The 243,793-nt window shown below is 43.1% G+C and overlaps 2 protein-coding genes across 3 annotated transcripts in view; both read left to right on the plus strand.

Annotated features, from left to right (window-relative positions):
* LOC140194756 (activin receptor type-1-like) overlaps positions 1-61,277 on the plus strand; it is an 83,280-nt gene extending 22,003 nt beyond the window's left edge. The window contains exons 4-10 of the mRNA XM_072252027.1: positions 16,704-16,915; positions 27,911-28,010; positions 30,585-30,731; positions 44,603-44,878; positions 45,632-45,829; positions 55,817-55,947; positions 59,429-61,277. Of these exons, the coding sequence (XP_072108128.1) occupies positions 16,704-16,915; positions 27,911-28,010; positions 30,585-30,731; positions 44,603-44,878; positions 45,632-45,829; positions 55,817-55,947; positions 59,429-59,563 (1,199 nt within the window). The 3' untranslated portion in view covers positions 59,564-61,277. The remainder of the gene's footprint in view (positions 1-16,703; positions 16,916-27,910; positions 28,011-30,584; positions 30,732-44,602; positions 44,879-45,631; positions 45,830-55,816; positions 55,948-59,428) is intronic.
* Positions 61,278-140,911: 79,634 nt separating this feature from the next.
* On the plus strand, positions 140,912-238,006 carry tgfbr1b (transforming growth factor, beta receptor 1 b). Of its 2 annotated transcripts, none has more exons than XM_072252040.1 (9): positions 140,912-141,205; positions 193,076-193,321; positions 197,318-197,560; positions 199,659-199,889; positions 209,164-209,331; positions 210,239-210,395; positions 219,348-219,472; positions 219,798-219,928; positions 234,220-238,006. In XM_072252040.1, exons 1-9 carry the CDS (start codon positions 140,923-140,925, stop codon positions 234,343-234,345), a joined length of 1,710 nt encoding a protein of 569 aa, XP_072108141.1. In that variant the 5' UTR covers positions 140,912-140,922; the 3' UTR covers positions 234,346-238,006. The 2 variants fall into 2 exon arrangements, with proteins under 2 accessions (XP_072108141.1, XP_072108151.1); XM_072252050.1 differs by lacking the exon at positions 234,220-238,006 and adding an exon at positions 232,788-233,440.
* The last annotated feature ends 5,787 nt before the right edge of the window (positions 238,007-243,793 follow it).

Genomic DNA, 243,793 nt, shown 5'->3' on the forward strand with positions numbered 1-243,793 from the left:
AGTAATCTTGTGCCACATATTCTGAATCCTTTGTAGTAAAACTTACTTCAATCTATATATAATACTTTCATTTTTACTTTGGCAGTAATGTTGGTTGGTGATATGGAGTCATCGTCGTACAGCGAGTAAATAGGCCCTTCAGCCCAACTTGTTTGTGCCAACCAAAATAAATAGTATTGATACATGAAACACCTTTGTGATTTGTAACAGACCTGTGTGAAGAAAAGCTTTTTTGTTGTTGTTGTAATAATTTTTCTGTGTTGCCTTCCCAAGTTTCCCGTTCTTGCTCTGTATCTGATCCATTTATGCATGTTGGGAACTGTAGCTGTTCAAAGTTCCCTGAACTATTACCAAAAAGAAATAGGTCCTATCATTGAAATAATCTATATTTTGGAAGCAAAATACAGGTCACATTTGAAATAAAAGAAATGCTGGAGTAACTCAGCAGGTCAGGCAGCATCCATGGAAAGGAATAAAGATTTGACGTTTCAGTCCTGTCTGGGTTTTCAGCATCTGCAGAATCTCTTGTGTTAAGGGTCTCATTTGAAGTTTTTACTTAAACTTAAAAATTTCTAATTTTACTGAATCACTTTGCAAGCGTCAAATCACTTGCAAGTATTTTACACTAAGTTTTGAAATACTTGAGATCTGGCAAAAAGTGCAGCAGTTGGCGATCAAAGACAGAGGAGCCATCAGACCTGTCTTAAAATGAGGATATCTTTCATCAGGTAAATGGTCTGAGCAGGCAGAGAATTACGTTGGTTTCCTAGAACAGTTTATTTTGCAGGGTCTCCCTTGGCCCAGCCTTGAAGCCAATATAACATACCACTCAGATGGCCAACCGTCTGGTCATGTAGACCGACTACAGGCTGTATATACCTTTGCTTGGAAGTGATTTAGACAAAAAAAAATCACCCACTGAGTAAAATATTGTTGAGTTATTTCAATGTAAATGTGAGTTCCAGCAGTCATTTATGTAATATTTATGAAACATTATAAGTTTGTGGTATGTATAGCTAGGGTACCAAAGACTTTTGTACAGTACTGTAGTAATTTTATGTATTGCATTGTACTGCTGCAAAAAAAAATTCATGACATATGTGAGTGATAAATCTGATTCTGATAGGGATCTGTATTATGGACTGAGAGTGGGAAGGGGACTGGGAGAAGGGGAATCATGGTTGAGAAAATGGGAAGGGGGGGAAGGGAGCGGGAAGCACCAAAGAGACTCTGTAATGATCAAAAAAAACAATTGTTTGGAATCAAATGTCCTTGCCTGGTGTTTGTTTTCAGGGCTGAGTATGTCTGCCCCCTGCACTCCTTCTCTGCCACCTGTCCCACAGTGCTCCCACGGCACTCGACTCTTGCCTGCCCCAACTCACTTTTCTCCTGCCAGGTTTACAAACCTGCTCTCTGCTCCACATGAACAAATACAGTATTATGCAAAAGTGTTAGGCACCCTGGTCAGCAGAGCTTTACCAAGAGGGATTTTTTGCAGGTCGGCGGCAGTTATTTAAAAAGGGAGCTTCGAGAGCATTTGTCCGTTGTACGTGACCTATCAGCGGCTATAACCAGAGCACCAATCATGAGTTGGATAGTAAGGAAGGTTCAGACATGAAAGGGAGACACTGCCTAGCAGAGCGGTCATCAGTGGAGTGATCTGAGGCAGGGTGGTGGGAATTTGGCTCATTCGGGCTTCGGCAATAACGGGTCAAGGCGAGGTAAGTTACCTGTGAAGAATAGAAACAGGAAGTATGTCTGTGAGGCCGGTGTTCTGTACTGGCTGTCAGATGTGATATGTTCAGGAGACTCCCAGCCTCCCTGAAGGCCACATCTGCGCCGGGTGTGTCGAGCTGCAGCTCCTAAGGGACCGCATTAGGGAACTGGAGATGCAGCTCGATGACCTTTGTCTGGTCAGGGAAAGTGAGGAGGTGATAGAGAGGAGCTATAGGTGGGTAGTCACACCGGGGCCTGGGGAGACAGATAAATGGGTAACAGGAGAGGGAAGGGCAGGAGTCAGAGACTATAGATTACCCCTGTGGCTCAGAAGGGTAGGGAAAGGAAGAAGGCAGCAGTAAAGGGGACTCTATAGTTAGGGGGTCAGACAGGTGATTCTGTGGACGCAGGAAAGAAACATGGATGGTAGTTTGCCTCCCAGGTGCCAGGGTCTGGGATGTTTCTGATCGCATCCTCAGTACCCTGAAGTGGGAAGGTGAACAGCTAGAGGTTGTGGTACATATTGGTACCACCGACATAGGTAGGAAAAAGGAGGAAGTCCTGAAAACAGACTACAGGGAGTAAGGAAGGAAGTTGAGAAGCAGGACCTCAAAGATAGTAATCTCGGGATTACTGCCTGTGCCACGCAACAGTGAGTATAGGAATAGAGTGAGATGGAGTATAAATGTGTGGCTGAAGGATTGGAGCAAGGAGCAGGGATTCAGATTTCTGGATCATTGGGACCTCTTTTGGGACAGGTGGGACCTGTACAAAAAGGACGGGTTGCACTTGAATCTGAGGGGGACCAAAACCCTGGCAGGGAGGTTTGCTAAAGCTATTAGGGAGAATTTAAACTAGAATCACTGGGGGGTGGGAATTGAACTGAAGAGACAGAGGAAGAGGCGGTTGGCTCACAAATAGAGAAAGCTTGGAGACAATGCGAGAGGGAGGATAGGCAGGTGATAGAGAAGGGATACACTCAGACCAATGGTTTGAGATGTGTCTGTTTTAACGCAAGAAGCATCATGAACAAAGCAGATGAGCTTAGAGCATTGATCAGTACTTGGAACTATGATGTTGTGGCCATTACAGAGACTTGGATGGCTCAGGGGCAGGATGGTTAAGACCATAAGATATTGGAGCAGAAGTAGGCTGTTCGGCCCGTTGAGTCTGCTCCACCATTCGATCGTGGGCTGATCCAATTCTTCCAGTCATCCCCATTCACCTGCTTTCACCCCATACCCTTTGATGCCCTGGCTAATCAAGAACCTATGAATCTCTGCCTTAAATACGCGCAATGACTTCGCTTCCACGTCGGCTCGTGGCAACAAATTCCACAGATTTACCACCCTCTGACTAAAGTAATTTCTCCACATCTCAGTTCTAAAAGGATGTCCTTTAATCCTGAAGTCATACCCTCTTGTCCAAGAATCCCCTACCATGGGAATAACTTTGCCAAATCTAATCTGTTCAGGCCTTCCTTATAACATTGACAATGTTTCTATACAATTTCTAACATTGTATTTCATTTGCCATTTCTTTGCCCATTCCCCTAAACTTTCTATGTCTTTCTACAGGATCTCTGTTTCCTCAACACTACCTGCTCCTCCACCTATCTTTGTATCATTGGCAAATTTAGCTACAAATCCATTAATCCCATAGTCCAATTCAATGACATACATCGTAAAAAGCAGTGGGCCCAACACGGACCCCTGTGGAACTCCACTGGTAACCAGCAGCCAGCCAGAATAGGATCCCTTTATTCTCACTCTCTGTTTTCTGCCAACCAGCCAATGCCCCATCCATGCTAGTAACTTCCCTATAATTCCATGGGCTGTCATCTTGCTAAGCAGCCTCATGGTGCAGCACCTTGTCAAAGGCCTTCTGAAAATCCAAGTACACCACGTCTACTGCATCTCCTTTGTTTACCCTGCTTGTAATTTCCTCAAAGAAATTTAGTAGGTTAGTTAGGCAGGATCTTCCTTTCAGGAAACCATGCTGGCTTTGGCCTATCTTGTCACGTGCCTCCAGGTAGTCTGTAATCTCATCCCTAACAATCAATTCCAACAACTTCCCAACCACTGATGTCAGGTTAACAGGTCTATAGTTTCCTTTCTGCTGCCTCCCACCCTTCTTAATTAGCGGTTACTTAGAGTGCCAGGCTTTAGATGTTTCAGAAAGGACAGGGAGGGATGTAAAAGAGGTGGGTGATCGAAGATAGTATCATGGCTGCAGAAAAGGAGGAAGTCATGGAGGGATTATCGACTGAGTCTCTGTGGGTGGAAGTTAGGAACAAGAAGGGGTCAATAACTCTACTGGGTGTTTTTTATAGACCACCCAATAGTAACAGGGACATCGAGGAGCAGATAGGGAGACAGATTCTGGAAAGCTGTAATAATAACAGGATTGTTGTGATGGGAGGTTTTAATTTCCCAAATATTAGAAACATAGAAACATAGAAAATAGGTGCAGGAGTAGGCCATTCGGCCCTTCGAGCCTGCACTGCCATTTATTATGATCATGGCTGATCATCCAACTCAGAACCCCGCCCCAGCCTTCCCTCCATACCCCCTGATCCCCGTAGCCACAAGGGCCATATCTAACTCCCTCTTAAATATAGCCAATGTACTGGCCTCAACTGCTTCCTGTGGCAGAGAATTCCACAGATTCACCACTCTCTGAGTGAAGAAGTTTTTCCTAATCTCGGTCCTAAAAGGCTTCCCCTTTATCCTCAAACTGTGACCCCTTGTTCTGGACTTCCCCAACATCGGGAACAATCTTCCTGCATCTAGCCTGTCCAATCCCTTTAGGATTTTATACGTTTCAATCAGATCCCCCTTCAATCTTCTAAATTCCAACGAGTACAAGCCCAGTTCATCCAGTCTTTCTTCATATGAAAGTCCTGCCATCCCAGGAATCAATCTGGTGAACCTTCTTTGTACTCACTGTATGGCAAGGATGTCTTTCCTCAGATTAGGGGACCAAAACTGCACACAATACTCCAGGTGTGGTCTCACCAAGGCCTTGTACAACTGCAGTAGTACCTCCCTGCTCCTGTACTCAAATCCTCTCGCTATAAATGCCAGCATACCATTCGCCTTTTTCACCGCCTGCTGTACATGCATGCCCACTTTCAATGACTGGTGTATAATGACACCCAGGTCTCATTGCACCTCCCCTTTTCCTAATCGGCCACCATTCAGATAATAATCTGTTTTCCTATTTTTGCTACCAAAGTGGATAACTTCACATTTATCCACATTAAATTGCATCTGCCATGAATTTGCCCACTCACCCAACCTATCCAAGTCACTCTGCATCCTCTTAGCATCCCCTCACAGCTAACACTGCCACCCAGCTTCGTGTCATCCGCAAACTTGGAGATGCTGCATTTAATTCCCTCATCCAAGTCATTAATATATATTGTAAACAACTGGGGTCCCAGCACTGAGCCTTGCGGTACCCCACTAGTCACCGCCTGCCATTCTGAAAAGGTCCCGTTTGTTCCCACTCTTTGCTTCCTGTCTGCTAACCAATTCTCCATCCACATCAATACCTTACCCCCAATACCATGTGCTTTAAGTTTGCACACTAATCTCCTGTGTGGGACCTTGTCAAAAGCCTTTTGAAAATCCAAATATACCACATCCACTGGTTCTCCCCTATCCACTCCACTAGTTACATCCTCAAAAAATTCTATGAGATTCGTCAGATATGATTTTCCCTTCACAAATCCATGCTGACTTTGTCCGATGATTTCACCGCTTTCCAAATGTGCTGTTATCACATCTTTGATAACTGACTCCAGCAGTTTCCCCACCACCGACGTTAGGCTAACTGGTCTATAATTCCCCGGTTTCTCTCTCCCTCCTTTTTTGAAAAGTGAGGTTACATTAGCCACCCTCCAATCCTCAGGAACTAGCCCAGAATCTAAAGAGTTTTGAAAAATTATCACTAATGCATCCACTATTTCTTGGGCTACTTCCTTAAGCACTCTAGGATGCAGACCATCTGGCCCTGGGGATTTATCTGCCTTCAATCCCTTCAATTTACCTAACACCACTTCCCTACTAACAAGTATTTCGCTCAGTTCCTCCATCTCACTGGACCCTCTGTCCCCTACTATTTCTGGAAGATTATTTATGTCCTCCTTAGTGAAGACAGAACCAAAGTAATTATTCAATTGGTCTGCCATGTCCTTGCTCCCCATAATCAATTCACCTGATTCTGTCTGTAGGGGACCTACATTTGTCTTTACCAGTCTTTTCCTTTTTACATACCTATAAAAGCTTTTACAGTCAGTTTTTATGTTCCCTGCCAGTTTTCTCTCATAATCTTTTTTCCCCTTCCTAATTAAGCCCTTTGTCCTCCTCTGCTGAACTCTGAATTTCTCCCAGTCCTCAGGTGAGCCACTTTCTCTGGCTAATTTGTATGCTGCTTCTTTGGAATTGATACTATCCCTAATTTCTCTTGTCAGCCACGGGTGCACTACCTTCCTTGATTTATTCTTTTGCCAAACTGGGATGAACAATTGTTGTAGTTCATCCATGCAACCTTTAAATGCTCGCCGTTGCATATCCACCGTCAATCCTTTAAGTGTCATTTGCCAGTCTATCTTAGCTAATTCACGTCTCATACCTTCAAAGTTACCCCTCTTTAAGTTCAGAACCTTTGTTTCTGAATTAACTATGTCACTCTCCATCTTAATGAAGAATTCCACCATATTATGGTCACTCTTACCCAAAGGACCTCTCACGACAAGATTGCTAATTAACCCTTCCTCATTGCTCAAAACCCAGTCCAGAATAGCCTGCTCTCTAGTTGGTTCCTCGACATGTCAAAAAACCATCCCGCATACATTCTAAGAAATCCTCTTCCTCAGCACCTTTACCAATTTGGTTCACCCAATCTACATGTAGATTGAAGTCACCCATTATAACTGCTGTTCCTTTATTGCACACATTTCTAATTTCCTGTTTAATACCATCTCCGACCTCACTACTACTGTTAGGTGGCCTGTACACAACTCCCACCAGCGTCTTCTGCCCCTTAGTGTTACGCAGCTCTACCCATATCGATTCCACATCTTCCCGGCTTATGTCCTTCCTTTCTATTGCGTTAGTCTCTTCTTTAACCAGCAACGCCACCCCACCTCCCCTCCCTTCATGTCTATCCCTCCTGAATATTGAATATCCCTGAACGTTGAGCTCCCATCCTTGGTCACCCTGGAGCCATGTCTCTGTGATCCCAACTATATCATAATCATTAATAACAATCTGCACTTTCAATTCATCCACCTTATTACGAATGCTCCTTGCAATGACACACAAAGCCTTCAGGCGCTCTTTTACAACTCTCTTAGCCCTTATACAATTATGTTGAAAAGTGGCCCTTTTTAATGCTTGCCCTGGATTTGTCGGCCTGCCACTTTTACTCTTCTCCTTAGTACTTTTTGCTTCTACCCTCACTTTACACCCCCCGTCTCTCTGCACTGGTTCCCATCCCCCTGTTGTGAACTAACCTCCTCACGCCTAGCCTCTTTAATTTGATTCCCACCCCCCAACCATTCTAGTTTAAAGTCACCTCAGTATCCCTCGCTAATCTCCCTGCCAGGATATTGGTCCCCCTAGGATTCAAGTGTAACCCGTCCTTTTTGTACAGGTCACGCCTGCGCCAAAAGAGGTCCCAATGATCCAAAAACTTGAATCCCTGCCCCTTATATTGATTGGCATCTCCCTAGAGCAAGGGGTTTAGATGGGATGGAGTTTGTTAGGTGTGTTCAGGAAGGTTTCCAGACACAATATGTGGATAAGCCTACAAGAGGAAAGGCTGCACTTGATCTGGAATTAGGAAATGAACCTGGTCAGGTGTTGGGTCTCTCAGTGGGAGAGCATTTTGCAGATAGTGATCACAATTCTATCTCCTTTACAATAGCGTTGGAGAGGGATAGGAACAGACAAGTTAGGAAAGCATTTAATTGGAGTAAAGGGAACTATGAGGCTCTCAGGCAGGAACTTGGAAGCATAAATTGGAAACAGATGTTCTCAGGTAAACGTATGGAAGAAATGTAGCAAATGTTCAGGGGATATTTGCTTGGTGTTCTGCATAGGTATGTTCCAGTGAGACAGGGAAAGGATGGTAGGGTACAGGAATTGTGTACAAAATCTAGTCAAGAAGAAAAGAAAAGCTTACGAAAGGATCAAAAAACGGTGATGATAGAGATCTAGAAGATTATAAGGCTAGCAGGAAGGAGTTTAAGAATGAAATTAGGAGAGCCATAAGGGGCCATGGGAAGACCTTGGCAAGCAGGATTAAAGAAAATCCCAAGGCATTCTACAAGTATGTGAAGAACAAGAGGATAAGGTGTGAGAGAACAGGACCAATCAAATGTGACAGTGGAAAAGTGTGTATGGAGCCAGAGGAGATAGCAGAGGTACTTAATGAATACTTTGCTTCAGTATTCAATACGGAAGAGGACCTTGGCAATTGTAGAGATGATTTACAGCAGATTGAAAAGCTTGTGCATATAGACATTAAGAAAAAGGATGTGCTGGAGCTTTTGGAAAGCATCAAGTTGGATAAGTCTCCTGGGCCGGACGTGATGTACCCCAGGCTACTGTGGGAGGCAAGGGAGGAGACTGCTGAGCCTCTGGCAATGATCTTTGCATCATCAAACGGGACGGGAGAGGTTCCGGAGGATTGGAGGGTTGCAGATGTTATTCCCTTATTTAAGAAAGGGAGTAGGGATAGCCCAGGAAATTATAGACCAGTGAGTCTTACTTCAGTGGTTTGTAAGTTGATGGAAAAGATCCCGAGAGGCAGGATTTATGAACATTTGGAGAGGCATAATATGATTAGGAATAATCAGCATGGCTTTGTCAAAGGTAGATCGTGCCTTATGAGCCTGATTGAATTTTTTGAGGATGTGCCTAAACACGTTGATGAAAGTAGAGCAGTAGATTTCAGTATGGCATTTGATAAGGTACCCCATGCAAGGCTTATTGAGAAAGTAATGAGGCATGGGATCCAAGGGGACATTGCTTTGTGGATCCAGAATAGGCTTGCCTACAGAAGGCAAAGAGTGGTTGTAGACGGGTCATATTCTGCATAGAGATTGGTGACAAGTGCTGTGCCTCAGGGATCTGTTCTGGGACCTCATCTCTTTGTGATTTTTATAAATGACCTGGATAATGAAATGGAGGGATGGGTTAGTAAATTTGTTGATGACACAAAGGTTGGAGGTGTTCTGGATAGTGTGGAGGGCTGTCAGTGGTTACAGCGGGACATTGATAGGATGCAAAACTGGGCTGAGAAAGTGGCAGATGGAGTTCAACCCAGATAAGTGTGAAGTGGTTCATTTTGGTAGGTCAAATATGATGGCAGAATATAATATTAATGGTAAGACTCCTGGCAGTGTGGTCGATCAGAGGGATCTTGGGGTCCAAATCCATAGGACACACAAAGCAGCTGCACAGGTTGACTCTGTGGTTAAGAAGGCATACGGTGCATTGGCCTTCATCAACCATGGGTTTGAGTTTAAGAGCCGAGAGGTAATGTTTCAGCTATATTGGATCCTGTTCGGACCCCATTTGGAGTACTGTGCTCAGTTCTGGTTGCCTCGCTGCAAGAAGGATGTGGAAACTATAGAAAGGGTGTAGAGGAGATTTACAAGAATGTTGCCTGGATTGGGGAGCATTATGAGAATAGGTCGAGTGAACTCAGCCTTTTCTCCTTGGAGCGACGGAGGATGAGAGGTGACCTGACAGAGGTGTATAAGGTGATAAGAGACATTGATCTTGTGGATAGTCAGAGGCTTTTTCCCAGGGCTGAAATGGCTCACATGAGGGGGCATAGTGTTAAGGTGCTTAAAAGTAGATACAGAGGAGATGTCGGGTAAGTTTTTTACGCGGAGTGGTGAGTGCGTGGAATGGGCTGTCAGTGACGGTGGTGGAGGTGGATACGATAGGGTCTTTTGAGAGACTCCTGGGCAGGTACATGGAGCTTAGAAGAATAGAGGGCTACGTGTAACCCTAGGTAATTTCTAAAGTAAGTACATGTTTGTCACAGCATTGTGGGCCTAAGGGCCTGTATTGTGCTGTAGGGTTTCTGTGTTTCTGTATGTTCTGAAGTCTTTCGCACAGTGCTGTAACTGAGGTGCTGTACACCATAAGTGGACTTCTAAATTTAAATCGCTGCTTAACTATACAGAATGCTGGGAATGTTTGTCTGTTGCTGGGCTTAAAATGATCATGAAAGCACTTTTCGGTATACCCCATTATCCAAGAACAATTTCCGTAAGATGATGGTTATCTGAAGTAAACCTAAAAAGGTAATTGGAAGACACTGTAGAGAAAGGAATGTGTGCAATGGTACCCCAGTTCCACTGGAAATACCCAGCACTGTTGAAGGCAGTGTACATTATTTGCAGTCTGGAATTTCCAGTTGGCCAGTTTTTCGTCAGCACCAACTCAAAGTTTGCATGTATCTGGCGGTAATTTTGCCAGATCAGGCCCAATGAAGGTTCGCAGTCCAAAGCATTGGTTCTTTATTCCTCTGCATAGATGTTGTCTGACCTACTAAGTTCATCTAGTATTTCTTGTGTGTTGCTCTGGATTTCCAGCTCATCTTGTGTTAATTATACTCTATATTCCATATTGTACCTTGGAGTGAATTTTTATGTATTGCAATGTACTGCTGCTGCAAATAACTACCTTCCTGACATACTGTATGTCAGTGACAATAAATCTGATTCTGATGCATTTCCCATTCCTACACTCTTCATATTTTTTCCTTTTGACCAACTTACTGTAGTATACACTCAGTGGTCACTTTATTAGGTACCTCCTTGACCTAATAAAGTGGCCACTGAGTGTATGCTTGTGGTTTTCTGCTGCTGTAGCCCATCCACTTCAAGGTTCAACGTGTTATGCATTTAGAAATGCTCTTCTGCACACCACTGTTGTAACACGTAGTTATTTAAGTTACTGTCAGCTTGAACCAGTCTGGCTATTCTCCTCTGACCTCTCGCATTAACGAAGTGTTTTCACCCACAGAACTACCGATCACTGAATGTGTTTGCTTTGTTTTTCACCCTATTCTCTAAGCTTTAGAGACTGTTGTGTGTGAAAATCCCAAGAGCTCAGTAGTTTCTGAGTTACTCAAATCACCCCATCTAGCACCAACAATCATTCCATGGTCAAAATCACTTGGGTCACATTTCTACCCCATTATGATTCTGACACAAACTAGACCTCTTGACGATGTCTGCGTACATTTATGCATTGTGTTGCTGTCATGTGATTGGCTGATTAGATATTTACATTAGGGAGTAAGTGTACATAATAAACTGGCCACTGAGTTTAGTTTATACTAGCATTGAGTGTATATTCGTGGTCTTCTGCTCCTGTAGCCCATTCACTTCAGTGCTCAACATGTGCATTCAGAAACCATAAGATATATAGCAGCAGAATTGGACCATTTGGCCCATCAAGTCTGCTCCACCATTTCTTCATGGTTGATCCAATATTCCTCTCTGCCCCATTTTTCTGCCATCTCCCATTATATCCTTGCATTTATTTTTCTTCCTGTTGAAATGAATGCTAACATTGCATTTGCCTTCTTCACCACCGACTCAACCTGCAAGTTAATCTGGTCTGTTCTTCCATTTCTTCTATCAAAGTGCATGACCATACACTTCTCAACACTGTATTCCAATTCCCACTTTGTTGCCCATTTTCCTAATCTATCTAAGTCTTTCTATAGCCTCTCTACTTCCTCGAAACTACCTGCCCCTTTACCTATCTTCATATCAGTTGCAAACAAAGCCATCAATTCTGTCATCCAAATCATTGCCATGTGTTGTAAAAAGAATTGGACCCAGCGCAGACCCCTGTGGATCACCACTAGTCACTGACAGCCAACCAGTTATTCTCACTCATTGGCTCCTGCCAACCAGCAGCTGCTTTATCCATGCTAGAATCTTTCCTGTAATGCCATGGGCTCTTCAGTTGTTAGTCTGTCAGGCTTTCTGAAAATCCAAGTACACAACATCAACCAATTCTCCTTAGTCTATCTTGCTTATTATTTCTTCAAAGAATTCCACCAGATTTGTCAGGGTTTATTGAGGAATCCATGCTGACTATGGCCTATTTTATCATTTGCTTCCAAGTACCCCGAAACTACATCCTCAACATTCAACTCCAGCATCTTCCCAGTCACTGAGGTCAGACTAACTGGCCTATAATTTTCTTCCCTCCCTCCCTCCCTACCAGAACAGTGGAGTGACATTGCAATTTTATAGTCTTCCGGAACCATTCCAAAATCTAGTGATTATTGAAAGATCATTACTAATGCCTTCATAATCTCTTCAGCCTCCTCTTTCAGAACTCTGGGGTGTACAGCATCTGGTTCAGGTGACTTATCTACCTTCAGACCTTTCAGTTTCCCAAGATCCTTTTCCCTTGAATGGTAAGTTCACACACCTCATGACCCCTGCCACCTGGAACTTCCACCGCACTGCTGGTGTCTTCCACAGTGAAGACTGATGCAAAATACTTAGTTCATCCGTCCCCCATTACTACCTCTCCAGCATCGTTTTCCAGTGGTCCAATATCGACTCTCGCACTCCTTGTACACTTTATCTATCTGAAGAATCTTTTGGTCTCTTTAATATTATTGGCTGGCTTACTTTCGTACTTCATCTTTACTTTGATGATTTTTTTAGTTGCCTTCTATTGGTATTTGAAAGCTTCCCGGTCCTCAATTTTTACTTTATTATATGCCCTCTCTTTAGCTTTTATGTTGGCTTTGACTTCTCTTGTTAGCCACGGTTGTGCTATCTATTTAGAATACTACTTTCTCTTTGGGATGTATATATCTTGTGCCTTTCAAGTTGTACAACACACAATCCAAAATAGCTGATCTCCTAGTGAGCTCATCCACAAGCTGCTGTAAAAAGCCAATTCGTAGGCACTCTAGAAATTCCCCCTCCTGAAATCCACCACCAAGCTGGTTCTCTCAAACTACCTGCGTGTTAGCTATCACTAAAGAGGTAGTGCTGAGCAAACTTGTGGGCCTGAAGATGGACAAGCCCCCTGGTCCTGATCCCAGGGTACTGAAAAAAATGGCAGAGGTTAAAGTTGAGGCTTTACCAAAATTTACCAAAATTTTCTGGACTTTGGGCAAGTCTCAGCAGATTGGAAGAAGGTACATGTCACGCCACTGTTCGAAAAAAGGATGTAGACAAAAGCCATTTAACGATAGGCCAGTTAGTTTAACATCTGTCATTGGGAAAATGCTTGAAGCTATCATTAAAGAAGATATAGTGAGGCATCTGGAAAAAAAATGGATCCATCATGCAGACACAGCATGGATTCAGCAAAGGCAGGTCCTGTTTGACAAACTCACTGGAGTTCTTTGAGGATATAACAAGCACAGTGGATAGAGGGGAACAGATGAACGTTATTTATTTGAGGTTCCAGAAGGTGTTTGATAACGTGCCACATAAAAAAAAACTTATTTAAGGATAGATGGAGTTGGGGATGATGTATTGACATGGATAGAGGATTGGTTAACCAATAGAAAGCAGATTTGAGTGTTTCTGTGATTGGCAATCAGTGATGAGCGATGTGCCACAGGGGTCAGTGCTGGGCCCGCAACTGTTCACTATATACATTAACGATCTGGAAGAGGGGACCAAGTGTAGTGTATCTAAGTTTGCTGATGACACTAAATTGAGTAGAAAAGCAAATTGTGCAGAGGATATGGAGAGTCTGCAGAGAGATAGAGATAGTTTAAGTGAGTGGACAGTGGTCTGGCAGATGGAGTACAATGTTGGTAAATGTGAGATCATTCACTTTGGAAGGGAAAAATGGAAGATCAGATTATTAAATGGTAAAAGACTGCAGCATGCTACTGTGCAGAGGGAGTTGAGCGTGCTTGCGCATGGATCGCAGAAGGTTAGTTGCAGGTGCAGCAGGCTATCAAGAAGGCAAATGGAATGTTGGCCTTCATTGCTAGAGGGATTGAATTTGAGGGCAAGGAGGTTATGCTGCAACTGTAGAGGGTACTGGTGAGGCTGCATCTGGAGTACTGTGTGCAGTTCTGGTCTCCTTACTTGAGGAAGGATATACTGACTTTGGAGGCGGTGCCGAGGGTGTTCACCGGGTTGATTCCATTAGACTGTGAGGAGAGATTGAGTTGCCTCGGGTTGTACTCGCTGGAATTCAGAAGGATGAGAGGAGATCTTATAGAAACACATAAAATTATGAAAGGGATAGATAAGATAGGGGCAGGAAAGTTGTTTCCACTGGTAGGTGAGACTAGAACTAAGGAACAAGATTTGAGGGAGTAAATTTAGGACAGAGATGAGGAACTGTTTTTCCCAAAGTGTGGTGAATCTGTAGAATTCTCTCCCCAATGAACAGTGGAGGCTACCTCAGTAAACATATTTAAGACAAAAGTTTGATAGATTTTTGCATAGTAGGGGAAATAAGGGTTATGGGGAAAAGGCCGGTAGATGGAGATGAGTCCATGGTCAGATCAGCCATGATCTTATTGAATGGCGGAGCAGGCTCAATGGGCCAGGTGGCCAACTCCTGCTCCTATTTCTTATGTTCTTTTTTTGAAATCCCCCTTGACTGTTCTGGCATTGCTCTTTTGGCATGCATTTTCTATCTAATTTGTAGACAACATCCTTACTACTGTTTGGGGTCTGTATACAATTCCCATCAATGTCTCTTTACCCTTGCAGTTTCTAGCTCTATCCACAATGATTCAACACTTTCCAACCCTGTGTCACCTCTTTCTAATGATTTGATTCCTTTTTTTTAAATTGAACAACACTGCCCCCTCTGCCTTCCAGCCTTTTCTTTCAGTACAATGTGTATACTTGGACATTACGCTCCCAGCTATAATTTTCTTTCAGCCATGATTCAGTGATGCCTGCAACTATGCTGCAAGTTTATCTACCTTAGACCATATACTGCGCGCATTCATATATAACACCTTCAGTCCTGCATTCATCTTTTTCAATTTTGTCCGCCTTTTACGTTGGAGCTCATCCTTTTCACTGCAATTTTGTGCTATCAACAGCCTCTCTTCACTGTACATTGCCACTGTTTGTAGACCAGCTACCTCTTCTTCAGCACTATTACCTGCCTTTCCTATCATACTTTTTGCATTGAAATATAGGCAGCTCAGAACACTAATCGTACTACGCTCAAACTTTTGATTCGTAATCCACATCTCCAGCAACTATTCTAGCATTCTGGTTCCAATCCCCCTACAACTCTAGTGTAAGCCCCATCGTGCAGCGTTAACAAGTCTTCCCGCTAGGATAGTCCCCCTCCAGTTCAGGTGCAAGCCATCCTTTCTGTACAGGTCCCACCTTCCCTGGAAGGGAACCCAATGACCCAAAAGTCTTATGCCCACCCTCCTACAGCAACTCTTTAGCCACATATTAAACTGTGTAATCTTTCTAGTTCTGGTCTCACTAGCACGTGGGATGGGTAGCAATCCTGAGATCACAACCCTGAAGGTCTTGTCCTTAACTTAGCACCTAACTACCTGTACCTTGGGTGTAACTACCCATCTATATATGTCCTATCTGTCACCCCCTCAGCCTCCCAAATGATCCAGAGTATATTCAAATATCCTGTGTGGCATCTCTACTGTGCTAGCTGAGCAGATATATAAAGAAGAGATGGACAAAAAACTTTAACCTTTAGCTTTTCTTCTCTTTGCTTTCTCCGGTTGAAGACTCGAAGAGCTAAAGCCTCAAGGTCACCACTCTGACTCCATCCAATCAGAAGATGGCCGCTGTGCTTTCCACTGCCTTCCTTAAATTGCTGTGGCTAATCATTCCCAATCTCCAACTAGTCACTAGTGAAAGCTCTTCTTCACTGTAGTGACCCACTGTTGCCTTTTGTACTAGGGCAGTAGACCTGATGCTTTTCTGCACACCACTGTTGTAATGACCATAAGACATAGGAGCAGAATTAGGCCATTTGGCCCCTTGAGTCTGCTCCACCCATTCAATCATGGCTGATCCTTTTCCCACTCTTCAAATCCACTCCCCGGCCTTCTCCCTGTAACCTTTGATGCCATGTCCAATCAAGAAGCTATCAATCTCTGCCTTAAATACACCCAACGACCTGGCCTCCACAGTTGCATGTGGCAAAAACTTCACCACCCTTTGACTAAAGAAACTTCTCTGCATCTCCTTTTTAAATGGATGCCCCTCTATCCTGAGGCTGTGCCCTCTTGTCCTAGACTCTCCCACCATGGGGAATATCTTACACATATTCTCTGTCTAGGCTTTTCAACGTTCAAAAGGTTTCAATGAGATGCCCCCTCATCCTTATAAATTCCAGTGAGTGCAGATCCAGAGCCATCAAAGGATCCTCATATGATAACCCTTTCATTCCCAGAATCATCCTTGTAATGTGTTGTTATTTGAGTTATTTTCACCTTCCTGTCAGTTTGAGCCAGTCTGGCCATTCTCCTCTGACCTCTCATTAACAAGGCATTTTCACCCACAGAACTGCTGCTCTCTGGATGTTTCTTGTTTATCTCAGCATTCTCTGTAAACTCTAGAGACTGTTGTGCCTGAAAATCCCAGGAGATCAGCAGTTTCTGAAATACTCAAACCACCCCGTCTAGCACCAACAATTACTCCATCGCATGTCACTTAGATCACATTTCTTTCCCATTCTGATGTTTGGTCTGAACAACTGAACCTTTTGACCATGTCTGCATGCTTTTATGCATTGAGTTGCTGTCCACATGATTGGCTGTTTCAATATTTGCATTAACAAGCAGGTGTATATGTGTACCTAATTAAGTGGCCTTTGAGAGTCATTTTATAGTTTTGTTAATATCAATTTGGTACATATGTGTATGTTTTTAATAAGCAAGAAAGTTGTTAAAATAAACCTTAAAGCTACTTGTAAGTGGACAATGAGTTGGATTTATTTGTTTCATTTCAGCACCAGAAGGAGAGCCAATTGAGTACAGTGCAGAGACGCTGATCATTTTTGCTGTTAGTACAGTCATAGTGCTGATCGTTTTGTCGCTTGTTGCTGTCCTGATTTGTCGGAAAATTCACCGCAATAGGATGGAGCGGCTACATGCTCATGATGCCGAAAATGGAGCAATTGATGGCCTTATAGCTTCCAATGTGGGAGATAGTACACTTGCGGTAATAAATTTTTACTGTTTTAATCATTCCCTTGTGTAATTGTGCAAAGATGAGTGTATGTTGCAGTTGTTGGATTGGGTTGTCTTGATCATTGATTACATAGTCAAAATTCAGTTAAAAAATTTGGATGCATCTTCACTGTACACACAGGAATGATGTTTTAAAAACAACCTTAAGTTTCAAAACTATAAGTTGAAAGTAAATTTTTTATCAAATACATTTATGTTATCATATACATCCCAGAGATCCATTTTCTTGTGGGTATACTCAACAGATCTATAAAATAATAACTATTAACAGAATCAATGAAAGACTAACCAACCAGGGCATTCAACCAGAGTCAGAAGACAACGATCTGTGCAAATGCAAAAAGAAGAAACATTAATATAATTAAATAAACAATAAATATCAAGAACATGAGATGAAGAGTACTTGAAAGTGCGCCCATTGGTTGTGGAAACGTTTCAGTGAGGGAGCATGTGAAGTAAGTGAAGTTATCTCCTTTGCTTCAAGAGCTTGATAGTTAGTGACTTTTCCTGAACACGGTTGTGCAAGTCTTGAGGGTCCTGTACCACTCTCCTGATGGCAGCAGTGAGCAGAGTGATGAGGGTCCCTAATGACGGATGCTGCTTTCCTGTGGCAGTGTTACATGTAGATGCCCTCAGTGGTTAGCAGGGTGGGCTGGGCCATATCCACTACATTTTGTAGTATTTTCTTCAGCCAGTCAATATACTCTCCACTGCACATCTGTAGAAGTTTGTTAACATTTTAAGTGCTATGCTGGAATTGCATGACACCTAAAACGTTAAAGATATTAATAACTACTTGTAAAAGAAAATCTTTGATTTATTTGTGCTTTCATTACAGTTGAATACAACAACCCCACAGCAGACAAATCTGATTTACCTTAACAACAGAACTGAATCTTTAGAGGAATAACGTTCTTCTTAGTCTGCTCTTGTATATATTTAAAAATAAAGTTTAGAACAATGATAGTTAGCATGTTTCTTTAGAGCACCTACCTCCCAAGTGAAATTGAGACCAAGATCAGCGCAGTCTGGGCCTTACAGAATAATAGGAAAGGTCTGAGGGACCATATAACCTCCTCTCCTCACGTTTCTCAGTCCACGTAGGATCTCATAGGCATGTTCCCTATTATTTTTATGAAGATGTGTAGTACTGGAGTAAGCTTTCATGTACTGTACAGTCTGTAGTTTATAATTTTCCCACTTTTTTTAATTCAGATACTGCTCCCTTTGAAGTTTTCCACATTATTCAGGTAGATTCAGCAAACTTAGTTTTTTTTCGTTCCTTTATTCATGAAGATTGGAATATACTGGACACATTGTTGGGAGTCCAAATTCGAAGTTAGACAAGCATTTTCGGAACCAAGAAATAATACAGGCACCATTTTATGCACCTTATGTTGCCTGTGCTTGGTGAAGTACCTGAGTGTCAGAAATAATCCGGCTAACTTTGCATTTCAGCTTTTGATTAATATTCCTTCCAGTTCTTTTCACAGCTGTGCAGCACTTTAATTTTTTTTGTAATATGCATGCTATGAAATTGAAAAATCACATACATTTTTATTAATTGATGAAATACAGTACAACAAAGAAAAGCTTGAACATTTTGAAAACTTTTTCTAGCTGCATCCAATTCCAGTTACACAGCAACAAAGGCTATGTAAGTGGGAGCATTTCAGTTACTGTGTGGCCACGCAGCTTAGGGGGAACAGTCCTTGAAATACTAGTTTTTGACAGAACCAAACACTTCCTTTGGAGATGAAATTTCCACCACTGACAACTGTATTAATGCAGCTGTCATAATAGCTAAATGCAGGCTGCAAACTACAAGCCAGACATTTATTTGGAGGTGGTTAAATTTGGTCCATTTGAACAAACTAAATCCTGTCTCTCAATTATGCTGGTAGCTCCTTCTGAATTACTTGTCAAATTGGATCACACTGTAATTCCAATTCTGAGTACGCTGTCATTTTTACAAAATGTTCAATTTTTTTGCAATTGGAAATTTGTGTTTATGGCAAAATTCCTGTCAGAATAAACAATATTTTTTTGCTTCTGAGGTAGCTTACTGCCAGGTAATGCACAAATTATAGAGACGTTGCTCAATCCCATATTTGGTAAGTTTTCTCATTTCAATTAATGATTATTTTAATGTTGTAATAGTTTTTTTTCCCATAACATTCCCATATCTGCTTCAACTTGTTCTTCAGAGCACACAAACATTGTGCTTTTTCCCTCTTTTCATTGAAAGAACCTTCATCTCATGTTTCTGATACTTATTGCTTATTTATTATTATTTCTTTCTTTTAGTACTTGCACAGTGTGTCTTTTGCACATTGGTCCAAGTTTAAAGATTCACGGTACATTGATTATCAAAGTTTATATGCAGTATACAACCCTGAGATTCATCTTCCCACAAACAGTAACAAAACAAAGAAAACCATGGAACCCCTTTAAAGAAAACAGGGATGGTGCTGGAGGATTGGCGTATTGCTTATATGGTTTCATTGTTTAAAAAGGGCTCTAAGAGTAAACCTAACAATTATCGGCCTGTGAGTTTGACGTCAGTGGTGGGTAAATTGATGGAAAGTATTCTTAGAGATGGTATATATAACTATCTGGATAGACAGGGTCTGATTAGGAACAGTCAACATGGATTTGTGCATGGAAGGTCATGTTTGACAAATCTTACTGATTTTTTTGATGAGGTTACTAGGAAAGTTGACGAGGGTAAAGTGGTGGATGTTGTCTATATGGACTTCAGTAAGGCCTTTGACAAGATTCCACACGGAAGGTTAGTTAGGAAGGTTCAAACATTAGGCGTTAATATCGAAGTAGTAAAATAGATTTTGTGTAGAATAGAGTAGTGGTGGATAACTGTGTGTCAGACTGGAGTGTAAGCGCAACTTTGCTAGATCAAGTAACGACAGCACAAAAAGATCGTTACTTATCTTTTCACCCGTTTATTTCTTCGAGCTCAGCCAGCGAGTGAACTTGGACCCGACATCATGGAGGGACCCTTTCTCATCTCCCCGGCGGTTCTACAAGTTCACTGCCCAATGTCAGAATTGTCAGAAGTTATAAAGCCACCGATACAAAAGAACAATCAGTTTGATAACCATTCCGGTCAAGTCAATAGACTATTGATACAAAAGTACAATCAATTTGTTAGACACTCCAGCTACCTTAATTAAAGAAAAGAATGTCCTACCTGGTTTGCTGGAGCCACAACTTAATGACAAAGATAAGAACATCCGTCAAATTTATGCTTTAATTAAGAAAGGAATGTTCTGTCTAATTTCCATCAGGTACTGCTTTTTGTCAAAATCAAAAGGTGTGAAAAGCCCAAAGACGTCTGATGTGGATCTGGGTGAACTTTAATCATCTTGCTCCAAAGAAGGCAGCTGTGAGACATTTTTCAAACACACTGCAGTCACAGACATAGTCAGTACTTAATTCATTGTTTACGGGGATCTGAAAATCCCCCATTCCCTTAAACTTTATCAGGAGGACGCTGTGTAGCGGTGTGCCTCAGGGATCTGTACTGGGTCCAATGTTGTTTGTCATATATATTAATGATCTGGATGATGGGGTGGTAAATTGGATTAGTAAGTATGCAGATGATACTAAGATAGGTGGCGTTGTGGATAGTGAAGCAGGTTTTCAAAACTTGCAGAGAGATTTAGACCAGTTAGAAGAGTGGGCTGAAAGATGGCAGATGGAGTTTAATGCTGAAAAAATGTGAGGTGCTACATTTTGGTAGGACTAATCAAAATAAGACATACATTGTAAATGGTAGGGCATTGAAGAATGCAGTAGAACAGAGGGATCTAGGAATAATGGTGCATAGTTCCCTGAAGGTGGAATCTCATGTGGATAGGGTGGTGAAGAAAGCTTTTGGTTTGCTGGCCTTTATTAATCAGAGCAATGAGTATAGGAGTTGAGATGTAATGTTGAAATTGTATAAGGCATTGGTAAGGCCAAATTTGGAATATTGTGTACAGTTCTGGTCACCAAATTATAGGAAAGACGTCAACAAAATAGAGAGAGTAACAGAGGAGATTTACTAAAATGTTGCCTGGGTTTCATCTCCTAAGTTACAGAGAAAGGTTGAACAAGTTAGATCTTTATTCTATGGAGCGTAAAAGGTTGAGGGGGGACTTGATAGAGGTGTTTAAAATTGAGGGGGATTGATAGAGTTGACGTGGATAGGCTTTTTCCATTGAGAATGGGGGAGATTCAAACAAGAGGACATGAGTTGAGAGTTAAAGGGCAAAAGTTTAGGGGTAACATGAGGGGGAACTTCTTTACTCAGAGAGTGTTGGCTGTGTGGAACGAGCTTCCAGCAGAAGTGGTTGAGGCAGGTTCAATGTTGTCGTTTAAAGTTAAATTGGATAGATATGTGGACAGGAAAGAAATGGAGGGTTATGGGCTGAGTGCAGGTCGGTGGGTCTAGGTGAGAGTAAGAGTTCAGCACGGACTAGAACAGCCGAGATGGCTTGTTTCCATGCTGTAATTGTTATATGTTATATGGTTGGTTATATAAAAACATCAAACGCCTAAAATGCAAGAAAAAGGAACAAATCGCAGAAACAGCAAAAAACCCAAAAAACACAGAATACAAAACACCAAATCACAGAGACATCTCAAAAGAGTTGAGGTGCATTCAGTTCAATCCTGCGCCATGTCCCTTATTATCTGCAGGCCACAGTGCTGGTCTGCCCTGATCAAAATGGGATGGTCTTTCATTGATTCTATTATGGTTAATACTCTATAATGGATTTATTGAGTGTTCCCGAAAGAAACATTAATCTCGGGGTTGTATATGTAACTTTGATAATAAATTTACCTTGAACTTTGAACTTTCTTTAGTACGAGTCCTCTGACTGAGCAAAATCAATGATAATTTGTTGGGAGCTACTAGCTAGTAATTGGGAAGTCTGGCATCAGTCCCAAAATTATGAGCAAGGTGCACCTCATTTAGATGTTTGATTTGACTGATGTCATAAGTGAATAGAGTTGAAAATATAGGATTAAAATTGAGTTAATTAAACTGGAAACTGGTAAATTAAAGGCATCCGTTAGTCTTGCGAAACCGTGGATCTGCTCTCCAGGGCGCAGGCCTGGGCAAGGTTGTATGGAAAACTGGCAGTTACCCATGCTGCAAGTCTCCCCTCTCCACGACACCAGTGTTGTCCAAGGGAAGGGCAAGGGCCGATACAGCTTGGCACCAGTGTCATCGCAGAGCACTGTGTGATTAAGTGCCTTGCTCAAGGACACAACACGTTGCCTCGGCTGGGGCTCGAACTCACGCCTTCAGATCGCTAGTCCAATGCCTTAACCACTTGGCCACGTGCCCAAGTGGTAAATACAGTAGAAGAAAATGTCTTCAGTGGACTTCAATTTTTAACCCCCAAGTTCATCAGTTGAAAATTTTTTTATCTTGGAGTCAGATGGAAAGGTCTGTGACCCTATGAATTAGTAAATAACCAGACATCTGGAATACTGTGGAATTTGAGACCAGCTTCTGCACAACGATGGTGTAGTTTCAGTAACAAACCTCTGAAGGGCGGGAGACATCTTTGTCTCAGTGCATTTTTTTAAAAGACTAAATAGGATTTTAGACATAAGACGTAGCAGCGGAATTAAGCCATTTGGCCCATCAAGTCTGCTCTGCCATTTGATCATGGCTGATTTATAATCCTTCTCAACCCCATTTGGCTGCCTTCTCCTATAAGCTTTCACTCCCTGACTAATCAAGAACCTATGAACCCGCCACTTTAAAAAACCCAGTGACTTGGCCTTCACAGACTACTGTGCCAACAGATTCCACAGATTCACCACCCTCTGGCTAAAGAAATTCCTTCTCATCTTTGTTCTAAAGCAGGACTTCCAAACCTTCTTTATGCCATGGAGCCTTACCGTTAGCCAAGGGGTCTGGGAACACCTTCTCTAAAGGGACATCCTTCTATTCTGAGGCTGTACCCTCGGGTCCTAGACTCCCGTACCACAGGAAACATCCTCTCCATGTCCATTCTATCTAGGCCTTTCAATATTCAATAGATTGATTTTAATTAGAAAAATAATGAGGTTCAAAGTATGACCAAGAGTTCTACAATATTTTAACTCATAAGGTCTTGTGTGTTTGTTTATTGTCTGGTCAGGTGAGCTAGCTGGGTGTTAAATACACACATGTTTAGTATCTAGTCTTTAAATTGAAATAACAATCTCATTCTGGTCTCCTCTTTAATTAGAGTTTAATTATGACCTTTTCGCACCTCGCAAAACTGTGCTAAAGTTCCTTCCTCCAAAATCAGCTGACTTAGTTGCGAGGATGAATGGTGTTAACTAACTGCTGTGAGAATAGGCTGAAGATGAAGTAATTAGAACAAAGGAAACACGTTTTTAATTGTTCTGAAATGATGCAGCCAGTAGGCTTGATGTTGTGACCTACATTAAAACTAGGTTGTTGAAGGATGGTAAGTGGACGGACATGTTTACAGGAAAAGATAGAAGTCGGACAATTTTGTGTAAGGGCAGGGGCATACCTACAGAAAATAGCGCCTATGGCAAGCACTGAAATTGCGCCCCTGTCCAAACATCTGACACCCATCTTTTAGAGAACTTTACCATAATATCAGCTTAAAAATACAAGTCAAGCTCGTTAATCTTTTAATTAACAAATTATGGCACTACATGAAAACTATAACTGCGCCTTCCTTGCTTTCGCTGATGCAATTTGGTCTATGATATGATCAAAGTCAGTTTTTTCCAGTTTCTTCTCTTTCTACACTCAGCAGCACAAGATCACAGAGTCTGCCTTGACCCATGGAGGCTCTCAAATACGAAAGTATTAGTTTTAACTTGCTGAATGATCTCTCACAGCTGGTGATGGAAACTGCGATGGTTAGCATTATCTGAATAACAATGCGAAAATTGGGGAAGACGCTCTCATCTCCATACTGAACAATAAAGTCAAGAAGCTCTTCAGGTCTTGATATTTTCATGTTGACCCGCCTTAACAGCAACATTCTGCAATCCAAAAATTCCTTCATATAGCTGCTGTCCATCAACATCAGAGCTGTACAATTTGCCCAAATTTTCGCACTTCTTCTTTAGGTCGTTACTGTCGGCACCATAACACAGTCCCCCGACATCGAGAAGGAACCCAAACTTGGCGTCAGTGTCGTGCGAACAAGCGAAACTTTCGTCCATTTCTCTGTGAAGATGGTCGAGTGTTCCCTTCATGACTCTTTCCATTTCCTCCTTAGCTGTTAACCCAGCGTCTCTCGAGTTCTCATCAGCCATTCGTTTCTTTCGTCTCTGACGTCTTTCAACTTCAGTATTCCATGCTTGACAGAGACTGGCTCCTTCTTCGAGTGACTCACTGAGCAACACTTCTCTTTCATCATAAAAATGATTTTGGAGGGCTTTCAAATCCAGGGCAGTATCATGGAAGTTCATGCTAGGATCCTGCAGCCTCTTTTGAATACTGTCAATGCGAATGAGTACTTTGTTCCAAAATCCTAGCAAAATCAGAAAATCTTAACTCAACATGCGGTTGTACAGCTGCCTTGTGTCACTTCTTGTTTCACTGGTCTCATTTTCATTGTCTATCTTGTCCTGGAGAACTTGAAGTATCTCCTCAAGGTACTTGTTGACAGGCTTCACTGCTTCTGTCCTTGAACTCCACCTGGTTTCGGACTCTGACTTAACAACCACAGGCACACCATTTTTGAGTTTTTCCCAGTGCTGTGTTGAATGAGAGAAAAACACGTAGAGAGCTTCGATGCTTCCAAAAAACATGACCATCATTGTATCCTGCTTGGCTGCATGTACACCCACCAAGTTGAGTGAGTGATTGTCGCAATTCACAAACACTGCCAGGTTGTTTTTCTCACTTATTCTTTGATGAACACCACTTCTGTGTCCAGCCATCATAGCAGCGTTGTCATAGCACTGTGACCGACAATCTTGTAGCTCCACTTCGTCCTTCTCTAGCTGTTTCAAGATGCCTTCAACCAAGCTCTCAGCATCCTCCTGGCTTATCTGGATAAAACCAAGGAAGGACTCTCTAACACAGACTTTTCCTCTCAAAATCAACTTCCACATACCTCACTACTCACGGTGTGCCTGATCAGGAGTCGAGTCGAACATGAGACCATAGTACTTGGCTTTACGAATGCTTCTCAGTAAGCTCTGGCGAACAATGGATGCCATCATGTGGATGATTTCATTCTGGACACCCTATGAAAGATAAGCCGTGGATCCAGGATGACTTTCCAAATGAGTGAGGTGTTCTTTTATGACAGGGTTAAAGATGGCCAGTAGTTTCAGTAAGTCAAGGAGATTTCGCACATTGGAGTCTCCGTCTAGCTGAAGTGACTCCCTGTGTCCTCTCAAAGTCAGGTTCTGAGTTACAGGGAATTGTATGCAGTGAAGAATTCTCGTCAAGATATCACACCACTTCTGCTTTTCCTTCCCAATCTGTGACTGAAATACCATGTCAATAACTCCTCCGTTTCCAGCTAAATTTCTTTCCGGTTCTTTCCACTGTGTGAAGCATTCCTGATGATTCTTGGCATTTTCATGAACACTAATCCTTTCCGGTGCTTTCCACTGGTTGGATACGCTTTCCTGCTCCAGTGAGGATTGATGGTCTGACCGGGAATATGGAAAAGACAACAGATACAAGATGCAGACTTTTTAGAAGGGGAATAGACCAGCCATGAGCGAGTCACTTCCTCACCACGACCATTTTCCAGTTTCCTCTTGAACCAAGTTTTGTTCATTGAGCGGTTATTTGTTGGTAGGAAAGGCCCCTCACTGTTCTGGAAATACTTGGAACCTAGCTTTATTATTTCTGTTCTCAACACGTCAGGCAGAATTGCTTTCCCAGTATCCTTGTCGAACTTCAGAAGTCCAATATCATGCTGTTCAATCACTTCTGATATGACAGTTCGAAGCTCTTTGACACCATCCGGTTCACTAGGTTCAGTGTCATCAGTTAAAATCTCGTCAATAAACTCAACATCACCACCACCACCATCGTCTTCTCTTCCTGTCATGTCCACGTTCTCTGTGGCAGCCTCACTCTTAATCTCATCATACTCGGATTTATCTGACTTGACTTCTTCCTCGGCTTGTGACGCATTTGTACTTGATCCACCTTCGGATTCTAACAAACTTGTAGCAGGTGCAGGCAACTCCATGGAATATGTCGAACTACTTGTTCCGGGCTTTTCAAAGAAGGGCATGAAGAACTTGCTCGACTTCTTGGCTTCCTCCGTCTCTAGCTTTCGTCTCTTCCGTCCTTCTTCCTCCTCCTTCGTGAAGAAACGTTTCATGGTCTTCTTACACAATGCTCTGAAATAAGGCCATCCTAGTGCTTCTCGCCCATGATAATCAAAGACAGATCATACATCTGAAAAAAATTCTTTTTTCACTATCCGAGGATGGCTTGTCTGACTTGAATAGAAACTGCTCAGTGGCGCCCAGGGCACGTGCCATACCTGCCATACCTTAGATACGCCACTGTGTAAGGGGTAGAGGAGGAGGAGTGAAGGTGAGAGAACAACAGAACAAGGGCAAGATATAGCAAAGATCCAATTTCTGGGTGTGGGCTCTAATTCTGGTGCTCAATCCTAGGGTTTGGTGTGATTCCTTGGACACTGGCTTAGGGTACTGCCATGTTTGGCACAATTTAGGCCTGGTGATAACCATTTCCATGCTGAATCTGCAGGTTCAGCTGGACCTATGTATAATCTAGGCTTAAAGCATCATTCACATTGCCCTGAAAATTACTTTTGAATTGATGACCAAATCCAGTAAGGCAATAAAACAAAGGAGCTAAATTAGTTCGTTCAGCCCATAAATTATGTTACACCACTCGATCATTGCTAATTTACTTTCCCTCTCAACCCCATTCTCCCTGTAACCTTTGATGCCTTTACTAATCAAGAACCTATCAACCTCTGCTTTAAGTACACTGAATGACTTGGCCTCTACAGTTCTCTGTGGCAATGAAGCCCACAGATTCACCACCCTCTGGCTAAAGAAATTCCTCCTCATCTCTTCTAAAAGGATACCCTTTCATGTGAGGCTGTTCCTTCTGGTTCAAGGCTCCTCCACTATTGGAACCATCCTCCCCACATACATTTTATCCAGAGCTTTCAATATTTGATGACTTTCAATGAGATTCTTCTCTCCCCTGCCCCCATCCACCCAATTCTAAACTCCAGCAAGTACAGGCCCAGATCTTCGTAATCATGACTCTCACTGCTCTCCACCTAAATCTGTTTTTTGGTTTTCGCTCGTCTTGTAGCATTTAACGGGAAAAAAACATTCTCATTGATTATGCCTATTGCTGATTCATCCAATCTATTCAATAATGAGTCTATTTGGATCATGAAAGTTAAGGGGTATCAGTAAGCTCAGGTTTGGTGGAGCATGGAGATGTGTGTTATTGAACTAAAAGATGTAATCGAAGAGGAAGAACATAGAAGTTTAAATATCAGAATTTGAAATTACATCTTTAAGTTATAAAGGAATGGCATTATTCATTCGAACATTGAGGTATATTGCTATTCTGTGCAGAATAATATAGGTCCTTCTGGCTACGATGTTGTGCCCAACCTTTAACCTAGTCTAAGATTAATCTAACCCTCCATTTTCCTATCATCCATGTGCATAAGCCTTTTAAAAGTCCCTAATGTGTCTTCCTCAAATACCACCCCTGACAGTGTGTTCCACACAGAAGCCACTCTCTATGTTAAAAAAACCTCCCTTCTGACATTCCCCCTATGCTTGCCTCCCAACACCTTAAGTTATGCTCCCTTATATTAGCCATTAAGGTCCTAGGAAACTGTGCAATTAAATCTGTGGTCAGCTTGGGACCAGTACTTGTCATCTCTCAGAAGCCCTAATTTTAATGATATAATAATGATTGTTTCATTTTCTTCATTGCTAGGATTTGCTTGATCATTCGTGTACATCAGGCAGTGGATCAGGTTTGCCATTTCTGGTCCAACGCACAGTTGCCAGACAGATTACCCTGGTGGAATGTGTAGGTATGTAAAATAACTCAAATCTCCAGCCACATGTAATCAATTTGATCAAAGCTATAAGTGAATACTTCAAATTGTTTGTTGGCAAGATGGCAGGGTGCACTTTTCATTTGAAGGTTACTAGTAATATTTCTCCTCATTGGGCTGTGATTGTCAGTGTTCACAGCTTGGGCATGTGACAAATGTGAGAAAACTGGCCCTCTTGCATATTCAAGTATTTTGTTTAAACCTTTGCTTCTGAAATGGCTTGTGGAACAGGAAACCTGAGTAAGAAGAGAGAATAATTTTACATTTAGCAAAAGGGGGGAAAGCGCCAATAGCTTTAAAAATCCAGAACTGAATAAATATATTTTTTAAATTTACATTGATAATTTGTCCTTCGTGTTTTAGTTGTAAAGAGTTACCATAACGGTATATTGGGTAAAAACAAAATATTTGTTATCCTGAAGAGGCACGAAATCCTTATAACTATCTAAAAGGCTATGCCTTTCATTACAAAGTGACCAAACATACATCTTGAATGTTTGCAAAACTGTCTGAGTTTAGTACACCAACTTCCAAAAAATATTTTGGCTGACAGGAATATCCAAAACCATCTCACTGGAAAAGCTTACATAAACGGTTTTTGGCATGTTATCCACTGGCAAACCAAATGCAGCAATGCAGACAGTACAGGAAAAACACCTAGCAGACGATTGTTTACATTAAGGCTTCCATGCTTCATGTTGCAGGGTCTTGTGGGCAAAATCAAATCAGAAGGGTATCTCAAAAAGATTAATAAAGCTAGAACCGTAAATAGTTTAACAACCTATATCATTGGGAATTTAAAACAAAGTCTGCAAATGAACAAAGGCATTGGAGAAACTTTCTCCTGTATGCCTACATGTAGAACACATGTATCCTAGAATAGAATGTTAGAAAACACAGCCAAAAAAAAATTTAAGAAAAGCTATAAAGTATTATGCAACACACATCAAAGTTGCTGGTGAACGCAGCAGGCCAAGCAGCATCTGTAGGAAGAGGTGCAGTCAACGTTTCAGGCCAAGACCCTTCGTCAGGACTAACTGAAGGAAGAGTGAGTAAGGGATTTGAAAGTTGGAGGGGGAGGGGAGATCCAAAATGATAGGAGAAGACAGGAGGGGGAGGGATGGAGCCAAGAGCTGGGCAGGTGATAGGCAAAAGAGGATACAAGAGGATCATGGAACAGGAGGTCCGGGAAGAAAGACAAGGGGGGGGGGACCCAGAGGATGGGCAAGAGGTATAGTCAGAGGGACAGAGGGAGAAAAAGGAGAGTGAGAGAAAGAATGTGTGCATAAAAATGAGTAACAGATGGGATACGAGGGGGAGGTGGGGCCTTAGCGGAAGTTAGAGAAGTCGATGTTCATGCCATCAGATTGGAGGCTACCCAGACGGAATATAAGGTGTTGTTCCTCCAACCTGAGTGTGGCTTCATCTTTACAGTAGAGGAGGCCGTGGATAGACATGTCAGAATGGGAATGGGATGTGGAATTAAAATGTGTGGCCACTGGGAGATCCTGCTTTCTCTGGCGGACAGAGCGTAGATGTTCAGCAAAGCGGTCTCCCAGTCTGCGTCGGGTGATTGGGAAGGCTGGGACGACCCTTAAAGAGCAAAAGCTAATTGAGAAAATAGCCAGGATTCCCTTGAGATCCTGTGCCGCTTGATTAGGGCAGGAGATGTGGAACAGTTTCTAACTAGTGTCAGTCGAGTACACGTCATGTGGCCATTGGACACTACACCATGCTTAGAGTAAAGTTTTTAAATAACATCAGTTGTGTGTTTTTGTGTTCAAAAAGCAATGATTTTTGTCACTGGTAGTTTGGCGAGAAATAAGCAGTAAGGCAATTCAGAACTGTTTGGCTCATTGCGGTTTCAAGCATTCAAAATTGGGGATGCCATTAGTGACCGGGATGAAAATGATTTCATTACTTTAAGTTAGGAACTACGAAGAATTTGAAAATGTCAACAGTCATCTTGAATGTTACAATGAAAATGAAGATTTGCAGGGTGGAATCATCGATATGAAGGCAGTCCATTAAATACACACAAAATGCTGGAGGAACTCAGCAGGCTAGGCAACATTTTGTGTGTATTACTTCAGTTTCCAGCATCTGCAGATTCTCTCTTGTTTGTGAGTCCATTATCTGCACTAAGTGTCTGCACTGATTTTGTTCATTTACAGTCCATCAAATGAAGGCAGCAGCATACTCTGAATGAATTCATCCATCAATAACTATTAGGAACTAATACACAGCATTTTGGTACTGCAGTAGTATTGATAATGTTGTGTATTTCATTTAAATACATAATTTGTCACTCAGTTAAATGGTAGTTTTTTATATATACCTTTTTAACTATGTCCTTGACAAGGGGCAGCAACTTAATTGAGCCAAAATGCCTTGGTCCCAATGTGTCCCAACGAGCAGTAATCCACTGTATTTCAGTAAGGATAGTCAAGAAAGGAAACAAGCATTCCTTACCCAATCATATAGTTTAAAAACAAAATTAAAACCTTTCCTTTTACTCCACCTCCTCCTCCCACCACCGCTCTGAAACAGGAAAGGGTCGTTATGGCGAAGTTTGGAGAGGCCAGTGGCAAGGTGAAAATGTTGCTGTAAAAATCTTCTCATCTCGAGATGAAAAGTCCTGGTTTCGAGAGACGGAAATTTATAATACGGTTCTTCTTCGTCACGAGAATATCTTGGGTAAGAAGTAATATACACCCTCATGAATTCAAATTTTGTTTTGCTTTATTGTATCTGATAAAATACTGTTAGCAAGAAGAGTTGGAAGGGATATAGCATTTTGTGTTAATCAATTAAAAATTGTATTTGCCATGCACCTACCTTGTAATATCAGTAAATTGTTTTACTGACGAAAGTACCTGTCGATGCTAAGTCAACAGCATCCCTGGAGAAAGTTGATGGTATGAGCAAATTTATGAATCAAGCAAGTATCCATCTGAATTTAAAATTTTGATCTTAAGATCTAGGCTCTGATTAAAAGAAAGGGTTGAAAACAAAGGTTTCTCATTTGTAGTGTGCATTGTTAAGCAGGTAATAGTTCTGCAATTCCAAAGACCAGTGCTAGTCATCTCTGGCTATGAAAGAGCTGCTAGGTTTGTTGAATTCCATCAGTCATGGAAGGGATATTGTCAAAGCACTGTCAAGATTCAGCAGAACCCTCTGCACCACACAACCCTGAATTCTTACTTTCAATATTTCATGCTAAGTCGAGGCTTAAAGGCCGAAGGTAGGAGATTGGAGCTGAGAGATAAATGGATCAGCCATGATGAAATGGCAGAGCAGACTCGATGAGCCAAATGGCCTAATTCTGATCCTATATCTTGTGGTCTTATAAATCATGAAAAAAAGTAACACGCGCTATTCTGCACCATACTACCAAACAAACTCTACCCAGTAAAAGGAAAAACACATCAGCAGAAGGTACTACAGAATCAAGTTAAACTAAAACCATAAGAGGCAAATCCTATTTGCAAATCCACCTTTGTAAAGATAAGATACAGTATATATTTCAGAGTGGTAAAAGTAATAATTCTAAAACTCCAGTATACTCTCTCCAGTCAAACCAAAGGTCAGAGCATTTGTTTTCTGTCACTTAGTAATTTTCTAACAGTGCCAAAATCCTTTTAGGGATGTGTAGTTAAAGAGCACTTTATAAGCTGTTCATATTGCTTTAAACCTTGGTGCGTTTGCATTTTCGATCTTAACAACTCTTAGTATGAAGACTTGTGATGGAATAGTAGTTTGCAGTGAGTAGTAAGCATTCCTTAGTATAAGTAACTTGTTTACACGTTAAAATATAAGTACCTCCAGATAAATAAATTGATTCTTTGCCAGATATCTGATTACCACCCATGCAGTTTAAACAAAAAACTTTGCTTTTTTGACCTTTTATCTGCATTTGGTATTGAGACTTTGGTGGGGAGTTTCTCTTCTCTTTAAGAAAGCATGAAGCAGAAGGAATATACACTCAATGACTCATTTATTAGGTGCAGGAGTGAAACTCGGTGTGGTCTACTGATGCTGTATCCCATACACTTATATGTTTGATGTGTTGTGCATTCAGAGATGCTCTCCTGCACACCACTGTTGCAATGAGTGGTCTTTTGAGTTACTGTCACCTTCCAGTCTTTTTCATATTATTTGTTTTTGCACTATTTATAATTTAACTATTTAATACACAGGGTTACTGTAATTGATTTATTTTTCTATATTGCATTTTACTGCTGCTGCTAAATTAAATTTCTTGACAGCTGGTGATTTTAATTCTGATTCTGTCAGCTTCAACTAGTTGGGTCATTCTCCTCTGGCCCCTCTCATTAATATGCCATTTTCACCCACAGAGCTGCTGCTCGTTGAATGTTTTTTGCTTTTGGTACCCGTAGCCCACTCACTGGGCTCATATGCAAACTTGGCTCATTAGCCAGCTCTGTTAACAGCCACATGACTCAGCGCCCTTTCATAAACAATATACTTCTAGGGGCAGTATGGTCTGGGGTTCAACCAAGCAAGAACGTTGTGATATTCTGATTAACAGAACACTGATTTGAGCGAATGCTGTGTAAATACTCCCCATACACGATTATCAGTCAGCAAGGTATAACAGATTGTACACTGCATACAATGAGAAAGAAAATATATTTGCTAATTTCAGCTTTATCAAACAGTTAATAAGAGAACAAAAAGAAAAATATAAAAGGGCCCATTACAATTAAATCAGTCTAAATGTGCACATGCGTTGGAGTTTGTATCGTCCAAAAGCTGGGTATGACCATTTCTCACGGTGCTGAGTTCTCATCACCAATCACCGGTACAACTTCCCATCTTGGACTCCATCTCGCAAAGCACTCCTTGCAACTGTGTCTTCCTGCCGGATCAAATCCTACGGCCGTCTCTCCCGATCTTCTTTGTGTCCCCTGCCAAAAAGACCACAGACCCCACGAGTGTCCATCACAAAATCTCTCTCCGCCCACCTCTTTCTAGAATATTCTCCCAATTCCACCATCCTGATTGGCTGACACAGCATTCCTAATTTGAACATCGTAGCCCCTTTAGCCCAGTGGTCCCCAACCACCAGGCCGCAAAGCATGTGCTACCGGGCTGCGAGGAGACGATATGATTTGGCGATATGAAACGATACGAGTCAGCTGAACCTTTCCTCATTCCCTGTCACGCACTGTTGAACTTGAAATAACCTACCAAATCATACTAAATAACACATAAAACCTAAAATAACACTAACATATAGTAAAAGCAGGAATGATATGATAAATACACAGCCTATATAAAGTAGAAATAATGTATGCACAGTGTAGTTTCACTGAACAGAATCAGGAAGATTAAGCCAAAACCAATTTGTAGGGAAAAAAAAATTGGCACGTACATGCATACGCACACAGGTGCCCGCGCAAGGCGTATTGGTAGTCTTTCTCAGGGTAAACACAAGTGTCCCGTATTTGACTGTTACTTTTGTCCCTTATTTGGGAGTGAGAAAGTTGGCAACCCTACTTGAACGCACCCCCCCCCCCCCCCCCCGGGTCAGCCGGTCCGCAAGGATATTATCAATATTAAACCGGTCCGCAGTGCATAAAAGGTTTGGGACCCCTGCTTTAGCCAAAACCAAAATATTCTGCCAGCAGGACACTCAGCTTTTACTAAAAGCTACTAAGTGAACTACCCCACAGCATTAGCAGTAGAGATCTTAACCAGGGCATTACACATCATGATCTGTAAACTCCAGAGACTGTTATGTGTGAAAATCCTAGGAGATCAGCAGCTACTGAGATATTCAAACCACCTCGCCTGGCACCAACAATCATTCCACTGTCAAAGTCACCATTCTGAAGCGACGTGATTGACTGATTAGATATTTGCACTAATGAGCTAATGTACCTAATATAGTCAGTCCTGAGTATAACTCTAAACTGCAACCGGTGATGAGGCTCTGATTGGGGGCTTTCAGAGCTTTGGGGAAAGTGGTGTTACCCGTAGTCATTCATTGTTCCCAGAGCCGGTCTGACCTGGAAGGGTAACACCTGCTCAGGATATGAGCGAAGGCCAACGGCAGATCCGGCAGGTTCAGTAACTGAACTTATGACGGAGAAGGTGGATGAGCTGGGACCTCAAATGTCAACGGCTGTAGTACAGGCGGATGAACATTTGGGAAGAGAAATGGCGATTTCTTTAGTTCGTCCAATAGTAGGCAATAGCAAGCCACCGTTGCAATTTGCTAAGAAAACCACGGTCAAACTCACAAAATGTATCACACAACAACAGCATCAAGAGGATCTTCAAGACAACTCAAGATGTTTCGCTCGGTAGGGTTGATTCTGGCCAGCAGGGGATCCCCAACCGTCATCAAGCTACTGCTCATAAAATTAAAGTAACACAGAAGAAAATTATTGCCACTTGGAATGCAAGAACCCTATATCAAGCAGGAAAATTGGACCTTGTGATAAATGAAATGGAAAGACAAAAAATTAATATCATGGGAATTAGCGAAGTTTGTTGGATAGGTGCTGGAACATGTCAGATTAGAAATAAAACACTAGTTTATTCTTGTGGAACATCCCATACTAATGAGTAGGAATCCTTATGGATGAAAACATGGCAAAAAGTGTTTTAGGACATTGGGCAATATCAGAAAGAGTGCTCATTGTTAGATTCAGAGGACAACCATTTGATTTAGCAATTACACAGGTATATGCACCAGCATCAGATGGAACAAATGAAGATATAGATAAATTCTATGAAGAGCTTGAACAAGTAAAGAATGGATGCAAATCTCAAGATATTGTTATTGTCATGGGAGATCTAAATGCTAAAGTAGGACAAGGTGCTGATGGAAATACCACAGGAAAATTTGGACTGGGGAAAGAAATGAAAGAGGTGAGAAATGGGTAGAATGGTGCAAGATGAATAATCAGGTCATTATGAATACCTACTTTAAAAACCATCCAAGATGCTTGTGGACCTGGAAAAGTCCAGGTGATAACACCAGAAATCAAATTGACTTTATTACTATAAACCAAAGATTTAGAAACTCAGTGACTCAATGCAAAACATATCCAGGTGCAGACTGTAATAGTGACCATAACCCAGTAGTATGTCATGTAGAAGTAAAACTTAAAAAACTAAAGAAGCAAATACCTGAACAATCCCTTGACTACTTGCAATTAATTAAAGAAGAAAACTTCAGACAAAAATTTACAATTGAAGTAAGGAATAGATTTCAAAGGCTAGAAATAGAATCTGTTGAAGATGATAGCAATCATGTAGAAATGAAATTTAACTCTCTAAAGGATACTTTGGTAGAATCAGCAAAGTCAGTGATTCCTAAAAAAGAAAAAAGCACAAAGAATAAATGGATGACAGATGAAATCAAAAATCTAATGGAATAAAGGAGACGGAAGAAAGCAAATCCTATAGAATATAAGTCCTGAGATAAAAAAGTTAAAAGCTTATGTCAAAAAGCCAAAGAAGAATGGTTAAACCAGGAATGTGAGCAAATAGAAAGAATCCCTGTTACTGATCCAAAAAGGTTACATCAACAAATCAAGAATATCACTGGTAAAAAGCTCCTCTGTTCTTCAGGTGGATGTTTGAAAGCAAAGGACGGTACCATTATCATGGAAAAAGAGATTATGAACAGACGGACTGAGTATATTCAGGCATTGTTTGAAGACGATCGAGGTGAAAAACCAGAAATTAAGAAAAACATTGAAGGTCCAAGTATTTTAAAATCTGAAGGTCGTAATGCAATAAATAAGATGAAGAAAGGAAAGGCAGCAGGTCCTGATGAATTAGTAATAGAACAAATTATTGCCCTTGAAGATTATGGAATTGAAAAACTTCCTGATGTAGTCAATGACATTTATGAGACTGGAATAATACCAGAAGAGATGAAAAAAATCAATATTTATCACTCTTCTTAAGAAAACTGGAGCAATAGAATGTAAATTACATAGGACCATAAGTTCAATGAGTCATATCACCAAGATACTTCTAAGAATTTTGATGACTAAAGCTAAAAGTAAGATACAAGTTGAAATAGGCAAAGAACAATGTGGTTTTGTGAAAGACAAAAGACAAAAAATGCAATATTGATGTTAAGGATACTATCAGAACGAGCTATTCAAGTGCAAAAAGATTTGTTTGTTTTATCGACTACACAAAAGCATTTGATAAAGTGAAGCACAATAAGTTATTTGAAATATTACAGAAAACTCTGGATCTAGATTCGAAAGATCTCTGCCCAATCAAAAATCTGTACTGGGAACAAACTGCCGCTGTAAGAATAGATGGAGAAGTGAGTCAGATTACGAAAATCAAGAGAGGCGTTAGACAAGGGTGTGTTTTCTCCCGATTTATTTAATGTGTACAGTGAAACAATATTACAAAAAATAAGAGACATCTTGGGAATCAAAGTTGGCGGTGAAAACAATAATTTCAGATATGCAGATGACACTGTGTTAATTGCAAGTACGGAGGAAGAACTACAAAACTTAATTGATATAGTTGTTGAAGAAAGTGCAAAAATGGGTCTATCGGTCAACTGCAAAAAGACAGAATGTATGGTGATATCCAAAAAAAGAAGAATCCCATCTACAGGCTGAGAATAAACGGGGAAGACATAAAACAAGTGAAGAGCTTTTGCTACTTAGGAAGCTGGGTGACATCAGATGGCAGGTGCGACTTGGACATCAAAAGAAGAATAGGGATGACAACCCACCTCAGAGTACTGAAATGTTACATTTATCCAGTTATGTTATATGGCTCAGAATGTTGGACAATATCTAGTAACATGAGGAAACAAATTGTAGCAGCAGAGATGTGGTTTTTGAGGAAGATGCAAAGAATATCATGGAGGAAACGAATATCTAAAGAGGTTGTCATGAACAGAGCAAGCACAAAAAGAGAAATAATGTATGAGATCATGAAAAGGCAACGTAACTTCATTGGACATGTGATTAGGAAAGAGGAGTTAGGATGCACGGTAATTATGGGAAAGATTGAAGGGAAGAAAGCAAGAGGAAGGCAAAGACAAATGATGATGGAGACAGCAGCCAGAGAACTGGAAATGAATACTAATGAATCGATCCACTTGACCCGAAACAGGAGTGTGTGGGCCATGGCAGTTAAAGCTGAAACTGGGCACGGCACCTGATGATAATGACCTAATGAAGTGGCCATTAATTGTATATGGATCTAAGGTTAATGGAAGTGGAAGACTGACCGTGGAGGGATCTGAGTGAAGGTTGCTGCTGTACCAAGCCAAAAGCACAAACTAGTATCAGGATGGGGTGGTGATAAAACTGCTAAGATCCACAATTTTCATGGAGCTCTTACTTGCAGACTTCATTTCTTGGCAAATGGCTTAAGGAGTTAAACAAAACAAGCTCTCGGTGCAAATTTCTTCCCTAAACTTGGACAAAATTGAGATAATGAAGTGTCAAGTCTGCATTTGGCGAAGTGTTAATAACACTGGACAACAAGTGCTGCTTTGTCAGAATTTTTTTGCTTAAAGCTGAATACAAATATAATTTCAGACTACTTGTATCACGTAGGAATTTGAAGAGATAAAGAAATTAACTTTTATTTGAATATAATGCATTTAATTGCATTACGGTGCTGACGCTTTACAATAGCTTCAACTAAGCTTAAAGCTTTTCATTGAGGATTTTTATTTGTACTCACTGTCTGCGGCTTCTCACTGTAGTGTCCAACAATAATCAGCCAGCATTGATGGATTCCAGTTGCCCTGATGCAGTTCCTCCATGACGGCAATGTCCTGGTAAAACCTTCCACCGTGCTCGTCACTGACAACACCAAGACTTGCAGGGAAGAAGTCTAAATGGGAATGCGCTCAATGAATCTTTAGTGACGTGTTGCATTTCATGGTTTTGTATGCTTGAAGCATGTTGTTAACCAGCTGCACGTAGTTTGGTGCTGTGTAGATGCCAAGAAAGTTTTCAACAACATCCTTGAATGCTTTCCATGTGATTTTAGAAACACAGAAGCATAGAAAACCTACAGCACAATACAGGCCCTTCAGCCCACAAAACTGTGCTGAACATGTCCTTACCTTAAAAATTACGTAGGGTTACCCATAGCCCTCTATTTTTCTGAGCTCCATATACCTGTCCAGGATTCTCTTAAAAGACCCTATCATATCTGCCTTCACCACTGTCGCTGGCAGCCCATTCCACACACTCACCACTCTCTGTGGGGATAAAAAAACTTACCTCTGACATCTCCTCTGTACCTACTTCCAAACACCTTAAGACTGTGCTCTCTCGTGCTCGCCATTGCAGCCCTGGGAAAAAGCCTCTGACTATCCACGCAATCAATGCCTCTCATCATCTTATACACCTCTATCAGGTCACCTCTCATCCTCTATCTCTCCAAGGAGAAAAGACTGAGTTCACTCAACCTATTCTCATAACGCATGCTCCCCAATCCAGGCAGCATCCTTGTAAATCTCCTCTGCACCCTTTCTATAGTTTCCACATTCTTCCTATAGTAAGGTGACCAGAACTGAGCACAGTACTCCAAGTGGGGTCTGACCAGGGTCGTATATGGCTGTAACATTACCTTCCGGCTCCTAAACTCAATCTCATGACTGATGAAGGCCAATGCACCATATGCTTTTTTAACCACAGAGTCAACCTGCGCAGCAGCTTTGAGTGTCCTATGGACTCGGGCCTCAAGATCCCTCTGATCCTCCACCCTGCCAAGAGTCTTACCATTAATACTATATTCTGTCATCATATTTGACCTACCAAAATGAACCACCTCACAGTTGCCTGGGTTGAACTCCATCTGCCATTCCTCAGCCCAGTTTTGCATCCTATCAATGTCCGGCTGTGACAGCCCTCCACACTATCCACAGCACCCCCAACCTTTGTGTCATCAGCAAATTTACTAACCCATCCCTCCACTTCATCATCCAGGTCATTTATAAAAATCACGAAGAGCAGGGGTCCCAGAACATATCCCTGAGGCACGTTACTGGTGCTGACCTCCATGCAGAATATGACCCGTCTACAACCACTCTTTTCCTTCTGTGGCCAAGCCAGTTCTGGATCCAGAAAATAATGTCCCCTTTCATCCCATGTCTCCTTACTTTCTCAACAGGCCTTGCATGGACTACCTTGTCAAAAGCCTTGCTGAAATCCATATACACTACATCTACTGCTCCACATTCATCAGTGTGCTTAGTCACATCTTCAAAAAATTCAACCAGGCTCATAAGACACGACCTGCCTTTGACACAGCCATGCTGACTGTTCCTAATCATATTATGCCTTTCCAAATGTTCATAAATCCTGCCTTTCAGGATCTTCTCCATCAACTTACCAACCTCTAAAGTAAGACTCACTGCTCTATAATTTCCTGGGCTATCACTACTCCCTTTCTTGAATAAAGGAACAACATCCACAACCCCCCCCATCCTCCGGAACCTCTCCCGTCCTCGATGATGCAAAGATCATCGCCAGAGACTCAGCAATCTCCTCCCTCGCCTCCCACAGAACTCTGGGGTACATCTTGTCCGGTCCTGGTGACTTAACCAACTTGATGATTTCCAAAAGCTCCAGCACATCCTCTTCCTTAATATCAACATGCTCAAGCTTTTCAGTCTGCTGTAAGTCATCCTTACAATCGTCAAGATCCTTTTCTGTAGTGAATACTGATCCAAAGTACTCAGTAAGTACTTCTGCTATCTCCTGCAGTCCCATACACACTTCTCCACTGTCACACTTGATTGGTCCTATTCTCTCACATCTTATCCTCTTGTCCTTCACATACTTGTAGAATGCCTTGGCGTTTTCCTAAATCCTGCCCGCCAAGGCCTTCTCATACCCCTTCTGGCTCTCGTAATTTCTTTCTTTAGCTCCTTCCTGCTAGCCTTATAATCTTCTAGATCTCTATTATTACCTAGTTTTTTGAACCTTTTGTAAGTTCTTCTTTTCTTCTTGACTAGATTTACAACAGCCTTTGTACACCACAGCTCCTGTACCCTACCGTCCTTACCCTGTCTTATTGGAACTTACCTATTCAGAACCCCACGCAAATATCCCCTGAACATTTGCCACATTTCTTCCGTACATTTCCCTGAGAACATCTGTTCCCAATTTATGCTTCCAAGTTCCTTCCCGATAGCCTCATATTTCCCCTTTACTCCAATTAAACGCTGCTGTGGTAAAGGGAATAGAATTGTGATCACACTATCTCCAAAATTCTCTCCCACTGAGAGATCTGACAACTGACCAGGTTCATTTCCCAATACCAGATCAAGTACAGTCTCTCCTCTTGTAGGCTTATCTACATATTGTGTTAAGAAACCTTGAACACACCTAACAAACTCAACCCCATCTAAACCCCTTGCTCCAGGGAGATGCCGATTGATATTTGGGAAATTAAAATCTCCCACCACGACAACCCTGTTATTATTACTCCTTTTCAGAATCTGTCTCCCTATCTGCTCCTCAATGTCCCTGTTACTATTGGGTGGTCTATAAAAACACCCAGTAGAGTTATTGATCCTTTCCTGTTTCTAACTTCCACCCACAGAGACTCCGTAGACAATCCCTCCATGACTTCCTCTTTTTCTGCAGCTGTGACACTATCTCTGATCAACAGTGCCAAGCCCCCACCTCTTTTGCCTCCCTCCCTGTTCTTTCTGAAACATCTGAAGTCTGACACTCGAAGTAACCATTCTTGCCCGAGCCATCCAAGTCTCTGAATGGCCGCAACATCATAGCTCCAAGTACTGATCCACACCCTAAGCTCAGCCGCTTTGTTCATAATACTCCTTGCATTAAAATAGACACATCTCAAGTGCCTTCTCTATCACCTACCTATCCTCCCTCTCACACTGTCTACAAGCTTTCTCTATTTGTGAGCTAACCGCCCCTTCCTCCATCTCCTCAGTTTGGTTCCCACCCCCCAGCAATCCTAGTTGAAACTCTCCCCTTAACAAACCTCCCCACCAGGACATTGGTCCACCTGGGATTCAAGTGCAACCCATCATTTTTGTACAGGTCACTCCTGCCCCAAAAGAGATCCCAATGATCCAGAAATCTGAATTCCTACCCCCTGCTCCAATCCTTCAGCCACACATTTATCCTCTACCTCTCTCTATTCCTATACTCACTGTCACGTGGCACAGACAGTAATCCCAAGATGACTACCTTGTGATCCTGCTTCTCAACTTCCTTCTTAACTCCCTGTAGTCTGCTTTCAGGACCTCCTCCCTTTTCCTGCCTATGACATTGGTACCAATGTGTACCACGACCTCTGGCTGTTCTCCTTCCCACTTCAGGATATCGTGGACACGATCAGAGACGTCCCGGACCCTGGCACCTGGGAGGCAAACTACCAATCATGCTTCCTTCCTGCGTCCACAGAATCACCTGTCTGACCCCCTAACTATAGAGTCCCCAATCACTGCTGCCATCTCTTCCTTTCACTACCCATCTGAGCCACAGGGCCAGACTCTGTGCCGGAGGCATGACCACTGTTGCTTCCCCCCGGCAGCCGCCCCCGCCCCCCCCCCCCCCCCAGCAGTACTCAAGCAGGAGTACTTATTGTTAAGGGGTACAGCCACAGGGGTACTCTCTAGCCTCTGACTCTTGCCCTTTCCTCTCCTGACTGTTACCCACTTGTCTGTCTCTTGAGTCCCCGGTGTGACTACCTGCCTATAGCTCCTCTCTATCACCTCCTCACTCTCCCTAGCCAGACGAAGGTCATCGAGCTGCATCTTCAGTTCCCTAACACTGTCCCTCAGGAGCTGCAACTCGACGCACCTGGCACAGCTGTAGATGCCTGGGAGTCTCCAGGACTTACCATGTCTGACACCGAGCACAGAACACCGGCCTCACACACATACTTCCTGTCTGTAATCTACACAGATAATCTACCTCGCCTCGACCCATTATCACCGAAGCCCTGTTCAGCCAAAGGCTTTCTACTCTGTCTCCCTCTCCTCTGTTGCCCGCTCTATAAAGTTGTCTCCTTTTAAACTCTTCTCGCTGATCTCACTGGCTGACGTCCACGCGCTTACATAGTTGTGCTCCAATCAAATCACTGAAGAAATAACTGTCTCCTTTTAAACTCTTCTCGCTGATCTCACTGGCTGACGTCCATGTGCTTACACAGTTGTGCTCCGATCAAATCACTGAAGAAATAACAGTCTCCTTTTAAGCTCTTCTCACTGTCCTCAGTGGCTGATGTCCACACACTTGTACAGTTGTGCCCCAATCAAACCAGTGAAGAAATAATTTACTCTGGTTCCACAAGAAGTTCTTCGAATTGCCTATCATTGATGACCTGTTTGATTTGTGGACGAACAAAAATGCCTTACTTAATCTTGGCACCAGTTATTCTGACTCGAATTATGAATTGAAATAAGAAATACAGGCAATCTCAAAACAAAAGTTGCGTGACAGGAAATTTCATGGTGATTTTCGTGATCAGCTGCCCAAAATCCATAAGATACACTCAAGAGTACTTAGGAAGCAAAATCTTTGTGGTCCAGTATAATTTCTATTCAGGGTGCTCAGCTGGTCCTGGGATTGGAAGCTCGTTTGGGTGTGTGAGTGGGGTTGAGGGATGGGAAAGGGGTTTGTTTTGCTGATCCTGTTGGAATATTGTGGATTTGCTATGTTGGCGCCAGAATGGTGACACTTATGGGCTGTATCCATCATATCCTCAGATCGTGTTGGTTGTTAACACATTTCACTGTATGTTTCAATGTTCATGTGGTAAATGAATTTGAATCTGGTATGATTCAAGGTTTTAAGTTTTGCAAGTTAGAGAGAAAAAGATCTTAAACTTCAAGTGAGGAAAAGTTCTTAAAAAAAAATACAAAAGTTGGTTAAAAAGGCCATTTTGTTATTGATTGTACCAGTTTAAGTAAATTCATTACTCTGTTGCTGTTTTCAGAATTGTGATGTGAGATATGATGATTGTCCATTTCGAAAGTGTTAAAGACAGTGTGCTAAAACCTAATTCAGAATGATGAGTTTGAATTGGAAAGGTTCAACAAATCAATGCACTCCAGGGAGTCTGGAAAAGGTTTCTAAGTATATATGGCTGAAATGTACACTCAGTAGCCACTTCATCATGTCTAGGAGTGGAACCGTTTGCAGTCTTCTACTGCTGTAGCCCATCTACTTTAAGGTTCAACATGTGCATTCAGAAATGCGCTTCTGCACACCACTGTTGTAACGTGTGGTTATTTGAGTTACTCTTAGCTTCCTATCAGCTTGAACCAGTCTGGTCATTTTCCTCTGACCTCACTAACAAGATATTTTCATCCACAGAATGGCCCCTCACTGGAAATGTTTTGGGTTTTTTTTGTACAATTCATGAGAATGAGCAAACTCATGAGAATGCTATGTGTGAACTCTCAGGACATCAGCAGTTTCTGAGATATTCAAACCACCCCGTCTGGCACCAACAATCATTCCACAGTTAAATTCACTTAGGTCACATTCCTTCTCCATTCTGATGTTTGGGCTAAATGACTGATCCTCTTGATTTTGTTTATATGGTTTAATGCATTGAGTTGCTGCCACATGATTGGCTGATTAGATATTTGCATTAACGAGCAAGTGTGCTGGTGTACCTAATAAAGTGGCCACTGAACAAGGTTCCCTCTTTAGGTGTGTGCACGCACACGTCCTTTGCTGATAACGCACAAAGGAATTAAAACTGCTAAAAGGTTGTCACCCTCTACCTTATGTTAAGTATATTTCTCAATTATACACAATCACATAAAACAGAATGGCTTAATGAAACAGTAGAAGCTGCTGCACCAAAAGCTCATGAGGTCAGGAACATGCAGCTGCGAGAAATATTTATGTACAATGCTGAAACTACTGTTACCTGTGTATTGTCGCGATGCAAAAATTGCTGGAGTATTTGCAAATGGGAAGAAGTGGAGTGATATTTGGAAACTTGACTTTTTAAAAGTGTCCTTTAGCAAGCAAATCACATATGGATAGGGTGCAAAAGCTCCAGTGAGGAAATTCTTCATTACTCGCTGAAGGCCTGCTACGCAAGTTCTCTGGGAGTGCAGATGAATGAGAGTGAAAATGATCAAACCCAGAGGAGATCAAAGTTCTTGTCGGCAGTGTTTTGCTGGCTGTTAAAAGGAATACCTCTATATATAAAATTCAACACACATGTTGTTGGCACTGGGCTGGTCATTACAAATGAGAGGGAACATTGCCACTGAGTGTGTGTAACGTCTGGACAAAAGTACAGTCGATATTTCGGGTCGAAATGTGGACCGTACTTTTTTTGATAGATGCTGCCTGGTCTGCTGAGTTTCTTCAGCATTTTGTGTGTGTTGCTCAGATTTCCAGCGTCTGCAGATTTTCTCTTGTCTGTGTGGTAAAATGCAATGAGTACAGAATACGCAAAGGTACTTTGCACTTGTCCATGCATTCGTATATATTCAGATTCCTCTTTATGCCTTAATTTCTATATTTATACCTTGTTTCATTTTCTTGTTATTGATAGTAGATATTTTGATTTTCTTGAAGGTTTCATTGCGTCAGATATGACTTCGAGGAATTCGAGCACTCAGCTGTGGCTCATCACTCATTATCATGAAAATGGTTCACTTTACGACTACTTGCAACGTAACACAGTGGATACTGTGGTCTGCCTCAATTTTGCCTTGTCTATCGCCAACGGACTGGTACACCTCCACAATGAAATTTTTGGAACTGAGGGAAAACCTGCAATTGCTCACAGGGATTTGAAAAGCAAAAATATCTTAGTTAAAAAAAATCTGCACTGTTGCATTGCTGATCTTGGTGAGTTTTTAAAAGTGTCACCTTATCAACACTTTTGAAGAAAATGACTAAATGATGTGGAAGACAAATGTAATGTTAGCATTCATTTTGAGAGGACTAGAATATAAGAGCAAGGGATGCAATGCTGAGGCTTTATAGGGCATTGGTCAGACCACAGTTGGAGTATTGTGAGCAGTTTTGGGCCCCTTATCTAAGAAAAGATGTGCCGGCTTTGGAGAGAGTCCACAGGAGGTTCCAAGAATAAAAGGGTAAATGTGTGAGGAGTGCTTGATGGCTCTAGGCCTGTACTCGCTGGAGTTTAAAAGAATGAGGGGGGATCTTGTTGAAACATGTCGAATATTTAGAGGCCCAGAGGGGATGTTTTCAGTAATGGGGTAAGTCTAGGACCAGAAGGCTCAGCCTCAACGCAAAGGCATATGAGGAGGAATTTCTTTAGCCAGACGGTGGTGGAGTTCGCTCACAGACAGCTGTGGAGGCCAAGTCATTGGGTATATTTAAAGTGGAGGTTGATAGGTTATTGATTAGTAAGTGTGTCAGATGTTACAGGGAGAAGGGAGGAGAATGGGGTTGAGGGGGATAATAAGTCAGCTATTACGGAATGGCAAAGCAGATTTGATGAGCTGAACGGCCTAATTCTCCTTTTTTTATGGTTTATGGCAGGGTTTCCACAGTTATTGGTAGGGGCTAATGGTTGGGAGCGAGTGTTTTATGATCTAAATGATAATTGTGTTAAACACCTGTCTCTCTTTGTAGGATTAGCAGTGATGCATTCACAAACCAATAATCAATTAGATGTTGGAAATAATCCGAAAGTGGGCACCAAACGTTACATGGCTCCAGAGGTACTTGATGAATCTATTCAAGTTGACTGCTTTGATGCCTACAAACGTGTGGACATCTGGGCATTTGGACTTGTTTTGTGGGAAGTAACGAGAAGAACATTCAGTAACGGTGAGCATTACTACAACCACTAAAACTATTTTGTTAACTAGTCATCATAATAATTTGGAATTTTAAGAAAAGTAAATTACTTGAAGAGAAAATACTGTTGCATAACAGCATAGTATCAACTGGTTGTATTCTTCCAAAATTCTGTCATAGCAGTTACCGCAATGGTTTGTAGTGCCGGCTGTAAGGTTCAGGGTTCAGTTCCTGCTGCTGTATGTAAGGGATTTGTCCTCTCCGTTCTTCTGGGTATTTCAGTTTCCTCCCACTCTCCAAAGACTTATGGGTTAGGGTTCGTAAGTTGTGGCCACTGGAAACATGGCGAGACTTGCGGGTTGCCTCCAGCACATCTCAGACTGTGTTGATCATTGACACGAGCAATGCATTTCACCGTTTCAGTGTATGTGTGACAAATACGGGGCCTATCAGTGGCGTCAACAGAGCTCTACGAAGAGCTAGTTCTCGCAGGTCAGTGGCGGTTAATTAAAAAGGGAACTTCAAGGGCGTTTGTCCATTGCATGGGGCCTATCAGTGGCATCAACAGAGCTTTACAAGGAGGTATTTCTCACAGGTTGGCGGTGGTTATTTTAAAAGGGAGCTTCGAGGGCGTTTGTCCATTGCATGGGGCCTATCAGCAGCATCAACAGACCTCTACGAACAGAAGGATAAGTGGAACGGTCATTGTCAGGAGTAAGCCAGTGGCGAGAGTAGAAGCAATGGGCTTTGGCTCAAAGGAGGCTTCGACTCTGTGTAAAGCGTCTGTTAAAGTTTCTTTTTTATCTTTTTTCTTCTCTTACCATACCAGTTCCATGGCTGTGGTGTGCTCTTCGTGCCAGATGTTGGAGTTTTGGGAGACCTAAAGTCTCCTGGGTACTACATCTGCATGAAGTGCATTCACTGCAGCTCCTTGAAGACCATGTTAGGGATCTGGAGGAGCAACTGGCTGACTTTCATCTTGTACGGGAGAGTGAGGGTATGATTGATCAAAGTTACAAGGAAGTAGCCACCCCGAAGTTGCAGGAGGCAAGTAGCTGGGTGAATGTCAGGAGAAATGGAAATAGGCAGTTAGAGCGGAGTACCCCTGTGGCTATTCCCCTCAAAAACAAGTATACTGCTTTGGATACTTCTGTGGGAGATGACCTCCTGGGAGAATGCCACGGGGACTAGGTTACAGGCACTGAGCATGGGTCCATGGTGTAGAAGGGAAAGAGAGAAGAAGGGAGCGGTAGTGATAGGGAACTCAGTAGTGAGGGGAACAGACAGGAGATTCTGTGGACGTGAACGGAACACCCGGATGGTATGTTGCCTCCCAGGTGCCAGGGTCAGGGATGTCGCAGATCGCATCCACATTTTGGAGAGGGAGGGGTGCAGCCAGATGTCTTGATGCACATTGGTACCAATGACATAGGAAGGAAAAGCAACGAGGTCCTGAAAAGAGAATTGAGAGAGCTAGGTAGAAAGCAGAGAAGCAGGACCTCCCGGCTAGTAATTTCTGGATTGCTGCCTGTGCTGTGCGCCAGTGAGGGTAGAAACAGGATGATTTGGTAGATAAATGTGTGGCTGAGAAACTGGTGCAGGGGGCAGGGCTTCAGGTACTTGGATAACTGGGATCTCTTCTGGGGGAGGTGTGACCAGTTCAGAAGTGACAGGTTACACTGAACCAGAGGGGGACCAATATTCTCGTGGGCAGGTTTATTAGAGCTGTTGGGGAGAGTTTACAGGGGTGAGGGAACTCTATTGAAGGGACTCATGATAGGATGGATGGTAAAAAAGTAAAGATAGCGTGCAGTCAGACTGTCAGGAAAGGCAGGCAAGTGATGGGACTTAGTTGCAGCTATCAGGCTGAGTATCAAATCATTAGGAATGCAGATTCAGAAAGGATAGCAAATACAGTACTCAAGGTGTTGTATCTGAATGCACGTAGTATAAGAAATAAGGTGGATGATCTTGTTGCAATATTGCGAATTACCAGGTAAGATGTTATGACCATCACTGAATTGTGGCTGAAAGATGGTTCTAGTTGGGAGCTGATCGTCCAAGGTTACACATTATATCAGAGAGACAGGAAGGTAGGCAGAGGGGGTGGTGTGGCTCTACTGGTAAAGAATAGCATCAAATCAGTAGAAAGATGTGACATGGGATCAGAAGCTGTTGAATCCTTTAAGAAACTGCAAGGGTAAAAGGACATTGATGGCAGTTATATACAGGCCTCCCAACAGTGGCTGGGAGGCGGACCACAGGTTACAACAGGAAATAGAAAAGGCTAGTCAAAATGGCAATGTTATGGTAGTCGTGGGAGGTTTTAACATGTAGGTTGATTGGGAAAATCAGGTTGGTCATGGATCGCAGGAGAGTGAGTTTGTTGAATGCCTAAGAGAGCTTTTTAGAGCAGTTTGTTGTTGAGCCTACTAGGGGATCAGCTGTACTGGACTGGATGTTATGTAATGAACCAGAGGCGATTAGGGAGCTTAAGATAAAAGTACCCTTAGGAAAGAATGATCACAATATGATTGTATTCAACATAAAATTTGATAGGAAGAAAGTAAAGTCTGATGTAGCAGTATTTCAGCGGAATAAGGGAGATTACAGTGATCTGAGAGAGGAGCTGGCCAAAGTAAATTGGAAGGAGCTGTTGGCAGTGATGTCAGCAGAGCAGCAATGGCGTGCGTTTCTTGGAAAAATGAGGAAGATGCAGGACATGTGTATTCCAAAAATGAAGAAGTACTCAAATGGTAAAATACTCAAACCATGGCTGACAAGGGAAGTCAAAGCTATTGTAAAAGCAAAAGAAAATGCATACAACAAAGCAAAAATTAATGGGAAAATAGAGGAGTGGGAAGTTTTTAAAAACCCACAGAGGGCAACTGAAAAAAAATCATTAGAAGGGAAAAGATGAAATATGAAAGCAAGCTAGCAAACAATATCAAAGTGAATAGTATATTAAAGATAAAAGAGAAATGACAGCGGATATAAGACCGCTAGAAAATGAGGCAGGAGAAATAATAGCGGGGGACAAAGAGATGGCTGATGAACAAGTGAGTATTTTGTGACAGTCTTCACTGTGGGAAGACACTAGTAGTATGCCTGATGTGTGTGAAGAAAGAGAAGTGGGTGCAGTTAACAAGGAGCTCAAAAAGCTGAAAGACCTAAAGGTACATAAGTCACCTGGACCAGAGGAACTGCACCCTAGGGTTATGAAAGAGGTAGCGTTAGAGATTGTGGTGGCATTAGAAATGAAGCCAGAGGTCTGGAAAATTGCAAATGTCACTCTACTCTTTAAGAAAGGAGGAAGGCAGCAGAAAGGAAATTATAGACCAGTTAGCCTGACCTCAGTGGTTGGGAAGATGTTACAGTCAATTGTTAAGGATGAGGTGATGGAGTACTTGGTGCCACAGGGCAAAATAGTACAAAGTCAGCATGGTTTCCTTCAGGGAAAATCCCACCTGATGAATCTGTTGGAATTCTTTGAGGAGATTAGAAGTAGGATAGATAAAGGGGGTGCAGTGGATTTTTTTTTAGGCATCCATTAGTCTCGTAAAACCATGGATTTGCACCTTGGAAGGTTTCCAGGGCGCAGGCCTGGGCAAGATTTTATGGAAGACCGGCAGTTGCCCATGCTGCAAGTCTCCCCTCTCCATGCCACCGATGTTGTCCAAGGGAAGGGCACTAGGGCCGATACAGCTTGGCACCGGTATCGTCGCAGAGCAATGTGCGGTTAAGTGCCTTGCTCAAGGACACAACACGCTGCCTCAGCTGAGGCTTGAACTAGCGACCTTCAGATCACTAGACCGACGCCTTAACCATTTGGCCATGCGCCAACACTGTGGATGTTGTATATTTGGACTTTCAGAAGAAGAAGATGCCACACATGAGGCTGCTTACCAAGTTAAGAGGCTATGGTATTACAGGAAGGTTACTAGCGTGGTTAGAGCATTGGCTGATAGGTAGGAGGCAGCGAGTGGGAATAAGAGGATCCTTTTCTGGTTGGCTGCCAATGACTAGTGGTGTTCTGCAGGGATTGGTGTTGGGACCATTTCCTTTTTGCTGTATACAAATGATTTCAATGATGGAATAGATGGTTTTGTTGCCAAGTTTGCAGATGATATGAAGATTGGTGGAGAGGCAGGTATTGTTGAGGAAACAGGTAGGATGCAGAAGAACTTAGACAGATTAGGAGAATGGGCAAGAAAGTGGCAAATGAAATACAATGTTGGAAAATGCATTGACACGCACTTTGGTAGTAGAAATAAATGTGCAGACTTTTTTCTAAACAGGGAGAAAATCCAGGAATCTGAGATGCAGAAGGACTTGGGAGTCCTTGTGCAAAACACCCTAAAGGTTACCTTGCAGGTTGAGTTGGTGGTGAGGAAGGCAAATGCCATGTTAGCATTCATTTCAAGGACAGAGAGTATCTGTTTCACAGTGTAGAAGTGTTGTCTTCAAGAAGGTGCCACAATAGATGGATTGGGTGTGTTTTCACTTTTGTCTTCAAGAAGGTGCCACACATTAAGTAAAATTTGAGAATCTGATATTGGAATAATCTGCTGACATGGATTGAAGTTTGGTACTGGAAATCAAACTGCACAAAGAGGTCATTGTGTGGTTGTAGCTGGTGGGGTGCTACAGGCATTCTCCTGGGTCCCAGCTGTTTACTGGCCAGGATTTGGATGAGAAGACCCAAGTGAAGTATAATCAATAGGAACTCGTTGAATGGGTGAGACGTGGACAGTGGATGTGGCTGAAGGTGTGAAGCCATTCGCTTTGGCAGAAATGACGGCAAAGCTTTTATTAATGGTGAAGGATTGGAGGAACCTCTATTCCTAGTAATGAAATAATGACAGTTAACAATCAGGCACGTGTGATTAGGAGAGCAAATAGTATCCTGTCCTGTATTGCAGGTTACATTTTACTATGTGACTAACAAGTCATTCTGTAGTTAAATAGTGCTGTGGTGGGACCATACCTGTGGATGTGAGGGTTCCATCTTAAAATACTTGCAGTAGAGGGAGTACAATAATTCCATGAATATGGATTGTCAGATCAGCTGAAATAAAACCATAGGATATAGGAGCAGAATTAGGCCATTTGGCCCATCTAGTCTGCTCTTAACACATTCTCTCAGGAGCTGTGTCTCGATGCACCTGGTGCAGATGTGGCCATCGGGGAAGCTGCGAGTCTCCTGGAAATCCCACATCTGATACCCAGAACGGAACACTGGCTCTGTAGATATACCCACTATTCTCAAAAGAGTTGAATAAGAAATAGGAATGAACTTACCTAGCTTCCACCTGTCCTTGCCGAAGCCTTGCTACTCTGACTCAAGACTACTTCGAAGACTGCTCCGCTAGGCCGTATCTCCTTTGTAGGGACTGGGTTTTTAAAAGCTCTTTGTTGAACCTGCGTGGGAATGCTCCTGTTGGATCTCTGCAGTATTCTAGTCAATGACTCCCATCAAAAGATGTTGCTTTTTCAAGCTGTTTGTTGGACCTGTTGCATCTGCACAGTACTTAAATCAATAATTGGAATGATGTTCTAGTCCTCTTGAAATGAATGTTAACATTACATTTGCCTTCCTCACCGTCGACTCAACCTGCAAATTAACCTAGTCTGGCCTTCCTTCTACCAAAGCACATGACCATACACCTCCCAACACTATATTCCAATTGTCACTTCTTTGCCCATTCTTCTGATCTGTCTAAGTCCTTCTTTAGCCTACTCACAAACAAGAGAAAATCTGTAGATGCTGGAAATCTAAGCAACACACACAAAATGCTGGAGGAACTCAGCAGGCTAGGCAGCAGCTCTGGAAAAGAACACAGTTGATGTTTCAGGCAGAGACCCTTCAGGAGGACTGGAGAAAAAAGATGAGTTAGAGTTAGAAGATGGGGGGGAGGTGGGAGGGAGAAACACGAGGGGATAGGTGAAAGTGGGAGAGGTGAAGTAAAGAGCTGGGAAGTTGGTGAGAGATACAGGGTTGGGGAGGATCTAACAGGAGAGGACGGAAGGCCATGGAAGAAAGAAAAGGGGGAGGAGCACCAGAGGGGCATGATGGGAAGGTAAGGAGATGAGAAGAGAAGGACAAGGGGATGGGGAATGGTGAAGTGGGGGGTGTCATTACTGGAAGTTCAAGAAATTGATGTTCATGTCATCAGGTTGAAGGCTGCTCAGATGGAATATAAAGTGCTCCTCCAACTTGAGTGTGGCCTCATCGCAACAGTAGAGGAGGCCATGGATTGACATATCGGAATGGGAATGGGAGTGGAATTAAAATGGGTGGCCACTGGGAGATCCTGCTTTTTCGGGCGGAGGGAATGTAGCTGCTCGGCGAAGTGGTCTCCCAGCCTACATCAGGTTTCACCACTATACAGCCGGCTACACTGGGAGCACTGATTGTAGTAGATGACCCCAAAAGACTTGCAGGTGAAGTGTCACCTTACCTTGAAGGACTTTTTGGAGCCTTGAATGCTAGCGAGGGAGGTGTCGGGGCAGGTGTAGCACTTGTTCCGCTTGCAAGGATAAATGCCAGGAGGGAGATCAGTGAGGAAGGAGTCAAGTAGGAAGCGATCCCTGCAGAAAGTTTTGGGGGTAGGGGGTAAGATGTGCTTGGTGGTGGGATCTCGTCAGAGGTTATGGGAAATTATGTGCTGGATGCGGAGGCTGATCAGGTGGTAGGTGAGGACAAGAGGAACCCTATCTCTGATAGGGTGAGGGCAGACGTGCGTGAAATGGAAGAGATGTGGTTGAGGACAACATTGATGGTGGAGGAAGGCAAACTCCTTTCTTTGAAGGAGGACATCTCCATAGTTCTGGAATGAAAAGCCTCATCCTGAGAGCAGATGCAGTGGAGATGGAGGAATTGAGAGATTGGGATGACATTTTTACAAGTAACAGGGGGTAAGAGATATAATCCAGGTAGTTGTGAGAGTCAGTGAGTTTATAATAGACCTCAGTAGATAAGCTGTCTCAAGAGATAGAGACAGAGAGATTGAGAGAGGGTAGGGAGGTGTCGGAAATGGACCAGGTAAATTTGAGGGCAAAGTGGAAGTTCGAGGCAAAGTTGATGAAGTTGACGAGCTCCACGTTGGTGCAGGAAGTAGCACCAATTCAGTCATCGATGTAGCCTAAGAAAAGTGGAGGAGTGACATCAGTGTATGCTTGGAGCATAGACTGTTCCACGTAGCTGACAAAAAGGCAGGCGTAGCTGGGACCCATACGATTACCAGTGGCTGCAACTTTTATTTGAAGGAAGTGGGAGGAGCCGAATGAGAAATGATTAAGATTGAGGACAAGTTCCACTAGGCGGAGGAGAGTTATGGTGGAGGGGAACTAGTTGGGTCTGGTGTCCAGAAAGAAACGGAGAGTTTGAGGCCTTCCTGGTGGGGGATGGAGGTGTATAGGGACTGGACATCCATGGTGAAAATAAGATGATGCGGGCTAGGGCACTTGAAATCATTGAAAAAATCAAGAGCGTGTGTAGTGTCATGGATGTAGGTAGGAAGAGACTGAACCAGGGAGGATAAGATATTCTACTTCTCTAGCTTCTCTAGTTCCTCAAAACTACCTGCCCCTCTACCTACTTTTGTGTCACTGCAAACTTTGCAAACAAAGTGATCAATTCTGTCATCCAAATCATTGACATACATCGCAAAAATAATCGGACCCAACACAGACCCCTGCAGATCACCATAGTCACTGGCAGCCAACAGGAAAACGCTCCTTTATTCCCACTCTTTGCCTCCTGCCAATCAGCCACTGCTTTATCCACGCTAGAATCTTTCCTGTAATACCATGGGCTCGTAGCTTGTTAAGCAGCCTCATGTGTGGCACCTTGTTAGAGGCTTTCTGAAAATCCAAGTCTACAAGAATGGTCAAGAATGATGAGTTCGGAGAAGGACATAAAGATACGGAAGGCACGAGCATGGAGGGCTATGAACGACATGAAGGAAATCTAGAAGTCGAACCTGACCAGAGGGCTTAAAAAGAGGATTTTCATAGCAGTCATAGAGCCCATTCTCACGTACGGATGCGAGACGTGGACACTCACCAAGACGATGTGAAAGTCTGTAGATGGTTGCTATACATGAATGCTCCAGATGGCTCTTGACGTGAGTTGGCAACAGCACATGACGAACATCGAACTCTGTAACAACCTACCGATGCTCACCACTAAAATCGAGGTGAGAAGAATGCAACTAGTGGGGCATTGTCTACACCACCCTGAGCTACCTGCCAACCTAGTCATCATATGGGAGGATGAACCCTGGGTGCCATCCCAAGACTATGGTCAACAGGCTCCTAGAAGACACTGATGAGGGAGGGGGAGAAGTGGAGGGTCTGTCATTGTGCCCGATGTCGGCCCCCTAGGCCTGAGTCGCAAGAGTGAGTCAAGTCCACAACATCAAACAATTCTAGTTTGTCTATCTTGCTTGTTATTTCCAAAGAATTCCACCAGATTTGTCAGGCAAGGCTTTCCCTTGAGGAAACCATGCTGACTACAACCTCTTTTATCATGTGCTTCCAAGTACCCCGAAACCACATACTTAACTATCGACTCCAACATCCTCCCAACCACTGAGTTCAGACTAACTGGCCTGTAGTTTCCTTTCTTCTGCTTCTCTCCCTTCTTGAAGAGTGGTGTAACACTTACAGTTTTCCAATCCTCCAGAACCATTCCAGAATCAAAAGATTTTTGAAAGATCATTACTAATCTTATTTTGAATGTTATGATGAGGTTGTATAAGGCATTGGTGAGGCTGAATCTGGAGTATTGTGTTCAGTTTTGGTCACCAAATTATAGGAAGGATATTAATAAGGTTGAAAGAGTGCAGAGAAGGTTTACAAGGATGTTGCTGGGACTTGAGAAACTCAGTTACAGAGAAAGGTTGAATAGGTTAGGACTTTATTCCCTGGAGCGTAGAAGAATGAGGGGAGATTTGATAGAGGTATATAAAATTATGATGGGTATAGATAGAGTGAATGCAAGCAGGCTTTTTCCACTGAGGCAAGGGGAGAAAAAAACTAGAGAACATGGGTTAAGGGTGAGGGGGGAAAAGTTTAATGGGGACATTAGGGGGGGTTTCTTCACACAGAGAGTGGTGGGAGTATGGAATGAGCTGCCAGATGAGGTGGTAAATGCGGGTTCTTTTTTAACATTTAAGAATAAATTGGACAGATACATGGATGGGAGGTGTATGGAGGGATATGGTCCGTGTGCAGGTCAGTGGGACTAGGCAGAAAATGGTTTGGCACAGCCAAGAAGGGCCAAAAGGCCTGTTTCTGTGCTGTAGTTTTTCTATGGTTTAGTGCCTCCACGATCTCCTCAGCCACCTCTTTCAGAATTCTGGGGGATACACTATCTTATCCAGGTGACTTGTCTACCTTCGGGCCTTTCAGTTTCCAAAGAACCTTCTCTCGAGTAATGGTAACTTCACACACCTCATGACCCCTGACACCTGGAACTCTTACCATGCTGTTGTGTGTCTTCCACAGTGAAGGCTGGTGCAAAATACTTGTTCAGTTTGTCTGCCATTTTGTTCTCCCGCATTACTACCTCCAGCATCGTTTTCTAGCAGTCTGATATCCACTCTTGCCACTCTTTTACACTTTATGTATCTGAAGAAACTTTTGGCATCCTCACATAATGGATAATATTACTTTGTGAAAACTAAATTTCATTTGAATATTATTCTAATTTGGGTTGGCACGGTAGCATAGCGGTTAGTGTCACGCTATGGCAGCACCAGCAATCTAGGTTTAATTCAGCCACTGTTTGGAGGGAGTTTGTATAGTACATTCTGACAATGACTGCACGGATTTCCTCTGAGGGCTGCGGTTTCCACCCACATTCCAAAGATGTATGGGTTAGTAAGTTAATTGGTCACATGGGTGTAGTTGACCGGTGAGGGCTTGTTGGGCCAGAAGTGTCTATGACTATGCTGTATCTCCATCTAAATACAAGTTAAAAATAAATATGTTTTTTTTTTACTTTTGCAGGGATTGCAGAAGAATATAAACCTCCATTCTATGACCTGGTACCGAATGACCCGAGCTTTGAAGATATGCGAAAAATTGTATGTGTGGAACAGCAAAGACCAAATATCCCTAACAGATGGTTCTCTGACCCAGTGAGTTCAATACCCTAGGTTTTGAATAATAATACAGAATATCATTGCAGGGTGCTTTATGTGATCACACAGGAGTTCCCAGCCTGAGATCCGTGGACCCCTTGGTTAATGGTAGGATCCATGGCATAGAAAAGGTTGGGAACCCCTGGTATTGAAAAACCCATCTTTGCCTCCTCCCACCCCATCCCACCATCTTTCCCTCCAGTCACCTTAAAATTATATTCCCTCATTTCCACCCTACCCTGGGGCAAAGCTCTGAGTGTTTGGCTGGCATAGAAGTTCCAGCAAAAAAGAAAGCAAGCCACTAGACTGTTTCAACTCTTCCAGGTCACCTCCAATGTTGTTCACTTTCAGTTGCTCATGCAAAGGAAATGCTTTGTCCACATTCAGAGCAACACACAACATGTTGGAGGAACTCTGCTGGTCAGAGTTATTAAACAATTGATGTTTCTGGCCAAGACCCTTCATTAGTACTGGAAAGGACGGGGGAAGAAGCCATCATAAGAAGGTGGGGGTGATGGTTGAAGCCAGGTGGATGGGCAGTGGGTCGAAGTGAGCAGCTAGGAGGTGATAGGTGGAAAAGGCAAGGGGCTGGAGGGGAGGAATCTGATGGAGGAGAGTGGATCATGGGAGAAAGGGAAGGAAGAGGGGCACCAGAGCACGGTGATAGGCAGATGAGGAGAAGAGAGAAGGGGACAGGTGAGGAAAATTACTGGAAGTTAGAGAAATTGATGGATATACCATCAGGTTGGAGACTAGGAGACTACCTATATGGAAAATGAGGTACAGCTCCTCATTCTGAGAGTGTCCTCATCGTGGCAGAAGAGGAGGCCATGGAATGGGAACAGGGATAGGAATTAAAATGCTTGGCCACCGGGAAATCTTGCTTTCTGTTGATGGAGTGGAGGTGCTATGTTCACGTTATTCAGTTTCAATCAGTCCTGTGTCTAAAAAACACTAGTGCCTTTGCACAGGAACGATGCAGAATATGGTAGCTTGGAAGCCCTCGGGATCAACCAAATCAGAGCAACAGTGGAGAATTCTGCTGCCATTAATTTCTAAATGCAGCAGAATTTTTAAACTTCATATTAAAACCCAGAAATAGTTGAAACAAACTTTGGATTAGCAAACATCAGTATGTAGATAGACATAAGATAAACTTCTTACATAGATAAGAGAACGAGGAATCAAACAACAGCTCCATTGATGTGCTCCAACATTTAAAGGCATTGAGACCATAAGACACAGGAGCAGAGTTAGGCATCTGGCCCATTGAGTCTACACTGCCATTCAATCATGGCTAATTCTCTTTTCTCCCCCCTCCTCAACCCCAGTTCCCGGTAGCGTTACCTTTGATGCCATGTCCAATCAAGAACCTATCAATCTCTGCTTTAAATACACCCAAAGACCTGGCCTCCGCAGCTGCACATGGCAACGAATTCCACAAGTTCACCACCCTTTGGCTAAAGAAATTTCTCTGCATTTCTGTTTGAAAGGGTGCCTCTCTATCCTGAGGCTATGCCCTAGACTATCCCACCCTTGGGAAACATCCTTTCCACATCTACTCTGTCTAGGCCTTTCAACGTTCGAAAGGTTTCAATGAGATTCCCCCCTCATCCTTCTGAATTCCAGTGAGTACAGACCCAGACCCATCAAATGTTCCTCGTATGATAATCCTTTCATTCCTGGAATCATCCTTGTGAACCTCCTCTGGACCTTCTCCAATGCCTTATAAGATGAGGAGCCCAAAACTGTTCACAGTACTCAAGGTGAGGCCTCACCAATGCTTTATAAGGCCTCAGTATCACATCCTTACTCTTGTGTTCTAGACCTCTTGAAATGAATGCTAACATAGCATTTGTCTTCCTTACCACCGACTCATCCTGCAAGTTAACCTTCAGGGTGTTCTGCACAAGGACTCTCAAGTCTCTCTGCATCTCAGATTCTTGGATTTTCTTCCCGTTTAGAAAATAGTGCACACATCTATTTTTACTACCAAAGTGCATGACCATGCATTTTCCAACATGACCATGCATTTTTTGTATTTCATTTGCCACTTTCTTGCCCATTCTTTTAATCTGTCTAAGTCCTTCAGCATCCTATCTGATTCCTCAACTCTACCTGCCCCTCCACCAATCTTCATATCATCTGCAAACTTGGCAACAAAACATTGAAATCATTTATATACAGCAAAAAAGAAATGGTCCCAACACCAGCCCCTGCAGAGCACCACTAGTCACTGGCAGCCAACCAGAAAAGGATCCTTTTATTCCCACTCGCTGCCTCCTACCAATCAGCTAATGCTCTAAACATGTTAGTAACTTTCCTGTAATACCATGGGCTCTTAACTTGGTAAGCAGCCTCATGTGTGACACCTTGTCAAAGGCCTTCTGAAAGTCCAAATATACAACATCCACTGCATTTCCTTTATCTATCCTACTTGCAGTCTCCTCAAAGAATTCCATCAAGTTTGTCAGGCAGGATTTTCCCTGAAGGAAACCATGCTGACTTTGTACTATCTTGACCTGTGTCACCAAGTACTCCATCACCTCATCCTTAACAATTGACTCTAACATCTTCCCAACTACTTAGTCAAAATGTGGCTGATATTTGACCTCTGAATTGTTCTCAGATCCTTCCCTTCAAATCCAAAAATACTGATATTGCATTCTGATTATTCTCAACCATTCGCCATTTAGAGATTTGTAACCATTTAAGTCAAAGTTTCCAAACTAGGGTCCACGGACCCCTTAATGATATTGGCCCATGGCATAAAAAAGTTGGGAACCCCTGGTTTATGCGAAGGGTTTTCTTACCCAGTCCTCTGTGTCCTGTCTAAAATATGAATCATATTTTTTTAACGTGTAAAATACTTGCAGGTGGAAAAAGGCAAAAATTAGAAAATTGGTGAGGAGAACTGTGGTGATTGAGACGAAAGCCAACAATTTTCATATGTTTTAAGGAAGGTTTTCGGGTGGTGAGGCTGTGGCATTGAGTGTGAACAAATAATACGAACAACCCTAGCTATAAGTCTGTAGTTGAAGGAAGGAGATGCAAAGGGTTTGGCCAGTGATGGAAAAGCAGGTGCTACATGGAGATGTTTAGGCCAGGGAGAATGTATATTTAAAGCAACAGCCATAAGATGTAGGAGCAGAATTAGGACATTTGGTCATCGGGTCTGCTCCACCATTTCATCATGGCTGATCTACTTCCCCCTCAGCCCCAATCTCCTGCCTTCTCCCCGTAACCCTTCATGGCGGTTGATAGGTTCTTGATTAGTTAGGGTGTCAAAGGTTACAGGGAGAAGGTAGGAGAATGGGGTTGTGAGGGATAACAAACCAGACATGATGCAATAGTGGAGCAGACTCAATGGGCCATATGGCCTAATTCTACTCTTATGTCTTATCATGTGTGGGATACAGGAGACTGAATTTTAAAAAATAGCTGGGCTGAATTATAACACTACTGATCTATGTTTCAGACTTTGTCTGCTCTTGCCAAGCTGATGAAGGAGTGCTGGTACCAAAACCCTTCTGCGCGACTCACTGCATTACGTATCAAAAAGACTTTGGGGAAAATAAGCAACTCATTAGAGAAGGTGAAAATGGACTGCTGATTGGAAAGGAGAACCAATAATCTATCACTATCGACAAATACGAGGTCTGCTGCATAGGATGAAAAGCAGACCTCAGGCTGCCCAGTGTTCGCTTTTTACAGTCGAACATACAGCAGTAACCGTGGGCAACTAGGGCACCGTGGTTTAATGGCAGATGAATCAATGCCTGTGACCAGACCAATCACTCAACCATGCCTGTTCCTCCTGATACATATAGGCAGTGGTTGCATCTTCACTGGCCACACTCTAATTTGAGTTCTATTTGGAAGGGGAAGTTTTGCACTAAATATTTTTGTTTTTGCATTGCTGTACAATTATCAAGTAGGCTGCAAATAGCCCTGACCTGTGTATTTATATTCTGTCTGTAAAATAGCATGCAGCTTTTCATTCTGAATAGGCAAAACATGATGGCTTTGTTACAGGAGAAACTAGAACCATCTAATGGTTTACTGGACTATAATATAAAGTGGTCCTTGTGTTTAAATGTAAAAGGAGGACACATTCACCAGCTCATAGTGGTGGTGCCTTGACACTAAAGATAGTTGTTTAAGGTTAAGTTATGCAACTGAGCTAAGGAAAAGTGTTCCGCAGTAGTACGTGTATCATTTTAACGCTAATGTTCATGCAGATTGTGTGTGTTTGCCTTTGGTGCTGTATCCAAGATTTAAAATTATTTTTTATATTTTCATCATAGGAAGTAACAGTCCTTTGAGTTACAAGTTAGAATTGCTTTCTTTTATCTAGAATCACGCAGTGACTTCTGATTTTTCCTTATTGTTAACTACAGTTAAGAATTAGTTTGTCTTTATGTAAGTGCCCAATTACTTAACTTCAGTCATGGTCAGAACACTCCTGTAACGTCTTCCTGAAAATAATGACCGTGGAAAGTCAAGGAAATTGCTAATTTTCATATTGTGTAAAGTGGCAAACACTAATCAGGACATTGTACAGGAAGGGGCCGAACGAAGCCTTCAAGCATCGCTTCCTTGTATAGTTGCTGGAAGATGAGGAAATTAGTCACAAATATGTAAAGGAACAAAAATCTGCATTGATGATAATTGTTCCCCTGAAATACTGTCATAGAACATTAATTTGGTCTTTAATGTAAATGTATACAGCCTGCTTTATTACCTTTTTGTTATTATGTGTTTTAATTTGTGCAATGGTTCTTACAGAGCACTCAACATATTATGTTGTTTTAAACAGAAGAGCTTACTGGGTAATTTTTCTGTGAGAGTACGTGCATTAGTCAACAGGTAAATTTCATTTCATTTGGGACATCGGAGGTGCTTTAACCATTTGAATATCATTCTTGCACTGTTATACTTATCACTGAGGTATATTTGCTTTCAAAGAGCAATAATTGCATTTTAAAGCTTGCTACTCCTGCAATTTTGTGCACAGACAAACCATCATGACAATAGCTGCAGCCCAAGTTAATGTCCCTCACTATGCTTAGTAACCAGTTTGGTTAAAGTATCCATTTGAATCTAACTTTTAAACAAAGTATTTCTGAGCAATATTAACTACAGTACTATGTCACAATTATTACGTGCTGCATTATACGATACCACAACTGTTTCAGTGCTCACATTATTTAAGCCTTAATTCTTAAGACTGGTGCAATTTTTTGCTACGTTAAAAATGCACCAATCTCAAAAGTTTTTCATTTAATTCAGAAACACTAATAAAGGTATGTCCTGTGTGTTACTCACTTCAGTCTTTGTTTCCATTATTTATCGTTAATTTACCCACTTCAAGATGCTGCAAATGTTCAGTTTGGGATAGTAAATGTTTATAAGGTGACATTGCTAAAAGCTATTCTGCAATCAATATTGGGAACATAACACAAAATTAATGTCAGAGCTGGGAGTTTAAATTATGTATAACACAGAATAGTACAGGCTCTTCGAACCACGATGTTTTGTTGAACTTTTAACCTACTCTAACATTAAGGACGTGTTTGGCACAGCTTTGTGGGCCGAAGGGCCTGTGCTGTGCTGCAGGTTTTCTATGTTCAATGTACTATGTTCTAATCTAGCTTCCCACCTACCTATCCCTCCAATTTTCTATCATCCATTTAAGAGATTCTTAAATGCCCGTAACGTATCTGCCTCTACCACCACCCTGGTAGAATGCACCCACTCACCATCTCTGTACAAAGAACTTGCCTCTGACATGCTCCTCCAATCACTGATTGCCTTAAAATGATGCCCTGAAGTATTGGACATTTCCACCCTGGGAAAAAGGTCTCTACCCACTTGAATTCGGACTCTTATACAGCTCTATCAAGTCACCTTTCATCTTCCTTCACTCAAAAGAGAAAAGCCCTTGTTTGCTCAACCTGTCTTCATACATGCCCTCTGTTCCAGACAGCGTCCTGGTAAATCTCCTCTGTACTCTTGCTAAAACTTCCATGTCCTCCTTATAATGGGGTGACCAGAACACATTCCAAATGTGGTTTTATAGGGCAGCAGCATTACCTTGTGGCTCTTGAAATCAATTAATTAAGGCCAACACACCATGTTGATGGTCTTAACAATCCTATCAACTTGTGCGGCAAATTTAGATGTGGATCCCAAGATCCCTTTGTTCCTCCACACTGTTAAGAATCTGGCTACTAACCCTGTATTCTGCCTTCAATTTTGACCTTCCAAAATGAATCACTTCACACTTTAATGGGTTGAACTCCATGTGCCACTTCTCAGCCCTGTTCTGCATCCTGTCAATGTCCTACTGCAACCTACAACAACCCTCCTCACTGTCCACAGGTCCACCAAACTTTGTTTTAAAAAATCATAATATAGAATTTGTTATTGGGAGCAAACATTGGATTACTTGCACATGTAGGCATGTATTATTCCACCTAAAAGGCTGCTGTTTAAAGTGGTGGATGAAAGATAGGAAGGTGCTGCACCTGAGACAGGGAAGGATGATAGGGTACAGGAACCAGGGTATACAAAGGCTGTTGAAAATCTACTCAACAAGAAAAGAAAAGTTTATGAAATGTTCAAAAAACTAGGTAATGATAGAGATCTAGAAAATTATAAGGCTAGCAGGAAGGAGCATAAGAATGAAATTAGGAGAGCCAGAAGGGGCCATGAGAAGGCCTTGGCGAGCAGGATTAAGGAAAACCTACAAGTATGTGAGGAGCAAGAGGATAAGATGTGAGAGAATAGGACCAATCAAGTGTGACAGTGGAAAACTGTGTATGGAACCAGAGGAGGTAACAGAGATAATGAATACTTTGCTTCACAAGGCCAGATGTGATGTATCCCAGGCTACGGTGGGAGGTGAGGGAGGAGATTGCTGAGCCTCTGGCAATGATTTGCATCATCAATGGGGGTGGGAGAGGTTCCAGAGGATTGGAGGGTTGCAGGTGTTGTTCCCTTATTCAAGAAAGGGAGTAGAGATAGACCAGTGAATCTTACTTCAGTGGTTGGTAAGTTGATGGATAAGATCTTGAGAGGCAGGATTTATGAACATTTGCAGAGGCACTATATGGTTAGGAATAGTCAGCATGGCTTTATGAAAGGCAGGCCGTGCCTGCCAAGCCTGATTGAATTTTCTGAAGATGTGACTAAACACATTGATGAAGGTAGAGCAGTAGATGTTGTGTATGTAGATTTCAGCATGGCACTTGACAAGGTACCCCATGCAAGGCTTATTGAGAAAGTAAGGAGGATTGGGATCCAAGACATCTTGCTTTGTGGACCCAGAATAGGCTTGCCCACAGACGGCAAAGAATGGTTGTAGATGGATCATATTCTGCGTGGAGGTTGGTGACCAGTGATGTGCCTCAGGGATCTGTTCTGTGACCCCTTCTCTTCATTATTTTTATAAATGACCCGGATGAGGAAGTGGAGGGATAGGTTAGTAAATTTGCTGATGACACAAAGGTTGGGAGTGTTGTGGATAGTGTGGAAGGCCATCAGAGGTTACAGCGGGACCCGATAGGATGCAAAACTGGGCTGAGAAGTGGCAAATGGAGTTCAACCCAGATAAGCGTGAGGTGGTTCATTTTGGTAGGTCAAATATGATGTCAGAATATAGTATTAATGGCAGTGTGGAGGATCAGAGGGATCTTGGGGTCCAAGTCCATAGAACACTCAAAGCTGCTACGCAGGTTTGCTGGTTAAGAAGGCATTCAGTGTATTAGCCTTCATCAACCGTGGGATTGAGTTCAAGAGCTGAAGGATAATGTTACAGCGATATAGGACTCTGGTCAGACCCCACTTGGAGTACTGTGCTCAGTTCTACAGGAAGGATGTGGAAACTATAGATATGGGGCAGGGAAGATTTACAAGGATGTTGCCTGGATTGGGGAGCACGCCTTATGAGAATAGGTTGAATGAACTTGGCCTTTTCTCCTTGGAGAGACTGGAGGTGCTGATGGAAATGTATACGATGATGAGAGGCATTGATCGTGTGGACAGTCGGAAGTTCTTTCCCAGGGTTGAAATGGCTAGCATGTGAGGGCACAGTTTTAAGGTGGTTAGAAGTAGGAACAGAGGAGATGTCAGGGGTAAGTTTTTCACACTGAGAGTGGTGAGTGCGTGGAATGGACTGCCGGCGACAGTGGTGGAGGTGAATACAATAGGGTCTTTTAAGAGAAACTTGGATAGGTACATGGAGCTTAGAAAAATAGAGGTCTATGTGTAACCCCTAGGTAATTTCAAAAGTAAGTACTTGTTTGGCACAGCATTGTGGATCGAAGGGCCTGTATTGTGCTGTAAGTTTTCTATGTTTCTATAAGTTGCATCAGTGGGTGGCACTATAGTGTAGTGGTTAGTGTAACAATATTATCGTGCCAGCAAAGCGGGTTCAGTTCCACCCCCATGTGTAAGAAGTCTGAACATTCTCCCTGTGACTGTGTGGGTTTCATCCAGGTACACCAGGTTCCTCCAACGTGCTAAAGGTGTACTAAAGGGTTAGTAAGCTGCTACGCTGATGCAGTAACTGTGGTAACAGTAACTGGCTGACCCCAGCACAATCGTCACTGATTGGGTTTGACACAAATAACCCATTTCACTGTTTTGATGTACATGTGACAAATAAATCTAATCTTCAAGTAATGTGCATTATAATTCTTCACATCTGTAGTCCTTATTTACAAGTATAAATTGGAAATTGTCAGAGAGTTCAGAAACAGACCCTTTGGCCCATCTACTGCGTACTGAACTATTATTATTGACCTACACCTGGACCATGCCCCACCCATCCATGTACTTACCCAAGATTTTCTTCAATGTTGAAATTGAATCCAACACTTGTGCTGGCAGTTCCTTCCGCACCTGACCAACCTCCAATGCTTCACCGGTGCCTTATAAAGCCTCAGATTACGTCCTTGCCTTTATATTCTGGTCCTCTAGAAATGAATGCTAATACTGCATTTGCCTTCCTCAACACCCACTTAACCCGCAAATTAACCTTCAGGGAATCCTGCACAAGGACTCCCAAGTTCCTTCGCTCCTTGGATTTTTCAATTGTCTCTCCATTTAGAAAATAGTCTATGCTTTTATTTCTTCTACCAAAGTACATGACCATACACTTCCTGACACTGTATTCCATTTGTCACTTCTTTGTCCATTCTCCTAATCTGACTAAGTACTTTTGCATCCTCCCTGCTCCCTCAACACTACCTATCTTCATATCGTCCACAAACTCAGTCACAAAGCCATCAATTCCATCATCCAAATTATTGACACACTCTGGTATGTATAAAGAAGTGGTCCCAACAATGACCACAGCTTCATGTGTGTCACCTTGTCAAAGACCTTCTGAAAATCCAAGTACATAACATCCACAATTCTGCTTGTTATTTCCTTAAAGAATTTGAACAGATTTGTCAGGCAAGACCTTCCCTTAAGGAAACCATGCTGACTTTGGCTTATTTTATCATGTGCCTCCAAGTACCCCAAAACCACATCCTGAACAATCAACTCCAACATCTGAGGTCAGCCTAACTGACCTATAATTTCCTTTCTTCTGCCTTCCTCCCTTCTTGTAGAGTAAAGTGGCATTTGCAATTTTCCAGTCTTCCAGAACCATGCCAGAATTTAGTGATTCTTGAAAGATCATTACTAATGTCTCCACCATCTCTTCAGCCACCACTTTCAGAACCCTGGGTCCATCTGGTCCAGGTGACTTATCTACCTTCAAACCTTCCAATTTCCCAAGCACCTTCTCCTTGGTAATAGCAATTGCACTCACTTCTGCCTCAACACTCTCAACCTCTAGCTTGCTGCTGGTGTCTTCCCCAATGAAGACTGATGCAAAATACTTATTCAGTTTGTCCACTATTTCCTTGTCCCCCATTATTACCTCTCCAGCATCATTTTCCAGTGGTCCAATATCTACTCCTGCACTTTTTTACTCTTTATATATCTAATAAATATTTTGTATCCTCTTTGATATTATTGGTTAGCTTACTTTCATACTTCATCTTTTCCCCTTGTGGCTTTTTTAGTTGCCTCCTGTTGGTTTTTAAAAGTTGCCAAATTCTCTAACATTCCACAATTTTTTCTCTATTATATGCCCTCCCTTTTGCTTTTATCTTGGCTTTGACTTCCCTTATCAGCCATTGTTGTGTCATCCTGCCTTTAGAATATTACTTCATCTTTGGGATGTATCTATCCTGCATCTTCGGAATTGCTCCCAGAAACTCCAGCCGTTGCTGATCATCATTGTCATCTCTGCTAATGTCCCTTTCCAAACAATTTTGGGCAGCTTTTCTCTTATGCCTCTGTAATTCCCTTTAATAGGTATCTGTTTGTCTCTTGAGAACACGGATTTGCGCCTTGGAAGGTTTCCAGGGCGCAGGCCTGGGCAAGGTTGTATGGAAGACCAGCAGTTGCCCATGCTGCAAGTCTCCCCCCTCCACACCACCGATGTTGTCCAAGGGAAGGGCATTAGGACCCATGCAGCTTGGCACCCGTGTCGTTGCAGAGCAATGTGTGATTAAGTGCCTTGCTCAAGGACACAACATGCTGCCTCGGCCAAGGCTCGAACTAGCGACCTTCAGATCACTAGACGAACGCCTTAACCACTGCCACGCGCTTTACTCCACTGTTATACCAATAAATCCGACTTCAGCTTCTCCTTCTCAAATTGTGGGGTGAATTCTATCATATTATGATCATTGCCTCCGAGGCGTTCCTTTACCTTAAGCTATCTAATCAGTTCTGGTTCATAGCACAACACCCAATCCAGAATAGCTGATGCCTTAGTGAGCTCAACCACAAGCTGCTCTAAAAGCCCCCACTACAAGTTCCCCCTCTTGGGATCTAGCACCAACCTGATTTTCCCAATCTACCTGCATATCGAAATCCCTCACAACTATCACAACATTATCCTTTTGACATGCCTTTTCTACCTCCTGTTGTAATTTGCAGCCCACATCCTGGCTACTGTTCAAGGGCCTATATATAATTCAGGGTCTTTTTACTCTTGCAGTTTCTTAACTCCACCCACAAGACTTCTTCATTTTAGATTACATATCACCTCTTTATTTATAAGCATTTGATTACATTTTTTACCAAAAGAGCCATCCTACCCCCTCTGCCTATCTGCCAATCCTTTCAATACAATGTGTATCCTCGGATGCTAAGCTCACAACTAATGTTTCATCAAAATGTGCACGTGTGTGAATTTAAACTGCACACAAAGACGAGGAATTCTGCAGATGCTGGAAATTCAAGCAACACACATCAAAGTTGCTGGTGAACACAGCAGGCCAGGCAGCATCTCTAGGAAGAGGTACAGTCGACATTTCAGGCTGAGACCTTTCATCAGGACTAACTGAAGGAAGAGTTAGTAAGAGATTTGAAAGTGGGAGGGGGAGGGGGAGATCCAAAATGATAGGAGAAGACAGGAGGGGGAGGGATAGAGCCAAGAGCTGGACAGGTGATTGGCAAAAGGGATATGAGAGGATCATGGGACAGGAGGCCTAGGGAGAACGTAGCCTCCAACCTGATGGCATGAACATTGACTTCTCTAACTTCCGCTAATGCCCCACCTCTCCCTTGTACCCCATCCATTATTTATTTATATACACACTTTCTTTCTCTCTTTCCTTTTTCTCCCTCTGTCCCTCTGACTATACCCCTTGCCCATCCTCTGGGATTTTTCCCCCCCTCCCCCTTTTCCTTCTCCCTGGACCTCCTGTCCCATGATCTTCTCATATCCCTTTTGCCAATCACCTGTCCAGCTCTTGGCTCCATCCCTCCCCCTCCTGTCTTCTCCTATCATTTCGGATCTCCCCCTTCCCCTCCCACTTTCAAATCTCTTACTAGTTCTTCCTTCAGTTAGTCCTGATGAAGGGCCTCAGCCCGAAACGTCGACTGTACCTCTTCCTAGAGATGCTGCCTGGCCTGCTGCGTTCACCAGCAACTTTGATGTGTGTTGCTTGAATTTCCAGCATCTGCAGAATTCCTTGTGTTTGCGTACTCTAAAGACTACTCGTTCACCCAGTAATTTGACGTACCATAGGCCCTCTCCCTATTAATTGAAAAAGAGGTGTCCCTGTTTCACAGTAAGAGGGGAGACATAACAAACAACTCACTGACTTACAATGTTAAAAGTCTGTTGCGTCGCTTCTTCCGAGCTCTGTGCCCAAAGAACTTGGGTCTCTGGGCACACAGCCAACAGCCAGCTCCCTGCTTTTGACCTTCCGTCTCTCACGCCACACCGATTCCCTGCAGAGGCACCAACCTTGAGTCCGCCCACCTCCAGAGCCACGAAATCCCGGAACTCTGAAGGCACACTACTCTCGTAGGCCGCGTCCTTGGTATATCGAATAATGGCCAGTCGTGAGACCCGAGAGTGGGTCCCATTCCCACAAAGAACCAAAGTCAGTGTGTAAGGGAAAAATAAAGACACTAAAGATAAAAATAGAGCTGTTTCCGAAGATGCAAGCAAAGGAGATGCCATTAGGCACCATCGTCTCCTTTGCTCCCTTTTCAATTTTGTCCCCCTGTTAGACTACAACACATCCCACTGAGTACAATAACACCTTTTCATCTGCCTGTCCTTCCTCACAGTCACACTACTCTCTGCTTCTTTGGATCCAGCACCAACCAACAGCCCCATCACTCCAGTTCCCATCGCCCTGCCAAATTAGTTTAAACCCTGGCCAACAGCTCTAGCAAACCTGCTCGCAAGGTTACCGGTCCCCCTCAGGTTCAGGTGTAACCCATCTTTTTGGTACAGGTCATGCTTACCCCAGAAGAGATCTCAATGATCCAGAAATCTGAACTCCTCCTCCCTGCACCAGTTTCTCAGCCATGCATTCATCCGCCAAATCATCCTATTCTCACCCTTACTGGCCCATGGCACAGGCAGCCATCCAGAGATTACTGCGCTGGAGGCCACGTTTAGCTCATCTACATATGGATATCAAAGCTGCTGGTGAACACAGCAGGCCAGGCAGCATCTCTAGGAAGAGGTACAGTCGACGTTTCAGGCCAAGGCCCTTCGTCAGGACCAACTGAAGGAAGAGCTAGTAAGAGATTTGAAAGTGGGAGGGGGAGGGGGAGATCCAAAATGATAGGAGAAGACAGGAGGGGAAGGGACCCCTCGATCGTGACCCCACTAAGGAGAACCAGGCCATCGTCTCCCACACCAGCACTGACTTTATCCGCTCAGGGGATCTCCCATTCACTGAAGCCACACTCAGGTTGGAGGAACAACACCTTATATTCCGTCTGGGTAGCCTCCAACCTGATGGCATGAACATTGACTTCTCTAACTTCCGCTAATGCCCCACCTCCCCCTCATACCCCATCCGTTATTTATTTTTACACACACACTCTTTCTCGCTCTCTCCTTTTTCTCCCTCTGTCCCTCTGAATATACCCCTTGCCCATCCTCTGGATCCGCCCCCCTCCTTGTCTTTCTTCCCGGACCTCCTGTCCCATGATCCTATCGTATCCCCTTTTGCCAATCACCTGTCCAGCTCTTGGCTCCATCCCTCCCCCTCCTGTCTTCTCCTATCATTTTGGATCTCCCCCTCCCCCTCCCCCTTTCAAATCTCTTACTAGCTCTTCCTTCAGTTAGTCCTGACGAAGGGTCTCGGCCTGAAACGTCAACTGTACCTCTTCCTAGAGATGCTGCCTGGCCTGCTGCGTTCACCAGCAACTTTGATGTGTGTTGCTTGAATTTCCAGCATCTGCAGAATTCCTGTTGTTTACATATGGATATGTTGTCTTGATTATTTTGATGTATTTTTCTCTGTTATTGATTTTCTCCATTCTGACCTTTTACCTCTTCTCACCTGACTATCCTTCTCTCTGGGTCCCTCCTCCTTCCCTTTCTCTTAATGCCCACTTTTCACTCCTTGTGAAATTCCATTATCTCCAGCCTTGACCTTTCCCACCCAGCTGGCTGCACCTATCACCCTCTAGCTACCCTCCTTTCCCTCCCCCCACCTTTTTATTCTGGCATCTTCCCCCCTCCTTTCCAGTCCCGATGAAGGGTCTCCGGCAGAAACATCGACTGTTTATTTATTTCCACAGATGTTGTGTGACTTGCTGAGTTCCTCCAGCATTTTGTCTGTGTTTGTCTCTGGATTTCCAGCGTCCGTGGAATCTCTTGTGTTTACCTCATTATTCACGTTTTGCATTATTTAGTTATTTTTGTAACTTTTGTAGTCTTTATGTCTTTCTAGGTGTACTGCTGCCGCCAGACAACACATTTCATCTCATATATCAGTGTTCTGAAGCCTGAAGACACACACTCAGCGATTCAGGAACAGCTTCTTCCCCTCTGCCACCTGATTTCTGAATGGACACTGAACCTGTGAACACGGCCTCACTGCTTTTTTGTTTTTGTGTTTTTTTGCACTACTTTTTTTTACCTTAACTATTTAATAAACATATACATTACTTAATGTAACTCAGTCTTTTGCTCTGTATTTATCATGTACTGCTGCTGTAAAGTTAACAAATTTCACAACATATGCCGATGATATTAAAGGTGTTTCTGATTGAAACACAGCAGGGTACGGAAATCCAGCGTAATCTCCTGCACGCAGGACAGCAGGAAGCAATGACTCTGTGCATTGCAGTGGCTCTCTTTTCACATCTCTGAATGCTCTTCACATCCCCACCAGCAGAAGGCCTCACTCTCAGAGGTCAAATAACCTGATTGGCCTCTCTCTCTACCAGATTCACATCACATGATCGGTCCTTTTAGTCTTCATCCGTAACACAGTTTATTCAAGAATCAACCTCACCAGTCATTATAGCCGGGGGGTGGTAGTGGGGAGAAGCTCCCGCTGTCTGCTACCCCACTACCCCACTACCTATAAAATTCAAAGTCCAAAGTACGTTTATTATCAAAGTATGTATTCAGCCCTGAGATTCGACTTCCCACCGACAGCCACAAAACAAAGAAACATTGTTCCCGGTGACGTGCGTCTCAAACAGCCTCTGACAGCCGAGACCAGCTCTTGGCCTGTACGTGAGGTTTAGCTGCTAAGCCCGGCAGAATTGTTTCTTCTGACAGGAGAAGGGGCAAAGGTGGGTTACTGGTGAGTTAAAACCCGTCACCTCAGGCAGATGGGCCTCGTTAGCTGTGGTTGGCAGCTCACCTATGGGAAGAAAAACTCTGATCTCAAACTTCCGTGGCCTTGTGGCTGTACCCACTCTTGGGGAAGTCCTTGGGAGTAAACCCGGAGGAAAAATCCGGTGCTGGAGTTCCTAAGGCAGTCGTACATTGAGTTCAACGCTGACTGGCAACTCCTGCGATATTGCTGATGCCAAACTGTATCAGTCTCTGCTGTTCCTTCGGCTTCATCAGCTGCGTGGGGAGGAGAAGTAAACACAAAATAATCTGTAGATGCTGGGATCAAAGCAACACTCACAACACGCTGGGGGAACTCAGCTCATGGCCTCCTCTACTGCCACGATGAGGCTAAACTCAGGTTGGAGGAGCAACACCTCATATACTGTCTGGGTATTCTCCAGCCCCTTGGTATGAACATAGAATTCTCCAGCTTCCGGTCATTCCCTCCCCCTCCCTTCCCCTATCCCTGAGCCAATAGGCTGGTCCTGGACTTATTTCCTGGCATAATTTACATGTTACTATTTAACTATTTATGGTTTTATTAGTATTTATTATTTATGGTGCAACTGTAACGAAAACCAATTTCCCCCGGGATCAATAAAGTATGACTATGACTATGACTATGTCACTCTGGCCCCTCCCCCAGCTGCCTATCACCTCCCTCATGGTTCTGCCTCCTTTTACTATCCATTGTGTTTTCCCCTATTCTTTCTTCACCTTTCCTGCCTATCACCTCCCTGCCTCCCCTTCTCCACCCCTTTGTCTTCCCCCTTACTGGTTTTTCACCTGGAACCTACCAGCCTTCTCCTTTCCACCCTCCCCCCACCTTCTTTATAGGGCCTCTGCCCCTTCCCTCTACAGTCCTGACGAAGGGCTCCGGCCCGAAACGTTGACTCATCGTTTCCATGGATGCTGCCCGACCTGCTGAGTTCCTCCAGCGTGTTGTGAGTGTTGGAGAGGAGAAGCTTGCTGCACGGGCAACAACTTGTAAGTTTCTGAGATCCCGAGAGCGATACCGTCTGGAGCTTAGGGTGATCCGTGGTGGTAAGGTCAAGGGTGAGGTTCCAGACAAAGAAAGATCCAGGCAAGACCTCAACGGTGGAGCTGGTGGAAGATGGTGAAGGCGGAGGAAGGCTGCAGGAGTGAAGAGTCCTCAGTCATCTTTCATTCCATGACACTGGACCCTGGCCCTGACCTGTCAAGGGCCGTGTGGTGTCTGCCCGTGCATCAGCCTCCCCACGTTAAACAAAATCACGCACAGGCGTTCTGCATGGAAGGAATCGCCCCTTGGGAGAACATCAGACCTGACTCGAGAGATCGCATTACTACTACTGAAATAAAGTACCCCAATGTATACTTAAGACAAATACAATTTCAAACAGCCTGAAAATTAACAAGCTCTGTGGAAAGAGCCTTTATAATTCTCAGTTAGATTAAATGAAATACTGTATATGGCATCAGGTGCAAATAGTGACCATCGAATATTTTAATTAACTTAATGAAATTGGTGAGAAAGATTTCCCTCATCCATTAGTCTCCTTGTTTACCAGAGAAAGCTTACGCATTGGCGTCACAGGTAGATAGTGTCGTAAAGAAAGCTTTGGGAATGTTGGCCTTCACAAATCAAAGCACTGAGCGCAGGAGTTGGGTTGTTTTGTTGAAGTTGTATGATACGTTGGCGAAGAATAATTCGATGTATTGTGTGTATTTCTGGATGGAAACCACGACGATTGGAGCTGATGGATTTGTTGCAGCCTTCATCCACCTTCACAGCCGTTGAGTTCGAAGTAACTTCGTCCGCCTGTTCCACCGTTGAGGTCTTGGTTGGATTGTTCTTTGTCAGGGATCTCACCCTCGACCTTACTGCCATGCGTGACCCTACCAGGAGCATAGCTCCAGACGGCACTGCTCTCGGGATCTCAGGACCACACAAGCTTCTCCACCGCGACAAGGTGACAATCCATGGAGAAGATCTAAACTTATGCTCAAAGCACAGCTGGTGATAACTTGAGTTTTTATTTTTATGTATTTGGAGATACAGCACAGTTACAGGCTCTTCCAGCCCAATGAGCCCGCACTGCCCAGTTACACCCACGTGACCAATCAAACTACGGACCGGTACGACTTCGGACTGTGGGAGGAAACCAGAGCACCCGGAGGAAACCCACGCGGTTGTGGGGAGAACGTACAAACTCCTTACATTCAGCAGTGAGAATTGAACGTGGGTCGCTGGCGCAGTAATAATGCTACGCTCTTATTTACATTACTGCGCCAGCGACCCCCAAAAGAAGCATTTTAACTCAAATCTATATTTCACAATATAAATATATATTGCTAACACTGGTATTAATGAATACCTACAGGAGAATTACTGAATATACCCAGCACACATACTGGAAATGTATGTACATTTCTAAAGAAAAAATTTTTAGAAATCTACTTTACTGGCTATTCTGCATATATTAAAATGGATATGAATACCCTGAGTATAAAACCATTCTGTGCCCTGTCACGTGACGTGGGCGATCACCGTTTTCCGTCTGTCTCATAAGCTCTTCAAAACTTTTTCCTGTCCATCCCTTGATGTAACTCATGAATGTCATGCACTGTCGACCACAACTTTCTCTTGCATCAATTTTTCTGTCACTGCAAGATGTTTGAGCTTCTCTTTCTTTGGTACATGTCCCAAAACGTTCTAGCTGCCGCTTCCTGATTGATGATATCAGCTCCCTTCTCGTTCCGGCTTCTCACAACACCTCCGCACTTGTTACTCTGCCTTTCCGTGATACTTCTATCATTCTTCTCCAAAACCATGTTCCCGCAGCTTCGAGCCTTCCCTCACCTTGCTTTGATATTGTCCAACAGTCACTCTGTACGTCAGTGTGGAATGAACACAGCACCGCAGCACCCTGAGTTTCATATCCAGGGAAATTACTTATTCTTTAGAATCTTGCTCAGATGCTTGAACATGTGGGAGAGCATTTTGGAGATAGTGATCACAATTCTATCTCCTTTACCATAGCATTGGAGAAGGATAGGTACAGATAAGTCAGGGAAACACACACAAAAGTTGCTGGTGAACACAGCAGGCCAGGCAGCATCTCTAGAAAGAGGTACAGTCGACGTTTCGGGCCGAGACCCTTCGTCAGGACTAACTGAAGGAAGAGTGAGTAAGAGATTTGAAAGTGGGAGGGGGAGGGGGAGATCCGAAATAATAGGAGAAGACAGGAGGGGGAGGGATGGAGCCAAGAGCTGGACAGGTGATTGGCAAAAGGGATATGAGAGGATCATGGGACAGGAGACCCAGGGAGAAGGAAAAGCGGGAGGAGGGGGGAAACCCAGAGGATGAGCAAGGGGTATAGTCAGAGGGACAGAGGGAGAAAAAGGAGAGAAAAAAATTAATAATAAATAAATAAATAAATAACGGATGGGGTACGAGGGGGAGGTGGGGAATTAACAGAAGTCAGAGAAGTCACTGTTCAAGCCATCAGGTTGGAGGCTACCCAGACGGAATATAAGGTGTTGTTCCTCCAACCTGAGTGTGGCTTCATCTTTACAGTAGAGGAGGCCGTGGATAGACATGTCAGAATGGGAATGGGATGTGGAATTAAAATGTGTGGCCACTGGGAGATCCTGCTTTCTCTGACGGACAGAGCGTAGGTGTTCAGCAAAATGGCCTCCCAGTCTGTGTCGGTCTCGCCAATATATAGAAGGCCACATCGGGAGAACTGGACGCAGTATATCACCCCAGCCGTCTCACAGGTGAAGTGTCGCCTCACCTGGAAGGACTGTCTGTGGCCCTGAATGGTGGTGAGGGAGAAATCAATAGGGTCTTTCAAGAGACTCCTGGATGGATACATTGAGCTTAGAGAAATAGAGGGCTATGGGTAACCCTGGGTGATTTCTCAGGTACGGACATGTTCAGCACAGCTTTGTGGGCCGAAGGGCCTGTACCGTGCTGTAGGTTTTTCTATGTTTCTATGCATTTAGCAATCCCAATTTCAACATCAGTCCTACGGTCAGACATTACATACTCACTAAGTAACTGAACTTCCCTTTTTGTTTAATGGCTTTGTTGCCCACTTTCAGTTCCCATTTCTGTATTTCTTTCTTCTTTGTAACAGAGTAACAGGCAGCATCTCAGCAGGTCAGGCAGCATCTATGGAGAGGAATAAACAGCTGACGTTTTGAGCTTTAATGTCATGTAGTATAAATCAGCGTTACAAGAATATAAATTGATGCAAACGTTCCTGAATAGATCAATATATGTACAAAGCTTCCAGGCAGACGGGGCTCATCAGCCATGGTTGGCAGCTCACCTAGGAGAAGGAAAACTCCGATCTCAGGCCTCCGCTGCCTTGTGGCTAAACCCACTCATGGGGAAGGCTTGGGAAGTAAACCCCTGAGGAAAAGTTGGGAGATGGAGCCCCTAACACAGTCCTATGTTGAGTTCAACGCTGACTGGCAAAGCTGCTGGTGCCAAACTGTTTCGGTCTCTGCCGCTCCTTTGGATTCACCAGCTGTGTGGAGAGGGTTAGCCTGCTGCACAGGCAACAGCTTGCTCTCCATATCGTACTGCCCTGGCTTGTGTATCGACTGACAGTGCTGCACCAACAATGTCAACAGCTGAGAGGCAACACCCATGGTCAACCCCTACTGATCGGAAGTTGCTGAGTGGATAATGGGCTGAAGTTGCTCATTACAATTGAAGTTGGAATGTCGAACAGTTGAAAATTTGAAAAGAAACAGCAGGAGACGGGCTACGGTATATGGTTGTCTTCGTTGGAAAGGATGGTTGTTTCCGGCATGTTTATGAGAACGTAGTGTTGTGTTTGTTTTTCATAAACATGGAAGGTGTGTACATCATAAAGAACTTCACTTCCCAGCGGGCAATGTGAGGGCTTCACCCGGAACTGGAGGCTACAGTGCACATAGGGTCAAGTAGCAGTTCAGTGATAAAATGTTCAATGTAACCCCTCACCAAGTTTGTCTTCTATGTTAAAAGCTATAAATGGACATTCAATTTAAATAATAACACATTTCATTTGGATAATATGCGCTGATGAAAGGTCATTAGTCTGAAACATTAACTCTGTCTTCCTCCACAAATGCTGCCTGACCTCATGAGCAGCTGCTCTTAGATCTTTTTTACTCTTGATTACCTTCTTACATAAATGACATCCAATAAAATTGTACATGTACACCAGGCTGTATCACAATATGTGCCTGATTTCTTATGAACACCCAAGTGCCCATGATTGGACATTCAATTTTATATTTTTAAATATTTTTTGTGGTTTAAACAAAATAAAAAGGAGAGGTGTGATTTAATTAGATACACCATGTCTAATTAAAATGCAAAATTTACAATATGAATCGACATACAACAAAGTTACACACACACAGAATGGTGGAGAAACTCAGTGGGTCTGGCCGGGTCTACAGACAGGAACAGAGAGTGGATGTTTCAGACCGAGACCCTTCATCAGGACAATGCTTTCTCCAGCATTTTGAAAGTTCGAAGTTCAGAGTACATTTATTATCAAAGTATGCATACGTTATACTACTTGAGATTTGTCCCCTTAGAGGCAGCCACATAACATCCTTGTGTGTGTACCGTTGTTAGGTGTGTTGGTTGTTAACACAAACAACAAATTTCACTTGAGCCAGAACCTCTGTGACTTTAAAGAAGCTTATCTTAGGAACCAAGGTACCAGTAAAGGCAACTGACAAAAGCAATGTGGTGTACAGGATCACCTGCGGAGACTGCAAAAAGAACTACGTCAGCCAGACAGGACGTAAACTCTCAACTCGTTTACAGGAACACACACACTGGCGGTATGGAGACATGATCCAATCTCAGAACACGAAGACCGAGAAGGATACCACCATGACAGGGCCACCGCGGAGAATCTAGCGCAGGCATGAAAATTCTTAGAAGCGTGGTTCTCTTCTGATAACACCGTAAACAATCATATCGAAATAGACAGCACCTACGAACCCCTATGAGCCAAAGAAACTCGAGCCAATAGAATTCAAAGGACAGTGGAAGTGGTAGCCAATCAGGACCGAGGTAAGTGAATGGGAGTGGGGGGGAGGGCTTTACAAACACGAGCACTCCTAGAGAAAAACACCAACAACTGCGCACTGAGCATGTCACCTCAACCAGTGAGGAAACGTCTGCAAGCTAATTGCCAAGCTCGGTGAGCACCACAGCATTAAACACCTCAGCCAGAGCTACCAATATCCATCACCATCCTAAACGCATTCCACTCCATGTTTTACTGTACATCTCATCAATAAATCTGAATCAGAAATCTAAATCTTCTATAAATTAATTGAATATAGCCAAAAACAATATCGGGCATTCGATATTTTTAGAAAGACAGGCTTAATGGGAGAAAAGTGGGAGGGGGAGTAACACTGTGAAGAAAGGATGTTATCAGTATGATAATTAAAAGGCGTTTGGCTTGGCAGTTTGTAATATATAATCAGATTGAATAAGAGGCTGCAGGAACACAAAGCATTAATAGGAGTTCTTCCTCGGCCTCCAAACAGTAGTTGTGATATGGAGTTGGCAATAAATGAGGAAATTAGAGACGTTTGCTAATGGATAATCCAATAATCACAGGAGAGCTGAATCTGCAATCAGGCCAGCGACATGAAATTAGCAAGTAACTTTTGTAGAGAAGAGGTCCCTGGAATACACGGGAGACTGATTTCAAAATCAGAATGTTGAGGAAGAACAAGGGAGAAGGCAATTTTAGAATTAGTACTGAGTAATTAGAATGAGCTAATTAACAATCTTTTTGCAATGAAGGCTCTTGGAACGAAAGGCAATAGAATATTATATTAACTTTGAAAATGATGTATTTCAATCTGAGACCAGGGTTTTCAAATTAACCAAAGGAAACTGGGAAATTATGAAAGCAACACACATCAAAGTTGCTTGAATTTCCAGCTGGTCTGCTGCGTTCACCAGCAACTTTGATGTGTGTTGCTTGAATTTCCAGCATCTGCAGAATTCCTGTTGTTTGCGAAATTATGAATCTCACTGAGATCATATTGAAGTGGCAGGGCCCCGGGTCCAAGAGTGAGGTACACCCAGTTTGGCCAATTTAAGTGCTGGACCAGATTGGAAAGATCGGGTACAGGCCGAATCAAGGCAGTGGGACCTGGGCCCGAGAGCATATGACAGTGGCAGGGCCCGGGTTCGGAGCAAGGGATGACCCGCTGGTTAGCTGAGTTAGGGATGGGACGGGCCAAATTGGAAAGGACAGGTATGGGCCGAATCCAGGTGGCAGGGCCCCAGGCCTGAGAACGTACTGAAGTGCCTGGGCCCAGGTCTGAGAGCGAGGAATAACCCAGGCTTTGGCTGATTTAAGCATCGGGCCAGATTGAAAAGGTCAGGGTTTTGGGGCCAGAGGCGAAAGTTCATCTCACTGGTCCGTGATACTTACTCATCTCTGAGCTGAACTGAGGCTGTGGCTCCTGAACCGGTTGCAGTGGTGACTGGCTTTGTGACTGGACTCACGATCGAGAACTGCAGCTCTGAATGGTATTTGCCTACTTTTATCGCTTCCATGATTCTTTTCCTGCACCTTGGGTATTTGTTTTCTTTTCACAAAAATGGGTTCTTTTGGATTTCTTTGTTTTGTGGCTGAATCTCAAAGTTGTACATAGTATACATACGATGATAATAAATGTACTTTGAATGTTGAACAGGAGATCCTGGCTATTCAGTCAACACATACGAAATGCTGGCGAAACTCAGCAGATCAGGCAGCGTCTATGGAAAGGAAGAAAGAGCTGACGTTTTGAGATGAGACCCTTCACCAGCCGCGGTTTGATGAATTATGTGTATGACAATAGACAAACAGTTGCTAATATTTAAAATAAAATACATAGTTTGGATATGTCCTTTAAGGCACAAACACACAGCAAAATAAATGGCCAAAACTTAGGTCGCATTCATTATCTAAAAGCTAATTGTTAGATCTTCCCTAGGTAAGTCAGCGGGGAAGGGCTGGGGAAGACAAACATGCCAGGCACCTTCACTCTGACCACAACAAGCAGGTGGCCAACTGTTTTCACTCCTCTCAGGGTGGAGGAGCAACACCTCATATTCCGTCTGGGTAGCCTCCAACCTGACGGCATAAACATCAATTTCTCTACCTTCCGGTAATTTTTCTCCCTTCCCCTTCCGTTGTCTTTGATTCTCTATTCTGTCTCCCCTTTTAATGCTTTCTCCTCTCCTCACCTTCATATACCTCCCTCTGGTTCCCTTCCTCCTTCCCTTTCTCCCATGGTCCACTCTTCTCTCCAATCAGATTTGTTCTTCTTCAGCCCGTTACCTTTTCCACCTATCGTTTCACAGCTTCTTACTTCATCCCCCCTCCCCCGTCCACCTGGCTTCACCCATCACCTTCTAGCTTGCCCTCCACCCTCTTCCTCCACCTTCTTATTCTGGCTTTGTTCCGCTTCTGTTCCAGTCCTGGTGAAGGGTCTCAACCAGACACATCAGCTCCTTACTCACTTCCATCGATGCTGCCTGACCTGCTGAGTTCCTCCAGCATCTCGTGTGTGTTGCAGAAGACAAACATGGGTCCTTCACTGCCAGGGACTGTTAGGAAGATTGAACCACTATTGTGTCCGCCTTCATGGAAGATAGAAAACTCTCACGGACGTACCAACAGGCCAAGGGGCTGGTGCAAGTGAGGAAATAACTGGATCAGTACCAAGAAAAAGGCTACCAGGAGATTTACAAAAGGTGGCTACAGAGGTTCCTTGAGATTGTTATCACTAGGGGGTGGTAGTGGGGATGAGATCCTACTACCTATTGAATGCTCCCAATGGTGTATGTCTCAAGTAGCCTCTGACCAGCATCCACAGATTTTCTGACCTGGCCTTCACAGCTGCATGTGGCACCAAATTCCACAAATTCACCACCCTTTGCTAAAGAAATTTCTCCGCATCTCTGTTTTGAATGGACGCCCCTCTATCCTGAGGCTGTGCCCTCTTGTCCTAGACCCTCCCACCATGGGAAACATCCTTTCCACATCTACTCTGTCTAGGCCTTTCAACATTCTGAAAGAGTGGAGTGACATTTGCAATTTGCCAGTCCTCTGGCACCATTCCAGAGTCCAATGATTTTTGAAAAATCATTTCTAATGTCACTACAATCTCTAACGCTGGCTCTTTCAGAACCCCAGGGTGCAGTTCCTCTGGTCTGGGTGACTTATGTACCTTTAGGTCTTTCAGCTTTTTGAGCACCTTCTCTATTGTAACAGTAACTGCACTCACTTCTCTTCCTTCACACACAACATCTGGCACACTGCTAGTGTCTTCCACAGTGAAGACTGTCGCAAAATACTCATTTAGTTCATCAGCCATCTCCTTGTCCCCCGCTATTATTTCTCCTGCCTCATTTTCTAGCGGTCCTCTATCCACTCATCTCTCTTATTTTTTTACATACTTGAAAAGCTTTTACTATTATTTGATATTATTTGCTAGCTTGCTTTCATATTTCATACTTTCCTTCTAATGATTTTTTAGTTGCTCTCTGTAGGTTTTTAAAAACTTCCTAATCCTCTATCTTCCTACTAATTTGTGCTTTATTGTATGCCCTTCCCTCTGCTTTTACAATAGCTTTGACTTCCCTTGTCAGCCACGGTTGTACTATTTTGTCATTTGAGTATTTCTTCATTTTTGGAATACACATGTCCTGCACCTTCCTCATTTTTCCCAGAAATGCATGCCATTGCTGCTCTGCTGACATCACTGCCAGCAGCTCCTTCCAATTTACTTTGACCAGCTCCTCTTTCATACCACTGTAATTTCCCTTACTCCACTGAAATACTGTTACATCAGACTTTACTTTCTCCCTATCAAATTTCATGTTTAACTCAATCATATTGTGATCACTGGTTCCTAAGGGTTCCTTTATCTTAAGCTCCCTGATCACCTCTGGTTTATTACATAATATCCAATTCAGTATAGCTGATCCCCTTGTAGGCTCAATGACAAACTGCTCAAAAAAGCCATCTCTTAAGCATTCAACAAACTCACTCTCTTGAGATCCATTATCAACCTGATTTTCCCAATCAACCTGCATGTTAAAATCTCTCATGACTACCATAACATTGCCATTTTGACTAGCCTTTTCTATTTCCTGTTGTAACCTGTGGTCCACCTCCCAGCCACTGTTGGGAGGCCTGCATATAACTGCCATCAGGGTCCTTTTACCTTGCAGTTTCTTAACTCAACCCACAAGGATTCAACATTTTCCAACCCCATGTCACATCTTTGTACTGATTTGATGCCATTCTTTACTAGTAGAGCCACACCACCCCCTCTGCCTACCTTCCAATCCCTCCAATACAATGTGTAACCTTGGGCATTCAGCTCCCAGCTACAACCATCCTTCAGCCATGATTCAGTGATGGCCACAACGTCATTCCTGCCAACCTGTAATAGTGCAACAAGATCATCCACCTTATTCCTTATACTCTGTGCACTGAGATACAACACTCTGAGTACAGGAGATGAGATGTTGTGTTGAAGTTGTTTCCAATGGCGATGAGACCTAACTTGGTCACCTGTCTACAGGAAAGATGTAAACCAAGTTAAAAGAGTGCTGAGAAAATCTACAAGGATTTTGCCAGGTCTTGTGGACTTGAGTTATAGAGAAAGATTGAATAGGCTGGGACTGTATTCTCTAGAATGTAGAATATTGAGAAGAGATTTGATAGAGGTATACAAAATTATGAGGGGTATCAATAGGGTAAATACAAGCAGGCTTTTTTTCCACTGAGGTTGGGTGGGACTACAACTAGAGGTCATGGGTAAAGGGTGAAAGGTGAAATGTTTAAGGGGAACATGAGGGGAAACTTCTTCACTCAGAGAGTCGTGAGAGTGTGGATCGAGCTGCCATCGCAAGTGGCCCATGTGAGCTCAATTTCGACGTTTAAGAGAAGTTTGAATAGATACATGATGAAAGGGGTATGGAGGGGTATGGTCCCGGAGCAGGTTGATGGTAGTCGGCAGTTTAAATGGTTCAGCGTGGACTAGATCAGCCAATGGCCTATTTCTTTGCTGTACTTCTCTGACTTTCTGACTCTTTCTATCATCAATGTAATTAATTTAGCACAATAAAGAGGGCTAAGTGGTCTGTTCCTGTACTGCCCTGTTTGATGTTACCAAAACCTTTATCAGGCATTCCAGCACTTTCCCCACCACTGCTGTCAGGGTACAGGGTGGGAGGATGCAAAATCATGAAAGGGAAAGTTTGACCCATCCTTTGCAGCTCATTGAACATCTATCCAGTAAAATAAATCTGGAAAAAAAACGTGGGTGAAAATGTAATGAATACACGTATCCACAGATCAGCAGACACACTAGTTTCAGTATAAACAGATTGTTCAAAAGTTCAAAGTGAATTTATTATTCAAGTACATATATGTCACCACATACAACCTTGAGATTCATTGCAAACTCAGTAAATCCATAATAGAGTAATACGTAACCATAACAGAATCAACAAAAGACCACATCAGCTTGGGCATCCAACAAGAGTGCAGAAGACAAGAAAATGTGCAAATGCAAAAAAGAAAGAAGTAATAATAAGTAAGTAATAAATATTGAGAACATGAGATGAAAAGTCCTTGAAATTGAGTCCTCAGGTTGTGGGAACATATGACATGGCACATAACAAATGAGCAAATTAAGAAACTACTTTAATTTTTGTGCATGTTTCTCAGAGATAGTGTTCATGGGTTCATTGTCCTTTCAGAAATCAGATGGCAGAGAGAAGCTGTCTCTTAGTCATTGAGCGTGAGCCTTCAGGCTCCTGTACCTCTTCCTTGATGGCAGCAATGAAAATTTCCCGGGTGACAGGGGTCCTTAATGATGGATGAGATTTTCTGAGGCATCGCCTTTCGAAGACGCCCTGGATGCTGGGGAGGTTAGTGTCCATGGGGGAGCTGGCTGAATTTGAAACTTCCTTCAGTTTTTTCCAATCTGGTGCAGTGGTCCCTGCACAGCAGATGGTGATGTAAACAGTTAGAATTACCCCAGAGTACCACGTGAATGCCAATAAGGCTATTGGTGTGTAGGAATGTATACAACACTGTTGAAAGCATTGACTTCTATTGAAAGCATTGACTTTGAATGCAAAGGATAAAAAGGCATTGCGCAGTTTATTCTTGTAAATATACATTTTTATTCTGAATAACGTTTATTTTGTTCCAAAAAAGTATAAAGGGGCAGCCAGTGAGAGATCACTGAAGATATCAGGGAGTGTTACCACAGACCCAGAGAAAAGACAAATGTTTACTCAGATCTACACTCAGTGGTCACTTTATTAGACACACCTGTACACCTTCTCATTAATGCAAATATCTAATCAGCCAATCATTACGCAGCAACTCAATGCATAAAAGCATGTAGACATGGTCAAGTGGCTCAGTTGCTCTCAGACCCATCATCAGAATGGGGAAGAAATATGATCCAAGTGACTTTGACCATGGAATGATTGTTGGTGCCAGACAGGGTGGTTTGAGTATCTCAGAAACTGCTGATAACCTGGGATTTTCACACACAACAGTCTCTAGAGTTTACAAGGAATAGTGCTAAAAAAAACCCCCCAAAAAACCACCCAGTGAGCAGCCATTCTGTGGGTGAGAATGCCTCATTAATGAGAACAGTCAGACTGCTTCAAGCTGACAGGAAGGTGACAGTAACTCAAATAACCACACGTCACAACAGTGGTGTGCAGAAGAGCATCTCTAACCACACAACACATTGAACCTTGAAGTGGATGGGCTACAGCAGGAAATGACCACACCGGATTCCACTCTTGTACCTAATAAAGTGGTCATTGAGTGTATTTGACAGTGTTTAAGCTAAGGGCTAAGAAATTTAATTTGCTATGTATTTATTCAATGAATAATTAAAAGCCAAAAACTATTTAGGAAAACTAAAAATATTTGAATAAAACCAATTTCTAATGCAGTAGGTATACCAAGTTACACTGTGGAAGGGGCTTCTGCTTACACTGTGGACAATATATTTCAGAATCAGTCGTGAAATTTGTTAACTTAGCAGTAGAAGTACAATGCCATACATGATAATATAGAAAAAAATAACTAAGTATGTAAATTACGGTAAGTATATATATGTATATTAAATAGTTAAATTAAAAATAGTGCATTAAAAATAATATATAAAAAGCGAGCTATTCAAGTGCAAAAAGATTTGTTTGTTTGTTTTATCAACTACACAAAAGCATTTGATAAAGTGAGGCACAATAAGTTATTTGAAATATTACAGGAAACTCTAGATCTAGATTCGAAAGACCTCCGCCTAATCAGAAATCTGTACTGGGAACAAACTGCTTCTGTAAGAAGTGAGTCAGTTTATGAAAATCAAGAGAGGCGTTAGACAAGGGTGTGTTTTCTCCCTTGATTTATTTAGTATGTACAGTGAAACAATATTATAAAAAATAAGAGACATCTTGGGAATCAAAGTTTGCAGTGAAAATATCAATAATTTCAGATATGTGGATGACTCTGTGTTAATTGCAAGTACGGAGGAAGAACTACAAAACATAATTGATATAGTTGTTGAAGAAAGTGCAAAAACGGGTCTATCTATCAATTGCAAAAACACAGAATGTATGGTGATATCCAAAAGGAAGGAGAATCCTATCTGCAGGCTGAGAATAAACTGGGAAGACATAAAACAAGTGAAGAACTTTTGCTACTTAGGAAGCTGGGTGACATCAGATGGCAGGTGCGACGTGGACATCAAAAGAAGAATAGGGATGGCAAAAGACACCTTTATGAGAATGAAGAGTATACTGACCAACACTAAACTAGGCATGACAACCCACCTCTGAGCACTGAAATGTTACATTTATCCACTTATGTTATTTGACTCAGAATGTTGGACAATATCTAGTAACATGAGGAAACAAATTGTAGCAGCAGAGATGTGGTTTTTGGGGAGGATGCAAAGAATATCATGGACAAAATGAATATCTAATGAGGATGTCATGAACAGAGCAAACACAAAAAGAGAAATAATGTATGAGATCATGAAAAGGCAATGTAACTTCATTGGACTTGTGATTAGGAGAGAGGAGTTAGAATGCACAGTAATTATGGGAAAGATTGAAGGGAAGAAAGCAAGAGGAAGGCAAAGACAAATGATGATGGAGACAGCAGCCAGAGAACTGGAAATGAATACCAATGAATTGATCCACTTGACTCGAAACAGGAGTGTGTGGGCCATGGCAGTCGAAGCTCAAACTGGGCACGGCACCTGGTGATGATGATGATAAGTGTTCACGGGTTCAATAGTCATTTAGGGATCTGATGGCAGAGGGGAAGAAGCTGTTTCTGAATCACTGAGTGTGTATTTTCAGGCTTCTGTATCTCCTTCCTGATGCTAAAAATGAGAAGAGTGTTGGGTGATAGGGTACTTTATAATGGACGCTGGCTTTCTGAGACACTGCTCCTTGAAGATGTCTTGGTTACCACGGAGGTAAGTATCCAAGATGGAGCTGCCTAATATTACAGCTTTCTGTAGGCTTTTGATCCTGTGCAATAGCCACCCCCACCCATATTAGACAGTGATGCAGCCTGTCAGAATGCTCTTGACAGTACACCTGTAGAAGTTTTCGAGTGTTTCAGATGATAAACCGAATCATCTCAACCTCCTAATGATGTATAGTCCTGTCTTCTTGCGTCGATATGTTGGGACCAGGTTAGATCCTCAGTGATCTTGACACCCAGGAACTTGAAGCTGCTCACTCTCTCCACTTCTGATCCCTCTATGAGGATTGGTATGTGTTGCTTCGTCTTAACCTTCCTGAAGTCCACAATCATCTCTTTCATCTTACTGACATTGAGTGCCAGGTTGTTGCTGCGGCACCACTCCACTAGTTGGCATATCTCACTCCTGTACACCCTCTCATCTCCATCTGAGATTTTACCAACAATACTTGTATCGTCAGCAAATTTATAGATGGTATTTGAGCTATGCCTAGCCACACAGTCATGGGTATAGAGAGAGTAGAGCGGTGGGCTAAGCACACAGCCCTGAGCAGCACCAGTGTTGATCATCAGCGAGGAGTAGATATTATGACGGATCCGTTCAGATTGTGATCTTCCGGTTAGGAAGTCGAGGATCCAATTGCAGGTGGTGGTACAGAGGCCCAGGTTCAGGACTGTGGGAATAATGGTGTTAAACACTGACCTATAGCCAATGAACAGCATCCTGACATAGGTGTTTATATTTAACTGCACATCTGTTACAAACTGCATATAGAACATAAAACATCACAGTTGTCCACAAATATCACATTACAGCACTCTACAGGCCCTTCAACCCACAATGTTCTGCTAACCCTTTCACCTGCTCTAAGATCAAACAGTGTGGAGTTGCCCCTCTGGCCCCTTTGATCCGTGCTGCCCCAGGAACATCAAAACCCCGATTAACCCTTCAGACCGTGGAAGCCGGAGTACCCCGGGCAAAACTGGCATTCCATGGGTGACAAGGGACCACGGCGAGGATGGTTCGGACCAAGTGCTGGAGTATCCGAGACTGGAATCGAGGCACGATACGAGACTGGAATGAGAAGAGTCATAACTAGAACAGAGTATCGTAGTAACTAGATGCTAGACGATAATCCAAGCAGAGCTGAGAATTGAGCACCGAACCTCGGTTCCAGTGCTCTTTAAATATAAAAATCCTGGCAGCCAGACATGGCCGCTGATCAGCGGGGTGGTCCTGAATCTTTAAGGGGTTGCACCAGCTATGAATACCCAGGAGAGTTAGTGCGACTGGCATGGAGAATGGTGTGGTCCTGTGTGTGTCGTAACAGAACCCCCCACCGTACGGCGGACTCCTGACGGCCCTGGCTGCTTGGAGAGACGCTGACGGTAGTCATGGATGAGAGCTTGATCCCAGATGTCCCTTTCAGGAACCCTGCACCGTCCTTCCCAGTCTACGAGGAACTGAGAAACACCCCAAACGGTTAGTGAATTGAGAATTCTTTTTACAGTGAAGACATATGAACCTGAGTGGTGGCTGGACTGGTGGTGATGGGGCAAATGGACTGGGGTTTATTGGTTTTAATTTGGAAATATGGAAAGGGGGATTGATCTTGAGGGTCTTGGGGAGCTGCAAGGTGTAAACTACCTTGAAGAGTCCAATGAACTTGGGTGCCAATTTTCCAGACTCCACCCAGCGAGGCAAATCCTGAGTGGACAGCTGGAAAAACTCTCAGTTGCTCCAATTGGCATACAGAACACCCTCCAAAAATGTGATGCCATTTTAAGGACCACGATCCGATACAATGTCCGCTGGGAATCAGTGGATTCCGAAGACCTGGTGCACAACAATTTCGGCCGTCTCCGCCACAGATGGTAGCTTGTCCAAGGCGATGAATTTGCAGACCTTCAAAAAACAATCTACAATTACTATAATGGTGGCATTCCCCTTGGAAGATGGAAGACCTGTGATACAGTCTATGCTGCTGTGCACATCATGGTCTGTCTAGAACAGGTAAAGGGTGAAGGAGCCCCTGAGGTTGGGTGTGTGGCTTCTTGTTCTAGGCCACCCCTCACATGCCCACACGGATTGTTGGACCTCCCTCACCAGTATCTTCTCTTGATGAACTAGAGGATCCTGGCAATCTCTGGGTGAGCGGTCATTCTTGACGTGTGACCCATTGAAGTAACTGAGACCTGACCGGACTTGAGATGAGCAGACGACCCGGAGGACCATTCTTGGGAACCACCCCTTGCACCTGGGCCTTATGAACAAGTGCACTGATTCCCCAGCAAATTAGCCCTGTCACCTTGGCTTGGGGCACAATGGTGGTAGGCTGCTCCTCTGTTTTGGGTTCGTTAAACTGACGGGACAAAGCATTGGGTTTCTGGTTCTTTGACCCTGGTTGATAGGTCACGATAAAATTAAAATAGTTAAAGAACAGAGACCACCTGGCCTGCCTACAATACAGTCCTTTGGCCTCCTGAATATAAACCAGGTTCTTGTGGTATGCTCATAAAATAAAATGGTTCTTGGCCCCCTCAAGCCAGTGACACCATTCCTCAAAAGCCTACTCGGGCAGCTCTCTATTTCCATAGAAAAGAAACCATAGAAAAACTACAGCACGGAAGCAGGCCTTTTGGCCCTTCTTGGCTGTGCCGAACCATTTTCTGCCTAGTCCCACTGACCTGCACACGGACCATATCCCTCCATACACCTCCCATCCATGTATCTGTCCAATTTATTCTTAAATGTTAAAAAAGAACCCGCATTTACCACCTCGTCTGGCAGCTCATTCCATACTCCCACCACTCTCTGTGTGAAGAAGCCCCCACTAATGTTCCCTTTAAACTTTTCCCCCCTCATCCTTAACCCATGTCCTCTGGTTTTTTTTCCCCCTTGTCTCAGTGGAAAAAGCCTGCTTGCATTCACTCTATCTATACCCATCATAATTTTACATACCTCTATCAAATCTCCCCTCATTCTTCTATGCTCCAGGGAATAAAGTCCTAACCTATTCAACCTTTCTCTGTAACTGAGTTTCTCAAGTCCCGGCAACATCCTTGTAAACCTTCTCTGCACTCTTTCAACCTTATTTATATCCTTCCTGTAATTTGGTGACCAAAACTGAACACAATACTCCAGATTCGGCCTCACCAATGCCTTATACAACCTCATCATAACATTCCAGCTCTTATACTCAATACTTTGATTAATAAAGGCCAATGTACCAAAAGCTCTCTTTACGACCCTATCTACCTGTGACGCCACTTTTAGGGAATTTTGTATCTGTATTCCCAGATCCCTCTGTTCCACTGCACTCCTCAGTGCCTTACCATTAACCCTGTATGTTCTACCTTGGTTTGTCCTTCCAACGTGCAATACCTCACACTTGTCAGTATTAAACTCCGCCCATTTTTCCAGCTAGTCCAAGTCCCTCTGCAAGCTCTGAAAACCTTCCTCACTGTCTACTACACCTCCAATCTTTGTATCGTCAGCAAATTTGCTGATCCAATTTACCACATTATCATCCAGATCATTGATATAGATGACAAATAACAATGGACCCAGCACTGATCCCTGTGGCACACCACTAGTCACAGGCCTCCACTCTGAGAAGCAATTCTCTACCACCACTCTTTGGCTTCTACCATTGAACCAATGTCTAATCCAATTTACCACCTCTCCATGTATACCTAGCGTCTGAATTTTCTTAACTAACCTCCCATGCGGGACCTTGTCAAAGGCCTTACTGAAGTCCATGTAGACAAGATCCACTGCCTTCCCTTCATCCACTTTCCTGGTAACCTCCTCAAAAAACTCCAACAGATTGGTCAAACATGACCTACCACGCACAAAGCCATGTTGACTCTCCCTAATAAGTCCCTGTCTATCCAAATGCTTGTAGATTCTGTCTCTTAGTACTCCCTCCAATAACTTACCTACTACCGACGTTAAACTTACCGGCCTATAACTTCCCGGATTACTTTTCGATCCTCTTTTAAACAATGGAACAACATGAGCCACTCTCCAATCCTCCGGCACCTCACCTGTAGACAGCAACATTTTAAATATTTCTGCCAGGGCCTCTGCAATTTCAACTCTAGTCTCCTTCAAGGTCTGAGGGAACACTCTGTCAGGTCCCGGGGATTTATTCACTTTAATTTTCCTCAAGACAGCAAGCACCTCCTCCTTTTCGATCTGTACAGTTTCCATGATCTCTCTACTTGTTTCCCTTAATTCCATAGACTTCATGCCAGTTTCCATAGTAAATACAGATGCAAAAACCTATTTAAGATCTCCCCCATTTCCTTTGGTTCCGCACAAAGCCGACCACTCTGATCTTCAAGAGGACCAATTTTATCCCTTACAATCCTTTTGCTCTTAATATACTTGTGAAAGCTCTTTGGATTATCCTTCACAATTTCGTGGTTCACCTCTGCCGGAGATAGCCTCCTGGAGAGGAATGCACATGGGTGTAGTTTACTGTCCAAAGGTGTCCATTGAGACAACACTGTTTGCGTTACAAATGGTCTTTGTGCTCCCAGGACTAGGCTGCGTTTAGGAGTCTTTCCTTGATTCAGGACCTTGTGGCTGGATCCCTTAGGTTAGCTGCCGGAGTTCCAGACAGCTTGGCACCTCCTTGGCTTGCTCCTGAACTAGACATCCCCTTTCCCTGGTCCGAGTGCACCCCCTGACTAGACAGGGGTGGGACTCGCACAGTTTTGTTGGCCACAGCCAGCTTGGCTGCCCCTAAAAGTAGGACCGGCTCTCTGAGGCTTGAGGTTATCCCAAGCAAAAGTCCACCCCGTCATTAACTGCTGGAGTCAGGAGAGTTTGGGGGTTGGAACACCAAGCCGAAAACATACCTTCTTGCAATAACTGCACCATCCAATGATCCTCCCTCCCTTCCATAAGACCGTTAGATAGAGGAACAGAATCAGGCCAATTGGCCCATCGAGTCTGCTCCGCCATTTCATCATGGCTGATCCATTTTTCCTGTCACTCCAAATCTCCTGCCTTCCCCCCATATCCCTTTATGGTCAACCAAGAATCTATCAACCTCTGCCTTTAAGATACATGAAGACTTGGCCTCCACAGCTGCCCATGGCAAAGAATTCCACAGATTCACCACCCTCTGGCTAAAGAAATTCCTCCTCATCTTCTTTCTAAAAGAATGCCCCTCTATTCTGTGGCTGTATTCTTGTCTTAGACTCTCCCATCATAGGGAGCATCCTCTCCGCATCCACTCTATCAGGGCCTTTCACCATTCGATGGGTTTCAATTAGGTCAACTCTCATTCTTTTAATTCGATTGAATACAGGCCCAGATCCATCAAGCTCTCTTCATATGACAAGCTGTTCAAACCTGGAATCATTTTTGTGAACCTCCTTTGAACCCTCTCCAGTTTCAGCACATCCTTTCTAAAATAAGATTAGATTAGATTAGATTCAACTTTATTGTCATTGTGCCAAGTACAGATACAAAGCCAATGAAATGCAGTTAGCAACTAACCAGAAATGCAAAGAATAGTGTTATTTACAAAATAACTGTGAATAAAAAGTAAGTGCTACACAATATAGAAGTACTGAGACAGTACGATATGGGTGCTGTACTGCTTAGCGCTGTGATGTGAGGTTCAGCAGGGTCACAGCCTCAGGGAAGGGCCCAAAACTGCTCGCAACACTCCAAGTGAGGCCTCCCCAGTGCTTTAAAAAGTCTCAACATGACACCCTTGCTTTTACATTCTAGCCCTCTTGAAATGAATGCTAACATCCCATTTGCCTTCCTCACCACAGACTCAACCTGCAAATTAACCTTCAGGGAATCCTGCACAAGGACTCCCAAATCCCTTTACACCTCAGGTTTTTGTATTTTTTCTCCATTTAGAAAATAGTCAACCCTTCCATTTCTTCTACCAAAGTGCATGACCATACACTTCCTGACACTGTATTCCATCTGCTAGTTCTTTGCCCATTGTCCTAGTCTGTCTACGTCCTTCTGTAGCCTCTCTACTTCCTCAAAAGTACCTGCCCAGCACCTATCTTCACATGGTCTGCAAACTTTGCAACAAAGCCATCAATTCCATCATCCAAATCATTGACATATAATGCAAAAAGAATTGGTCCCAACACAGACCCCTGTGGAACATCACTAGTCACCGGCAGCCAACCAGAAAAGGCTCCCTTTATTCCCACTCTTTGCCTCCTGCCAATCAGCCACTGCTTTATCCATGCTAGAATCTTTCCTGTAGTACCATGGGCTCATAGCTTGGTAAGCAGCCCCATGTGTGGCATCTTGTCAAAGGCCTTCTGAAAATCCAAGTACACAACATCGACTGACTCTCCCTTGTCTATCCTGCTTGTTATTTTCTCAAAGAATTGCAGAAGATTTGTCAGGCAAGGTTTTCCCTTGAGGAAACTATGCTGACTACAACCTATTTTATCATGTGCCTCCAAGTACCCCAGCTTAACAATCCTTTACGTTCAACTCCGACACCTCCCCAACCACTGAGGTCAAACTAATTGGCCTATAGTTTCCTTTCTTTTGCCTTTTCTCCCTTCTTGAAGAGTGGAGTGATGTTTGCAGTTTTTCAGTCTTCTGGAACCATTCCAGAATCTAGTGATTCTTGAAAGGTCATTACTAATGCCTCCCTAATCTCTTCAGCCACCTCTATCAGAACCCTGGGCTGTACACCATCCAGTCCAGGTGACTTATCTACCTTCAGACCTTTCAGTTTCCCAAGAACCTTCTCTCTGGTTATGGTAACTTCACATAGTTCATGACCCCCTGCCTCTTGGAACTTCCACCATACTGCTAGTGTCTTCCACAGTGAAGGCTGGTGCAAAATACTTACTTAGTTCATCCGCAATTTCCTTGTCCCCGATTACTACCTCTCCAGCATAGTTTTCCAGTGGTCCAATATCCACTCTGTTTTATACTTAATGTATCTGAAGGAAGTTTTGGTATCTTCTTTAATACTATTGGCTGGTTTACTTTCATATTCTATCCTTACCTTCTTAATAAGTTTTTTAGTTGCCTTCTCATTCCCCCATTTTTTGTTCTATTTTATGACCCGTCTTTGGCTTTCACTTCCCCTGTCAGCCGTGGTTGAGCCTTCTGGCCTTTAGAATACTTCTTCCTCTTTGGAACATATATATCCTGTGCTGTCCAAATTGCTTCCAGAAATTCTAACCATTGCTGCTCTGTTGTCATCCCGCCAGTGTTCTTTTCCAATCAATTTTGGCCAGCTCCCCTCTCATGCTTCCGTAATACTCTTTACTCCACTGTAATACTGATACACCTGAATTTAGCTTCTCCTTCTCAAATTTCAAGGTGAAGTTGATTGTATTATGATCACTTTCCCTACAGGGTTCTTTTACCTTAAGCTCTCTAATCAATTCTGGTTCATTGCTGCTAACATCACAGTCCTCCCAACGCTGGGAGATCTAAGCAATTTCCTGACGGAGCTGCAGCTTCGGACATTCGATCCACTGGTGACCTGCTTCCTCACAGTAATAGCAGCAACCCCGACTCCGACGCCGGGACCTCTCATCAGTGGAGAGTCTTGCGCAACCGATCTGCACGTGCTCGACAAAATCCTGAACTGGAGACAGGCCGGGCGCTTGTTGTCCAAGGTTGGGGAGTGGAACTGCAATGTGTTGAAGCTGGGATCAGACTAGTCTTCTTCAACCTCTTGAGGTGTTTCCACTTTTTCTCCACCAGGTGATTATCGAGGAGTCCTCTACCGACTCCCCCAAGGTGAGGGTATGCTTTAGTTCATCTCGGAGTCCGTGTTAGGCCTTCTCATTCCAGCCACTCTCTTGGTACAAATTCTGAAACTCAATAGCGGAGTTAGCCACCGACCGACAGCCCTGACACACCCTCATCAGATAGTCCGAGGCTCGGCTTGTTCTGGCAGGATGATGGAGCCACCTCCTCATGCTGGCCTTGAGTTCCTCCGAATCTGCGCAGATCTCCAACCACTGCTCCCAATGCATGGTGGCCCAAGCCAGCGCGCTCCTGGTCAGGAACGAGATCTTGAAGACCACTTTTCCACGCTCCGTAGGGAACCGGGCCGGCTGGAGTTGGAACACCAATGAACATTGAGTAAGGAAGTCACGTCAAGAGCCTGGGTCACCAGCAAATCTCCCTGGGATTGGAAGACATATTGGCTCCGCAGAGAGACTGACAGCCTCACCCGTGCGACTCCAGATTCCTCCTGGTGATAGCTGGTGACCTGGAGGCCGTGTATCTCCAGGCTCTGTCTGGAAATCATCCGGCTGTGGCTGGCCGTAGTGGACAAGGGACTCTGATACCCCGCTGGGTCCATGTCTGGCTCAGTCGTACTGTGACGAGACCTAGGCGAGGACCCCAGTGCTGGAGCATCTGAGATTAGGATCAAGACACGACATGAGACTGAAATACGATCAGAGTATCGTCGTAACTAGACGCTAGACATTAATCCAAATAGAGCTAATGATTGAGCACTGAACCTCAGTTCTGGTGCTCTATAACTATAAAAGTCCTGGCATCAAAAGATGGCTGTAATTAGCGGGGTGGCCCTGAATCTTTAAAGGGACCTCACCTTATCTGCAGCTTAATGTGAAAAAGACTAAGGAGCTGGTGGTAGACCTGAGGAGAGCTAAAGTACCAGTGACCCCATTTGCATCCAGGGGGTCAGTGTGGACATGGTGGAGGATTACAATTACCTGGGGATACGAATTGACAATAAACTGGACTGGTCTAAGAACACTGAGGCTGTCTACAAGAAGGGTCAGAGCTGTCTCTATTTCCTGAGGAGACTGAGGTCCTTTAACATCTGCCGGACGATGCTGAGGATGTTCTATGAGTCTGTGGTGGCCAGTGCTATCATGTTTGCTGTTGTGTGCTGGGGCAGCAGGCTGAGGGTAGCGGACACCAACAGAATCAACAAACTCATTCGTAAGGCCAGTGATGTTGTGGGGATGGAACTGGACTCTTTCACGGTGGTGTTTGAAAAGAGGATGCTGTCCAAGTTGCATGCCATCTTGGTCAATGTCTCCCATCCACTACATAATGTACTGGGTGGGCACAGGAGTACATTCAGCCAGAGACTCATTCCTCCGAGATGCAGCACAGAGCGTCATAGGAAGTCATTCCTGCCTGTGGCCATCAAACTTTACAACTCCTCTCTTGGAGGGTCAGACACCCTGAGCCAATAGGCTGGTCCTGGACTTATTTCATAATTTACTGGCATAATTTACATATTACTATTTAACTATTTATGGTTTTATTACTATTTATTATTTATGGTGCAACTGTAACGAAAACCAATTTCCCCCGGGATCAATAAAGTATGACTATGACTATGACTATGACTATGACTATGACCAGCTATGCATATCCCAGAGGGGTAGAGCGTCTAAGCCCTGGGGGCTGTTGCCATCGGGTACATGTTGTAACACCATGTACAGAGACTCCTTCCAGAACGGGACTGGAATTGAACTCTGAACTGCGGGATCCCCTGAGCTGTAATGGTGTCCTGCTGACCACTACACTACCGTAGTGCCCAAACACTCAGCCGTGCAGCCCCCCGTTGTTCTGTCATCCTTGTGTCTGACTAAGAGTTGCTTTAATGCCCCTAATATACCTGCCTCTACCACCACCCCCGACAAGGTGTTCCACACACCCACCCCTCTCTGTAAAACCTCAGACATCCCCCCCCCCAATACTTTCCACCAATCACCTTGAAGTTATGCCCTCACATAGTAGCCATTTGCACCCTGGGAATCGTCTCTGGCTGCCCACTCTATCATCTGGCATGCCTCTATCAAATCCCCTCTCCTCCTCTGCACCACAGAAAAAGGCTCCAGCTCGCTCAACCTAACCAACAAATAGTATGGCTATCACGGTAATTTCCTCTTGGGAACCTTGCTCTACAGAGAAAGGATCTACTCGCTCAACCTGTGGCTATTGCATTCACTTCCACCTGGGAACATTGATCTAGTTATATTGTGAAAGACATATCCATTTTGTGGCTGGCATATCTAACAATTTGTGGGTTGGTATATTTGGTTAACGTGGAGGATAAAGTCATTAATAAGGCCTAGGTAGAGTGGACGTGGAGAGGATGCTTCCTATAGTCGGGGAGTCTAGCACCAGAGGGCACAGCCTCAGAATAAAAGGACATCCATTTAGAAAAGAGATGAGGAAGAATTTCTTTAGCCAGAGGGTGGTGAATCTGTGGAATTCATTGCCACAGATTGCTGTGAAGGCCAAGTCATTGGGTATATTTAAAGCAAAGGTTGATAGGTTCTTGATTAATAAGGACATCAAAAGTTGCATAGAACATAGAGCATAGAAATCTACAGCACATTACAGGCCCTTTGGCCCACAATGTTGTGCTGACCATGTAGCCCACTCTAAAAACTGCCTAGAATTTCTCTACCGTATAGCCCTCTATTTTTCTAAGCTTCATGTACCTATCTAAGAGTCTCTTAAAAGACCCTTAAGGGAAGAATGTTGGGAGAATGGGGTTGAGAAGGATAATAGATCAGCCATGATGGGATGGTGGAGCAGACTTGATGGGCTGAATGGCCTCATTCTGCTCCTGTGTCTGATGTTGTATGAATATCAATTTTATTCAATGGTGCATATAATTTTACTAGTGTGTTAAATTTCCTCCCCACACCCTGTTTGGCGTATTGGGCATCAATCTTGTCATTTCTTTAGCATTTGTCTGTTTTATGAGTTGTGAGCTCAACGCTCAACCCAGCTTGGATGGAAAGCGTGCAAGGAACCGCCCGGATTCGAACCCGGAACCTCTTGTTCTGTAGTCTGGGTACAGATACAACTACACCACCAGCACAGACGTATTAGTGTGTTTGGTGTATGTAAATTCTGTTGTTTTATACCCTCACACTGGAAACGTGGCAGTGTGCTAAGTTGCACCAGTTCTCTGGGTCCAAACAAAGGTGTAATTGTTCGTCCTTTGTGCTTTTTGCTCGATCACAAGACACCGCTAGTTACCAAGAACATCAATTACTGCAGGTCTATCCAGTAGGCAGTGGCGGTGAATTGGAGCTCGTGCACGGGGGAGCCGCGTGGCCTCGGCTGTTGCAGGGATCAAACCCTCATCCTGCGTGGTCGCCTGCTGCAGCCGCCCAGGGTAGTGTGGGAAAGAGCTGGAGAGGGTGCTGGGTTGGGGGCTGACCCCTTCCCGTGATGCTGCTCTCCTGTGTTTGCTCGGTGGAAGACAAGCTGGGTTGCGTTCGTCTGCATCTGCACCAGCGCACGACGAGCGTTTGTTCTTGCAGAAGCGTGTCTGCAGGGCAACATCCCATGCACTGTCAATCTGCAGGCCACAACACTCAGGGACTTGGCCTAGATTTGCTGTGACGGTACGTTTTTATGCTATCGTAATTATATGTGCTGTGTGTGACTGTTGGTACTCTGTTTTGTACCTTGACCCCAGAGGAAAAGTGTTTTGTTTTGGTGTATTCATCTGTATGGTTGAATGACAATTAAATTTACCTCAACTTGAATAAGTGGGTGTAACCATAACACCATAAGACCTAGGAGCAGAATTAGCAGCTCATACCATCAAGTCTGATCCACCATTCCATCATGGCTGATTTATTATCCCTCTCAACCCCATTCTCCTGCCTTCTCCCCATAACCTTTGACACCCTGACTAATCAAGATCCTATCAACCTCCGCTTTAAGTATACCCAATGACTTGGCCTTCACAGCCATCAGTGGCAAAGAGTTCTACAGATTCACCACCCTCTTGCTAAGAAATCTCTCCTCATCTCTGTTCTACAGGGATGCCCTTTATTCTGAGGCAGTGCCCTCTGGTCCCAGACTCCCCCACTCTATCCAGACCTTTCAATATTTGATAGGTTTCAATGAGATTTCCTCTTTTCAATGTACATCCTGTGGATATTGACAGAGGTACATATCTCTATATATTGTTACAACCCGTGGATAACATTAAGAGTATCCTCTAATATGCCATATAATTCTGTAAGATATAACCAGCACTATTTGTGATTGTTTAAAATAAAATTGGCTATATCTGATTATGTTGTGCTAACTACATCTAATTATACTGTGGCAGATGGTTTGACTATCATGGATTTTAAAGTGGGAAGGGGAATTTCCCTTGAGTTTCAAAGCAATAGTGATTTAGAGATCTGGAGTGTTTAAAATGAGCCAGCAAGAGGGAGATCCCAGACACAAGAGATTTTGCAGATGCTGGAAATCCAACTGGGTTTGATTGTACTTAGACTTTGAACTTTTATTATTAATGTATGTACATCATTATAACCTGGAGATTCATCTTCTTGCAGGCAGCCACAAATCAAAGAAACACAATAGAATTCATGAAAAAAACCCACACAACAAAAGCAGTCAAACATCCAGTGAGAAAAGGACAGAACAAATTGTGCAAATGATTGTAAGCAAAAGCAAAGGCAACAATCCACAGAGCATGAACCATATTGCACCTGAAAGTAAGCCCCACAACCACAGAACCAGTTTTAGCAGAGCCCGGATACAGAGCTGGGCTGAGAAGTGGCAGATGGAGTTCAATTCTGAGGAGTATGAAGTGAGTCACTTTGGAAGGTCGAACGTGGAAGTAGAATACAAGTTTAATGAGAGGATTCTGAGCAGTGTGGAGGAACAGAGGGATCTTGGGGTCCACATCAAGTTGGTAGGGTGGTTAAGAAAGTGTATGTTGTGTTGGCTTTCATTAGTCAGGGGATTCAGTACAAGAGCCTCAAGGTAGTATTGCAGCTCTATAAAACCCTGATCAGATCACACTCCGAATATTGAGTTCAGTTCTGGTCACCCCATTATAGGAAGGATGTGGAAGTTTTAGAGAGTGTGCAGAGGAGATTTACCAGGATGCTGCTTGTATTAGAGAGCATGTCTCATGAGGAAAAGTTGAGCATTCTAGGGCTTTTCACTTTGGAGTGAAGGAGGATGAGTGGTGACCAAGGTGTACAAGATGATAAGAAGCATAGATACAATGGACAGCCAGAGACTTTTTATTTCCTAGTGTGGAAAATGACTAATACAAGAGCACAAAATTTTAAGGTGATTGGGGGAATTACAGGGGGTGGTTGTCAAAATACGGGGGAGATATAAGTTTTTACACAGAGTGGTGAGTGCATGAGAACATTTAAGAGGCTCTTGGACAGGTACATGGATGATAGAAAAATGGAAAGCCATGCAGGAAGGAAGGATTAGATAGATTTGGAGTAGGTTAAAATATCAATAGAACACAGTGGAGCAAAGGGCCCGTACTGTGCTGTAGTGTTAATGTTCTTTGTTCAATGGGACATGTTCACCGTTATAGAACAGCACAGAAAGGCCGAGAATGGAAAAGAACCATTAGTGAGAAAACTCAGTGGAACTCTCAGAATTTCAGAAAATTAATCCGAGAATTGCTAATGGAAACACAGCAAAACTTTGAAGTTTGAAAGTAAAAGCTGTGCCTTGCTATTATTTTATTAAAGCAATAATTTATAGTGGATGTAATACCCTGGTTTAAGACCATGCATTATTTTACTCGTACTGTTATGCTGTTGGGTATTTTCTACAGATTTTCTCAAGATGCCAGAAATGTTCCGTTAATTACTTCATACAATCGAGTATTTCATTTGTTTTGCTGTTTAAAATAATAACTCAGTTGATTAAGTTTGGCTTGTTGAATTAGCCAATAGAATTTTCAAGCGAGTGTGGAAGAAGATCGGGGAAAATAGAAATGGACAACAAACATTGGAGAAGAACACAGTGGAATGCTCACAGAACCCATTTGGAAGGGCAGATACAGATGTTGGAAAATCTTCATGTAGACTATGGTCTCACCGAGAGTGTACAAATAGCCTTTAGTTAGTTAGAACACGACTTTGAAGGAAGTTTGACATAGTTTTTTTCACCTAGGACGCTGCTTGAATATTTATTTCCTGGGACAGGTTCTTCAACACAAAGCCATTTCAGTATCGTGAGCAAACAAAGTGAAGCAAACTGGATTGATCATGCAACAATGAGCTCCAGTGATTACCTGCACGATATAGACTATTATTTATAGATACGATGGGGCCTTTTCTCTATTTTGTATTATATAACAATATTGTGTTTGTTATAGTTTAAAATATTTTGTCAGTACAATTTTGATCTAACTTTATACTGGCATGAGTTAAATGATTGCTTCCTGGCAAAAAGGATGGGCGTGTCAGTATTCATCCAGTAGCTGCTCTCGTTTTCCTGAGAAGGAACGTTCAAACTTTTGTGTTTGTATTCACCTGGATCATATTTACCCTAAAAGTGTTTATTTAATGGAAGTGACCTTTTGATCGTTATTCCCATGTTACTTTTAGGTTGAATTCACAGTAATAGCTAATTTATTACCAGCCTGTGGCGAGAGGTTACAAATTAAGTTATGACTAAAAACACAAAGAAAGCTAAGTAATACAAACAGTTAGTTGCATAATGTATTATGGATAGATAATTATACATGTATATACCTATATATACGGTGATGGGGTAGAGATACGTCTTTGCAAAAGGAGGTGTAAGATGCTCCTCCTCCCCCCACCCTGCAGGTCACCCTTGGGCGACGTGTAGCACCTGCTGAGCCCGCACCCCCCCCTCCCCAATCAGGGTCACGTGAAGCCACGGGAGCAGGTGGGCCGTGCGAGAAGCTGTTGCAGATCACAAGTCCTGGTTATGCGACCACTGATGCCAGGCAGACAATCTCTGAAGATTATTGATAATGGCTGGAGTGACCGGTCTTGTAAAGACACATCCCAGAAGAAGGCAATGGCAAACCACTTCTGCAGAAACATTTGTCAAGAACAATCATGGTCAACAGATGGAAGACCATGATTGCTCATGTCATACGATATGGCACATAATGATAATAATATATATCCATTTATAATGTAGATATATCCGGTTCCATGTGGTATGCACCTGTATTTATAGAACATAGAGTTTTATAGTACAGTCCAGGCTCTTTGAACCACAATGTCGTGGCAATCTGTTAATCTACTAATCTAATCCTTCCCTCCCATAGAGCTCTCCACTTTTCAATCACCCATGTGCCCAAGAGATTTATAACGTTTCGAATATATCTGCCTCTACCACCTTCCCTGGCAGGGTGTTCTGTGTGCTTGCCACTCTGTGTGTGAAGAACTTACCTCTGACATCTTCCCCCCTCCACCATACTTTCCTCCAATCACCTGAAAATTATGTCTCCTTACGTATGCTGTTCCAACACCGGGGAAAAAGTCTCTGGCTACCCACTCCATCCATGCTTATCATTTTGTACTCCTCTATCAAGTCTCCTCCTTCGCTGCAAAAAGAAAAATTAAACCTGATTTCATAAGGCATAACCTCTAGTCCAAGCAAAACACTGGTAAATCTCCTTTGCACCCGCTCTAAAGCTTCCACATCTTCCCAATTAATTATTAATAACAATTAATAGCACTATTAATTTATTAATGATTAATAATATTAATGTATTAATAACAATATATTATAGTGAAGGCTTTACTGTGATGTACTGGACCATCCTTCATGGGCTTTTCCGTTCAAGGATATTAGTGTTTGCATACCAGACTGTGATACAGCCAGTCAATGTTCTCTCCACCACATAGAAACATAGAAAACCTACAGCACAATACAGGCCCTTCGGCCCACAAAGCTGTGCTGAACATGTCCTTACCTTAGAAATTACCTAGGGTTACCCACAGCCCTTTATTTTTCTAAGTTCCATGTACCTGTCCAGGAGTCTCTTAAAAGACCCTGTCGTATCCGCCTCCACCACAGTCGCCGGCAGCCCATTCCACGCACCCACCACTCTCTGCATAAAAAACTTACCCCTGACATCTCCTCTGTACCTACTTCCAAGCACCCTAAATCTGTGCCCTCTCGTGCTAGCCATTTCAGCCCTGGGAAAAAGCCTCTGACTATCCACACGATCAATGCCTCTCATCATCTTATACACCTCTATCAGGTCACCTCTCATCCTCTGTCACTGCAAGGAGTAAAGGCTGAGTTCATTCAACCTATTCTCGTGAGGCATGCTTCCAAAACCAGGCAACATGCTTGTAAATCTCCTCTGCACCCTTTCTATGGTTTCCACATCCTTCCTATAGTGAGGCAACCAGAACTGAGCACAGTACTCCAAGTGGGGTCTGACCAGGGTCCTATATACCTGCAACATTACCTCCCGGCTCCTAAATTCAAATCCACGATTGATGAAGGCCAATACACCGTACGCCTTCTTAACCACAGAGTCAACCTGCACAGCTGCTTTGAGTGTCCTATGGACCCGGACCCCAAGATCCCTCTGATCCTCCACACTGCCAAGAGTCTTACCATTAATACTATATTCTGCATCATATTTGACCTACCAAAATGAACCACCTCACACTTATCTGGGTTGATCTCCATCTGCCACTTCTCAGCCCAGTTTTGCATCCTGTCGATGTCCCGCTGTAACTTCTGACAGCCCTCCACACCATCCACCACAGCCCCAAACTCAGCGAATTCATTAACCCATCCCTCCACTTCCTAACATCGAGTGAGAGGTTGTTGTTATGGTACCCCTCAGCCAGGTTTTCAATCTCCCTCCTATAAACTGATATATCACTACCTTTGATTTGGCCAACGACAATGGTGTCATCAGTAAACCTGAATATGGCATTGGAGCTGTGCTTAGTCACACGGTCATGAGTAGAGCAGGCGGAATAATCACACAGCCTTGTATATGTTTCTCACAGAACCCAGATACTAGACAATTTGGCAGGGGGATTGGGACCGGAGTGATAAGACAGAGGATGGGGAGGTTGATATACAGGTAGATGACTGTGAGGAAGGACAGGCTGTTCATGGGACAAAATTGTGGTCAGCAGGATGGGTTGAAGTGTGTCCTTAAACTAAGAAGTTCAGGTTCAGCAGGTTGGAAAAGTGAGGATAAGGTAAAGTGGAAGGAGAGTGCAGGAGGGGTTATGGAAGTCTCCAGAATAAATCAAAAGAGGAAAAAGTTCAGAATAATGAGGGGGTGACCTCATTGAAACCTATTGAATCTTGAAAGGCCTAGATAGAGTGGGTGTGGAGAGGATGTTTCTTATGGGGGAGTCTAGGACCAGAGGGCGCAGCCTCAGAAAAGAGGGACGTCCATTTAGAGCAGAGATGAAGAGGAATTTCTTTAGCCAGAGGATGGTGAACCCATGGAATTCATTGCCTCAGACAGCTGTGGAAGCCAGGTCATTGGGTGTATTTAAGGCAGATATTGATTCGTAAGTGTGTCAAAGGTTACAGGGAGAAGTCAGGGGAATGGGGTTGAGAGGGATAATAAAATCAGCTATGATGGAATCACAGAGCAGGCTCAATGGGCCAATGGCCTAATGGTGCTCCTCTGTCTTATGGCCTTACATAAGACCATATGACCTTAAGATATTGGAACAGAAGTAGGCCATCCAGCCCATCGAGTCTGGTCCGCCATTCAATCATGGTCTAATCGAATTCTTCCAGTCACCCCCACTCCCCTGCCTTCACCCCATACCCTTTGATGCCCTGGCTAATCAAGAACCTATCTATCTCTGCCTTAAATACACCCAATGGCTTGGCCACCACAGCCGCTCATGGCAACAAATTCCACAGATTTACCACCCTCTGACTAAAGTAATTTCTCCGCATCTCTCTTCTACATGGACGTCCTTCAATCCTGAAGTCATGCCCTCTTGTCCTAGAATCCCCTACCATGGGAAATAACTTTGCCATATCTAATCTGTTCAGGCTTTTTAACATTCAGAATTTTCCTATGAGATCCCCCCTCATTCTTCTGAACTCCAGGGAATACAGCCCAAGAGCTGCCAGACATTCCTCATACGGTAACCCTATCACAATAAAAAATATTGTATAACTATATAGTCTGAACATGGGTATAAATGGATATCTAGAAAAAATTAACACAAACCTAACTGAACATACCTAGAAGTATGATGCAAAAGTGAATGAAATTCACCAAGTTATCTAAAGTATGTGCATCCACACTGTAAAGCAATGTCAGCTTTATAAATGCTCAGTGAAAATGCACATCAGGGGTTAGAGCTGAGGTCAGGGGAGGGCAGAGGGTTGGAGCCGAGGTCAGAGAGGGCAGATGGTTAGAGCTGAGGTCAGGGGAGGGCAGAGGGTTGGAGCCGAGGTCAGAGAGGGCAGATGGTTAGAGCTGAGGTCAGGGGAGGGCAGAGGGTTGGAGCCGAGGTCAGGGGAGGGCAGAGGGTTGGAGCCGAGGTCAGAGAGGGCAGATGGTTAGAGCTGAGGTCAGGGGAGGGCAGAGGGTTGGAGCCGAGGTCAGGGGAGGGCAGAGGGTTGGAGCTGAGGTCAGGGGAGGGCAGAGGGTTGGAGCTGAGGTCAGGGAGGGCAGAGGGTTGGAGCAGGTCTCTTTTTTGGGTGGTATGGTAGAGTAGCAGTTAGCACTATCTCCAGGGATCACTAATTGGTGTTCGATTCCTGCTGCTGTCTGTAAGGAGTTTTTACGTTCTCCCTGTGACTGCGTGGGTTTCCTCCGGGTGCTCCAGGTTCACCCATATCCCAGAGGTGTGCAGTTAGGGTTAGTAAACTGTGAGCACGCTATGTTGGTGCTGGAAGCATGGTGACTGCCCCCAGCATAGCCTCGGTCTGTGGTTGTTCATACACTTCACTGTGCGTATCAATATACCTGTGACAAATAAAGCCAATGTTTCTGTCTTTCTTTCTTCTTCCTTTGTTAAGATCACTGGAGAACTCACACTTTAAGATGACTAGACCTTGTCAAAGTGAAAAGTCTGCTTTCAATATCTTGTCTTTTAACTTTTCTTTCCGCTTTGTTTTGCAAGTTTCCGAACATTATCCTGTCTAATTAGCTATCATAAATAGTTTCAGCATAAGTTTCTGCCCAAGGTTTTACCCTGACAGAGCTATCAGGCTGAATAGTGGCGCAACTCTCCTCAGAGGAATCAATATCTGCAGCTCCGGGTTTCAATGTTGTCAGAAACAAAACCACAGCTGTGGATTTCTCACTGCGGACAAACCTGTGGTACGTCTCAAAGCTGAGTGAAATTAATCAACCCGTAACTCTACTGGTTGGCGTGTGGCCAAGTGGTTAAGGCATTGGACTAGCGATCTGAAGGTCGTGAGTTCGAGCCCTAGCCGAGGTAGCATGCTGTGTCCTTGAGCAAGGCACTTAATCACACATTGCTGTGCGACGACACTGGTGCCAAGCTGTATGGGTCCTAATGCCCTTCCCTTGGACAACATTGGTGTCATGGAGAGGGGAGACTTGCAGCGTGGGCAACTGCTGGTCTTCCATACAACCTTGCCCAGGCCTGCGCCCTGGAAACCTTCCAAGGCGCAAATCCAAGGTCTCATGAAACTAACGGATGCCTATCAAACTCTACTGAATCTTCTTCTCAGGGAAATAACAACTCTCCTGGGCCGTGAACCCTTTCATTAGATGAGCATGACCAGTGGAAACACCCAAAGATTTAGAGGTTCAAAGTATATATGTAGTATACAACCCTGAGATTTGTCTTCTGCACGGGCAGTCATGAAACAAAGAAGAACCATGGAACCAACTTGTTCAAAGAAAAAACGTCAAGCATCAGACCTCCCTCCACCCTCCCGCGCACAAAAATGTTGCACAAAAGGCCACAGAGAAACGAGTGAGAACTCAGAAGACAAAACACAAAATCAAGAGGCATATTTCAGTTCAGTTCAGCTCAGTGTTCATTATCAATAGGCCATCCCAATTCAAAAATTATTCAAAAGTAGTAGGAAAAAGAGTGACCAGAACTAGAACTAGAAAGTAGAACAGGTTATAAACCTGAATTAGAGTCCAAATCAAGAATCTCGTCAATTAAACCTTGCTCCGGCACCATCTGCCGACAGCATCGAGGGAGAGAGAGATCACTCCAAGTCAAGGACCTTCCCTCAGGAGCAGCGAGAGAGAAAGAGAAAGACCGTAACAAGCAGATGCCTTCTCCAGCAGCAACAAGTGAGAAGCTGGTAGACAGTGCTTGCTCATCCTCCGCGCTGCCTCAATGATTTCAATCTTCCTTGGCGCTCTAATTGGCGAGACATGGAGTTGATCGTGGTCTCCTGGCTTCCTGACCTCCACGCTGGACCCTTGGCTCTCAGCCTTTTGGAACTCTCAGAGACGGCAAAGCACCACATCACCCGATCAGCCCGAAATTACACTACCAGAACATAGATAACAGGCTCCAGCAGTAGCAGAACAGTATCTGAAATAAGGGAAAGGTGTAAAAGAAGTGAACAGAATTGCTTTGTGAACCATCTTGAGGGTGTCATCTTTGGTAGTGCTGTTTGCTGGCGCTGCCTTCTTTGTTCACCAGTTTTAAAACATAATGATTCGGAGTTTAAAGTCAGTAATAAAGCTTTTGTATGTTTAAAATCTGACCACATATTTTCTTAGGCTTTTGCATTATGTCCTGTCATAACTAGAAATAGCATGAATCCTCAATGGATCTTATTGGACAGTAAGATGAACACTTTTTGCAATATTAATAATAATAACTTTGTATAGCACCTTTCATATATTAAGATGCAGGCTCAAAGTAATTTACATAGATTGTAAAGATAGATCAATATAGTCATAAAAATATGAGGCAAAATATGAGGATAAGTAAAGGCATTGATTATATAGAATGAAATGTAATCGAATATGCCAAATTATAGAAATGTAAATTCTATAATTTACATTTTACAGGCATTAAGTAATCCTAAAAGTGAGCTGAGCTGAGGCGTCAGTCAGTCAGGCTCGACCATGGATATTGCATCCCAGCTGTCTAGACACGCAAGCCAGGCCAGTACGTTGGAGAGCAAGCTGTTGCCCATGTAGTGAGCTCCCTCTCTCCATGCTTCTGCTGAATCCAAAGGAATGGCAGGGACCAATACAGTTTGGCACCAGCAGTGTCTCAGGAGTTGCCAGTCAACTTTGAACTCAATGTAAGACTGACATTGGGACACCTGCTCCGGAATTTTCCCTCGAGGTTTAGCCTTCCCCATGAATGGGTATAGCTGCAAGGGAGGTTGGGGATCAGAGTTTTCTTCCTCCTAGAAGAGCTGCCAACCATGGCTGGTGAGCCCACCTGCCCAAAGTGACTTGTTTAGCGCAGGGTTTCGGGCAGTCTGAAAGAAAACGCAGTACAAGGACTGGATTGTGAAGGGGACAGGGAAGTGAAGAATTGATGCTGGTGCTATGGGCATCTGGCACATTGCAATGAACTGCCGAGGAAAAGGGCAGCAGGGTATCAGGGTACAATCACCAGCTATTAACAATTTACACAGCGCAGCCTCCTTCAGTTCAGTGATTTGTTTTATTTGTCACAACGAAACATTGAAACATACAACGGAATGTGTTCTTTGCATCAACGGCCAACACAGTCTGCAGATCTGCTGGGGGCAGCCTGCAAGTATCACCGTGCTTCCAGTGCCAACATAGCATGCCCACATCTCAGCAACCCTGACCCTAATGTGGGAGGAGACATCCTAATGGCCAATCTGAGTGGGCATAATGCTAAGGTGATTGGAGGAAAGTATTGGCGGGGGGGATGTCAGAAATAAGTTCTTTACACAGAAAGTGGTGAGTGCATAGAATGATATACCAGAGTTGGTGGTAGAGGCAAACACATTAGGGGCATTTAAGAAACTCTTAGATAAGCACATGGCTGTCAAAAAGATGACATCTATCATTAAGTGCGACCATCACCCAGGACATGCCCTCTTCTCATTGCTACCATCAGGGAGGAGGTACAGGAGCCTGAAGACACACACTCGACTTTTCAGGGACAGCTTGTTCCCCTCTGCCATCCGGTTTCTGAATGGACACTGAACCCGTAAACACTACTTCACTAGGTTTTTTTCTCTTTTTTACACTATTTAATTTAACATCTTAAATATATACAATTACTGTAATTTACAGTTTTTACTACTGTATTATGTATTGCATTGCACTGCTGCAGCAAAACAACAAATTTCACAACATGTCAGTGATATTAAACCTAATTCTGATTAAGGATGAAAGAAAAACGGAGGGTTATGCTGGAGGGAAGGGTTAAGTTAATCCAGGAGTAGGTTAAAGGGCCGGTTATCATTCAGTTTCTCTAACTAAAATAAAATGTTAATCAACACACATCAAAGTTGCTGGTGAACGCAGCAGGCCAGGCAGCATCTGTAGGAAGAGGTACAGTCGATGTTTTGGGCCGAGACCCTTCGTCAGGACTAACTGAAGGAAGAGATAGTAAGAGATTTGAAAGTGGGAGGGGGAGGGGGAGATCCAAAATGATAGGAGAAGACAGGAGGGGGAGGGATGGAGCCAAGAACTGGACAGGTGATTGGCAAAGAGGTTTCTCCCTGGGCCTCCTGTCCCATGATCCTCTCGTATCCCCTTTTGCCAATCACCTGTCCAGCTCTTGGCTCCATCCCTCCCCCTCCTGTCTTCTCCTATCATTTCGGATCTCCCCCTCCCCCTCCCACTTTCAAATCTCTTACTCAGTCTTCCTTCAGTTAGTCCTGACGAAGGGTCTCGGCCCGAAATGTCGACTGTACCTCTTCCTAGAGATGCTGCCTGGCCTGCTGCGTTCACCAGCAACTTTTATGTGTGTTGCTTGAATTTCCAGCATCTGCAGAATTCCTGTTATTTGCGTTTTTAAAATGTTAATCATTTCTGTTTGGGTTTCTGCCTTACATTCACATTACAACAGGTTTCTCATACATTTCACTCCTCCAGTTATAGAAAGGATGTGAAAGCTTTAGCGAGGGTGCAGAGGAGGTTTACCAAGGGGCAGCCTGGAAAAGAGAGCATGCCATTGAGTGAGCTGGGATTTTCTCCTCGGAACGAAGGAGAATGAGAAGTGACGCACACAAAATGCTGGAGGGACTCAGCAAGCCAGGCTGCGTCTGTGGAGGGGAATAAACAGTCGACGTTTCAGGGCTAAAATCCTTCATCAAGACCTCCATAGTTGCTGCCTGACATGCCAAGATTTATTTATTAATTTTATTTATTTAGAGATATAGTATGGAAAATGCCTTCCTGGCCATTCGAGCCACGCTATTCCTACTAGCCCTGATAACCCTGACTTACCCCTAACCCAATCACGGGACAATGTACAGTGACCAATTAATCTACCTGGTAGGTCTTTGGACTGTGTGAGACAACTGGAGAACCTGGGAATCACACACATTCCATGGGGAGGACGTGCAAACTCTTGACAGAGGACGCTGGGATTGATCTCTGAACTCTGACATCCTGACCTGTATTAGCGTCGCACTAATCACTACGCAACTGCATTTTCCAGATGCTTGGGATTTCCAGAAACTCTTGTGTTTGTGTTTACATATTAGGTTTAAATAGCGTAATTTCTTTAACTATTTCCCATGGCAAAATGCCAAATGCACTCCAAGGCATCTCTGTACTTACATGTTTTCTAACTTCTTTATTTGCAATCTCAGTTTAGGTTTTAAATGAATTAATCTAGAATATTATCTCTTCAGCTAAAGGAAACAATCTCCCTATTTGTCCTGAACGTCACTGGGTATTTTTAAAATTTATTTTGAACAACATTCAAAATGCTGGAGCAACTCGGCAGGTCAGGCAGCAGCTATGAAAATGAATAAACAGTTGCTGCTTTGGGCCAACACCTTTCTTCAGGTCCTTCTGACCTGCTGAGTTCCGCCCCCATTTTGTGTGGGTTGCTCAAGACTTCCAGCATCTACAGAATCTCTTGCGTTAATAATTTATTTTAATTTATTCTGCTGCAGTGAAATTAGTCCCCGTCTAATTACTTTCCCACCTAATACATCTTGGTAAATCTGTGGTCCTAGGGCGCTGCGGCATGTTGGAAGATATCTGAGGAGCGCCTACCCTGAAGAAGTTTAAATCTTCTCCCATGGGAGCTCAGTGAGACCCTCTCTCACTGTGATCTCTGCCACTCGCTGCCAGAGTCGCTACCACAGCCCCCGCACCCCGTCTCTTCTCACCTTCCCATCACCTCCCTCCGGTATCCTTCCTCTGTCCCTCCCTCCCATGGTTCACTGTCCTCTCCTATCAGATTCCTTCTTCTTCAGGCCTTTACTGCTTTCACCTATCACAGCCCAGCTTCTCACTTCATCCAAAATCAGGTTTATCATCAACCACCGTATGTCGTGAAATCTGTTGACTTTGCAGCAGCGGTACGTGACGACAGAGAGAAATAAAACCTGTGAATTACAGTATATATATATATATCTTTATTAAACCGATAAAATGTAATAAGTAGTGCAAGAAAAGTTATTGAGGTGGTGTTCATGGGTCCAACGTCCAATCAGGAATCCAATGGCAGAGGGGAAGAAACTGTTCCTGAATCTTTGAGTGTGAGCCTTCAGGCTCCTGTACCTCCTTCCTGTGGTAGCAATGAGAAGAGGGCATGTCCTGCGTGATGGGGGTCCCTAATGATGGATGCCACCCTCCTGAGGCGTCACTCCTTAAAGATGTCCTGGATACGACAGCGGCTAATGCCCATGATAGAGCTGACTGATTCTGCAACTCCGCAGCTATCTTTGATCCTGGGCAGTAGCCGCCCACACCAAACGGTGATGCAGCCAGTTAGAATGCTCTCCACAGTACCTCTGCAGAAATTTGTGAGTGTTTGTGGTGACATACCAAATATCCTCAAACTCCTAATGAAATATAGCTGCTGTCTTGCCTTTTGTATAGCTGCATCGATATGATGGGTGCAGGTTAGGTCTTCAGAGATCTTGACACTCAGGAACTTGAAACTGCTCAGGTTCATTTTCTTGTGGGCATACCCAGTAAATCCAAGAAACACAGTAGAATCAATGAAAAACCACACCCAACAGGACGGACAAACAATGTGCAAAAGAGAACAGTACAAAAGAAAAAAAGAAATAATATTAATAATAATAAAAATAAATACATATATAAGTAAATAAATATTGAGAACAGGGGATGAAGAGTCCCTGAAAGTGAGTCCTTAGGTTGTGGGAACATTTCAATGATGGGGCAAGTGAAGTTAGAAACACAGAAACATATTGTGCCTACAGCACAATACAGGCTCTTCGGCCTACAATGCTATGCTAAGCAAGTACTTATTTAGAAATTACCTAAGGTTACCCATAGCCCTCTATTTTCCTAAGCTCCATGTACCTATCCAGGAGTCTCTTAAAAGACCCTATCGTATCCATCTCCACCACCATCATCGGCAGCCCATTCCACGCACTCACCACCCTCTGCATAAAAAACTTACCCCTGACATCTCCTCTGTACCTACTTCCAAGCACCTTAAAACTGTGTCGTCTCCTGCGAGCTATTTCAGCCCTGGGAAAAAGCCTCTGACTATCCACACGATCAATGCCTCTCATCATCTTATACATCACTATCAGGTCACCTCTCATCCGCTGTCACTCCAAGGACAAAAAGCCACATTTACTCAAACTATTCTCATAAGGCATGCTCCCCAATCCAGGCAACATCCTTGTAAATCTCCTCTGCACCCTTTCTATAGTTTCCACATCCTTCCTGTAGTGAGGTGACCAGAACTGAGCACAGTACTCCAAGTGGGGTCTGACCAGGGTCCTATATAGCTGTAACATTACCTCTCGGCACTTGAACTCAGTCTCACAGTTGATTAAGCCAAATACATTGTATTCCTTTTTAACTACAGAGTCAACCTGCGCAGCAGCTTTGAGTGTCCTGTGGGCTTGGACCTCAAGATCCTGCTGATCCTCCACACTGCCAAGAGTCTTACCATTAATACTATATTCTGCCATCATATTTGACCTACCAAAATGAACCACTCTACTCCCTTTCTTGGAACAACATCTGCAACCCTCCAGTCCTCCAGAACCTCTCCCGTCCCCAATGATGGTGCAAAATCATTGCCAGATGCTCAGCAATCTCCTCCCTCGCCTCCCACAGTAGCCTGAGTAACATCTCGTCTGGTCCCGGTGACTTATCCAACTTGATGCTTTCCAAAAGCTCCAGCACATCCTCTTCCTTAATATCTATATGTTCAAGCTTTTCAATCCGCTGTAAGTCATCCCTACAATCACCAAGATCCTTTTCCGTAGTGAATACTGAAGCAAAGTATTCATTAAGTACCTCTGCTATCTCTTCCAGTTCCATACATGCTTCTCCACTGTCACACTTTATTGGCCCTATTCTCTCACATCTTATCCTCTTTCTCTTCACATACTTGTAGAATGCCTTGAGGTTTTCTTTAATCCCTCTTGCCAAGGTCTTCTCATGGCCCCTTCTGGCTCTCTTAATTTCACTCTTAAGCTCCTTCCTGCTAGCCTTATAATCTTCTAGATCTCTATCGTTACCTAGTTTTTTGAACCTTTCATAAGCTCTTCTTTTCTTCTTCACTAGATTTTCAACAGCCTTTCTACACTACAGATCCTGTACCCTATCATCCTTTCCATGTCTCATTGGAACGTATCTGTGCAGAACGCCACACAAATATCCCCTCTGAAGTTGAGTGAAGTTATCTCCTCTGGTTCATGAGCCTGATGATTGAGGGGTAATAACCTCAATCATGTTCCTGAACCTGGTGGTGAGAGTCCTGAGGCTCCTGTACCTCCTTCCTGATGGCAGCAGTGAGAAGAGAGCATGGCTTGGGTGATGGTCCAGGATGATGGATGCTGCTTTTCTGGGACAGATTTTTGTGTAAATATGCTCAACGGTGGGAAGGGCTTTATCTGTGAAGGATTGGTCATATTCACTACTTTCTGTAGGATCTTCCATACTAGGCTTGGATGCAGCCAGTCAATATACTCTCCACCACACATCTATAGGCATTTGTCAAAATTTTGGATGCCATACTGAATCTTCTAAGGAAGAAAACGTGATGTTGTGCTTTCTTTGTAAATACCCTTATGTGGAACTATAAAAGTAGCTGCAGGAAAGGGGGAAGTCATGGAGGGATTGTCTACGGAGTCTCTGTGAGTGGAAGTTAGGAAGAGGAAGGGGTCAATAACTCTACTGGGTGTTTTTATAGACCACCCAATAGTAACAGGGACATTGAGGAGCAGATAGGGAGACAGATTCTGGAAAGGAGTAATAACAACAGAGTTGTCGTGGTGGGAGATTTTAATTTCCCAAATATCGATTGGCATCTCCCAAGAGCAAGGGATTTAGATGGGGTAGAGTTTGTTAGGTGTGTTCAGGAAGGTTTCCTGATACAATATGTAGATAAGCCTACAAGAGGAGAGGCTGTACTTGATCTGGTATTGGGAAATGAACCTGGTCAGGTGTCAGGTCTCTGAATGAGAGAGCATCTTGGAGATAGTGATCACAATTCTATCTCCTCTACCATAGCATTGGAGAGGGGTAGGAACAGACAAGTTAGGGAAACATGTGAGGATGTGACTAAACACATTGATGAAGGTAGAGCAGTAGATGTAGTGTATATGGATTTCAGCAAGGCATTTGATAAGGTCCCCCATGCAAGGCTTACTGAGAAAGTAAGAAGGCATGGGATCCAAGGGGACATTGCTTTCTGGATCCAGAACTGGCTTGCCCACAGAAGGCAAAGAGTGGTTGTAGACGGGTCACATTTTGCATGGAGGTTGGTGACCAGTGGTGTGCCTCAGGGATCTGTTCTGGGACCCCTACTCTTTGGGATTTTTATAAATGACCTGGATGAAGAAGTGGGGTTGGGTTATTAAATTTGCTGATGACACAAAGGTTGGGGGTGTTGTGGATAGTGTGGAGGGCTGTCAGAGGTTACAGCGGGACATTGATAGGATGCAAAACTGGGCTGAGAAGTGGCAGATGGAGTTCAAACCAGATAAGTGTGAGGTGGTTCATTTAGGTAGGTCAAATATGATGGCAGAAGAGAATATTAATGGTAAGGCCCCTGGCAGTGTGGAGGATCAGAGGGACCTTGGGGTCTGAGTCCATAGGACACTCAAAGCTGCTGCGCAGGTTGACTCTGTGGTTAAGAAGGCGTACAGTGCATTGTCCTTCATCAATCGTGGAATTGAGTTCAAGAGCCGAGAGAATGTTTCAGCTATATCGGACCCCTGTGAGATCCCACTTGGAGTACTGTGCTTAATTCTGCTTGCCTCACTATAGGAAGGATTTGGAAACCATAGAAAGGATGCAGAGGAGATTTACAAGGATGTTGCCTGGATTGGGGAGCATGCCTTATGAGAATAGGTTGAGTGAACTTGGCCTTTTCTCCTTGGAGCGATGGAGGATGAGGGGTGACCTGATAGAGGTGTACAAGATAATGAGAGGGATTGATCGTGTGGATAGTCAGAGGCTTTTTCCCGGGGCTGAAATGTCTAGCACGAGAGGGCATAGTTTTAAGGTGGTTGGAAGCAGGTACAGAGGAGATGTCAGGGGTAAGTTTTTTTACACAGAGACTGGTGAGTGCGTGGAATGGGCTGCCGGCGGCGGCAGTGGAGGCGGAAATGATAGGGTCCTTTAAGAGACTCCTGGATGGCTACGTGGAGCTTAGAAAAATAGAGGGCTGTGGGTAAAGCCTAGGTAGTTCTAAGGTAGGGACATGTTCGGCACAGCTTTGTGGGCCGAAGGGCCTGTATTGTGTGTATGTTTGCTATGTTTCTATGAATTTTCCTGTTATTAGACTAGTGTTAAAAAGGTGGGTTGCTGGGCAGTGTGGCTTGTTCCCTTGGCATCGATAAAGTATATCTATTTATCTATCTACCTATTGTTGGGCTGGGAAGACCTGTTCCATGTTGTATCTCTAAATAAAAATAAAATAAATGATCAACACACACAAAATGCTGGAGGAACTCAGAAGGTCAGGCAGCATCCAGGGAAATGACTGAGGAGTTGACATCTCAGGCCGAGACCCTTCATCAGGACTGAGAAGGAAGGGGGAAGATGCCTGAATAAAAAGGGAGGGAGGGGAAGGAAGCGAGCTGGAAGGTGATGGGTGAAGCCAGGTGGATGGGAAGGGGAAGAAAGAATCTGACAGGAGAGGAGAATGGACCATGGGAGAAGGGAAGGAGGAGGGGGACCCAGGGGAAGCAATAGGCAGGTGAGGAGTTGTAAGAAGCCACAGTGGGGAATAGAAGAAGAGGGGAGGGAGAGGGGAAATGAATTTATCAGAAGGAGAAGGTTGGAGGCTACTCAGACAGAATATAATGTGTTGCTCCTCCACCCTGAGGTGGCCTCATCGTGGCAAAAGAGAAGGCCGTGGACCAACATATCAGAATGGGAATGGGAACTGGAATTTCCAGGAACTTCTGCTTTTGGTGGATGGAGGACAGGTGCTGTACAAAGCAGTCACCCAATTTCTGTCCCGTCTCACCAATATAGAGGAGGCCTCACTGGAAGTGTGGAATACAAGAGATGAGCCCAACAGATTCACAGTTGAAGTGTTGCTTCACCTGGAAGCACCGTTTGGGGCCCAGAATAGAGGTGAATGGGCAGGTGCAGTATTTCTGTCGCTTGCAGGGATGTGTGGCAGGAGGGAGATGAGTAGAGAGGGACAAGGGAATCAAGGAGGGTGCAATTCCTGCAGAAAGCGAGAGTGAGGGGAGGTAAAGATACGTTTGGTGGTAGGATCCCATTGAGGATGGTGGCAGAAGTTGTGGAGAACGATGTGTTGGGTCTGGAGGCTCACGGGTGGTAGGTGAGGACAAGAGGAACTCTATCACCGTTAAGGCGGTGGGAAGATGGGGTGAGGGCAGAGGTCCAGGAAATGGAGGAGATGCGGATGAGGGCAGCAACAATAGTGGTGGAAGGAAAACTCTATCCTTTGAAGAAGGAGGACATTTCTGATGTCCTGGAAAGGAAAGCTCCACCTCGGAAGAGATTCAGTGGATGAAAGAACTGAGAAACGGCGATAGAATTTTTACAGGAGACAGTGTGGGAAGAAGTATAGTCAAGATAACCATGGGAGTCAGAAAGTTTATAAAAGATGTCTGTACAAAGTTTATCTGCAGAGGTGGGGTTAGAGAGATTGAGAAAAGGGAGGGAGGTGTCAGGAATGGACCAAGTGAATTTAAGGGCAAAGTGGAAGTTGGAGGCAAAGCTGGTGAAATTGATAAGCTCAGCAAAGGTGCATGAAGCAGCACCAACGCGTTCGTCAATGTACTTTATACTTTATTGTCACCAAACAATTGGTACTAGAACGTACAATCATCACAGCGATATTTCATTCTGCACTTCCCACTCCCTGGATTACAAATATTAAATATTAAAAATAGTTAAAATTAGTAAATATTAAAAATTTAAATTATAAATTATAAACAGAAAATAGAAAAATGGGAAGTAAGGTAGTGCAAAAAAATCGAGAGACAGGTCCGGATATTTGGAGGGCACGGCCCAGATCCGGGTCAGGATCCGTTCAGCAGTCTTATCACAGTTGGAAAGAAGCTGTTCCCAAATCTGGCCGTACGAGTCTTCAAGCTCCTGAGCCTTCTCCCAGAAGGAAGAGGGACAAAAAGTCTGTTGGCTGGATGGGTCATGTCCTTGATTATCCTGACAGCACTGCTCCGACAGTGTGCAGTGTAAAGTGAGTCCACGGACGGAAGATTGGTTTGTGTGATGTGCTGCGCCGTGTTCACGATCTTCTGCAGCTTCTTTCTGTCTTGGACAGGACAACTGGGGATCATTACCAGGGAAGACTTGGAACGTGGACTGTTCTGCATAGCCAATGAAAAGGCAGGCATAGCTGGGATCCATGTGGATTACCATGGCTACCCCTTGAGTTTGGGTAGAATAAATCTAAATAAAATAAATGATTTATATGCAATTCTTTCAGCGTAATTCAATTGTTTATGCTCCTTTGGGAACTCCAGTTTCCTCCCACCTTCCAAAGACACATGGTTGGGCCCAGTGAGCTGTGGGCACGCTATGTTGGCGCCAGAAGGGTGGCGACACTTGTGGGCTGCCGGGTGCAATCCTCACTGATTTGATTGGGTGCAAACGATACATTTCGCCGCATGTTTCAATGTACATGTGACAAATATAGCTAATCTTTAAGCAGATAAAAAACACTAAAATAACTAAATTTCCCATGATCTGGATTGAAGGAGTATGTACATCCCAGATGACTGTGGAGCCAAAGGAGATTACAGAACTAAAGAGAGTTTTTGATTTGAAAACGAGAATGGAAAATTTCAAAGCAGAATGATTTCCTAACCATTAATCATTTCAGCAAGTACAAGGCTGAAGGTCAAACTTGACTTGGCACAAGTTAGGACAGAAATCAAGCTGGCGTACTTCGGGTAATCTGATGTGTACATACAGTGGGAACGGGTTGCTGATTGAGCTTGCATTGGAATAGCCAAATCCAGAGAGATCAAAGGCACAACTGTCTATCTGCAACAGGTAACCTGAGACCGATAAGCAGTGGAATAAATGTGGGTAACTTAAACAATATCAACGTTTGCTGTTCATTGTGGGTTAAGTACACTCAGTGGCTCCTTTATGAAGTCCAGGAATGGAACCCGGTGTGGTCTTCTGCTGCTGTGGCCCATCCACTTCCAGGCTTGACATGTTGTGCATTCAGAATTGGTCTTCTGCACACCACTGTTGTAACGTGTGGTTATTCTTGCCTTCCTGTCAGCTTGAACCAGTCTGGCCATTCTCCTCTGACCTCTCTCATTAACAAGGTGTTTTCACCCACAGAACTGCCACTCACTGGATGTGTTTTTTTTGTTTTTTACACCGTTCTCTGTAAATGCTAGAGACTGTTGTGTGTGAAAATCCCAGGAGGTCAGCAGTTTCTGAGATACTCAAATCACCCCATCTAGCACCAACAATCATTCCACGGTCAAGGTCAATTAGATCACATTTCTTCCCCATTCTTATGTTTGGTTTGTACATCAACCGAACTTCTTGACCATATCTGCATGTTTTAATGCATTGAATTGCTGCCACATGATTGGCTGATTAGATATTTGCGTAAACGAGCAGGTGTACAGGTGTACCTCATAAATCAGCACCAAACCACCTCAGGAGGGATTTCATTGAAAGCTACTGAATATTGAAAGGATTAGACAGAATATATGTGGGGAGGATGTTTCCTGTCGTACAGCCTCAGAACAGAAGGACATCACCTTGGAACAGAAGTGAGGGGGAATTTCTTTAGCCAGAAGGTGGAATACATTGCCACAGACATCAGTGAAGGCCATTGATAGCTTTAAAAGCAAATAAGGGAACTTTAAAATTTATTTTAAAAGATGCAGGAACCCAATGTAGAGTAGCTAGGACGGGAGTGATATGGGGGCGATATTGCTGAATGGTGCTCTGAATGAGTTGAAGATTGTCAACAGACTGCTTTGGAAAGCCAGTGAAGAGTTCAATGTAAGTTTATTGTCAAAGTACATATATGGTACCATATACAATCCTGAGATTCATTTTCTTGTGGGCATACTCGATAAATCTATAGAATAATAACAATATAAGCAATATGACTGCCCAACTTGGGTATTCAAACAGAGTGCAGAAGACAACAAACTTTGCAAATACAAAAATAAGGAAATAATAATAAATAAACAAGCAATAATTATCAAGAACATGAGATGAAAGTGAGTCCATTGGTTGCGAGAACATTTCAATGATGGGACAAGTGAGATTGAGTGAAGTTATCCCTTTTGGTTGAAGAACCTGATGGTTGAGGGGTAATAACTGCTCCTGGACGAGGAGGTGTGAGTCCTGAGGCTCCTGTACCTTCTTCCTGATGGCAGCAGTGAGAAGACAGCATGACCTGGGTGGTGGGGGTCTCTAATGATGGATACTGCTTTCCTGTGACAACGCTTCATGTAGATGTGCTTAATGGTGGGGAGGTCTTCACCCATGATAGACTGGGCCATATCCTTTACTTTTTGATACAACCTGTCTACACACTCTCCACTGCACATCTACAGAAGTTTGTCAAAGTGTTAGATGTCATAGCGAATCTCTGCAAACTGCTAATGAAGTAGAGGTTCTGTCGAGCTTTCTTCATAATTGCTCTTACATGCTGGGGCCAGGACAGGTCCTCAAAATAATAGCACCGGGGAATTTAAGGTTACAGACCCTCTCCTCCTCTGATCCTCTGATGAGGACTGGCTCATAGACCTCTGGTTCCCTTCTCCTGAAGTCAATATCAGATCCTTTGTCTTGCTGACATTGAGTAAGAGGTTGTTGTTCTGACACTACTCAGCCAGACTTTCAATTCCCTTCTCTATTCTAATGCCTGATGCAATACCAATGCTTTGTAAGGCATTGGTCAGAGCTCACTTGAGTATCGTGAGCAGTTTTTGGTCCCTTATCTAGGAAAAAATGTGCTGGCATTGGGGAGGGTCCGGTGGAGGGTCACGAGAATGATTCCAGGAATGAAAGGATTAACGTATGAGAGGCATTTGATGGTTCTTGCTGGAATTTAGAAGAATGAGGGGGGGATCTCATTGAAACCTATTGAATATAGAAAGGTCTAACTAGAATGGATGTGAGAGGATGTTTCCTGTGGTGGACGACTCTAGCATCAGAGGGCACAGCCTCAGAATACAGGGAGACATCTCTATTTGGGGTGGAGCTTAGGAGGACGATGGCACCTAATGGTGACTCTTTTGCTTGCATCTTCGGAAATAGCTCTATGACTATCTTTTGAAGACCGTGACCTGGAGCTACACGCTGACTTTGGTTCTTTGCGGGAATGGGACCTGCTCTCGGGGTCTCACGACTGGCCACTATTCGATGTACCAAGGACGCAGCCTAGAAGACTGGTGCGCCTTCAGGGTTGCAGGATTTTGTGGCTCCGGAGGCGGGCGGACTCGAGGTCGGTGCCGCCACAGGAAACTGGCGTGTCGTGGGAGTACACGGAAGATCGAAAGCAGCGAGCTGGCTGTGTGCCCAGAGACCCGAGTTCTTTGGGCACAGAGCTCAGCAAAAGAGACACAACGGACTTTCAACATTGTAAATGGGGACACATCTTTTTCCCTTACTCGGGAGAGAGAGAGAGCCTGGGGTATGTCGAATTACTGGGTGAATGAATAATATTTGGGGTCCTGCAAGTCTGTGTCTTTATTGATGCTTTGCTGCATGCTTGAGTGCTCGGTTGAGGGCGCCAATGCTTTTTTGCTGGTGGGGGAGGAGGGGATCATTACTTTGCTGCTGCTTATGTGTGGGGTGGGAGCTGGGGAGGCTTTGGGGTTCTAACATTTAGCTGCCGTTCATTTTTTGGGGCACTCCTCTATTTTCATGGATGGTTGCAAAGAAAAAGAATTTCAGGATGTCTATTGTACACATTTCTCTGATATTAAATGTACCTTTGAAACCTTTGAACAGAGATGAGGAGCAATTTCTTTAGCCAGAGGGTTGTGAATCTGTGGAATTCATTGCCACAGATGGCTGTGGAGCCCAAGTCATTGTGTACATTTAAAGTGGAGGTTGACAGGTTCTTGATTAGTCAGGGTGTCACAGGATACAGGAAGAAAGCAGAAAACTAGGTTTCAGAGAGATAATAAATCAACCGTGATAGAATGGCTGAGCAGATTCTATGGGCCGAATGGCTTAATCCTGCTCCAATGTTGTTTAGTCTTATGGTAACATATTGATGAGAAATTGATGGAAACCAGGGAAAGGTTCTTTGGGATGTACGCACAAAATGCTGGAGGAACTCAGCAGATCAGGCAGGAGCGATGGAGAGGAATAAACAGTCAACGTTTCGGGCTGAGATCCTTTAACAGAGTGGGAAAGGAAGGAGCAAAAGCCAGAATGAATAGCTGGGGGGAGGGGAAGTAGTACAAGCTGACAGGAGACAGGTGAGACCAGGTGACGGGGAAGTCAGAAGTACCCACCTGCTTCAAAAGGGCGACAATCATTCCAGTGCCCAAGAAGTTTAGGATGAGCTGCCTCAATGATTATCACCCAGTGGCTCTGACCTCTACGGTGATGAAGTGCTTTCAGAGGCTGGTCATGGCCAGGATCACCTCCTACCTAAGCAAGGACCCAGACCTGCTGCAGTTTGCCTACGGCCACAATAGGTCCACAGTAGATGCAATCTCACTGGCTCTCCACTCAGCCTGGGATCACCTGGGCAATTGCAATACCTATCTCAGAGTAGTCTTTACCGATTACAGCTCAACATTTAACACTATCGTACTGTCAGTAATAATCAACAAGCTCCAAACCCTGGGCCTCCATGTCTCCCCCGCAACTGGATTCTTGACTTCCTCACCGGGACACCACAGTTTGTGTGGATTCGAAATAACATCTCCTTCTTGCTGACAATTAACACTGGCACACCTCAGAGATATGTGCTTAGTCCACTGCTCTACTCTCTCTACACCCATGACCGTGCGGCTCGGAACAGCTCAAATGTCATCTATAAATTTGCCAATGACGTGACTATTGTTGGCAGAATTTCAGATGGTGCTGAAGAGGAGAAGATGGTGGCACGACGCAGCTCGCAGCGGCCACACCGGTGAATGATATCTGCTATCTGTCAAGTAGGGTGCCGTGCACAATCCTGATTTGATGGAGACAGACGTGAGAGCACAGAGGAACATCTGGTGAAACTTCTGAAATGCCTGCTTCGCTGCCGCTGCTACTGTGTGATCCAGAATCTCCAGAGGGGTAGGCCCCCAGTCCTCGGCTTTGCTTGTTGCTCGGCGGCCGGGGTGGGGTCGAAATGCTCAGCAGAGATGGTGCTCAGTGCTCAATGTCGGAGGCTCAAAGTTTTCAGACAGACTCAGAGTTGGCTGTGCTCGGGTGCTTCCAATGGTGCTGCATCGGCAAGTTTGCGGTGCTTGGAGGTTCATGGCAGGGAGAGTTTCTCCCTTCTACCGTCTGCGTGAGACGATGTTGCAACTACAACCTTGCACTCAACATCAGTAAGACCAAAAAAATTGATTGTAGACTTCAGGAAGGGGGAGTCAGGGGAACACACACCAGTCCTCATCGGGGGATCAGAATGGAAAGGGTGAGCAGCTTCAAGTTCCTGCGTGTCAACATCTCTGAGGATCTATCCTGGGTCCAACATATCGATGCAATTTCAAAGCAGCGGCTATATTTCATTGGGAACTTGAGGAGACTTGGTATGTCACCAAAGACACTCATGGAGAACATTCTAACTGGTTGCATCACCGTCCGGTACGGAGGGGCCAGTGCACAGGATCAGAAAAAGCTGCAGAAAGTTGCACACTCAGTCAGCTCCATCCTGGGCGCAAACCTCCCCAGCAACCAGGACATCTTCAAAGGGCGATGCCTCAGGAAGTGGGATCATTAGGGACCCCCAGTACAGAGGACATGCCCTCGTCTCATTGCTGTGATCAAGCAGGAGGTACAGGAGCCTGAAGACACACACTCAATGATTGGACAACTTATTTAATTTAAATTTTAATATATACTTATCTTAATTTATAGATTTAAAAAATTTTTATGTATTGCACTGTACTGCCACCACAAAACAACAAACTTCAGTTCGTTATATTAAACCCATTTCTCATTCTGACGGCAGGTGGGTGGAGGGAAAGAGATGAAGTGGGAAGCCGGGAGGGCATGGGTGGAAGACATCGACTTTCAGCTTCTTGGTTCATTCCACCCCCCCACTCCACCTACTCTCCTCCCTCCCACACTTATTAAGCTTCTCTTTATACCACTATAGCTCAGCCTCTGTCGCTCCAAAGAGTGTCACTGGCTAAGAGCGATGTGGTCAGCGAGCACTGAGGAGAGGTGATGTGGTCAGCTCATGGTCAGTCAGGATGCTGCTGTTCTTGACTTGGGGGAGAAGCCATTTATAACTGCAGCTCCGTACGGCTCCAGAAGTCGAAGCCCAAACGCAAAACTTGAGAGTGGTTGAGACGTGGGGTCGAGACTCCAAGGTCAAGCATGATCAGAGAGTCCTGGGGTTGATCCCCAGGGGCCGGCGAGGTCCGGAGGGCAAAGCTGAAGATCAAAACCCAGAGCTCGGCGAATCTGGAGGCATAGGCCTGAAAGGGGGGGGGGATCTGGAGGCAGAGGCCTGAAGGATGGAAATCAGGATGGAGGAGTGGGGCGGGTTGGTCTGGAGGCAAAGGCCCGAAGGCCGAAGCCCCTGAGTTGGCAGGTCTGAGGCCTGATGTTTGCAAGTCCAGGCCCAGGACTGAAGGTTGAAGGCTGATGTCTGAGAGTCTGTGAGGTCAAAGCCAAGGACATGGAGGCCCGGAGGCGGCCTGTCCTGGGGCTAGAGGTGTGTGTGAGAGAGCGAGAGAGAGTGGGAAAGGTTATGTCCTGGGGTTAGAGGTGTGTGTGTGAGAGAGAGAGTGGGAAAGGTTATGTCCTGGGGTTAGAGGTGTGTGTGAGAGAGAGAGTGGGAAAGGTTATGTCCTGGGGTTAGAAGTGTGTGTGTGAGAGAGAGAGTGGGAAAGGTTATGTCCTGGGGTTAGAAGTGTGTGTGTGAGAGAGAGAGTGGGAAAGGTTATGTCCTGGGGTTAGAGGTGTGTGTGTGAGAGAGGGAGTGGAAAAGGGCTTGTTTTGCTATTGTTGTTTTGTTTTGTTTTGTTTTGTTGTTATTGTTGGTGCTACTCCTGTCATTCTGCTGACCATTGTGGCCACTGGCTCACGTGGCGACACTCGCGGGCTGCCTCCAGCACATCCTAAAGCTGTGTTGGTTGTTACTCAAAATGGCGTATCTCTAATCAGAATCAGGATTAATTTCATTGGCCTATGTCGTGAAATTTGTTGCTTTGCAGCGGCAGTACATTCCAATAGATACATAGAAACATAGAGACATAGAAAATAGGTGCAGGAGTAGGCTATTCGGCCCTTCGAGCCTGCATCGCCATTCAGTATGATCATGGCTGATCATCCAACTCAGAACCTAGTACCAGCCTTCCCTCCATACCCCCTGACCCCTGTAGCCACAAGGGCCATATCTAACTCCCTCTTAAATATAGCCAATGAACTGGCCTCAACTGTTTCCTGTGGCAGAGAATTCCACAGATTCACCACTCTCTGTGTGAAGAAGTTTTTCCTAATCTTGGTCTTAAAAGGTTTCCCCCTCATCCTCAAACTGTGACCCCTCGTTCTGAACTTCCCCTCGTTCTGGATAATAATTAGAAAGCTATAAACTACAATAAGAAGTGATTTATAATTTCACTTCCTGTTTTGATGAACATGTGATAGATCAATTAATCTGAATTCTAACTGCCATGGTAGTCGGGCAGCATCACGGTAACAGTTGGCACAAGGACATCGAAGTTCAGAGTTCAATCCCGACACACTCAGTAAGGAGCTTGAATGTAGTCCCTGTGAAATGCGGGGGTTTCTTCCAGCTCGACTGGTTCCCTCCCACAGACGTACCAGGTAGTAGGTTAACTGGTCATTGTAAGATTGTCCTGTAATTAGGTTAGGGTTAAGTCAGGGTTTGCCAGGCAGTGTGGCTCGAAGAGCTGGAAGGGCCGGTTCTGTGCTGTATCTCCAAATAAATTAATTAAAGATCTTTCAGCTGCATCTTGGCATTGTATAAATAGTTCAGCTGTAAATGCGTTTTATACAGTATCAATAACACTCAGCAGTAATTGCATGTACAATATCAACAACCCTCAGCTGTAGTTCAGTTCGCAATCTAATGGTAAATAATTCTTCATCCATGAACGGCGATGATGTCTGTGAGCAGTGTAAATATAACCTTTACTGTAACTGAATCGTACGGTGCAATGCAATACGCTATTCTCGCAATGCTGACCGACGGCACTTATTGTTTATCTGTCCTTTCACAACCAGAATCAGGTTTATTATCACTGACATTTATTGTGAGATATGTTGTCTTGTGGCAGTACAGTTCAATACTTTAAGAAAATCTATAATTTGCAATAAAAAATATAAATATAAGACCATAAGATATAGGAGCAGAAATAGGCCATTTGGCCCATCAAGTCAGCTCTACCATTTCATCACGGCTGATTCAAATTTCCTCTCAGCCCCAATCTACTGTTTTCTCACTGCATCCCTTCATGCCCTGATCAATCAAGGATCTATCAACTTCTGCTTTAAATATACATGAAGACTTTCCCTCCACGGCCACAGATTCACCACTCTCTGGCTAAAGAAATTACTCCTCGTATCCGTTCTAAAAGGACACGCCTCTATTCTGAGAGGCTGTGTCCACTGGTCCTAGTCTCTCCCACCATAGGAAACATCCCCTCCACATCCACTCTATCAAGGCCTTTCACCATTCAATAGGTTTCAGTGAGTTTCCCCCCACCCCTCATTCTTTGAATTCTAGTGAATACAGGCCCAGAGCCATCAAACACTCTTCATATGACTACCCATTCAAACCTGGAATCATTTTCGTGAACCTACTTCGAACCCTCTCCAGTTTTAGTACATCCTTTCTAATATAAGTGGCCATAGAACTCTCACAATACTCCGTGAGGCCTCACCAGTGCTTTATAAAGTTTCAACACTACATTCTTGCTTTTCTATTCTAGTCCTCTTGAAATGAATGCTAACATTGCATTTGCCTTCCTCACCACAGACTCAACCTGCAAATTAACCTTTAGGGAATCCTGCACAAGGACTCCCAAGTCATTTAAAAATAATCGGTCTCAATACAGAACCCTGTGGAACACCACTAGTCACCGGCAGCTAGTCAGAAAAGTCTTCCTTTATTCCCACTCTTCACCTCCTGCCAATCAACCACGGCTTTATCCATGCTGGGATCTTTCCTGTAATATCATGAGCTCGTAGCTTGTTAAGCAGCCTTATGTGTAGCACTTATCAAAGGCCTTCTGAAAATCCAAGTACACTACATGAACTGATTTTCCTTTGTCTATCTTGCCTGTTATTTCTTCAAAGAATTCCATCAGACAAGATTTTTCCTTGAGGAAACCATGCTGACTATGACCTATTTTATCATGTGCCTCCAAGTACTCTGAGATCACATCCTTAATAATTAACTCCAACACCTTCCCAACCACTGAGGTCAGACTAACAGGCCCATAGTTTCCTTTCTTCTGCCTCTCTCCCTTCTTGAAGAGTGGAGTGATGTTTGCAATTTTCCAGTCTTCTGGTACCATTCCAGAATCTAGTGTTTCTTGAAAGATCATTACTAATGCCTCCACAATCTCTTCAGCCACCTCCTTCAGAACTCTGGGGTGTACACTATCTGGTCCAGGTGACTTATCTAACTTCAGGCCTTTCAGTTTCCTGAGAAACTTCTCTCTAGTTATGGTAACTTCACACACTTCATACCCCAGACTCCTGGAACTTCCACCATACTGCTAGAGTCTTCCACAGTGAAACCTGATGCAAAATACTTATTCAGTTTGTCCACTGTTGCATTGTCCCACATTACTACCTCTCTAGTATCATTTTCTATCAGTCCAATACTTCTGGTATCCTCTTGAATATTATTGGTTAACTTACTTTCATATGCCATCTTTACCTTCCAATTAACTTTTTTAGTTGCCTTCTGTTGGTTTTTAAAAGCTTCCCAGTCCTCCAACTTCCCACTTATCTTTGCTCTATTATATTCCCTCTCTTTGACATTTACGTTGGCTTTGACTTTTCTTGTTAGCTATGGTTGTGTCATCCTTCCTTTAGAATACATTTTCCTCTTTGGGATGTATCTATCCTGTGCCTTCCGAATTGCTTCCAGAAATTCCAGCCATTGCTGCTCTGCCATCATCCCTGCCAGTGTTCTTTTCCAATTAATTCTGGCCAACTCCTGTCTCATACCTCTGTAATTCCCTTCACTCCACTGTAATACTGACACAGCTGACTTTAGCTTCAAATTTCAGGGTGAATTCAATCATATTATGATCACTTTCTCCTAAGGGTTCTTTTACCTTAAGCTCTCTAATCAATTCTGGTTCACAACATCCAATCCAGAATAGCTGATCCTCCAGTGGGCTCAACCACGAGCTGCTCTAAAAAGCCATCTTGTAGGCACTCTAGAAATTGCCCCTCCTGCAATCCAGCACCAAACTGATTTCCCCAATCTACCTGCATATTGAAATCCCCCATGACTATTATAACATTGCCCTTTTGGCATGCATTTTCTATCTCCCATTGTAATTTGTAGGCAACATCCCTACCCTGTTTGGGGGTCTGTACTGTATACAGCTCTCATCAGGGTATTTTTACTTCTGCAGTCCAAAAAGAGAGCAGGATGTGCTGACATTGGAGAGGATTCAAAGGAGGTTCACAGAAATGATTCCATGGTTGAAAGGCTTATCACATGAGGAACATTTGATGGCTCTAGGACTGCACTCACTGGAATTCAAAATAATGAGGGGGGGAGAATCTCACTGAAACCTACTGAATTGCGAAAGGCCTTGATAGAGTGGATGTGGCGAGGATGTTTCCTATGATGCGGGAGTCGGAGACCAGAGGACGCTGCCTCAGAATTGAGCTACATCCTTTTATAAAGGAGATGATGAGGAATTTATTGAGCCAGAGAATGGTGAATCTGTGGAATTCATTGCCACAGGTGGCTCTGGAGGCCAAGTCATTCGGTGTATTTAAGGCAGACATTGATAGATTCTTGATTGGTCAGGGCATAAAGGGATATGGGGATTGGGGCTGAGAGGGAAAATGGATCAGTCACAATGAAATGGTGGAGCAGGCTCGATGGGCCAAATGGCCTAATTCCGCTCCTATATCTTAATGGCCTTATGGTAACCTTTGTTCCCGAGTTCATGGGTCATTAGCATAAGGATTTTACTGGGGTTGGAATAAAATTAAATTATTAACTAAATCAGAATCAGGTTTATTATCATGACATACATCATGAAATTTGTGTGGGGCAGCAGTGCAGTGTAATTACATAAAAATGACTAAGTTACAGTAAATATAAATAAAGAAACAAATCATGCATTAGAGAAAGAGTGATTTAGTGTTCATGATATACACATCTGTTACAAGGAAACAGGTTCACAGATTTGGTAATTGAGGCAGAAGGCACTGATTACGAATAAACACATGAATCATTTATTTATAAGCAGTAAAAGATTCGACCAAGCATCTAAGATCCCCCCCCCCAAGATACACAACTACAAAACTAAACATTCGACAAACGTATTTTGCTAAGAGTGTGTGTGGGGCCTCCTAAATCTGGAGCATTCTTTCCTAATGGTTCTTTAGCACGGGTCGCGACCTCAGTGTGCATGGGCCCTGGGGACGAAAGAAAAGAGGCTGAGCCTCCCACATGTGCTATCCTTATACCCCTGAGGTGTCATAGCACACGGGGTAACCAATGGGAAAGAGCTGCTGCATCCTTCAAATGGACCACTCGATGACCAGCACGATAGAAACGGCATTCAACCAACAAGTAAACTCACCCCCCACTTAACAACATGTGAATACGATGCAGTGGTGGTATCTTGTATGTTGGAAATAATAATTTAGGATCTGTGTCATTGTTCTCCAATCTTCGCCATTTCCTTGCAGTGGAGGAAGAAGAGTTTCTCTGTGTGGAGGCTTGCCTGCAGGCGAAGCTCTCCTAACGGAGAGCACATTTGAGCAATTGATGCCCAAAGATGTTGGAAATAATTCAGAAGATGTATAGCTCCGGTGGCTGAATATTGAGTTGAGTTGTTCTCCAATCTTGACACTTTACTTGCAGTGGATTGCCATGATTGGAGAACAACCATAATAAATATGATTCTGATTCTGATTAATATAATATGTTTTCATTCCAACCCTAGTAAAATCTTGACGTTGCTGAAGTCTTAAATGTCTTCTTCATTTCTATTTGCTCTTTTGCCTCTCAATTTATCCCATCATTTATCCTTATTCTGAACTCTGATGTCTTTTGGACACGATCCACTGTTCCTGATCTCAGTACACGAAGACCAAAAAGGACGCCACTTTAGCTGGGACACGGGAAGGTTCTGGCACAGGCAAACTTGAAGCAGGCACATGAAGTTTTAGAAGTGTGGCTCTCTTCTGATAACTCCGTAAACAAACATTTTGAAATAGACACCATCTAGGAACCCCAAAGAGCCAAGCAAAGGCGAGCCAATAGAATTCAAAAGTCAACGGAAGGGGTAACCAATCAGGACCAAGGCATGATCTGTGCACTGAAGATGTCACCTCGACTGGTGATGAAACGTGAACTCTGATGCTCCAAGCTGGAATAGTGTTGTGCTAACTGCAATGCTACTGTGGCGACCAATACTCTTGGGTGTTTGCTTTGTTTCCTTTCTGAGAACATATGCAAAATAGAAATATGAAAACATATTTGTAGCACTCGAACCATATAATGATCTAGATGGTTAGGCAGACTGGTTAAATCTGGCCCGAAGTGAAGGGTGAAGCGATCCCTGGGGACCAAACAAGGTATTCTGCATAAAACGAGAGAAGGTATTGCAACGTCTTGCCAATATTACATCAACAGAACCCATCTATCTGGAAGAGACATAAGCAGGAAACAGGGGGGCAACATTAAAATCTCCAGGATATGAGCCTTCATAGTTCTGGATGAACAGGGCCTTTTCTTTGATCAACGTCTTTTAGATTTTGGAAGCATGTTTTTTCCTGAAGATCTGCGGCATTTCTTCGGGAGCAGCTTTAAGTTCCCAGTTGTCAACACCTCATAAGATCTATCCTGAGCCCAACACTGTGATGTAATTACAAAGAAGACATGACAGTATGTTCTTTAGGAACTTGAGGAGGTTTGGTATGACACCAAAGATTCTAGCGAGTTTCTACGTGTACTGTGAAGAGCTTGCCAACTGGCTGCATCGCGGTTTGGTACGGGGGGTGCGGGGTGGGGCACTGCACAGGATTGGGAGGAGCCGCAGAGGGTTGTAGACTCAACCGGCACTAGCCTTCATACCATTGAGGACATCTTCTAACGGTGATGCCTCAAGAAGCTGGCATCCGCCACAGAGGACCCCCACCCTCCAGGACATACACGCTCTTCTCTCATTATTTCCACCAGGGAGGAGGTGCAGAAGCCTGAAGACCTCTTGGGAACAGATATTTCCTCTCCACCATCAAATTTCCGAACGATCCATGAACTCATGAACACTACATCACTATTCCTCTTTTCATCTCCTTATTTATTTGTGTTTTTGTAACTTATAGTAAATTTTTATGTCTTGCTCCGTACTGCTGGCACAAAACAACAAACTTCACGACAGTATATCAGTGATAATAAACCTGATTCTGATTTAGTTGAAACATTTTTTGATATGTTCACCAATCCCGATGAGGGCTTCTGGCCCAAAACATTGACTGTTTATTCCCCTCCCTAGATGTTCCTTATCTGCTGAGTTCCTCCAGCATTTTGAGTGTGTGTTGCTCAAGGTTTCAAAGTTCAAAGTACATTTATTATCAAAGTATGTATACATTATACAACCTTGAGATTCATCTCCTTACAGGCCAGCCACAATACAAAGAAGCCCAAAAGAACCCATTAAAAAGAAATTGTCAATCACCCAATGTGCAGAGAGAGAGAAAAACAAATCATGTAAACAATAAACACGAGCAAATAGCGTTCTGAACGGAAATCCACAGAGAATCCATCCACAGATCCTCAGTTCAGCGCAGAGCAGAGCCAAGTAAACCTTGTGGAGCACTGTTGAAGCAGCCTGTTCCTTGCCTTGGACCCTGTCACCCTGACGTTTTCGGTCTGGCCAGGTACTAAATCATCATCGTCCAAACATCAGGTTCAGTCGCTTCAATACACTCTGGGACCTGGACCCTGGATCGTACCTGGCCTTTTTGACTCAGCCCGGTGCTTAACTCGATCGAACCTTGGCTCTTTCTCGCTCTCAGTCTTGCCTCACCTCAGTTCCGCCACATTGAGTTGCCTCCAAGTCCAAAGGGAAGTAACAGGCTATTGTTTGCAATGGTCATTTCCCAGAAGAGTGATTAACAAAGTATTTAGCTATTTTTTTTGCTTCATTGGCCACCAGCCAGAAGTTGCTAAGACTCACTTGTGCCATCTTAAACTAGATTTCTTGCATGTGCGGAATCTCTCTCCTGTGATATCAACATGGGATACGACGTAACAATAATGGAAAATTGACCCAAAGGAGGCAGCACTCTACTTTAAATATTCCGGGATACAATGTGTTGAGGAAGAATAAGAAATGAAGAAAATGAACTTCTGAAAATGGTTTAAGTATCAGGGGTTCCTTAAGGTTGTTATAGTCAGGGGGTAGTAGTGGGGATAAGCCCCAACTACCTATTAAATACTCCCAATGGTGTGTGTCTCAAATAGCCTCTGACAACCAAGTCTAGTTCCTGGCCTTCGTGTGTAGGAGAAGGGGCAAAGGTGCCTTAAAACCAGTCACTTTGGGCAGATGGGGCTTGTTGGCTGACATCTAGGAGAAGGAGAACTCTGATCTCAAGCCTCCACTGCACTGCAGCTACACCCACTCATGGGCAACGTTTCGGGAGTAAACACCAAGGGAACAAACCCAGAGCTGGAGTTCAACACCGACTGGCAACTCCTGCAACACGGCTGGTGCCCGTCTGTCTCTGCCCTTCCTTGGGATTCATCAACTGTGTGGAGAGGGGGAGCCTGCTGCATAGGCCGCAGCTCGCTCTCCGTGGTCGACCCTGACCAATGGAGGCCTCGCAGAATCAGTATACAGAAGTGCTTTATATCATAACTTCCACTAAACAAGTCAGTAAACAGTTATTGTGTCTATAAAAGAAGTTACTCAACTGTGGAAGACCTTTTGATTGTGCACAGTCAGCTGTCTGGGAATTAAGCATGAGGCGAGCGATGAATCATTATTTAACTAATCTAAAAAAAATGTTATGTAAGTGTATATTTCCTTAGGCACAGTGATTAAAATTGCAGACAGTACTCCAAGTGTAAACTCATCAAAGCCCTCCCATTCAAAAATATTCAAATACTATAAAAGCAGGTGTAAAAAAATGCTTTGAAGGTGAAGGCAGGTAATAACAGGGAAATGTTACAGGAAGGGAATTCTGGGGATCGAGATTTGCACAGACAGCTGGAAGCATGATCATCCGTATAAGACATATAGTAGGGACCGAATTAGGCCATTCAGCCCATTGAGTCTGCTTTTCCATTCAATCCTGGCTCAGTTTTTATTTAATTTTAATTCTATTTTATTTAGAGATGCAGCACCTTTCGGCCCAGCAACTCCCAATTTAATCCTAGCCTAATTACGGGACGACTTACAACGACCAATGAACCTGCCGACTGGTACGTCTTTGGACTGTGGGAAGAAACCGCGACACTGGGAGGGAACCCATGTGGTCATGGGGAGAACGTACAACCTCGGTACAGGCAGTGGCGGGAAATGAAGTGGGCACGGTAAAGCATTGTGCTAACCACTATGCCAGCCATAATCTCCTGCCTTCTCTCTATAACCCTCATCTGCACTGAAGAATAGAGACTATATGACATAGGAGCAGAATTTGGCCATTCAGCCCATCGAATCTTTACGAATTTAAAGATAAAGGTTAGCTTTATTTGTCACATGTACATCGAAGCATACTGAAATGTGGTGTTTGCACCAAATCAAATCAGCAAGTATTGTGCTGGGCAGCCCGCAAGCGTCACCATGCTTCCTGCACCAACAGAGCACGCCCACACCTCACTAACCCTAACCTCAGATGTCACTGGGTTGTGGGAGGTCCCAGAGGAGACGCACGTGATCACGAGGAGAAGATATAAACTCCTTACAGGCAATGGTGGGAATGCAACCTCGATTGGTGACTGCCAGAGCTGTAGAGAAATGCGTTAACTGCTATGGTATTGTGCACCGCTTTGCTATTCAATCGAGGATTTTTTTTCGCAGATAACAGGAATTCTGCAGATGCTGGAAATTCAAGCAACACCCATCAAAGTTGCTGGTGAACGCAGCAGGCCAGGCAGCATCTCTAGGAAGAGGTGCTGCCTGGCCTGCTGCGTTCACCAGCAACTTCTATGTGTGTTGCGAGGATTTTTTTTTCCATGATTCTCACGCCTTCCCTTCATAATCTTGATATGGACTGAAAAATAAAAACTATAAGACATAGGAGCAGAATGAGGCCATTCAGCCCATCAGGTCTGCTCTGCCATATGATCATGGCTAATTTATTTTCCCTCTCAACCTTGCTTCTTCCTTTTGATGCCTTTACTAATCAAGAACCTATCAACCTCTGTTTTATGTACAGTATACCCAATAACTTCACCTCCACAGTCGTCTATGGCAATGAATTCCACAGATTCAGCACTCTGACTAAAGAAATTCCTCCTCATCTCCATTGTAAAGCGATGCCCTTGTATTCTGAATACTCAATGAGTTGGCCTCCACAGCCATCCATGGCAATGAATAGAGCGGAGACAGCCAGTGCAAAAAGGCGGAGGAAAAGTGTGGAACAAGTTCTGGTAAGCAATGTGTGGATCCAGGGGGAGAGGAGTGATAGCTCGGTGAAGGGAAGATTGGAAATTGTGATAAAGACTATGTTGGATTGGGTTGTAAATTGTTACTTTTCTTGTAGTGTAACTTTTTTATGCCTGTCTATATTTTTATATAATCACCCATATACCTGTGGTAGGGAAGATGTGAAGTGCTCCTTCCCTCTGCTAGTCTGCAGGTCACCCTTGGGTATCTTCTTAGCCCATTGCCTTCTTCTGGGCAGTGTCTTTACAAGATGGGTGATCCCATCCACTATCGAAACTCTTCTGAGATTGTCTGCCCGGTGTCAGTGGTCGCATAACCCACAAGGCTGTGTGCTTAGCACTGTGTGTTTACACTGCTAACACATGACTGTGCAGCCAGATTCAGGGAGAACCTGATCATTAAATTTGCTGATGATACCACAGTGGTGGGGCTCATCAGCAAAAATGATGAAACAATGTACAGGGAGGAGGTCAAACACCTAGAGAGCTGGGGCAGGGATAACAACTTGATGCTTAATGGCACCAAAACCAAGGAGATGATCGTCGATTTCAGACGGTCTCAGCCTGAGCACACACCCCTCAGCGTCAGCGGCTCCACAGTGGAGAGAGTGGAAAACATCAAGTTCCTTGGGATGCAGATCTCAGACAATCTCACCTGGTCCAGGAACACCACTGGGATTGTGAAACGGGCCCAGCAGAGATTGCACTTTCTGAGGAGGCTTAAACAAGCATCACTCCCCACTAACATCTTAACTACATTCTACAGAGGCGTGGTTGAGAGTGTGCTGACCTTTTGCATCACAACCTGGTACTCCAGCTGCAGTGCTGTCGACAAAAAAGCCTTGCAGAGGGTGGTTAGGGGAGCAGAGAAGGTTAATGGGGTCTCCCTACCTTCTGTCCAAGACCTCTTTCAGAGCCGATGCCTCCAGAAGACACGGTACATCATTAAAGACCCCTCACACCCTCTCCATGAACTGTTTGTTCTTCTGCCATCAGGCAAACTTTACAGGAGCATCAAAACTAAAACCACAAGGCTACTAAACAGCTTCCTCCCACAGGCAGTCAGACTGCTAAATAGCTGCTCTACCTGACTCTGCTTTGGACACTTTTAACTTTCACTGGACACTTATAACTGATTTTAACTGACATGTGGCTGTTGTCTTTCACTATTTATTGTTAAGTTTATTATTTAGTGTTGCATTTGTTATGTTATGATTGCACTGCTCCTGGGAGACGCTGTCTCATTCTGCCCTGCAGAGCTAATGTGCGGTTAGAATGACAATAAAGTTTTTTGAATCTTTGAATCTTGAATCTTGTGATATGCACCAGCTGCTCTTATGACCATCCACCACCTGCTCCCATGGCTTCATGTGGCCCTGATCAGGGGGCTAAGCAGGGGCCACACTTTGTCCAAGGGTCACCTGCAAATTAGTGGAGCAAAGAAGTGCCATACACCTCCTTTGGTAGAGACATATCTTTACCTCGCTACTCTGACATCTCTAAATAAATAAATGAAATCAACAAGTTTTATGCATTGTTCTTAACTTCCAAAGAAGCTTCTGATAGTAAAAACATCAGGATCCAACAGGCGGAGGCCACAGATGATGGAATCTGATAGGAGAAGAAGGAGGAGCTTAGAACCAAATAAGGGATGCGGGATAGGTCCTTGGTAAGGGGATGCAGTTTGACGAGTGTGAGGGTGATGGGCAGAGAGGGAAAATAAGTAGGTGTAGGAGGAACAAGAAGATAAAGAAAAGGGACAGAAGGGAACAGTTTACTTAAAACTGGAGAATTCAATGTCCAAAATGGTTCAAAGGTTCATTAATTATCAAAGTATACAACTCTGAAATTCTTCTTCTCCAGATAGCCACGAAATCAAGAAAGAAGAGAATGGCAGCACAATCACCAACCCCTAAATCCCTCCGCCCCTCACAAAAAAATGAACAAAAATGGAACAGGCACATCGGCCCCCAAATCCCCCTCTCCCGCACACAACAAAACCAAGAAAGATTGGGCAAACAACATGGGATATAAAAATCTGTAAGTCTGAAAAAAAAAAGCCAAAATTGAGTGCCTGCCTGATGGACTCACCAAATACCTCTAGCGTGTTGCTCAGAAGCAAAACATACTCACCCTGGTTTGTCTTACAAGAATGAGGAAAGAAAAGAAAATAGTTACAAAGCAGTGATTCGAAGTTATTATTTTGCCAAGTTAAAAAAAATCCACTCCTGAAAACACAAGAAATTTTGCAGATGTTAGAAATCCAGAGGAAGGCACACAGAACGCTGGAGGTACTCAGCAGGGTGTTTTGGCCTGAAACGTTGACTGTTTATTTCTCTCCATAGATGCTGCCTGACCTGCTGAGTTCCTCTAGCTCTTGACTTCCAGCATCTGCAGAATCTCTTGTGTTTATGACTTTCCTGCTCCTCTCCTTCTCCTCCCTCCATTCAGGCAGAAGATACAAAAGCCTGAAAGCACGTACCACCAGGCTCACGGACAACTTCTGCCTTGCTGTTATAAGACAATGAAATTATTCCCTAGTACGCAAAGATGGGTTTTTCACTTCACAATCTACCTTGCTTATGGGAGAGCACCATGGTAGTGTAGCGGTTAGCGTAATGCTATTTCAGGGTTGTGAGTTCAATTCAGGCGTTGTCTGTAAGGAGTTTGTATATAATTCCTGTCAGCACGAGGCTTTCCTCTGGGTGCTCAGATTTCTGCCCACAATCCAATGACAAACTGGTTAGTACGTTAATTGGTCAGTGTAAATTGTCCTGCAGTTAAGCCAGGATTAAATAGGCAGATCGCTGGATGGCGCGGCCTGTTGGGCCTTTAATGATGGATGCTGCCTTTTTGAGGTACGTGGCCAAATGGTTAAGGCATTGGACTAGCGACCTGAAGGTCGTGAGTTCGAGCCCCAGCCGAGGCAACGTGTTGTGTCCTTGAGCAAGGCACTTAATCACACATTGCTCTGCGACGACACTGGTGCCAAGCTGTATGGGTCCTAATGCCCATCCCTTGGACAACATTGGTGTCATGGAAAGGGGAGACTTGCAGCATGGGCAACTGCTAGTCTTCCATACAACCTTGCCCAGGCCTGTGTCCTGGAGAGTGAAGACTTTCCAGGCGCAGATCCATGGTCTTGCAAGACTAATGGATGCCTTTTTGGGGTGTCGCATTTTGAAGATGTCCTGGATACTGGGGAGGCTAGTGCCCGTGATGGAGCCGGCTGAGTTTGCATCTTTCTGCAGTTAAAAAAAGTCGGATCCTGTGAAGCTTTTCACTGTATCTTGGAACATTGAAAATAATAAACCAATTTACCAGTTTAATTGTTCTGCAGCCCAGTGGAGAGACAATTAGGGCTGCCACCCTACTGTTCCAGCAACCTTCATTCAATCCTGACCCTTGTTAGGGTCTTCCCACATAATGACCCCATGGATTTCCTCTGAGGGCTGCTGGTTTCCTCCCATGTTGCAAAGATGTGCAGATTGGTAGATTAATAAGTTATTGTAGATTGCCCTTATTGTAGGTAAGTGTTACCATCGGCCAAAGGAGCAGAATTAGGCCAGTCAGCCCATTGAGTCTACTGTGCCATTCCACCAGAGCTCATTTCCAAAACAGACTTTTCTCTCGTTCTTCCTTTACAGCAGGAATTCATAACATTTTTTATGCCATGGACCCCTCCCATTAACTGAGTCCATGCACCCCAAGTTGAGAACCCCGCTTTAGAGCAAGTACAGTGGATTCCAGTTAATTGGGCCAGCTGCTTATTTGGGAAAATTCTTAAAGAACAAAAACTAATCTAGAAACTACGTAGGATTCCCTTTCTTAATTGATGCAGGAGGCTGCTGCCGAAGAGTTTCTAACTGGCGTTCCAACATGTGTACTTGTGTACAGCACCATACTAAAAGTGAACAACTTTTAAATAGTGTCTGCTGTGTGCATTTGTGTTCAAAAACAGTGATTTTTGTCGCTGACAGTTAGCAAGAAATAAGCAGCAAGATCATTCAGATTTGTTTTGCTCACTGCAGTTTCAAGCGTTCAGGCTTGCAGATGCCAGAAATGCTGGGGAGTGAAAATGAAATGATTTCACTACTTCAACAAGTTAGGAACTATGAAGAATTTGAAGGTATGGACGATTGTCTTGCATGTTACAACAAGAGTGAAAATTTGGAAAATGCAATAGTATTGTTTGAAAGCAGTTTATTATCTGTGCTGATTTTGTTCATTTACAGTCAATCGAAAGAGCACGGCAGCGTGCACTGGATGAATTCCTCCGTCAATAACTATTAGGAACTAATGTACGGTTTTAAAGTACTGTAGTAGTATTGATGGTGTTCTAATTTGTTCTGTACTTCATTTAAATACGTAATTTTTTAGTCAGTTAAATGATAGTTTGTGTTTTTTTTATACCTTTTTAAATTATTTCCATGAAACTTTGGCTGATTTGGGCAGCTGCTTAATTGGGCCAAAATGTACTGGTCCCAATTAACTAGAATCCACTGTATCCACTGATAATCCGGTGCTCCCGATGTGGCGAGACCCGATGCAGACTGGGAGACCGCTTTGCTGAACACCTACGCTCTGTCCGCCAGAGAAAGCAGGATCTCCCAGTGGCCACACATTTTAATTCCACATCCCATTCCCATTCTGACATGTCTGTCCACGGCCTCCTCTACTGTAAAGATGAAGCCACACTCAGGTTGGAGGAACAACACCTTATATTCCATCTGGGTAGCCTCCAACCTGATGGCATGAACATTGACTTCTCTAACTTCCGCTAAGGCCCCACCTCCCCCTCGTATCCCATCCATTATTTATTTTTATACACACATTCTTTCTCTCACTCTCTTTTTTCTCCCTCTGTCCCTCCGACTGTACCCCTTGCCCATCCTCTGGGTTCCCCCCCCCCCACTTTTCTTCTCCCTGGGCCTCCTGTCCCATGATCCTCTCATATCCCCTTTTGCCAATCACCTGTCCAGCTCTTGGCTCCATCCCTCCCCCTCCTGTCTTCTCCTATCATTTTGGATCTCCCCCTCCCCCTCCCACTTTCAAATCTCTCACTAGCCCTTCCTTCAGTTAGTCCTGAAGAAGGGTCTCGGCCCGAAACGTCGTCTGTACCTCTTCCTAGAGATGCTGCCTGGCCTGCTGCGTTCACCAGCAACTTTGATGTGTGTTGCTTGAATTTCCAGCATCTGCAGAATTCCTGTTGTATCCACTGTATATCTTTTTTTTTTAGGTCAGGTGACAAAATTGTACATAATACCTTATATGTTGCTCCCTCATACTGTGCATAATTGTAGGTGGACATATTTACCATCTTACTCAAACATTCGTGATAAATGACAATTTTTTAATCGATCAAACTCAAGTTTATGGATAATAAAAACTTACAAGAATAAAGCGTGCAATGCCTATTGATTTTTTTACATTCATAGTCAATGCTTTCAGCACTGTTCTGTTATGTTCCTACACACCGCTGCCACTCCTGTGCTCTCCCGGGGGTGGTACACGACCATTATCACTGAAGGGTCTTCTCGGTAACATACATTCTACACTTCAATATACCTGTGCATACTAATAGAAACATAGAAACATAGAAAATAGGTGCAGGAGTAGGCCATTTGGCCCTTCGAGCCTGCACCGCCATTTATTATGATCATGGCTGATCATCCAACTCAGAACCCTGCCCCAGCCTTCCCTCCATAACCCCTGATCCCCATAGCCACAAGGGTCATATCTAACTCCCTCTTAAATATAGCCAATGAACTGGCCTCAACTGTTTCCTGTGGCAGAGAATTCCACAGATTCACCACTCTCTGTGTGAAGAAGTTTTTCCTAATCTCGGTCCTAAAAGGCTTCCCCTTTATCCTCAAACTGTGACCCCTCGTTCTGGACTTCCTCAACATCGGGAACAATCTTCCTGCATCTAGCCTGTCCAATCCCTTTAGGATTTTATACGTTTCAATCAGATCCCCCCTCAATCTTCTAAATTCCTACGAGTACAAGCCCAGTTCATCCAGTCTTTCTTCATATGAAAGTCCTGCCATCCCAGGAATCAATCTGGTGAACCTCCTTTGTACTCCCTCTATGGCAAGGATGTCTTTCCTCAGATTAGGGGACCAAAACTGCACACAATACTCCAGGTGTGGTCTCACCAAGGCCTTGTACAACTGCAGTAGTACCTCCCTGCTCCTGTACTCGAATCCTCTCGCTATAAATGCCAGCATACCATTTGCCTTTTTCACCGCCTGCTGTACCTGCATGCCCACTTTCAATGACTGGTGTATAATGACACCCAGGTCTCGTTGCACCTCCCCTTTTCCTAATCAGCCACCATTTAGATAATAATCTGTTTTCCTATTTTTGCTACCAAAGTGGATAACTTCACATTTATCCACATTAAATTGCATCTGCCATGAATTTGCCCACTCACCCAACCTATCCAAGTCACTCTGCATCCTCTTAGCATCCTCCTCACAGCTAACACTGCCACCCAGCTTTGTGTCATCCGCAAACTTGGAGATGCTGCATTTAATTCCCTCATCCAAGTCATGAATATATATTGTAAACAACTGGGGTCCCAGCACTGAGCCTTGCGGTACCCCACTAGTCACCGCCTGCCATTCTGAAAAGGTCCCGTTTATTCCCACTCTTTGCTTCCTGTCTGCTAACCAATTCTCCACCCACATCAATACCTTACCCGCAATACCGTGTGCTTTAAGTTTGCACACTAATCTCCTGTGTGGGACCTTGTCAAAAGCCTTTTGAAAATCCAAATATACCACATCCACTGGTTCTCCCCTATCCACTCTACTAGTTATATCCTCAAAAAATTCTATGAGATTCGTCAGACATGATTTTCCCTTCACAAATCCATGCTGACTTTGTCCGATCATTTCACCGCTTTCCAAATGTGCTGTTATCACATCTTTGATAACTGACTCCAGCAGTTTCCCCACCACCGACGTTAGGCTAACCGGTCTATAATTCCCCGGTTTCTCTCTCCCTCTTCCCCTTTAATGCAGACATATCTCAATACCTCGACATTGCGAAATGATTAACACTTCCGTTTTTTCAACCGAAGTAGACAACCACACATATTTCCACACTGTACTCTGTTTGCTGTGCTGCTGAGCAGTCTGTCTGCTTTTGAAATTTCTACCCCCGTATTACAAAAAAAACCCTACGCTACACTGCATCTTTCCGTGGTCAAATAACTTCTGCACAGTGGGGACCACAATTTCTTAGATGTTTGAGTGTTACAGCTACGACGATTCTTTCCAAGTATTATAACCTGTGTATCACGAATATTACTTTTATGCAAGTTATTTTGCTACAAAGAGTAATTGAAAATACACCAACACGAGAGCAGTTCCTGTTTGGGCACAGATGGGGAACTGTTTGTCGGAAAAGAGAGGAAATTTTAAAATATTACATCTTTGCCCTACTAGCACTGAACAAATAGAGGTGCATCGCGTGGTAAACCTGTGGGGCGATTAAATGGCGAAAGGAACAATAGCGGGACCGACAGCGCGGCGCTAACTACAAAAACTACACAGCCGGACTTCGCGAACGGAGCGTGCAGCCGCTCGGCCAATCAAAACGCGGCTCCCGCGGGGGCCGGTCCAATCGCACCCGGCCGCTAATCATAGGTTCGATTTCTCCCCGAGCTGAGGCTGAAGTGAACAAACAAACACTCAGCCTGCGCTGGCATCCCACCAGCGCATCTGTTGACACTAGCGGACAACGGCCAACCACGCGCTTTCCGACCCAGCCAATCAAACCCAGAGCATGGAAGAGAGTTAGTCGGAGACACCCAATGAACGGAGGCTGTTTATTCAGTGACGGTGACATTCTCCAATGGAGTAGGAGATGTTGGGCCGCGTCTCCGTTCTGACAGTCAGGTGGCGAATGAGAGAAGGGCTCGAACAGGGAGGACCAATCAGACACGATGTGGCGCGGAGTCGGCGGCAGACCAATCGGAGAAGTTGTGTTATCGTTTCCGTGAGCAGGGGGTCGGTGAGGAGGCTTCAGCCAATGGGAGTTGGCGTGTCATGCGGCCGTCGGGGCGGCAGGCTCTGTTCGGAGGGTAGAGTTAGTGGCGACCGTGCTGTCGGTGCGGCCATGGCTGGAGTGTGTCGGGGCGCGATGCTCGGCTTGGCGATGCTGGCGATCGGCGTATCCCGCGCTCTCGGTGAGTCAGCGGGAGGTGTGGGGGTTTGTAACGGTGGCGGGCTGGGCTGGGCTGGGCCGGGGTTGCAGTTAACCTTTCTTGCAGCCTCCCAACATGGCGAGGGGCCGGGGCGAGGAGGAGGAGGGCGGGGGAGGGGAGGAGTGGTGTGGTGTGGTGTGGGGGTGTTGGGACCGGATTGTTCCCCTAGGGTGTGGGGTCCCGAGTGAAGGTGACGGAAAATGAAGCCATTGTTTCTGAGCTGGGATGGGGTGGCGTGGGAGGGGGAGCCCCTGCCCCCTCTTTCTCTCTCCCTCCCTTCCTTCCCGGGTCAAACCTTGACACCAGGTCCGTCACCCGGACCTGTGGTGGTGCTGACCACCCCTCCGACCAGCGGGACAGCGCGGCCGGGAGCTGCGCCGTTTTATCTCGTCCAAACTTTGACCGGCCAGACCCGGTGGTGGTGCTGGTGGTGGGAGATGGGCTGGATGGTAGGGCTGTATTATTACACCAGTTACAAAATCTTCTTCCCCCTCTTGCAGCCAAATCATACTTGTTTTCTTTTGTTTCTGCATCCCCGTCTCACTGCCAAACATACTGCAGGTCGGTTCGTGACAGTCACCGAATTAAAATCCTTTCAGTAACTAAGTGCACGTGTGAATTTGTAGCTTTGGGCAAACAACTTGTTATCCGTTTTGTATAGTTTTGGATGTAAACACGGGAACATCCACGGCAGTTTGGAACTCGTCTTGTGATCTCTTGATGGAAAACTGTATCAATTCGTGGCACTCTTTTTGGAGAAGGATCACTCTAGTTGACCTGTTTATGAAACGGTCAGGAGAGCAGTGTCGCAATAGCAGCTGCTGCTATGGAATAACTTTAAGTATTCTTTGTAACAGAATAACTTGCGCAAAAGTAACATTCGTAGTAGACAGTTAGTTATTGTCATTGCTGAGAGCAACGAGATTGCAGTGCTACTCCATTAGTGCAAAGACATCGTACTGGCGATTCAATTACTAAAAGACAATGACTACATTGAAAATAACGCCTGGGTTATTCAGAATGACATCTAAGCTACAACTGAATTACAAACAAGTGTAAGATTAAAAGAAACAGTGGCTGACCCGTTTAAATGTTGCGCACCGGCTGTTATAAAATCCAAAGATTAAATATAAAATAACATCAAGAATTGAACAAAAATTTAAATACATGCCCACGTATTGCACTTAGTGATTGTCTAGTGACTTTGGGGGGGGGGAGGGGGTTTGTTCAGATGCGCAACAGCCCTGGGGAAAAAAGTTGTTTATCATTCTGGATATCCATGCCGGTTGCTGCTGTGTGGTAGGAGATTGAGCAGGTAGTTACTGGGATGGAATGAGTCCATTATAATGTTGTGCCATCAGGTAGAGGGTACAAGAGCCTCAGGACTGGTACCACCAGGTTCAAGAATGGTTACTGCCCCTCAACCGTCAGGCTCTTGAACAAAAGGGGACAGCTACACTCCTCTATTGAGGTGTTCCCACAACCAATGATCTCACTTTCAGGACTCCGTGTCTTGTTATTATTTATTGCTATTTATTTATGTTTGTATTTGCACAGTTTGTTGTCTTCTGCACTCTGGTTGATCTTTCATGGATCCTGTTTTAGTTGCTATTCCATAGATTTGCTGAGTATGCCCACAGGAAAATGAATCTCAGGCTTGTAACCTCGGATTAGTATGTACTCTGATAATAAATTTTACTTTTAACTTTGAGTTGTAGCTGGTTTCCATATCTGGTATTTTTGTCCCCATGATGTTCTCTGCAGTCCTGATCATTTGTGGAAGTGCATTTTGATCACTCTGATGTACCATGCTGTAGATCAGTATGCTGTCAATGGCACGGTCATATAATGAAAGGTGCAATAAATTGACATGGCTGTTACAGGATTGTAGTTAAACACACATTCTTTTAGATAAGTGTAGTCGTCGTTGACTTGCATGTTTTGAGTTTCATTAGTGCTGTGGAAAATCATTTTACATTGTAACACATGGTTTCCTGGTCTGGAGGTTGTCTTGGAGGGGAAGGCGATAGATAGTTAGTGGGGTGGGGGTTGCCTGTGAATGCGTGGGTGGTGAAGCTGTCTCTGCAGCATGAAGCCATAACTCCTTGGATAGAAGTACAATAGCGAAGGATGTTCAAGTATCAAGAACCATCAAAAACTGTTGTAATCTGAAGAAGGGTCTCGGCCCAAAATGTCGACTCTTTACTCTTCCATAGATGCAGCCTGACCTGCTGAGTTCCTCCAGAATTTTGTCTGTGTTGCTTTGGATTTCCCGCATCTGCAGACTTTCTCATGTTTGTGATCTTGTGTTAAAGTTTTGCTGGAGCCAGTATTTGCACAAAACTTGCTCTATAACTTACATTAACAATTAACATTTCAGTTTATTGGAATGTGAACATTCATTTACATATATAATTAATTAAATTAGCTTTCAAGGCATTTTTATTGCTGCTTGTAAAAACTGTATACCCACAATATAAATATGTTTAGAAGATGGTGGCAACACTCCCACTAGTTTTTATTACAGCTGTGCTGTGTTGGAAAATTTTACATGGCTTGAAAACTGCACGGCACTTTAATTTTTTTTTGTAATTTGCACATGATAACAGCAACTATAACATGACGCAAGTAAACGATGTCAGACAGTCAAGACGATTGACAGGCACAAACGGCAAGAATAAAATGTTTTGACTAGTCAGGGTCAGCGGGCCAGTGATTTATTAACAATGAGCTACTGCTTCCCATTCTGTGTTTATTGTCACAATTTGTAACACTGTTACAGCTTGAAACATTGACAATGTAAATATGCTGAAGCTCTAAAATGCTTCTAAGTAAAGGCTGTGGTTCATCTATTATTTACAAAATTTTTGGATTAAATTCATGAACACATAATTACAGGGTATTGCGCAATTATATTAACATCATTTCAAAATTGTAAAAGAAAATTCTAGCTGTGCGGCAACGTTGGATATGTGTGTGGGAGCATTTCAGTTACTGCACAGCCACACATCCACACAGCTTAGAGGGAACAGTGGGGGTGGTGGTGGGGGGATTATTTGCAAGCAATATCTGTAAGTAGCTAATTGAATTTATACCGGTGTAGTTTTGTCATTCTCAATGCTTTTGCTTTCAATAGATTAAGCTTTTGTCTATTTTGCACTTTACTTTAGGACGTCACGGTTAGCACGTTGCCATTACAGCAATTCGAAGTTCAATTCCGATGACATCTGTAGGGTGTTTGTACATTCTCCCTGTGACCACTTGGGTTTCTTCTAGGTGCTCAGGTTTCCTCTTCTAATCCAAAATAGGTTAATTGGTCATTGTAAATTGGCCTGGCTAATGATAAATTGGTGGGTTGTTAGTTCGTTGGGCTGAAGGGGGCTGTTCCGCAATACAATTAATACTTTGGGCCTTTTTTGGAACTTGTAGAGTATACTAAATCCTGTTGAACATAAATGTATCAGAGACAGTTACAGACAAGTAGCACTTGCAGGTGGGTTTTTATGTTAAACTACTAAATTGTGTATCCTGCTTGTGTTGAGTCTAAGTTTTCATGTTTAGTATTAAACGATTAAGATGAACTTACTGGATAAAAGTTTAGGCCGTTTAGTGTTGCTGATGTGGATGTGTTGTGTCTTGCCTGAGGCACAATCTGTCCAAGTTCAGCTGCTGCACTAACATTGTGAAGGATGACAGCCATTGTTTGGAGGTATGGGGAATAGCATGCATTTTAAAAGAAGCCGTATTGAATTTTAGGAGAAACAGTATTGGACCTTAGGAGCTGTTTGCTTCTCTTTTCAAAAAGCATGCATTTTAAAAGACACTGTATTGCATTGTAGGAGAAATTTTTGGAGTAATGGAATTGTTAGCTCTTCAAATTAGTTAAGATGATTAAATTTTTGAAGGAGTAATTACTCATCATAAATTAAAACATCTTAGCTTTCTGTGAGATGGACACACACGATGAGAGAGTAGATGTGTGATATAAATGCCAGAAGGACAAAGGTTAATTTTATTCGCCATATTCATTTACATGTGTTGGGAATTTGTTGTGGTGTGTTGATCAGGGTGTGACATGCAACAAAAAACAATATCCTACAGTTATAATTAAGAATTGTATAAAAAGTTAAGTTAGAGGTGTGTGCAGATGTGGAATAAAATGTACATAAATACATTAATACCAGTATGTGGTTTAAAAAGTTTATAGTGCAGGGGTGGGGTAATAGATAAAGGGGAATGGGGCTGACTAGAATGGTTGATCAGAAAAAACTGCCGGGGGTGGGGTGGGGGGGGGAATTTGAAGATAGTGTGAAGATTTTGTTTTAATAGCCCGACAGCACTGTCCTGAAGGGAGCTTTTGGAAAAGGCAGCTTGCAGGGTGGGTAGTGTCTGCAATAATTGTCTTGCCCGCTTCTGTCCTGGATACATGAAAATATGGTTAGCTGTGCTTGAACTGGCTGCATTGGCAAATCTGCATATCTAATGGCCCTAAAGTATTTAATTGCAAAAAGGAAGTCAATTAATATTCAAAGTTTCTTTTCCTGAGTATCATTTGTAATAAATTTGTGAAAGGAGGGGGGATTTGTAATATTGCTTTGGTTTATTTGTGGAAGATTGGCAATGATGGGCCAACTAGTGTCCTGACGAAGAATAGTGTGGAAATATCGTTTTGATACTTGTCAGTTTGTACTGTTTTGTTAGGGTGCAATACAAAGAACACTAGCCTTTTAAAAAAAATGTACTTTTCTTTTAAAATCTTTTAAAAAAAAGCCCTGCATTTAAAACAGAAATCCAGTCAATTACTTAAATGTAGGTGTGAATGTTTGGGTCCAGACAGCACTATGAATGAACCAGAAAGAGGATCTGGTGTATTTTTTTTCTCATTTGTTCTGAAGCCCAGTGGTCTTCAGCCCTGATGGACAGTAAAAGAATTGGTAATTTAAAAAAAACAGTAGCGGTGCATCTGCCTTTATAAATTGAGCTTTTTATTTTAATTTTGCAATAGCATGACCCCTGCAAATGGTAATACCTGATTTCGTGCTGTCCATACACTACAGAAAGCCATGTGTACAATGATGCTCTCAACACCCACTGCCCATCTGAATCCATCCATGTCTCTGTTCTGAGCAGAATACCTGCAACTAAATATATGGAATATCAAACCTTTGTACTGTACTGCTACCTGTAGTTCATACTGTCAGACACAGGAGCGGAATTAGGCCAGTCAGCCCGTCGAGTGCTCTACCATGACTGATTTATTATCTTTCTCAATCCCATTTTCCTGCCTTCTTTACGTAACCTTTACCCATATTAATTGAGAACCTAGCAACCTGTGATTCAAATATACTCAATAACTTGGCCTCTACACCTGCCAGTGGCAATAAGTTCCCCCTGATCTGTCCTAAAGGACGTCCTGCTATTCTGGGACTGCCTTCTGGTCCTAGCTCACCCACCATAGGAAACCTCCTTTCCACATCCACACTATCTAGGCCTTTCAATATTAATTGGGTTTCAATGAGACTGCCCCCCCCCCCCCCCCCCATTCTATCAACTCTGTCCTTTTTGAAGCTGAACCAGACCATCTGCAGCATTGGGCGTATTTTAACTGAAGTAGACTTGTACCATAAAGATTAGCTTTAGGTCACCTGTACATACAGTGAAATGCATCATTTACATCAAATCCATTCAGCGAGGATTATGCTGGGCAGCCCAGAAGTATGAACATGCTTCCGGCAGTAACGTAACATGCCTACAACCCACTTACTCCAGTTTTTGGGGTATGGGTTGAAACACAGATGGTCATGGGGATAACGCATAAACTGTTTGCAGGCAGGGGTGAGATTTGAACCGAATTGCTGATCGCTGGCACTGTGAAAGCATTACGCTAACTACTATGCTACTGTGCCGCACGTATCTATCTTGAATCTAGATTCTAGACATAGCTTGACTTGGTACAAGTGGACCTGCTTCTTCTGGCTCATGCTTTTGAGGACTTTAGAGTCATTGAAAAGTACAGTGCAGAATCAGGCCCTTCAGCCCATCTAGTCTGTGCCGAACCATTTAAACTGCCTATTTCCATCTATTTGCACTGGGATCATAGCCATTAATACCTCTACCATCCATGTACCTATCCAAACTTCTCTTAAACATTGAAAGGCCATAAGATAGTGGAGCAAAATCAGGCCAATTGGCCCATCAAGTCTGCTCTGCCCAAGTCCTAACCTTTTCAATCTTTCCGTGTAACTTAGGGCAGCATCCTTGTAAATTTCACTTTACACTTTCAATCTTATTTACATCTTTCCTGTCGGTAGGTGACCAAAACGGCACACATTACTCCAAATTAGGCCTCATCAACATCTTGTACAACTTCAGCATAACATCCCATCTCTTGTACTTAATCCGTGCAGTCTTACTGGGAACTCTGCTGTTTGCTATAACTTGCATCAAATGCAAGTAAACAGTAACCCTGGTGTTCATGGTGTTGGATTTGCTCCCGATGAAGTCTCATCTTTGTTTTCATTCTCGTACTCTGGCTTCATGTATTCTCCATATTCTCCACGCATGGCCACATGTAATGTGCTCCCAGCTTGGCCTTGAGGACATCCTTAGTTCTGATCTTTCCGCCATCCTTGGGCAAGCTTTGATTTGGCAAGTCTTCTTTCCTCAGTAACACACACACACACACACACACACACACACACACACACACACAATACTGGAGGGACTCAGCAGATTAGGCAGCATCACTGGAGAAATCCTGATGAAGGAGCTCAGCACAAAACATCGACTCTTTATTTCCAACCAGCTGAGTTCATGCATCATTTTCTGTTGCTCCTTTGGTTTTCCAGCATCTGCAGGGCCTCTTGTGTTTGTATCTGTGGAGAGGAATAAATAGTCAAAGTCTTCCTTTCTTTCTTCTCAACCTTGTGTCTTTCCCCATCATCAGACACTTAATAGTAAAACTATCTTTTTGAGTATTATGTCATCTGCCTAAGCATTTGCTTGTGTGGCTTTGTGTTCAATTTTATATGAAAATGTCCTTGAAGTGTCTTGGAGATTTCATTACATCAGGGTTGTTATATAAATATTACAGATTATCTTGGATGCACATGCCAAAAGTCATTAAAATAGAAAAGGCTTTGTTTGCATCGCTCTGTTTAAAAGGTTGCTCTTTCTCTCCAACCAGTAGCAACACCCCTTTTGTTTTCATCTCTGGTTTGTACTGTGTTGCAGAAAGTTTTAGGTAAGACTTGATCTCTTGTTAACATAGTAATTTCAGTTTTACCCCTAAACGTTTTACCCCTAAAACGTTTGCTGTTGCTGTTACGTTTGCTGTTAGTGTTAATTGAATTGTCTGGTATTGGCAACATTATAACTTTTTTGATATTCAAAACGTATGGTACAATATTTGAATTACTACTGTTTTCTATTTAACTATTCACGCATGCAAATCTGTCTGCACATCCATGTGTTCCTGTGTTGCTTTGTCTTAATCATTGGTTTAAATGATTAAATCAACCTTAAAGAATGAATTTGCATAATGGATTTCAGCTTGGTGTATCCCAAAACATTTCACAGCTGTGGAATTATTTTTAGAGTATTTTAAAGTTTATGGAGGTAAATATGGCAATTAATTAAAAGATTGGCCGGTGGTGGCGGTACAGAATAAGCTAAAGAGATTTAATAGTTCTTCCTAAAAAAAAATTCTAGCCACCAATGTCACGAGCATCTGGTTAATTAAGACTCTTCCATTTTAATCATGAATGGGGAATGTGCTCAACCTTCTTTGTAGTTGTTTTTGTTTAATGTTGCAGTACACGTGGAAAGGGGTGGTCGTAAAAGCTGAACAGTTAACTGAGTAATCTTAAACACGAGATTCTGCTTGCTTAGCCCATCACTCCTAGTGGGGCATAGGCTGCTGATAGCAGCTCGACTGTTGTCTGCCCTGAGCCAGGCTTTCAAGTTGTCCCGGGGTGTAGCCCATCTTAGATATTTCCTCTCCCAGGGATGAGGTCATGGAGACAGATAAGCAGGAAACAGAAACAGGCCCTTCAGCACATCTAGTCCGTGCCAAACCATTTCATCTGCCTAATTCTATCGACCTGCACCCGGACCATTGCCCTCCAAACCCCTCCCATTCATGTACCTATGCAAACTTCTCTTAAACGTTACCATTTCTGTAGCTCTCTGTTTTTATGAGATAGGGTGCTAGCCCCATGGCCAATCCTCCTCCTTTCATAGCCAGGCTTGGGATCATTCGTGGTGGAGTTAAGACATTCTGCAGATGCTGGGAAACCAGAGAAACACACACGCACATAAAATGCTGGAGGAGCTCAGAAAGTGAGGCAGCATCAGTCCTGATGAAGGGCCTCGTTATGAAATGTGAACTCTGTTCCTTTCCATAGATGCTGCCTTACCTGCTGAGATCCTCCAGTATTTTGTGTGTTGACTGAATAATCTGTTCTTCCATTCATAAGCTGATGTATACAATAACACAAGAGATTCTGCAGATGCTGGAAATCCAGAATAACACACACACCAAATGTTGGAGAAACTCAGCACATCAGCATCATAAACAGTCAATGTTTTAGACTGAAACTCTTCATCCAGGCTCCTAATGAAGAGTTAGCATGGATTTCAAAAGAGAAGTTCTTGACTGAGAGATGTTAATGCATTTTTGAAGAATCTGTGAAAGGAGTAGATGGTGGTAATGTTGTCGATGTAATTAATCTAGATTTTCAATGGACCCACAATAAGGAAGCTTGTTATCTAATGAATCAGGTCATGAGGTTCATAGATGGGAACTGAGCAGCATGGAGTGTCTTCAGGGCAGGAGGAAGAGTGGCATTTTGCTGTGGAAAGAATTCCACAATGATCAGTTCTGAGCCTAACTTCCACAATTTACCTTAATGACTTAGATCTGTCCTAAACAGCGACAATTTATTCCTTTCCATTGATGCTGCCTGACTATTGAACTCAAGTTTGTTGTTGTTCAGGGAAGTAGAGGAGGCCGCAGGTACGTGGAAGTGATTATAGCTGAAATAGTTTAAGTTTTGTATACTTTGACAGTCACTTGTTATGGTTAGGTCAAACCAGAAGCGAGGTGCTGCTGATGTTTGGCTTGGCTTGACTATTTCTGTCTTCTAACATTTTGCATCAAGAGTTTGTAAAATGCAGAAGTGACATTTGCACTGAGTCAGTATAAAGCCATCACAAGTACAGCTGTTGTACTTGAATGGAAATCATCCTTACTCTAGAAATCCTGCTTTGCCCAAAGTCAGTTGTGCTATATCTCCTGTGGGAGTAGAAAAAGAGTATGATTTATATGCTGAGTAAAATGAGAAAATTTAGATTTATTATTCCTTAAGCTGAGATTCCTTCTCTCTTTGTCTCCTGAAGGCATTAAGTTTCATCAGGTGGCAGGGAGCTTGAGATGCAAACCCTACATGTAGTCTGAATACTGAGATACGAGCCACAGTCAGCAATTCACCCTGCTCTTCTGAATATATGAATGAACTGCATTTGGGATGCTTTAGCCTCTTATCCATAGTCTGCATTAAAAAAACCTGATGTTTAAGCTAGTTTGATATTTTATGTTTGCTACTTTACTTTCAATTGTTGATCCAAAAATATATCCCTGTTACTTACTTTAAAAAGGAAAAAGATATTTTTGTAATTCCTGGCCAGTCTGCCCAAGGTTGATGGTTAGAAAACTTTGAGATGATAATCAGGCACAAATCGCATCCAGCAAAGCATGCTAGTAAATGAAAATTAAATACTTTACACATTAAATAGAAAATTCAACGTTTTCCATTTGACCTGGAGTCCACATCCCTTCAGTTAATAGTAAGGGCCAATGGCACAAAAAAGGTTGGGGACTCCCTGCATTTGACTAATGGAGTACTATGAGGATACTTACGAGAATAAACACAACACATTCTGCAGATGGATGAAAGAAAAATAGAGGGCTGTGAGAGGAAGGAAGAGTCAGATTGATCTCACATTAAAGGATCAGCACAATATCATGGACTGAAGAGCCTGTGGTCTACTGTTCTATGTTCTAGAGACTTGAAATCTTGAGTAACGTGCATAAAATGCTGGAAAAACACAGTAAGTCAGGCAGCATCTAAGGAGGGGAGTAAACAGTTGATGTTTCAGGCCAGAACCCTTCATCACAACTGGAAGGGAAGTGGGCACAAGGTGGAGGCGGTGGTATTTTTTTCAAAAGTACAGCATGGTAACAACCCTTCTGACCCATCGAACCAGAGCCACCCAATTACACCCATGTCACCAGTTAAGGAGAATATACAAACTCCTTTCAGATCTGGGTCACTGCTGCAGTAATTGAGTTACCGAGCTATGTTACCATGCTGTCATATAGTATACATCCCATACACATTACTGCATAATATTCTAATAATAACTTATGAGAGTACTATACAGTAATGTGTATATGAAATTTCAAAATACAGTTGACAAACATTAACGAAGCTAAATACTGATGGGATATGTCTCTGTATGGACTAGTGATGAATAGTCTTGAAAGCCAATGAGAAATATTTGAAGGTTTGCTAGTGCAACAATTAAAGGGGACTGTTGTAGAACAATAGCCTCTTCTATCATGTAGGGGAAGATCCTTTGAAGTAGCTTTGTAATCTGTTGTTATATATCCTGTCAGTTTATACGTAGAAGTATGGGTTACTGGGCTTTTGGGGCATGCTCCACTGCACTTTGGTTTGTGGATGATTTGAGCTTAACTTCCTTTTTGCTTTTGACGCTGTTTCACCTTTACTGTTGACTATTTAACAACATTGAGGTTGGTTGGTGTTAGGGTGGGGATAGACGTTGCATTTTTGGATTTTTTTGTACTTTTAACTGTTTGCCATTTAAGATTCTTACTGTGTATCTCCACTGAAAATAATTTCTTCTTGCAGGTCTCATCAAGGTGTAATATTTTAGACATGTTTTAAGACACTTGGGACTGGGAATAGATCAGTTATTGCTTGGGGCCTGCTGGTCCATTTTAGGTCTGTTTTGGGAGCTATAGTACAAAAAGTCTAACATCTGTGATAGATCAGTTACTGGGAAGGATGGAAGATTAGCTTTTATTTGTCACATTGTAGTTTAAAACAGAAGTGAAGTACATCTTTGCATGAATTGCCAGAGAGGTGACCTGATAGACGTGTATAAGATGATGTGGATAGTCAGAGGCTTTTTCCCCAGGGCTGAAATGACTAACATGAGGGGGCGTAGTTTTAAAGTGCTTAGAAGTAGGTACGGAGGGGAAGTCAGGGGTAAGTCTTTTCACACAGAGTAGTGGTGCGTGGAATGCACTGCCGGCGACGGTGGAGGAGGCGGATGCAATAGGGTTTTTTAAGAGACTCTTAGATAGGTACATGGAGCTTAGAAAGATAGAGGGCTATGCAGTAGGGAAATTCTAGGCAGTTTCCAGAGTAGGTTATGAGGTTGGCACAACATTGTGGGCCGAAGGGCCTGTAATGTGCTGTAGATTTCTATGTTCTATAACCTGTGAGTCCAAGGATGTGCTGGGCACAGCCCACAAGTGTTGCCATGCTTCTGGCATCTACGTAGAGTATCCACACCTTATTAACCCTCACCCGTTCGTTGGAAACCGGAGCACTCAGACGAATCCCACGTAGTCACAGGGAGAACATACAAATTCCTTACAGAAAACAGTGGGAATTGAATCCTGATCGGCATTGCAATTGCTGCCACTGTAACTGCTACATCATTGCCCCAGTGTGGGGAGGTTTCTGAGGAATAAGACATGCGTACATCTGGAAAGGTGGCTTGATTCGGGGCAATCAGCATGACTGTGTACATGGGAAATAATATCTTACGAACTTGGAGTTTTTTTTTGAGGTAACCTAGAAAGGTGGTTGATGTGGTTTATCTGGACTTCAGTAAGGCCTTTGATAAGGTTTCAGAAGTTTGCTCCAGAAGGTTGGATTGCATGGGATCCAGGGAGAGCTAGCTAATTGGACACACAGTTGGCTTGATGGTAGAAAGCAGAGGTTGTTTCTTGGACTGGAGGGCCAATGCCTTGGGGATCAGTGCTGGGTCCATTGTTGTTTGTCATCTATATCACTGAATAGAATAAGAATGTAGAAGGTCTGATTGATAAGTTTGCAGACATTAAAGTAGATGGTTTAGTGGCCAATGAAGAAGGTTATCAAAGTTCAAAGTAAAATTTATTATCAGAGTAAATGGATGTCACCACATACAACGTTTGCTTTACTACAACTCCCACACAGGGTGGTGAAGAAGCCTTTTGGCATGCCAACCTTGGTATATATATAAAAAAAAGGCAAGTCATTTGTTTGTTGAGACTGCACTTGTAGGTTTTTGTTCAGGTTTGGTCACTCTGCTTTAGGAAAGATGTTATTAAACTGGAAAGAGTGGAGAAGAGATTAACAAGGATGCTGCCAAGACTTGAGGGACTTAAGTAACAGGGAAAGGCTAGATGGGTTAGGACTTTATTCTTTAGAATGCAGGAGACTGAGGTGATTTTATAGAAATTTTGAAAATCATGAGTGGGCATAGAAAACCTACAGCACAATACAGGCCCTTTGGCCCACAAAGCTGTGCCGAACATGTCCTTACCTTAGAGATTACCTAGGTTACCCATAGCCCTCTATTTTTCTGAGCTCCATATACCTGTCCAGGAGATCCTATTGTATCTGTTGCCAGCAGCCCATTCCACGCACTCACCGCTCTACGTTTAAAAAAAACTTACCCTGACATCTCCTATGTACCTACTTACAAGCACCTTAAAACTGTACCCTCTCGTGCTAGCCATTCCAGCCCTGGGAAAAAGCCTCTGGCTATCCACACGATCAATGCCTCTCATCATCTTATACACCTCTATCAGGTCACCTCTCATCCTCCGTCGCTCCATGGAAAAAAGGCTGAGTTCACTTAACCTATTCTCATAAGGCATGCTCCCCAATCCAGGCAGCATTCTTGTAAATCTCCTCTGCACCCTTTCTATGGTTTCCACATCCCTCCTGTAGTGAGGCGATCAGAACTGAGCATAGATAGCTGAATGTCGTGGGTCTTTTTCATGGAGTTGGGACATCAAGAACTAGAGGGCAGATGTTTAAGATGAGTGGAGAAATATTTAAGAGAAATTTTGAACTTTTTTTTAGACGGGTAGTATCTTTGTGGAATGAACAGACAGGAAGTAGTTGAGACGAGTATAATAACAACATTTAAAAGACAGTTGGGCAGGTACAACTTGCAGAAATTTAGAAGGTTGTGAGCAAATGGGTTGGGCATTTTGGTTGATGTGGATCAGTTCAGCTGAAGGGCTTGCTTCCATGCTGTACTGTCTTTAATTTTGATTTACTCTTTTTGGTATTCAGAATGGCATGTACCCCAATAGCCAGGCAACCATAGGCCTTGGAGTACATGATTTGCATATCTCAAAAATCCTTTGTAAAGAAGGTTCTCATTCTCTTGATTTCTAAATGTTTATTCCTCTGTTCTGCAACTGTTCTTTTGTTCCAGATTTTCCAAGAGTGAAGTACAACTTTTCAACTGTTGTGTAGCATCCATGTAAAAACTTGTACTTTCTGATGCATGCTCCTTAATTCTTCTAAACTGTATGACTCCCTAAGGTTGCGATAGTCAGTTGTGGGGAGGCCGTGGGGTAAGCTCCCATGACAAGTTAAGTGCTTCCAATAACGTGTGTCTCAAATAGCCTCTGACAGCTAAGTCCAGCTCCTAACCTTCACATGTGGCTCAGCTACTAAGCCTGGTGGAACTGTTTCAATTAACAGGAGAAGGGGAAAAGGTGAGTTGCTGGTGCCTTAAAACCAGACACTTTAGGCAGATGGGATTCATCAGTCGTGGTTGGCCGCTCATCTGAAAGAAGGACTGATCTCAAACCAATGCTGCCCTGTGACTATACCCACTCATGGGGAAGACTTCGGGAGTAAACCCTGAGTGGAAAAATGCAAAGCTGAAGTTCTTAAGGCAGTCTTATGTTTAGTTCAAAACTGACCGGAACCTACTGTGATGCGGCTAGTGCCAAACTGTATCAGTCTCTTCTGTTCCATTGGGCAACAGCTTGTTCTCCATATCGTACTGCCTGGCTTGCATATTGACACGTAGACAATTACAATGCAACATCAACAGCCGACTCCAATCAACGGAGGGCCCCTCTCTGTATATCCGTTCCACTCAACTTGGCTCTAAAACAAGGTACTGTACAGCTGATGCTGCAAGTGTAAGATAGAAACAAAATGTACTGCAAATACCGAGTCTGCCCCCATCTATGGAGACAGAAATAATATCTTGGATTGCTAGCTTTTACATAAAACCGGGGAACATTAGGCATTGCAGAGAAGAGGTTAAGGAAATTGAGATTGTTGTTCACGTTGAACATGTCGCATGAATCACCTGAAACAACGTGACTTGGGTATATTGGTTAAATGACTTGGGTTAATTTGCAGGTTGCGTCTGTGGTGAGGAAGACAAATGCAATGTTAGCAGTCATTTCAAGAGGATGACAATATAAAAGCAAGGATATAATGTTGAGACTTTATAAAGTACTGGTGAGGCCTCACTTGGAGTATTGTGAGCAGTTTTTAGGCCCCTTAGAAAGGATGTGCAGAAACTGTAGAGGGTTCAAAGAAGTTTCCTTGCCACAAGCAGCTGTGGAAGCCATATAATTTTGTATATTTAAGGCAGAGATTGATAGTTTCTTGATTGGTCAGGGCATGAAGGGATACGGGGAGGAAGCAGGAGATTGGAGCTGAGAGCAAAATCGGATCAGTCATAATGAAAAAGTGTAGCAGACTTGATGGGCCATATGGCCTAAGTTTGCTCCTATATCCTATGATGTGGCATGATGACTAAAGCTACACCTTGTGAGATAAAAATCAAACCATATTTAAATTCAGTTTATGCGTTTTGCATTTTCAGTTTAAAAATTGTGGTCTTAAAGTTTAAATAACAACCCTGGTAATAGTTCCAAAACTGCTAGATGATTGCTCAAAGAAAAATTCACTTTGCTTCGGGAGAAGAAACCTATCATCCTCTCCTGGGTATTGCAGGGATTCTGGTGTGGCTGGTTCTTAAATGGCCTTTGGAATGACAATGTATTTAATTGTAACGTTAGTATAATTCAATTGAGACACTGGTGGTTTGATTCATATCATAGACAAGTACAGAAGTTCCACCGCTGTCAGTAAGGAACTTGTACATTTTCCCCGTGACTGCGTGCGTTTCCTCTGGGTGCTCCAGTATCCTCCCACAGTTCTAAAGCATACGGGTTGGTGGGTTGGTAGGTTGGAGGAACTCAGCAGTTGGCATTTCGGGCCGAGACACTTCATCAGCCCTGATGAAGGGTCTTGACCTGAAGCATCAACTGTTTATTCTTTTCCATTGATGCTGCCTGGCTAGCCGAGTTCCTCCAGCATTTTGTGTGTGCTTCTCTGGATTTCCAGCCTCTGCAGATTTCCTTTTGTTTCGGTTAGTAGGTTAATCAGTCACATGAGTGTAATTGGGTGGCATGGGATTGTTGGGCTTGAAAGACCTGTTACTGTGCTGTATCTCGAAATAAAATAACCTGCAAGTTTCAGTATAAAAACGAAGACCAGCCTGGATACTGAATTTGACCATTTGACCATGGCAAAATTATTACCTAGTCCTAGAAAATATTTGGGTACAAATGTCAAAATTGGGTAGCTTGACTGAAGGGTGGTGGCGCAGTGATATGGAATTAGGAGGGTGAAGGACTAGCCCTTAGAGTTTGTAATGTTAGCTTGGAACCCATGAAGTCACTCAACAAGAAAACATGATTTCCCCTTTCAGCTGAGGAATCATTGCTGGTTCATGTTGAGCCATATCAGAGATTAAGGGAGGTTAAACCATAATCAGAGATTAAGGGAGCTAGGGTTTTACTCTTTGGAGAGAAGGAGGATGAGAGGAGACATGATAGAGGTGTACAAGATAATAAGAGGAATAGATAGAGTAGATAGCCAGCTCCTCTTCCCCAGGGCACCACTGCTCAATACAAGAGGACATGGCTTTAAGGTAAGGGGTGGGAAGTTCAAGGGGGATATTAGTGGAAGTTTTTTTACTCAGAGAGTGGTTGGTGCGTGGAATGCACTGCCTGAGTCAGTGGTGGAGGCAGATACACTAGTGAAGTTTAAGAGACTACTAGACAGGTATATGGAGGAATTTAAGGTGGGGGCTTATATGGGAGGCAGGGTTTGAGGGTCGGCACAACATTGTGGGCCGAAGGGCCTGTACTGTGCTGTACTATTCTATGTTCTATGTTCATATTAGCAAGGGTACAGAATGTGCACTGAATAGGGGAGTTCCACTCACAGCGTGGTTGGATGGCACAAGCACAAGCTGTCCCTGCCTTTACCTGCTGTAGGTATGCCCAGACTAGATCTACTACTACTATGTTGACTCAAGCCTAGGGGGCCGGTGCCGGCGCCGGCGTTGGCTGTCGGAGCAGGGCCTGCCTTGTTGCTGCCCAGTACTACCTGTCTCGGGTCGGGTTGTTGGCGACTCAACCGGTGCACTTCGGTTAACCAGAGAGGAGGGTGTGTAGGCACCCAGCAGGACTAAAAGCAAAACCTGTCAAAGGTCGAATGAACTCTTTGTGAGTCAACGGCCACCTACTGTCTGTGTGAGGAGTGGCACGCCACACAGTCTTTCGTTTCGCGCCTTGTAAGGCAAAAGGCGGACTAGGTCCGTAGCGGGTAATAAGTAAAGAAACTCTAAGTATGCACATCCACCTTTTTACCTGTTAATGCGACTGCCTGTGACACAATGGTAAGTCTGACTGATAATGTTCTTTGTGGAGATAGACCTGTGTTAACAGGAAGGCTGGCTTGTTTTTAGTCATAGTCATAGCCATACTTTATTGATCCTGGGGGAAATTGGTTTTCCTTACAGTTGCACCATAAATGCACCATAAAACCATGGGTGGCAGGGTGGAGATGTGTCCCTACAAAGGTGTAAGGCGCTCCTTTCCTCCACTAGCCGGCAGGTCACCCTTGGGCAAGGTGTAGCACCTGCTGAGTAACCGGTCTTGTAAAGACACTGCCCAGAAGAAGGCAATGGCAAACCACTTACAGAATTTGCCAAGAACAATCATGGTCATAGACCGTGAACGCTTACTTCATACAAGATACAGCACATAGGTACATTTAAAGTCAGAGAAATGTATACGGTATACATCCTGAAATTCTTATTCACAAACATAAGAATAAAGGAGTGCCCCAAAGAATGAATGACAGTTAAATGGTAGAACCTGAAAGCCCCCAGCTCCCCCCAACGCATAAGCAGCAGCAAAGCAACAACTCCCCCTCCCCCATCAGCAAGAAAAGCAATGGCACACCCACAGAGCACTCAAGCATCAATAAAGACGCAGGCTTGCAGTACCCCAAGACTGCTCGTTCACCCGGTATTCAACATACCACAGGTTCTCTCTCTCCCTAATAAGGGAAAAGGGGGTGTCTCCGTTTCACAGCGAGAGGGGAGAGATAACAAACAACTCACTGATTTATGGTGTTAAAAGTCTGTTGCATCGCTTCTTCCAAGCTCTGTGCCCAAAGAACTCGGATCTCTGGGCACGCAGCCAGCTCACTGCTTACAATCTTCTGTCTCCCACGGCACACCGATTTCCTGCAGAGACACCAACCTCGAGTCCGCTCGCGTCCAGAGCCATGAATTCCCGGAACCCTGAAGGCACGCTTATCTTCTAGGCCACGTCCTTGGCAGTTTGAATAGCACCCAGTCATGAGACCCTGAGAGCGTGTCCTAATTTCGCAAAGAACTGAAATCAGTGTGTAACTCCAGGTCAGGGTTTTCAAAAGAACCCTGAAAGGAAAAAAAAATAGAGTTATTAAAGATAGAAATAGAGCAGTTTCCGAAGATGCAAGCAAAGGAGACACCATTGGATGCCATTGTCCTCCTAAATGTGATGATGTTCCTGACATGGATGCTGTATAGCTTCTTCCCTGATGAGTGTGGAACAAACATTCCATGAGTAGGCTGGGTGGGAGCCTTCATTATATTGTTGGCCCTTTTCTGGCACCTTTCTTTATCTATGTCCTCAATGAGAGGTAGGCTGGGGCTGGTGATGTACTGGAATTTTCTGACTACCTGTTGCAGAGTCTTACTGTCCACCGCAGTGCAGATTCTGTACCACACACTGATGCAGCATGTGAGCAGACTCACAAGTATGAATCTTTAGAAGGCCATGAGTATTGATGTCCATTCTCCTCAAGCTCAGAAGGTAGGAATTACTGTGTCTTGTGTGTGGCATTACATTTGTACTAAAGAGAGCGAACTTGGAATAGATCTGGCAGGCCTGTTGAGACTGTATGTAGTGCTATAAATCATTGTCCAATTCTAGTAGTCGTGAGTAGACAACTGATTACAGCAAAGTTCAGTGAAAGGCTCAGTAATACAAGGCAATGCATCATCTAACTGAAATGGTATGGCCCTAATGAGTGTAATTAACCTGTTGACGTATTAGCCACTGAAAATACGAACTTTCCTTCATGGTGCAATAATGTGCTGGAGGAATCTGGAATGTACTAACACTTTGGCCCATAATATTGTTCCAACCTTTTAACGTACTCTAAGATCCATCTAGCCCTCCTCTCCCACATAGCCCTCATTTTTTTTCTTCTTTCATCCATGTGCCTATCTAAGAGTCCTTTAACTGTTCCAAATGCATATACCTCTACCACCATCCCTGGCAGGGTGTTCCATGCACTCATCACTCTGTAAAATAAAACTTCCCTCTGACATCCCCATATTTTCTTCCAATCTCCTTAAACAGTTGGTTGAATTTGTCTTTTGCTTATGAGGAAGATGCACTCTCACCCCACATCGCATACTGCTGATTCTTTATAATGTGGTTATTCAATTCTTAATTGAAATTTTAAAAAATAACAATTAATTCTGAACAACACTTAAAACTTTTCAAGAGCGGTTGCCACGACAGTAAGCACTCAATCAGCCAATGAGAGTGCTTTACATACACTCTGAGCCACTCACAGCCAATCATGTATTAGTTCATGCTCTGCCTCCCCTGCGTGTGTAAACCTTCTTGCTCCCTTGCCAATTTATTTTATTTTTTTCCCACATGATGTCTGGAAAGTGGCCTGCGACGTCTAGTGAGGGTAATACATCTAAGATGTCTCAGCAAAGCATTAGCATGGATGTGAAACTGCAAGTGATCCGGCATTTGGAAGTTGGTGAGTGTCAGGTTGATATTGGCACCTCTTTGAAATTGGCTTCATCGATGATCAGAATGATGATTAAAAAAAATGCAGACAAGATAAAAGCTGCTGCAATTACGACTTTAAAGTTATCATCAAAGCTGACTTGTCCAAGGAGTCATTTGCTTGAAAAAAATGGAAAATAGACAAAATCGATGACAAAACACAATGAAACATGCCACTGAGCCAGCTGTTAATGGAAAATACAAGAGGCATCTTTAATCATATTCAAGAGGAGAAAGATACGTTGGTAACATTCACAGCCAGCAGAGTTTGGTTTGATAGGCTTAAACAGCACAGTAACCTCCATAGCATGAATGGAGTGTGGAAGAAGCTATGGCCAGAAATTGCAATGGCATCCTAGGGATTCCAGGCAGAACCAGTCATCCAAACCATTGCTGAACCGGCCAATGATGTGTGATTAGAGGGTTAATGATGGCGTTGTTGAAGAGTTCCTGCTTTCTCATGGTGAGAGCCTTAATAATGAAGATGCTTTGAGAATTGGCAGAGCAACACATCCTGGGTGAGTCTGAGGACACGGGTGGAGAAGAGGAAACACCAGCAAGAAACCTCACCACAAAATTCCTCAGCACTAGCATCACCTCGATCATTCGAATCATGGACCAGTTCATCGATAATGACCCTGACTGGGAGCAAAGCAATAAGGCAAAGAGAGGTGTTCTTGACCTGATTTCCTCCTACAGTGAACAGCGACATGAGAAAAAACTTAAGGAGAGACAGCCAAATCTCAACACCTACTTGAAGGAGAAGGCAGAATTGGAGGAGGACCCACAGCCTGGTCCCTTCTCCAAGATGAAATCACTGCCTTCCCCCGCTGCTGCTGCGACGTATTGCTGATGAACAGGTTAGGCCTATTTGCGTGTTTGTTACTACAAGAATTACTCTGTATACATAGAAAAAATCAAACCGGAGATATATGATACATTATCAGGCACACCTGTCCATTTATGTAATGTTATAATGACCTCACATAGCATTCCACCTCTGAGGGACGCATCCCCAGCATTAAGCAGGATCTGGGTGTATTGAGGAAGTTGAGGTGGATTGGATTGTCTACTGTCGCTTCCTATTTTTCCAAACTTTGGAACAGTCAGCTGGATTCCTAATTTGTATATTGTTATGTATAAGCTCCAGTTTGTAGTAATAACTTGGTTTTATAGTTTTTGAATAGCTGATTGAGCTGGGTCAAAAGAAATGAAATCCCAATATCATAATTGAGTTAATCTGTTCTTTGCCACTTCTTGAGTACTGAGGCATTAAAATTTTAAATTTTCATGAAATCCCTCCAGCTATTAATAACTGGTGGAAAGAAACATTTGGTTCTCCTGGTACAGAATCTTGTTTGATTTTAAACTGAAATCTTTTCCCCTTGCAGTATTATTGAGCTTAGGAAAATAGAGGGCTATGCAGTAGGGAATTTAATGGAATAGATTTTCATCTACATGGATTAAATTTATCCATGTAGATGAAAATCTATTCCATTAAACTTTACTAAATAATTTAAGTTTTGGAATTTTTTTAAAACCATTTGTGCAGTTTGTAGAGTTCAAGGCTTTTGAGGTGGATGCTCCCGTAAGTTTAAAAGAGGAATTTCATTGAGTGGTAAGCAAATGTTAGTGTCTGATCAGCGTCCTAACAATAGATATTTTACTCCCCCCACTTTACCCACTTTAAGACTTTGTTTGAATTCTGTAAAATATCTGACGGCTGGAACAGTGTTGCTTGTACATTGATTCTTATTGGGTTTTTCAATGTTTTGGAATAATGGGCAGTAAATATCTGGCAACGTGACTATATTTCAAATGAAGATAGTATTAGTACACTATGTATTCTTGGTTTGATTGGTTATAAATTACATGAATAGTGCTTATTCTTTTGCAGTCCAATAAAATGTACTTAAATTATCACCAGAACTTGAACATATTTTAAAGTGCTAGTGGTGTTGTAGATCAACCTGACAAGGGATGTGGAATAAAATCATTGCTTTCTGATTCTGGGTAAAAAGCAGATGAGCTGGTTGCATTTTCTTGCAGCATGATAGCGTAGTGGTTAGCACGACACTTTACAGTACTGGCGACTTGAGCTCAATTCCTGCCACTGTCTTTAAGGAGTTTGTATGTTTTCCCCCTGACAGTGTTAGATTCCTCTGGGTGCTCTGGTTTCCTCCCACAGCCTAAAGGCGTAGTGGTTTGTAGGTTAATTGGTCATTGTAAATCGTGATTAGGTTAGGGTTAAATCAGGGGTTGCTGGGTGGCGCAGCTGAAAGGGTTGGCAGGGCCTGTTCCACGCTGTATCTCAATAAATAACCACCAATGAAAATATCGTCATGTGCCATCTACGGAGTGATTACTCAGAACAGTTTACAAAATTGAGCAATTAGAATTTCTTTCATTATACTGTGTTTTAATATGGGTGAATTGCTCTTTCTAAGGATGGTTACAAATTTGAACGAGGCGTATGTTTAAGCAATGTCATTTTGCTACTGACCATGTTGCATTTTGAGAACTGGTGAACGAATGTCAACAGATTTGTTTCATTGTGTATGAAGAGCATCATTTCTGCCTTAAAGTTGAGTTCAATTGTCGTTCAACCGTACGTGAATAGCCATGGATACAGCCAAATGAAGCAGTGTTAGTCCGGGGCCAAAGTGCAAAACTGAGAACCAGCAGTCATTCGCAGCATGTAGAACTTAGAAATCTACAACACATTACAGGCCCTTCGGCCCACAATGTTGTGCTGGCCATGTAACCTACTCTAGAGACTGCCTAGAAATTCCCTACTGCATAGCCCTCTATTTTTCTCAGCTCAATGTACCTATCCAGGAGTCTCTTAAAAGACCCTATCATATCCACCTCCACCACCGTCACCTGCAGTACATTCCATGCACCCACTACTCTCTTTGTGGAAAAACCTACCCCTGACATCCCCCCTGTACGTACTTCCAAGCACCTTAAAACTATGTTTCCTTGTGTTAACCATTTCAGCCCTGGGTAAAAAGCTTTTTGGCTATCCACACGATCAATGCCTCTCATCATCTTGTACACTCCTATCAGCTCACCTCTCATCCTCTGTCACTACAAGGGGAAAAGGCCAAGTACACTCAACCTATTCTCATAAAGTACACCCTCCAAACCAGGCAACGTCCTTGTAAATCTCCTCTGCACCCTTTCTATAGTATCCACATCCTTCCTGTAGTGAGGTGACCAGAACTGAACACAATAGTGGGGTCTGAGCAAGTTCTTGTATAGCTGTAACATTACCTCACGGCTCTTGAACTCAATCCCATTGTTGATAAATGCCAACACACCATATGTCTTCTTGTCAACTTGCACAGCAGCTTTTGAATGTCCTCTGGGCATGGACCCCAAGATATTGCTGATCCTCCACACTGCCAGGCATCTTACCATTTGTATTATATTGTCTTCAAATTTGACCTACCACAATGAACTCCTTCATACTTCAATGAATTCCATCTGCCACTTTGCAGCCCAGTTCTGCATCCTATTGATGTCCTGCTGTAACCTCTGACAATTCTCCAGACTAACCACAACACCCCCAACCTTTGTTTCATCAGCAAACTTACTAACCCCTCCTTCTACTACTTCATCCAGGTCATTTATAAATATCAGAAAGAGGAGGGGTCCCAGAACAGATCCCTGCGGAACACCACTGGTCACTGACCTCCATGCAGAATATGAACCATCTACAACCCCCCCTTTGCCTTCTGTGGGCAAGCCAGTTCTGGATCCAGAAGCAAGGTCTCCATGGATCCCATACCTCCTTACTTTCTGAATGAGCCTTGCATGGGGAACCTTATCAAGTACCTTACTGAAATCCATATACGCTGCATCTACTGCTCTACCTTCGTCAATGTGTTTTGTTACATCCTCAAAGAATTCAATTAGGCTTGTAAGGCATGACATGCCCTTGACAAAGCCATGCTGACTATCCCTAATTAGGTTATGTCTCTGCAAATCCTCATAAATCCTGCTTCTCAGGATCTCCTCCACCAACTTGCCCACTCACTGGTCTATGATTTCCTGGGTTATCTCTACTCCATTTCCCAAACTTGGGAACGACACTTGCAATCCTCCAATCCTCTGGTGGTACTTCCGTCCCTGTTGATGATGTGAAGATCATCTCCAGAGGCTCAGCAGTCTTTTGGTGTCAAGATCTCCGAGGATCTAACCTGGTCCCAACATATTGATGTAGTTATTTAACCAATTTCCCCGGGGATCAATAAAGTATGACTATGACTATGATGAAGAAAGCAGGACAGCGGCTACACTCAAAAACTTCTATAGTTGTGCCGTGGAGAGCATTCTGACAGGCTGCATCACTGTCTGGTATGGAGGGGCTACTGCACAGGACCAAAAGAAGCTGCAGAAGATTGTAAATCTAATCAGCTCCACCTTGGGCACTAGCCTACAATGTACCTAGGACATCTTTAGGGAGCGGTGTCTCAGAAAGGCAGCGTCCATTATTAAGGACCTCCAGCACCCAGGGCATGCACCTTTCTCACTGTTACCATCAGGGAGGAGGTACAGAAGCCTGAAGGCACACACTCAGCGATTCAGGAACAGCTTCGTCCCCTCTGCCATCCGATTCCTAAATGGACATTGAAGTTTTGAACACTACCTCACTTTTTTTAATATACAGTATTTCTGTTTTTGCACATTTAAAAAAATCTATTCAATATATGTAATTGATTTGTTTATTTATTTATTATGTTTTATTATTTTTTTTCTCTCTCTACTAGATTATATATTGCATTGAACTGCTGCTGCTAAGTTAACAAATTTCACGTCACATGGCGGTGATACTAAACCTGATTCTGATTATTGCTTTTCAAAAGCACCAGCACATCCTCTTAATGACTATCTGCTCAAGCGTTTCAGTCCATTGCAAGTTATCCTCACAATTGCCCACGACCTTTTTCCTGAAGCAAAGAATTCATTAACTACCTCTGCTACCTCCTCCAACTCCATGCACAAGTTTCCACTATTGCACTTGGTCCTATTTTCACACGGCTCATCCTCTTGCTCTTCACATACTTGTAGAATGCCTTGGGGTTTTCCTTAATCCTGCTTGCCAAGGTCTTCTAATGGCCCTCTCTGGCTCTCCTAATTTCATTCTGACATCCTTGGAATTTTCTAGAACTATTAGTACCTAGGTTTTTGAACCTTTTGGAAGCTCTTCTTTTCGTCACTAAATTTTTTCACACCTTTTGTACACATGGTTCTTTTACCCTACCATCCTTTCCTTGCCTCAATGGAACATGCCTATGCAGAACTCCATGGAAATACTCCCTGAACATTTGCCACATTTCTTCTGTGTATTTCCCTGAGAACATCTGCTTTCAATTTATGCTCACAAGTTCCTGCCTAATAGCATCCTATTTCCCCCTACCCCAATTAAATGTTTTCCCAAATTGTCTGCTCCTATCCCTCTCCATAGCTATGGTGAAGGAGATAGAGTTGTGGTCACTACCTCCAAAATGCTCTCCCAGTGAGAGATCTGACACCTGACCAGGTTCATTTCCTAATACCAGATCAAGTATGGCCTCTCTAGTTGGCTTAACTATATATTGCATCAGGAAACCTTCCTGAACACACCTAACAAACTCCACCACATCTAAAACCCTTGTGCTAAGGAGATGCCAGTCAGTATTAGGAAAGTTGAAAAACTCCCATTACAGCAACCCTGTTATCATCACACTGTTCCAGAATCTGCCTCCCTATCTGCTCCTTGATGTCCCTGTTACTATTGGAGACCTATATAAAAAAAACACCCAGTAGAGTTATTGTCTCCTCCTGTTTCTGACTTACACCCACACTGACTCAGGCTACGTCCACACTACGCCGGATAATTTTGAAAACGAAGCTCCTTCTGTTCTTCTTGACCTTCCGTCCACACTGAAACGGCGTTTTCATCCCCCGAAAACGGAGATTTTCAGAAACGGTCTCCAGAGTGAATAAATCTGAAAACACCTAATATCCGTTGCAGTGTGTACGGGGTAACCGGAGCTTTTAAAAACTGCTGTCATGACGTGCCGGAACAGATGGCGGCAGTGCGGCATTTAATTGTTTTCTTCTTCTTCTTCTTATTATTATTACTACTTTATTGTCGCCAAACAATTGATACTAGAGCGTACAATCATCACAGCGATATTTGATTCTGTGCTTCGCAGAACCTAACAATTTCAGAACAGACGGCAACGAGATTGAAGCCAGAATAGTTAGAAATGTACTCACCAAATACTTTGACCCATAGCTTACTGAATAAATAAGTATACTCATTTTGCCCTGTTTTCTGTCCTTGCTTGTATGAAGGTGGTTTACCTATTTATGCAAGTACTTCTCTGACAACAGATGTGTAACAGCCTAGTGTAACATTGTATGGAAATTCAAGATAACACTGATGCAGTGCTTTATTAATGCAACAGAGTTGGTCAGTTTTTCAATGTTTGTTGTCAGCCGGGTCACATTGTCCGTGAACTCCCTGTCGGTTGCCTTCATACGCATTTTTTTTAGTTTTAAGTCCTGCGCGAGAGCCAAGGGCAATTCCTTTTTAAGTTTTTCTACTCTTTAACTGGACAAACGCACACCAAGTATACTGTTTCCTCTTCGCTTGTTTTCTGTGTGTCCTGCGCATGCCCAGTACGAGGAGATTTGCCCAAATATCCGTCTAATGTGGACAGAGATATTTTGAAAAAAATGCTTAGTGTGGACGCCTGTCGTTTTTACTTGAAACCGGCGTTTTTAAAATTATCCGGCGTAGTGTGGACGTAGCCTCAGTAGATAATCCCTCCACGATTTCCTTCTTTTCTGCGGCTGTAACACTATCCCTGATTAGCAATGCCACACCCCACCTCTTTTGCCTGCCTCCCTGTCCTTTTTGAAACATCTGAAGCCTGGCACACTCAGCAGCCATTCCTGCTCCTGAAGCATCCAAGTCTTTGTAATGGCCACAATGTCATCGTTCCATGTATTGAACCACGCTCTAAGTTCATCTGCTTTATTTATGATACTCCCTGCATTTGACATATCTCAAACCATCAGTATGAGTGCACCTTTGCTCTATCATTGCCTGTCCTTCCTCACAAACTCCCTACAAGCCGTCTCTACTTGTGCATCAACTGCCCCATCCTATGCCTCTTAGGTTCCCACCCCTCTGCATATCTAGTTTAAACCCTCCCCAATAGTATTAGCAAATCTCCCCGCCAGGATATTGGTCCCCCTTGGATTCAAGTCCAAGGTCCCAATGATTCAGAAATTTGAATCCCTGCCCCCTGCTCCAATTCTTCAGCCGTGCATTTATCTGTCACCTCATTCTATTCCTATACTCGCTGCCGCGTGGCAAAGGCAATAATCCTAAGATTACTTCCCCTGGGGCTTGCTTCTCATTTTCCTAACTCCCTGTATTCTGCATTCAGGACCTCTTTTTTTTTTCTCTCTACCTGTGTCATTGGTATCAATCTGTACCACGACCTCTGACTGCTCACCTTCACATTTCAGGATATATATGCACAAGGAACATATTCCAGAGCACAGATAAGATAGCAGTAAGGTACAGTCCCACAGGAAAAATAAAGTCCCAAGTCCCTGAGTCCATGAATATTACATCTGTATTCATGAGATTTTATGCAGGGCCATTGAGTAACGTGGGATCATGAATCTGCTTGTGCCTTTGCTTCACCTTAAAATATTTTTAAGGTCACTAGCAGAGTCTTGGTCAAATATTCAAACTTTTTGAGTTCTGTGCCTTTATTTGACAGTAGGATGGAACAGATTATGTTGTCAAGAAAATTGCATCCAGTACTTAATGCCATTTTTGTGACAGCTGCTTCTTTTTGTTTAACTTGAATGTTTTCCTCTTTCTAAGCATGGAAAGTGCTCTTCCACCAGATCATTAACTGTGATAAAAGATTTGGTTACAGTTCCCTTGTATGTATCCAGCTCATGGAGTGACCATCAGGATATGTTTTGTTTAAAAGCGCATGTTTGTAGAGTTACAGAATACATGTGGACTAAGATGTTAACTGTCCTGTGCTATCACCAGTGGGATCATCAGTTGATCTGCCACCTGTCTTCAGGAGTTTTGGCCCACTTATGATCAAGACTCCTTCGAGGTGGTGGGCCAGCAGTGCTAAAGCACCACCTCCCACTGGTGAGCTTGAAAACCTGGCATCTGCCTCTATCAGAGATGTTGGTCACTTCCATCCAACAGATAGTCTACTCTTCAGGTGTCTATGCAACTACTGAAGGGCTTGCAAGATATGTATACACTGTCTGACTATTTGCCCCTCTGGACATACTTGGTCCACACCCATGCTGATCCTTTCTCTGCTGCCTCAGCTACAGCCCTGCTGGTTGACTTGATCTCTCTTCTAGTGAAGCCAAGGTCACGCAGCCACTTCTGGAGAGTGAACGCAATAAACCCACAGCAGCCTACTTCGAATGGATAGCATGAGACATTCCACCCTCTGTATCTGCACTCTGATCTCAACTCTGCATACTTGGTTAACTTGTGCTCATGGGCTTCATCGATGTTGTCTTCCCAGGGGACTGTGAGTTCACCAATAACTGCTTCTAAATCATATCGCCCATCACTTCCAACTTTCTCTTTGACGTTCCCCTGAGTGTGTTCTCCAACATCATACTGATATCCTCATCAAACACACGCCAAGCCTTCTCATCTGCCATTGCTGGCCACTTGACCTTCCTCTTCTTCTCTACCTCCTCGCCACCGCCATCATGCGAAGAATCTACCTAATGTTATTACTTGCAAATTTAAATAGTTACTTGTCTAATTTACTCTAGATTCCTAATTATGAAATTAAACCAGTTTCTTAACATTCTGCTTTAAAGCACAACATTTAGGGAGGGAGTAGGAGGGAGGAGAACTTGGCGGCACAACGCAGCGCGCGCGGCCGTTCCGAATGAATATCGATTATGTGTAACCAGGGGCTGTGTACAATCCGGATTTGATGGAGACAGCTGTGAGAAGCGCAGAGGAACATCTGGAGTAACTTCTGAAATGCCTGCTTCGCTGCCGCTGCTACTGTGCGATCGAGAATCTGCGGAGTCGAAGGCCCCAAATCCTCGGCTTTGCATATCGCCTGTTGCTGGGGCCGGGGTCGAAGCGCTCGGCAGAGATGGTGCTCGGTGCTCGGAGTTTTTCGGACGGACTTGGAGTCGGACTGTGGTCGGATGCTTCCAGGATGGTGCACCAGCAAGTTTGCGGCGCTGGAGGTTCACCGTCTGTGTGAGATGATGGGACTTTCGAGAGACTTTGAGACTTTTACCGTGCCATGGTCTGTTCTTATCAAATTATGGTATTGCTTTGCACTGTTGTAACTATATGTTATAATTATGTGGTTTTTGTTAGTTTTTAAGTCGGTTTGTCGTGTGTTTTCGTGATATCATTCTGGAAAAACATTTTATCATTTCTTAATACATGCATTATTAAATGACAATAAAAGGGGACTGTGTGCCCTCATAATCATAATAATCATAATCATTTGCTTACCATGCCACCAGGATTTGAAGAGCTGGTGTCCTTGTAGATTAATCTGATGAGGAAGGTGGAATAACTTCCTTGCATTATGGTTCTGGATTAAAATGTTATTTTTTTTAAAAAAGATTTGTTGCGTTTTCTTAAACACCACTGTAAATACTGTCAAGCTGTTGTGCAGTTGTAGTTGTGTCGTATCTGTAATATCAGCAGGTTGGTTTACTAATGTTCTAAATTGCCCAACCTCTGTTTAAAATAGTCTTGACATTTCCAGGAGTGCATTTGAATGGCAAGCATGTATGATATCAAATAACATGAGCACAGGTGCCCATTTTCCAGTGCGGTCAAGAAAAAGAATTGGGATAATCTTTAGTACCTATCATATATGTATGTGTGTATATATGTGTACATATATGTGTGTGTGTGTATGTATACAATGTATACACACAAATGAAACTTAAGAATATTTCTAAAATATTATGTCTGTATTTGAATGCAGAGAAATATTTAACAAGGAAGTACAGTGCTAAACTAAAATCTTAGGCACATACAATGTATATAAAAAAAGTAATAAAACATGAAAACTTCCACGGGGGGTTGAGTACTTTTTATAGGCACTAAGATTTTAGCACAACATTGTAATTTCTTGTGAATATTTCTCTGCATTCAGATACAGCATAACATTTTTTAGAAATATTCCAAGTTTTATTTGTACACTGACTTTGATTACAATACTTTCTTGTGAAAGCTTCTGGGGGAAGAGTTAATACTTTTTTATAGGCAATGTATATGTAACAAGGTACCTAAGACTTTTGCACAGTACTGTAGTAATTTATATATTGCACTGTACTGCTGCGGCTACAAAAAAAAAGTTTCATGGCATATATGAATGTTGATAAACCTGATTCTGATGTGGGACTCTATTGTGGATTGATGGTGGGAAGTGGGCAGAGCGAGGGGAATCATGGTTGGGGGGGGAAGGGGGAAGGGAGAAGGGAGAGGGGACGAAGCGGGAAGCACCAGAGAGACGTTCTGTGATGATCACTAAACCAGTTGTTTGGAATCAAATGACCTTGCCTGGTGTCTCAGGGCTGGGTGTGTCTGCTCCCTGTGCATACACCCCCCCCCCCCCCCCCCATTGCTTCTCTGCCACCTGTCCCACAATCCTCCTGTAATGTGCTGTACTTATTTTTTTCAACAACACTATCAATCTCTGGCCTAGTGGACAATTTTTCTATTGCCAAATGTTCTTCATTAACAGTAGTAAATGCAAGTTGCCTTTTTCTGTGGAAGCAATCAGTAAAATAACATTCTTGAATATATACTTAATATATAACAGGCATTTTATATTAATATAACTGTTGGGCATGTATTTGCAGTCTAATTTTAATATCTTCAGCTTCTAAGGTGCAAATAAAAACTGGTTACATCCTGTAGAGAATGAATTCCAGAATTATCACTTAATATCACAAATTTCACCGCATGTAGGAGAGCTCATTTATGCTGTAAGTGTTATTCATTTTCACCTTGATTTGGACTGGTTTCAAAATAGAAAATTCACAAATGCTTATGTTAACATCTGTTGGATTCTGGTGTTTTTGATCCAAGGTTCTTTCAGAAGTCAGGAAGGAGGCACAAAAGCTGTTGCTTCATGATTGTTTTATTTAGTACTTATCAAACAAAGGAAACAGGAGCAGAATCTAGTAGCAGAAAGCTTAAAGACAAAATCTGAGACGCTAAGAAGATCAAGATGGCACTGCTGTGTTTAGAAATTTTATAACAGGTGGAAAATTCCAATTAAATTTATAGATAAGAGTTCAACAAGAAAGTACTCATCTGAATATTACAGTATTAAGATAACTAATGGAAAGCACTTATTCACTTAATGCAGAACAAAGAAGCTTCCAGTGCTTTCTAGAATTTGGTGCATTGTTTGCAGTGGTACAGTGCATTCATAATAAATTATATTGTAATAAAAACAGTACAAGAGAAATCTGATGACAGGGGAAGAAACTGTTACTAAATTGTTAAAATAGAGCTTTTTTATTTATATTGTGAAAATCATATAAATGTTACACCTTTTGCTGTTGAAATCCTTTGAGCATTACCATATTACTCCATTAACAGTCTTTGATATGTTTATACTGTGGGGCCTGTCACCATGTTTGATTGTTCCTTTGTCTCTATCTTTGCCCCATACTTTGTTTACAGAGTATCCATGTTTGAATTTTACACATGTAATATGAAGAAATACTGCCAGAGTCATAGTGATAGAGCAATACGGCAGTTACAGACACTTCAGCACAATGACTAATGCTGGCCAGTGTTACAATTTCCTGCAGTTGATCATATCCTTCCAAGTCCCAGTCATCCAAGTGCTTCTTAAATGATGTAATTGTACCTATCTCAACTCTTCTTGCAGCTTGTTTCATGTAGAGCCAGAGGAGAAGTAAATATTTCCTTTGCTAAATTTCAGTCTTGCAAAACAATTTGAACTTCATTAGATTGTAGGATGTGAAGTCATGATTCCTGTTTAATGCATTCTGTAACATTACCTCTAAATACTGAATCATGTAAATGTATACTTGCATAACTGTGCTTCTAGGAGTGAACATCTTGAACTAGCAGCTTAACAGGTTGTGATCTTGTACCCATTGTCTGCCTGTTCAATCTCCCGCCATGAGGTATAGAAACATCTTAACCAGTCTTTGCTGTGGAAGACACTAACAGTATGGTGGAAGCTCCAGATGGCAGGGGTCATGAACTCTGTGAAGTTACCATTACTAGAGAATTATTGGGAAACTGAAAGGTCTGAAGGTAGATAAGTCACTTGGACTGGATGGTGTACACCCCAGGGTTCTGAAAGAGGTGGCTGAAGAGATTGTGGAAGCATTAGTAATGCTCTTTCAATATTCACTAGATTCTGGAATGGTTCCAGAAGAGTGCAAATGTCACTTCAAGGAGGGAGAGAGGCAGAAGAAAGGAAAGTATAGGCCAGTTAGTCTGACCTCAGTGGTTAGGAAGATGTTGGAATCGATTATTAAGGATGAGGTCTCAAGGCACATGATAAAATGGGCTGGAGTCAACCTGGTTTCCTCAAGGGAAATTCTTGTCTGACAAATCTGTTGGAATTCTTTGAAGAAATAACAAGCAGGAGAGACAAAGAAGAATTGGTTGATATTGTGTATTTGGATTTTCAGAAGGCCTTCGACAAGGTGCCACACAGGAGGCTGCTTAACATGCTATGAGCCCATGGTATTACAGGAAAGATTCTGGCGTTGAAAAAGCAGTAGCCAATTGGCAGGAGGCAAAGAGTAGGAATGAAGGGAGCCTTTTTTTGGCTGGCTGCTAGTGACTAGTGGTGTTCCACAGGGGACTGTGTTGGGACAGATTCTTTTGACGTTATATGTTAATGATTTGGATAATGGAATCGATGACTTCGTTGCAAAGTTTGCAAATGATACGAAGATAGGTAGAGGAGCAGGTAGTTTTGAGGAAGTAGAAAGGCTACTGAAGGACCTAGATAAGGAAAATGGGAAAGAAATGGCAGATGGGATACAGTCTTGGGAAGTGTGTGGTCATGCACATTCGTAGAAGAAGTGAAAGGGTTGACTATTTTCTAAATGGAAAGTAAATACAAAAAACTGATGTGCAAAGGCACTTGAGAGTCATTACACAGAGTGCCCTAAAGGTTAATTTGTAGTGTGAGTCTGTGGTGAGGAAGGCAAATGCAATGTTTGGATTCATTTCAAAAGGACTTGAATATAAAAACAAAGATATAATGTTAATACTTTACAAAGCATTGGTGAGGCCTCACTTGATGTATTGGGAGGAGCTTTGGGCCCCATTGTTTTGAATGGATGTACTGAAACTGGAGAGGGTTCAAAGGAGGTTCACGAAAATGATTCCAGGATTGAAAGACTTGTCATAAAAACAACTCTTGGCTCTGGGCATGTATTCACTAGAATTCGAAAGATTGAGAGGTTACCTAATTTAAATCTATTAAATGTTGAAAGGCTTTGATAGGGTAGATGCAGAGAGGATGTTTCTATGGTGGGAGAATTTAGGACCAGAGGGCAGCCTCAGAATAGAGGGGTTTCCTTTTTGAACAGAGTTGAGGAGGAATTTCCTTAGCCAGAGAGAGGTGAATCTGTGGATTTCTTTGCCACAAGCAGTTGTGGAGACTTAAGTTTTTGTTTATTTAAGGCAGAGGTTGATAGATTCTTGATTGGTCAGAACATGAAGGCATGTGGGGAGGAGGCAGGAGATTGAGGCTGAGTGGAAAATTGGATCAGCCATGATGAAATGGCCAAGCAGATTCGATGGGCCAAATGGCCTAATTCTGCATTAGATTAGATTATGAGGACACTCAGTCCTCGTTTATTGTCATTTAGAAATGCATGCATTAAAAAATGATACAATGTTCCTCCAGAAAGATATCACAGAAACACAGGACAAACCAAGACTAAACTGACAAAACTACATAATTATAACATGTTTACAACAGTGCAAAGCAATACCGTATTTTGATAAAGAGCAGACCATGGGCACGGTTAAAAAAAAGTCTCAAGTCCTGATAGTCCCATCATTTCACGCAGACGGTAGAAGGGAGAAACTCTCCCTGCCATGAACCTCCAGCACCGCAAACTTGCCGATGCAGCACCAGGAAGCACCTGACCACAGCCCACTCTGAGTCCGTCCAAAAACTTCGAGCCTCTGACCAGCCCTCCGGCACCCAGCACCATCGCTACCGAGCAACAAGCAAAGCCGAGGACTCGGGGCCTTCCCCTCTGGAGATTCTAAATCACACAGTAGCAACGGCAGCGAAGCAGGGATTTCAGTAGTTTCACCAGATGTTCCTCCGTGCTCTCACATCTGTCTCCATCAAATCAGGATTGTGCACGGCACCCTCCTTGACAAATAACAGACATCACCACCGGAGTGGCCGCTGCGAGCTGCATCGCGCCTCCATCTTCTCCTCTTCTCTATCGTATGGTCTTATGGTCTAAGACAGTAAAACTGAAAAACGGCTTCTTCGCGAGGCGTGTTGCGCTGCTGAATAATGCTGCACCCCGGCTTGCTGATGGCCTTTGAGTGCTATCAACTATCGAAGTCACTTGTTGCTTGTAAATGAGGAATTTTTAAAAGAACTAAGCATGTGTTGTAAAATACAGTATCTGTTTTTGAGTCTGGAGTAGCACTGCAATCTGTTGTCTTGAGCAATGACAATAAAGTTCTATTCTGTTCTACACCAATGCACTATGTAATGAATTGATCTGTATGAACGGTATGCAAGATAAGCTTTTCATTTTGGTACATGCAACAATAATAAACCAATTTCAGTGAACAAAAGGGCTTTAGGGAGGATTGTCATTTTCACTTGAGCTTTTGAGAATGCATTAAGGGAGTATATGGACACAGAAACTAAGAATTTGGTCAAAGGGAAATAATTTGACATTTGGAATTCACTTGCAGACTAGACAAGGAGAGAGAGAGATGGGTATGGTGAATTTGAATTTCTAGAAAGGTTTTGATAAAGAAATGCAGTTGCTAAGTTAATATTGACCTGGATTGAGAATTAATTTGCTGTCGGGTCAAGAAGTTTCACCTCCACCTTGTATAACAGAACCTTTAGGGCAATTGGGATGGATGGACTGTAAGTTTTGACTGTGCCCTATTTGTGAAATCCATTGAGACTAGCTGTTTTAAAAATCTCTTTAATTGTGAACTAGTTAGAGAGAGGATAGGAGATTTGATACTGCTGCGGTGTGCTGGGGGAGGTTAATTTTGACTGAGGTGACTACTGTCTTACCATTTGAGGTTTGTCTCCGAGATGTGAGGTCAGAATTGCAGACATTGTAAAACAGCAGGAAGGAGGAAGTTTCCTGATCTCCTTGTTCCCAGAGGCAAACGTAAGGCATACATTAAATACTTCAGACTTAACACCTGATCGGGGATAGGAGGTGGTGTTTGTGAGTTGGCCACAGAGATCCAGCAGGTAGTAGTGTTTGCACTTGTTCAATTGATTTGAGGTTCCTGCATTCCATCCCAACAAGTGTGGAGATGGAAGAGAATGAGTTAATGACAGTGACACTAGTTCAGTGGGGTTGGTTGGGGGGGGGGGGAGAACTGTGGTTTGGTGAAAAGGAAAGTACTTCTTTTACAGAATTGGTGGGGAATAGATGCTGTCCTCTGCAGCCAGGAGAAGGAGATCGAAATATTATACTGCTCCTGTGGTATCGGCATGAAGGAATTCTGCTTAGTGGTATTGGATCCTGAAGCTGTTGTGATCCAAAGTTCTTTGGAAATTAAGAATTAGGCATAAAACTTGCTACTTTCCAATGTGTAATTAAATGTCACAAAAGCAAAGAACAAGAAGTGCTGAGAGAAAAAGGATCAATGCAAAAGGAGTCTTGTACTCAGACTAGAGGTGGGCCTCATCGACCGGGGTTGGCAGCTCATCTAGGAGAATGAAAATTCTGATCTGAAACCTCAACTGCCTTGCAGCTATACCCACTCATTGGGGAAGACTATGGGAGTAAATCCAAAGGGAAAAATCCAGAGCAGGGGTCCCTAAGGAAGTCCTATATTGAGTTCAATGCATATTGGCAACTCCTGCCACTCATGTGGAGAGGGGGAGCTTGCTACGTGGGCAACAGCTTGCTCTCCATATTGTACTGCCCTGGCTTGCGTATCTAGACAGCTAGGATGCAATACCCATGGTCAGCTCTGACCAACAGAGGCCCTCATTTCACTCGGACTACACAAATTCTAGTGATATTAATTAACCTATACTATTGCCGTATTTAAGTGCCCCGACATCTGCTACTGAAAACTTGGAAGTTTCTAGAAAAATACAGAAGCAAACGTATTGTAATTACTAGAAATTTTACTGACCAATTGTGTGTATTTGGGTAATTATTTAGAAATACAAGCAGGCACAGGAAAATTAAACTACGAAATGATAATAATTATACATTGTAATCCAGCTGTGGAGGGGGAGTAGGATGGCAGAAGATTTGGTTTTCGTAGTCCACACAAGTACTCATGATAGGATGGAGACAGGGCGGGTGAGTAGGTTTGCTGAGAAGACTTTTAAGCAGCTAGGCTCTCTCTCTCATATATAAAATCTGAGAAAAAGTTTGTTGTGAACCCCTTTGCAATTATCTGGTTTTCTGCATTAATTACTCATAAAATGTGGTCTGATCTTTATCTAAGTCACAATAATAGACAAACACAATCTACCTAAACTAATAACACACAAACAATTGTACTTTTCATGTTTTTATTGAACACATTGATTAGTCATTCACAGTCCAGGCTGGAAAAAGTATGTGAACCCTTATATTTAACACCTGGTAGAACCTCTTTTAGCAGCAATAACCTCTACCAAAGGTTTCCTGTAGCTGAGGATCAGACTTGCACAACAGTGGGGAGGAATTTTAGACATGCAAAACTGTTTCAAATCATCAATATTTCTGGAATATCTTGCATGAACTGGTCGTGCTGTAGCATCTCAATTGGTTTAAGGTCTGGACTCTGACTTGGCCATTCCAAAACACAGATTTTCTTCATTTTAAACCATCCTGTTGTTGATTTACTCTCGTGTTTTGGATCATTGTCTTGTTGCATCATCCCTTTTCTATTAAGCTTCAGGTGATGGACTGCCACCCTGACATTTTCCTGTAAAATGTCTTGATACAATTTGGAATCCATTGTTCCCTCAACAATTGCAAGCTTTCCTGGCTCTGAGGCAGCAAAGCAGCCCCAAATCATGATGCTCCTTTCACAATGCTTCACAGTTGGGATGAGGTTTTGGTGATAGTGTGCAGTGCCCTTTTCCCTCCAAACATGGGTGTGCATTTCTGCCAAAAAGTTCAACTTTTGTCTCATCTGTCCACAAGATATTGTCCCAGAAGTGTTGTGGAACATGCAGGTGGTCTTTTGCAAACTTGAGATGTGCAGCAATATTTTTTTTGAAGGGCACCATGGTGTGAACTGAACATTGGTTGGCAGACAAGAACAGTAATATTAATGGATCTTTCTTGGAGCATCAGGTAGTGACAAAACTCCGTTCGTGGCTATTACAAAGAGGGATAATTTTAAGGTGATTAGAGGGAAGAATAGGGCATTTGTCAAAGGTAGGTTTGTTTACACAGAGTGATGGGCACATGAAACGCGCTGCCAATTGACGCTTGTAGAGGCAGATCCATTAGGGGAATATTGGAAACTTTTAGGCACATGAGTAATAAAAAAAAAAAATGAGGGGCTACATTAGAGGGAAGGATTAGATTGATCTTAAAGTAGGTTAAAAGGTTGGCACAGCATCATGGGCTGAAGGGCCTAAATGGGGCTGTAACATTTCTGCTCTGTATGTGAAGAAACTGACTATTTTCTAAGTTCACGTACAATGTGGAACTGAAAGACAGTCTGCACAGTGATTAGGACCAATTGACTCAAGTGAGAGTGTGATATATTCAGCCATGTCAGAGTACACTGCTTTGTTTTTGATTACGGTATTTCTTCAAGTGCTATTTTGATGTCTGCTGAAGTGCGATTATAGACCACAGTGAGGGTGATGGAGAACTCCTGCACTAGGTAGAATGGTCAGCACTTTACTGCTCAGGGAAGCTGGGTGGGACAAAGCTGCTGTATCTGTTGCACCATGAGGAGTTTATGATAGAGCCAATTCTGTCTCCTTTCCTCTGCTGTCTTGTCCATCTAAAACCTTCAGGCTGGAGCACGGAGTCAGGAGAGTTGGCAGTTAGTCATATCGCTGTGGAACAGAGCACAGTAGTCCCTTGTGTCCCTTTGATAAGGTAATCTTTGAGGTCCTCAATCTTGTTTTCTTGTGATTGCAATTAGCTAGTGATGGGGTAGGGTGCTTAGGACCTTGTGCTTCTGTCTTCCTCATCAGTCACATTTTCTGAGACAATTGAGGCTTCCCTGCTGTACAGGTTTCCCCCACCATCCGAAGGTAGAGCGTTCCTGTGAAACGGTTTGTAAGCCGAAATGTCGTAAATTGAAGAAGCAGCTACCATTTATTTATATGGGAAAATTTTGTGAGCGTTCGCAGACCCAAAAATAACCTACCAAATCATGCCAAATAACACATAAAACCTAAAATAACAGTAACGTATAGTAAAAGCAGGAATGATATGATAAATACACAGCCTATATAAAGTAGAAATACTTTTCTACAATCATTGCTGGCACAGATCTCCGTAGCGAAAATCACGCAAGCGCTGTTGGCAAAAACACGGCGCAAGCGCTCTCCAGTATCCTTTAAACTATGAAGCTGCCAAATCATACCAAATAACACGCAAAAATACACAGCCTATATAAAGTGGAAATAATGTATGTACAGTGTAGTATCACTCACTGGAATTGGTTCAGCGCCGAGCACACTGATGATGGTGTGTTAGGCTGAGTCGGAGTTTGGGTGGTGCAGTGGCCCCCACCCTCCGGGCCACCAACCATTACATTGCCGTGAAGCAGGCAGGGGTCCAGCGGTAGCCGGGACGCACCCAGTGCATCTTTAAGAAAAAAGCTGAAATAAACATGCTGATTAATTACGTGCTGCCCGACACGTAATTGTCGGCCCAGATCAGTGCCGATTGCCAATTGCATTGCCTCTGATCTGGGCCAACAATTACGTGTGGGGCGGCACCTAATTAATTAGCATGTTTATTTCGGCTTTTTTCTTAAAGATGTGCTGTGTGCCTCCCGGCTACTGCTGCATTCTCCGCGAATTGGTACAGTATCTGTCCGGGGCCCGGCTGTTGGGGTGGTGGGACACGGGGGTGCCATCTCATCGTCGATCAGGACAGGCAGCTCATCTTCTCCTATGACTGCCCGCCTCGATGTGGAAAGTCGAGGTTCGTCATCTGCTGTGGCTGATGTGGAAGGCTTGCTTGACTGCTGAGCCTCGCGCATTTTTTATCACACAGTTCTTTGTAAGGACTCAAAGAATCTTGCAAATATCCCCTAAACCTACGTACCCTTTCAAAATTAAAGTCGTACTTTATCATTACTCATTTGGTTTCGATTGTTATCCCTTCCTCTTCCAATTGCATCAGCTCTTCATCTATCAATTCTTGGTTATGGAATGCCAAAACCTCTTCAACATCATCTTCGTCAGCTCCCACAAGCCAAACTCATTTTGTCCTTGCTTCGTTCACCACGATCGAAATGCTTAGTTATGTCTAGTTTTATCGTAAGTGTAACACCCTTACGAACTCTTTCAGGCTTTTCTGACACCATAGAACTCATCTTGCAAACAGCTGCTCACAGGCACGTGTTAAAGCAATGCTGGCGAGAATGCTGTTCCGAATCCGGGGAGAGCGGGCGCTCGGGGCGCGCGCTAAATTTTTTATCGTGTGCTGAATTTTTTTCGTAACAGTGAAAACACCTTCTGAAAGCGAAAACTGAGTACTAATGTAGGTCTTTCGTAACAGTGAGGTTTCGTAAAGTGAACGTTCGAAAAGTGGGGGACACCTGTATCCAGTTGCAGTATTTGCTGCCTGGGTGGTCCTATTGCTAATTAATTTAAATAGCTTAAAAGTATGTTTTCTGCATAAACAAAAGAAATTGTGCAGGGTAATACACACAAAATGTGGAGGAACTCAACAGGTCAGGCATCATCTGTGGAGAGTTTCTGACCAAAATGCATCATCATTACTGATGTCTTTTCCATTTCTGTCTTGACCCAAAACATCAACTGTTTATTTCCCTCCATAGATGCTGCCTGACCTGATAAGCTCCTCACGCTTTTTGTGTGTTGTTTACTGCGATTTCCAGTTTTAAAGGGTCAGATCTCAAGTAGGAAACTACATTGTTGATGCTGTGAAGAGGGGGAAAGCACAGATGATACTGAGCTGGCCACTAATGAAGGATGAGGAGTGTCTTTTGAGCTCACTTCATAATATTAGTCGAAATATTTCTGCATATTAAGGGCATTCGGAAAGCTTTGGGACAGTGCAGGTCAATGTCATTGAGCTAAAAGCTGAGCTATGATTTTGATGAATGGTGGGACTCCTTTTAGGAAAGGAGTTCAAGTTTGGGTCCTAGACCTTCGAAGGCAAGCTTTTGTCAGATTGACTTTTATAGATCAAGGTATTGAGTACAGGAGTTGGGATGTTAAGTTGAAGTTGTATTAAACTTTGGTAAGGCCTAATATCCAGTTCTGTGTGCAGTGTTTGGTCATCTACTTACAGGAAAGCTGAAGTAAATTGGAAAGGGTACAGAGAAAATTTACAAGAATGTTGCTGGGACTGGAGTACCTAAGTTTTAAGGAAAGATTGAATAGGTTTGAATTTTATTCACTAGAACATATAAGATCGAGAGAAGATTTGATGTGGTTTGCAAAATTATGAGGGGTATGGATAGGGTAAATGCAAGCAGACTTTTTCCACTGAGGTTGAGTGATATTACAACTAGAGGTCACAGGTTAAAGATGAAAAGTTTTAAGGGAGCACTCTGTGTGGTGATGGTGTGGAATGAGCTGCCAGCACAAGAGGTGGGTGTAATTTTGATTTCAATGTTTAAGAGAAGTTTGAATAGTTACATGGATTTGATGGTATGTTACATGGCTATGGTCCAGGTGCAGATCGATGGGAGTAGGCAGTTTAAATGGTTCAGTGCAGACTAGATGGGTTGAAGGGCTGTTTCTGTGCTTAGTTTTCAATGCCTCAGATACAATAACCGCTGTTGGAAGGATCACATTGGAGATGCTGGTGACTCTATAAACACAGTGTAGAGAAGTGTTTATTATTAGGAACAACAGTGCTATAACAGGCCCTTCTAGTCTAATGAGCCTGTGCCACTCAATTATGCCAGTGTGACCAATTAATCCACTAATCCATATGTCCTGGAATGTGGGAAGAAATCACAACACTTGGACGAAACCCACCCGGTCACGGGAAGAACATACAAACACCTTGCAGCTGGAGGTGGAAATGAATCTGATCGCTGGCACTTAATAGCGTTACACTAACTGCTACATTACCATGCCATCCCAATACTTCAGAGGGGACTTGCAACCAAAACTACAGTTAAATTTGAAAACTAGGCTAAGAACTTTAAAACCAACACTGTTCAATATTGGTCAGTAAGAGCTGGGGGGGGAATGGGGGCAACAATTTTGTCTGACCTTGGTTAATAGACACTAGCCGACATATGCAGTAGATAGTACTGATACCACAGCTCTAGTGACCCAGTTCTGATGGTGACTGCAGAATTTGCATTTTATCCTTGTGACTGCATGCGTCTACCCTGGAGTGTTTCATCCCGGGTTGGTAGGTTAATTATTAGTAAGTTAACCCTGGAGAGATGAACATGGTTAAATTGTATAATGTCAGAAACTGGAAATGACTAGTCTTAGGAATGGTGTAAGCAAGATGTATGAGCAGAATTAGGCCATTTGGCCCATTGGATCTGCTCCACCATTACATCATGGCTGATTTATTATACCCCTCAACCTCATTTTTCTGCCTTCTCCCTGAAACCTTTGAGATACTGACTAATGAAGAACCTATCAACATATGCTTTAAATATACTCAATAGCCGTCTGAGGAAACGAATTCCCCAGATTCACTTCTCTGGCTAAAGAAAGTCAATAGACAATAGGTGCAGGAGTAGGTCATTCGGCCCTTCGAGCCAGCACCGCCATTCACTGTGATCATGGCTGATCATCCACATTCAATATCCAGTTCCTGCCTTATGCCCATAACCTTTGATTCCACTATCTTTAAGAGCTCTATCCATCTCTTTCTTGAAAGCATCCAGAGACTTGGCCTCCACAGCCTTCTGGGGCAGAGCATTCCATATATCCGCCACTCTCTGGGTGAAAAAGTTTTTCCTCAACTCCGTTCTAAATGGCCTACCCCTAATTCTTAAACTGTGGCCTCTGGTTCTCGACTTATTTCTGTTCTAAATAGTTGTCCCTGTATTCTGAGGCTGTGTCCTCTGGTCGTAGACTCCCCCACAACAGGAAAACATTCTTTCCACCCCCGCACTATCTAGGCCTTTCAATATTCAGTCGGTTTCAATGAGATCTCCTCTTCTCTCCCCCCCCCCCATTCTTCTAAACTCCAGCGAATGCAGGCCCAGAGCCATCAAATGTTCCTCATATTTGAACCCTTCATTTTTGTGAACCTCCTGGACCCTCTCCCAGACCAGTGAATATGTGTTTGGAAACTGTCTTGAGACAGATAATACGAATTATGTTTAGTTTCTTATAATTCCCAAGGTTTGATATTGTCACATATACCAAGATGCAGTGAAAAGCCTGTCTTGTATAATGTTCATACAGATCAGATCACTACACAGTGTATTGAGGTGGATGAAGGTAAAACAGTAACAATGCAGAATAAAGTGTAAAAGCTACTGGAAGAATGCTCTGCAGGTAAATGCTCAGAATGAGGTAGATGGTGAGGCCGAATCCTCCTTATTGTACAAGAGGTCCGTTCAAGAGTCTGATAACAGTCTTGGAGAAGGACCATGCAGAAATGGCCCTTCAGTCCATCTAGTCCACACCAAAGCATTTAAACTGCCTACTCCCATCGACCTCCATCCGGACCATAGCCCTCCATACCCCTACCATCCATGTACCTATCCAAATTTCTCTTAAACAATGAAATCAAGCTTGCATGCACCACTTGTGCTGGCAGCTCATTCTACACTCCCACCACCCTCTGAGTGAAGAAGTTTCCCTTCATGTTCCCCTTAAACTTTTCACCTTTTGCCCATGATCTATGATATCTAGTTGTAGTCTCACCCAGCCTTAGCAGAAAAAGCCTGCTTGCATTTGCCCTATCTATACCCCTTATAATTTTGTATACCTCTATCAAATCTCCTTTCGATCTTCTACATTAGAAAAAATAGAAAGTTCTAACATATTCAGTCTTTTCTTGTAACATTTCCCAGGGCTGTAAAGGCTAATATGAGGGAGTACAGTTTTAAAGTGCTTGGAAGTAGGTACGGACGGGATGTCAGGGGTAAGTTTTTCACAAAGTGGTGGGTGTGTGGAATACACTGCTAGCAATAGTGGTTAAGGTGGATACAATAGGGTCTTTTAAGAGACTCCTAGGTAGGTACATGGAGCTTAGAAAAATAAAGGGCTATGCGGTAGAAAAATTCTAGACAGTTTCTAGAATAGGTTACATGGTTGGCACAAAATTGTGGGCCAGAAGGCCTGTTGTGTGCTGTATAGTTCTATGGTCCTCCAGACCCGGCAACATCCTTGTAAATTTTCTCTGTGCTCTTTCAACAGTGGGATAGAAGCCCTCTTTTGAGTGTGAGGGGTTGTGCTGTCAGGCTTTTGTGTCTTTTGCCTGTTGGGAGACGGGAAAACAGAGGTTGTCCAGCGTGGGTGGAGTCTTTGATTGTGTTGGATTCTTTACCGGGACAGTGAAAAGTGTAGATAAAGTCCACAGAGTGGAGGCTGATATTCATACAATATTCTGAGCTGCGTTCACAACTCTCTGCAGTTTCTTACGGTCATGTGCAGTTGCAAAATCAAACCATTATGCATGCAGACAGTGTGCTTTCTGTGGTGCATCAATAAAAATAGCTGGAGGGTCAGTGGGGATATGCCAAATTTCTTTAGCCTCCCGAGGAAACAAAGATGGTAACTTTTCAGTGTGGTTAGACCAAGACGGGCTAAAGGTGATGTTCACACCTGGGAACCTTAACTTGAATAACGTTGAGGTTGAGAGATTTGAACACTTCAAGTTTAATTATCATACAACCATACATGAATACAACCAAACAAAACAATGTTCCTCCAGGGCCAAGGTACAAAACAGATTACCAGCAGCACACAGCACATATGGTTATGATAGCAGAAAAGCATACAGTCACAAAAAAATTGATGTAGACGGTGACATGGTGTCATATCTTTCCCACAGTGTCAACACTGTCTCCTTTCTGTACTGTGACTCATCATTAATTGAGATGCAGCCCAGCAGGAGACTTAAGTTCTAGATATTGTGATTGAGTTACTGTTGGGGATATGTGGAAGTTCAGTATTCTCTGCAGTCAATTGCATGGTGAAATACAATGATATCACCCTAAAACCCAATGAGTATTTACTTTACAACTAGGGACTGGTATATAAGCAAGGAAGATCAGTACAACCATAACAGTGCCTAATTATAAATCTAGAATACTGGATGCCGTACCTGTGGTCCATGGACCCCTGCTTAATGGTATTAGTTCGTGGCATAAAAAACATTGGGAACCCCTGCCTCACAGGACAAGAGCCATAGGAAAAATGCATTATAGATTCATCAGAATCAGGTTTATTATCACCGGCATGTGACGTGAAATTTGTTAACTTAGCAGCAGCAGTTCAATGCCACACATAATCTAGCAGAGGGAGAGACAAAAATAATAAAATAAAACATAATAAGTAAATCAATTACAGTGGCATGCAAAAGTTTGGGCACCCCGGTCAAAATTTCTGTTACTGTGAATAGCTAAGTGAGTAGAAGATGAACTGATCTCCAAAAGTCATAAAGTTAAAGATGGAACATTCTTTTCAACATTTTAAGCAAGATTAGTGTATTATTTTTGTTTTGTACAATTTTAGAGGGGGGAGAAAAAAGGAAAGGAGCACCATGCAAAAGTTTGGGCACCCCAAGTGATTTGAGCTCTCTGATAACTTTTACCGAGGTCTCAGACCAGAGCTTGTTAGGGCTATGGCTTGTTCACAGTCATCGTTAGGAAAGGCCAGGTGATGCAAGTTTCAAAGCTTTGTAAATACCCTGACTCCTCGAACCTTGTCCCAACAATCAGCGGCCATTGGCTCCTCTAAGCAGCTGCCTAGGACTCTGAAAATTAAAATAAATGATGCCCACAAAGCAGGAGAAGGCTATAAGAAGATAGCAAAGTGTTTTCAGGTAGCCGTTTCCTCAGTTCATAATGTAATTAAGAAGTGGCAGTTAACAGGAACGATGGAGGTCAAGTTGAGGTCTGGAAGACCAAGAAAACTTTCTGAGAGAACTGCTCATAGGATTACTAGAAAGGCAAATCAAAACCCCCGTTTGACTGAAAAAGACCTTCAGGAAGACTTGCAGACTCTGGAGTGGTGGTGCACTGTTCTACTGTGCAGCGACATTTGCACAGATATGACCTTCATGGAAGAGTCATCAGGAGAAAACCTCCCTGCATCCTCGCCACAAAATTCAGCGTCAGAAGTTTGCAAAGAAGCATCTAAACAAGCCTGATGCATTTTGGAAACAAGTCCTGTGGACTGATGAAGTTAAAATAGAATTTTTTGGCTGCAATGAGCAAAGGTATGCTTGAAGAAAAAAGGGTGCAGAATTTCATGAAAGGACCCCTCTCCAACTGTTAAGCACGGGGGTGGATCGATCATGCTTTGGGCTTGTGTTGCAGCCAGTGGCACGGGGAACATTTCACTGGTAGAGGGAAGAATGAATTCTATTAAATACCAGCAAATTCTAGAAGCAAACATCACACCATCTGTAAAAAAGTTGAAGATGAAAAGAGGATGGCTTCTGCGACAGGATAATGAACCTCAAAATCCACAATGGACTACCTCAAGAGGAGCAAGCTGAAGGTTTTGCCATGGCCCTCACAGTCCCCCGACCTAAACATCATCGAGAATCTGTGGATAGACCTCAAAAGAGCAGTGCATGCAAGACGGCCCAAGAATCTCACAGAACTAGAAGCCTTTTGCAAGGAAGAATGGGGGAAAATCCCCCAAACAAGAGTTGAGAGACTCTTAGCGGGCTACAGAAAGTGATACTTGCCAAAGGGGGAGTTACTAAGTACTGAACATGCAGGGTGCCCAAACTTTTGCTTCGGGCCCTTTTCCTTTTTTGTTATTTTGAAACTGTAAGGATGGAAATAAAAAAAGTAATCTTGCTTAAAATATTAAAGAAATGTGTCATCTTTAACTTTATGCCTTTTGGAAATCAGGTCATCTTTTACTTGCTTAGCTATTCACAGTAACAGAAATTTTGACCAGGGATGCCCATACTTTTGCATGCCACTGTATGTATATTGAATAGATTATTAAAAAAATGTGCAAAAACAGAAATGCTGTATATTTTTAAAAAGTGAGGTAGTGTCCAAAGCTTCGAAGTCCATTTAGGAATGGGATGTCAGAAGGGAAGAAGCTGTTCCTGAATCGCTGAGTGTGTGCCTTCAGGCTTCTGTATCTCCTACCTGATGGTAACAGTAAGAAAAGGGCATGCGCTAGGTGCTAGAGGTCTTTAATGTTACAGATATTCCAATGGTTTCCTGGGTGCCACAGTAGTGTATTGGTTAGTGTGACGTTACTATAGCTCAGGCCTTTGGAGTTCAGAGTTCAGTTCTGACATCATTTGTTAGGTGCCTGTACATCCTTCCCGTGGAACGCATGGGTTTCCTCTGGGTGCTCCGGTTTCCTCCCACAGTCCAAAGGTGTACTGGTTAGAAGGTTAATTGGTCATTGTAAGTTGTCCTGTGATTAGGCTAGGGTTAAATTAGGGGTTGCTGGGTGGGACAAAGGGCCGGAAGGGCCTGTTCTGTGATGCAGCTCAATAAATAAATAAACCCTCTCAAACTTGTGTACAGAAGTTAAATGGTGTAATGCTTTAGGATTTTGAAAGAACTTGATGTGCTGGAGATTTTGTGCTTTACTACTTGTGGAAAGGTCTAGGTCTAGTAAAGGGGACAGTTCCTGAATATATTGGCTTTGATTTTAAGGTTACGAAATATTTCTTATCACACTGTATCAGAAATATGTAAATCCCAGGGAGAGCGTTAAAAGCTTGTTGAATTTTAACTCTGAAATGATATTTGTTTGGTTTTCAAGTCGAGGTGGGTGAATGAGTAAGCTCTAGATGTCTTTCTGATTGTTGGGTTAAATTGTTAAATGGTTTTGCTTGTTACTTGATTCGAGATGTTGATCCCACTTTTTGTTTTGGAGCATTACTGATTTATGGATAAATTTGTTTAATTCCATTTTGAGCTTGGGATGGATTTGTCTTAATCCATTTTGTGATGGATTTCTTTACACTACCATTTAATTTGGTCGACTTGACATCAGAAATCTGTCTTTGGACTGCAGCCACTATTGAACATCTTATTTCTAGTTCTGAGAAACAATGCCTCTCACCCATACTTTTGTGAAGAAAATTTGGAGGATGTACTAGTTCCCCAGGTATTGGACACAAATATTACTGTTGTTCAAAGTAACATTGGTAACCTACTTTTTGGCCAGTGCTATTGGAAAATGCAAGTCATAAATTGTATTTAAATTGCACCATTTGAAATTTCATTTGTGGAATATGTAGCTCATATTAGAGGCTTACTAATTGAAGTTTGCCTTATTTTGTCAGGAGATGCTGTCTGTTACTTAGGCTGAAATCCTACTTGTGGTTTTGGGGTCTCCAGTGCTTATTTAGCCTTTGGTTAGACACATAGAAAACATAGAAAATGTACAACACAATACATTCCCTTCGGCCCACAATGCTGTGCTAAACATGTACTTACTTTAGAAATTGCCTAGTGTTATCCATAGCCCTCTATTTTTCTAAGCTCCATGTACTTATCCAGGAGTCTCTTAGAAGACCCAATTGTATCAGCCTCCACCACTGCCGCCAGCAGCCTATTCCACGCACTCACCACTCTCTGTGTATAAAAATAAATAGAAGTAATTTACCCCTGACATCTCCTCTGCCTACTTCCAAGCACCTTAAAACTGTGTCCTCTTGTGTTAGCCATTTCAGCCCTGGGAAAAAGCCTGTGACTATCCACACGATCAATGCCTCTCATCATCTTATACACCTCTATCAGGTTACCTCTCAACCTATGTCGCTCCAAGGACAAAAGGCCAAGTTTGCTCAACCTATTCTCATAAGGCATGCTCGCCAATCCAGGCAACATCCTTGTAAATCTCCTCTGCACCCTTTCTATAGTTTCCACATTCTTCCTATAGCGAAGTGACCAGAACTGAGCACAGTACTGCAAGTGGGGACTGACCAGGGTCCTATTAGGTTGTTAGGTTGAAAATGTCTTGTGGATGCAGGGTGTTTGGTCTCTTGGTTATATTGTTTCTGTGGAAAGCCTATAGGTGTTGACACTGGTGCTGGAATGGTAGTGTGTTTCAGTGGTAGTATGATGAGCTGTGCAGAATTTTTTTGCTGTATGTATTTGGAGACCCAGTCTCCATTGTACATTTGACTCAAGAGTGAGGGTCTTGGTTGTGCTGAAAGCAAGAACCATACATAATTACAGCTGAATGAGGGGTCAAGGTGCAAAACATTCAAAGTAAACTTCAAAATAGCAAATAATATTTAAAACGGCAATTAACATAATTCAAAATGGCGACCAAAGAAGCATATTCACTTGAGGAAAAAGAAGTGTTGTGTGGTTATGTGTATAGTCCAAAACCCTGCCAATAATGTCCAACAATCAATGGTAGTGGCCCCCTACATTGTACAGATGCACGCAACTCATTCCACTGCTCGAACACGGGAGGCCAGCAACAAGGGGAGAGGCCAGGCCCCAGCCAAGTGTGGACAGCACACTATAATGTTTCTGTGTCACCTACTCTGCAGCTGCAGGCAAGCCTGAGGACTGAGGCCGCACAATTCACATGTTGCCTGTCCCACCACCAAACAAGGGTAACAGGCCTGCAGCAACTTGTTTCATCCCTGTCCAACAGAGTTGTGCGATCGCAAGTGAAACACCCGAGACAGTCTCCCACGGTTGCACTTCACCAACTTCGAAGCTTCCGAGTAGCGGCCAGCAACATGATCTGCAGCCAGATCAGCTTCTCTGTACCCAAATGGGCCCCTCTCTCGGCGTCCTAGCTGAAGGCATTTTTGTATATAAAAAAAAGTATAAATCTGGTAGGACTCAGAACTATGGAAAAAAATGCGAGCAGTGTAGAGTTTACATTGTTACTTTGTTGAAATACAGAGCAGAACAGGGCTTTCTGGCCCTTTGAGCAATCCCCCAATTTAATTCTAGCCTAATCACGGGACAATTTTCAATGATCAATTAACCTCCCAACAGGTACGTCTTTGGACTGTGGGAGGAAATCGACATGGTCATGGGGAGAACGTACAAACTCCTTACAGGCCACGGCAGGAATTGAACCTGGGTCATTTGTACTATAAACCACTACACTATTGTGCCGCCCATCCATTTCTAAAGGATACGTATGGAGGGAGTGTGAAAAGATGAAACTGAAAATTATGAATCATTTGTAGGATCTGCATATTAAAATTTGTTATTCTTAAAACATTTTTGAAATGACATTTTGATAATTTGATCAATTGGTTTTGTTGAAATTTAGTTATGGTTTTTATTTTGTAATGCCCTCAATTTGACAAGTACCCTGGCTGAGCAGTATTTATGTGGAGTCTTGAGTTTCATTTGTTCTTTGGTAAATATCAGGTTTAGTTGTGTTTGATCGATCAACAGTTGGGTTTCCATTAAATTTTAAATCAGTCATACATGTATGAATGTCACCACGAAAATCAGTGATTATTAATCCACCGGATATTAATTACCTTAAGCAATTGTGCAGCTCCTGCATTTGAGATGTTTCAACACACATTCAGTTCATTGTATGCTATACTTCAAGTTCTGGTTGTCAGATTTGGACTATTCCTTAGGTAGACAGCATAGCCCGAGGCTTCCTTGAAGCGAGGTTTCCATAAACAGGGATACTGCCTTCCTTCCCAAAAACTTGAGAGTAACTTGAAACCAGTAAAGATGTATGTGCACTCAGATGCTGTGGCCTTCTGGGTCCAAGCATTGGTGCAATTGTTCATGATTAATGTCTTTTTCAAGATCACAAGACACTGCAGGATATTAAGAATACCAAGTACTGCAGGTCTACCCCATAAACAAGTTGCTGGATGGTGTTGAATCTGGACTTGTTCGCCGTGTTGCACCCAGGGAGGAAGGTGGCAGAGGTGGTCGGTGGTCCAATGGACAGTGCTGGTGATTGTCTTGGATGTTCCTGTTGTGATTCCAAGACCTTGTTGCACATAGGTAATGTAAAACATCAGGAGTCCATTCACAGGGTCATTGGAAAGACTGATGGCAGGGAGGCTGCGTTGCCTCGGCTGTTGCGCGGACCAGGCCTTCGCGCTCTGCGGTCGCCTTTTGCGGCCACCAGGAAAGGAGATGCTGGAGCTGGATTCCATACTGGGTTGGGGGCTTTTCCCTCCAGTTGGTGCTGCCCTTTGATGTTTGCTCGGTGAAAGACTAGCTGGATTGTGTTCGCCAGTGGCTGCACTTGTGCGCAATGAGGAACTGCTGCAACTTATTCTTGGCTAAATGTGACTCCAGATCAAAATCTGTACACCATCAATCTACAGGCCATGATGTTCAGGGACTAGAGCTGCATTAGTATTATTATTATTATTATTTAATATTTTTGTAACTACGATTTTCTGCTAATATAATTATATATTCTGTGTATGACTTGACTTTGTGCCTTGCAGCTTGGCTCCAGAGTAATACTATTTCATTTGACTGTACTCACGTATATGGTTGAATGACAATTAGACTGGGTAAACACAAAAGATTCTGCATGTTGTCCCTTTATTCGTCTTTATAGATGCTTCCTGACCTGCTGAGTTCCTCTAGCATTTTGTGTGTGTTACTTGAGACCAGCTCAACCATTTTTAATGAACACTATCGGTGAAAAAAACGGAATTTGATTACCTTGGTGTTATGGAGGCAGTTGAGCTTTGCCACCTCTGAGATGAATTGGAGAGCTTCTCAGTTTTCCAGTTTGATTGGGTTATCCTCTGTTTTGTTGCTCAGGCAACAGTATAATCCCCACTCTTTCAGATGGCATTTGGAAGATGCTGATTTGAAATCAGTGACAGGTTACTGAATATATACTTTAAACGATACTTTTGGGAAGTTATCTGTAAGTTTGGTCACCTTTTATAGATAGATAGATATACTTTATTGATCCCGAGGGAAACTGGGTTTCGTTACAGCTGCACCAACCAAGAATAGAGCATAAATATAGCAATACAAAACCCACAAACAATCAAACAACAATATGCAAACTATGCCAGATGGAAATAAGTCCAGGACTAGCCTATCGGCTCAGGGTGTCTGACTCTCCACGGGAATCCAATTTTTATGTGAAATTGGATTCTCTGCTCCACATTGCGCTGAAGACATATTACCCTTGAAGACAGTAACTGATGCAGAATCAGAAAGCTCTAGAAGATAGGGTACAGCACAGGAACAGACCATTCAGCATACAATGTTGTATGAACCAGCTAAAAGACTAATCAGAAACACCTAAGCACTAATCTCTCCTACCTACACCATGTCCACATCATCCATCTTCTTACATCCATGTACCTGTGTCCAAAAAAAACTTGCCCCCTCCCCCCCCCTCCCCAGACTTCCCCCTCTCATCTTCAGTACGTGCTCTCTGGTGTTAGACATTTCTACCTTGGGAAATAGATCTATGCCTCTCATAATATTATAACCCTCTATTAGATCTCCCCTCAGCCCCCTGACGCTCCAGAGAAAACAACCCAAGTTTGTCCAGCCTCTCATGATAGTACATGCCTTCCAAACCAGGCAGCATCCTGATAAACCTCTTCTGCACCTTCTCTTTTTCGTAATTTTCCTACCTCCACAAATCGTTACTGCCCACAGATAGAAACAGCTTTCACCAGAACGTGGGTGTCAAATTGTGACAGGATGTCTGTAGGGGTAATTTAAAATTATGCAATTGTTAGATTGTTATGTATATTAATAGACCGACAAGCAATCATGTTAGGCATAATTTCACATTCAGTCTGTTTTTATTGGTGGAAACTGAAGTGAGGTTTTAACTAAAAAATTGCAACTCAAAAGTCAAGCTATTAGATGAGAGTGGATAAATACTCAGCTCAGAATTTGAAAACTATTGGCAAAATGTATTAGGTTATCTACTATATTGGATTATCCCCATGAGGCTCAACTACTGTAGAATGGAACCATTGGTACATTGTCGCTGGTGTACAAGCTAATCATGAATTGCTTTTTCTCCTAGGTCTGAAATGTTACTGCACGCACTGTGTGTCAACTAACTTCACCTGTGAGACGGATGGGCTCTGTATGACTACTGTCACTCGCAAGGAAGACCGGATAGTACATGGCAAGATATGTGTTTCAAATGCTGAACTGATACCTCCAGACAGACCATTTCTATGTGCAGCATCCAGAAATGACGCTGTATCAAATCGTTGCTGTAATACTGATTTGTGTAACCGTTATGATTTACCTGTGCCAACAAGAGGTAAGTTTCTGGGTGGATGTTTTCATACGCTTCTGAGAAGGTGTTGACTGTTAATTGTGTTTAAGTAAGGTGTTGACTGACTTCCTATGCAAGATTGTCCTTGAAGTGTGATGAGCTTGATATTTCCTCAGACAAGCATAGGTTAGAAAAATTGCTCTTTGTAAGCAATCATGATAACTTGAATTTTTCTAACCTGTGCTTGTCTAAGTAGATTCTGCCAGATGTGAGCTTGTGACCAAATTTTACACATGGAGATGACTTCTGCTTAATATTGTCCATTGTATAGTTTAATGCCACTGTTGCTGTATAGCCACTGCACTTACGATTGTTATCTTTGATGGATCAATCACTTGTGGCATGTGGTTAGGTTTGTGAAGCCTTCTCTATCTAGTTAGGGTTTCCATAACACTATTGTTTCAAATCTGATACCAAGTGTGGTTTGCAAATTTGGTTTCTTTATTTGTGTGAAAGCAAGCCTTGATCTGCACATCTTATTCATCACATTAAAGAAATGTGTCTTTCTGGGTGAGCTATAACCAAATGATCTGTTTTTAATTGTGTTTTTTAGAACATAGTACAGAATGGTACAGTCCAGACCCTTCAGCCTACAATGTGGTGCTAACCTTTTAAACTATTCCATGATCAATTTTCCCTTTCCTCCTGTACAACCCATAATACCACATTTTCCTAACTCAGAGTCTCTTAAATGTCCCTAATAATATCATCCTCAACCACCACCTCTGGCAGTGTGTTCCATGCACCCACCACAAACAAACAAGAAAACAGCTTACCTCTGCTGTCTTCCCAAACCTTCCAATACTTTAACGATGAAAGATGATCGTTGTTACATGTACGTTGAAGCATACAGTGAACTGCATCATTTAGATCATCAACAAACATAGCCTCAAGATACGCTGGAGGCAGCCTGCTAATGACTGACTCTATGCTTCGGTGCCAACATAGCATGGCCATAACTAACTCACCCAACCAGTATATATTTTGGAATGTGAGAGGGAAGTGGAGCTCCCAAGGAAACACATGCAGTCATGGGGAGAACTTATAAACTCCTTACAGACAGCGTTGGGAATTGAAATCTGATCTTCCAATCACTGGTGCTGTGAAGTATCACACTAACTACTACCTAAAGTGCTACCTAAAGTATTAAAAGATATTCAGAGCAACACACTCAAAATGCTGGAGGAACTCAGCAGGTCAGGCAGCATCTATGGAAATGGATAAGCAGTTGACATTTTGGGCCAAGACCCCTCATTGATCAAAAGAGTGAATAGCCCTTAGTTTACTCTTTTCCATAGATGCTGCTTGATCTGCTTGAGCTCCTCCAGCATTTTATGTGTATTGATCTGGATTTTCAGCATCTGCAGAATCGCTTGTGTTTAAAAGACATTATCCTTTGCTATCCTGGGGGATGAAGTGCTGGCTGTCCACTCCTGAAGCGGGAGGAGAAGATGGCGGCGCGACGCAGCGCGCGGCCGTTCCAAATGATATCGTATGTGTAACTAGGGGGACCGTGCACAATCCTGATTTGATGGAGACAGCCGTGAGAAGCACAGAGGAACACCTGGAGAAACTTCTGAAATGCCCGCTTCGCTGCCGCTGCTACTGCGCGATCGAGAATCTCCGGAGGGGAAGGCCCCAAATCCTCGGCTTTGCCTGTTGCCGGGGCCGGGGTCGAAGCGCTCGGCAGAGATGGTGCTCGGTGTTGGAGAGCTGATCGGAGGCTCGGAGTTTTCGGACGGACTTGGAGTCGGACTGTGGTCGGATGTTTCCAGGATGCTGTATCGGCAAGTTGGCGGTGCTGGAGGTTCACCATCTGCGTGAGATGATGGGACTTTCGAGAGACTTTGAGACTTTTACCGTGCCCATGGTCTGTTCTTTATCAAATTACGGTATTGCTTTGCACTGTTGTAACTATATTTTATAATTATGTGATTTTTGTCAGTTTTTCAGTTGGTTTGTCATGTGTTTTTGTGATATCATTTTGGAGGAACATTGTATCATTTCTTAATGCGTGCATTACTAAATGACAATAAAAGAGGACTGTGTGTCCTCATAATCTAATCTATCATTGCCTTTTACAATCTTATTCACCTCTATCAAGTCACCTCTAATCTTCCTTTGCTCCAAAGAGAAAAACCCTAACTCATTCAACCTTTTCTCACGAGACATGCTCTCAATTCCAGGCTGCATCCTGGTAAATCTCTGCACCCTCTCTAAAGCTTCCACTTCCTTCCTATAATGTGACCACCAGAATCAAACACAATAAGTGTGGTCTAACCAGGGTTTTGCAGAGCTGCGGCTCTGAACTCAATTCCACGACAATTGAAGGCCAACACCCCATTGACCATCCTATCAACCTGTGTGGCAGCTTTGAGGGATATAAGATTTGCATCGTAAGATCCCTCTGTTCCTCCACACTGCTCAGAATTTAGAAACATAGAAAACCTACAGCACAATACAGGCCCTCGACCCACAAAGCTGTGCTGAACATGTACTTACTTTAGAAATTACCTAGGGTTACCCATAGCCCTCTATTTTTCTAAGCTCCATGTACCTATTCTGGCATCTCTTAAAAGACCCTATCGTATCTGCCTCTACCACTGTTGCCAGCAGCCCATTCTACGCACTCACCACGCTCTGCATTTTTTTAAAAAAAGCAACAACAACTTACCCCTGACATCTCCTCTGTGCCTACTTCCAAGCACCTTAAAACTGTGCCCTCTTGTGATAGCCATTTCAGCCCTGGGAAAAAGCCTCTGGCTATCCACACTTCTGTATGTTTTTTTTCCATTTTCCATGACATACAATGACAGTTCGGTGATGGGCATTTTTGAAACAGCGCCCCAAGGAGGTGTAATTGCTTGACTGTGAAGCCAAATAAATTTTTTAACCTGTTAGACCATTAGACATGGGAGCAGAATTAGGCCATTCGGCCCATTGAGACGGCTCTGCTATTTAATTATGGCTGACTTATTATCCTTCTCAACCCCATTCTCCTCCCTTCTCCCTGTAACATCTGACACACTTACTAATCAATAACCTATCAACCACCACTTTAAATATACCTAATGACTTAGCCTTCACAGTAATGAATTCCACAGATTTACCACCCTTTGGCTAAAGAAATTCCTCCCCATCTCTGTTCTGAAGGGAAATTCTCTGGTTGTAGAAAACCGCTCAAACCACACCCCCCCCCCCCCCCCCAAACTATTGGAACATCCTCTCCATTGCCATTCTAACTTGTCCTTTCGATATTCAGTAGATTTCATTGAGACTTACTTTATAATTACCCGGTTTTTCATTTTGCGATCTGGCTGTGAAATAGAGACAAGAATTGATTATATCAGGCAAAATCTAATGAAGTGAATAGATAATTAGTATATTGGGCTGAGACCCTTCTTCAGGACTGAGAAGGAAGGGGGAAGACGCCAGAATGAAAAGGTGGGGGGGGAGAGGGGAGGGAGGCTAACTGGAAGGTGATTGGTGAAGCCTGGTGGGTGGTTCCACCCACCTGACCAAGCCAGTGATTGCTACCATCCATCTTCACCAATCACCTTCCAGCTAGCCTCCTTCCCCTCCCCTCCCCACCTTCTTATTCCGTTGTCTTCCCTCTTCCTTCTCAGTCCTGAGGAAGGGTCTCGGTCTGAAATATCAACGGTCTATTCGTTTCCATAGATGCTGCCAAATCTGCTGAATTCCCCTGGCATCTGCAGAATCTTGTTTATTTGTTGATTATATCTTGTAAAATGAGGAAATGGCTAAACTAAGGTGTTAACAACAAAACATTCAAAAAATAAACTAGTACTTAAACAATAAACTAAAGGAAACCATACATTAATTGTATTAGATTTCACTTGTTTGACACAATCAAAATAGTTTGCAGTTGTGCCCTTTTTGAATCTAATTATTAAAAGTGTAAAATCTGGCATTGTGTCTTGGGCGCTTTATTTTACAACTCTGTTTGTGCATTGTTCCCAGTGACCGATGCTCCGCCTCCGTGGTTAAATTTGGGCCCTGTGGAATTGGCGGCAATCATCGCTGGACCAGTGTGTGTAGTTTGCATCTTACTGATGGTGACCTTCTACTTCTTTCACAACCGCACGGTGGTACATCATCGTGTCCCCCATGAAGAAGACCCGTCGTTGGATCATCCGTTCATCTCCGAGGGCACCACTCTCAAGGATTTAATTTACGATATGACTACTTCAGGGTCTGGTTCAGGTAAAGCAATCATTTTAAACTGTGAATACTACCTGTCCATCTGTAGCATTATCTTATTATGTGGTTTTACACTTTTCTGGATATTGTGAAAGGTCTTGAGCCTGCAAAAGTATTTTTTGTACTTCAGTCCTGAGTTTTTGAACTGTTAAGACTTGTATATGTGAATACAGTATTTGATGGCATTCTGACCAGAAGTGAACAAGCTGTCAGTCTCTGTTTACTGAGTAATTGTTGTTCCTCCTAAATAAGCTAACCACAGGCTTATGATCTGAGCCTATGTCTAAAAGTTTATATTACAAATTTAAAGTCAACCGCAGAGAGTTCAGTCATCTTTCTTACAACTGTACTTCTTTGTGGTGCTTTATTCAATAACTGGAACACAACTCGTACTTGATTATCCTGGTTTTCATTCTCTGCTACTCGGCTAAATCTAAATAATTAGTCATTAATTCTTCAGCACTGGAAATATTCAGAGATGCGCATTTTATTCCCTATCTGTACTTTTGGAATAAGTACAAAAGTACAGCTATGGAACTTTTCAAATCTGAAAAGTTATGAAAACTTTTCATATCTGAAAAATAAATTTTTGTATTTACTTTTTATGTAATTCTTTATAATTGTTGAATGTTTTTTTTTGTTTCATGTTGTGCCAGCACACCACAGCAAAGTCCTAATCCTTGTAAAATGTACAATAATGCGCAAAAGTCTTGGGCACGTATTAATAGCTAGGGTGCCTCCAGACCTTTGCACAGTACTGTATTTGTCATTGTGGAGCAGAGAGCAAGTTTGTAAATCTGGTGGCAGCAAAGGATGTTGGAGATGGCGAGGATGGAGCATCGTGGGAGGGGTGTGGGATAGGTGGTAGAGGAGGAGTGCCAGGGCTGAGTACAGACACACTCAGCCCTGAGACACCAGGCAAGGTCATTTGATTCCAAACCATTGGTTTATTGATCATTACAGAATGTCTCTCTGGTGCTCCTCTCCCTGCCCCCTTCCCATTCTCAGTCCACAATAGAGACCCATATCAGAATCAGGTTTTATTATTTTTTTATTATTTCTCGCATATGCCATGATTTTTTTTGCAGCAGACTAGAGCAGATAAGATATATATGCAAGATTGTGATCTAGGAAAGACTCAGAGTTAGAATGTGTGACAGTTTTACTGAGATGTCACTCATGAGGGAGAGCTTGACTATTAAAATATTTAGTAGCAAATGATTGTAATCAAAGGCTGAGAGATGTTTTTATAGAACAAATATAATTGTTGATTGCGACTTGTATGATTTTCATGGATTAATACTGAAGGGATTGATCTGAATATTACCTAAATCTCATAATCCCTCAAGATGGTGTAGTAGAAATTTGGAAAAATTATGGATGGGAAAACTCTTATTCTTTATGCATGTGGCTTTGCCATGTGTTTTTTCTGTTAAAGGAATTTGGAATGAAAACTCTTATTTGCTCTAAAACAAGGAACCAATCTCAGTCAGTGGCAACACAGTGGCTCAGCTTAGCTTGTAAAGCTGCTGCCTCACAGACCCAAGTGTCCATTAACCAGAGCGAGTTCAGTGCCTGAGGCAGTCTAGGGTTAGTGGAAGTTGAGGGTTGGTATGGGTTTGTTGGGCTGAGGGGTCTGTTTCAAAACTTAATTTGGTGAACCTCTAGCTACTATATTCATTGAATGGGTGTTTTGGCCAAAATTCAGCTTTATTTATCACATAGACATTGAAACGTGGAGTGAAATGTGTCATTTGCATTAAATCAAATCAGCAGGAATTATGCTGAGCAATCCGTAGATGTCGTTATACTTTCAGCGCTAACATGACACGGCCATAGCTCACAGCGTATGTCTTTGGAATGTGGGAGGAAACTGGAACACCTGGAGGAAACTCACACTGTCATGGGAGAATGTATAAGCTCCTTACAGACAGCAGCAGGAACTGAACTCCAGTTGCTGCTTGTTGGTTCTATAAAGCAATGTGGGTTGGAGTGGGGTTCAGTATTAGTGAGCTGGTATGGGGAAAAAGATCTGGATGCAAACTTTGACTCGTTTTAATTGTTACCCAAATCTCACTAATAATTCTGCTTAATATTTTAGGGTTGCCTTTACTTGTGCAAAGGACAATTGCAAGAACAATTGTACTACAAGAAAGTATAGGTAAAGGTCGATTTGGAGAAGTCTGGCGAGGAAAATGGCGAGGTGAAGAAGTTGCAGTTAAAATCTTCTCTTCTCGTGAAGAAAGGTCTTGGTTTCGTGAGGCAGAAATTTATCAGACGGTGATGTTGCGCCACGAAAATATTCTTGGGTTCATCGCAGCAGATAACAAAGGTTTTTTTACTTCTATTATTTTTTCTCCTTACCTACACTGAATAACTGAGAGAGAATTAGATCATTTCTTGTCTAATCCAAGAAGTCATTAATCATTTGAAAGTTAAATTTGATAAAACTACACCATTGATTGTAAGTAAATCTTAGCCATTTAAATTTGATACATCTCTACCACTGGTTGCAAGTAGATCTTAGACATTTCTTTAAGTACAATTTAGTTCAATTATTGAGTGGTTACTTGCTGTGCCGTTGTTAAGAATGCTAAATTCGAATAGACGAGTTCAAGATTAAGTATTTCTTCTACACTAGAATGTGTGCTTCTGAATAACTTTGGAGAGCAAAGAGCAAGCATTGGAGAAAATATAGTAGGCAAGTTGCTTTGTTAAACCAAAGTATTGTTTTTAGGCAAGAAATGCTGGTCTTTGGCAATCTATCAGCAATATTTTAATTTCTATTAACCTTGAAGATCTTAATGTAACGTGTCCAACCATCAACCTCAATAAAGTTATTTACTCCTCTTTATGGTAACATCTTCACTCATTTAATAACCTCATGGTAATTGAAAGTCCCACTTCCAATATTTGTCCCAATGGTTAATCCATACTTTTCCTCCAATTTTTGCTTCTGGATAAGATTATTCATTTCTATTTTAATGTCCCAGTTTGGTACGCCCCTAAGTGTATTATGACATCTTCAATAACATGTACTTGCACACTCTGATACAATTTCTTAGAAACACAGAAACCTACAGCACAATACAGGCCCTTCGGCCCACAAAGTTGTGCCAAACATGTCCCTACCTTAGAAATTACTAGACTTCCCCATAGCCCTCTATTTTTCTAAGCTCCATGAACCTGTCTAAAAGTCTCTTAAAAGACCCTATCGTATCTGCTTTTTGTTTCTGTATCCACTTTAAAGTTGTGCCATTTTAGCTTGCCACTTAATTTTCTGTCTTTGTGAAATCAGAACTTTATTCAGTGTATTTTTAGGTTGCTTTTTAAATCTTTGAGATGGTTATTCAATGGAGAAATTCTTTAAGAATGGCAGCACTTTTGTAAATAATCTTGATTCCATCAAAAAGTTAGGTGCAATGGTTTAGAATTCCTGAGATGTGGTGGTGGCATCCGTTAGTCTCGCGAGACCATGGATCTGCTCCTGGAAAGTCTTGCTTCAGTCTGTGTTAGAGCAGCGTCTGTTGTGGCTGTAGAGGCCCACATGGGAGTGACAGTCTGAGCTGCAGCAACTGCACTTGAAGGCACTGTCCTCTAGTGTTGTCTTGGTGCTGTTTTTCCAATGAGTGCGCTTTTCTTCAGCAGCAAGCCTCAGCTTCTCTTCTCCTCTTTTTAGACCTCTGCGTAGTTCCAGCCTCCAGTGAGAGCGATCGCTTGCGATGTCCTCCCACCTCTCGATGTTCATTTTCAGTGACTTCATGTCTCCCTTGCAAATGTTTTTGAAACGAAGATGGGGCCGCCCTTGTGCTCTCTTGCCGGAGGCCAGTTCCCCGTATAGCAGGTCTTTCGGGATCCTCCCGTCTGACATGCGGTGTACGTGGCCCAGCCAGCGGAGACGGCGTTGTTGGAGCAGGGTGAAGAGGCTGGGTATCTGGGCGCGGGCCAGGACCTCATTGTTGGTGACTCGGTCAGTCCACGTGATGTCCAGGATGCGTCTCAGGCTGCGAAGGTGGAAGGCGTTGAGACGCCGCTCTTGTCTGTAGTAGAGGCTCCAGGTCTCGCTGCCGTAAAGCAGTGTGCTGAGGACGCAGGCCCTGTAGACTGCAACTTCAGTGTGCGTCATCAGCTTTCTGTTCTCCCAGACTCTCTTTGTCAGCCTGGTGAATGTTGAGGCTGCTCGTCCGATCCGTCTATTGATCTTGGGATCATTACCTGAGATAATAGTCTCTATTTTAAACAATTACTGAGAAAGGTTTCGAAGAAATTGTACTGATCAACAGTCAGAACTGCCAAGTAAATGCTTTATCTGCTTTCCTCAAAATAACCAGCACCAGCATCATTTCATCGATCCTATTGTATTTCTTTGTTCTACTTTGAATGCCTACAAGAAAATGAATCTCAGGGTAGTGTACGGTAATAAACGTTCAATGGCCTCTTAGGTGCATTTGTAGGCTTTGTTAGTGTAAATATCATATCAGCCAATCATGTGGCAGCAACTCAATGCACAAAAGCATGCAGACATGGTCAAGAGGTTCAGTTGCTGTTCAGACCAAACATCAGAATGGGGAAGTGTGATCTAAGTGACTGACTGTGGATTGATAATTGGTGCCAGACAGGGTGGTTTGAGTATCTCAGAAACTGCTAATCTCCTGGGATTTTCATGCACAGTAGTCTCTAAAGTTTAAAGAGAATGATGTGAAAAACAAAAAAAAAGAAATCCAGTGAGCGGCAGTACTGTGGGTGAAAACGCCTTGTTAATGAGAGAGGTCAGAGGAGAATGGCCAGGCAGGTTCATGCTGACAGGAAGGTGACAGTAACTCAAACAATCATGTGTTACAACAGTGTTGTGCAGAAGAGCAACTCTGAATGCCCAACACATTGAACCTCAAGCTGGATGGGTTACAGTAGCAGAAGGCCACAAACATACACGCAGGGCCACATTTGGCACAGGAGGTACCTAATAAAGTGGGCACTGAGTGTGTATGTACTTTGCAAAATTTATTTTGAACTTTGATGAGAGTAATAGTTCAGCCAATTTGCAGCTTTCCTTGTAAGTTCTGAAAACTAAATGCACACAGCAAAATGTATTGTATCTGTCAAAATCTTAATGCTCCAAGAATGAGCTTCTAGATCCAAGCCACATCAGTATATTTTCAACATTCTTAACAGTAATGAAAATGCACGTCTGTCCATTTTTATGAATAAATTAACTATTAAATGCTCCCAATGGCGTGCGTCTCATATAGCCTTTGACAGCCAAGTTCAGCTCTTGGCCATCATGTGTGGCTTAGCCCAGCAGAACTGTTACTACTGACAGGAGAAGGGGCAAAGGTGCGTTAAAACCAGTTGTTTCGGACAGATGGGGCTCATCAGCCATGGTTGGTGCTCATCTAGGCAAAGGAAAACCGATCTCAAACCTTCAGTGCTTTGTTGCTGTGTGTACTCATGGGCTTTGGAAGTACAAATGTAAATGCCAGGGAAAAATCTGGAGCTAGAATCCCTAAGGCGTTGAAGTTAGCACTGACTGGCAATTGAGTGCGATGTTGCTGGTGCCAAAATATATTTGTATCTGCCATTCCTTTTGGTTCATCAGCTGTGTGGAGAGGAGGAACCTGCTCCATGGGCAACAGCTTGTTCTCCATAGCATACTGCCCTGGCTTGTGCATCATGTTGACAGCTGGGACACAACATCCGTGGTTGACCCCAGCCAACGGGGAGCCTCGTGTGAACAAACACATTCAGAGTTACTGCCAACTTACAGATCGAGTTTTGCCAATTAGCATCCTTTAATCACTTGCCAAGGGGTGTCGATAGCCATGTCACTTAGCACCCACTTGCAAATACCTGGCTGCAGGGCCAGTCTGTCCTAAATGCCTTTCCATTGTTGGACTGGAGGTGAAATGAGTGTTGTCCCCCACCCCCTCTTAGTCAATGGATTGAGTTCAATAGCCGCAAGGTAAGGTTGTAGCTCGATAAAACCCTGGTTTGACTGCACTTGGAATATTGGGTTCAGTTCTGGTTGCCTCATTATAGGAACAACATGGAAGCCTTGGAAAGGGTGCAGAGGAAACTTGCCTGATTTAGAGAGCATGTCTTATGAGAGGTGACTTGATAGAGATGTTCAAGATGTTAAGAGTCATAGGTTGTGTGGACTTTTTCCCAGGATGAAAATGTCTTTTACGAGGGGTCATAACTTTAAAGTGATTAGGTGAAAGTATAGGGGAAATGTCAAAGTTTTTACACGTAGTGGTGAGTGTGTGGAATGCCCTACCTGGCGTGGTGGCAAAGGCAGATACATTAGGGACACTTCAGAAGTGTTTAGATAGGCATATGGATGATAGAAAAAATAGAGGGCTACGTAGAATAGAAGGGTTAGATTGTTTTCAGAGTAGTTTAAAAGATTGGCAGAACATCATGGGCTGGGGGGTGGGTGTGGCCTGCACTGTGTTGTGGTGTTCTATGTTCATATTGAAGAAATGTTACCCAAGTATGATCACAAAGACCCAAAGTAAATTTGTAGCTGGTAGGAACAAAGATGCAAACCTCTCTACTGGGTGGAGTTTTAACAAATAATGGTTGTAAAGGAGGGCTAGTATTTCAAAGGTTTGCATATTTTTAGGAGTCCTTCAGCATTGACCCAGTCAAACCATCTATTAGATGGTTTATTAATTGCTAAGCCGGTGAATAAAAAAGAATATGAAAGTATGTATTGTTCAATCCAGTTTGGAACTCCTAAACACAGAATGCTTCACTAACACCAGGATAACACTTAGCTTTGGCCAATCATTGGCACACTTTATGCCAGACAAGGAGTTTGATCTCTGACACAATAGAATTGTTATCTTGTCCTGGTGTCCGTCAAGATCCTTGATCAGAAATGATCTGGACGCAGCCGCACGAACCTAACTGGACTCAGTCCTGATGAAGGGTCTCGGCCCAAAATGTTGACTGTACTTTTTTCCTGGCCTGCTGAATTCCTCCAGCATTCGGTGTGTGTTGCTTAAATTTCCAACATCTGCAGATTTTCTTTTGTCTGTGATTGGACCCAGCCACAACTTGTTTGCAGAACAACACACGCAAAATGCTGGAGGAAGGACCTTGGGTGAAGCAGCATCTATGGAAAGCAATAAACAGTCAACATTTCTGGCCGAGATCCTTCATCAGGACTTCTCCGTAGATGCTGCCTGATTTGCTGAGTTCCTCCAGCATTTTGTGGAATAGTTTGCTTGCATCCATTCTATTTATTAGAGAATAGCTGATGTTTTGCCTGCTGAAAGCTGCCTCTCCATTTATGAATCACTTCACAACTAATCCTGAGTGTGAAATGTTTAAGGTATTTATCAGTAACACATAGTAAACAAAATGGCAAAATGCAATCATCAGCACAGCAGTAAAATACCTTGAATCCCAGTGCATTTGGCTTGTTCGGTTTATAAAAACCTGTAATTTTGATTGTGTTGTTTAGGGCTAATTAACAAGTGCATCATCTACTGTTTTAGACCATATTCCCAACATGAAAACTATTGCATCAAGTGAAATGTGAAAGGAGGAAAGTTACTGAAAAAGCACTGTTCAAAACTAAAATCTGATTGAAAATAACATAGTTGCCTAGGATGGAGCAGAACTAATTTTATGTTGCCCTATCAGTGATGGTGGGTGGCAGGGTGCAGATAAGTCTCTACCAAAGGAGAGTTGTAAAGTGCTCCTTCCCTCTGCTAGTCTGCAGGTCATCCTTCAGCAAGGTGTACTACCTGCTTGGCTGCCAGATCAGGGTCACGTGAAGCCATGGGAGCAGCTGGTCGATGGTCGTATGACCAGCCAATGCATATCACTAGTCCTGGTTATGCAGGCAGACAATCTCTGAAGAGTATTGATAATGGCTGGGGTCACCCATCTTGTAAAGGCACTGCCCAGGAAGTGGCAATGGCAAGCCACTTCTATAGAAAAATTTACCAGAAACAGTCATGGTCATGAGACTATGATCACTTACGTTGTGCAGCACACAAGAACATAAGAAATAGGAGCAGGAGTAGGCTAACTGGCCTGACAAGCCTGCTCCACCATTCAATAAGATCATGGCTGATTTGTCCATGGACTCATCTCCACCTACTCGGCTTTTTCCCCATAACCCTTAATTCCCCTGCTCTGCAAAAATCTATCCAGCCTTGTCTTAAGTATATTTACTGAGGTAGCCTCTACTGTTCATCAGGCAGAGAATTCCACAGGTTCACCACTCTCAGAAAAGCAGTTCCTCCTCATCTTCATACTATATCTACTTCCCCAAATCTTGTTATGCCCCTTAGTTCTAGTCTTACCTACCAGTGGAAACAACTTTCCTGCCTCTATCTTGTCTATCCTTTCATAATTCTATGTCTCTATAAGATCATCTCTCATTCTTCTGAATTCCAGCGAGTACCATCACAGGCGACTCAATCCCTCCTCATAGTTTAATCCCTTCATCTCTGGAATCAACCTGGTGAACCTCCTCTGCACCTCCTCCAAAGCCAGTATATCCTGCGTCAAGTAAGGAGACCAGAACTGCACGCAGTACTCCAGGTGCGGCCTCACCAGTACTCCGTACAGTTGCAGCATAACCTCCCTGCTCTTGAATTCAATCCCTCTAGCAATGAAGGCCAACATCCCATTTGCCTTCTTGATAGCCTGCTGCACCTGCAAAGCGACCTTTTGTGATTCATGCACAAGCACTCCCAAGTCTGTCTGCACAGCAGCATGCTGCAATATTTTACCATTTAAATAATAATCTTCATCCACATTTTCCCTTCCAAATTTATCAACATTGTATTCCATCTGCCAGACCTTTGCCCACTCACTTAATCTATCTATATCTCTCTGCAGACTCTTTCGTATCTTCTGCACAATTTGCTTTTATGCTCAATTTAGTATCATCAGCAAACTTAGATATACTACACTCATCCCCCGTTCCAGATTGTTAATGTATATCGTGAACAGTTGCGGTCCAGCACTGACACCTGCAGCACACCACTCATCACTGATTGCCAACGGAGTAACAGGCATGTATCCCAACTCCCTGCATTCTATTAGTTAACCAATCCTCTATCCATGCTAATACATCACCCCAAACTCTCTGCATCCTTATCTTGCGAATAAGTCTTTTATGCGCCACCTTATCGAATGCCTTCTGGAAGCCAAGAAGATAACATCCATCTGTTCCCCTGTATCCACTGCGCTCATATATCCTCAAATACATGATGATGAGGGATGGATTCCCATGCAAAATGGTGACTTCTTGGACACTTGTGAAACCACAGGTCATTTTCCATCTGAACAAATAGGTTTTATAATCAACTATTTTAACAAAGTTAATGGAAGTATTGGAGACTTCAGCTAAATAAACATGCATCCATATACCAGCAGTAATCTTGAGCTGTTCAGTGGAATCCTCACTGCATGAAATGCAAAACTAATCTGTATATTTAGTTTTAAGTTGTTAACTAGTAAAAGATGCAATATTAGTTATTCAGAGCAAACTTGGATGTTACCCAAATGATGTGATTCTTCTTTGATTTTCCAAGTTGATTTTGGTGAGCCTTATAAATAGATCTTGGACATATGGTGGTCTTGTGTGTGGATAAAGTTAGGTGTCATTTGGTGTGATGTTTTACATAACCAGATTGAAATGCCGCTGGTGATGGTGGCTTCTGTAATGCTGAGTCTACAGGCAATAAGCTACAGCAAAAATTTGGACCTCATTTGGGGTATTGTGGGCAGTTTTGGGCCCCTTGTCAAAGAAAGCATGTGCTGCCATTGGATAGAGTCCAGAGGAGGTTCATGAGAATTATCCCCAGGAATGAAATTGTTAATGTATGAAGAGCATTTGGTAGCTCTGAGCCTGTACTTGCTGGAGTTTAAATGAATGAGAGGTTCTCATTGAATCCTATCAAATATTGTAAGGCCTAGGTAGTGTGGACATGGAGAGGATGTTTCCTAGATCAGGAGAGTCTAGGATCAGAGGGCACAGCCACAGAATAGAAGGACCTCCCTTTAGAACAGGGGTAAGGAGGAATTCATATAGTCAGAAGATGGTGAATCTGGTACTCATTGCTAACAGTAAATGACCTGGCTTCCACAGCCATCTGTGGCAGAGGTTGGTAGGTTATTGATTTAGTAAGGGCATCAAAGGTTACAGGGAGAAGGCAGGAGAATGGGATTGAGAGGCATAATAAATCAGCCATGATGGAATGGCTGATGGGCCAAATACCAGGGAGTTAGTGAATTTCAATCCAAGTTTGTGGAACCAACAGACATGAAAGTGTTTACTTTCAATCAGTAAAGCAAACAGAACATTGAACTATATAGACAAATCATGTGTTTGATGTAGAAGCTTTCTGTGCTGCAGCATAAGAACAATGGTCAGTTTGTGATGTGAGTAATTGTGTGAGAAGTTTTGTGGAGCTAGTTATCAGATAAGACTTGAAAACCTATTTGCATTACGATTGCAACAAAAGAAAAGAAAGCTACACAGAGGAAAGTGTGTTATATGCACACTTTTTCTCTCTTTCCCTTTGCTCCCTCTGTCCCTCTCACTATACCCCTCGCCCATCCTCTGGGTTCCCCCCCTCCCCCTTTTCCTTCTCCCTGGGCCTCCTGTCCCATGATCCTCTCATATCCCTTTTGCCAATCACCTGTCCAGCTCTCGGCTCCATCCCTCCCCCTCCTGTCTTCTCCTATCATTTTGGATCTCCCCCTCCCCCTCCCACTTTCAAATCTCTTACTAGCTCTTCTTTCAGTTAGTCCTGACGAAGGGTCTCAGCCCGAAACGTCAACTGTACCTATTCCTAGAGATGCTGCCTGGCCTGCTGCGTTCACCAGCAACTTTGATGTATGTTGCTTGAATTTCCAGCATCTGCAGATTAGCTCGTGTATGCAGAGGGAAAAATGCTCATATGCAAAGCTGATCAGAACCATTATCGGGATTTAAAATTGAGAATAATAAGCCAAGAACTTGAACAGGAAGTACTTAATTCTACAACCTGTGAACTCATTTTCAAGGACACTACAACTCAAGTTTTCAGTATTTGCACAGTTTGTCTTTTGCACATTGGTTGTTTGTCAGTCTTTGTGTCATTTTTTTCCATTGATTTTATTGTATTTCTTCATTCTGCTGAATGCCTGCAAGAAAATGAATTTTAGGGTGGTATATTATATGTATGTACTTCAATAATGAATTTACTTTGAACTTTAAATTTAAGGAATCTCTCCATAATGGAAGAAAATGTCCTTGAATAGTCATAGAGTACTACAGCACAGAAAAAGGTTCTTCAGCTCATCTAGTCTGTGCCGAACTATTTAAACCACCAACTCCCATCGACCTGCACTGAGACCAAAACCCTCCATACTACTACTATCCAAACCTGTCCAAACTTCTCTTAAATGATGACAATGTTTGTTTTGCCTATAGATGTGAGTGACTGTATTAGAGATTTTGTGGAATAATTTGGACAATTGTATGATGATAAGGAACAATATTCTCTTATGGAATAACAATGTTTTCTTGTGCTGTTTTGGAATGCTTGAACTGTATGAACTAATTACATTTGTTGATGTTTTTCTTTCCCTTTAAGATAATGGGACCTGGACGCAGCTGTGGCTGGTATCAGATTATCATGAGCATGGTTCCCTTTTTGACTACTTGAACAGGTACACTGTTACTGTGGAAGGAATGATTAAACTGGCACTTTCTACAGCCAGTGGACTTGCACACTTGCATATGGAAATTGTTGGTACACAAGGTAAGAACACACATTTGTATTGTTTGTTTTCTGATGGCTAAGTGATGCAAGTGAAGAAAATGAACATTGTTTTATAAGAACACCTTATAACAGAGACCATCTTTTTCAATTCCCCACTCTGCTCATCAACTTCACTTTTCTCTTCTCACCTGCCTATCACCTTGCCCAGTGCCCCTCCTCCACTTTCTCTCGTGGTCCACTCCTATTCGATTCCTCCCTCAGCCCTTTACCTCTTCCACCTATCATCTCCCAGCTTCTTCCTTCATATGCCAAACCCCCCCGCCACTCTCACCCACCTTCCACTCACGTGGCATGAGCATCGACTTCTCTAATTTTCAGTAATTCCACTCCCCCTTGCCCATCTCTTTTTTTTCCTCTTCCCCTCTTTCCCCTTTTCTCCTTACCTGCCCATCTGGTTACCCTCATCCTTTCCCTTTTTCTATAGTCCACTCTCCCTTCTTATCAGATTCTTTCTTCAGCCCTTTTCCACTTACCACCACCTAGCTTCTTTGTTCATCCACCTGGCTTCATCCATCGCCTAACTTGTACTGCTTCCTCTCCCCCACCTTGTTAGTCCGCTTCTTCCCCCCTCCTTTCCAGTCCTGAAGAAGGGTCTTGGCCTGAAACGTCGACCGTTTATTCCTCATTATAGAGGCTGCCTGACCTGCAAAGTTCCTCCTGCATATTGTGTGTGTTGCTCTGGATCTGCAGAATCTGTTGTGTTTAATATACTTCTGGGTTTTGAGATTGAGGATTAAATACCAAAATGCATGAAAGATATTTTTTGTAAATAAACTTACGAATCCTTCTCTGATGGCACTAAAGTGTTTGACAAATTAGTCCAAATCATACAAATCCTTGCTTCAACCCTGTTTTCTTATTCACATGGAAATTTTTCCTTCTGTAGGAAAACCTGCCATTGCACACAGAGACCTTAAATCAAAAAACATTCTAGTAAAGAAGAATGGAACTTGCTGCATTGCAGATTTAGGGTTGGCAGTAAGGCATGACTCAGCCACAGATACGATTGATATTGCTCCAAATCACAGAGTGGGAACAAAAAGGTAAATTGATATTGATATTCTACACTTATTGTATGTTTTTTTTATGAAATAATCAAACTAAAAGCTGTAGGTGTGCATTTTAACTGGAGAACAATATGTGACAGTTTTCTCCAAAGAGCACCATTCCTTCAAATTATAGAATTCTACATGAGTATTTAAAATTCCTTGTGTCTTTTCAGGTCTTGCCGCTAACATTTACTCTAAAACTATTTCTTTGACTCAGCTTTTGGGCAGGTATTCTGTTTTAAGCCCCTTTTGGCTCTGAATGCTACACTGGACTTGCTTCAAGACTCTACAACTCGTGTTCTCAGTTTTATTTTTTTATGTATTTGCATAGTTTGTCTTTGTTTGCACATCAATTGCTTGTCAGTTGTTTTGTGTAGTTTTTCATTGATTCTACTGTATTTCTTTGTTTTACTGTGAGTGCCTGTGAGAGAATGAACCTTGGGAGTTGTAGATGGTGACATATACGTACTTTGGTAATAAATATAATTTGAACTTTGAATGTTGGTCTATGTTTCAGTGGAATGTTGTGGTTCATTTTCCAACATTCAAAGCGCAATATAAATGCAAGTACGTTTGTCACTCAGCGCAGAGGTAAGAGGGCCTATTAGTGTAGCATTGCAGTCTATTGAGGCAAAGATCAATCTGGAATCATGTTTGAGTGACGTGTTTTGTTTCTGTTTTTGCCCCTTAATATCTTCCTTTTCCTGAGTTCTCTATTTTGCCTACATTGAATGGCAGGGGTGGGGGTGGACTGAAATGTAAAATCCATTCTTCATCCTTTGACACATTTGTACTTGGAATGCATTGGTCTGTTTGCCTTTTTTAAAATTTTAGCTAGACAGCACAGAACAGGCCCTTCTAGCCCAATGAGCTGCAGCACTCAGCAACCCTAACCTAACCATGGGACTATTTACAATGGTGGTAATGAACTATTAACCTACCAACCGGAACTTCTTTAGACTGGTGGGAGGAAACCGGAGCACCTGGAGGAAACTCACACGGTCACAAAGAATGTACAAACTCCTTACTGACGGCACTGGAATTGAACTCCAAATTCTGACATCCCAAGGTGTAGTAGCGTCATGCTAACTGCTACGCTCCCACAGTTTGAAAAGACTTGCTATTCTTTTCAAGCAGTTAATCTTTGTTATTTGTTTTATTTACACTACACCTGGTTATTTTATACACCAGCTTCCTTTCTTTTCACGTGCTAAGTGGGCTTGAGACTTCATAGAGAACTACAGCACAGAAACAGGCCCTTCAGCCCATCAAGTCTGTGCCGAAGTGTTCTTTTCCCAAGTGGTTGGCACCACGAGCTTAGCTATTACTGTCTGGGAAGCAGAGCAAATGTTTTAAATTGGGACTAATCTAAATTGTTGGCATGTGTAATAAATTGCTTGCTGATGAATGTAGGAATGAAGTTTATTATCACAGTTTTATGATGTGCCATTTGTTCTGTGCACAAGTTCAATGCATGAACATAAAATTACTATATAATGCAAAGTAACGAGTGCAAGAGGAGGAATAATGAGTTACTGTTCATGGGCCATTCGGAAATCTGATAGCAGAGGGGAAGAAGCTGTTAGACCTTAAGTCATAGGGGCAGAATTAGGCTATTTGGCCCATCGAGTTCCACCATTTGATTATCCCTCTCAACCCCATCCTCTTGCCCTCTCCCCATAACCTTTGACACCATTACTAATCAACCTCCGCTTTAAATATACTCAATGACTTGGCCTCCACAGCAGTGTGTGTCAATGAATTCCAGAGATTTACCAGCCTCTGGCAAAAGAAATTCCACCTATTCTGTGTTCCAAAGGAATGTCCTTCTATTCTGAGGCTGTGCTCTCGGGTCCTAGACTCCCCACTATAGGAAACATCCTGTCCACCTCCACTTTATCTAGGCCTTTTAATATTCAATAGGTTTCAGTGAGAGTCTTCCCCCCCCCGCCATTCTTCTAAACTACAGTGAGTACAGGTCCAGAGCTATCAAACACTTGTCACATGTTAATCCTTTCATTCCTGGGATCACTTTCATGAACCTCCACTGGATCCTCTCCTAAAGTGTTGAGTGTGGGATCTTCAGGCTGATGGTATAATGAGAAGCGGGATTGTGCCGATGGTGAGGGTCCTTAGTGACGGATGCTGTGCTGAGGCCCCAGCTGTTGAAGATGTCCTCGGTGGTGAGGGTTGCTGTGCTTGTGATGGAGCTGGCTGAGTTGACAACACCCGGCAAACCTTTTTGAATCCTTTGTATTGGAGTCTTCATACTGCAATGGAGCCATTCTAAGTGCTCTCCACCATTCATCTGTAGAAGTTTGCAAGAATCTTTGGTGATGTAAGACATAGAACAGAGCGGGCCCTATGGTCCATGATGTTGGGCCAATCTATATAAACATATTTCAAGATTAATCTAACTCTTGATCTACAGAACCTATAGCTCTCCAATTTTCTTACATCTGATTGGCTGCCTTAGAATCTTTTAATGTTCCTTTTGTGTCCACCTCTACCACCATCCACCACTTTGTATTATAAACTAAAAGACTTCCCTATAACATCTCCCCTAAACCTTCCTCCACTCGGATTAAACAGATGTCCTATGGTATTAGGCAAAAAAGTCTACTCTGCACCTCTCAATTTAATCAATTTATCAAACTGCCTCTCTTCCGAAGTTGCTCCAAAGAGAAATCTAGGTCACTCAATGTTTCCTCATAAGGCATGCTTTCTAATCCAGGCAACATCCTGATATATCTCCTCTGTACCCTCTCCAAAGCATCATGGAATCACAGAACACTACAGCACAGGAACAGGCCTGTTGGTCTATCTAGTCCATTCTGGACCATTAATCTGCTTACTCCCATTGACCTGCACCCTGACCACAGCCCTGCATGCCATAAGACATTGGAGCAGAATTAGGCCATTTGGCCCATCGAATCTGCTCTGCCATTTAATCATGGCTGATCCATTTATCCTCCTCCTCAGCCCCACTCCCCAGCCTTCTCCCCATAAACTTTGATGCCACGTCCAAACAGGAACCTATCAAGTTCTGCCTTAAATACACCCAATGACCTGACTTCCACAGCTGCCTGTGGTAATAAGTTCCACAAATTTACCACCCTCTGTTTTAAATGGACACCCCTCTATCCTGAGGCTGTGCTCTCTTGTCCTAGACTCCTCTACCATGGGAAACATCCTTTCCATATCTACCATGTAACCTTTGATGCCATGTCCAATCAAGAACCTGTCAATCTCTACTTTAAATACACCCAACGACCTGGCCTCCACAGCTGCATGTCGCAACAAATTTCACAAATTCACCACCTTTTGGCTAAAGAATTTTTTCTGCATCTCTGTTTTGAAAGGGCGCCCCTCTATCCTAAGGCTGTGCCCTCTTGTCCTGGACTCTCCCACCATGGGAAACATCCTTTCCACGTCTACTCTGTTTAGGCCTTTCAACATTTGAAAGGTTTCAGTGAGATCCCCCCCATCATTCATCTAAATTGCAGTTAGTACAGACCCACAGCCATCAATCATTCTTTGTATGATAACCCTTTCATTCCCAGAATCATCCTAGCAAACCTCCTCTGAACCCTCTCAAATGCTAGCACATCTTTTCTAAGATGAGGGGCCCAAAACTGTTCACAATATTCAAGATGAGGCTTCACCAGTACCTTATAAAGCCTCAGCATCACATCCCTGCACAAGGACTCCCAAGTCCCTTTGCATCTCATATTTTTGGATTTTCTCCCCGTTTAGAAAATAGTCTGCACATTTATTTCTACTCAAAGTGCATGACCATGCATTTTCCTACATTGTATTTAATTTAGATGACAGAATAGATGGCCTTGTTACCAAGTTTGCAGATGATACGAAGATTGGTGGAAGGGCAGATAGTGTTGAGGAAAGAGGCAGACTGCAGAAAGAATTAGATTAGTAGCTTGGGCAAGAAAGTGGCAAATACAGTGATATATAGTGTTAGAAGAAGCAGTCCCAACACTGACCCCTGCGGAACATCACTAGTCACTGACAGCCAACCAGACAAGGATCCTTCGATTCCCACTCGCTGCCTCCTGCCAATCAGCAAATCATGCCAGTAATACCATGGGTTCTTAACTTGGTAAGTAGCCTCATGTCTGGCACCTTGTCAAAGGCCTTATGAAAACCCAAATATACAACATTCACTGCATCCCCTTTATCTATCCTACTTATAGTCTGCTCAAAGAATTCCTGCAGGTGCAAGACCACGCTGACTTTGTCCTGTCTTGTCCTGTGTCACCAAATACTCCATAGCGTCATCCTTAACAATTGACTCTGACATCTTCCCAACCACTGAGCTCAGGCTAACAGGTCAATAATTTCTTTTCTGCTGTCATCCTCCTTTCTTAAAGAATGGAGTGATATTTGCAATTTTCCAGTCACCATGCTAGAGTCCAATGATTTTTGAAAGATCATTACTAAAGCCTCCATAATCTCTACCGCTACCTCTTTCAGAACCCTAGGGTGCAGTTCCTCTGGTCCGGGTGACTTATGTACCCTTAGGTCACTCAGCTTTTAGAGCTCCTTCTCCCTTGTAACAGTAACTGCACTCATTTCTCTTCCCTCATAACCTTCAACATCTGGCACACTGCTAGTGTTTTTCACAGTGAAGACTGATGCACAATATTCATTTAGTTCATCAGCCATCTCCTTGTCCCCCATTATTATTTATCCGGCCTTATTTTTTAGCAGTCCTATATCCACTCTCAACTCTCTTTTATTTTTTACATACTTGGGGAGAAGCTTTTACTGTCCACTTTGATATTGTTACCAGCTTGCTTTCATATTTCATCTTTTCCCTCCTAATGATTTGTTTAGTTGCTTTCTGTAGGGTTTTAAAAGCTTCCAAATCCTCTGTCTTTCCACTAATTTTTTTGCCTTGTATGCTGTCTGTTTTGCTTTTACATTAGCTTTGACATCCCTTGTCAGCCACAGTTGTACTATTTTGCCATTTAAGTATTTCTTTGCTTTTGGAATACATCTGTCCTGCACCTTCCTCATTTTTCCCCAAAACTTATGCCTTGCTGCTCTGCTGTCATCCCTGCCGACATCTCCTTCCAATTTACTTTGGCCAACTCCTCTCTCATGCCTCTGTAATTTCCTTTACTCCACTGAAATACTGCTATGTCAGACTTCACTTTCTCCCTATCAAATTTCAAGATGAACCCACTCATATTGTGATCACTGGTTCTTTTACCTTAAGCTCCCTAATCACCCCCGGTTCTTTGCATAACACCCAATGCAGTATAACTGATCCCCAAGTAGGCGCAATGACAAACTGCTCTAAACAGTCATCCCATAGGCATTCAACAAATTCACTCTCTTAAGATCCATTACCACCTCATTTTTCCAATTGACGTGCATGTTGAAATCTCCCATGACTGTCATAATATTGCCCTTTTGACACGCCTTTTCTATTTCTTGTTTTAATCCATGGTCCCCATCCTAGCTACTGTTGGGAGGCCTGTATATAACTGCCATCGGGGTCCTTTTACCCTTGCAGTTTCTCAACTGAATCCACAAGGATTCAACATCTTCCGATCCTATGTCACACCTTTCTACTGATTTGATGCCATTTATCAGCAGAGCCACACCACTCACTCTGCTACCTTCCTATCCTTCTGATACAATGTGTAACCTTGGACATACAGCTCCCAACTACAACCATCCTTCAACTACGATTCAGTGATGGTCACAACATCATTCCTGACAATCTGTAATAGTACCCCTCCCATCCATGTCCAAATTTCACTAACATATTAAAATCAAACTTTAATCCAGCACTTTTGTTGGCAGCTTGTTCAACACTTGCACCACCCTCTGAGTGAAGTTCCCCCAAATTGTGCAAAAACATAAAGAAATAATAATAAATAAACAATAAATATGGAGAACATGAGATGAAAAGTCCTTGAAAGTGAGTCCTTTGGTTATGGGAACATTTCAATGTTGGGGGCATACATTCAAGCTTCTGTTCTTAAATCCTCACCCAAAAGACCAGAACTCATTTGGGCCATCTTGTAATGGGTGCATAAAGTTCCATATTAAGCACTTAATAAAATTTCTTGTTATTGTTGTGAACATTCATAGCCTCTTACTGTATTTAGTTTATAGTTCTTTGTTGTTAAATAACGGGATCACAACATTGCATTTGCAGCATGTCAAGCTGGCAAATTGGATATTGTGGGTGCAATATATCTGGATGTTCAAAGCAAGCGTTTGATTACGTTGGTTTTATAAATGGGTGGTGAAGTGGAGATATATCTCTATCAAAGGAGGTTAAGGCGCTCCTTGCCTCCACTAGCCTGCATGTCACCCTTGTGCAAGATGTAGCACCTGCTTAGCCCCCGATCACGGTCACGTGAAACCATGGGAGCAGGTGGTGGATGGTCGTCTGAGCAGCCGGTACATATCACAAGTCCTGGTTATGCGACCACTGACACCAAGCAGACAATCTCTGATAATGGCTGAGGTCACCCATCTTGTAAAAACATTGCCCAAAAGAAGGCAATGGCAAACCAAGATTTGCCCAGAATAATCCTAGACCATGATGGCCCTTGTTATACAACCTGGCACAAGATGATGGTAGGTTTAAGCAGGTACAGTTGATGTCAGAGAAATGTATATAATATACATCCTGAAATTCTTTTTCATTGCGAGCCTCCACAAAAACAGGAGTGCCCCAAAGAATGAATGACAAATAAATGTTGGAAACCCAAAGCCTCCCCTCTCCCATGCACAAGTAGCAGCAAGGCAATGGCTCCACCTCCCCAACCACCAGCAAAAAAGCATTGGTGCCTTCCACCGAGCACTCAAGCATGCAGCAAAGACACAGACTTGGTACCCCAAAGACTACTCGTTCACCTGGTAATTCAACATACTACGGGGTCTCTCTCTCCCTAATGAGGGAAAAAAAGGTGTCCCCATTTCATAGCAAAAGGGGAGACATAACAAACAACTGATGTTAAAAGCTGCTGATTTGATGTTAAAAGTCTGTTGCGTCGCTTTTTCTGAGCTCTGCGCCCGGAGAGCTTAGGTCTCTGGACACACAGCCCACGGCAGCTAACCAGCTGCTCCCGATGCTCCGTGTTCTCCTGCGACACCTCAGTCAAGGGCACAGACCTTGAATCAGCCCTTCTCCAGAGCCGCAAAAATCCAGCACCTGAAGGCATTCTAGTCTTCCAGGCCGTGTCCTTGGGATGTCAAAAAGCGTCTGGTCGTGAGACCCTGAGAGTGGTTTCCGTTACTGTAAAGAAATGATGAGTTATATAAAACAAATGCTCTTGATGCTGCAGGTCATGCATTAGTGTAACTAGAACTTTGGTTAAGTCCAAAAAAAGAACAAGAATAAAGGTGATGTCCCCAGTTGCCAGGCTGTCCTCAGAGATCTGGTAGACGGATCAGTGCTTGGTTTGTAGCTCGTTGCATTTTGTAAATGGCGGTGCATATTTAAAATTTCATGATTATTTAATGTAATTTCCTGTACACAAGTGTAAGAACAAGGTAATTGTTACTATGGATCTGATGCATGCAAAAAACTCTCAAAAGATAGATGACACAATAATAAAAGCTACCATAAATATACATAAGATGTATGTATTATGGATAGATTGATTATATGTCTATCAAGTTACACCAGGTTAAGTTTACTGCTGCTGCACAAATTGCGAAGATTACTGTCTCTGCAACAAGATGTTGAACCAAAGGAAGTGATTTTGGGATTGAAAGGCTTATCGTATGAGGAGTGATTGATGGCTCTGGGCCTGTGCTCACTGGAATTCAGAAGAATGAGGGGGGAATCTCATTGAAACCTATCAAATGTTGAAAGGCGGAAATAGAGTGGGTGTGGAGAAGTTGTTTTCTTTGGGGGAGTGTAAGACTAGCGGGCACAGCCTCGGAATGGAGGGATGTCCTCTTAGAAAGGAGATGAAGAGGAATTTCTTTAGCCAGAGAGTGGTGAATCTGTGGAATTTGTTGCCCCAGATGGCTGTGGCGGCCAAGTCATTAGGTATATTTAAGGCAGAGTTGATAGATTCTTGATTAGTTGGGGCATGAAGGCATACGGGCAGATGGCAGGAGGTTGGGCTGAGAGGGAAATTGATTGACCATGATGGAGTGGCAGGGCAGGCTCAATTGGCGAAATGGCCTAATTCTGCTTCTTTATCTTATGGCCTTGTGTAGACGGACAGGCTACATGGTGTCCAATAAATGTCCCAGAGGAAATTGGGTGTGGGAAAAGGTAAATTTACTTGTCTTATAATAAAAAGCAGAATAGGAATTTTCTTTGCAGGTAAAATTTGTGATTGCAGTTAAGTTATAATTAAGTTGAAATTGCAGATGCATGTGAGCCTTGGAAAAGGTACGGTATAAGTTCACTAGATGATTTCTGAGGTGGAGGTGTTCTCTGGGGACGCATTGAAGAGAATAGTGCTGAACACCGTAGAGTTTAGATAATTACGTTGAAACATGCGAAGTTCTGAGATGAATTGGCAGGTACAATATAAATATTCCCTTAAACTGAGCATCTAGAATAATAAGTGTGGTCTCTGGATGGTATTAAAATACTTGAGAGGAGGAGTTTTTGATTGTGAATCGTCAATATTTATCCTAGAAGGCTGGAATTTCAGCCATTGGGTGCATTCAAGGATAGCCTAGTAGGTATAGGACTGAAAAGGATTTGTGCAATATATGAATTTTGTGGGATGTTGACTCTAGGTAGTGGATCTACCCTAATCTTTCTGAATCCCAGGGAAACCTGAGGGACTCTGTTCCTTCCTTATTATCTTCTCAAACATCCATTAGCAATTCCAGAGCAGCTGTATCATATGTAGAGTGAAAATCAGCAGCTTAGCTTTATTTGAAATGCTGGTTTGCATTGAGAGCTTTATAGCATTGCATCCTCTTTTCCACCAGATACATGGCTCCAGAGGTTCTCGATGATTCCATAAACATGAAACATTTTGAGTCGTTTAAAAGAGCAGATATCTATGCCATGGGCTTAGTATTTTGGGAAATAGCACGAAGATGTTCAGTTGGTGGTAAGTAATGTCCAACTTGTCCTGACGTTTAGGGTAGAGATTTTGTTTTATTCTGATTCTCTGCATGTGCAATTCTGACTGGTTGCTGAAATAGATATTTACATTTTTTCATCTTGATGACCACTTTGAGTTATGTTGTGGAAAACTTACTGATTTGCCACTTTTCTGGTGTACAAGTGATTATAATTTTAGCAAGATAACTACAGTGCAGCCCAGATTCTTGATTAGTCTCTTAATACTTGTGATATTCTCGTTTGTCTTTTATTTTCATGTATTTATGAATTGTGAAACACAGATCTTTAAGTTCCATGTGGCCTTGTTTTAGGTATTCATGAGGACTATCAGCTACCTTACTATGACCTAGTACCTTCAGACCCTTCGATTGAGGAAATGAGGAAAGTGGTGTGTGAGCAGAAACTAAGGCCAAACATTCCTAACCGATGGCAAAGTTGTGAGGTAACCCAACTTGTAAATGTAAATTATTTATGTTTAAGATCCATCATAATGGTATGTGGTTAGAACATTCCATTGATAAAAGATCTTAACTAGCTTCAGTTCTTCTGCCTTATTCCTGTAGTATCCCTCTTTTGTGCATTAAGTTTGTACAATTGGAGTTCATATCTAAATTATTCTCTCTCTCAAATCAACGGTAGCTGTTTGTTGTTAGTCTGAAAAGGTATTATTCTCCAGAAGAGGGGTCTCAGTCCGAAATGTGGACTACTTTTCCTCTCTGTTGATGCTGCCTCACCAGTTGACCTCAGGTTTTTGTGTGTGTTGCTTTAGTATTATTCTCAATCTTTAATTTGTGTATTTGTGCACAGAAATTTGAACCAAAGATCATTGGTGTTCAAAAGTGTAGTTCATGGATATTGTGATCGATGCTGTACTGAAGCAGTTTGTTTTTACTCAAAGAATTTTCACTCTAATGTTAAAACAGCATTAGCAGAAAGAAAGATGTGTCTGCCTGCTATCCTAGTCCCACAAAGGTGTTATGGCCTTCCCCACTAGCTGTAACTAAGTTATTTTCCAAATGGTTGAAATGTTAATTGCAGGGATAAAGAATGTTTTTGAGGAAAGCCCCTAGAGCACCCTGGGGTGTTGGTAGAGGCAGACACGTTGGGCACGTTTAAGAGACTCTTTGCTCATGAATGCAAGGAAAGGGTTAGATTGAATAGGTTAAAAATTTGGCACAGCATTGGGCTGAAGGACCTGAACTGTGCTGTAATATTCTATCTTCTAGGTAAATGGTGGAGTGTAGCTCCAAGGTGGGTATGCTAAGGCTGGGATTAATAATCTTGGACAGGCATTCAAATTCAACGACAGCAGTTCAGAGAACTAATGCAAAGGAGTCTCCAGGTTTCAGGCGTTCAGCTCAGGGCTAACAACCCTGAGCAAAACAGGATAAAACAAAACTATGACAAAAACAGCAATGAAAAATCCTATATCTGAGTGAGACGGTATTCCTGAGTCTCCACCCCCTGCAACTTGCATGACTGACAGTGACTGACATGATGAAGGAAGCCCTGAACACCACCAGAGATGGAGGACCTTTGTTAAACTGTTGGCATTTAGGGCAGCAGTGGTCTGTAGGTGATGCAAAGGAAAGAGGACATGCTTGGTTATCTTTGGCATGTTTACTGGTTGTCGTGGTACCCATCCAAAACAGTTACAGCAGTACAAAGTGGTGCTTCTTAGAAACATAGAAAATAGGTGCAGGAGTAGCCCATTCAGCCCCTCGAGCCTGCACCGCCATTCAGTATGATCATGGCTGATCATCCAACTCAGAACCCTGTACCAGCCTTCCCCCCCACACCCCCTGATCTCTTTAGCCACAGGGGCCATATCTAACTCCCTCTTAAATATAGCCAATGAACTGGCCTCAACTGTTTCCTGTGGCAGAGGATTCCACAGATTCACCACTCTCTGTGTGAAGAAGTTTTTCCTAATCTCGGTCCTAAAAGGCTTCCCCTTTATCCTCAAACTGTGACCCCTCGTTCTGGACTTCCCCAACATCAGGAATAATCTTCCAACATCTAGCCTGTCCAATCCCTTTAGAATTTTATACATTTCAATAAGATCCCCCTCAATCTTCTAAATTCCAGAGAATACAAGCCTAGTCGATCCAGTCTTTCATCATATGAAAGTCCTGCCATCCCAGGAATCAATCTGGTGAACCTTCTTTGTACTCCCTCTATGGCAAGAATGTCTTTCTTCAGATTAGGGGACCAAAACTGCACACAATGCTCCAGGTGTGGTCTCACCAAGGCCTTGTACAACTGCAGTAGTACCTCCCTGCTCCTGTACTCGAATCCTCTTGCTATGAATGCCAGCACACCATTCGCCTTTTTCACTGCCTGCTGTACCTGCATGCCCACTTTCAATGACTGGAGTACAATGACACCTAGGTCTCGTTGCATCTCCCCTTTTCCTAATCAGCCACCATTCAGATAATAATCTGTTTCCCTGTTCTTGCCACCAAAGTGGATAACCTCTCAATTATCCATTTATTCTTGTAGGGCAAGGGTTCCCAATCTTTTTCAATGCCATGGACCTCTCCCATTGACTGTTGTAGAGGCAAAATGCTGTCCTTCACGTTTGATGGTGCCCATCATGTACATTCATAGTAAATCAGATAAATTTGGAGAAGATTTTGGAGTTCCTACATCTGGATCCTATGCATTCTGTGGCCAACAGCAGCAGTACCACATACTCAGTCTGTAACCTCTTGGTCTGGCATGCCCACTCTGCTGTCACCATTGGGCATTTGATCAATCCTTCGAGCATGTAGAGACCTACAGAAGGCAATAGATGTTCTCTTCAGAATAAGGTGCTAACAAGTAGAGATCAGCATACTATAGGTAAGCTAGATAATCCCATTAACTGCATTTCTCTCACACCTTGTCCTTTAGTAAAAGAAGGCATCACATCCTCTGTCTCTGTTATGGTGGAGTCACTGAGTGCAAAGGCATAGCTTAAAGTGTGTAAAGTCTGCAGGTCTGTCCCCTGTTGTCATAGAAGCCAATCAGCAATCAGTTTGGTTTATTGCTCGTGATAGCAAGATACTCCTTTGTATACTAGATTTTTAAAAAAACAGAATGGGTAATGTAACCAAGTAACAATTATAGCACAGAAACAGGCCATCTCGGCCCTTCTAGTCTGTGCCGAACACTTACTCTCACCTAGTCCCACCGACCTGCACACAGCACATAACCCTCCATTCCTTTCCTGTCCATATAGCTATCCAATTTTACTTTAAATGACAACATCAAACCTGCCTCAACCACTTCTGCTGGAAGCTCGTTCCACACAGCTACCACTCTCTGAATAAAGAAGTTCCCCCTCATGTTACCCCTAAACTTTTGCCCCCTAACTCTCAACTCATGTCCTCTTGTTTGAATCTCCCCTACTGTCAGTGGAAAAAGCCTAGCCACGTCGACTCTATCTGTCCCCCTCATAATTTTAAATACCTCTTTTAAGTCCCCCCTCAACCTTCTACGCTCCAAAGAATAAAGACCCAACTTGTTCAACCTTTCTCTGTAACTAAGGTGCTGAAATCCAGGTAACATTCTAGTAAATCTCCTCTGTACTCTCTCTATTTTGTTGACATCTTTCTTATAATTTGGTGACCAGACTGTACACAATACTCCAAATTTGGCCTTACCAATGCCTTGTACAATTTTAACATACACCCCAACTCCTATACTCAATGCTCTGTTTTATAAAGGCCAGCATACCAAAAGCTTTCTTCACCACCCTATCCACATGAGATTGCACCTTCAGGGAACTATGCACCATTATTCCTAGATCCCTCTGTTCTACTGCATTCTTCAATGCCCTACCATTTACCATGTATGTCCTATTTTGATTAGTCCTACCAAAATGTAGCACCTCACATTTATCAGCATTAAACTCCATCTGCCATCTTACAGCCCACTCTTCTAACTGGCCTAAATCTCTCTGCAAGCTTTGAAAAACTACTTCATTATCCACAACTCCACCTATCTTAGTATCATCTGTATACTTACTATTCCAATTTACCATCCCATCATCCAGATCATTAATGTATATGACAAACAACATTGGACTCAGTACAGATCCCCGAGGCACACCACTAGTCACCGGCCTCCAATCTGACGAACAGTTATTCACCACTACTCTCTAGCATCTCCCATCCAGTCACTGCTGAATCCATTTTACTACTTCAATATTAATACCTAACGACTGAACCTTCCTAACTAACCTTCTGTGTGGAACCTTGTCAAAGGCCTTACTGAAGTCCATATAGACAACATCCACTGCTTTACCCTCGTCAACTTTCCTAGTAACCTCTTCAAAAAATTCAATAAGATTTGTCAAGCACGCTCAAATCCATGTTGACTGTTCCTAATCAGACCCTGTCTATCCAGATAATTATATATACCTTCTCTAAGAATACTTTCCATCAATTTACCCACCACTGACGTCAAACTCACAGGCTGATAATTACCAGGTTTACTCTTAAGACCCTTTTTAAACAATGGAACAACATGAGCAATACACCATTCCTCCGGCACCATCCCGTTTCTAATGACATTTGAAATATTTCTGTCAGAGCCCCTGCTATTTCTACACTAACATCCCTCAAGGTCCTAGGGAATATCCTGTCAGGACCCGGAGACTTATCCACTTTTATATTCCTTAAAAGCGCCAGTATTTCCTCTTCTTTAATCATCATAGTTTCCATAACTTCCCTACCTGTTTCCCTTACCTTACACAATTCAATATCCTTCTGCTTAGTGAATACCGAAGAAAATAAATTGTTCAGAATCTCCCTCATCTCTTTTGGTTCCACACATAGCTGTCCACTGTGATTTTCTAAGGGACCAATTTTATCCCTCACTATCCTTTTGCTATTAATATAACTGTAGAAACCTTTTGGATTTATTTTCACCCTACTTGCCAAATCAGCCTCGTAACCTTTAGCTTTTCTAATTTCTTAAGATTCTTTTTACATTCTTTATATTCCTCGAACACCTCATTTACTCCATGCTGCCTATATTTATTGTAGATATCTCTCTCTTCTGGAACCAAGTTTCCAATATCCCTTGTTGAAGATGTGCAACACACAAAATGCTGGAGGACCTCAGCAGGTCAGGCAGCACCTGTGGACAAAAATACAGTCGATGTTTCAGCCTGAGACCCTTCATCTTGGCCCGAAACAGCGACTGTATCTTTTCCCATAGATGCTGCCTGACCTGCTGAGTTCCTCCAGCATTTTGTGTGTGTTGCTTGAATTTCCAGCCTCTGCAGATTTTCTCTTGTTGATGTTGAAGACGTGCTCTGGCCAAGTTTATTCCATTAGAGTTGCAGCTTTGGCAATTACCTGACAATGTGGAAAGCTACCCAGCTGTCTTGTGCCCAGAGCAGAACAAATCCAACTGGTTAATTAGTACTAGTCATCAGCAACTTTCTTAGCTAATGAAGCCCTTGCTGCCTGCAAGTACCGAGAGCTGGAGAACATCCAGGCTGGGGCTGTTAAGTGGCAAGTATTATTTGCAACACAAACTCAAGTATCAAGCAGTGACCAGAACTTCACTCGATCAGTCAGTTAATAACTGTGAACAAAAGCAGGGCAGAGGCAACATTCTGTGATGCCTCGAACTACAGTACTTCCTTGTGCCAAATTTAAGTGCCTTCACAGAAATCAATAGTGTTATCTTCACTTTTTATACATGTGGTACCTGGTTATTTCTGATACCCTATTAAGGCAAGTATCGAGTAGTTATTGAGCTTAGCATTTGCAGATCGCAGGATTTTCTTTAAACAGGACCTTGAAGCTGTTTGCATGAGTTCGGTTCATTGAATCAATAGATGCTCTTTAAACCCTATTCAGGAATACTTTAGACAATACATTAATTGTAAATTTGAAACCAAATTCAACATAAAATGGTCATCTAATAGTCATAGAGTTACAACACAGAAATAGGCCTTTTGGCCCATCTCGTTTGTGCCGAACCACTTAAACTGCTTTCTTTCATTGATCTTCATTGAGATCAAAGCCCTCCATACCCTTACCATTCATATACCTATTCAAACTTCTCTTAAGCATTTAAATCAAAATTGCATGCACGGCTTGTGCTGGCAGTTTGATCTACATGCTCACAACCCTCTGAATGAAGAAGTTCCCGGCCTTGTTCCCCAGACTTTTCACCTTTCACCCTTAACCCATGACCTCTTGCTGTAGTCCCATCCAACCCCAGTGGAAAAAGCCTGCTTGTATTTACCCTGTCTATACTTCTCATAGTTTTACCTGAAATAAGAATTTCCTGAATGAGTGACGTGGTAGTGTGGCGGTTAGCGTGACACAATTACAGCACCAGCCACCCGGGTTCAATTCTGTCTGTCTGTGAGGAGCTTTCCCATTCTCCCTGTGACTGCACGGGTTTCCTACAGGTGCTCTAGTTCGCTCCCATGTTTCAAAGATGTTGGGGTTAGTTGGTCACAAGGGTGTAATTGGGCTGGAAGGGGCTGTTACTGTGCTGTTTCTCTAAATAAAAACAAAAACAATCAACACAATGTTAAAATTGGTTTAAGTCAAATAGTACTTAGCCTTTTTGCTTATTTCTAATCCTTGGATATTTATTCATCTTGCAGGCTGGGGCATCTATTAGGACTTTGGCGGTGTGGTAGAGGGAAGACGGGAGAGTAAACATAGTTCCCCTTGTTAGATCAGATTTGAAAACAAAGTCCTGTTCTTTTAAAACAAGTCTGAAGAAATTTAGTGAAGCCATACCATATAGTAGCTTCCTTGTGATTAGTACTTCTGTTTATGCAAAAATAGAGGCACCCTAACATCAGAATGCTACGCTAAATTGTAAAACTTTTGTCATGTAAAGCAACCAAGTACCTTAAGTTTTCCTGTAATCAAACTAAAAGGCCACTGAAAGTCCATATTTTATTTCTACACTACACTAATGCTTGAAAATTAGTGCAGGGAAATACCTGATGAAATCCAGATTTATGAAATTTCAAAGTAAACTTATTAAAGTACGTATGTCACCATATACAACCCTGGGATTCTTTATTTTGTGTGGGTACGGTCATTAAATCCAATAACCATAGTGGAATCAATGAAAGACCACACTTAACAGGGCGAACAAACAACCAATGTGCAAAACACAACAAGCTGCAAATACAAAAAGAACAGGAAAAAAGTAATGATAATTAATTAATCAATGAATCAATTGATAAATATTGAGAACATGAGGTGAGTCCGTGAAAGTGAGTCCATAGGTTGTGGGAGCATTTCAATGATGGGGAAAGTGAAGTTATTCCCTTTGGTTCAAGGGCCTGACGGTTGAGGGGTAATAACTGTTCCTGAACCTGGTGGTGTGGGTCCTGAGGCTCCTTTACCTCATTCCCGATGGCAGCAATGAGAAGAGAACATAACCCCAACTCTCTGTGTAGATGTGCTCAGTGGTGGAGTGTAGCTACTTAGTGTGAACTCCTAATTAAAAGTTTAAATCCAATTTCATGTATTATGTGACAGGAATATTTTTAAACCTGTAGATGTGTAACTTATTCTCCTTGCAGTACAGTAGTGTAGTGTAGTGGTTGGTGGTTTATACTACCAGCACGCACTGATCAGGGTTCAAATCCCACAACTGTCAGGAACTTGTACATTCTCCCGGTGATCACAAGGGTTTCTTCCAGGTACTCTATTTTTGTCCCACCTTTCGAAGATGTACAGGTAGGGTTAGTTGTGGGCATGTTGTGTTGATACCAGAAGTGTGGCAACACTTGCAGGCTGCCCTCAACTCAATCCTCACTGATTTGATTTGACACAAATGACACATTTCACTCTATTTCTACATGCAAATTCTATTTCCATTTTCCAAGCCCTGTGCCCAAAGAACTCAGGCCTCTAGGCACACAGCCAGCAGCCAGCTTGCTGCTTTCAATCTTCTGTCGCACACAACACACCGATTCCCAGCAGAGGCACTGACCTCGAGTCCACCCACCTCCAGAGCCACGAAATCCCGGAACTCCGAAGGCGCGCTGATCTTCTAGGCTGCATCCTTGGTATATCGGATAACGGCCAGTCTTGAGACCTTGAGAGCGGGTTCCATTCCCACAAAGGGCTGAAGTCAGCATGTAACTCCAGGTCAAGGTCTTCAAAAGAACCCTGTAAGGATAGAGATATTAAGGATGGAAATGGAGCTGTTTCTGAAGATGCAAGCAAAGGAGACGCCGTTAAGCACCGTTGTCTCCTAAGCTCCAGCTGGGCCAGTTCAGTTTCTTACCGAGGTAAAGATGTTAAAGGAAACTCTGGTAACATCAAAGGGAGATGATTAACCTGACTTTTAATGCAACATAGATTTTACTTGCCACGTGTTAGTTCTCAGGATTAAATGTAGTCAAATTTGCTGAAGTGGATTTGCTTACTGGATATGCTATATACAATGTAGTCTCCACCCTCTAGAGCCCTGTCAATCTACGTTTGTTTTCTGAACAATTCATTGAAGTTGCAGTTAGCTTTGTAGTTGGGGAAATCAGAACATGCATAAAACACCTGTTCCCAGTTCTGTTACAAGCCAAGAGAAAATCTGCCGATGCTGGAAATTACTTTGATTCTGTTAGATAGTTTAGGGCCTTTACTTGGAAACAGGACCTCCCTTTTGCAAAAACTCATCCAGGAACTTACCTGGAATCTTTCAAGTGCACCATGTAATTAATGCCCCTGCAGGTACTGCAGCAAATAAAGGGGAAGAACAACTTCACCTGTCACCATTCCTAGTCCACATAAATTTCTACTATTAACATTAGCTATATACTCTGGCATACAAAAGTTTGGGCGCCCCTGGTCAAAATTTATGTTACTGTGAATAGCTAGGCGAGTAAAAGATGAACTGATTTCCAAAAGGCATAAAGTTAAAGATGAAACATTTCTTTAATATTTTAAGCAAGAAAACTTTTTTATTTCCATCTTCTACAGTTTCAAAATAACAAAAAAGGAAAAGGGCCCAAAGCAAATGTTTGGGCACCCTGCATGGTCAGTATTTAGTAACATCCCCTTTGGCAAGTATCACAGCTTGTAAACGCTTTTTGTAGCCAGCTAAGAGTCTTAGCTGAGGATGTTCTATGAGTCTGTGGTGGCCAGTGCTATCATGTTTGCTGTTGTGTGCTGAGGCAGCAGGCTGAGGGTAGCAGATACCAACAGAATCAACAAACTCATTCGTAAGGCCAGTGATGTTGTAGGGATGGAACTGGACTCTCTCACAGTGGTGTCTGAAAAGAGGATGCTGTCTAAGTTGCATGCCATCTTGGTCAATGTCTCCCATCCACTACATAATGTACTGGGTGGGCACAGGAGTACATTCAGCCAGAGACTCATTCCTCCGTGGTGCAGCACTGAGCGTCATAGGAAGTCATTCCTGCCTGTGGCCATCAAACTTTACAACTCCTCCCTTGGAGGGTTGGACACCCTGAGCCAATAGGCTGGTCCTGGACTTATTTCATAATTTACTGGCGTAATTTACATATTACTATTTAACTATTTATGGTTCTATTACTATTTATTATTTATGGTGCAACTGTAACGAAAACCAATTTCCCCCGGGATCAATAAAGTATGACTATTCAATTGTTGTTTGGGGGATTTTTGCCCATTCTTCCTTGCAAAAGGCTTCTAGTTCTGTGAGATTCTTGGGTCTTCTTGCATACACTGCTCTTTTGGATTCAAAATTGGCTGGCTGACAGAAAACAAAGAGTAGTGATTAACGGGTCCCTTTCGGAATGGCAGGCGATGACCAGTCGGGTACCGCAGGGTTCAGTGCTGGGACCGCAGCTGTTTACAATATATACTAATGATTTAGATGAGGGAATTTAAAGTAACATTAGCAAATTTGCCGATGACACAAAACTGGGTGGCAGTGTGAAATGTGAGGAGGATGTTATGAGAATGCAGGGTGACTTGGACAGGCTGGGTGAGTGAGCAGATGCATGGCAGATGCAGTTTAATGTGGATAAATGTGAGGATATCCACTTTGGTGGTAAGAACGGGAAGGCAGATTATTATCTAAATGGAGTCAAGTTAGGAAAAGGGGAAGCACAACGAGATCTAGGTGTTCTTGTACATCAATCACTGAAAGCAAGCATGCAAGTACAGCAGGCAGTGAAGAAAGCTAATGGCATGCTGGCCTACATAACAAGGGGAATTGAGTATTAGAGCAAAGAGGTCCTTTTGCAGCTGTACAGGGCCCTGGTGAGACCACACCTGGAGTACTGTGTGTAGTTTTGGTCTCCAAATTTGAGGAAGGAAATTCTTGCTATTGAGGGAGTGCAGTGTAGGTTCACAAGGTTAATTCCCGGGATGGTGGGACTGTCATATGTTGAAAGATTGGAGCGACTGGGCTTGTATACTCTGGAATTTAGAAGGCTGAGAGGGGATTTTATTGAGACATATAAGATTATTAAGGGATTGGACACACTGGAGGCAGGAAGCATGTTCCCGCTGACGGGCGAGTCTAGAACCAGAGGCCACAGTTTAAGAATTAGGGGTAGGCCATTTAGAACGGAGTTGAGGAAAACCTTTTTCACCCAGAGAGTGGTGGATATATGGAATGCTCTGCCCCAGAAGGCTGTGGAGGCCAAGTCTCTGGATGCTTTCAAGAAAGAGATGGATAGAGCTCTTAAAGATAGCGGAATCAAAGGTTATGGGGATAAGGCAGGAACTGAATACTGATTGTGGATGATCAGCCATGATCACAGTGAATGGCGGTGCTGGCTCGAAGGGCCGAATGGCCTACTCCTGCACCTATTGTCTATCCGCAGATTTTCGATGGTGTTTAGGTCAGGGGATTTTGAGGACCATGGCAAAACCTTCAGCTTGAGCCTCTTGAGGTAGTCCATTGTGGATTTCAAGGTGTATTTAGGTTCATTATCCTGTTGTAGAAGCCATCCTCTTTTCATCTTCGGCTTTTTTACAGACGGTGTGATGATTGCTTCCAGAATTTGCTATATTTAATTGAATTCATTCTTCCCTCTACCAGTGAAATGTTCCCTGTGCCACTGGCTGCAACACAAGCCCAAAGCATGATCGATCCACCCCTGTGCTTAACAGTTGGAGAGGTGTTCTTTTCATGAAATTCTGCACCCTTTTTTCTCTAAATATACCTTTGCTTATTGCAGCCAAAAAGTTATCTTTTAACTTCATCAGTCCACAGGACTTGTTTCCAAAATACATCAGGCTTGTTTAGATGTTTCTTTGAACCTTTTGAATAGAACTTTATGTGCCAAGTTGTATGATGTAGGCAATCGTGGTCTTTCCATGACCATGATTGTTCTTGGCAAATGTTTCTACAGAAGTGGTTTGTCATTGGCGCCTTCTGGGCAGTGTGTCTTTACAAGATGGTGACCCCAGCCATTATCAATACTCTTCAGAAATTGTCTGCCTGGTGTTGGTGGCTGCATAACCAGGGCTTGTGATATGCCCTAGCTGCTCATACGACCATCCACCACCTGCTCCCATGGCTTCACGTGATCCTGATCGGGGGACTAAGCAGGTGCTACACCTTGCGTAAGGGTGACCTGCAGGCCAGTGGAGAGAAGGAGCACCTTACAGCTCCTTTGGTAGAGAAGTTGCTCCACCCCGTCACCCAGAATTAAAAGTATCCCTGTCAAATGTAAGAATTAATAGCTCTATCTTGCTTCTGAACCTTGCATTAATTTTCTCCTCAGGTTTGGTTGTGTTCTGAAGAAACTTTGTGCTTCAAGTCTAATAATTATGGACCACATTTCAAGCAGACTTGAAGCTTTAGTTTCAAAACAAGGCAGCTTTATTCTCAATCTTGGCTTTGATACTTGGCAAGTATCAATTTGATACATTAAAGTTCTCTGCTTTTAGACAGATAAGCCAAAGATTAAAAAGATTTTAAAAATCCTTGTCGATGTATGCCTAGTTTTCCCAAAACACAGAAAATGTCCTTTTTTTTCTTTATCGGACAGCTCTGCACCATTTGGCAAAAGTGATAATTATTAAGAACACTCGGTTTGAGAAAAGACCAGGTTTCTCGAGTTGCCGTATTATTGCCACTGAAATGTGAGAGTGTTGATTTAATAGACACTCACAAAAGGTATTACTGGAAGACAATAAGAGATAAGATATAGGAGCAGAATGAGGCCATTTGACCCATCAAGTCTGCTCCACCATGGCTGATTTATTATCCCTCTCAACCCCATTCTCCTGCCTTCTCCCCATAACCTTTAACGCCTTGACTAATCGAGAACCTATCAATCTCTGCTTTAAATAAATCCGGTGACTTGGCCTGCACAGCCATCTGAGGCAATTAATTCCACAGATTCAGTCCTGGACTCTGCCGCTATAAGAAACAACCTTTCCACGTCCACTCTATCTAGGACAAGGGTTCCCGAACTTTTTTTATGCAGTGGGCCCCTATCATTAAGTGAGGGGTTTGTGGACCCCAGGTTGGGAACTCCTGAGCTAGGAGAATCAGGCCACACCAATGCAAGAACAACTTCATTATGACCGTGGCCTGTAGTAAATTCCCAGCAGTGCGAACTGAACCCAGGTTGCTAATGTTACAAGGAAGTGGGGATTTGGTGAGAACTGGTTGTTATCTGAAAGAGGTGCTGAGGCAACTAGTAATCAGTCATGGATAACCTGAAAGAGGGGCTGAGGTAACTAGTAAATAGTCGTGGGTAACCTGAAAGAGGTGCTGAGGTTAAAGTGATGAAAACAATTGAACTGGATGGTCTCTTGTCATGGAGTATGAGAAACTAACAAAAGATTCATACTCTGGCAAGGGGCACTGTTTGACAAAATGGAATGAGAGGGAGGGAGACGGAATACTTTGAGACCTAGTTGAGCAGAACACAATATAAGCTGTGTGTGTGTGTGCGCGCGCGCACACGCACTTAACTCCTAGTGGAGTCGTTGGGGTGCCGTCATGACAAGCTTTTTGCACCGATCTTTTTGGTATGCTCGTCGTACGGCGTGTCTTGGGCATCTGAAACCTGGTGAGCCCATCCCTCTCCAGGTTTTTTTTTACGAGGTCGAGTTGTTAGCTCGACACTCGACCCAGGATGGAGAGCATGCAAGGGAGCCGGCTGGATTTGAACTCGGGACCTCTCACCCCGGAGTCCAGCGCTGATGCCACTACGTCACCAGCTGGCAACAGTATAAGATTGTGAGTTCTAAAATGAGTTGAAATTCCATGTATTCTACAATTATTGTGTCTAATCAGTTCATTAGGCTGCTCAATGAGATGTGCTTGTGAATGCAACAGGAACATTGATAATTCTGTTAATTGTTAAGGAGAAGGAGAAGGTGGAGGCGCGATGCAGCTCGCAGCGGCCACACCGGTGGTGATGACTGTTATTTGTCAAGTGGGGTGCCGTGTACAATCCTGATTTGATGGAGACGGACATGAGAGTACGGAGGAACATCTGAAATGCCTGCTTTGCTGCTGCTGCTACTGTGTGGTCCAGAACCTCCGGAGGAGAAGGCCCCGAGTCCTCGGCTTTGCTTGTTGCTCGGCGGCTGGGGCGGGGTCAAAGCGCTTGGCAGAGGATGGTGCTCAGAGAAGCTGTATCAGAGGGGCTGGTTGGAGTCTCGAAGTTTTCGGACGGACTGAGAGTCGGCTGCGGTCGGGTGCTTCCAATGGTGCTGCATCGGCAAGTTGGCAGCGCTTGGAGTTTCATGGCAGGGAGAGCTCCTCCCTTCTGCCGCCTGCGTGAGATGATGAGTCTATCGGGACTTTGAGACTTTTTTTTACCGTGCCCATGGTCTGCTCTTTATCAAATTATGGTATTGCTTTGCACTGTTGTAACTATATGTTATAATTATGTGGTTTTGTCAGTTTTAGTCTTGGTTTGTCCTGTGTTTTCTTGTGATACCATTCTGGGGGAATGTTCATCATTTTTTTAATGCATGCATTTCTAAATGACAATAAACGAGGACTGAGTGTCCTCATAATCTAATCTAATTTTTGCTTGAACTTAATTTACACTATTTTCTAATTTTCTTTTAATTTTATTTTATAAATGTTACTCTTATAAATTTACTGTATTGGAGATAAATGTTGTTACCTTTTTGAAAGATTTAATTGCAGATTTTACTAAGTATACAAGGGCTTTGCTGATTCTCCAACCAGTGCTTGCATTAATGTCACTATAAATTGTGCTAACACTTTTGTGTTGGACAAGGACAGAAATCAAGAGTAGATTTCAACATTTAATAAAGGTTTGGAATGGAGGTGTATGGAGGACAGTGGCCCAGGTACAGGTCAGTGGGACTAGGCAGAATATTAGGCATGGACTAGAAGGGCCGAGGGGCCTGTTTTCTATGCTGTAGTGTGCTTTGACTGCAAGATTGTTTGCCTGGCAGCGATATGGTAAAACATCCTCGTTTGAGCTGCCTGTTTTGGCACGTGAAAGGATACATCCAAGTATATGAGAGAGTGACTACAGAGGTAAAATAGCAGTATCTTTTATGGCATTTGATGACTAAAATTATCACTATTGTATTCTAAATGATGAATAGTTAAAAATCTCTCATTTTCGTATTGAATTCTAGTTTATGAATTTTTTTTGTTTAGACATTCTACTCCCATTTTGGAAAATGGGTGAAATCAGATTCGCATTGTTTAATCACAGTGTGCAGGCAGTCTGTAACTTGGAGATCTTGTTAGTATATCTACAACCAGACAGTATAATCTGATCTAATCCTGTCATGTTTTTTGGTGCAGGCTCTCCGCGTAATGGCCAAAATCATGCGCGAATGTTGGTACGCCAATGGAGCAGCCAGATTAACTGCTCTTCGGATCAAGAAAACGCTGTCTCAGCTCAGCCAGCAGGAAGGCATAAAAATGTAGTCACAGGCAGTCCGGAGATCAAGTTGACAGGATGCTAACTGCAATTGGATTGCAGTTCTGTTGGAAGGGATTCTTGTTCTACCTCATCGAGGGAGCAGAAGATGGATCACTCTGTCTGCACCGCATTTTCTAAGTCACATAGGAAATTCCCACCATACAAAGCTCTCTAATGGACGTGCTGGGTGCAGGCTGAGCTCCACTCTGTGCACTGAACGCCACCTTCCCAGGACATTGACATATTATGTAGCGTAGGGTTTTTTAATTAACATTTAACTTGACAACAAAGTTTTATTATTGGTCTTAATAGTAGAAAAGCTGGAACACTTCGGCCTTTACCAATACTGCCCCAAAAATTTTGGAGAGACTGGTAATGGGGCTAGTCCCGCAAAGGAATGAAATTTCTGTGCAAGATACAGTATTACACACAAAAAAGTACTCTAAGGGTTGAGTACTAGTTTCACTGCTTAGAAATTCAACATAGTGATTATAATGTTGATGCCTTGCAGTCTATCATCACCTTGTTTGCTAAAGCTTTGAGTCAAGAATTCTACACCACATTTGGTTTGAAAAGCTACTTCACCATGTTGAAATGGCCTGTATTTTTCTTCTGGGAACAAAATTGAAAGCTGTTACTATTTGCGGAGATGAGGCTGTTAGTATATTGTGAGTTATTGAAGTAGATACAGAAATTCAAGCCTATGAATGGTAGCCACACCTTCTATTTTAAAGAAAAACACTATCGTAATCACGGATAATTTCTAAGTTTAGAGATAATTAGATGAGGGGCTTCAATTGGCAGGTTTTATTTGATAAGTTCAACTTCGTTTTAACTGGACATTTTTGCACTTACATCTTTGGAGTTCTTGTTTTTAAACTTACGAATGTCGATTCCTAATTGCGTGCTCTAGATGCATACCCCTCTCTTCATGAACGCCAGAAATGGAATGTGCACCACTGTTGCTCATAGGTTTGTGGTGGAGCAGCTACTTAAAATAGCAAGGAACGTACTTACACTTGGTCCCCTGATAATGGAGGCTTTCCTTTTTTTCTGGGGGTGGGTGGGGGTGTTAGGTTGTGGTGGGGAGGAGAAAGTATTAGATGGGGATGGGTTGGGGTTCCACTAGTAGTCAAAGGTTGCTTAGTTTTTGCTAAGAAATGGTTATTTTGCCATTTTAGACTTTTAATATAGAAATGCCTCTCAACCAAATAAAATTCTAATGCATTTTCTCACTAAATAATAGCAGTCAAACGATTGATTGTTATTGTACATGGGATAGTATGTAGATTTATCTTGACAAATATTTGCCTATTTTTCTCTCTTTGCATTATAACACTAATGACCCAACCAAGTCTTATTCAATGCATTAAATGTTTGCAATTTATCATGCCATCTTTTTGAAGTGAAAACATTTTACTTTCTTATCAGTGCCATTAAAATCACATTAGCTTTAATGAATTTAGAATTGTAACTATAGTTACTTAAATGAACTTTCTATCTGGAGTATACTAGATCTTGGATTTTGAAAAGACAATGTTTTGCAGGAACAAGTTAGCAAAGCAGTTCAAAATCTGAATTAAATCAATTTCTTCCTGCAAATTATTTTCCCCTATGATTTACATGCTGCTCAGTTTCTATCCGAGCAATGTTTCTGTATTTTTTAACCCCAGAATGAATTTTATTTGTGTTTGGGGGGAGGTGAGTTGAGGACAAAGGGGAAGATTTTTTTTGTGCTTGAATACTTCCACTGTGGCTTTATTAGATGGTTCTGTTCATTTCTGAGGCCGTGTTTCTGCGGCGCATTATGAAATTGCAGTAGGTGTTTCTTAAGGGTATCTTTCCTGCCCTATTACCTTCTACAAAATTTGCAGCTTGGAATCTGCCTCTTTATTTGCACAAAAGAAAGCCATCACAGGCCTTATTAGGTTGCACGATAAGTTCTCAAACTGTGTGTAAATCCAAGGTTATCTGCCTGCCTACTGTTTATTTCTCTTGGAGCACTTAGTCTGCTAACAGCTTTTTGAGGGAAAAAACAGCCCAAAAAAAAATCCCTCCCCCTCACAACTTTAAGATGCACTTCTTACACTGCATGTATTGATTTCTGAGTGCTTTATCAAGCCTGTGAAGATAGCTTCAAAGGTTCAACATCCTAATTAAACCCAAGGATGAAGTGACTTTAGCAACTTGTATTTATTACAGCACTACTGTGCAGTATTGTTCCTTGAATTTGGCAACTACGCAACTAACCAAATATTACCTGGTTGCATTAAAATTACCTCCATTCTATAATATGTTAGTCTAACTTTTAGTTTTAACTTAGCTTGCATATATTATATATTTTCAAATAAGAAAGCCCACAGTAAGAAAAGATTTTTATTGCTACAGCTTTTTATATCATGATTAACATATATCAGACCTGGTAAAAGAAAAGTGTGGACAAAATTATATAGTAAATGTTGCATTTAGTTCAAGTAAATCCAGATCTTTTCTCTTGTTCTTAATGTCAAAGTGTTTAGTTCCCTGGCTGAGAAACAGTATTATTATTGCAAGCAATGGAGGCACTTGAAGTGGCAGAACTGCTGCCTAAACCCTTGGGTAAATGTGTGGCTGCTCATCTTTAAAAAAATTTCTCATCAGTCATTCCTGTTGTAAGTAATCACTGAGTACATTGTCATAGGTCTAATGTATAGGGCAGAAAACATCCTTAAACGTATTACAAGTTTTGTATGGTTGGCTTATGTGCGCAGCAAAATGCGCACCTCCCTCTGAAACCATAGTAATTGCTGTGATCTGTGTGGCATGTTAAATGTGCATATTGGATATGCTGGTTTATTACTATGCTAAATCTACCCATGGCAACTCTCAGTGCAGACAATACTGCTACATATGTAATGTTAATGTCAAATTATGGAGCATTGTGTATTTTTTTCCCTGTATTGAGTGCCACAGCTTGCCCTGTCCAGGACAGTCCCACTTGCCTTGTGTTTCTTCATGTAGCCCTTCAGTGTATCTGGTATTACCCTTTATTCTACACTCAAACCATGCAATTGAACCTTTTATGTAATTTTCCATTAAATTAAAGATACCTCCGGAATGACCAAGTTGTATTTACCTCACTGTGTTTGTGATATTTTATATATATGCACAAAGATATTTAATATATATAAATATATCATATCACACTGATTAGGTTCAGTAACTCAGCACGTTTGCAAACTCAAGTTGATTTATATAAAATATGGATGCTGTATTAATTTAAAAATCCTGTATCTGTCCATGGTACTGAAGTGTCTTGTGTATGTATTGCGCCTGGCTTATTGTATACTAGATATTCCTTTGTATTGTTTGTATATCCATACTGCCCTTGCATTGTCTCTTTCCCATTGGAGGTACAGCTTTACAGCCAGTGTGTATGGGAAAAGGAAATATACTGAAGTCAGCAAATGTGCTGCATTCAATGTTTTCTTTCTTTCTTCCTGAAGTTCTATTATCATAAATTATGTAACACAACTCCCTGGTTTTTCAAATCATGGTATTTTGTACAATGTGCACAACAGAGATGGGCAATGCTAGATACTAAATTAAATGGCTTACTGAAAGTATTGGCATTGTACAATGCATCTGACAAAACCTGATTAAAAATAAACTCTCTATCATCTAGATAAGTGATCAATGAATCTGTTGTCTCCTCCTTCCTGTCAGAACTTAAGCTTGCAACAAGGCAATTCTGGCCTGCAATATTCCACTGACACGCTTGTCTGCCTACAAGAGAAACCAGTTGAGAAGCTGTATGACTCATTTTCAACATTACAGCACCATACAGGCCCTCCAGCCCACAATGTTGTGCTGGGCTTTTAAGCTACTCTAACCCTTCACTCCTGTAGAGCCCATCATTTATCTATCATCCATGTGCCCGTCTAAAAGATCCTTAAATGTCCCTAATGCATCTGGGCCTACCACTCTCTTTGCACAGCTTAGAATCTGAGGAAAAGATGCCCCCAGGGTGCCCAAGGGGGGGGGGGGGGGAGGATGAGCACCCCAGTCGGATGGACACAACGACGTCAGACCCAGGCAATGAACAAACGATGATGAGGAAGCAGTGTGCATGTGGCAAAATCTGCAAGATCGATCGCGGCTTGAAGATCCACCAAGTGAGGATGAAGTGTTTGGCGGGAGCAGGAGCAGCACAACGCACAGGCGTCCAACCTGGTGAGACGAAGGAGGGGCCAGGCCCGGAGTCACCCCATAGTGCCCGGAAACTCCAAGTGTTGCAAACATCCCTCGAACATGAAGTCTAACAGGAGGCGGATGAAGTGGCCATGACTTCACTGTGGAAGCAGTTTGATGAAGATGTTAACCAAATTCTGGAGGCAACGGCGAAGGGAGGGGTTGATAGGAAGCTGCAAGATGGAGACCGAGGTGTCTCCCAGTGGAGGTTGGTTGTAGGGGATTCGTAGCCTGTTCCTTAGAGCCTTCAGCATTTTGGGCATCGAGGGAGAGAGGAAGAGGAGAGCCATCCGCAGTACTACCAATGCGGCAGAGAGGGCCTCAAGATGGCTGTGGCTTAAAAGAGGGGAGCCATGGAGTCATAAGTAGCTAGCCATCTGGATACAAGCTGGGGTCTGATCAGCCCCGGCTGGGTCACCTGGAGGAGGTTGTATGATGTTGAAAGACCCGAAACACCCGATGATTCCAGGAACATCACTGAAGATGTGTCCAGAGGCATCAATAGATGTATGTACACAGCACACAACAGGAATATCTTAATTGAAAGCCTAAATCAATTTATTTCCAAATCATAGAACAGTGCAGGCCCTTAAGCCCACAATGTTGTGCCAGCCTTTTAACCTACTCTAAGATCAATCTAATCTATCCCTTCTACATAGCCCTCCATTTTTTCTTTCATCCATGTGCCTTTCTTGGCATAGAGTTGTCTGAAGGAATAGAAATCTTAACCAAAAAGTAACTTTCCCAGGCATATGACAGTGTCTTTGAGGATGATGTGTTTTTATTATATACGTAATTTAGTTTGAGATGAAATTTCTGGATATTTATCCTGAATTGTGTTTCACCAGTGTTTTGTTTATTGTTTACTTACTGCCCGTTACACCACAGGCGTTTACAGCAACAGTGAAGCCCCTCCGTCTCTGGTGGTGGTCAGGGCTTCCTTCATCTCAGAAGCTTCCTCTCGGTTTTCACGACTGTCAGTCATGCAAGTTGCAGGCAGAGACTCAGGATACTGTTACCCTCTGATGTAGAAGGATTCTCAGTGCTCTTTCTGTAACAGTTAAGTTCTACCAGTCAGGGTTGTTAGCCCGGAGCTGAATCTGTAGGACCAGTGGACCACTTAATCTGGCCTGTACCCTTTCACTTGTTTGGTATGGGTGACCCTACCAAGAGCTGAAGGATAAGACCAGACTACAGCCAACATAGCTCTCTGGGTCATTGAGACACTCAAGCCTCCAAACCCAAAGATAAGGTGTGGTCCTCTTGGAAGATGTTTATTGCTAAACTCCCTTCCACCATTCCCAGCACGTTCAACTTGTGCAAGTTCAAGTTTATTGTCATTCATCTGTAGGCATGTATACAGCTAAATGAACCAATGTTCATCAGGGACCGAGGCGCGAAGCTCAGTCCGTGCATATGGTGACGTAGTGGGATCAGAACCCCTGGCTTTGAGCTGAGTGGTCCCAGGCTGGAATCCGGCCGGCTCCTTGCATGCTTCCATCTGTGCTGGGTTCAGCTTTGAGCTAGAACTTGGCCTCGTTTTAAAAAAAATAGTCAAATGCTATGGAAATAGAAAAGCTGCTGCGTGATTCTCCACAAGGCGAGAAAGGGAACAGCAACAATGTATATCACGTACAGCACAGAAAAGTAATATTAACACACAACACATTCTGTAGATCTACAATTTGACAAAGTGCATATATGACATACGAGGTGTGGTTGATAAATTCATGGCCTAAGGTAAGAAGGAGTCAATTTTAGAAAACCTAGCACATTTATTTTTCAACATAGTCCCCTCCTATATGGGCACGTGGCCAAGTGGTTAAGGCATTGGACTAGTGACCTGAAGGTCGTGAGTTCGAGCCCCAGCCGAGGGAGCATGTTGTGTCCTTGAGCAAGGCACTTAACCACACATTGCTCTGAGATGACACTGGTGCCAAGCTGTATCGGCCCTTGCTCTTCCCTTGGACAACAATTTATCAACCACACCTCGTATGTCATATATGCACTTTGTCAAATTGTAGATCTATAGAATGTGTTATATGTTAATATTACTTTTCTGTGCTGTACGTGATATATATTGTTGCTGTTCCCTTTCTCGCCTTGTGGAGAGGGGAGCATCTTGGACCTCCAGGTGGTCCACAGCAGGGGTGATTGATAAGTTTGTGGTAGAAGGAGATGAGTTATACAGCTCTTGTTACATGCACGTGCAGGTCAACCCTTTGAGTGATTGTGCAGAAAGCTTAAAGTTAATATCTCCTTCTACATTAGGCCACAAACTTATCAATCACGACTGCCGTGGACCACTTCTACAAAGAAGGGATCTGTATGCTCCACGACCGCTGGACTAAGTGTGTAAATGTAGGAGGGGACTATGTTGAAAAATGAATGTGCTAGGTTTTCTGAAATTGACTCCTACCTTAGGCCACGAACTTATCAATAACCCCTCGTAGTTAAATATAGAATCGTATAATACTGTCATAAATAATGTGTACTCAATGGTAGTAAAGTGTTCAGAAGTCTCACAGCGTGGGGGAAGAAGTTGTTGCCCATATAACAGTTATACTGTGTGCCTTCCGCCTGATGGTGGGAGGTCAAAGAGATTGTTAACTTTAAATCACATCTATACTTTAACAGTTGCTATTTATTAAACCTTTTCCACAGTTTTCAGGATTTTAATTGATTTCAAAACTTGTTATCGCTGTTCAGGCATTGGAGTGTGCCCTTTGTTATTGGCCTTGGGTTTTGCTTTTCAAATTGTCAGGTGGTTCATCTGACAAATTCCATTCAAGGCAAGATCAATCTAACAATTCCCTCCCGAATAACTCAATTTTTCTTTCATCCATGTGCCTACCTAGAGTCTCAAAATGCTCCTAATGTATCTGCCACCCTGGCAGGATGTTCCACACACCCACCACTCTCTATGGGGGGTTGGGTAATCTACCTCTTATCCTCTCACTGAGAGTGGAGGAGGAAGATGCCCAGTAAAATGAGGCGGGGGCACGGTGAGAGGGCTGGTAGATGTTGGGTTGGTGGGGTGGAGGGGTGATAGGTTGAGGAATAGACGGTTGAGGTATAGATTTTGGAGATGGTGTGGGTGGGTGATGGGTAGATGAAGCCTAGGAAAGTGGTAATGGGAACTAAAAGATGGAAAGCAAACGGAGCCAGATGAGGGAGGTGATATGGTGAGCGAAGGGTGTGGGTAGGAGGGGAATAGAGTAGTACAGTAGAAACAGGCCCTTCAGCCCATCTAGTCCATGCTGAAACACAAACTGCCTACTCCCATTGATTGACCTCCGTACCCCTACCATCCATGTACCTACCCAAACTTCTCTTAAATGTTGAAATCGAGCTCACATGCACCACTTGTGCTGGCAGCCCATTCCACACTCCCACCACCCTCTGAGTGAAGAAGTTTCCACTCATGTTCCCCTTAAACTTTTCACCTTTCACCCTTAACCCACAATTGCTGGTTGTAGTCTTACCTAACGTCAGTGGGAGCAGGCTGCTTGTATTTACCCTGTCTATAGCCCTCATGGTTTTGTTTACCTCTGTCAAATCTCCCCCCTCACACTTCATTCTTTACACTTGTCCACTGGAAATAACATTAAACAATGTTTGAATCTTGAAGGGATGGGCATGTAGGAGGGAATGGTTAGATTGATCAGGTTAAAATGTCGACACAATATTGTGGGCTGTGCTGTGCTGTACAATTCTACGTCCTATGAGTAGCCTGGCAGTGATCACCCATTCCCATCCATCGACTAGCCAATCGCTTCAGCGCTTGCAGGCTTTGTCCTTCTTTTCACCCTCCGATCCTCCTCCCACCGCGTCCTCCCTCGCTCCTCGCCTGGATCCATCAGCCTTTTTTTTTAAAAAACCCCTTGTCTCCCCTGTTACCTACCTCTCGCCTCCCTGTCCTAACTTCCCTCCTTTGGGGCCCTTGTCTCTTAACATTGACTCTCGTTCGCAATCAGATTGGCAGTGCGACCTCGGTCACCTGTCCTGAACTTTGCTGTTCTGTAGCAGTGGCACTGAAAACAAAACTCAAAAATCACACGTCACAGGAAAAAGTGCAGACTGAGGGATAATGAGACAGTGATCATGGATTCCTGGAAAGTTCAAAAAAAGTTTGATGGAGGAGAGAAGAAGCTGTTACCAAAGCATCGAGTGTGCATTCCCAGACTCCTGTGACTCTCCCCTGATGGTAGGAATGAGAAGAGGGCATGTCCTCATAGTGAGGGTCCTTAATGATGCCTTCCTGAGGCACTGCCTTTTGACGATACCCTTGGTGGTGGGAGGCTAGTGCCCGTGGTGGAGATGGCTGAGTCTAAAACAGTCTGCAGCTTTTTCTCATCCTCTGCAGTGGCCCCTCTGTACCAGAGAGTGATGCAACCAGTGAGAACGTTCTCCGTGGTACAGCAGCCGGTCAAGACGCCCTCCGCGGTACGTCGGCCGGTCAGGACGCTCTCTGCGGTACAGCGGCCGGTCAGGGCGCTCTCCGCGGTACGTCGGCCGGTCAGGACGCTCTCCACGGAACATCCGCGGTACGTCGGCCGGTCAGGACGCTCTCCGCGGTACGTCGGCCGGTCAGGACGCTCTCCACGGAACATCCGCGGTACATCGGCCGGTTAGGACGCTCTTCACGGTACGTCGGCCGGTCAGGACGCTCTCCGCGGTACGTCGGCCGGTCAGGACGCTCTCCACGGTACATCGGCCGGTTAGGACGCTCTTCGCGGTACGTCGGCCGGTCAGGATGCTCTCCGCGGTACGTCAGCCGGTCAGGACGCTCTCTGCCATATGTCGGCCGGTCAGGACGCTCTCCGCGGTACGTTGGCTGGTCAGGACAGTCTCCGCGGAACATCAGCCAGTGAGAACATTCTCCGCGGTACGTCGGCTGGTCAGGATGCTCTCCGCGATACAGCGGCCAGTCAGGACGTTCTCCGCGGTACGTCGGCCGGTCAGGACGCTCTCCGCGGTACAGCAGCCAGTCAGGACGCTCTCCGCGGCACGTCGGCTGGTCAGGGTGCTCTCTGCGGTACGTCAGCCGATCAGGATGCTCTGTGCGGTACAGCAACCAGTCAGGACGCTCTCCGCGGTACAGCAGCCAGTCAGGACGCTCTCCGCGGCACGTCGGCTGGTCAGGATGCTCTCCGCGGAACATCCGCAGTACGTCGGCCGGTCAGGATGCTCTCCGCGGTACGTCAGCCGGTCAGGACGCTC

This window comes from Mobula birostris, chromosome 1 (genome assembly GCF_030028105.1).
Source record: "Mobula birostris isolate sMobBir1 chromosome 1, sMobBir1.hap1, whole genome shotgun sequence".
In the NCBI taxonomy this organism is placed as follows: Eukaryota; Metazoa; Chordata; class Chondrichthyes; order Myliobatiformes; family Myliobatidae; genus Mobula; species Mobula birostris.

What these genes read in the sequence shown, in the direction of transcription:
- tgfbr1b (XM_072252040.1), top strand. Translation starts at nt 140,923, where the DNA reads ATGAGAGAAGGGCTCGAACAGGGAGGACCAATCAGACACGATGTGGCG. An exon ending in TTTACCTGTGCCAACAAGAG is followed by an intron (nt 193,322 to 197,317) that starts GTAAGTTTCTGG and finishes CATTGTTCCCAG; the next exon opens with TGACCGATGCTCCGCCTCCG. An exon ending in ACCGATGGCAAAGTTGTGAG is followed by an intron (nt 219,929 to 234,219) that starts GTAACCCAACTT and finishes TTTTTGGTGCAG; the next exon opens with GCTCTCCGCGTAATGGCCAA.